The sequence below is a fragment of the Scyliorhinus canicula genome, chromosome 1, assembly GCF_902713615.1.
Source record: "Scyliorhinus canicula chromosome 1, sScyCan1.1, whole genome shotgun sequence".
In the NCBI taxonomy this organism is placed as follows: Eukaryota; Metazoa; Chordata; class Chondrichthyes; order Carcharhiniformes; family Scyliorhinidae; genus Scyliorhinus; species Scyliorhinus canicula.
Window position 1 is genome coordinate 212,002,975 of NC_052146.1, and position 288,358 is coordinate 212,291,332.

General features: G+C 48.6%; 3 protein-coding genes and 1 non-coding gene across 5 annotated transcripts in view; 3 read left to right on the top strand and 1 right to left on the bottom strand.

The window, feature by feature from the left end:
- The window catches only part of LOC119971465, a 258,981-nt gene extending 249,257 nt beyond the window's left edge, over positions 1–9,724 (top strand). Inside the window, exon 11 of the mRNA XM_038807034.1 lies at positions 9,076–9,724. Within this exon, the coding sequence (XP_038662962.1) occupies positions 9,076–9,461 (386 nt within the window). The 3' untranslated portion in view covers positions 9,462–9,724. The remainder of the gene's footprint in view (positions 1–9,075) is intronic.
- Positions 9,725–29,434: 19,710 nt separating this feature from the next.
- Positions 29,435–130,496, top strand: pcsk2 (proprotein convertase subtilisin/kexin type 2). Its single transcript, XM_038807046.1, has 12 exons — positions 29,435–29,874; positions 63,668–63,772; positions 71,273–71,386; positions 75,464–75,572; positions 76,282–76,319; positions 85,052–85,128; positions 89,574–89,662; positions 96,619–96,794; positions 107,653–107,868; positions 108,095–108,195; positions 115,628–115,855; positions 129,483–130,496. The coding sequence occupies exons 1-12, from the start codon at positions 29,695–29,697 to the stop codon at positions 129,973–129,975; spliced, it is 1,926 nt and encodes a 641-aa protein (XP_038662974.1). The 5' UTR covers positions 29,435–29,694; the 3' UTR covers positions 129,976–130,496.
- Positions 130,497–136,038: 5,542 nt separating this feature from the next.
- On the bottom strand, positions 136,039–180,976 carry LOC119971479 (filensin). 2 transcript variants are annotated; one of them, XM_038807066.1, is made up of 8 exons: positions 180,465–180,976; positions 166,844–166,904; positions 157,148–157,243; positions 154,713–154,802; positions 154,464–154,568; positions 146,113–146,315; positions 143,722–143,810; positions 136,039–137,767 (listed from the first exon to the last, which is right to left on the bottom strand). In XM_038807066.1, the coding sequence occupies exons 1-8, from the start codon at positions 180,818–180,820 to the stop codon at positions 136,734–136,736; spliced, it is 2,034 nt and encodes a 677-aa protein (XP_038662994.1). In that variant the 5' UTR covers positions 180,821–180,976; the 3' UTR covers positions 136,039–136,733. The 2 variants fall into 2 exon arrangements, with proteins under 2 accessions (XP_038662994.1, XP_038662989.1); XM_038807061.1 differs by having other exon boundaries at positions 146,113–146,318.
- Positions 180,977–208,579: 27,603 nt separating this feature from the next.
- Positions 208,580–208,698, top strand: LOC119978359. The gene has a single exon (XR_005463424.1). It is a non-coding gene; the product is annotated as a 5S ribosomal RNA (ribosomal RNA).
- Positions 208,699–288,358: the final 79,660 nt, after the last annotated feature.

The following is a 288,358-nucleotide window of genomic DNA, read 5'->3' on the forward strand; positions in this document are numbered from 1 at the left end:
AGAGGAGGGCGCGGAAGGATGGGTGAGTAAATTTGCTGATGACACTAAAGTCGGTGGAGTTGTAGACAGTGCGGAAGGATGTTGCACGTTACAGAGGGACATAGATAAGCTGCAGAGCTGGGCTGAGAGGTGGCAAATGGAGTTTAATGTGGAGAAGTGTGAGGTGATTCACTTTGGAAAGAATAACAGAAATGCGGAATATTTGGCTAATGGTAAAATCCTTGGTAGTGTGGATGAGCAGAGGGATCTCGGTGTCCATGTACATAGATCCCTGAAAGTTGCCACCCAGGTTGATAGGGTTGTGAAGAAGGCCTATGGTGTGTTGGCCTTTATTGGTAGAGGGATTGAGTTCCGGAGCCATGAGGTCATGTTGCAGTTGTACAAAACTCTAGTACGGCCGCATTTGGAGTATTGCGTACAGTTCTGGTCGCCTCATTATAGGAAGGACGTGGAAGCTTTGGAACGGGTGCAGAGGAGATTTACCAGGATGTTGCCTGGTATGGAGGGAAAATCTTATGAGGAAAGGCTGATGGACTTGAGGTTGTTTTCGTTAGAGAGAAGAAGGTTAAGAGGTGACTTAATAGAGGCATACAAAATGATCAGAGGGTTAGATAGGGTGGACAGCGAGAGACTTCTCCCGCGGATGGAGGTGGCTAGCACGAGGGGACATAGCCTTAAATTGAGGGGTAATAGATATAGGACAGAGGTCAGAGGTGGGTTTTTTACGCAAAGAGTGGTGAGGCCGTGGAATGCCCTACCTGCAACAGTAGTGAACTCGCCAACATTGGGGGCATTTAAAAGTTTATTGGATAAGCATATGGATGATAAGGGCATAGTGTAGGTTAGATGGCCTTTAGACTTTTTCCATGTCGGTGCAACATCGAGGGCCGAAGGGCCTGTACTGCGCTGTATCGTTCTATGTTCTAAGGTGCTGCACATGGATTTTGCAGAATTTGAAGGGTAGCGATTATTCATTGTGATAGATCGCCATCCAAAATAGGTTGAGAGATTTGCAATGAATTGAACAAAAGTAGTAAAACTCCAGATATTTTATGTTTGTTTGATGCTTATAGGTGCACACCGCTCAATGTCTAACTCAAGTTGCAGATAGGCATTTTTTACATCTAACTTTGAAAAACCAGGCCTCCTGACAACATTGTGGACAGATCCTTTGGGTTTGGCAGAGTATCAAGTGGATGATATCCCACTGAATTATGTGAAAATCCCCATATATTCTTACACCACCATCTGACTTTGGTCTGACCACAATGGGAGTAACCCAATGACTCCATTCAACCTCAGACATAACGTTCTCAGTCACATGTCTTTTCAGTTCTTGCTCTGGTGTAGGGTACCAGATAAGACCCACAATAAACTGGTCTTACATTCCTTTGAACCTGTACGTTGGCCTTATATCCTCAAATCAGCATGCTGGTTTCACGAAACACCTGAGGATACTTTGCGATCGTGTCCTTTTCTGTTGTGAATTACACTTCTACACTTCGTTCCAGTTTAGCTTAATGCTGCTAACAAGTTTCTTCCAAACAAGGCTGGTTTCTGACCCTTCACCACAATGAGGGGGCAATGTTTCATGCTGTTCCTTGTATCTGATTGATTGGAACCAACACACTTTCCATTATGGGAATGTTCTCTCCTCCATAACTAAGAAGGGCCAGGAGGCCTGAGAAGGTAAGTAAATAGAAGTTTATTTGGGACAAAGTAAACGGCCGCTATGGCAACAAACACACAATATGTTCCAGTCAGGACTACCAGAATCCGGGCTGACTTTTGTAGAGCAAGATAGCAAGCCCCAGCTGCGCTGGCCTCCGCAGGGAAGCTCGTATTCCACGAGTCTCATGGGGAGATCAATCAATGTGTCCCCACGGGCCTCGTGAGGGTTATTACAATAACTTTGTGTGATTTCTCTAGTTGATGTTGACTCAACTTTTGATGATATAGGCATTCAGAAATCACACTGGCTGATGCCCCCATATCGACTTCCTTGTTTACCAAAGCTCCATCCAATCTTACTTGGACTATGGTGCCTTGTAAATTTCCACTGTACTTGTGTTTCAGATCGTCTGGGTCTCAACTGACCCCCCATTGACCTGCCGTGGTTCCAAAACTGTATGCGGTGAATATAATTTCCTCCAGCCCGTGTTTTCTCTGTTTACATTCTTACGTCATGCCTTGGTAACAGCTGTCGCACTTGCCTTCACAAATGGACAGTTCCGTGCCCAATGTTGATCTGAGCACTGGTAACAAGTCCTTGTTGTACCTCTGCTGCCACTACTTATTAACTAACGACTGGAATTTGTTAATTCTGACTTCCCTTGAGTCACGGTGCGCCACGCCCGTGGACAATGCTGTTTGACAAGCCATGTTGAAAGTTAACTTTGGCAATGTCAGCAACCTCCTGCGATTGTGTTCACTTTTTAAACTGTGCAGAAATATGTTCCACGATACTCTCTCTTGAAATTCTCCAAAATTATGATGAATGGACAGCTTTTTCAAAGCCACAATATGCTCTCCAATGTCCTCAATCAGTCATCCTACACATCAGTGTAAGACCCTCTCAACATTATCACAATGCATTCACACCTCAAAGCTCAGCACTCCCCGAACACCTTCAGCTGAAGAATTAGGGTGCCAGTCTGACTTTCCCCACTGCTAAAGGTACATGCTTAATTATTGAACTGAACCATCCCAGGAAGAGTGACAGGGATAACAGCTTTGCAATTAGACAAGGCGCCATGGATTTGTATCTTCCCAAGTTCTCTGTCTCTTGGGATTGGCCAGTTGACCTGCCAGTCAAGCCAGCTACCACCTCCCTCGTTGCTTATTTCTTTGTCAAAAACCCACACTTGACTCATGTGAATGGACCTGTTGCTGATTAGCACACCCAGCACCCTCCGTGCAATGTGTTATCCTCCTAGTCTCAAACTGATTGTATCTGCAAGAACATCTATCTTAAGGAGATGCTTAACTGGATCTCATTCACATCCCAGGTAAGCATTTATGTTGAGGATTCAATCGTCTCTGAACCAGACTTAAAATGAATACCTTAACACAAATTTCACAGGACAAAAATGTGATTGCAAATGATTGGCAGTGGAGAAACAGACCATTCACCTCAACTGGTAAATACTTATGCTCCACACAAACCTCCTCCCACTCTTCATTGAATCCTATGCTGGATGGCAGGGTAGTACAGTGGTTAGCACAGTTGCTTCACAGCTCCGAGGTCCCAGGTTCGACTCCCGGCTTGGGTCATTGTCTATGTGGAGTCTGCATGTTCTCCCCGTGTCTGCGTGGGTTTCATCCGGGTGCTTTGGTTTCCTCCCACAGTCCAAAGACGTGCAGGTTAGGTGGATTGGCCATGCTAAATTGCCCTTAGTGTCAAAAGGTTAGGTGGGGTTATTGGGTTATAGGGGTAGGGTGGAGGTGTGGGCTTGGGTAGGGTGCTCTTTCCAAGGGCTGGTGCAGACTCGATGGGCCGAATGGCCTCCTCTGCACTGTAAATTCTATGATTCTATCAGCATATTCCTTTCTCGGTCCTAATTTATCTAGCTTCCCCTTAAATGCAGAAAAGGAAATTTTCTCTCTCTCCCATGGCCTTTGTAAAAGAGATTTTTCTATGCTTTGCATGTTGGCCCTGATACAAATCCTAAATCATCAGTAATAAATCCACCCAAAGGTTTGAAACATCTTTGTTGCTGTCATAGTCACTTTATGACTTAAAAGTAAACAAATATCGGGCGTTTTTGTAAGTTTTCACTAACTTGAGAGAAAGCAGGAACTAGAACACCGCTTTCTGCTGTAACTCAAACTAGAATATCTCACACTCACAGATCAGCTACAGCAATGATTAGGTAAATCTGTCTCTGCCCTGTGGTGATACAATCCCAATCTCTGAGGGACTGCCTTCAGTACATCCCTGTGAGCTTTCCCTCTTTCACAATGCAGCACGGCAACATTGTGGATAGCACAATTGCTTCACAGCTCCAGGGTCCTAAGTTCGATTCCAGCTTGGGTCACTGTCTGTGCGGAGTCTGCACATCCTCCCTGTGTGTGCGTGGGTTTCCTCCGGGTGCTCCGGTTTCCTCCCACAGTCCAAAGATGTGCAGGTTAGGTGGATTGGCCATGATAAATTGCCCTTAGTGTCCAAAATTGCCCTTAGTGTTGGGTGGGGTTGTTGGGTTATGGGGATAGGGTGGAGGTGTTGACCTTGGGTAGGGTGCTCTATCCAAGAGCCGGTGCAGACCCGATGGGCCAAATGGCCTCCTTTTGCACTGTAAATTCTATGATATCTATGATTTCCCTGCTGTAATTCGAGTGTGATTACCAATTCAGTCTGAACTGTCAGCAGGTTTTGCTGTGGCTTCATACCTACAATGGGATCTGTTGGGATGCAGAAATATTCCAGGAGCCAGACGAGGCTTATATTTGAAAAAAGCCCAGAGGCTCCAGAAAGAAAAGGCCAGTTATTCGGTGTCCGCAGGGATTCTCCTGATTATCTGACATGACTTCAGACATGTGCGACCTGGGGAAATGGGCGTCATTTCACCTCACAGCCCTCCCATGGAAAATAAATCTACAATATTTAATGGTGTAGTAGCTGGAGAAATTTGAGAACCAGTTCACTGTGCTTACAGCTGCGAGCCCTGGGTAATTTTCCATGCATTCGAGTGTTGAATAAAAATTAAGTGCTTGTGTTCATCAAAGGTGGAATTACCAGCTAATGAAAAATTCATACTGTTTTCCTTTGCTCAAGTGCAATCTCACGTTCTTCCTCCACTCTGGCACAACATCCTGAGGCACGTAACTCCCCAAATCCTGTCCACCATCTACAAGGCACTCATCCAGGTAAGTGGAGAGTTTTCTTCTTACCTTACCTGGATGAGTGCAGTTCAGGCAACGCTCAAGAAACTCAACACCATCCAAGCAGCCACAGCTGACCAGAACCCCAACCACCACCTTCAACATTCACTGTGTCCAACATGACACACAGTGGCTGCCGTGTGTGCCATCTACAAGATGCACTGCAACAGCTCACCAAGGTTCCATCGACAACGCCTTCCAAAACTGTGACCTCCACCTAGAAGGACAAAAGCAGCAAATACATGGGAACACCACCACCTGCAAGTTCCCCGCCAAATCCACACACCATCCCGACTTGGAAATATCTCGCAGTTCCTTCACTGTCGCTGGGTCAAAAATCTGGTACTTCCCCCACACCGCCCCCCGCACCCCAATACCACTGTGGGCACACCTACACCACCTGAATGGCAGCGGTTCAAGAAGGCAGCTCTCCACTACCTTCTCAACGGCAATTAGAGATGGGCAACAAATGCTGGACCTGCCAGCAAAGCCCACATCCAGGCAGAAATAAAAGAAGCAAGCAGCCATCAACACAGGTGGAGAAGGTAGTCAAAAATGCTGACGGCATGCTTGCCTTCATTGGCCGGGGCATTGAGTATAAAAATTGGCAAGTCATGTTGCAGCTGTGTAGAACCTTAGTTGGGCCATACTTGGAGTATAGTGTTCAATTCTGGTCACCATACTACCAGAAGTATGTGGAGACTTTACAGAGGGTGCAGAAGAGATTTACCAGGAGGTTGCCTGGTATGGAGGACATTAGCTATGAGGTGAGGTTGAATAAACCCGGATTTCTCACTGGAACGACGGAGGTTGAGGGGCGACCTGATAGAGGTCTACAAAATTATGAGGGGCATAGGCGGGGTGGATAGTCAGAGACTTTTTCGCAGGGTAGAGGGGTCAATTACTAGGGGGCATAGGTTTAAGGTGGGAGGGGTAAGGTTTAGAGGAGATGTACGAGGTAAGTTTTTTACACAGATGGTAGTGGGTGCCTGGAACTCGCTGCCGGAGGAGGTGGTGGAAGCAGGGACGATAGTGATGTTTAATGTCTAGTGATGTTTAGTGAAATACTTACAGTTATTGTAGGAAGAATAATAACATGCGTCATTGTCTTGGCAGTTCTGTCAGGCATACGTGGACTGTTGACTCTTCCATCACATCAGAGTTACAAGGCTTGATCTGCTTTTTCTAGAGTGGCCATTGTTATGGGTCAGGGTTTAGAGAACCCCAAAGTGTATCATGGAGTTCACCTGACCCACAACGTTTAATAGATTGTGGTATGGGGAGCACACGGCCCACTCTACAGGTGTGGTACAGCAGAAAAGGACAAGTATTTTTTAAAGCAAAACAATGTTTATTCTATGAACGCAAGTTAACCTTTTTTTTTAAAACAAACAGTGAATATCTAAGCAACCATTAATTCAAATACAATCCCAAAGCTTACAACACTAAGTAACCCAGTAAGCTGTCCTTTTTATATCCAAAAGACTTAACAAACCTTCAGACTGGAGTACATTAGGGTTATATTCAATACTGAGACCTTTTACAACTCTGGGTTCATGAAGTGATCCATAGATAGTCTTTGGATGGCAGTGATCAACCGTAGAACACTTTGTTTAAACTTCAGATGCAGCTCACTGAAAAACATAGACACGCCCAAGCTTTTCCCAAACAGAAACTAAACAGCAGAAGTAGAGCTCAGCTACACCCACACTCTGACATCACTCCAGTAACATGAACAGCTCCATTTTTTAAAGATACATTTCTTAAACACCCATTTCTTAAAGGTACTCTCACATGACAACATCCACACTTGTAAAAGCCACAACAGGGGTTGCCCAGCATGAGTGCATAAGCTACTGTATCTGGGTTTCGGGATGGGTCCAACAGGAGGTGGAAATTCTATCCGTCGCACTTCTGCAGGAACAGGGATACTGCGGCATTTTTTCAGAAAGGTTTCTCAGCACGAAGCAGAGGTGCAATGGGCCTAATGGCCTCCTTCTGTCATTTTATGATCCTACAATGGGATGATAGGATTGAATGTAGTCCCTTGAGCCTGTTTGTCATTCAGTAAGATTATGGCTGATCTGTATCCTAACTCCATTTACCCACCTTGATTCCACAACTCTGAATACCCATCATTAAGGATGGCTGCATGTTGTTACTTTTACTAATTTAGTCTATTCTGCTTGACCGTCTTTCATTTAATAATTGCCTTCAGCAATATATTCTGCTCCATTTGTTTTGGTTTGGGATTTTGAACAGCGGTGTATTTGCTGTTGGTAGTGAATTACCAACAATCTGATAGGCTGATCAGCATGTACGTAATTGGTTATGAAGTAAGGACAGTCCAACTTACAGGCTTGATTGAGAGTCAATAACCTCGGAGAACATCCATCAACCTAACTGATTGTCCTCAGTTACAATTGACAAGGCAACCCATAGGGAGGATTTCCCCTATGGGCAGCATGGTAGCACAAGTGGATTGCACTGTGGCTTCACAGCGCCAGGGTCCCAGGTTCGATTCCCCGCTAGGTCGCTGTTTGTCTGACGTCTGCACGTTCTCCATGTGCCTGCGTAGGTTTCCTCTGGGTACTCCAGTTTCCTCCCACAATCCAACGATGTGCAGGTTAGGTGGATTGGCCATGATAAATTGCCCTTAGTGACCAAAAATGTTAGGAGGGGTTATTGGGTTACGGGGATAGGGTGGAAGTGAGGGCTTCAGTGGGTCGGTGCCGACTCAATGGGCCGAATGGCCTCCTTCTGCACTGTATGTTCTTTGTTCACCTGGGACAAAATTGAAAGAATGGGATTATGATTTTATTACGCTGAGCTCAAAGGACATCTTTGTCCATTACTATTGTTGCTCAGAAACACCAGGGTCCACTTTTACAACCAATTTTGCAATAAAGTATCTTGTCTGTTGTCTGCATTGTGACCGGTTGGCTACCAGTGAATAATGTTCCCTCTCAATGCGTTTGTGTATAAGAAGGTATGTTTTTTCCTCTGCCTTTTGACTAGTTTTTACTTTGAGTCCGCAAGAAAGATATGCAAATCTTCCTCCGTAGTGTAAATTTTCTCTTTATCGTGTTCAACCAAAATGAAATCTACATAATCACATTGCACCAAAATAAAATTCTACTCAAACCCATCCTGACAGCTGTCCGCGTTTCAAGCCATCAGCCAGCATTCGCCTTGTGTTATCATCATAGTCCTCACAAGAATAATCTTTGTTTTCAATGGCATGGGAGATTTTCAGGAAGGCACGACTGTAACCAATTGTTGTCCAAAGGCTTTTTTAAGGTGAAATAAAGCGAGTTGTATGATTATGAATGAGGAGATGTCTGCAAGTCAATGTAGTTTTATAATTATTCTTGGAATGTGCATGTCATTGGCAAAGCCAACATTAATTGTCCATCTCTAATTGCCCATGAGAGGTGGTGCTGAGCCACTATCTTGAACCTCTGCAGTCCCAGTGGTGTAGAAACATCTACAATGCTTTTTTTTGTTGAGTTTCATACAGCTAACTGCCTTGCTCAGCCTTTTCAGAGAGCAGTCAACAGTCAGCCGCATTACTATGGATCATATGTAGGCCAGAGTGGGTATTAACAGCAGGACATTAGTGAACCGGGTGGGTTTTTATGACAATCTGGTAGTTCCATGATGATTATTAATGAGGCTAGCATTTTATTCCAGATTGAATTTGACATTTGCCATGGTGGGGTCTGAAGTCATGTGCCCAGAGCATTAGTCTGGGCCCCAGTACAGTAATATCACCATTATGCTACTGTCCCCCAAGCCCAGGCATGTAAATAGTCAAAAGTTCCAAATGAATTTTCCGTTCGTCGCTGAAAGTGACCTAAGGGAATTTAATGGCTTTTGTAGGATTCTAATCTTGCAAAAGGAGAAATGCCTGATTCGAGTCTCGCTCACTCACAAGAAAGTCATACTGTTTCATACCTGCTGAACTGTGATGGGCATGAGTTGAAAATGTTAAATTATATTTTCTACTCCTCTGTCGGTGAGCTGCATTTGTAATGAATGAGTGCAGGGTCAAAGACAGGGCTACAATTTGTTGAGCTCTGGCTGCAGTTATCCACAAGGACTAAGGGATTGTGGAATTAACCCTCAAATCTGTTCCAAGCTCCCATTGTTTTAATGACATGACTATTAATGCTACAATTTTGCATTTGCCAGGCAAAGCTACATCCTCAGTCAAGGTACGAGCTCCCGTCAACTCAGAAGCAAGGACTCTTCCCCACTCAGAAATAAATGATCAGAGCCCTGGTGGCAAGAAAGAGGGCGAGACTGACGCAAGCGAACATACAATTCAAGAACCTTTTAAAGAAGAGAATTCCGAAGATTTGGCAGCAGAACTAAGTGACTTGAGAAAACTAGAAAGTTCTCAACTGTCCAATTTCAATGATGACGAAGAGGATGAGGAGGAACTAGAAATGGACAGCACCATGCAGCTAGCAAAACAAATTGAGGTTATCATTAACTTGAAAACAAAGGTGGACAGCAGCGACTGCAGCAGTGAGAAAGATCTGGAGCACAGAGATTCAAATGAAGCTCAGATTTGAACAAAGGGAATTAAATGAATATTTAAAAAAATAAATACAGTAGTATTATCCATGAATTTAAAAATCCAAATTGTTTCCTTCAGTTTTCGCCACACGAAACAGGGTAACAGCACTTTGAACAATATTTGACTGATATGAATATGTTTCGAATCAAGTGTAAACTGAAGCCATGTTGGTGCCAGTGATTAATCACTTTTGACTTTAATGCTGATCTTGGATGAGAACTAATGAAATGATGTGAATATCAATTTAATTGTGCTGTTGTTCCCTTGCAAAGGAAGGAAACAATTCTCCGCCCCCCCCCCCCCCCCCCCCCCCCAGCCATGTGTTTCTCCGCGTGCGCCATTCTCTGGCGGTGGGATTCTTTATTCCTGCCGCTAGTCAATGGGATTTTCCATTGAAGTCACCGTACACCACCGGGAAACTCACGGGTGGGTGTGTGCCGCTGGTGGGAACAGAGAATTCCAACGGCCGGAGAATTCTGGCCCATGTTAAAATATACCGAGAGCTATGACTTTGTTGGAAAATACCCATGTTGATAGTAACATAATTCTGATGGGATTATTTCATTGATGGAGGAGATACAATACCAACCTGCATTTATATGGCACCTTTAATATGTAAAAGGTCCCAAGTGACCTCACAGGAGTGAATATTCAAAACAATTTGATACTGAGACATAGGAGGAGAAATTAATTTTTGATTTTTTAAAATAATCTTTATTGTCACAAGTAGGCTTACAATAACACTGCAATGACGTTACTGTGAAAATCCCCCAGTCGCCATATTGCAGCGCCTGTTCGGGTACACGGTGGGAGAATTCAGAATGTCCAATTCACCTAACAGCATGTCTTTCGGGACTTGTGGGAGGAAATCGGAGGGTACCCACGTAGACACGGGGAGAACGTGCAGACTCCACACGGACAGTGGCCCAAGCCGGGAATCGAACCTGGGATCCTGGCGCTGTGAAGCAACAGTGCTAATCACTGTGCTACTGTGCTGCCCAATTTGTACAGGTGACCAAAGGGTTGGTCAAAAAGGCAGGCTCTGAGACCCTCTTAAAGTAGGGCGGGCGGGGGGGGGGGGGGTTGCAGAGTGGTAGAGAGTCGTGAAGTTTTAGGGAGGAAGATCAGGGCCCCTGGCACCTGAAGACAGCTGCCAATTGTGAAGTGATTAAAGTGATTAAAACTGGGGAGGCACAATAAGCCAGAGCTGGAGGAGCAAGAGATCTCAAAAGGCTACACTAGAAGAGATAATGAGAGAGGGAGGGAGCATGTCTATGGAAGATTGTAAAATAGGGATGAGTGCCATGGTGCTGGGTGAATAGAACTTGGTGCAAGTTAGAACACAGGTAGCAGAGTTTTGGAGTAGCTCAAGTATATGAAAGATGGCAGGATAGCATTGGAATAATCAAGAGTATCAACTACAGGCTGTATATTTAATTATGGTACCTCTTAATTGTAGATCTGTTATACAATGATAATGCAATGTTATTTAGCAATCATTCATTTCAATATATTATAATTTTAGTTCATTTCACATTTTTAAACAGTGCACCCCTGAGGAACTCATAACATTAATACTAAACACATTAATGGACCTTAGCAGATCTTTTTGACTTTCTTCTCAATATGTGCTATATTGAGCAGTCACATCTACAGATAAAGCATTTCACTAAGCTTCGATGTGTCCTGTTTCTGCACAATCACATCACATTTAATTAGACTGTGTCAAGTCAATCTTCACTCTTTTTAACCAAAATGACTGTGACGCCTTTTCTGCTGCTTTGAGGTTGCAAACATGCGTTTCATATTTCCACAGCGTTCTTCGTGCTTTATCATTTTAGCCTTTCATCTTTATCCATATCAGTTCAGTTAATTTTCCGCAGGCTACGGTTGCCTTTGGTCCATAATGCGATTTGATGGTTTTGCATTCTCCAAATCAGCTGTAAAAGCTTTTTCTGCTATTTTCAGAAAGTCAATCTTCATGGTAGGATTATCAAAAGAAAACCAATGTTCTGATGTACGTTACAGTATGCGAGTAATTGTGTTACTTCTGTATATTATCAGTGCTCTGTTTATTAAAAATATTACTCTCAGCGCAGACAAACAAGGATAGGATTGCTACTACTTCCCTCACATTTTGCCTAACATTTCAAAAGCAGATGTTGGGTATAAAATACAGATGATCCTGAAGAAAAATCGCATTTATTCAGGGCATTTTGCCCAGTAAAATTTGCAACATTTTAAATTTTGCATCTGATCAGTAGGAAATTAATATTTAGCAATTGTGAAAAACGAAATGATCACCGGAATAAGAGCTGTAACATCGAGACAAGTTCAACTTATATGTTGAATTTCTGGTCACGGCGATCTTAATCTTGCTGCTTTGACAGGAATTAATCATTTATTTGTATATAAAACTAATTTCACGTTTTGCAAATTAATCCATTTTATTGTTTCTTGGCAAAAGGTACCTTCATCGTCTGAAATGGCTGAGAGAAAATGATCACCTTTAAGACCTGAAGAAGAATTGCATTTTTTCCTCCTGGCTCAATGAGGAATTCTGTTGTGGTACCAAACCATACAGATCAAAATGTCTCAGGCTTGAATCCATGTCGGTGCTGAGGCCACTTGGCCTGCAGAAACAGCAGATATAATTGGCAAGATGGGGGCGGAGGGGAGCAAAATTAGGGAAGTTGGAAAATAATCCATAATATGCAGGCCCAGAAGGGGAAATATACACTCTGGGGGTGTACAACTTTCCTGTAATAACATTTATCTGTGGACTGGGTTCATAAAAATAAATAGAAAATGTGACGAGTGGTTAAGCTGAATATCCAGCAGACTGGGACAAGAGAGGTAAAGTGATCTGCACTTTATGATCTATGTAATGCAAGCCTTGATGTTGTACATTCTTGCTTCTGGTTTGAATGTAAACTATTTAACTGAGTAAAGAACTGCAGCCCCATTGCTTTTGTGTCGGGATTTACTGATGAAAAAAGAAAGAAAGTTGCATTTCTACACCCCATTTGTTATAGAACAGCAACAAAGATCGAGCCAAACACCACAATCGATGGTGCTAAGTACAAATATATATATTACACACATTGGACAGCACCATAGATATTTGGCCCACATGAACATCCTTTCAAACTTCTGTTTCATGTTTCCAGACAAGCAAGGTTTGTCTTTTTGTTTTGGAAAATTCACAGGTGACTTTCCAAAAATGTAGATTGGCCATTATAAATTGCCCTTAGTGACAACAAAAAGGTTAGGATGGGGTTATTTGGTTATGGGGATAGGGTGGAAGTGAGATCTTAAATAGGTTGGTGCAGACTCGATGGCCGAATGGCCTCCTTCTCCACTGTATATTATGTTCTATGTTCTATGTTTTATCCAAAATGAATATATTCTATTTTCATTTGTGAGATGCAAATGTAGCTGGTAAAGCCATAATTTAATTGACCGACTCTGATTGTCCTGGTCACTACCTCGTTGAATACAACTGAGACCATTTCACAGGACAATTATGAGTCCAGCACATTGCTGTGGGTCGCAGGCACATGCAAGCCAGACCAGGGGAAGATTACAGCTATCCTTCCCTAAAGGACATTTGTGAATCTGATGGGTTTTTTTTAAACAAGAATCTGGTAGTTTCATGGTCACCATTATTGATACTAACTTTTTAATTCCACATTTAATTAATTAGCTGGATTTAAATTCCCCAGCTGCCTTGATGCGATTTTAACTCATGTTTCTTGATCATTAGTCCTGCACCCCGAGCTTACTGGTCCAGAAATGTAACCACTATATTACCATATATGCTATAAATTAAACAAAAATATATTTGTTACTCATATTTTGGGGATGCCTTCCTACTGTACACTAAGAATGGCCAAGGTTCCCTGCTGCTAATGCATATTTGCATTAATGGAACTTTGCAAAATGTTAATGACAGTACATGTTGCTATGTATACCTTGTTAAAAACATTTTTATTCCATTCTTTAAGTTACAAAGCCAATGTGCAGAGTGGACAAGGCAAGCCCTTAATCCATCTCATTGCTTGCTCCAAAAAACAATTCAAATTCAGATTGAATCCAATTCATGGTCTCCGCAAGAGAGACATTCAAGATCCAAGCTGACAAGAAAAGGTATTGCATCTCATCTTGGGCTTGATCTGATGCTTGATCTTAGCCAAAATGCCGAGGAGATGTACACAGATGTAAGTGAAAGTGAAAAGTAACACCTTAAAGTTGAGACACTAGTCCATTTCTCTGAGAGCAAAGACTTTTCAAATTGAATTAGACTTTCTGCTGACTGACCTGAAATATGTTCAACAAATGTTACATCGCCCTTGACTTTGACAAGATATTAATTTTGAAATTGAAGGACAAAGCAATTGAATTGAAATTGGAGGCCATCTGTTTTAAAGCTCAATTTCCTATTTTAATTTCTGACAGAATTTTTTACGTATTTTGATACATTAGCCCAAGTTTTGTAGTCAGTGGCATATGAACTGCAATCGTTTTCATTACGTCTACACGTTGACTTTCATAGACTTTCTATGGCTTTTACAATGAAACTTGCAGTCAGTAGGAATCCAAAGTTGTCCACTCTATTGGGGATGTGTGGCACGTGTAAACAGCATTAACAGCAGTGTGTCTCCTCAATCAATCAGATTGAAGATCCCTCACTGAGACACCAAGGAAATGTAAGTTAGAATATTTAATTCAATGCAAAATCATATGCAGAAAGTGAAATAGAGATAAAGATAATGGGATTATGAAAGAGAGAGAGAGACAAGCAGGAGAGATGAAATATTTTATATTTTAATTTATTCAAATCTCCAACAATAATTAAAATCTGAAGGAATGACATTCCATATTGTGAAAGTTAATTTCCAATATTAGAGTAGTTATTTGGCAGCAATTAAGACTCATCACATCATTAAAAAATAACTTCCTCCTGAGTGCATCAGCCCAAACATTTTATGACATGTTTATTGCGTATCTGGTGTGTATGCTCTTGCACCATAGCACCCTTCATATGTTTAAATGACAATACTTTCAGCACGTTAGTGACATCATAAAGCTGGTGGAGGAGCAGGGTAACTCAGACAGCAATTTGCCGATTTCTGTATTGAACTGTATTAGGGCAGCACGGTAGCACAAATGGATAGCACTGTGGCTTCACAGCGCCAGGGTCCCAGGTTTGATTCCCCGCTGGGTCACTGTCTGTGCGGAGTCTGCACGTTCTCCCGTGTCTGCATGGGTTTCCTCCGGGTGCTTTGGTTTCCTCCCACAGTCCAAAGACGTGCAGATTAGGTGGATTGGCCATGATAAATTGCCCTTAGTGACCAAAAAAGGTTAGGAGGGATTATTGGGTTACGGGGATAGGGTGGAAGTGAGGGCTTAATTGGGTTGGTGCAGGCTCGATGGGCCGAATGGCCTCCTTCTGCACTGTATGTTCTATGTGAAAAAAAACCTGTGCTTTTGTGGTCACAAATGAATTCGTAATTATGTTGCGTTACTGATAACCTCTCCAATACACTGACTGCAAAATCTATAGAAAAAGTCAAAGATGCGAGACAATGCTTTGAATGCGAGCATTTGCAGGTAATTAAGACTTTACAGATGGGGTTACCCCTATCTCTGGATCTGTAAAGACTTAATTACCTGCAAATGCTCGCATTCAAAGCATTGTCTCGCGTCTTTGACTTTGTCTATGTATATGTTTCTGGAACATACCTCTTCACTCACCTGAGGAAGGAGCAGTGCTCTGAAAGCCAGTGTTTGAAACAAACCTGTTGGACTTTAATCTGGTGTTGTAAGACTTCTTGCTATTATCTGGGTGGACACGTAAGAAGAGCTTGCAGCTATAAATGCCTGAAAATAATTTAGCTACTTCAATGGGAACAAGTGAGACCATCTCTAGCATGAACATATTGATGAAAACAAGACCTTACATGTGGGAGAAAATTGGGAGAATAAAGAATTGAGAACATGAAAGTTCAAGAGCCAATGTAAGTGTTCTCAGATCAATAAATAATTCTTTATTTTTCACGGTTTAAACTGGGTACTGAATTGCATTCTAATATTTTATATCATAAATCTAATAACAGTTACATAATAGCATATTTGTTAACATATATAATTTGGTAATGGTCAGGTGACTTTTTATAATTCAATCTATTTTTGTCAAACATGTCCTTCCACAGTGCAATTCAGAGATGCTCATATGTAGAATCCAACCAGAGCTAGGCAAAATATTCATTGGATTGGGCCATACATTCCTTGCAAAGTTGGTTAGCCCAACTTTGGAATGATAACAACAGCATGCGTTCAATTCCTGTACCAGCTGAGGTTAATCATGAAGGCCCTGCCTTCTCAACCTTGCCCCTTGCCTGAGGTGTGGTGACCCTCAGGTTAAATCACCACCAGTGAGCTCTCAAAGAGGAAGAACAGCCTATGGTCCTCTGAGACTGAGGTCCTTGACTCTGCAGTCTGCTCTGCTTTATCAAACAATTTACCATAATTTTGGCCAGCAGGTCTTCTGAAGGGATCATGGGGTCTTGCACTGAAGAATGAGAAGTTGTGGGTGTGCAGGTCATCTCTGACAATGGAAGAATTTTCTAAAAGATTGTGATTTCTGCCCATGGTGCAGGTTTTTTTGCAGTAAGAATTTTCCGAGACAGAAATACAATGACTATTTAATCAGTTCAGATGCAACAATTGATTATCAGCAATAAAAATTAGGCACCTGATTTATGAGATGTAACTGAAGACCCGTGGCAGTGGTGATAACAAAGAAGTTAAGAGATAAGAGATAAATTAAGAGATTCATTATGACGATATTTCCAACCAACATTCACTAATTATTGAATGAATTGCAAAAGTGACAACGTTACAAAGTTATGGCTCTAAAGCAAGTTTAATGCAAGTTTATTCTTTCTTCCTATTATTAGTTTTCATTCATCAAAGCATTTGAGAAAAATACCACATGCCTCTTACCAGAATCAATGAGTTCAAACATGAATCTGCCCAGCAGATTAGGGCAGCATAGTAGCACAATGGCTAGCACAGTTTCTTCACAGCTCCAGGGTCCTAGGTTCGATTCCCGGCTTGGGTCACTGTCTGTGCAGAGTCTGCATGTTCTCCCCGTGTCTGCGTGGGGTTCCTCCGGGTGCTCCGGTTTCCGTCCACAGTCCAAAGATGTGCAGTTTAGGTGGATTGACCATGCTAAATTGCCCTGAGTGTCCAAAAAGGTTAGGCTGGGTTACGGGGTTACGGGGATAAATTGGAAGTGTGGGCTTAAGTGGTGTGCTCTTTCCAAGGGCCGGTGCAGACTCGATGGGCCGAATGGCCTATTTCTGCACTGTAAATTCTATGGAGATTGCAAATATCTCATTTCTTATTCTTGCCCAGTTTGCATTTCTTTGGTTTCCATGCATTAATTAAAAAATTTTTTTTTGCTATTTTGACTGGAGCAAAATAAAGATAGAAAGAATTATGTTGACAAACTTCGTTGAATACTGTTCTGATTTCTTATACATACAAAAAGTTATTTGAACAAAACACCTCTCACATTTAAAGGGCCTGTTAATTGCAGTTTGTACTAAATTTGTCACAGCCTAAGTTGACTTGCATAAACACGCAGCTTTATGTTACCTGAAATGGAGAGCTGAAACAATACTTCACATTACCTGGTGTACAAGCAAAGAACCACGTGGTAATGAACAGGATTTTGCAACAGCAGAGAAGCGATGTGTTTGCCACTGGCCTCAAACAAAGCCGCCCACAATGACCCAGTGATCTCTGTAGCGTGGATTTCCCATGGTTGCTAAACACTCTGAAAAGGTGGGAGTTAATTTGAAGAGCCCAGCAGAACCCACATTAATTAAGTTTTATTTTTTTTTGTTGTGTTTTGTATCTGCTGTTGCCATGCCACTATTGTGCTATCTACTGTAGTGCCGGAGAACACAAACAGGAATTCATGAAAGATGAATTTGACAATGGAAAATACTACTAAAAAAATTTAGAACAAGCTGCCAGGGGCATTTTCCCACTGGGCTGTTCACCTTCCCGAACAATGCCTAAGTGACTGCTCTTCAAGTGTGAGTCAGAAACAGTGACTAGTGTCAACTATGGGGACAACTTGGTCTCACATACAATGCTGTAGCAATCGGGAACACTATTCTGGTTAATCTGCCTTTCTCTTACCCAATTTACTTAGATTAATTCACTGTTCTGTCTAACCTCAGCTAACTCAGCACAAGCTGGAGAATAGACCTCCCTGGTTTATATAACTATTAAAGACTGAAACAAGGTGAACCTTTCTGTCTGTGTTCTGGACATTTTAGCCCTGTAAATAAAACAATAGATACTGGTAAATGAGAGAGAAAGAACTGCAAACACTCAGCAAGGCCAATCAGCCTCCTTGGAGACAGCAGATGAGTTGATGTTTCCACTGTAGATCCTTGAATCAAAAAAAGTTGCAAGATAGCACTTTCCTTAAGAGCTACCCCTTCTTGCATTTAGCTTTGGTGAATTATGCAAAAAATATAATTGCATGTTTTGTTGATGACTGCATCTTATGTTGCATAGAATTACATCGAACCTACAGCACAGAAACAGGCCAGATTCACCCCAATGAGTCTATCCTGGTGATTATGCTCCTCTCATCTTGGGTCCTCTCATCCCACCGCTATATCCTTTCACTATCCTTTTGCCCTGATGTGAGAATCAGCTTCTTCCTAAATGGGTCTATGTTATTCATGGGGGACTTCAATATGCAGGTGGACTGGGAAAATCAGGTTGGTAGTGAATCCCAAGAAATGGAATTTATGGACTGTCTACAAGATGGTTTTTGGGAGCAGCTTAGAGCCGACTAGGGAACAGGCAATTCTGGATTTGGTGATGTGTAATGAGGCAGACTTGATTAGGGAACTTAAGGTGAAGGAACCCTGAGGGAGCAGTGACCATAATATGATAGAATTTACCCTGCAGTTTGAGAGGGAGAAGCTGCAATCAGATGTAACAGGATTACAATTAAATAAGAGTAACTACAAAGACATGAGGGAGGAGCTGGCCAGAGTTGATTGGAGAAGGAGCCTAACAGGGAAGACAGTGGAACAGCAACGGCAGGAGTTTTTGGGGGTTATTAGGGAGGCGCAACGGAAATTCATCCCAAGGAGGAGGAAACATGCTAAGGAGAGGACAAGGCATCCATGGCTGATGAGCGATGTCAAGGACAGGATAAAGGCTAAAGAAAAAGCATACAAAGTGGTGAGGATTAATGGGAAACCAGAGGATTGGGAAGCTTTTAAAAGTGAGCAGAGGACAACTAAAAAAGCAATAAGGGGGGAGAAGATGAAGATGAAGAAAAGCAAGCTAGCTAGTAATATAAAGGAAGATAGGAAGACATTTTTTCAATTCATAAACGGTAAGAGAGAGGCAAAAATAGATATTGGACCACTGGAAAATGTGGCTGGAGAAGTAATAATAAGAAACAAAGAAATGGCAGACGAACTGAATAATTACTTTGCATCAGTCTTCACAGTGGGATGCTAGAGCTCCAGGAGAACCAGGGGGCAGAGGTGAGTGCAGTGACCATTACTAAGGAGAAAGTTCTGGAGAAACTGAAAGGCCTGAAGGTGAATAAGTCACCTGGACCGGATGGACTGCACCCCAGTGTTCTAAAAGAGATAGCGGAGGAAATTGTGGAGGCAATAGTGATGATCTTTCAGGAATCACTGGAGGCAGGAAGGGTCCCAGAGGACTGGAAGGTGGCTAATGTAACACCGCTGTTTAAGAAGGGAGTGAGGCAGAAGACGGGAAATTATAGGCCGGTTAGCCTGACTTTGGTCATTGGTAAGATGTTAGAGTCTGTTATTAAACTTGAGATCGCAAAGCAGTTGGAAGTTAATGGTAAAATAGGGCCGAGTCAGCGCGGCTTTGTCAAAGGGAGGTCATGTCTGACAAATCTGTTAGAGTTCTTTGAGGAGGTAACAAGCAAGTTAGACAAAGGAGAATCAGTGGACGTGATTTATTTAGATTTCCAGAAGGCCTTTGACAAGGTGCCACATAGGAGACTGTGAAAGAAGTTAAAAGTCCATGGTGTAAAGGGCAACATCCTAGCATGGATAGAGGATTGGCTGACTGGCAGAAGGCAAAGAGTGGAGATAAAGGCGACTTTTTCATGATGGCAGCCGGTGACTAGTGGTGTGCCTCAGGGGTCTGTGCTGGACCACAACTTTTTACAATATACATTAATGATCTGGAAGAAGGTACTGAAGGCACTGTTGGTAAGTTTGCAGATGATACAAAGATCTGTAGAGGGACAGGTAGTATTGAGGAAGCAAGGGGGCTGCAGAAGGACTTGGACAAGCTAGGAGAGTGGGCAATGAAGTGGCAAATGAAATACAATGTGGAAAAGTGTGAGGTTATGCACTTTGGAAGGAGGAATCTAGGCATAGACTATTTTCTAAATGGGGAAATGCTTTGGAAAGCAGAAGCAAAATGGGACTTGGGAGTCCTTGTTCACGATTCTCTTAAGGTTAATGTGCAGGTTCAGTTGGCAGTTAAGAAGGCAAATGCAATGTTAGCATTCATGTCAAGAGGGCTAGAATACAAGACCAGGGATGTACCTCTGAGGCTGTATAAGGCTCTGGTCAGACCCCATTTGGAGTATTGTGAACAATTTTGGGCCCCATATCTAAGGAAGGATGTGCTGGCCTTGGAAAGGGTCCAGAGGAGGTTCACAAGAATGACCCCTGGAATGAAGAACTTGTCGTATGAGGAACGTTTGAGGACTCTGGATCTGTACTCGTTGAAGTTCAGAAGGATGAGAAGAGATCTTATTGAAACGTACATGATACAGGCCTGGATAGAATGGAGGTGGAGAGGATGTTTCCACTTGTAGGAAAAATAGAACCAGAGGACACCATCTCCGAATAAAGGGGCGATCCTTTAAAACAGAGATGAGAAGGAATTTTTTGGGCCAGAAGGTGGTGAATCTGTGGAACTCTTTGCCACAGAAGGCTGTGGAGGCCAATTCACTGAGTGTCTTTAAGGCAGAGATAGATAGGTTCTTGATTAATAAGGGGATCAGGGGTTATGGGGAGAAGGCAGGAGAATGGGGATGAGAAAAATATCAGCCATGATTGAATGGCGGAGCAGACTCGATGGGCCAAGTGGCCTAATTCTGCTCCTATGTCTTATGGTCTTATTCACCTCAGCTAATCCTCTTGGCAGCAAATTCCACATTCTCATTACTCTCTGGGTAAAGACCTTTCTCCTGAATTACCAATTGGATTTGTCAGTGACTGTTCTATGTTTCTGGCTCCCAGCTTTAGATTTCCCCCACAATTGGAAACATGTTCATCGCACATTTTTGAGTCATTCCTGGCCTGTGGTTGTGCTGACAAGATTAGCCTTCATTGCCCATCCTTAATTGTCCTTGATGTCCCCCTTCACCATCAGATCATTTCTCTAGGTTAGGGGTTAGGTCATTTCTCTATTTTCATGTGCTCAGTTTTTATTGACCAGTTCTGGCATCATCCATTTCAATCACGTTTGCACCTTCTCCAGAGCTTTCACAAGGTGAGAAGCTGTATTAAAGACGGCAGCTCACCACCATCTTCCCAAGAGCAATTAGGGATGGACAACACCTATACATTGCAGTTGGGAACAATAGGGGATAGTGACAGATTTCGCTGGCTAGCAATCGGGATGTTGAAATCGGAACCCAGCAACTAATAATTCTAAAATAGAATGGAAAAGCTAAAGGCCACTAACAACAATCCCAGGTGCTAACTGAAGTATCCGTAGAGGGTCGAAATAATGCAAAGACTATGTGCGGGATTCTCCATCCAGCGATGCCGGAATTGTAAAATGCGATTGGACGGAGAATCACACGTGAGCTGAAAATCGTGGTTGGGCCTGGCGCCCACCAGAATACCATGCTTCGGTGCCTCGACACTAGCGTCAATGCATTCTACTCCACACATACAGTAAATGCCATTGGCATATCATTAACTGGCCTGACTAGGTATTCTGTGGCACTCTTGTGATGCTCCACCTTACCGGTGGCAAGGTTAATTTATGATTTTAAAAATCGGATGACAGGCGCCATGGCAGCTGAGGGGGAGAGGAGCTAGGGCAAGTTCCCAAAGGCGCGACCGTGGGTTGCCGGTCCTGCAGCTGGCAGGGCTGGCTGGGGGGTGGGGGGGGGGGGGCCTGCCAGGGCCAGGGAGGTGTAGCGAGGGGCGACCAGGAGATGGGCTGTGGGGTCAGGGTGACAATCGCGGGACTGGGGAGTCCGGGCATGGACCGCCGTTGCCGCGGCCTACAGGGCAGCCACTGACTGGCCCGTGGGTTGTGCAGAGTTACACCGGGGTCAATCGAGGACCTGCCAGACTGGGCATGCCTTTGAAGACCATGCGACGTATCTGCAGATCATGATGCACCTGGCACTATGGGATATGTGTGGGGCAACTGCAGCCGGTGGCCATCGAGGTGGTGTTCGCCTTGAGCGTTTATGCCACGGGGTCCTTTCAGGTGGCGAATGGGATCTGTCCGGAATCACACAGCTCGGTGCACAGGTGCATAATGACCACCCGCTCTGTGATGATCTCTGGTGCTCCAGGTCATTTGATAAAATCTGACTCCTGCCCATGGTAGCACTTTTCACCATCCACATGGGCAATCACTGCAGGCGAGCTGGCCATTCCATCACACGGTCCCACCGAGCCCTTGTGGTTGCGGAGGTGGGGGACAAGTGCGGTGGGGGGGGCGTTGAGAGGGAGGGGTGGTTACCGGGGTGATGTACAGTGTCCGACCGCGATGACATGGCCCATACCCACCTCCAACATCAAGTCATCGGACTCGCAACGTTAGCTCTTTTCTCTCTCTACAGATGCTGCCAGACTTGCTGAGATTTTCCAGCATTTTCCTTTTCGTTTCAGATTCCAGCATCCGCAGTAATTTGATTTTATCCAACATCTGCCCATCTACCACCCCCCCCCCCCCCCCCCCCCCCGCCAGTGCTCCCTCTGCAACCTGCCCAGCCCGCCCAACCCAGCCCAGCCCAGCCCATTCCTCACACCCTTCTGAACATAACAGGTGAACATCTCTATCATGGTTTGTGCCCTAGCCCCGAACACTATCCTGTGCCCTGCACCCATGCCAACCTAACTGGTAACTCTCTTCCCTTACGGGCCCTAACACGACATCTAGGTGGGTCCCTAGGTGATATATCTGGAGTGGAGGCGGCGCGCTACGATTCCTGCCCTATGACCTGGGTCTCCTTTGACAGCCATCCTCTACAGTGACCGGGCCTGGATGGGCCCAGAAGTCGCTCGGGTGTCTCAGGTGGCCTGGTGCCACCCTGTTCTCCCCGCTGCCCACCAGATGTGCCAGGGACAGGAGTGGGAGTCCGAGGCACTGTCATGTTCCAGCACCTCCCCTGCGGCTGTCACCGGCACAGGCCTCATCACCTCCTCCTCTCTCGGGGTGCCCGATGGCCCCCGGGCTACTCCCTGGACAGTGGTGCGATCGGAGCAAACTGCTGGGGCTCTCGCACCATCTGATGCTGCCAATCCTGGAGGCCCCCCAGCTCTCGTCTCGATCAGGGACTCCATGCTCACGGCCATGGAGCACAGGGAGTGGAGCACCTCCATCTGGGACTGTGCCACATCACCTAGTGACTGTCACCACCCTCCTTGACTGACTCGGGTCAGCCAGCACCCGGGCAATGCTGACAAAGTCCTCCTCCATAACCCTTTGTTATGGAGCACCACTGTAATGTCCAGGTGGCCCTGGGACATGGCTGTCTGTGACAGGGCAGCCCGGTCCTGTGCCACTGCCCACTCAGAGTGCCCAGGCAATGGACAACCTAACCCATGGATGATACCTTTGACCCCAAGACCTCCACCGCGGACGGCACCCGTGTGGTGTTGGCCTGAGTGGCACGCATAGTCGCCAACTCCTCCTGCCTCTGCAGGCAGTTGGACTTCTCCAACTGCACCTACAGGTGCTGGATGGTTGCTGACAATCCCTCATGTAGTCCTCGGCTCTGTGTCTGCATCTTTAGTATCAATGGGGCTGCCCTTTCCAGAGACCTGTCCGGATGACAGCCCATCCCTGGGGTTGGGCTGCCCTCAACCGTCCACCCTCTGGGGATTCCTACCTCCATCTGATGCACCACAGCATGTTCGTGGTGCGGACTAGATAGTGTCCCAGGAGTCTCTTCACTAACATGCCCTATCAAGGTGTCTGAGATACTGGAGTGCGTTGGTGACGGCTGCGAGGGAAGGTCAGTGTCGTCTCGGATGGGTGCTCCGGGGTGTCACGAGCTGGCGTTTGGGGGTTTGGGACGCTGTCCATTGTCCACTCCTCACTGGAATCCACTTGGGGTTGGGGTCGGGGGCAGGCGACACCAGTAGGGCACAAGTCACAAAACATGACACATGACTGGATCGTGGTTTGGGCGGGTGTTGTAGGGTGATGAGGGGGTGGTGAGGGGGTGGTTTGGTGGTTGTGTGGGGGTGGGGGAGGGTGAAGTGGTGAGGGGGAGGTGGGATGATGAGAGGGTGGTGTGGGGTGGTGAGGGGGGATGTGGTGGTGGTGCCGGGCTGGGTGGAGTGGTGAGGGGGGGGATGATGAGAGGGTGGTGTAGGTGTAGGGTGGGGAAGGGTAGTGAGGGGGTGGTTTGGTGGTTGTGTGGGGGTGGGGGAGGGTGAAGTGGTGAGGGGGAGGTGGGATGATGAGAGGGTGGTGTGGGGTGGTGAGGGGGGATGTGGTGGTGGTGCCGGGCTGGGTGGAGTGGTGAGGGGGGAGGTGGGATGATGAGAGGGTGGTGTAGGGTGATGAGGGGGTGGTGAGGGGGTGGTTTGGTGGTGGTGCGGGGGTGGGGGAGGGTGAAGTGGTGAGGGGGAGGTGGGATGATGAGAAGGTGGTGTGGGGTGGTGAGGGGGGATGTGGTGGTGGTGCTGGGCTGGGTGGAGTGGTGAGGGGGGAGGTGGGGTGATGAGAGGGTGGTGTAGGGTGGGGAAGGGTGGTGAGGGGGTGGTGTGGTGGTGGTGCAGGGGTGGGGGAGGGTGAAGTGGTGAGGGGGAAGTGGGATGATGAGAGGGTGGTGTGGGCTGGTGAGGGGGTGGTGTGGACCACGCATGTGGCTAACGATGTCCTCTCTATGTCTCCTCAGGAAAAGCTCTCCTACAATCGCTGCGGAGGGTCCAGATTGGTGAAGGGGTGCCGGACTTATGAATCCTACCACCTTCGATGAGTGTGCACTGGAGGTGACCATGGAGGCTGTGGACAGAACGGTCACCAACGCGGAGGCTAGTGGATGCCACAGAGGTGAGGATCCACCGGGCCTCATCCGAAGTACCTGTCAAATGTGAGTTGTTATTGCCTTACTGGCTGATCTGCCTCTCCAACTGACCACGTGTCCATTCTCCCGATAGAGTCAACCCATTCCGGGTGGCTCCCTCTCCAGCCTCCCTAGAGGCCACCTCGGAGGGGAGCTCTGAGGAAGATACGATCGAGGCATCACAGCTGTCATCCCCACCCTCCACCAGCGCAGATACATTTTGGTGGGAAATGTTAGTGGACAGGCTTCTGGGGCCCAATCTGGTGAGCATCACACCACTGATGATGTACATCAGGTAGAGGCGGGAGCCCTCAGGCGAGACAGCAGTCGGACGTCTGCTGGATCCCAGGACCCAGCTGGCTCCCGGCCTGATGCTGAGCCTGTCAATGAGGTCATCCCGGCCGTGATGGAGACGGTAGGGCAGCACAGTAGCACAGTGGTTAGCACAGTTGCTTCACAGCTCCAGGGTCCCAGGTTCGATTTCCGGCTTGGGTCACTGATTGTGCGGAGTCTGCACGTCCTCCCCGTGTGTGCGTGGGTTTCCTCCCACAGTCCAAGATGTGCAGGTTAAGTGGATTGGGTATATTAAATTGCCCTTAGTGTCCAAAAAAAAGTTAGGCGAAGTTACGGGGATACGGTGGAGGCGTGGGAATGGAGTGAGGGGTGGGGTGCTCTTTCCACGGGTCGATGCAGACTCCATTGGCCGATTAGCCTCCTTCTGCACTGTGAATTCTATGATGCTATGATAGGGAGTAGCCGGAACATTGAGAGGGAGATGCCAACGACACTCCAGCAGATCCATAGCTGATTGGATGGCTCCCAGAGGCTATGGCCAAAGGTGATAGTGCCGGCAATGCGTGGCACCAAGGCCAACACTGCTAGAGTGGCGCTGAAGTGAAGATCCTGCTGCATGATGTTGGCACCATTAGTGAAGGTCTTGGCAGAATGACCGACTCGCTGGGGGTTGCAACCCAGTACCAGGCTGACCTTGATGAGGTTCTGTGGGACATGTCCCGCTCTCAGATGGATTTGGCCGAGGCACTGCGGAGCTTGTCCGAGTCACAGGTGGGCATTGCCGAGGTGTTGCAGAACATGGCCCCATCACTGAGCAGTATCGCCGAGGGTGTCAACACGATGGTGCAGACCATGGGGAAATGCCAGCGCTGGCAGAGCCAGATGATGCAGGGACAGCCACGGCTTGAACCAGCTGCTCCTCCATCCTGAGGTGAATCCCAGGACTCTAAGGGTACTGACCAGGAGAAGGGAGCGCTGGGTGGCAACCCGTATCCATCCCATGGAGTGGCGATGGTGGTCACCGGATCCCCGAGTTCCACCCCACTGATGAGGCCACATCTCATAGCACACGAGACAGGATGGCACAGCTGTGCATGTGCCCAACAAGTGCGTCGGGGCCTTCCGGCCCCAGAACACCGAGGACACCCGCCAGGGGCATCAAAGGCCACAGACAAGGTAAGCAGCTGGCTGCCTCTACCTCTGATGTGCATCCTAGCGACACACCTAGACATAGCGGTAGAGCGAGGAAGGACCATAAGACTATAAGACCACAAGACATAGGAGCAGAATTAGGCCACTCGGCCCATCGAGTCTGCCACGTCATTCAATCATGGCTGATATTTTCCCATCTCCGTTCTCCTGCCTTCTCCCCATAACCCCTGATCCCCTTATTAATCAAGAACCTATCTATGTCTTAAAGACACTCAGTGATATGCCCTCCACAGCCTTCTGCGGCAAAGAGTTCCACACATTCACCACCCTCTGGCTGAAGAAATTCCTCCTCATTTCTGTTTTTAAGGATCGTCCCTTTAATCTGAGATGGTGTTCTCTGGTTCTAGTTTTTCCTACAAGTGGAAACATCCTCTCTGCGTCCACTCTATCCAGGCCTCGGAGTATCTTGTACGTTTCAATAAGATCCCCTCTCATCCTTCTGAACTCCAACGAGTACAGACCCAGAGTCCACAAATGTTCCTCATACGACAAGTTCTTCATTCCAGGGATCATTCTTGTGAATATCCTCTGGACCCTTTCTAAGGTCAGCACATCATTCCTTAGATATGGGGCCCAAAACTGTTAACAATACTCCAAATGAGGTCTCACCAGAGCCTTATATAGCCCCAGAAGTACATCCCTGGTCTTGTATTCTAGCCCTCTTGACATGGGTGCTAACATTCCATTTGCCTTCCTAACTGCTGACTGAACCTGCACATTAACCTTAAGAGAATCGTGAACAAGGACTCCCAAGTCCCTTTGTACATCTGATTTCCTAAGCATTTCCCCATTTAGAAAATAGTCTATGCCTAGATTCCTCCTTCCAAAGTGCATAACCTCACACTTTTCCACATTGTATTTCATTTGCTGCCCACTCTCATAACCTGTCCAAATCCTTCTGCAGCCCCCTTGCTTCCTCAATACTACCTGTCCCTCCACAGATCTTTGTATCATCTGAAACTTAGCAACATTGCCTTCAGTACCTTCTTCCAGATCATTAATGTATATTGTAAAAAGCTGAGGCAGACTACTAGTCAACAGATGCCATCCTGAAAAAGTCGCCTTTATCCCCACTCCCTGCCTTCTGCCAGTCAGCCAATCCTCTATCCATGCTAGGATGTTGCCCTTTGCACCATGGGCTTTTAACTTATTTAAGGGCAACACGGTAGCATTGTGGTTAGCACAATTGCTTCACAGCTCCAGGGTCCCATGTTCGATTCCCGGCTTGTGTCACTGTGCGGAGTCTGCACGTTCTCCCCGTGTGTGCGTGGGTTTCCTCCGGGTGCTCCGGTTTCCTCCCACAGTCCAAAGATGTGCAGGTTAGGTGGATTGGCCATGATAAATTGTCCTTAGTGTCCAAAATTGCCGTTAGTGTTGGGTGGGGTTACTGGGTTATGGGGATAGGGTGGGGTTGTGGGCTTGGGTAGGGTGCTCTTTCCAAGAGCCAGTGCAGACTCGATGGGCTGAATGGCCTCCTTCTGCACTGTACATTCTATGCAAATTCTATGTCTTAACAGTCTCCTATGTGGCACCTTGTTAAAGGCCTCTGGAAATCTAAATAAATCACATTGACTGGGTCTCCTTTGTCTAACTTGCTTGTTACCTCCTCAAAGAACTCTAACAGATTTGTCAGACACGACCTCCCTTTAACAAAGCCGTGCTGACTCAATCCTATTTTGCCGTGCACTTCCAAGTACTTCGTGATCGCATCTTTAATAACATCTTTAATAAGGAAATGCACATTGAGGATCACTGAGGGCACCAACGGAGGGGGACAGGGGTTAGTTAGGTAAGGTGTGAGGGGAGTGTTGAGGTGGGGGAGGCACCATCAGGAGAGTGGGGAATTGTAAAACACAATAAACACACTTGTGCACAACCAGTACGATTCCTCTGTCACGTTATTCCGCAATGCAGCCCCATCTCCGAACCCTTGGCCCATCTCTCCAGGTATCTCCCCTTCCCCTTGGCATCCACCCACCCTCCGGCCGTGGAAATGTCCCCGGAGCTGTGTCCCATCCCCTGGGTGTTCAGATGTTGGCTGCTGCGTGTGTGGTGTTGGCTACCCCAGTGTTCAGGCACAGTGTCCATGCATCAGCGTGTGATTGGGATGCTAGGTAATGACTCCCACATGCTGCATGGCCCGCCCACCCACGGAAATCCACTTGGGATTTGGGAAGTGTTCACTCAACCACAACTGCTAATTCCCTATTAGTGATAGCCTTCAGTCATGCAGCCAGAGGCCTCAACTGTTAATGGGGGTTATGGGTGGTCGGTGGGTCAGATGGCGAGGGGTTAGGATTGCCACCAGAATGGGAACACACAATCCAGGGGTTGGCATGCTGGTGCCATGCATGGTTGCCCCCCCCCCAGTGACTCTCCCTCCTTCCCCCCTTCTCATGGCAGCTCACCCCTCCGGAGTCTGCCCCCCACCCAGCGAAGGATCCCCCACCCCCTGCTGAGCACTGGGGCAACAAGCTCAGCATCCCCGGGTTCTTAGTCTGTGAGCAAAGATGGCTACTCACCTCCTCGGCTCCCCACAGAAGCTCTTCCACCAGGTTCACGTTTTTCATAAGCAGTACTAATCGGCGCCAGCGTGACCACTTGCTGAGGAGGCCACTGGATGATGGGAGGCTGTTGGATATGGGGTGGCTCCTGTTAATTGTATGGAAATAGGGCATAAGTGGTGATAATTGTTTTCTCGCCACGCGATGGCGAGATCCCGATTTCGCCTACGCGAGCAGGTCGATTGCATCGCAAACTGTTTGGCGCCTGGCGCGGTTCTCGTTCACGGCCTCCCCGCTATTCACAGGCCTTGTTTCGCTCAAGCGAGACCCTAACAAGCCCAGAGAATCGTGCCCTGTGTGTCTTTTTCCCATAAGAGTGGTGAACAGATCATATTTCTCTTTCCCAGTATTATTTTGCAGGGCTCATTTTAACTTCTATGTCACTCTGGTGTGAAACTGTAGATCATGCATGTTTTTCAAATGTGTTCCTGACATCCCCTCAGTGAGCTCCCCCCACCCCCCCCCCCCCCCATCCCCCTTCCGAACATTATCCGGAATGTTTAATGCCTTTGACGCACCTCCGACGTGACCCAGTGAGGGAGCTGGGATTCTCGACATGAATTATAGATCAGCCTTGGAAAATGCAGCCTCTTTGTAACCGGCACACAGAGAAATAGCGAGGCGGTCCCTGAGCTGCATAGCTCCATCCTCCGCCTGGATCCCCCGGAGAAGCCACTTGCACGAAGTGTGGGCAGCAGTTCTGCGAACGTTAGTGTCCAATCCTCCCTTTCCCTCTGTCCCTGTCTCTCCCTCCCTCGGCTTGCTGCGTCGCTTCTCGCCTGCCAGAGATGAAGGGAGGATTTATCAAGGATGCTCCTCTCCTCATGTTGCTCAATGCAGCAATCTTTGCAACGTCCGCGGCGCACCAGAAGCTTTACACCAACCACTTCTTGGTGGAGTTAGACGGAGGAGGGGACGATGTAGCCCAGAGAGTGGCTGCAGATTCTGGCTTCACCGCTGTGAGGAAGGTAGGAATTGTGCATTTCAGCCGCTCCAATGTACAACAAATAACACCATGGCGAATATAATGAGGCAGAACTGTGCCAATTGCCATAAACACGTATTGCAATGTTCCCAGAGTCATTCTGTATTTAATTTCATATCCAGGCACAGCCCGCATTCTGCATCATCTCCTCTTCCACTGGATAATTTGGAAATTGGCAAAATTGCTCGGGAACCTGTCCCCCTCTCTATGGTCGCGGACCAAACACGACTAGGGGCTGGAAAACCCCTTCCGTTTAAAAAATTGTCTTTTTGCCTTGAGAGCTTGCGCTGACGAAAAACGTTCATTGATTGATAGAGGCAGATTTGTTCCACAGGGGAACTGGCCATTGGGGCCGGTGAGAAACTTTCATATCAGCTCTTCTCAAACGGGCTAGCGAGCTTGCTAATTGATCACCCCTGTATTCAACACATTAAACATCACAAGGTTCAAATCCATCATGTTTTTTTTCTCAGTTCCTCACTTTTCTTTGTATTACACCCCCCCCCCCCCCACCCTTGTTTATTTGGGTTTATGTTAATTGGCCATGAATTCAGTGACTGATAGGCACCCCCAGTGCTGGCCTGCGACCCTCCAGCGTGTTAATGTACATTTACCTTTATGCTGATCCTTATTTTAAGTTTGGGTCGGGCAGGATTGAAATGCGCCTGGAAAGAAATAGGAAAAGGCCTATGGGGACGCACTGAGAATCCACAAGACGCGATCTCGGGCGCGTTTTGGAAATAATTCCTATCTGGGTCGTGGCCGGGAGGTGTGGGATACAGGACTTTGATTTGTTATTACAGTAACATCCCCACACACGCACAGTCACTCACACACCACTACCCTGTGCTTCCAATGTGTCCCTGCTGATGCTCTGTAAGGACAGTCTGACACATCCCCAATGACAGAGAGGGTCCAGACCTCAGGGCAGGTTACATGCGGGAAATCGCCACTGCATCATTTCTGTTCACTTAGAGTATGGCCAAGGTTCAAAGTGCTGCTCGGATCAATCATTGAAACCTTTCGGACACTGACGAGAGTTCTGAAAGCTATCACTCTGGGAGTGCTGCATATCCAATTGCAAATTCCATTTCTATATGAGAACTTGGAGGGTTTGCCTTGTTGGTGGAGGGCAATAGCTGCCAGGAATCCCAGACAAGATGCATTGCAACCAACTCTTGAAAGTGTGTCTTTCTCTATGTAGGTGGGTAGATGGATGTGTGGGTGTGTGTCCGTGTGGATGGGGGGGGTGGGGGTGGGTGAGTGGATGTGTTAGTGTGTGTCGGTGTTCGTGTGTGTGGGTGGTTGTGTGGGGTTTGTGTGTGCAATTGGGTTTATTGGATGTGTGTGGGTGGGTGGGGAGTGTGTGTGTGAGTCAGTGTGTGGGTGTGTGTGTGCAGGGGGGCTGTATATGGGTGGGTGTGGGGACGTATGTGTGTAAGAGGTTGGGCTGTGTGTGTCAGTGGGTGGCATGTGTGTGTGAGTGAGTGGGTGCAGATGTATGTGGGTGTGGGCGGGTGGTAAAGTGTGTTGGTGTGTGTATGGGTGTATGTGTGGAGGGATGTGTGTATTGGTGTGAGTTTGGGGTGTATGTGTGTGAGTGGGTATGTGGTAAGTGTGTGTGTGTAAGAGGGTGTGTGTGTGTGACTGGGTTGGTGTGTGGGTTTGAATGTGGGGGATGTGTGTCAGTGGATGGGTGGGGATGTGTATGGGGATGTGTGTGGGTGTGTGTGAGTGAGTGGGTTGGCATGTGTGTGGGTGTGAGTGCGGGTGGGTGAGTGTGTGTGAGTGGATGGCTGGGGGAGGGTGTGTGGGTCAGTGGGGATTTGTGTGTGTGACTGGGTGGGGAGGGGGTGTGAGTGTGCGGGTGGGTGGATAGGGATGTGTGGGTGTGTGTGTGTAAGAGGGTAGGTGGTTGTGCGTGTGTGAGTGACTGTGTGTTGTGTGTGGGTGTGTGTGTGGGTGGGTGGGCATGAGTGCGGATGTGTGTGCAGGTAGGTGGGGTTGTGTGTGGGTGTGGGCTGATGAGTGGTAAGGAGGGGTGAGTGTGCGGGTGGGCGGGCGGGGATGTGTGTGGGGGGTGTGGGTGGATGTGTGGGTGAGTGGTGAGGTTGGTGGGAATGTGTGGGTGTGCGTGTGCAGGTAGGTGGGTGGGTAGGGTTGTGGGTGTGACTGAGTGGGTGGTGGGGGTATGAGTGGGTGGGGGTGTGCTCATGTGGGTGTGTGAGTGTGAGGATGTGTGCGGGTAGGTGTGTAGGTGAGTGTGGGTGTGTGTGTGTGGGTATGTGTGTGGGTGTGTGTGTGGGTGAGTACTGAGGAGGGATGTGCAGGTGTGTGTGCGTGTGGTTGTGAGTGTGAGGAGGGTGTGTAGGTGTGTGTCCATGTGGGTGAGTGTGAGGAGGGGTGTGTGCGCGTGTGGGTGTTGTGGGTGGGTGTGTGGGGATGTGTGTGTGTGTGGGTGAGTGTGAGGAGAGGTGTGTGGGTGGGTGTGTGGGGATGTGTGTGTGTGGGTGAGTGTGAGGAGGGTGTGTGCGCGTGTGGGTGTTGTGGGTGGGTGTCTGGGGATGTGTGTGTGTGGGTGAGTGTGAGGAGAGGTGTGTGTGTGGGTATTGTGGGTGAGTGTGAGGAGGGATGCCTGGGGTGTGTGCAGGTGGGTGTGTAGGTTAGTGGGTGTATGTGTGTGGGTGGGTGTGTGGGGATGTGTGTGTGTGTGGGTGAGTGTAAGGAGGGGTGTGTAGGTGTGTGTACATGTGGGTGTGTGGATAAGTGTGAGGAGGGGTGTGTGGGTGTGTGTGCGTGTGGGTGTTGTGGGTGTGTGTGTGTGGGGATGTCTGCGGGTGATTGGGTGAGTGGTGAGGAGGGGTGTCTGTGGAGTGTGTGCAGGTGGGTGTGTAGGTTAGTGGGTGTGTGTGTGGGTGGGTGTGCGTATGTGAGCGGGTGTGTGTGGGGGTATGTGCCAGTGTGTGTGTGGGGTGAGTGGTGAGGAGGGATGTGGTAGGAACTGGGTTTAGCTCGCAACCTCTGGCCACATTGAGAGTGAAGAGCCCATTCCATTCATTCATTCTGGCGCTGTTCTCACTGGGCACTCTCCATGGTGCTGAATCCGGGGCGACTGCGCCTGAGTCCCGAGCAGACTGTTCAACAACAGTGATATGTGAACGCGGGGTTGTGACGAAAACTTTAAACTGAATGTCCATGATTTGCGCTGGTCAGTTTTAATATTTGTTGCCAAAATATATTTGCAGCGTGGTTAGTTGCTCTCACTTTCGCTTCAGTCCTTCTTTAGTGTTGACTTCCTAACCTTCCTTGGCCGGATGTTCCGCCCAGACACACTGCGGTTTGACCAACATCCTTACCCTTTATTTGGGTCCAATTTGTACCGAGAGGGAAAGGTACATTTACCGTCAGAGGGCTGGATTTCAGGTCGACAAATAATTTCCTTCCAATACAATCGCGTTTTACTAAAATTTCGGATTTTAATGCTATAAGATTAACAGTTGAGTTATATAATTTAACAATGTTACCTTGCCTTCATCCACTCGAAATATTCCACCTCTCCAAAATATATTAACATTTTTCACAGCGTGTTTCTTCCTCAGGACTGATAAGTGGTAATATAGCGGAGACCCATGTTTTATAAACTTCACTTCAGCCCGCCTCCACTCTCACCAGATTCCCCTTTCTCATTTATTGTCCTTGTTTTTCTGAATGGTCTGCCCCTGTATATTCTAGTAAGAATAGGATAGATTTTTTATGTCATTAAACCACTGAATTCTGGTGCGTTTTATCCATTTTGGGCTTTTACCTTTTTTTTTACTTAATGTGGCTTTATATTAAACCAACGTGGAGCAAGGGCTGAGCGCCCATGTACCTGGTAAACACGCTTTGTCCTTTGTGGCTCCTGATGTGTGAGTTTGTTCAATCGCCCATTTCTTTGTTTCCTATTACTATTTCTCCAGCCTTATTTTCCAGTGCTCCAATGTCTATTCTTGCCTCTCTCTTACCTTTTATATATTGAAAAAACTCTTGCTGTCTTCTTTTATATTACTAGCTAACTTACACTCATATTTCATCTTCTCCCCCCCCCCCCCCCCCCCTTCCCCCTTATTGTTTGTTTTTTATTGTAATCTACTCACTTTTAAAGACTTCCCAATCCTCTGGCTTTCCACTAATCCTTGCCACTGTATCCCAGATGAATATCCCAGACCTGAGCACCAGGCAGGCAACACAATCTTCGGAATTCTCGATCCAGGTCACAGAGAACAATGCCCCTAACGATACTATCCCCAATTACCACTACATTGACTTCAGAGATAACCACATTTCTAGCTGTTTGGAGTCACAGATTGGTTAAGAATGAGAAATCATCTTCTCCGGAGTGCATTAATGAATCAGATAGTTTATTTTTTATTATTAATGACAATCCAGTAGTTTCTATATTCTAGGTTAATTTAATTGAATTTAAATACCCAAGCTACCCTCTGAGGGATTTGAATTCATGGCCCTAGATTTTCTCAGGGTGGGGAAGACTTTGTGGACCTTTAAAAATGGTGGCTATGACCCAGATGCGGAAGTCCCGCACCCATTTCTGACAGTTCTTGACAGTTCCAATATTTACTGGTGGGAAGGGGTGGGATGTGAATTGCACAGGTGGGAATCCTGAACTCAGCGGGCCCATTTGAATTTAGAGCTAAGTTCAACATTTTGGCTGTGTCAAGGGACTTAACCTGCAGTGTGGGAGTCAAAAATTGATGAAGTTGATATAAATGCTCTTGAAGGGTGGATAAGGTATCTGTCACAATCCAAATCTTTTTTTTCAAATGCTCCATTCCTTATACTTTGGGGGGAATAAACAGGCTGTGGCTGTCAGTGAGAGTGGGTGTGAGGCATGAGGGTTAGTTGGGGGGGGGGGGGCAATCACCTGTTAAAACAACTGGGCCAAAGACCAAGAGAACCAAGGTGGCCTCAGCATCCAACACCCCTATAGCCACCCACGCTTTGCCTGTGAGGTCACGGTGCCAACACAATCCCACACATCCAAGTCCCTCACCAGCCCCGCCAGATTGAAAATCGCATAATTCAGGGTACCTTTAACAGAGGTGGGTTCAGAATTCGGGAAATTTCCCACCTTGAGCTATTTACCTTTTGCAGCCAATATTCAGTCTGATCACGCTCATTAGGCACTGGACTGAGTCCGCAGCCGCCACGCTGAGTTCCCGACAGGTGATACCACACATGTCTCACACCGTCGGGGGCTTGGTCAGTTGGGGGCAGAGCATTGGGAGGCAACAGGGTAGCACAGTGGATGGCACAATTGCATCACACCTCCAGGGTCCCAGGTTCCATTCCCAGCTTGGTTCACTGTTTGTGCGGAGTCTGCATGCTCTCCCCATGTGTGTGTGGGTTTCCTCCGGGTGCTCCGGTTTCCTCCCACAGTCCAAAGATGTGCAGGTTAGGTGGATTGGCCATGATAAATTGCCCTTAGTGTCCAAAATTGCCCTTAGTGGTGGGTGTGGTTACTGGGTTATGGGGATAGGGTGGAGGTGTGGGCTTGGGTAGGGTGCTCTTTCCAAGAGCCGGTGCAGACTCGATGGGCCAAACGGCCTCCTGCTGGACTGTAAATTCTATGAAATCTATGAAATTAGTTCAGGCTCTACTAGTCCAGTAATGTAATTTCTATGCTGCATCCCCTGTTGCTTGACAGTGTTTGACAAAAAGGGATGAGAGGAGGCTCCTGTCGAGGATTAACACCAGCATGGAGCAGTCCGCCTGTTTTTCCAATATCCTCATTTAATGCTGCACACATTATCACATCCCTAAGTTATTCTCAATATGAATTAGAGGCTGATTGTTCTGGGTGGACTCAAAACCAATAAAAATCCAGGAGAACCAATAGCCTCTCTAGAGTTTTGAAGAATGAGAGGTGATCTAATTGAAACCTACAAAGTACTTCAATAAATAGACAGGCTGGAGGGAGGTAAGCTGTTTCCCTTGTTTGGGATGTCGAGAACCGGGACCACAATTTCAAAATAAGGGGCTGTATTCTCCGATTCTGGGGCTATGTCCCCACGCCGATGTGGGAACGGTGTCGCTTTATGCCAGAAACAATGGCGCAAAACGGCCACTGATTCCCCATTGTGCTGAAGGCTAGCAGGGAGGCAGCATCAAGCACCCAGCTCTAGCTGCCAATATGCCCCGGAGAATTGTCGGGTCCGTGGCCACGCATGTGCACAGCAGCGGCTGCTCCTGGACCTGGCCCACGAAATAGTCCCCTCCTTCGTCTGAGTCTGCGGACTGAGTCCGCAGCCGCCACGCTGAGTTCCTGACGGGTGTTACCACACGTGTCCCACGCCATTGGAAGCTTGGCCGGCTTTGGGCGGAGCATTGGGGGGTGAGCCTCAGGCAACGTCCTGAGGCCGTCGATACATGGTGCGGCGTACTCCTAGAGTACGCTGCTGTGGAGGGGGTGAAGCATTGCGAAAGCGGCGCCACCTCCCATTAGGTCAGGAACTTGGATTCTCCGGCTGGTCGGCAAATGCAATTTCGGCTTCGGCGACCGGAGAATCCAGCACGGTGTGATGTTACTTAGGACTGAGATGAGGAGAAATTGTTTCACACAGACGGTTGTGAATCTTTGAAATTCTCTACCTCGGAGACCTCAATCATTGAGTATGTTTAAGATAGAGATTGATAGATATCTGGTTGACAACAACGTAAAGGTTATGGGGATAATGATTGTAAAAGGCATTGAAGTGTTCAATCAGCCATGATTGTGCTGAATGGTGCAGCAGAATCGATGGGTTGAATGGCGTACTCCTGTTCCCATGTTCCTAAGTGCCGCTTGATTGCATAGTTGATGACATCCTTCCATCATTTTACTGATGATCAAGAATAGACTGGTGGTGCAGTTATCAGTTGGGTTGGATTTGCCCAGCTTTTTGAGTGCAGGACATAAAGGGGGCATTTTTCCACATTGCTAAATAGATGCCATTGCTGTGGCCATATTGGAACAACTTGGCACAGCTAGTTCTGGAGCACAAGCCTTCAGTGCTATTGCCGGAATGTTGTCAGGATCCAAAGCCTTTGCAGTATCCAGTGCCTTCAGCCATTTATTGATATATGGAATGAATGAAATCGGCTGAAGACTGGCATTTGTGATGCTGGGGACCACTGGAGGAACTACTGAAAATAAAAGCTCACAAAATAATGCAGATTTTGGGGTATTTCAGTGGATAATAATGGTTCCAGGTTGGAAAAGCATATTATAACTTGCCAATTGTATTAGTGTTCTTTATTTAAAAGTATGAGAATGAATTGATCAAAACAACTATTTGTGTCTGGATTTAAGAATGGTAGTGTGGTCATATAAAAGCATTTCAATTGAATATATGGCATTGGCTTTTGTTCATTAATTTGTGTTACCTTGGAGGACCTTCGTACATATGAATATTTTCATTTCTAACTTTAGTGAATGCTCATTTTTGACATGGTTGCATTTTCCTAGTTAGCAGTAAGTGATTTTGACATTTGATTTAAAAGTATAATTTGGTCATGTGATCGAGCACCAAACAGCTGAATGTTTCTTTGTAGAGAAGTGAATCACACTTCTTGTTCAGCATGTTGAGACTGTGTAGTGTGGTAAGGAAATCCAACTTATGTTTTTATGTTGCACGAACCTATGTTCATACACTGTCAAATAAACAATGGCACTCTCTGTTACAGCTGCTAAATAATCTCAAAGTACAGGATGCTTCTGATCCCCAGCCTGAAACCAACCAGTTCAGTCCAGCTTCCAAAACCGATCTCTCCAACAGCAATTACATTTTACTGGGCTGGTGATAACTTAACATTTGAACTGTGTAACCCGGAGGAAAACAGCTACAACTTGCAGTAAACGATAGATGGAGCTAAGCGATCCCACAACCAATGGGTCAGATCTAAGCTCTGCAGTACTGCCACATCTGCTGGAATCGTAGTAGACAATTAAATAACGCACTAGAGGAGGAGGCTCCACATATGTAGACCCAATTTGCCTAATCTCTCTTCATAGGACAGTCATGCCATTCTTGGAAGAAGTCTGGTGAACGTTCATTGCACTCCTTCAATGGCAATAATATTCTTTCTGAGGCAAGGGAAACAAAACTGCACATAGTACTCTAGGTACAGTCTAACCCTGCCTCTAAACAAGTGAAGCAAGTCTTTATTGCTCCTGTAATCAAATCCTCTTGCGAAAAAGGCTATAATTGCATCAACCTTCCTAATAGCTTGCTGCACCTGCACCTCCAGGTATCGAACAACAGTAATGTCATCAAACAGGGTAAGCAGCCAATCACAGCAAAGTATTCCCACAGACAGTAAACCAGAAAGTAAAATGTGCTGAAGTTTTCACCTTACATTAAATTTCACAACGAGCGAAATAAATGATTGGGACATACACTAAGGAATAAGGTACAAGTTGAAATATAAACACAGTGATTTAAAAAAATATACATATTTATCATAATGGGGAGATTGGACATTAACAGATATAAAATTAATTTTTCAGAGCCAATAAGGGTGTTTAGCAGTAATTATGAATTGGTACACCCTAAAAACTCAGTTCCATCTCAATGTTTTTTCAAAGGTTTTTTAGATCAAGACCAAGAGCTTAAAGGGAAAGCTTTTGTCAATTCTGTGAATTCTAATCCATTTCTGGTTGGGCAGGTCTTCAACAATACACCCAGTGGGGAAGTATACAACTTCTGGATTTCTATGTTTAAGTCTGCATATGCAGACCCCTGACGAGAATTTCAGTGGCATAATGACACGATGATTGATAATTATGCAGTCATTATCGCCACAAAACCTGGGCGAAAACCTCTGATTAGGAATAAAATCTAGATAGAAATTAGTAAAATGTGAATTTTGTTTCAATAAAATTCATTTTATTGGGATTTTTGAATTAAAAGAGAATACAGTATATATATAGGATAAAGATGGCTGACAGTGAGACATAAAGAAGTAATTGGAATGAGCATTTCTGTTGATGAAATCTGTCTCATCTTCTAACACTATCAGAATCCTTTCAATACAACCACTGCCAGCATATTCTGGCTACGTATTTTGTACATAACTTGATTTAATCCAAGACTTCAACTCAGTAAATTGAATACATTTCCTGCATAATTTTCCAAACAAGAGTTTCAATCTTGGCAGTGATAAAGTTATTTGTATTGTACAGCTTCAAAATGGACTAGAGATTAAATGTAGGTAGACAGGCTCATGAATGAGCATAAATATCAATTGTCATTAATGGATGTTTTAATTACAGCTAATTAAGCAAATTTACATTGTTACACCATTTCAATAGGCTAATCAGATTTTTGACTTGATATTTATAATTATACCCAAGATGTCACTTGTTCCTCATCTTTTGAGTTTTATGTTTTTGCATCATATTATAATCACAGGAATATAATATATTGTATAAATTGTAGATAGAAGAGCTGAGATAACGTTATGTGAGCAGCAGAAGATTGTCTTATAGCAGGATAGCGAACCAAGAGTGGCCTCAACAACCTGTGGAAATTACTTTTTAATAAGACGTTCCAGTTCTACAGAAGTATACCCCTAAATATTGGGCTGAAGGGATTGTTTTGGATATACAATATTGCTCAAAATATGACCGTGGAGATATACTTGATCGGAATTCACTGACTGATGAGGAGATTTCCACTGTGGTTCTGTGAAATATATTTTATAACTGAAGTTTGTGTTAAATCCCCCTTTAAATTTTTCTAGTGCAGGTGCTGACCCATCATACAAAACCTGCCAAAACAAATGCATCGTTAGAACCTGTAGTTTCTGACAGGCGATGCTCCTATTATTTCCAATATGGATTACCAATGCATCTCATTTCATCAAAAGAAGTTGCCGTAACCCTTTTCCAGACCCAGGATTATGATTTTGAGATAACTGCCAAACAGACACAAGGTCAGCATACCAGGAAGAATATGTGTAGGGCACAGACATGTTCATATTTGAGGCAGGAATGTGTGCCAAGAGTCCTGATTGGCCAACTTGGCTGTGGTCTCCAAAGACGCTGACTTACCTACCAAGTATTTCGCGCAATGTTTCAGATTTCAGGTGCCTACAGTATTTTGAATTTTGTGCTGAGCAGATGCCACAGAATGGCTAATAGCAAGACTTGGTATCCTGGTGTGATGCTAAGTGATTTTGTAAATGACAATTTTTTTCTGGATGTGTTAAGAGAGAACTGGAATAAGAACATAAGAACATAAGAACTAGGAGCAGGAGTAGGCCATCTGGCCCCTTGAGCCTGCTCTGCCATTCACTGAGATCATGGCTGATCTTTTGTGGACTCAGCTCCACTTTCCGGCCCGAACACCAGAACCCTTAATCCCTTTATTCTTCAAAAAACTATCTATCTTTAACTTAAAAACATTTAATGAAGGAGCCTCGACTGCTTCACTGGGCAAGGAATTCCATAGATTCACAACCCTTTGGGTGAAGAAGTTCCTCCTAAGATCAGTCCCAAATCTACTTCCCCTTATTTTGAGGCTATGCCCCCAAGTTCTGCTTTCACCCGCCAGTGGAAACAACTATCTTATCTATTCCCTTCATAATTTTATATTTTTCTATAAGATCCCCCCCGCATCCTTCTAAATTCCAATGAGTACAGTCCCAGTCCACTCAACCTCTCCTCGTAATCCAATCCCTTCAGCTCTGAGATTAACCTAGTGAATCTCCTCTGCACACCCTCCAGCACCAGTACGTCCTTTCTCAGGTAAGGAGACCGAAACTGAACACAATACTCCAGGTGTGGCCTCACTAACACCTTATATAATTGCAGCATAACCTTCCCAGTCTTAAACTCCATCCCTCTAGCAATGAAGGACAAAACTCCATTTGCCTTCTTAATCACCTGTTGCACCTGTAAACCAACTTTTTGTGGCTCATGCACTAGCACACCCAAGTCTCTCTGCACAGCAGCATGTTTTAATATTTTATCATTTAAATAATAATCCCTTTTGCTTTTATTCCTACCAAAATGGATAACCTCACATTTGTCAACATTGTATTCCATCTGCCAGACCCTAGCCCATTCACTTAAGCTATCCAAATCCCTCAGCAGACTTCCGATATCCTCTGCACTTTTTGCTTTACCACTCATCTTATTGTCATCTGCAAACTTGGACACATTGCCCTTGGTCCCCAACTCCAAATCATCTTTGTAAATTGTGAAACATTGTGGGCCCAACACTGATCCCTGAGGGACACCGTTCGCTACTGATTGCCAACCAGAGAAACACCCATTAATCCCCACTCTTTGCTTTCTATTAATTAACCAATCCTCTATCCATGCTACTACTTTACCCTTAATGCCATGCATCTTCGCAACAATCTTTTGTGTGGAACCTTGTCAGAAGCTTTCTGGAAATCCAGATATACCACATCCGTTGGTTCCCTGTTATCTACTGCACTGGTAATGTCCTCAAAAAATTCCACTAAATTAGTTAAGCATGAACTGACCATTATGAACCCATACCGCATCTGCCCAATGGGACAATTTCCATCCAGATGCCTCGCTATTTCTTCCTTGATGATAGATTCCAACAGGTTCCCTACTACCGAAGTTAAACTAACTGACCTATAATTACCCACTTTCTGCCTAGCTCCTTTTTAAAACAGTAGTGTCATGTTTGCTCATTTCCAATCCACCGGGACCACCCCATGGTCCAGTGAATTTTGGTAAATTTTCACGAGTGCATTTGCAATTTCCCGAGCCATCGCTTTTAGCACTCTGGGATGCATTCCATCAGGGCCATGAGACTTGTCTACCTTTAGCCCCATTAGCTTTCCCATCACTACCTCCTTAGTGATAACAATCATCTCAAGGTCCTCACATGTCATAGCCTCATTTCTATCAGTCACTGGCATGTTATCTGTGTCTTCCACTGTGAAGACCAACCCAAAAAACCTGTTCAGTTCTTCAGCCACTTCCTCATCTCCCATTATTAAATCTCCCTTCTTATCCTCAAAAGGACCAATATTTACCTCAGCCACTCTTTTTTGTTTTATATATTTGTAGAATCCTTTACTATCTGTTTTTATATTCTGAGCAAGTTTACTCTCATAATCTATCTTACTCTTTATAGCTTTTTCTGTTGCCCCCTAAAGATTTCCCAGTCCTCTAGTCTCCCACTAATCTTTGCCACTTTGTATGCTTTTTCCTTCAATTTGATACTCTCCCTTATTTCCTTAGATAACCATGGTTGATTTTCCCTCTTTCTACCATCCTTCCTTTTCGTTGGTATAAACCTTTGCTGAGCACTGTGAAAAATCGCTTGGAAAGTTCTCCACTGTTCCTCAACTGGTTCACCATAAAGTTTTTTGCTCCCAGTCTACCTTAACTATCTCTTCTCTCATCCCATTGTAATTTCCTTTGTTTCAGCACAAAACACTAGTGTTTGATTTTACCTTCTCACCCTCCATCTGTATTTTAAATTCCACCATATTGTGATCGCTCCTACCGAGAGGATCCCTAACTAGGAGATCATTAATCAATCCTGTCTCATTACGCTGGACCAGATCTAGGACTGCTTGTTCCCTCTTAGGTTCCATTACATACTGTTCTAGGAAACTATTGCAGAAACATTCTATAAACCCCTCCTCAAGGCTGCCTTGGCTGACCTGGTTAAACCAATCGACACGTCGATTAAAATCCCCCATGATAACTGCTGTACCATTTCTACATGCATCCGTTGTTTCTTTGTTTATTGCCTGCCCCACAATAATGTTCCTATTTGGTGGCCTACAGACTACTCCTATCAGTGAGTTTTCCGCCTTACTATTCCTGATTGCCACCCAAATGGATTCAACCTAATCCTCCATAGCACCGAATGTCCATTGCCCGGATGTCATCCTTAAATAACAGAGCTAAACCACCTCCCTTACCATCCACTCTGTCCTTCCGAATAGTTTGATACCCTCGGATATTCAACTCCCAGTCGTGAACATCCTTTAACCATGTTTCAGTAATGCCACTAAATCATAGTCATTCACGATGATTTACGCCATCAACTCATTTCCCTTATTCCGAATACTACGAGCATTCAGGTAAAGTACACTTATGTTGGCTTTTATACCTCTGTTTTGAATCTTAACACCTTGACCAGTAACCTCTCCTAAGTTATTTTTCCTCTTAACTTTTCTCCTAATTTTCCTTGTCGTTGAACCCATATCTTCATGACAATTCCTGCTGCGTCGCTTTCCATTTATGTTTTTACTTCCTGTTTTGTTCCTTTTAGTATTACTGGGCCTATTCACTGAGCTCCCCTCAGTCACTGTACCTTGTACTGTCGCCCTTTTTAATTTTTGACTATGGCTTCTCTGCCTTACACTTTCCCCTACTGCCTTTTGTTTCTGTCCCTGTTTTACTACCTTCCGACTTCCTACATTTGTTCCCGTCCCCCTGCTACATTAATTTAAACACTCCCCAACTGCTCTAGCAAATAGCCCCCCTAGGACATCAGTTCCAGTCCTGAATCATCTGAGTTGGTGCACAAATGTAAATGTTATAAAAAGTTTGAATAATTCTTCTCGATTTTATTCATAATGGCCTGCAGAGCAGCTAAAAGTCGTAGAATGCTGAATAATATGCACCATCCGCATTCTGTAAATAGCATTTCTTCTACTGAATTGGTACTCTGAGGCCATAAAGAAACAAAAATAAAACACCCGACAGCAAAGAACATCCCAACAGAGCTAATTAACAACATGATTAACAACATATAAAGTGCAGTTCAGTATTTTACAAAACCAACAGAGATAAGCTGGGATTTTCTGGCTCTGTCATACTGGGACCCACCGCGGGGGATGTGGTGACCCAGTCAAAATGTTAATAACCTGGAACCGGATGAGATAGCACTTCGGCATAACCGAGGTGTCCACCATGGCCCCCATCTGCGGCAACCACAAATTCCCACAAGCCATGCTAGACGCCACCTTTAAGAAGTGGAGACAGGACGGGGGGATGCTCACGATTAGGGACTTCCACACGGGGGACAGACTTACAACCTTGGATGAGCTGACGGAGAGACTGGAGCTACCAACCGACAGGAGCTGCGACATTTACAAATCAAAAACTTCCTCTGCAAGGAGATGACCAGGTACCCTCGGGCCCTGAGAGACACAATGCTGGAAGAACTGCTGGAGGTGGATGGTATGGAGAAAGGGAACTGTGGGGACATTTATGGATGATTGTTAAAAAGGACGAGAACACCAGGGAGGCCCCGCCAACCCCACCCACATGTGCTGGGCATGTCCCAGACTTGTCAGGTTCTGGACAACCTTCTTCGAGGCAACGTCCAATGTTGTGGGGATGAGGGTGGAGCCGTGCCTGAGAGTGGCAGTCTTCGGGGTTTCGGACCAGCCAGAACTTCATGTGGAAAAGAGGGCTGATGCCCTGGCCTTTGCTTCCCTAATCTCACGCCGGAGAATCCTGCTCGGCTGGCGATCAGCATCACCACCCACAGCAGCAGACTGGCTGGCAGACCTGCTGGAATTTCTCCAAATGGAGAAGATCAAGTACACCATCCGAGGGTCGGACAAGGGCTTCCACAAGGCGTGGGGGCGATTCATCAGCCTGTACCAAGACCTGTTCGAGGCCAATGGCGGATAGGAAGGAAAGGGGCCATGGGGGGGGGGGGGGGCAATCAGGGCAGATAGGACCACACAGAGCAGATAGGAAGATGGGGGGAGGGGCAGCAAGGGTGGAACCCAGGGGAGGATCAGAAGCGGACACAGGAAAAGACCGACAACAAAGCCATAGGGGCAACAGGAATAAATGCAAAATGAAAGAGGGCCTACAGCATCTACAATGGGAGAAAGGACCGAAGATGGAACCTGAACAACGAAAGGGGGGGGGGCCGAAGAAAGGGAACATGTAAATTGTACTTCTGAACCATCTAGCTCACCTATTATATAATGTTCAGTTGTACAAATTCACCCTGCAGCCTGGGGTGGGCAGGAAGCTGCCACCCACCGCTGTATATTAGAACTGGGTGTGGGAGGCAGAGGCCGTATGCACTGTGGGACCCACCGCCAGGACCAGTCAGCAGTGCAGGAAGAAGCTGCACAACCTCCTCAGGGTGGCCAGGATGAATTGACAGCACTGTGTCCCTGGCACCAACCCCCAGCCCACACAACCCTAACCCCATATCGCCCCTCCACCCAGAGAGCGAGCGGACACCACCCACTGGCATTCTGTCAGGCGCCGGCCACAATTGCCACCTCACACGTGGTTCTCCGCCCAATCACCTTTCCTGATTCCGGTGTCGGCTGAACGGAGAATCCTGCCCAATACTATCTTTAATTTGCAGACTGGGCCCTCTTATTCTGGATCCCCCTTCCAGAGGGAATGTTTTTATTTTCCATCCAGCCAAATCCCTTTATCAATTTAAAGAACTCAATTAGATCACACTCAACTCTCTAAAGCCAAGGGAGTACAATACGCCTCATAATTATCCCTTCCAAGGTCTTTATATCTTTCCTGAAGAGAGGCCCAAAGAGCCTAAATTGGACGTGATGCTCCAGGTGGGTTTCTGAGCAAGGCCCGTTCACCTCCTCACTTTGGAATTCCAACTTCCTTGAGATAAATATTCCATTAGCCTTCATCTCTTGCTTTTTGTAGCTAAGTACTAGCTTTTAGTGATCTATGTCTGTTGACACTTTAATGTTCCCACACCTCCGTAGCTCCTAATCTGTCATCATTAAGAACATATTCTGTTCCTAACTCGTAGTCTCACATTTTCCAATATTGATCTACATCTGCCAAAGTACTGTACATTCAACTAAGTATATGTATTTTTAATTTCCAGCTTCAATTCACACAACTTACCATACCCCATTACTTAGTGTCCCCAGCACACCTGAACACAAACACTCTAATTATTCAAGTAATTGATACACATGCTGAAAAGCTGAATTCTTCAGCCCCTGATGCCTGCTACCTCCCACCAAAATATGAAACAAGGTTACGGCCAATTCACCGACCTCTTGGGTGGGATTCTCTGATCCTGAGGCTAAGTGCTGACGCCGTTGTAAACGCCGTCGCGTTTTACGATGGCGTCAACAGGCCCCCAGGATCAGCAATGCTGAGCCTTACAGGGGATCAGCACGGCACTCGAGTGACTCACGCAGCTCCAGCTGCCGATACCGGCGTCAAACGGGCATCGCGGGTCTGCGCATGCGTGCTGCGACTGTCGCAAGCTCGCGCATGTGCGCTGCGACCGGTGTGAACTCGCGCAGGTGCGCTACTTGCCTTCTCCGTGCCTGCCCCGACGCAACATTGCGGGGAGTTACAGGGACCGGCGCGGAGTAAAAGAGGCCCCCACCAGGAGAAGCTTGCCCGCCGATCGGTAGGCCCCGATCGTCGGATCCCCCCACCCCCCCACCAGGCCGCCCCCCGCAGTATGCACGCTGAGGTACCGCCGGCTCAGACCACACATGAACGGCTTCCCGAGACTGGGCCTATCTCGGCGGCCGCTCGTCCCATCCCACGCAGAGAATCGCTGGGGTGAGGGGGGGGGGGGGGGGGGGTGCGTAGAGCGGCCCCTGACCGGCGCCGACCTCACCGGCGCCAATGGCGCCGATTCTCCGGTCACCGGAGAATCGGCGGACCGGCATCAGAGCGGAGTCGCGTGAATTGCGTCCTCCCCACCGGCGATTCTCCGACCCGGCCCAGGGTCAGAGAATCCTGCCCCTCATTTTTCTAATAATCTCTTATGTGGAACCCAAACCAATGCCTTTGGGAAATCCACATAAACAACATCCGCGAGCCCTCCCCTGTTCACCCTGACAGTCACTTCCTCAAAACGTTGAACAGAATTACTACAAGTTCAGTCCGACTTTCTTTGATCAGGAGGTACCTGTCCAAGTGCTCAGTCACTTTGGGAGAATTCTCCCACCCATTGGTGGCGGGTGGGAGCACAGATTCTGGCAGGAGCCAAAAAAGCGGAAACCTGCCGGCATAAAATCCCGTTGCAGTTGTCCCCATGGCGGGTAAATGGGGAGTCGGTCTTCCGGCTGGCTGGTGGCTTGCATGCCAATTGCATTAACTTCATTAAAACAGCTGGCCTACAATGTCTTATCAGGCCTTCCAATTATGTGGGTCTAAAACCTGATCGCTAAAAAGTGGCGTTCAGTTTGCCAGAGCCTTAGAGGTGCTGTTAGAGTTTGCCATAGTGCTGCACTGCCTCTGATGCACTGTTCACCCCTCTGACAGGGCAGACTGGGTTCTGCCCTCTATCTCCATGCCGAGCTGGTCTTCATGGGTAGCTCCATGCTCCTGGACCAATGAGTCCTGCTGTGTCACTGACTGGGATCAGTACTGTGCCCGGGTTTAGGAAGGTCAGGGGTCTCCATCCCCTTGGTGCCACACACCAGTGTCCATCTGGACAAGGCTCTGAAGTTCATCCGGAGATGGAGCGTGAGGTGAGGCCAGGTGAGGGGCGGGGGGTGGTGGTCTGATGAAGACAAAGGGGTAAATGTAGAAAGAGGGGCTGTGCAACGAGGGGGGAAAGGGGAGAGGTCATGTTAGCAGGCAGTGGGACTAGGAGGTGGATGAAGATGAACAATGGAAGGCAGAGGGAAGACTGAGGGGAGGGGAGCTGCTCCCTCACAAGGTTGCAAGAAAAACTCACAAACAAGAGGGTCAAAGCGATACCATATAATTTACCGGAAGGGGATGGATGAAGACTCCAAATGCAGTGGGTAGAGGTTCAAGTGGGGCATGAGGGTTGTGCAGGTAATGGACAAATCAAGGGACAGACTTCCTCTTGAGGTTGCCAGCCTTTTTCCTTTGGATTGCTAACATCCTGGTGAAGACAGGTTAGCTGGAGAGGGCGATATGAAGAGAGTGATATGAGTGTGCTGGACTGGTATTTAAAGATGGCACCAGTAACTTCAAACTCACCAGCTGACGGATGAATCAGCGGCCAGGTGATTTGGAGGGGAACTTGCTTGTGCATAATTAATGAGGTTCCTGGTGTAGAATCTGCCGCAGGACCCGCCATTCTGGTTGGTGGGAAGGGCGAGGCTGGACCTGCCCATCATGCACTTGGTCTCAAATATAGAGAAATCCGCCCTTTTTTTCCTGATAGATTCCAATGACATTTCCATGATTGATGATAAACTGGCAGGTCTTTAGGTACTCATTTAACATCTGCAGCTTGCTTATTGCCAATTATGATGTTGCCTTTAATGGGTCTGTGTTACCTTTCACCACTCCCCTCTCCCTTTCGCACAGCATATTTATGAAAGCTCTTGCTGTGCGCGCTGACATCACCCTTGCAAGTTTTTTTGCTACATTCCCTTTTTCCACCTCTTATTACTTTTTTTTCCAGCCCTTTGGAATGTTTTCTACTTCTCCCGATCTGCTGGATTTCCACTCTCGTACAATTATCTACAGTTTCCCTTTCAGTTTGATTCAGTTTCCTACCATACGATTGGTTTGTGACACATGTGGCGCCATTCCTTGCCTTTTAGAGATTTGTCGGAGATCTTGTGCTGCAGTGGGTGGAGTCCCTACCTCTGGACCAGGAGTTTCATGTTTGAGTTCCGCCCCAGGACATTTGCCGAGGGAGATGTGGTTATAACGTGGCCAAATAAGTTTGGTATCAGCTTGTAAATCCTTCCAACACACGTCAATGGCAGATGGCAAAATTGGGAGAGATTCCTGGTCAGCCGTGTGGTGGAAAGAGCGTTGGAGCCTCTCCCATCACTGTCCATTGCTTCAAACTGCAATTTGCATGTTGCCATAGCAACCCGCACTCCCTGAGGGATCTGTAATGCACGGCCACGACTGGTTTTGCAGTGAACTAATTTCTCCTTTGAATAAATCCCACTACTTGTCTGTGAGTTTGCCCATTAACAGTTCAGCCCTACTCATTCCTCCTTTTCAAGGTCTGTCTCACCCAAATTAAAAATGTTGATTTGTGACTCTCCCTCCCAAATCTAACATCAAACTCAACCAGATTATTGAAACAATTTGCAACATGTTCCCTTACCATCAGATTCCTAACTAATTAGCATGGTCGCACAAGTGGCTAGCACTGTGGCTTCACAGCGCCAGGGTCCCAGGTTTGATTCCCCGCTGGGTCACTGTCTGTGCGGAGTCTGCACGTTCTCCCCGTGTCTGCGTGGGTTTCCTCCGGGTGCTCCGGTTTCCTCCCACAGTCCAAAGACGTGCAGGTTAGGTGGATTGGCCATGCTAAATTGCCCCTTAGTGTCCAAAAAGGTTTGGAGGGGTTATTGGGTTGTGGGGATAGGGTGGAAGTGAGGGCTTAAGTGGGTCAGTGCAGACTCGATGAGCCGAATGGCCTCCTTCTGTACTGTATTTTCTATGTTCGATGTAATTCAGGCTCATTACTTCTCCAGAAGAGAAGAGCTGGCCAGGATGAGGAAGGGGGGAGGGGTGTGATGCCGTGAGGATGGGACGCGTGTGGTCATTAATTGTTTTGTGGAGTCGGGACATGCATCTTGAGACGCCACAGAATACTACAATCCAAGTATTTCGGTCTTTGATTGAGAAAATCCCAGAGGTCCTTTTAGAAATGTTGGTTAGCCTGCTCAAGACCTCGAGATGCCCGAGGTCTGATTAAGGCAAATATCATTCGAAGAGTGAGTCTGAAATGAACACAATGGGTGGAATTTACCGACCAACCCACGCTTATTCGGCGGCGGAGACAGGCCACCCGTGGGATCTCTCGCTGACTGCACCTCCCCTCGTTGGGAACTCTGTGTGCCAGCGTGGGACCAGAATATCCAGCCTGTGTGAACAGGTAGAACGCACCGAATTTTGAAATGTGGAAATGGGGCATGTAGCAAAAAAAACAAAATACCAAAATGTAGAATGCAAAGATAGAAATGTTCAGCAGGTCAGGCAGTATCTGTGGAGGGAGAAGCAGGGTTAACGTTTCAAATCAATGATCTTCCAACAGAACTGGAAATAGAGTTGTAACAGTTTGGTAAGCAACCATAGAGATACAGAGGTAGGGGGAAGCAAGGAAATAATCTAATTGGAAGGCCTGTGAGATATTAGAAGGCAGGAGAGATTAAATGACAGAAGTAATAATGGTGTGAGAACACAATAAATACGAGTGGATCATACAGCCCCTTGAGCCTGTTCTCCATACAGTACAATCATAGTTGATCTTCGGCTTCAGTTCCACTTTCCTGTCCGCTCCCCATATCCTTAAATTCCCCGAGAGGACGGAAACCAATGGCAAACGAAGGTGATAATGGGAGAAACAAGAGATTGATCCAGAGGAGGTGCAAATGACAGCTGCCAAATTATTACCAGGAATTGCTGCAGTGGTTCTGATGTGAAATTCAAACACATTATTGAGTGCGGAAGGTTGGAAAGTGCCTAATCTAAAGTGAGCTGCTATCTGCCCTCGAGCTTGCATTGAGCTTCATTGGCGTAGTGTAGGATGGAGAGGCCAGAGTGCGATAGGGAATAGAAATGACAAGTGTGCAAATGCACAGGCTCATGCCTGGGGACTGAGCAGCAGCTGAGATTGAATGTAAAAAATGGAAAAGACACCAATAGGAGATTCTGCCTCTAAGTGCGAAGTCCATCCCACGCACTACTAGCTTTGAGTGATGAGCTTTATTTCCCATTTGGGATGTCACCGAAAATGCTGTACAAGCTATGGGTTCCCAGGCGACCTCTGACGAGCAGTCTCAAAAGTTTAAGAAGGAGCAGGATAAAACATTGCAGGTTCTGGAAATCAAAACAGAAGCACAGGGAACAATCTTCCGGTGTTCCTTTATTTTCAGGAGTCGGGACCATTACTTGTTTCTGACTCCTGATGGATCTGCAGTGGATCTCCAGCTGGATCCTCATTGGTTACATCCCAAGCTGCTCAGGACTATCGGAGCAGAGGGGAAACCACCCTGGAGGAATTGTTTGGGTTGTGTGTGTGCATTGTTTCATACCTGTGGCCTTGTCTCGAGCAACACAGTGGTTAGCACTGCTTCCTCACCGCGCCAAGGACCCGGGTTCGATTCCGACCTTGATTTCGGTTTCGTGGATTGGCCATGCTAAATTGCTTCTTAGTGTCGAAAGGTTAATTGGGGTTTCACGGTTATGGGGATAGGGTGGGGTGTGGGCCTGGATAGAATCCTCTTTCAGAGGGTCGATAGAGATTCGATGGGTTGAATGGCCTCCTTCTGCACTGTGAAATGGAGCCTCTGGCCCTGATGGTCACTTGAGCTGCTGCTAGGAAGCAGGTACCATGGAGCTTATCAGGTATGGGGTTCAGCAGAAAGATGATCTGAGGGCAATGAGATCCTCTCATCCCCACTCATTGATGTTTTAACTGCTCATTACTTGCTGCCTGCCGCTGTCAGGTGGGTACAGCCACTCATTCATGAAGGCTCCGCCTTCTCAACATTGCTGCTCTCCTGAGGAGTGGTGACCCTCAGGTTAAATCACCACCAGTCAGCTCTACCGTTCAAAGTGGAAAGCAGCCTATGGTCATCTGAGGCGATGGTGACTTTTCTTACTCATTACAGCTGCTGGTGTTGACCAGCCTCTTGGCAGGATTGCTGGGAAGTGGCAATGGGTCAGGGTGCTGACCTTGTGCCCTTATCTCCGACCTTACTACTGATCCTGCCTTCAAAGTTGCCTCTGCTGGACTGGCAGGATTTACATAGACATAGAATTTTACAGTGCAGAAGGAGGCCATTCAGCCCATCGAGTCTGCACCGGCTCTTGGAAAGAGCACCCTACCCAAGGTCAACACCTCCACCTTATCCCCATAACCCAGTAACCCCACCCAACACTAAGGGCAATTTTGGACACTAAGGGCAATTTATCATGGCCAATCCACCTAACCTGCACATCTTTGGACTGTGGGAGGAAACCGGAGCACCCGGAGAAAACCCACGCACACATGGGGAGGATGTGCAGACTCCGCACAGACAGTGACCCAAGCCGGAATCGAACCTGGGACCCTGGAGCTGTGAAGCGATTGTGCTATCCACAATGCTACCGGGCTGCCCCTTACCGCGATTCTGCCCAGAAATGAGGCAGCTGATCAGGTAAACATTCTTGAGAGCACAGGCTGCGTTGCTCTTCAACCTTGCATTGAGCTCAACAGCTTGTTAATTAGCAATTTCAAAATGGCGGGCAGGCTTCTGATTTCCTCGCACGCTGGACTACTGGAACTTTGGAGATTTGTGTGAAACGCCGTATTGCCAACTTGACATCATTAAGCCCTATTTTAATATTTGTCTGGGGAGGGCAGCCATCTTGATTTCCAGGAATAAAATACCACCCCCCGCTTAAAACCTCCAAGTCTCCCATCTTTCACCTCAATAAATTATCCAACTGTTTATCGCTTTTCAAGTTTTGAGAAACGATTCACTTTCTCTTCACTGGTACTGACTGGCTTGTGCGTTTACAGGATTTTCCGCTTGCTTTTTAAAGGTGCACATTGTTGTTTGCATGAGGGTGCAACTGTTGAATTTGCATTTTGCAATGGCGTAATTTATTCAGGTGTTGGGGTTGAGATAAGTTCCTGCTTCACTCAGAACTGTCTCAGTTAATGTTCTGCAATTAAAATAACGGAATACATTATGGTAATGTTGGTCAGAATTTATGCACCTGACTCATTGGCATTATAAATATCTTCATCTACACTTGCAAATCAACAGGTAGACTTAAGTGAGAAAGCTGAGGCAGTTGAAGAAATAAATCTACTCAAAGGGCTGGATTCTTCCACCCTGCCTGCCGCAAGACCGCCATGGGTGAGACGCAGACAATGGGAAAGTCCAATAACCTTGGAGGGGGGGGATCCTCTGGGTGCCAAGCAGGCGTGGCCGGAGAATCCAGCCCAAAGTCTATGGATCACCAATGGAATGCTTTTGTGAAAAGAAGAATGATGCCAAATAAATTAATGCGATTTTGCAAAAAAAGAGATTACCTCAAGTTTTGTATAAATAGGGAGGTTAGAAATTAAGTGATAATTTGATAGAATTTTTAAAAAATAAGACAGAGTAGATAGAAACAGATCATTTAAGGCGACTGAGGGAAATAAGAGCACATAACATTAGTAATAGGAACAGAATTAGGCCATTCAGCCCCTCAAACCTGCTTACCTCATAAGAATGTGACCAAGCTTTTACATCAGCTCCACTTTCTGACCCTAACCCCAAATCTCTTGATCCCCTTTACCGCCCAAAAATTGTGAGGCTTGACCTTCCCCTCACAAAGCCATGCTGACTATCTTTAATCAAACTATGCTTCTCTAAATGATCATAAATCCTATCCCTCAGAATCCTTTCCGGTATTTTGCTCACCACAGACGTAAGACTGACTGGTCTGTAATTCCCAGGGATTTCCCTATTCCCTTTCTTGAACAGGGGAACTATATTTGTATCCTTCCAGTGATCCGGTACTACTCCAGTGGAGAGTGAGGATGCAAGGATCATCGCCAATGGTGCAGCAAACTCCTCCCTTGCTTCCCGTAGTAACCTTGGGTATATCCCGTCTGGGCCAGGGGGCATTTCTATCCTGATGCTTTTCAAAATTTCCAGCATTTCCACCTCCTTCATATCAACCTGTTTGAGCCTATTAACCTGGTTCACGCTGTTCTCATGTGCAACAAGGTCCCTCTCTAGTGAATCCTGAAGCACAACATTCATTTAGGGCCTCCCCTACATCCTCAGACTCTAGGCACAAGTTACCTCCTCTATCCCTGATTGGCCCTACTCTCACTCTGATCATCCTCTTATTTCTCACATAAGTTTGGAACGCCTTGGGGTTTCCCCTAATCTGTCCCGCCAGGGCTTTTTCATGTCAAATTGCTGTAAAAAAAAGACTTTGCCTAGCCTTCACTGCAATGCTGATGTCTTCTTTCTCACAGTAGAAGCTGGTCCACGGGTGCTGAGAAACTCAGATCAGAGGTAGATACCTCTTCCAAAACTGACGTGAGACCTGTCCCAAGGCAGAAGGTTTGGAGATCCTGGAGTGTCATAAACCAGACCTGTTGAGGATGGAGATGTAGAAAGGATAATGCAAGTTTGTCTGAGCAATATGGACCCTGCATTTAAAATGGTTGGCAGCACAATATCACAAACCTATGGCTAGGGGGGATTGAAGGTCAGTCAGCCCCGAGCTGCTTCAGGACTCAATGCTCTTGTGGCCCTGTCCTAAAAAGCAAGATTCAGAACCAGTGTTAGAGTCACCCCAGAATACCTAAGATCACAATGGGGTCCGATGCCACCCTCCATACCTATATCTCAGAAGATTTTGACCTTCACAACACACAAGTGTTAGGCATCACCATCTCCAATAAGAATGAATCTAAACATCGCCCCTTGACATTCAATGGCATTACAATCACTCAATCCCCCGCTAGTAACATCCTAGGGAGTTACCATTGACCAGGAACTGAACTGGATGACAAGAGCAGGTCAGAAGCTAGAATGTAGCCCTGCTATTTAAAAATGAGGGGGTGTGGGGGAGGGGGGGGGGGGGGTGGGGTTGAAAACAGAATTACAGACCAGTCAGCCTAACATCAGTAGTAGAAAAAATGTTGGAGTCGATTATAAAGGATGTCATAACAGGGCATTTAGAAAACATCAACGTAATTTGACAAAGTCAACATGGATTTATGAAAGGGAAACCATGTTTGCCAAACCTACTGGAGGTTTTTGGAGGATGCAACTAGTAGAATAGATAAGGGAGAACCAATGGATGTGGTGTATTTGGATTTTCAAAAAGCTTATGATAAAGTCCCACATAAAAGGCTAGTGTGCAAATCCAAAGCACATGGAATTGGGGTAATATATTGACCTGGTTTGAGAATTGGTTAACAGGCAGGAAACAGAGAGTAGGAATAAATAGGTCTTTTACAATGTGGCAGACAGTGACTGGTGGGGACCCACAAGGATCAGTACTTGGGCCCCAGCTATTCACAATATACATCAAACATTCGAATGAGGGAACCAAATGTAGTATTTCCAAATTTACTGATGAGAGATTGGGAAATGTTGACATTGTACACAAGTCATTGAAGGCAAGCATGCAGGTACAGCAAGCAATTAAGGAGGCTAATGGTATGTTGGCCTTCATTGAAAGAGAATTTGAGTACAGGAGCAAGGGTGTCTTATTGTAGCTGTCCAGGGCCTTGGTAAGACCACACATGCAGTTGTGTGTGCAGTTTTGATCTCCTTACTTAAGAAAAGATATGCTTGCCACAGACGGAGTGCAGCAAAGGTTCACCAGACTGATTCCTGGGATGACAGGATTGTTGGATGAAGAGAGATTGGGTCGATTAGGCCTGTATTCACTGGAGGTTAGAAGGATGAGAGGGATCTCATTGAAATGTATTAAATTCTGATCGGACTGTCCGGACTGGATGAAGGGATGATGTTTCCTCTGGCTGGAGGGGATCTAGACGAACAGTCACAGTCTCAGGATATGGGATAGGCCATTTAGGACTGAGAAGAGGAGAAATTTCTTTACCCATAGGGTGGTGAACCTGTGGAATTATCTACCACAGAAGACTGTTGAGGATATGTCACTGAATATATTGCAGAAGGAAATAAATAGATTTCTTGGCCGGGATTCTCCGACCCGGCGCCGTCTTCCCCAGTCTCCGGTGCCGATTCTCGGGCGCTTGTGGGATTTCGTTGACAGCGGCCCCTCCGGCGATTCTCCGGACCCCGATGGGCAGAATGGCCGATGAGTTTGGCTGAGTCCCACCAGCGTGGGTTACTCAGGTCCCACACGGCGGGACCTGGAAGGTGAGTGTGCGGGGGCCATTCTGGAGGGGGGGGGGATCCGACCCTGGAGGGGGCCCACAGTGACCTGGCCGGCGATCAGGTCTACCGATCGGTGGGCGGGCTGGTTCCGTGGGGGCCTACTTTACTCCGCGCCGGGCCCCTGTCGGGCTCCGCCATGGGTGGAAATATGCCAGCCGTTCTGCGCATGCGCAGAATCATGCTGGCTGTTCTGCACATGCGCGAACTCGTGTCGGCCGTTACGCGCTGGCTGGAGCTGCGGGGACCACTCCGGCGCCGACCTAGCCCCCGAGGAAGGGGAGAATTTCTCACTTTTGGGAACCGTTGATGCCGGAGTGGTTGGCGCCGGTTTTCATGCCGCGTGGGGACATAGCCCCATTATTAGAGAATCCCGCCCCTTAACTCTAGTGGCACAATGAGTATGGGGAAAGCATGGGAAAATGACATTGAGGTAGATGATCAACCTTGGTTAATATTGAATGGCTGAGCATGCTCAAAGGGCTGAATGATCTATTTGTGCTCCTATTTCCTATATTTCTAGAAAATAAACTGTTCCCCTCAACAGAAATGTCAATAACCCGGGGTCAGAGATTTAAAGTAAGTAGTAGAAGGATGAGGAGAAACTATTTCCACTGAGAGGATGTTGGAGGTCTGAAACTAACTTCCTGAAAAGGTGGTAGAAACAGATACCCTCATTACTTTTGAAAATCACACGGATAAGCACTTGCAGTACTGTAGCCAACAGGAATATGGAAGTGGAAGGTAGGATTAGCCTGGACAGCACGTTTTCAACCAACATGGACAAGATGGATCGAATGGCCTCCTGCTGTGCACATATTTCCTGTGTTTCCATGTTTGCCTTTGGTGTCGCATGTTTGTTTCTGGCGGGTACAGAAGTGGAGAGCTATCAGACAAATTGAAAATGAGCCATTAACTGAAATGAGCTAGCTGAGGGGAATAAGCAATTCCCTTCTCATATAAATCAAACCACTAACGAGAAATAAATAATGACAACTCCACGCTATGCACAGAGAATAAATGATGCAGTGAGCCACCTGAGAGAGTAAAAGCTACTGGGGGGCCTGATTATAAAGTCACCAAATAGTAAACGTTTTCAAATATGGGCAATGCTAGTTGGCAGAGTAGTGTAACCTAGTAATTTTAGTGTAATCCTGTGAAAAGTGCAGGTTTTTAGAATAATTTATAAATCTGATTTTCGACACAAGGGAAAAAAGAAGGGATCGGTATGTGCTCAACTAGAGTGTAAAATGGAATCAGTTTCTACATTATGCAAGTATAATCTCATTGTTTATTTTCTTTAATGTCTGTACTGAGAAACTAAATCTCCTCTCCGAGTTAGTGATTCAAACAGAAAGATTTGAATTATTAAAGGTATGATTGACCCTCTGTTCTGCTTTATTGCCTCAACTGCACATTGTAGTTGTAGTGAATTCTATGTAAAGCTATGATACCCATGTTTAAAGCTGGAAATATTAATTTTATTGTATGGGACATGTGAGTGATTGGCATGGCGTATTTTGGATGGAACACTACATAAGGGGGTGTGATTTAGATATAAAAGTGTTAATCTCAAGGGAGATCATGGGGCAATTTACGTGCTGCTTCATCAAAAATATCCATTATGACCATTCAACTCCATTCTAAATGCTTTTATGTTCTACATGCCTTTTCCAAACATATGCATTTGTCAAATATGGAAGGAAAATTCCTCAAAGAATTCCATCTACTTCAGGCCATGGAAAGATTGATTTAATAAAGGTATAAATTAGAAGAAATGTAATATGCAAGAACATGAGAAATGAGAACTGGAGTGGGCCATATGGCCAATGGAATCTCCTCGGCTATTGAACAATATCGTAGCTGATTGTTTAACTCCACCTTCCAGCACCATCCCATTACCCTTAATTCCCTGGACGGGATTCTCCGTCCCGCTAGCCCGGTTTTCCGGCAAGATACGCCCCCGCCGAAAGCGTGATTCTCCGTTCTCACAGCCGTCCAATGGGGTTATCCATTGTGGGCCACCCCACGTTGTCAGGAAATGTGCGGGTGTGGGTGCACTGTCAGCGAGGCAGACGGTCCCGCCGATGGAGAATCCCGCTGCCTTAGTATCCAAGACTGAATCAAGCTCAATAGATTTTCAGTGATTGAAAATGATATATTCAATGATTGTGTATCCACCAGGCTCTCTACCGTAGAGAACACTAAAGATTCAGTACTCTGAGAATAAAGACATTTTTCCTCATTCGGACATATGAACAAGTTGGCTGTTTGGCTCCTCGAACCTGCTCTGCTAGTCACCTCAAATCTGCATCCTGCCTACCTCTGATAACCTATTATCCCCATGCTTACCAAAAATCTACTGATCTCTGCCTGAACAATATTCAAAGACTCTGTTTCTACTGTCTTTTCAGGAAGAGATTTACAAAGACTCATGATCCTCTGAGAGAAAAAAATGTCACCTCATCTCCCTTTAAATGAGTGACCCTTATTTTTAAACTGCGACCCCTCGTTCGGGATTCTCCCACAGGAGGAAACATCCTCTCCGCATCCACCCTGTCAATATCCCTCAGGATCTTATATCTTTCAATCAAGTTACCTCTTACTATTCTAAACACCAGTGGATATAAGCCTAGCCTGACCAGCCTTTCCACATATGGCAACCCATGAGTTTCCTCCGGGTGCTCCGGTTTCCTCCCACAATCCAAAAATGTGCAGGTCAGGTGGATTGGCCATACTAAATTGTTCAAAAATGTCAGGTGGCATTACTGGGTTGTGGGGGTAGGGTGGAGGTGTGGGCTTAGGTGGGTTAGTCTTTCCGGTACAGACTCGATGGGCCAAATGGCCACCTTCTGCACTGTAAATTCTATGTCTATGTCTAAACCCACCCATTCCAGGTATCAGTCTTGTGAAACTTTCCTGAATGACTTCCAATATATTTACATCCTTAAAGAAGGTGACCAATAATGCACACAGTACTCCAGATTCGGTCTCATGAGTGCCATGTACAGCTGACAAGAGCACAAAAGGTGATGGGCGCGATACTCCGACCCCCACGCCGGGTGGGAGAATCGCGGGAGTGCCGTGCGAATCACATCACACCGCCCTGGCCCCACACGTGATTTGTCCGACCCCCCCCAAAACGGCGTGTCGCGTTTTACGACAGGCCGCTCGGAGAATCGCCACTCGGCTGTTAGAAACGGCCGAGCGGCGATTCTTCAGCCCGGATGGGCCAAGCGGCCTGCCTAATCCGACCGGTTCACGCTGGCGCCAACCGCACCTGGTTGCTGCTGGCGTGAACATCGCACGACCGCTGCGTGTGGGGCCTGTGGGGGGGGGGGGGGGGGGGAGAGGAAGGATCGAGCACCAGGGGGGTGCTCAGGAGGGGTCTGGCCCACGATTGGTGCCCACCGATCGTCGGGCCGGCGTCTCTGAAAGACGCACTCTTTTCCCTCCGCCGCCCCACAAGATCAATCCTCCATGTCTTGCGCCCCGGCGGAGGGGAGGACGGCAACCGTGGATGCGCGGGTGATGTCATTTAGGCGCCGTCGGCCGCGTCATTTACACGGCGCCTCTTTGACGCGAGCATCAAGGCCCGTAATTGACGCTGCGCCGCTCCTAGCCCCCTGGGGGTGGGAGAATAGGGGGTGAGGAGCGGCCTCCGACGCCGGAGTGAAACACTCCGGTTTTCACTCCGGCGTCGGCACTTTGGCCGTGATTCTCCGCTCCCCACGCCGGGTGGGAGAATCGCGGGAGGGCCGGGCGACTGATGACACGGCGCCCTGGCACCCCCCGCGATTCTCCCACCCCCCCGCTTGGATGAATCGCCGCTCGCCTGTTTTTCACGGCGACCGGCAATTCTCCAGCCTGGATGGGCCGAGCGGCCTGACGTTCCCGAACTGTTCACGTCGGCGGCAACCACACCTGGTCGCTGCCGTCGTGAACATGGGTGCCAAATGCTCGTTTGTGGCTTGTGGGGGGCGGAGAGGGGAGTGAACACCACGGCCGTGCTTGGGAGGGGTTGCTGCTGGCAACCGATCGTCGGGCAGGCGTTTCCAAGGGACGCACTCTTTCCCCTCCGCCGCCCCGCAAGATCAAGCTGCCACGTCTTGCGGGGCAGCGGAGGGGAAGACGACAACCATGCATGCGTGGGTTGGAGCCATCAGCCGTCATGACGTTAGCCGCGCATGCGCGGGTTGGAGCCGGCCAACCTGCGCATGTGCGGCTGACGTCACTTAGGCGCCGCCGTCGCGTCGTTCTTGGCGTGCCGCCTTGGCGCTTGCGGCGGCCGAGATTTACGGAGCGCCGCTCCTATCCCCCTGGGGGGTCTGTGAATAGGGTGCGAGGAGCAGCCTCCGGGGCCATCGTGAAACTCGGCCGAGTTCACAACGGCCTTCCCGATGCCGCGCGGGAGCGTAGAATTCTGCCCTTTTTCTCCCTTTGGGAGAATTGCGCCCGATGTGTGAGAAGGGAGGTGGTCAATGCAGGACTGAGTGTGTTGCACCTAAATGTGCGCAGTATACATATGTCACTCATTTAAACGAGATGAGGTGACATTTTTTTCTCTCAGAGGATCATGAGTCTTTGTGACCGGCCAATTTCAATGTGCGCAGCAGGCTCATTTACCCATTGAAATTGGCCGGTATGATGTTGTGGGCATCACAGAGGCGTGGCTGCGAGGGGATCAGGGCTAGGATCTAAATATCCAAGGATATGTGTCCTATTGAAAGGACAGGCAGATGGGCAAAGGGGGTGGGGTTGCTTTGTTCATAAGGAATGAAGTTAAATCGATAGCAAGGAGCGATATAGGATCAGAAGGCATAGAAACTCTATGGGTAGAGTTGAAGAATCGATGGGAGTTTTATACAGGCCCCCTAGCAGTAGTCAGAATGTGGGGCAGAAAATAAATCAGGAGATAGAAAAGGCAATAATACAATAATCATGGGGGATTTCAATATGCAGGTGGACTGGGAAAGTCAGGTTGATAGTGGATCCCAAGAAAAGGAACTTGTGAGATGTCAAATGTGGATTTTTGGAGCAGCTTGTGACAGAGCCTACTAGGGAACAGGCAATTCTGGATTTGATGATGTGAAATGAGTCAGACTCGATTAGGGAACTAAAGGTGAAGGAACCCTAAGGGAGTAGTGACCACCATATAGCAAGGGCAGCATGGTAGCATGGTGGTTAGCATAAATGCTTCACAGCTCCAGGGTCCCAGGTTCGATTCCCGGCTGGGTCGCTGTCTGTGCGGAGTCTGGCCTGGGTCCAGTTTCACGTGCACCACTTTAGACATTACCCTCAACACATCCTTCCAGTAATCCTCCAGCTTTGGACAGGACCAATATATATGAAGGTGGTTTGCAGGCCCCCCCGTGCAATATTCAGACACATCTTCTACCCCCTCAAAGAGCCGGCTCATCCTCCCCTTGTAAGGTGTACTCTATATACCACCTTCAGCTGTATCAGCCCAACCCCACACACGGGGTGGAGGCGTTCACCGTCTGGAGCACCTCACACCAGAACCCCTCCTGCATACCCTCTCCCACCTCTTCCTCCCACTTTGCCTTGATCCCTTCCAGCGGCGCCTTCTCCTCTCATAAAATAGCCCTGTAAACCGTCGATATTACCCCCTTCTCCAGTCTCCTTGTTGTCAGCACCTCCTCCAGCAATGTGGAAGCCAGCTCTACTGGGAAGCTCTGTATCTCCTTTCTGGCAAAGTCTCGAACCTGCAGCCATTGGCATGTTGAGAGGAATTTTCCCCAGCAGCCATTGGCATGTTGAGAGGAATTTGCAGGTTAGGCCACATTATGAATGCACCTTCCTTGATGTGGGGCTCGAATGTCTGGCCCAAAGGCAGGGATGCTACCCACTGCGCCATGTGACCTTCTTTAGACCTATCCCTTATCCTAATTTGCCAATTCACTTCAGCCAGCTATGATTTCATGCCCTCATAACGTCTTATTCAAATTGTTAGGATCCCGGATGAGAACCCAACTATATTCAATTTGTAAAACTCTGAAGAAATGTTACTGCACTACAGGAGTGATAACATTGACCCATAGGTCTCTTTTATGTTAAAACAAACTTTAATTTGAACACAAAATTAACCACATTAGTAACAGAGAAATTGTTTTACAGTTAATAGTTACAACAGTTCTTAAGTAAAAGAGAAATCCATAACTTACTTCCTAAACCTGCCACTATATTCCAATTAAGCAAACCAATATATTTTAAATACCACTCATGAATAAAGTTAACAACCAGGTTTCTACTTGCTTTTCTTTGTGCAGAATGAAATGAAATGAAAATCGCTTATTGTCACGAGTAGGCTTCAATGAAGTTACTGTGAAAAGCCCCTAGTCGCCACATTCTGGCGCCTGTTCGGGGAGGCTAGTACGGGAATTGAACCATGCTGCTGGCCTGCCTTGGTCTGCTTTAAAAGCCAGCAATTTAGCCCAGTGAGCTAAACCAGCCCCTTGGAGAGAAAACCTTTCAGGACCAAATTGAAACACCTCTGTTCAGAAGAGAGTTCTAGAACCAACTGACCTTTCAGACAGACCTGGCTCCTCTCATTAACTACATCATCTGTACTCAAAGCAAAAGGCATTCTTCTGTCCCTTGACTGGTTTAGCCAGGACTAAACACAATAACGTTCAATCCCCTTAATCCAAACAACATTCCATTAGCCCAAGCTTTTTATGGTGCTTTAATTGCACCCCAGGCTCGAAAACCTAGTTGCCTTTTAAACTAGGATTTTGTTAAAACACCACAGCAGTAGTCATACACACACTAACCCAGGCTTTTATGAAAAAAAATCACTTATTGTCATGAATAAGCTTCAATGAAGTTACTGTGAAAAGCCCCTAGTCGCCACATGCCGGCGCCTGTTCGGGGAGGCTGGTACGGGAATTGAACCGTGCTGCTGGCCTGCCTTGGTCTGCTTTAAAAGCCAGCGATTTAGCCCAGTGTGCTAAACCAGCCCATAAACCAGCTTTTAGCTCTTATTGCACCAAATGCCTATAACACAATGTATTTGTAATTCCTGCATTCATCACAAATTCAATGAGACCACCTCTCATTCTTTTAAACTCCAGGTAATATAGGCCAAATCTTCTCAATCTCTCTGTGGGACAAAATGAACTCAAGAAAGTACAACTTTATCAATCACCTGACTGTTGGTAAACTAAGATATGCTGTAACATAGTAAGTTATTTGGAGATACTTCATCCACAGATTATACTTGATTGAAACATATGTGATCCTGCGGGGTATTGACAGGATGGGTGTGTAAAGGATGTTTCCTCTTGTGGGAGAATCTAGAACTCAGGTTCACTGTTTAAAAATAAGGGGTAACCCATTTAAAGAGGAGTTATAAGCACATATTTTCCCACTCAGAGAGTCATGAGTGTTTTGAACTCTCTTCCTGAAGAAGCAGTGGAAGCAGAGTCTTTGAATATTTTTAAGGCAGAGCTAGGTAGATTTTTTTTGAGAAAGGGCTGATAGGTTAGCGAGGGGGGGAGGGAGATGCAGATTTGAGGTTACCATCAGATCTGTCGTGATCGTATTAAATGGCGGAGCAGGGTCAAGGTGCTGAATGGCCTACTTCTGCTCCTTGTTCATATGTTCCTATCAGTGCAATATTAAATGGAATTGCTGGGTGGGGACCCCATATGATGAGGTAGAAGGCTGGTTTCACGCCCCGCCTGATATTGCTCATTGACTTTAATGGATAGCAAAATTGGATGGGGTGTAAAATCCCAAATGTGCCCACTGCCATTCATTTTCCACTCCGTAAATTCGATTGAGATTGCCCTCTCATGAAAGTGAAAGTTAAAAGTGTCTGGACATTAATTGTTGACTTAAGATGACACATAAACTTACTCAGGTTAGTCACTGGATTACTAACAAGATGTCCTTATATACTTTCTATTTTACCACAGCTCCCATTTGCAGAAGGACTCTATCACTTCACTCATAGTGGTATTCCAAAGGCCAGAAGAAGACGCAGCATTCGTCATAAGCTTTATCTGGTAAAGGACCCGAGGGTAAGCTAATGTTTCTCCACCCTTCAGGAACCGTTGCCTAGGCAACAATTCATAATGTGGTCAGCTAATCAGCGGGAAACAAAAACAACTCCTCGTCTGTGGCGAGGAAATTCAGAAAGGAGAAATTCAGGAATGGCTCAATAGTTCAACGTGTAATACCATTCTCTAATTTTATTCAAATTTTATCAAATGTAATTTACATCAGATACGGTTATCCTGGGTTTATTGCTGAACTGGGTCATATCATTACAACAGGAGATGTGGAGCTCAGGGAATGACATCTTGTTATGCCTGTGCAGTTTCACTGTGGCATAGAAATCAACTTGTCAGCAAAGGCCATTGAGAATGTGATTCGCATGTTGAGAAGGTTTAATATTCCCCTTTCTAAAAACTGTATCATATCTTGGGGTTAAACTTAATTATTTGTAAAGAGTAGATGCTGATTGGAGTATGCACCGTGAAGAAACAGCAACAAATGAATATTAAGTAAAAAGTGACTGAATTCATGGGACCAATAATTAGAAAACTGCCATCAAAATTGTCACGTAACTTTTCATATTGAGGCACCCTATTCAATTATATTTGCAAACTAAAATAATAAAGTTGTACACAATATATTAAATCATATTCAGTTCAGTCTTTTGCAGGATGGGTGACAGATGTTTACAAATATCACAAAACAAAATGTCGGAATAGAAACCTGGAGTATTTGTATTAATTAAAGGACATAAAAATCTTACATACATTAAAAGATGACACAGATACCTCTTTTTTAGCTCATCCTTTGTCCTCTCCAAATCTGATGAAATGGAGTTGCGGTACAGATGAACCTAATCTAATTGAATGGTGGCAGGGAGGTTGAATGGTCTCCTCTTGTTCCTATAAAATGCCAGCTATTATGATAAATATCAAACATGTGTAAGCAAATGATGATGGCAGTGTAAATTTCTGTAAAATTCCCAACTTGAAAATATACTACTTATTGACAGTTTTGCTATCTTTATGATGTAAAAATCTAGGCTCATATCTTAAGCCTGTGCCCTTGTTGAAGTTGCCGACCTTCCAGGAATGATCTGGGATTTTGTGGAATTTATTTCCAGCACACAGCTACGAGCAAACCTGGAATAAAAATCATCGGGTCGTTAAAAAAGATGATGGGCGCGACTCAGCGGACTGAAGTTAAAGTCTGCTGAACGGCATATTTAGCGGGTGTTTCTCGGAGGCTGCAGCGCAGAGAAACATCCTGCTATCCAATGGTACTTTGCCATTCTTTTTGGTCTCAGGGATATTCTTTCCGCTGAGGCTGCACTTAGAGGGATTTCACAGACTGAGATGCCATTTTGTCCAACCCCTAACCCTGAGGAGACCTCCGAGAGAACACCCTCCCTGTACTTGGCACCCCCCTCCCCGGCCTGACCCCCGGTAATGCAAACCTGGCACCTTGGCACCCTGGCACTGCCATGGTGCCAAACTGGCAGTGCCAAGATATCTAGGTGCCTGGGGGATTTCCAGAGTGCCATCCTGTCCTAACCTTGACCACCTTGGTGCCTCCAAAGGCCTGGGAGACATCCCCCAAGGTGCCATTACTCGTGGTCCACGCTTGTGTGGACCAGTACTAAACGGCACCCTAGCGAGGTCTGCCAGGCACGGCCGGTGAGTCTCGGGCGCCGGGTGAATCTGGCATCTGGGTATTTATATGGCTCGTTAGTGAGGGTGACATCCAGATTGTGCCGGGTGGAGAGAGTCGGGTGACTCACGATCGGCCCGGCGCACAGCTCGGTTTGGCGCTCAGATTACACCTTAATTCACTTACTTCCTCAAAAACAGGAAAAGCAAGTTTTAAGAAAATGCTACACCAGCCCTATTAGTGGGGACCCCTAACTTTTTCTGGTTATACTATAGTTTCTGAATGGGGGTCAGTTTGCTCAGTTGGCTGGCTGGCTGATTTGTGATGCGGAGCGAAGTCAACAGCACGGGTTCAACAGTACTGGCTGAGGTTATTCATGAAGGCCTGAGTTCTCATCCTTGCCCTCGCCTGAGGTGTTAGTGACCTCTAGTTAAATCACCACCAGTCAGATCACCCCCTCAAAAGGAAGACCAGCCTATGGGACTGTGGAGACATTTACATTTAGTGCTCCTGACCAGCTCTGGACTTGAGGTGATTTAATCTCCTTTCACTAGGCCAGGTTACCTCACTAATCTGACAGATTGACCCTCAGAACCAAAGAACAATAGGAGGCCATTCAGCCTCTTTATTCAATGAGTTCATGGCTGACTTGTATCATAACTCCATCCACCTGTCTTGGCTCCATAATTTGGGCTAGTAAAAATCTATTGATCTCAGAATTAAAGACCCTCTGCTGGAATTGCCAGGTCCTGCTGAAAGTCGATGGACTTTTGGCTGGGTCACCAAATCTCCCATGGTAGGTCTCACCATGACGGGGCCGAAAATCTTAGCGATATGTGAGAGAGAATTCCGTACTTCTACCTTCCTTTACGTGAAGAAGTGTCTCTGAGTTTCTCTGGCAAATGGCCCTGCCTTGTGCTCCATTTCCCCTTTTTGTTCCACAAATGAAGTAGTTGTTCCTCTGATTCTTTGCCTGGTAATGATATGATAATTATATTAAGATAAGCAGTTGAAGGGCATTGTCTAATTAAGTACTTAGAGCATTTATGAAGAGAGACCATCATGAAATGTTTGAGCATCTAGTTTCATACTTCACTAGCTGGTTGGGATCAAAATAACATGCCAGTTCAATGACTCACATTTAGGTCCATCAATAAAATGGGATTTCACTCCCTCTTCCGCCTTGAAATTATTTTCAAAAGAAAACATCTCCCCCTTTTCTCAAAATGTGCACAGACCATTCCGTCTTTATTATTTTGGGATGAAACAGTTGCCATTCGTTGCCTCTGTCACCTTGACAGCGGCGTCAATGTGGTCTGGAACACACATACAGCATACAGTAAAGACGGTTTGCATATCATTAGCGGGCCCAACACGATATTCTCTGGGGCTTCCATGATTCTCCGCCTCCATTGGGTCGGGTTCCCAACGGTGCGGTTCACTTGTGCATTTATAAATCATGAAACCAGCGTCCTGGTTGATGAAAGAGAGAGATGAGGTGGGACACGGAGAGGAGTGACTGTGGACTGCTGGGCTGGACACGGGCTAGGCTGGCTGGGGTGGGGGTGGGTGGCCTGTCAGAGCCGGGGGGGGAGGGGGGGGGACTGAAGAGGGAATAGACCGGGTGTCCGGGGTGAGCTCCCATGGGGCTGGGACGGTGTCCAGGCACAGACCATCATTGCCACGGCCTGCAAGGCAGCCATCTTGCTGCGCACCCCACTGGCCACCCACCTTGGCCCCTGATTCTGCAGAGTGACACTGGCCGTATGGGTGCCCCTATTTCCCCGCCTCACCAGTGCCATACCCCCCCACCCAGCTGTCACCCACTGGCGGGGCATCTGGCGAACCCCCCAGGGCAAACCTACAGTAGCCTCTACAGGGGTGCGCGTGGGGTGGGGGTCGCGGACCATGCTGCTGGCAAGGGCAGCATCAGACAATGGTAACCCCTGGCAACAGGGATAGTTGTCAGGGCCAGAGTCTCCATGGTGCCGGACAATGACAGGGCCAGGAGCGCGGAGATGGAGGGAGCATGCGGGTGCAGAGCGCAGTTTCCCCCTGTGGCTCCAGGCCACCTAGCATTGCCAGTCATGGAAGCACCCTCTGGCCTCGACCATGGTCTGCATGCTAGCAGCCATGGAGCAGAGGGAGTGGACCATCTCCATCTGGGACTGCACCACATCACCACCATGCCACCACCTTTTGGGTCTGTTTCACATCAGCCAGTAACTGCGCCATCTCCCTCTAGGAATGGGCCGCCTCCCTCTTTGTCTGCACCACATTTGTCAGCGCTTGAGCAATGGCGCTGATGTTCCCAGCCATGGCCTGCTGTGACTGAGCCACGCCCAGAAGTGCCGTCGCAATATCCAAGTGACTCTGGCACATGGTTGCCTGTGAGGCGGCAACCTTGTCCTGGGCCTCGGCCAGCGCCTCCACAGATTGCCCCAGGTCTTGGACATGCTGATCCATAGCCAAAACTATTGCCCCAAATGCCTCCACCAAGACGCCATCCATGCGGTGTTGACCAGGGTGGAACGCAAGTTATCCTGGGTCTCTGGATTACTAGTCCATGACAAAACCATAATGCAACCTCCCCTCAGCTTTGAGCATCACTGTCTTCAAAGCCACCAGTGGGGGGGGCCATAACATTGCACCAATTGTCTTTACTTTTGCTGTGGACGCTCCTTCACTCTCGCGGTGCAATGCAATTTTCTTTGTCCATGCTTGTTAAAAATCATAACAGCGGGAAAATCAGATGCATTCATTCTCTTCTGAGTAACGTTAAGTGGATGGAGCAAAGTCATAAAGCCTCGAACTGGAAATTGTTTATATTGAATTGGTAAAGACTAAAATGAAATATGTTCGGCGGGTTCTCCGTTTCTGAGATTAAAGGTGGGTTTCTCTGTCCGCACGTGGTCAGGATTCTCCATTTTGCTGGCTGGCCAATGGGGTTTCACAGTATGACCATCGGTAAACCCCCAGGCTGCCGGCAAAACGGAGATTCCCGACGTTGGAGAATTCAGCCCTCAGTGTTGATGCCAATGCAGAATTCGTGAACTTTCACAACAGCAAAACTGGCGCCACACCTGGACTGATTCCGTTATTGTTAAGGGGCTAACACGGGAGCCACGTGGAACACAATCGATTCTAATTTGAAACGGTGCGGGATTCGCCGGGTCCGTGATTGACACTCGGGAGGCTGACAAGCTGCAGCCGCATAGGGGACAGCACGGTGGCGTAGTGGATGGCACTGCTGCCTCACGGTGCCGAGGTCCTAGGTTCTATCCTGGCTCTGGGTCACTGTCCGTGTGGAGTTTGCACATTCTCCCCGTGTCTGCGTGGGTGTCACCCCCACAACCCAAATATGCGTAGGCTAGGTGGATTGGCCATGCTAAATTGCCCTGTAATTGGAAAAAAAATGAATTGGGTGCACTAAATTTATTTTTTTAAATTACAGCCATATATACACATAACAATCCCCACACACACTCATCCCAGCCAAGAAAATGGCACTCGTGCTGGAGCGTGCCCATACAGCTGATGGGTCAGCTGGGGCCAGAGGGCACTCAGGGGGGTGGCCTGGGGGACACCTATACGACCCGTGGCCCTAAGTTCACAGTGGGCTATCAGTGGCATGCGCAGCTGCATGGCTGCCTTGCCGGCTGCAACAATGGTGTTCCGTGCCCGTCCACCCCGACCCCACAGCCCACCTCCTTCCAACCCCCCGCTCCCCACCCCGGCCCTGGCAGAAGCCCCCTGGCCAGCGGAACAACTGTCAGCAAATTATGGCGATGTTGGACACGTTCCGTACCCCCTTTGGAATCACCATGCCGGTTTCACGATTTTTAAAAGAACAAGTGTACCGCGCCGTTGGCAACTCGGCCCATCGGAGATGGAGCACCGCGGAAGCCCTGCAGAATACCAGGTCGGGCCTGCTAATTATATGCAAACGGTGTCCACTGTACGTGTGTTCTGGTATACATTGATGTCGTTGTAGAGGTGCAGGAGAATTGCGATTTGGTGTCAAAGTGGCACCCACCGCGATTTTGGCGCCAAAACTATTCTCCACCCAAATGGAGAATCCCGCCCATCTATTTTCTCTGATGAACATTGAATTGTGGTATTTTGCACTGGAGGGTAAATCTGACTGAGTGCTGATTAGAAAGAAGAAAAATGCTTATATGATCATGATTCAGACACAAACATTTATATCCATGCATCTAGAAAGCAGTTAATGGTGAAATATTAGCTGGATATGAGAGTAACAAGAAAAAAAACTGATGGCCTTGTCTTTTCCAAACTGTTCGGGACGATTCTCCAGGTTATAGTGGTGGAACAGCGTTTGATAATTGGGAGCACCAGGCAATTGGGGGAGATAATTTTTCTTTCGCCCTTTCCCTCCTGTGCCTGAATAGCATTGTCGCCAAATTTCCTCTGTGGTTTTCCTGTGGTTACACTTAAACACACCTGAAGAGGTCACAGCAACAAAAACCACATGGAAATAATAACCAGATACCTCGACACACCAATTTGGTTCAATTCACAGGCAGGCCAGCCCCATAATATTTGCCTGCATTACAATAGTGAGCACACGTCAAAATGAATTCAATGGCTTTAAAACACTTTGGGATATTCTGAGGGTGCAGAAGGTGCAACATAAATGTCGGTCTTTTTTCAATGTCAAAGTTAGCCTCATTACTTCCAGAGTTGCCACTGGAGAGCTATTAGTTTTAAATTGACAGGCTGATTTTGTTCAGAACAGTCTTTCTCTTTGACCTCTGGCCTTCTGTCTGATAATATAGTATCAATATTCGTGTTCGAATGTTGTTTGTCTTTTCTCACTAATTGAGGGAGGCTGTGTTCAGCTCTGCGGAGTCAGTGTTTTCCTTGTTTGAAAGCAAATGATGAGCAACAACCGCAAAATTCTTTGAAGGAGTTTACCTGGCTCTCTTGACAGCCATCATCATATAGTTTCCTTACCAAAAAGGGAATTTTCCTGCATCCCTGCAGCCCTCCAAGACAACGGCGTTCCTCACGTTCTGGTCATTTGTATGGTCACAGATATTAATTGCTGCAGCATTGGCTGTAACTTCCACTGCTGAGACCGAACATTCTGGAAAGCTCTCCCTAAACATCTCTCCTCTTTAAATATTCTCTTTGAAACCCACTTCATTAACCAAACCTCTGGCCTTCTGTTCCTAGTATCACCTGAAGAGACTCGGTGTCAAATTCAGCTTGATAACCCTCCAGTGAAGCACCTTGGGATATTTCGCCACACAGAAGGCGTTGTTGTTCAGAGGGCTGCGTCTCTGATATAAGGTGCTGGAAGTGAGGCGCCGGCTTTTTGTTCTCCTGAATCTGGGACTCCTGGTGATTCCCATTGCATACAGTGGTCTCTTTCCTATCACAGGAATGGTGAAATTGCCCATCTTCATTTCTTTCCTAATTGTCCTCGGTTTTTATCCATTTATGGGGGGGGGGGGGGGGGGGGGGGGGGGGGGGGGGGGGGGGGGGGGGGGGGGGGGGGCGGAAATGGGGCATGTACAAGGTACTTAAGGCATCACAATTATGTGGGACAGATGAATGGACCAGAGACTGCTTTTCTGTCCATCCTTCTTTGCATCTTTGTGGGATGATTGCTGAAAAGTACGATCGCTGCAGGACCTGATCTTAGACTGTTTGTTTAAAAGTAGATTGAGAAAATAGCATCAGTGAAACACTTTTCCCTGAATCCCAGTTGAAATTGTGTTCCGAATGTAGAGAAGATGATATCGCCATTAATGTAATCAGTTTGAAAATTTTAATTGACGCCTTCGGGATCCTAATGCCCAATCTAATATTTATGTATTTGCTCATGCAGAATGTTTCTCTTGCAGGTAAAACATGCCCTGCAGCAAGAAGCATTTGACAGAACGAAGCGAGGATATCGAAGCATTAGTGAAATTGGTATCATGATGAATGATCCTTTGTTTACTAAACAATGGTATCTTGTAAGCAACATCTGACTTACCTACATCTCCTTTACTTGTGCTTAATGTTTACCTGTGTCTATTATCTTTTATTGAATTTTATTTTCCTTGGGATGTGGGCACAGACATTTATTGCCCATCTCTTGATGTTCTGAGAAGATGGTGGTGGGCCACCTCCTTGAACCACTGAAATCCAAGTGCCAACGATGCTCCCAGGTAGGGAGTTCCAGTATGTTAACCCAGTGACAATGAAGGGACAGTGATAGATGCCCAAACCAGGCTGGTAAGTGTCTTGGTGACGGTGACTGACCTGCTCCGTCTCGGGGGCAGAAATTAAAAGCAACAATGAAGAAATATTTCTAACCTTCAACGTGAGCCATCGTCACCCTGCATCATAGGCTGTTTCTAAAATTCCCAATTATGTGCATTTTTGTTATCAAAATTTAAAATTAGATTTACCTATTAATAGAATTAGATTTGGACTTGATGATCAGCCACGGTCATAATGGAGGGCGGAGCAGGCTCGAAGGGCCGAATGGACTCCTCCTGCTTCTATTTTTTAATGTATATTTTAATTTTTTCCTGGGTTTTGAGAGCTAACATTTATTACCCTTTCCAAATTGCACTACTGCTCCTCAATTTTAGAGGGCAGTTAAGAGTCAACCACATTGTTGTGGGCCAGAATGGGTAAAGATGGCAGATTTCCTTCCCTAGCGGACATAAGGGAACCAGATGGATTACTGTGTGCTCACCATTACACATGCTAACTTTTCACTGCCGATTTATTGATTCAATCTAAATTCCTCTGTCGCCATGGTGGGATTTGAACTCAAGTTTCTGGATTGTTAGTCTGGTAATATTAGCAGCACTAGAGGTGTGAATCTAACATGCATTTACCTTACCTTGCTGTTGCTGCTAACAGATTTCTAATCAAGCGTGTGCATCTCTCAGGTGGCCGAGCATTCAATTTAGTGCCCTTCTGTTGAGGCATTGTCACGACATTGGGTTAATTATATCACAATTTGGGACATTAACTACACTATATATGACCAATTGCATGAAGCTTGATTATTCCTACTCATATAGAATGTAGGCGAAGGCCATTCATCCTCCCAAGCCTGTCCCACCACACAATCAGATCATTGTTGATCTGCACCGTACATCCATCTGCCCACCTGGATTCCATAACCTCTATAGCCCTTACCTGATCCATTCATCTCGGTTGAGGAACTTTCAATTGACAATTTACTTTGCGGATGTCACTTCCTGTGGGGAATTTCGGGAATGGTGAGGAATGCCACAGATATGGAAGAGTGGCTGGAGAGTAAGATTCCAGTGTGAACTACTGAAGCTGTTCTGGCATAGCTCCAGCAGAAAAGTCTTGGCCAGTAACTTCCAGGAAATTTCCTCCTCATTGAATCAATGAAAATAACACTGGTCAAAATGCCTCAAATTGTTCCCCACAGTGAAGCATTTTTAGAGCGCTTTTATGTGCAAATTTGAAAACGTCCTGGAGGTTCTTCAATTTTGTGAAGGTTTTAACTAGGGAAATTAAAGTATTGTCTAGGTTTTCGGTGTAAAATTATTTTACAGTGAAATACCTCTTTTACATACTTGGTGAGACTGATTTCGTTCTTTTCCAGTTTGTAAATTGGCCAGATAATTAGAATGTCAACAGCTCTAATATTAAGACTGTTCCATTATCTGCCTGGGTTAACCCGTTGCCAACTATGTTATGGAATTCACTCATGCAATGGATTATTCAACTAGCTACCTTTTGACATTGAACACAATCAGTGTCTGTTGGTATGTTGGGGTTGCTGAAATGTGCCCATTCCCAGTTGCCCTTGAGAAGGCGGTGATGAGCTGCCTGCTTGAACCCTTGCAGCCCGTGTGCTAAAGGTGCACCCACAGTGCAAAGGGAGTTTGAGGGTTTTGATGGATGCCATGGAGTTAAATGAACACAAGATATTGGAGCGGAAGTAGGCCATTCAGCCCCTCGAGCCTGCTCCGCCATTCAGTAAAGTGATGGCTGGGCATCTATGGGTGTAATTTTCCAAACAAATGACAAAGTATCAGGTTCCGACTGAAAACCAGCATGTTTCTCTTCAGAAATGCAGCCAAATTTTTTGTCCAGATCTCCTGACATTTTGCTGAAAAGAATCAATGGGCGTGTTTAGCGCCATCACTCTGATGGGGCGTGGCCTCATAGAAGCGACAAGCCTGACTATGCAGAGTTCAGGGCGCCACAATCATGGAGAACACTGAGCTCCCTCCCATCCCCCCTCCCCGCCCAGCCATGGACGATCCCCTGCTTTGGGACGAACCCCCCTCCCTCAACTGTAGAACTACCAGGGTGCACTCTCCTCCCTCTTGCCCCCCCCCTCCCATGTTCTCTGGTGCGCACACTTCTCTCGCCACCACACATGAGGGGAAGATCCCTCCCTCAATGCCCCCTCTCAGTGCCCTCTTTTAGTGTCTACTCTCAGTACAGTTAAACTTTTGAAAATCAATAGTGTATCGTGCTGGTGAGACCTCACACTTCTAAGAGGAGAGCATCACCCGGGACTGGAAGATACAGTGTAAAGGCATTTAATTATATTTAAATTAATGGAAATCCCTGGGCATGAACTTGATCACATTGGGCCGGGGTGGGGGGGATTTCAAACCGTGATCTTTCCGGAGCTATTCCTGTTAAGGCCCTCTTGTGAGATTGAACGGCCATAACGGGATTTGCCCACACACCGAATGGCCCCCAAAATCACACCCTTGACAATGCAGACCCTTGTCCATGATTATCCCACTCACAATCTCAATCTACCAAGTGGAAAGTAGTGACTTACTTCAGGAACGGAGACCAGTTATTACATATCAGCTTAATTACCGCTTATGAAAGAGCGGAATTGACAGAGACTTGCTAGCTCTCAAGTGTCCTTTCCATATGAGGGAACACAAAGTGTATGTGTGTGTGTTTGGGGGGGGGGGGGGGGGGGGGGCGTTGTGACAGAGTCAATGGAATAAAACTAAACAAATTACAAAAGAAAAAATAGTCTGAGCTAATACACCCTCTTTGGATTTTTTGATTTCCTGCCAACTCCCTGATAACTACTTTAAGGAAGTCAGATGTAGCTAATTTTGTTATAACCACGGTTTTAGTCTGGGCCAGGGATATGGTTGAGCTGTGGCCTGAAGGAATCATGCACGATGGCACAGCCTGAAACTGGAGCCATTTTAACACGCAGGCCTCATTTTCATTCGGCAAGGCTGACGAGCAGTATGCGGAGGCTGGGGCCTGTCGGAGGAGGTCAATGCTGGGATTCAAGAAAGAGGTGCCTGGCAGTCAGGTAAATCGACCCACAGCGAGCTGGAGAACAGAGGGAAGAGATGTTGCCTGAGGCTCACAGAGAATTCTTCTCCTCCCAACCCTGATAACTGTGCCAGTTTACTGTAACCTCTGCGACAATACCCATTTCGACTGAATCTTTGCTGAAATTATTTTGACACCTAAATTACATCCTGCCATGCTTACGAGTCATGAGGGCTCCTACTATTTTAAACATTCTTTCACAGGATGTGGGTGTCGCTGGCTAGGCCAACATTTGGTGCCCATCCATAATTGTCCTTGAGAAGGTGGTAGTGAGCTGGCTTTTTGAACCACTGCAATCGATGTGATGTCGGTACCCCCACAGTGCTGTTAGGAACTGTTAGGGAGGGAGTTTCAGGATTTTGACGCAGCGACAGTAAAGGAATGCCGACATATTTCCAAGTCAGGATGGTGTGTGTCTTGGAGGGTAACTTCCAGGTGGTGGCGTTTCCAGGTACCTGCTGCCCTGGTCCTTCTAGATGGTAGTGCCCTGGGTTTGGAAGCTGTTGCTGGAAGAAAAGCCACTGCATGCTTCACGGAGCCATGACACCACCAAAAATCCAGGGGTCAAAATGGTGGGAGGACAGGACGTTATTGGTACAAATCATGCTACTTTAACCCCCCTCCCCCGCTCCATTCCTGCTGGGCTTAAAATGGATTGAAGTTCTGAGAAATCATGTTGCAAATACGGAAACATGTTTATCCTATGTATGCCCTCACTTCCGTTCAAATAGGTCAACACAGGTCAAGCAGATGGAACCCCTGGCTTAGATCTTAATGTTGCTGAAGCTTGGGAATTGGGTTACACTGGGAAAGGAGTAACCATAGCAATCATGGACGATGGTAAGAACTCATTGAATGTCATTACTGAAAGCCACCTTTGATGATATGTGCTCATGTGTTTCTTTGTGTCTTTTACTGAATAATTAATTTTGAAGGGGTAAGAAAATATATTCAGTGTCTTTCCCCTCTTATAATTTCTCTTTCACTTCACACGGCACGGTGGCAAAATGGTTATCACTGTTGCCTCGATTCTGGCCTTGGGTGACTGTCTGTGCGGAGTTTGCACATTCTCCCTGTATCTGCGTGGGTTTCCTCCAGGTGCTCCGCTTTCCTCCCACAGTCCAAAGATGTGCAGGTTAGGTAGATTGGCGATGCTAAATTGGCCCTGAGTGTCCAAAGGTTAAGTGGGGTTATGGGGATAGGGTGGGGATGGGCCTAGGTAAGTTGCCATTTCAGAGGGTCAGTACAGACTCGAGGGGCCGAATGGCCTCCTCCTGCACTGTAGATGTTCTATGATTCAATGATTCTACAATGCTTGCATTTAGACTTAATGATACCATTAAACTACATCCTGCTGAAGGAATTGTCTCTCTGATACAAGCTGATATTATAATTGTGCAAATGTATTTCACTCTAGATATTTCTCAAGCCATTTCTCAATGCTTTAAATGTCTTTAGAGCTACTGAAAATGTAATTTGTTGAGTTAGCAGAACCTCCTTTTAGGATTTTAAATCCAGTGTATGTAATGTTTTTCTTGTTTTAATGCAGGGATTGATTACTTGCACCCTGACCTTGCTGAAAACTATGTAAGTACAGAATGGAATTTCTTGCTTGTAGTGGATGTGTTGATAGATGTCACAAGTAATAAAAGAGAATAATTGATTGTACGCAGATTGTAATGAAATCCTCAATGGCCTGGATCTTCTGACCAATGGCAACGATTGTTGGATTGCCGCTGCATTTGTAAAATCCCCCAACTCGATGCTGCCCCACCTTTCTTCGGGGATCTTCCAATCAGGCTTTCCTAGAAATGTGCAGAGCAGCGTCTCTCAGGGAACTCCATCAGGGTGGAGTAGAGTGGGGAGAAGATAGGACATGTCCCTGTTTTACAGCACAGCTACCCATGTGGTAAATGTATAGGTCCAGTTAACACAAGGTTAGTAAAAGAATGAATGGGTGAATAGGTAGGTAGGTGGGTGTGGTGGTGAACTGGGTGAGGTGTGTGAGACAGATAAGTGGATAAGTGGATAGGTGGGTAGGTTCAGGGTTAGATGGGTAAGTGGGAAGGTGGGTACATGGTTCGGTGGGTGAGTGAGTAGTTGGTTCATGGTGGTCGAGTCGGTTCGGAGTGGTAGTCATGTGGTTGGAAGGGGGAATCAGGTCAGGGTGTAGTCAGGCTGGATTAGTTTTGTCAGATGGTCGGGGGATAATTGGGTCAGTTCAGGAGCAGTCAGTTTATTGGGGGTAGTCTGGTCGGGTCAAGGGATAGTCAGTTGGTTAGAGAGGTGGTCAGGTCAGGTCAGGGGTAGTCAGTCGATTGGGGGGCAGTTGGGTTGGGTCATGGGGTAGCCAGTTGATTGGAGGGTAGTCAGGTCAGGCGGTAGTTGATTAATTGGAGGGCTAATCGTGTTGGGTCAAGGGGCTAGACAGTTCATGGGGGTGGGATGGGTGTCGTGTTGGGCCAAGTGAGTAGTCATGTCATGTCTGGTCAGTGGATAGTTGGATGATTGTGCGGGGGATGGGGTAGTCAGTTCAGGTTATGGGTGATAGATATATGAGGTTGGGAGGTAGGCAGGTTGTATCAGGAGATAGTCAGAACAGGTTGGGAGGGTATTGTAGGGTCAATGGGGCACTTGGGGAAGATGGGGGAGTTGGTTGTGTAATTACCTTGATGCAGTGGAATTGTCCATTGGAAGTTAAAATTTTCTGGGAAATTCCCATATTCATCTACGCATCAGGACTTCCACAGAGTTGTGATGTGCACATCTTCAGACATAAGGGCTGGATTTTCTGTCGTCGGGATCCTCCGCTTCGCTGGCAGAGCACTCACACCCGTGGATTACCCGACGGCATGGGGTGCCCACAATGGGAAACCCGGCTGCTGGGACAGGGGAGCGGCGCACCAGGAAACGGGTGCGTGGGACGGACAAGAAATTGGAAGATGTGGCCCCATCTGTTACAGCAGTGAAGAGTTTCCCGTAGAAGGAACTGGTTCAGTTGTTACTGAAGACAGATTTAATTGTACAAACTAAATTCAGATTCAAGACAGCTATGTTCGAGCTTTTCTTACTGTCAGATTAGAGAATGTCACAACAGGTGAATTCTTAATCATTCGTCTGCTCACCCACAAGAATGCGCCAATGTTAAATCCTGATGTATTTAAGGGAAAGTCTACAATTCTGGTCACTGCATTACAAGAAGGATAATTGCAATTAAGAGGGGAACAGAGGAGACTTATGAGGATGTTGGAGAATTTTAGCAATGAGGAAGGATTGGACAGGCGGGGGATGATTGCATTGGAACAGAGCAAGCTAAGGGGAAATTTCATTGAAAGGACTTAGATAGAGTGGACAGACAGGACCTAGTCCCTCAGCAAGGAGGCCAATAACCAAGGGGCAGAGATTTTAAATAATTGGTAGAAGGATTCGAGAGAAGTAGAGGAGAAATTGTTTCTCCTGCAGGTGGTGTCTGCAACTCATTGCCTGAAAGAGGCAGAAACCCACTGGAAGAAGCACTTGATTGCAGGAATCTGCAGGGCTAAAAGCTGGAAAGTGAGGGATCTGGCTAGTTTGTCATTGGCTGTCAGGCATAATGGGCTCAACGGCCTCCTTTGGTAAATGTTTTATCTTTCCAAGTTTCAAAATAAGCACACAAGAGAGAAAGAATCTGAATGATTTGCTGATAGAGGTAGAAAGAGAGGGAAAAGAGGGCACTCGTGTGGAGCATAAACACCACATGGACTTGCTGAGCCAATTGCCTTTGTTTTAGTGTCGTAGATCTAATAATAATGACTACCTATTTCTGTCAGAGCTTCAATAAAACAATGAGTTTGAAAATGCTGCAACAATTCAATTCACAGCATCCTGATTATTAATCTGGGCTTTCGAGAAAATTCAGTGACCTCTGTCAATCACACAGCCAAAGATGGCTGGCACAGATTTGGATCACTATTCCTTGGGAATTTTAGAGCTCTGCAATATAGAATATTTTTCCAGCTGTATTACAAATTTGGTCTTTTGTTTTGCGAGTTTCTGATCTAGATTTGAAGTTATTTTTAATCTGCTCACAACCTCAAATCTGCCTTGACCAAAGTCACCAAAGTGACATTTGATGTGGTTGTGACAGTGACAGTGATTATGACAGTGACAGGCTGTCTCCTTTTGCTGTCCTTTCCTTTCTACATCATCTAATGCCATTGAATGCTTCATTCCCCATCACTTTTCCTCTTGTTTCGCCAAGGTAATCTACAACCATTGCTCATTCTCAATTACAATAAACTCACCGCAGCTAAAGCCCTTATTCATGTCTTTGCTCCCAACAAGTTAAATCAAGTAATTCCAAATCCAAGTGCCATTTTAACAATATGAAAAGTGTTAATTATTGCCAATTCACCTCTCTGGTACTGAAAATCAACTTTTACAAGTGTGGAGTCTCATTCCTTAATGTTTTAATTGTAATTGGAAATATTAAATTCCTATGTTTTTTTAAATAGTCCCTTCAATTTCTTTTCCCTCTCTCCTAATTCAACTGTTCTTCCTTACGGTTTTAATTGTTACTAGAGATAATAAAATCTTACTTTTTTTATTTTCCCTTTCTGTCTCTTTTCTTTCTCTTTTAATCAGATCTTTCCTTCCTCTTTTCATTTCTATTTTTGTACCTGATGTAATATTGAATTTACTCACCCCAATTTCCTTCTCAATCCTTGCACTGCAATTTCATAATTCTTAAGGTTAATTGGTTAAGGAGTACGCAGGACTTGCACTGTTGACTGAAGACGCAGTTGCCCAGTTTCACTCACTGTCATTATCAGCTCACACGTACAGCAACTTGTCACGCAGAATATTCAATAAAAACCTTTCTAGATGGTCTCTTCTATGCATTATAGCTCATTGTTAATGCTTTGATCTAATGATCTCCCGAATTTCGAAACCCTGCTTCACTAACTGATATAAAATGTATGTTGAATCCTTTCTTGTGAGAATAATTGGCAAAAACAAATGAGAGATTAATTGAAATGGTTTCCATTTCATTGTTTTGTCACTGAGTGGAATAAATTACAATGAGGTGCAATGAAAAACATGCATTTTCTTTAGAATTTCACTTTGTAACTTGACAGCGTGTTCGGAAATAAAGGCAGGTTGTGCCAGAGATTGTTAAGTGCAGGTGATGATATTCCTGTTAATTTGATCAGGGAGCTAAAACTCCTCCAGGCTCTGGCTGTGTCACTTCAATAGCAGACTCATAGGCTACTCCTGTCACATTAAAATTCATAGTATTCTGGTCGCTAAGCTTTTGCTGAAGAGAATTTTTAACGTAATAACAGCTGAATCATACTAAACACCCTCGGGCAGGGAATGGGGGGGGGGGGGGGGGGGAGGGGGTTGGCAAGTGTATTTGACTGACGAATGGAGGTGGAATACGAGATTTACGCACTTGGTATTTGACTCTCCTCCAGACAGAGTAGCCAGCAGAAAGATAAAATGGCCCCACCTAACATCAGATACAAAAAGTAAAGCGATTTGCTCTCGACCATGGTATGATGAGGGGGGGGGAAAGGAAGACAATTCTGGACAATTTTTCTCCACATGTAGGAACAGGCAGAGGCCATTCAGTCCCTTGAGGGGAAGCAAGGGAGGCCCAAGCTGCTTTGGGATTACCCAGAGGCGCCATCCGAACCCACCTCCTCCTGGTCAACAAGAAGATTAAAAAGGCTGCCATGGCAACCTTTATCATTTAAATAATCTTAAGAGACATGGTAGAAAACAGAGTATTTTTCTCAAAGCTCACTGATGCTCAGAGATTCAACAACTCAACATTAAAGCAACAACCTGAAACTCTCAACATCACCAAAGCATCTTTTGATGGTTACATACTGACAGCGTGCCATTGTGTAATTTAAACAAATCTAAATCCAGCTTCATTAATCCAATTACAGAATTATTTAACCAGTTTATTTTGCAAGTAAACTTGATTTTAATGATAGTTAAGTTTTAATTTCAGAGGGAACCTTGTGTGCCAAGAATGTCATTTAACAATTTGCTATTTAATATTTTTATTCATTTCTGTGTTGCGGATTATCCCATTGAAATGGATAAAATTCCTAGAGGGCTTGAAGAGTTAGATGTTGAGAGGATGTTTCGCACCTACTGGAGAGTCTAAAACTAGGGTTGGTTTCCCTGCTGGCTTTGGGATCCCGGTTTTTGTGAACAAATGAGGGTGTGAGGACTGTGCATGCCGACAGTGAGAATAGGAGAGGTGGGTGCTTCTAAGGCAGGTTGGGATTCAGGAGGGCAACTCAGCATGTGAATACCCTTGCTGACTTTCATATTAGTCATTAAATACCAAGGACAGACCGGTAGGTCCATCAAGGTGGATAGGAAACCCCTCTACTGGATCAGGATTGACCATCAATGTGGCCTTTCATAAATGCAGGCCCCACTTTGGGGCATGGACACTCCAGCTTCTGCACCCCCCCCCCAATCCCCCCCCCCCCCTCCCCTCACCGCCCCACCCACCCCCCAGCCTGCCACAGGGAGGCTGTTTCCATTGAGTTGACGGTCTCTGCACAAGGCTGGGGGACCATAGTGAAGACAGTAAAATGCTGACAAGACTGAAATACTGTCTCTAATTGGAGTCTTGACCAGCATAAGGATGTCCGCCCCCATGGATGTGGGCGGCCAATTCTCTTCCCAGCCTGCCCCGGGAAGATCTCTGGCATCAGGAATGCATCAGGTATGTCATCCCAATGTGCCTCCCAACTGTTTTTAGTGGCCCTTCACTTCCAAGCCCACCATCACAGGGCACAAGAACACAGGAACATAAGAGGTAGAAGCAGAAGTAGACCATTTGGCCTCTCGAGACTGTTCCACTAATCAATATGATCAGGGCTTCAACCCCACTTCCCCATATCCCTTGACTCTCTGAGTGACCAAATATCTGTCTATCTTAGCCTTAAATGTATTCAGCAGTAGAGTATCCACAACTCTCTGGGGTTGGGAATGCCAAAGATTTATAATCCTTTGAGTGGCGGTAGACAGTGGTTAGCACTGTTGCTTCACAGTGCCAAGGTCCCAGGTTCAATTCCCGGCTTGGGTCACTGTATGTGCAGATTCTGCACGTTCTCGCCGTGTCTACATGGGTTACCTCTGGGTGCTCTGGTTTCCTCCACAAGTCTCGAAAGACATGCTGTTAGGTGAATTGGACATTCTGAATTCTCTCTCCGTGTACCCGAACAGGTGCTGGAGTGTGGCAACCTGAGGATTTTCACAGTAACTTCATTGCAGAGTTAATATAAGCCTACTTGTGACACTAATAAAGATTATTATTATGATGAAGTAATTGCTCCTCATCTCAGTCCTGAATGATCAGCCCCCTCATCCCGAGACTCTGCCCCCCCCCCGTATTTTAGATGTCCCGATCAGGGGAAACAATCTCTGTGTCTACCCTATCAAACCCCTTCAGAATGTTGTATGTTAAAGTGAGGAAAATGAACCAGGAATATCCAGACCATGGTCTTGGGATAAGGGATCTGGTATTTAGGACTGAGATGAAGGAAAATGTCTCCAATCAGAAGATTGCTAATCTATGGAATTCTCTACTGCACAGAGCAACAAGTTGTCGAGTATAGACAAGGTTGAGATTGATAGATTTTTGGAGGAATTAAGGGACATGGGGGTAAGCAGGAAATTGTAGCGGAAGCAGAAGATCAGCCATAACCTTATTGACTGGGGGGACTTGAGGGGCTGAATGGCCTATTCCTGCTCCCATGTCGTATTTTCTTGTGTTCTTATCATTGGCTTCCACAATTTCTGGTTAACCTCACTGCCGGCGCATTACAAGTCAAAAATGTTAATAAGACCTCAAGTTGATCCTTGGCAGTTATGAAGTTATTAAATTTGAATGATAGAATCACATTTTACAAATGGTGACATAATGTATTGCTGCAGGTATATTGCACTCTAAGAATCTGTGAAACAACTCATTTTATGACTCAATATGCTTTAACTCATATGCAAAGGAACATTCCTTGTTCAAGGGACAGCAATATATTGTTCTTAGAATGAAAAAATTGAGATGAGCATGTGAATAGTTAAACAGAATCTACTGTACATTAAAGGCTGCAGTTCACAATATTATTGTGACAATGAGTCCAGCGATGATATATTGAACAATCCTTCAGCGCAAATCCTAATTTTAGTTCAACCAAACTTTAAAAATCTGATTTGTGGATGATCATTGCCTTATTCCAGCCGCAATGCAGTTTGCAAACTAGTAATCAATACTGAGGGTCTTGATTGAGGTGGGTTTGTGAGTGAGGTAATGTGCAGACTTGACTCCACAGGACAGGAATAGGGTAGGACCCTGAGAGAAAGTTGGTGGGGGGGGGGGGGTCAGGAGGTTTGGGGGGGGGGGGGGGGGGGAAGGGGAGAGATATTTAAGAGGTGCAACCTCTTGATCTGGGGGAGTGATCATCAATCATAGAGATGTCTGATACCAGGGTAGGGTCTGATCACGAGAGTGGGGGACATAGGGTTTGAAGTTGCAGGATCTTTGGGCCGGCAGTCAGATCAGGAGAGAAGTGTATTGGCCTGCGAGTACGTATTCCTATTCCTCTTAGCTCACATCCCGTGCTGTAAAGGCACTTAACCTAGGGCAGCACGGTAGCATGGTGGTTAGCATAAATGCTTCACAGCTCCAGGGTCCCAGGTTCGATTCCCGGCTGGGTCACTGTCTGTGCGGAGTCTGCACGTCCTCCCCATGTGTGTGTGGGTTTCCTCCGGGTGCTCCGGTTTCCTCCCACAGTCCAAAGATGTGCGGGTTAGGTGGATTGGCCATGCTAAATTGCCCATAGTGTCCTAAAAAAAAAGTAAGGTTAAGGGGGGGAGGCGGGGTGGTTGTTGGGTTACGGGTATAGGGTGGATACGTGGGTTTGAGTAGGGAGATCATAGCTCGGCACAACATTGAGGGCCGAAGGGCCTGTTCTGTGCTGTACTGTTCTATGTTCTATGTTCTATGTTCTAACCTTTTTTAACCCGAGATGCCCTCACATTCCTTTGGGCAGCATTCCGGAGGCCCAGGAAACTTGGCTGACCAGGGCTAAACCCAGAAAACAGTTTATTAAAAGCCAGACAGACTTGCTACATTTTTCAGTGACCAACAAGCCACTCGGGAGTTTGTTGGTTGCCTGCCAAACCCCATCCAATCCCGACCCAGTTAAAATCAGGAGTTGGGGGTGGGTGGAGGGGTGGAGATGGGGTGGCTTTGGGAACAGGTTAGCGTCTGATTTGAGATTCTTAAAATTTTAACCTCATACCTGACCTGAACCCACTCTCTTTTATGTGGCTAAAATTCCCCCGATTCATCTCCTTCAATAAAGATATTATGGAAACATTAGTGAATCTTGACTCATTAGTGACACCAGAGACTGAAGTAAGAATAATTCAATAATTGATCACTGTGCTGTGAGGTTTGCAAAGGCACAAAATTTGGTTCGAACATGCATTAGATGCTGAGAGGCTGGAGAATAATACTTGCCTTTGTTACCTCCAGACTTAATTAATTCAACTAGCTTCCCATCTTCCATGGTCGATTAACCTGAGCTCAGAAACTGTTTCTTGTATCTTAACTCGCAACAAGTCCTGTTCATCTGCCACCTTCTGATTGATTGATTGTGCTCTATGCTCAATGATCTACATTGGCTCAGTCCAGCTGCACCCTTGTTTTCAAAATCCTCCATGACCTTGCCCATCCTATCTCTGTGATCTCCTGCCCTACAGTCCTCTGGGACCTCTGTGCACCACCGGTTTTGATCTCTATAACATTCCTGATTTTAATGGCTCCATCATTGGCGGCTGTGCTTTCAGCTGTCTGGGCCCTAAGCTTTGGAATTCCCTCCCTCCACCTCTCTGCCTCTCTCTCCTCTTTTAAGAACCTCCTTAAAACCTACCTCATTTACCAAGATTTTGGTCACCTGTCTTAATATCTCTTTATGTGGAATTTGTTCGATAACACTCCTGTGAAGCACATTTGGATATTTTTACTACCTTAAATGCGCTACAAAAATATTGTTTCCTTTCAATTTGTACTCCAGGAGCAAAGGATTCAGATTACAATCAACATCCTTTGCCCATGTAGTATGAATTGTTGTGATTGTTTGAAATTTGGCATTTTGTATTTGTCCTGATGGGTGCAAGATGAAAAACTTCAGCAACATGCCTCTCTTTTCCTCAATATTCAAGCCCTGCACCACCAAGTGACTATTTTAAGTCAGTACATTTTGTCTATGTAAGTTTAAAGTTCATGTACATATCTTTTACAGAATGCAGAAGCCAGCTATGATTTCAGCAGCAATGATCCATATCCATACCCACGCTACACGGATGATTGGTTTAACAGGTAATTTAGACACAAGTGGGTCATTTTCTAGTGGTGCCAGGAAGCATTGAGCAAGCTAGTTAACTGACAGAGTGCATACTCTCTTGCTGAATTATAAATCAGGGCTTCTTGTGGAGAGCAGAGAGCATCTGGGTTATGTTTGGTATTGATTCTTTTAAGGCATGCATTCCGTGCAAAATATTTTAATGCACTTTATGTTGTCGAGCTTGTCCACAGTAAAATGTATATTCCTTTAGGGGTTAAAGGCAAATATCCTTTCGGCTTTTACAGAATTCTTGCCTATCTATTGATATTGGAAATGTCTTTGAGCCTCTTTGACCTATTATCTTATATTCAAGTTACTGCACTGAAACAGCAAGCCAGAAATAGCTCCTGATTGCACTAAGTTCCAGAAAGGGAGAGATGTGAATTGTTTGCCAGTTTTGTGTTTAATCGATATGCCCAAAAACTTTGCTCAAGTATCGTTAAAATAATCACCATATCACCATCCACCTCCAAAAAATGAATAGTTGAGTAGATTAATATTCATTATAATTCAAAAATTAAAATGCATGGTAGCACAGTGGTTAGCACTATTGCCTCACAGCGCCAGGGTCCCAGGTTCGATTCCCAGCTTGGGTCACTGTCTGTGCGGAGTCTGCACATTCTCCCCGTGTCTGCGTGGGTTTCCTCCGGGTGCTCCAGTTTGCTCTCACAAGTCCCGCCTATTGGGTAATTTGGACATTCTGAATTCTCCTTCAGTGTACCTGAACAGGTGCCGGAATGTGGCGACTTGGGGATTTTCACAGTAACGTCATTGCAGTGTTAATGTAAGCCTACTTGTGACAATAATAAAGAATAATTTATTATTGATTGATAATAAATCATAATTGCCCGTGATATAACAATAGTACTGGCCCGCAAAGGATATCAGTGTGCAGTGATTACTACAGGTACGGCGGTAGAACCCTGCCTGCTGGCTCCGCCCAGTAGGCGGAGTATAAATATGTGTGCTCCCCATATAGCAACCATTTTGTCAGCTGCTGTAGGAGGCCACACATCTCTGTGTAATAAAGCCTCGATTACATTCTACTCTCGTCTCGTCGTAAGTGATAGTGCATCAATCATTTTGATTATATTAATTATCCTTGTATTTATTTATTTCAAAACATAAGTAACAATATTTAAAATCTGTTATAAAACACCAGCAGAATTGAATATCTTAGTCTTAATTGCCTGTAATGGAAATGCAGCAGTAATGTACAAAAAATTGTAAAAAAAACACGTGTTAAATAATGATCAAAATTTTCATTTAACATTAGAATTTCTAACAATATGTGTCATCTGAACTGATGAGTGACATCAATCAGGGCTGTTTTCCCCTTGCTGGGATATCTCGAGCACGGGATCACGATCTCAGAGTAAGGCGTCAACCATGTAGCACTGAGATGTGGAGCAAGGTCTTTACTCAGAGAGTTGTGAATCTCTGGAATTCCCCATCCCAGAGGACCCTGGACACCTAGTTGTTGAGTTGAGTATGTTCAAAGTTGTGAGATTTACTCTCACAAGAATGTAGGTCTCACAGAACAGCATAGGATGTTTTTTATGGAGAAACTAGACAAACAAACATGGGAGAAAGGGATTGATGGAATTTTTGTTTGTGGGAGATGAAGGGTGACACAGTAGCATAGTGGTTAGCACAGTTGCTTCACAGCTCCAGGGTCCCAGGTTCAATTCCCGGCTTGGCTCACTGTCTGTGAGGAGTCTGCATGTTCTCCCCGTGTCTGCGTGGGTTTCCTCCGGGTGCTCCAGTTTCCTCCCACAGTCTAAAGATGTGCGGGTTAGGTGGATTGGCCATGCTAAATTGCCCTTGGTGTCCAAAAAGGTTAATAATTATAATAACCTTTTATTGTCACAAGTATAAAGATACTGTGAAAAACTCCTAGTCTCCACGTTCCGGCGCCTGTTTGGGTAAGTTGGTATGGCATTTGAACCCAAGCTGCTGGCTTTGTTGTGCATCATAAATCAGCTGTCTAGCCCATTGAGCTAAACCAGTTAGGTGGGGTTACTGGGCTATGGGTTAGGGTGGAGGTGTGGACTTAGGTAGGGTGTTCTTTCCAAGGGCCGGTGCAGACTCTTTCAACACTGTAAATTTTATGTAAGTCTATGAAAAGGGGTTGGAGGAGGTTCATGTGCAGCATTAACACCAGCACGGACGCACAAGGCCGAATGGCCTGTTTCAGTACATTCTGTGTAATCCCCATGGCTGGGAATATCATAGAATAGATTCACTACAGTGCAGAAGAAGGCAATTTGTCCTATTGAATCTGCATCGGCCTCGCAAAGAACACCCTACCTATGCCCAAAACCCACCCTATCCCCTTAACGCAGTAACCCCACCTAACCTTTTGAACACTAAGGGGAAATTTTATCATGCACAATCCACCTAACCTGCGCTTCTTTGAACTGTGGGAGGAAACCGGAGCACCCAGAGGAAACCCACGCAGACACGGGGAAAATGTACTAACTCCACACAGACAGTGACCCAAGGCGGGACTTGGTCCCTTGCACTGTGAGTCAGCAGTGCTAACCACTGTGCTACCGAGCTGCCCATATCCTGGGAGCTGCTCCCGTTCCACTGTTGGGGCTTCCCCAGAAGCTTCAGCAGATATGCCATCTCTGTGCCAAAACAGGATTTCACCAGTAACAGGTCTGTGTCAACTCTGGACTCATGGTGCGTCAACAGGATCATTTTAAATATTCCCTCAGGTATCTTGAAGGTTTTCTCCCTAGAATATCCCTGGTTTTGTGAAAAAAGTGCGGTTATAAGCCTCTTATGCTTTAATTATCATCAAGATATATAGGAGGTACATTATTGAACCTGTGCATTGACACAACTGGCTAATTGTCCAGTGGTACTAGTTGTGGATTTTAATAATTCAAGGAGTTCACAGTGCTGGTAAACAGTTAGGGAATATGTAGGAATATGATATAATCAACACAATTTTCATTATGGGATGAGACTAATCCAATGGTAATAAGCGAAAGTTAATTCGTAGTCATGGACAGTCGTACTCAAATGTAATCTGTATTTATTGTTCAACTCTTGGCCACAGTAATTGCTGTATTTACAGTGGGTTGCACATTTCCTTTGTGATATATCTCCATTTTTAATTGCAATTTTTCAGTGTCCAATAGGGGCAACAACACAGTGTTTAGCACTTCCATCTCCAGGGACCGGGTTCAATTCCGGCCTTGGGTGACTCTCTGTGTGGAGTTTGCACTTTCTCCATGTGTCTGCGTGTGTTTCCTTTGGGGGTGCTCTGGTTTCCTCCCACGGTCCAAATAAGTGCAGGTTAGATGAATTGGCCTTCCTGAATTACCCCTTAGTATCCAAATATGTGCAGGTTAGGTGGGGTTATGGGATTGCAGGGGTGTGGACCTGGGTACGGTTCACCTTCAGAAGGTCAGTGCAGACTTTATGGGCCGAATGGCCTCCTTCTGCACTGTAGGAATTCTATGGTTCTATATCAAGGAACACAGTTAGTTTTGGAACTCCCAAAGTGTTGTGGTAACTTGTTATTTCAGGTGTTTTGTTAAGTCTATATTTTCCATGCTGTGCACACTTCACAGCAAGACTGATCATTTCATTTCTTCCAAAGCCTTAATCAAGATCTTCAGTGAGTTATGAAGCAACATTATTCTAAGTGTTTCTGGAATGGGAGTAACACTGATTTCAGGTTTAATGAATGATATTAAAGCAAAATGCTGTGTTACCTTGTTTGTAACTTCTTATTGGCTACAGCATATACATTCAAGCTATTATTCGCAAAACATATGAAAATATAACCCTAAGTGAGTGTGGTGTTGAATAAGGATTCTGTCTAAACATTCCATACACTGTCTAAACATTCCAACTTAAAGAAAGAGAATTGTTGAAGGTTTTTCTAAAATAAACTTTTCTGTTCAAACAAAATAATAATGTTAAACAATAGTATTCTGGCTCGTTTGGAATGGGATCATGTGATTGAATTAGTCAATCCTATAGGCTTAGACTAATGAACCAGCGACATGGGTTCAACTCCCACCTCGGGAGCTGTGGAATTTAAATTGAGTTAATTGTATATGGAATAAAAAGCTAGCATTAGTTCAAAGTGACCATGAAATTAATGAATTGCCATTTAAAAAAAAATCTGGTTCACTCTTGCCCTTTAAGGAAGGAAATCTGCCATCCTTACCAGGTCTGGCCTCCATGTGACTCCAGACCCACAGCAATGTGGTTGACTCTAAAATGACCCAGCAAAACACTCAGCTGTCAATAAGGCAGCTCACTATCTACTCAAGGGCAATCAGGGGTGGGCAATAAATATTGACCTTATCAGAGATGTCTACAGCTCCTTAATGAATTACAAAATAATAATTTGAGTGTTTTTTTGGTCTAACAATTATGGAACTTTCTTCTGCAGCCATGGAACGAGGTGTGCTGGTGAAGTATCTGCTGCTGCCAATAACAACATATGTGGTGTGGGGGTGGCTTACTCGTCAAGAGTGGCAGGTATGGCATATTTTTAAGGCTGTGTAAAGGGCCAACAATAGGGATGAAACAAGGGGGAGCAGACATGCCCATTGCAATTTTTGAATGCAAAACGTAATTAAGTGATAAGAAGAAAAACAACTATTCTTTTTACAAAAATATCACTGCTTAAGGATAACATGTTAATTTATTTTTTTGTCTGATTACACCCCTGTGAAACCGCTTGGGTTTGAAATTGCCAAAGAATTGCATCCTTTTCTTGTCAACAAATTTCATTTTTTCCTGCCCGGTTTATTTAAATGAACAGTATTTGCCCAGGATTTGAGCAGTCTTTGAACTAGAACAGAAATGAAAATTTGTTTGTGATGCAATAAATCTTCAATATTCAAAGATAACCTGCCCACATGATGCTGAAGGGGTTGGAGTCAGTTAGCTCAGTTTAGCTGGCCAGAGTATGCCAGAGTTATACCAACAGCATAGGTTCAATATCAGCTGTGGAACTCTTGGAGGCCTGTCTCTTTGCCTTGCCCCCATGCTCAAACTCTCCCATTAAAAGAGAAGAAGAGACGGTTCCTTGAGGTCAATGTATAATTAATTACCTTACCTCATATGGCTGTAATTATTTTTATTCGTTCATGGGATGTGGGCATCGCTGGCTGGGCCAGCATTTGTTGCCCAACGGCATTTAAGAGTCAACCAGATTGTTGTGGGTCTGGAGTCACATGTAGGCCAGACCAGGTAAGGGTCTTACCTTCCCTAAAGGACATTAGTGAACCAGATGGGTGTTCACAACACTCGACAATGGTTTTATAGTTATCATTAATTCCAGATTTTTGTTATTGAATTCAAATTCCACTATCTATCCTGGTGGGATTCAAACCCATGTTCCCAGAGCATTACCCTGCATCTCTGGATTACTAGTCCAGTGACAGTGCCACTATGTCACTGTCTCCCCTCAAAATGGCTGCAGTTGAGCACTCTACCTCCTCCTGGACTGCTGTGAGATCTGAGGGATGTGACATCATTGGAATCTGATTTTGAGTGCTATGTATGTGGGGATACTCACTGACCAGTGGTGAGATATTGCCCTGTTACACATGAGTTTTTAAAAATCCTGACATTATCTCCAAACAATACATTGATACCATAACGCACTGCATTCCCTCATGTGCCATTCTATTTTCTTCTCAATATTTTCAGCGTTATTCAGTAACATGTTCAGCTTGGACATATACTTCATCCAGTAGTTGTCCTCCAATAGCACCCTAAAACATAGGTGCACAGACATGACATACTCTGTCACTTGGATGCTCCCTTATTTTCATAAAGTGATCCAGATAGAGAAATAAGCTTCCAGTAGCAAGAATAAACTAGAATATTCCAACACTATCAAAAGAAATTACTAAAAAGATAAACACGGACCATCCAAACATCCAGCCTTAACTCACATCAAGTCCCATTCAACCCTGTGCTCACTTACCTAGACTGGCTCCTTGACCACCTTGATTTTAAAATTATCATCCTTGTTTTCAAATCCCTCCATGGTCTCCCCTCCCCCCTCCCTATCACTGTAACCCCCTCCAGCCCCACAAATTTTCAAATTATCCACACTCATCTAAACCTAGTCTCCTGTGCAATCTAGTCTATATCCAATTATAATAGATGTCACCAAAATATCTGCCTTCCATTCCAATCACAAAGATTTACCTGCATTGCGATTCACACAGCTGCGTCTGTCCTCAAAATAGAAATAGAAATAGAGAAATAGAAATATAGAAATACAGCACAGAACAGGCCCTTCGGCCCACGATGTTGCACCGAACTTTTGTCCTAGGTTAATCATAGAATTTTGGACAATTTGTCATGGCCAATCCACCCAACCTGCACATCTTTGGACTGTGGGAGGAAACCGGAGTACCCGGAGGAAACCCACGCAGTCACGGGGAGGATGTGCAGACTCCACACAGCCAGTGACCCAAGTCGAAATCGAACTTGGGACCCTGGAGCTGTGAAGCAATTGTGCTATCCACAATGCTACCGTGCTGCCCTTAAGAAGTTAACCTACACTCCCTTATTCTACCCTAATCCAAGTACCTATCCAATAGCCGCTTGAAGGTCCATAAATTTTCCGACTCAACTACTACCACAGGCAGTGCATTCCATGCCCCCACTACTCTCTGGGTAAAGAACCTACCTCTGACATCCCCTCTATATCTTCCACCATTTATCTTAAATTTATGTCCCCTTGTAATGGTGTGTTCCACCCGGGGAAAAAGTCTCTGACTGTCTACTCTATCTATTCCCCTGATCATCTTATAAACCTCTATCAAGTCGCCCCTCATCCTTCTCCGTTCTAATGAGAAAAATGTTGCTCATATAGAAAATCAACCCTTAGGTCACAAAGGTCAGGCACCAGTGGTACGGTTAATCTTCCTAAATTCAGGTTGCAATCGCTCGGTGACCAGCGATGGGCTGCAGCTGCTGAGCGTGACCAGGATACCTATGACCCTCTGCACTAATTATTCTACAATGAATATGGATTTGAAAAAAATAGATTTTCAGCTGCTAAGAAACAGCATGGGATCATTTCGGTTCTGGATGTTAAGGCAAATTGTACAATATTGGCTTGGTTCCTCCATTATCTCCTGGTCTTCTATTCTATTATATAATGCACTGTTACATAATATTGCAAAATGCACTGTTATGTATGATTTAAAACAAAATTGTACCACATAAATACAACGTCTGCAAGAGCAGGTCAGAGACTGGCAATGCTGAAGTGAGTAACTCATCTCCTGACTCCCCAAAGTCCACCACATACAAGTCACAAGTCAGGAGTGTGGTGGAATACTCTCCACTTGCCTGGATGAGTGCAGCTCCAGCAACACTCAAGAAGCTCGGCACCATCCAGGACAAAGCAGCCTGCTCGACTGGCGCCCCATTCACCACCTTTTAAAGGTCACGCCCTCCACCACTGATGTACAGTGACAGCTATGTGTACAATCTACAAGATGCATTGCAGCAATTTGCAAAGGCTTCTTTGTCAAGCACTCGTGAACTCTATCCACCAAGAAGGACAAGGGCAGCATATGCCTGGGAACACCACCTCCTCCAACCTCCCCTCCAAGTCACTCACCACCCTGACTTGGAAATATTTTGCAGTTCCTTCACTGTCGCTGGGTCAAAATCCTGGAACTTCCCTCCCACTAATGACATTGTGGGTGTACCTAAGACCTCATGTAACAGTTCAAGAAGGTGGCTCATCACCACCTTCTCAAGGGCAATTAGGAATGAGCAATTAAAACTGGCCACGCCAGCAATGCCCATGTCCCATGAAAGAATAATTTTAAAAAAAAGTCAATTAGAACAACTGATTAAGGGGGGGAGGGTCAAGGAGACGATAATGCCCACCTTACAGTCTAGTTCATAATCTAAACACTCTCCCCCAACTTCCACCGTGTGGCTATTCAATTGACACAATGGTAACTTCAGACTTTTGCACTCATTCTAACTTGTTGGCAAATGATGGCTGCATTCATCCGTGGGGCAGCACGGTAGCATGGTGGTTAGCATAAATGCTTCACAGCTCCAGGGTCCCAGGTTCGGTTCCCGGCTGGGTCACTGTCTGTGCGGAGTCTGCATGTCCTCCCCGTGTGTGCGTGGGTTTCCTCCGGGTGCTCCGGTTTCCTCCCACAGTCCAAAGATGTGCGGGTTAGGTGGATTGGCCATGCTAAATTGCCCGTAGTGTTCTAAAAAGTAAGGTTAGGGAGGGGAGGGGTTGGGTTACGGGTATAGGGTGGATACGTGGGTTTGAGTGGGGTGATCATTGCTCGGCACAACATTGAGGGCCGAAGGGCCTGTTCTGTGCTGTACTGTTCTATGTTCTATGTTCTATTCGTTTTTGAGAGTGAGGTAACCTCGTGGCAGTAATGTTTAAATCCCATTATGAAGATATTAAGACAGAGGCACATCCACAGACAGGTTTGAGGCAGCTTCTGACATTGGGAGCTTTGAAGCGAATCAACATCAATAATGTCCATCAAAGCTGAATAATATTGAAATTAATTAACTTACAAAAAACAACTCCCACGCTGCTGTAGAAAGTAAACAGCAATGGCAGATAATAGAATATTCACTCAATCCATTATGTAATAAAACAAAATCGTAGTATGTTCAATCATAAATCAATATTCTACTTCAGGGCTTACAATTGACTGGGTATTCCTCGGAATAGGCTGGGCATTCCCGTCGCTATGTGGAAGAACGTAACAAACAGGAGTAGGAAATGGTAATTCAGCCCCTCAATCCTGTTCCACCATTGAAAAAGAGCATATGTTTTGGGGTTGCGAAAAATTGGGAAGATCCTGGGTGGGAGTGTTCGCGGTCTTAGCCAGGGTAGTGGAGGAGGTGGACCCGGATCCTTTGGTGGCAATATTTGGGGTTTCAGAGAAGCCGGAGCTCATGGAGAGGAGGAAGGCCAATATTCTGGCCTTCGCCTCTCTGATTGCACGGTGGCGAATTTTGCTGGAGTGGCGGTTGGCATCGCCACTGGGCGTAGCGGCATGGTTGGGTGACCTGTACGACTTTGTGCAGTTAGAGAATATAAAGTATGAGTTAAGGGGCTCAGAGGGATGTTTGAGAAAAGTTGGGGGATGTTTGTGACCGTGTTTGAGAAGCTGTTTGTCGTAGAGGTGTGGGGTGAGGGGGGGGGGAGGGGTGAAAAACAGGAAAACTCAGTACAGACTGTATAGTTGATTGTTGGGAAGTATGTTTCCCGGGGTGTTTATTTGTTGTAACTTGCTTCGATACATGTTTGTAATAAAATACATTTTAAGAAAAAGAAAAAGATCATGGCTAATATTCTGCCTTAATTTCTCTTTTTACCCAATCCCCACTTCACCTGATTCCCTTTGAGTCCAAACATCTAGCAACCAGAATCATGAGAATACTGAATGATTCAGCATCTATAACTATCCGGGGGTCGTGAATTCCAAAGATTCACCATCCTCTGAGTGAAGAAATTTCTCCTCATCTCAGTCCTAAGTCACCTGTCCCTTATGCTGAGACTGACTCCGCATTCTAGAATTTCCAGCCCAGGAAGAAACAGCCTCTCAGCATCTACTCTGTCAAACCTTTGAGGAATTCCATACATTTCAATGTGATCACCTCCCATTCTTCTAAACTCCAGAGAGTATTGGTTATTCTACTCAAACCCCCCTTACAGGACAGGACCCAAGGAATCAATTAGGAAAACGTGACAACTCCAGGGGCTGCATTTTACAGGGTGGGGGTTGGAGGACATGGAAGGAAAGTTGGCAGAAAGCTGGCATGCTGGGAAGAGAATAGAACATAGAACATTACAGCACAGTACAGGCCCTTCGGCCCTCGATGTTGTGCGGTCCTGTGAAACCCCTCTAAAGTCCTTCTACACTATTCCCTTATCGTCCATATGCCTATCCAATGACCATTTGAATGCGTTTAGTGTTGGCGAGTCCACTACTGTTGCAGGCAGGGCATTCCACGCCCTTACTACTCTCTGAGTAAAGAACCTACCTCTGACATCTGTCCTATATCTATCTCCCCTCAATTTAAAGCTATGTTCCCTCGTGCTGGACATCACCATCCGAGGAAAAAGGCTCTCAATGTCCACCCTATCTAATTCTCTGATCATCTTGTACGCCTCAATTAAGTCACCTCTTAACCTTCTTCTCTCTAACGAAAACAGCCTCAAGTCCTTCAGCCTTTCCTCATAAGATCTTCCCTCCATACCAGGCAACATCCTTGTAAATCTCCTCTGTACCCTTTCCAAAGCTTCCACATCCTTCCTATAATGTGGCGACCAGAACTGGTGGGGGTGGTGGTGGTGGTGGTGGTGGTGGTGGTGGTGGTGGGGGGGTGGGCCCGGCGGCGGTTGGAGGGTAGGAGGTGAGAGGAGAGAGAGGCTGACACTGTTGGGTGTCCCTGTGCACACCGGGTGCCCCCCCACCTTGAAAGAGGTGACTCCCCTTCTTTCCCATTGTTTTTCATCGAGGCTACACCTATTCACTTGCCCGAGATAAAAATATTATAGCATGGGCAGCGTATTATCCCAGTCAATAAACTTGCGAAAAAGACTAAGATATATTTAATTATCTATTTAAATACGGCATGCTGCTGATTTCAGTGGTCAGCATGGCGGTGGTGGGCTAGCTTTTTCGACATAGTTCATCCCCTCCCCCCCCCACCCCCCACCCGAGCCGGAATCACACTTTAGGGGTTGGGGGTGAGTTGGTGGGGATGTAAAATCCAGCCCTAAGGCAAGTATATCCTTATTGGATGAGGGACAATCACATACACAGTACTCCAGGTGTGGTCTTCCCAAAGTCCGACATAATTGCACCAAAACCTCCTTATCGTTATACTTAAGTGACCTTATAACTAAGACTAATATACCATTTACCTTCCTGATTTATTGCATCTTAACTTCAGTGATTCATTTACAAGGACACTGAAATCTCTTGGAATACCAAATCCTGTATAATAATTAGAATAATTAGGGTGGCACGGTAGCACAGTGGTTAGCACTGTCGCTTCACAGCGCCAGGGTACGGGTTCGATTCCCGCTTGAGTCACTGTCTGTGCAAAGTCTGCATATTCTCCCCGTGTCTGCGTGTGTTTCCTCCGGGTTTCCTCCCACAAGTCCCAAAAGATGTGCTTGTTAGGTGAATTGGACATTCTGAATTCTCCTTCTGTGCACCAAAACAGGTGCCGGAATGTGGCGGATAGGGGATTTTCACAGTAACTTCATTGCAGTGTCAATGTAACCCTACTTCTGACACTGATAAAGAGTATTATTATTATAATTAGATGTTGTAAAATAATAATGTTGAGGGAAAAAATGCCTAGTCATATTAAAATAAAACAGTGCTATTTCCAATGAACTATAATTATGACATTAAGAAATGGATTGAAGCTGATGACCTCTCAATATTCCACAGGGATCCGTATGCTGGATCAGCCATTCATGACTGACATTATAGAAGCCTCTTCGATCAGTCACATGCCTCAGATTATAGATATCTACAGTGCCAGCTGGGGGCCAACTGATGATGGCAAAACAGTGGACGGGCCTCGCGAGTTGACCTTGCAGGCCATGGCTGATGGTGTTAATAAGGTGAGGAGGGCGGAGGGAGGGGTTCCAGAGGAAGTACAGGACCTCGTTGCTGCAACATGTTTAAACTAGTATGGGAAAGAGGAAGGCACTTGCCGGCACAAATGTGATAGGGTTAATTTCTGTTGTGCCGATGGATTCAGTAACCCCCTGGTGGAAATTGTATACTAGCCTTTTTTGCCCAGATTGAAATGTTTGACTTCTGTGATTTGATCGTTGAACAATCATGTTGATCAGAGCTGGAACATAACTGGTCACGTTGTTGACGAGGTAACAGCAGAGAGCGAAATGTTAATGAAATCACATTCTGCTGGATACTCAAAACCAACACAAAACATTTGAGTTTTATATCAGCCACAGAACGATGTTGATGTGCTGAAATTTGTGGTACTGCAACACATAGCAACACATCCAAACTTGCGGCCTCTATCACCGAGCAGAATAAGAGCAGTAGATTCATGGGAACAGCACCACCGACAAGTTCTCCTCCAATCCACTCACCATCCTGACTTAGAAATGTATCGCCATTTCTTCACTGTCTCTGATTGGAGGCATTCTTGGAGAATGATCATGTGACATCTTATCGTGTGAGGCCCAAGCCCATGACATTGTTGCATTTACCATCTAAAGCTTGGCTCCCCTGTCATTATTTCACAGCAACAGTTGCTGTGTGAAAATCAGGAGGTCAGGCCAGGGGAATAATGAAATCAGGTGTGGGAAAGTGAGAGAAGATGGCAGAGGGCATTCAGCGAACAAATGAGAGGTGGGAACATTTTTGATTCCACTAGTAACTGATAGTAACTCTGGTAACACTCAGAAACTCATAGAATCCCAGAAGGAGGCCATTTGGCCCATCAAGACTGCACTGACCCTTTTTGAATGAGCTACCCATTTACACTCCCCCGTCCTATCCCCATAACCCCATAGCCTAACTTGCACATCAAGGGGCAATTTAACATGGCCAGTCCTCCTAATCTGCACATCTTTGGACTGTGGGAGGAAACCGGTGCACCCAGAGGAAACCCATGCAGACATGGGGAGAACGTGCACAGCCCACACAGACAGTGACCCTGGACCAGAATTGAACCAGATCCCTGGCACTGTGAGGCAGCAGTGCTAATATGCACTATGCAGCCCGAATCTCCTTATAACCAATACAGTCACTCTATGACCATGCCATAGAATCTTCTAGGACTGACGGAGGAGACCCTTTCGCTTGTCATAACTGTGCTGGCCTTTTGAAAGCACCGTCCGATGTAATTCCATCCCAGCTTTTTCCCAACCATCCGGCAAATTAGTAATTCGCAAATACATGTCCGTTTGCAGTAATAGGTGTAAAACCCCTAAATTTCTAACCTGGCTGGTAATGTATCCCTTGAGGTCTCATGCATTTTAAAGAGAACTGGATTTAGTTTGTACAGAGAGATATGCGGCCAAGCAATAATAGAATGTTGACCAAACAAACGGAGGTGCTTCAGCACCTCGAGCCTGTGCTGGCAAGAGTAACTTCGCTAATCTCATTCCCCCAGCCGTACCCTGAAAATGTTTTCCCCTCACATGCTTATCCAATTCCCTTTTGAAAACCACGATTGAATCTGCCTCCACCATACTCCCATGCAGCGCATTCCAGATCCTAAACTACTCTGTAAACTCGAGAAAGGTTCCTGTCACCATTGTTCTTTTTAAACCATTCATCTCATAGCAGTTGTCAGTGGCTCTCAACCCTCCCTCCCCGATGGAGCAATTTCTCCCTGTCCACGCTGTCTAGATCTCTCATGATTTTGAAGACCTCTGTTAAATCTTTTCTCAGTCTTCTCTTTTCCAAGAAGAGCAGCGCCAACGTCTCCAAACTACCTACTGAACTGAAGGCGATATTTTGGATTTTTTTCAAATGCAAATGTCTTTGCATTTTGATTTAGTATCTACTTTGTGTGAAACGTCTGACTTCTGGAAGTCAGTTTGTATAACGTAGGCGCGAGAAACTTTGTCATTTGTTAGCTAGTTCTGCTTTAGCACCTCTGGCAAAGGAAACAGAGCTGCTGAGTGTTCAAAACATTGTTTGTCACAAGCTGCTGCAATGTATGAGAAAGGATTAGCTTGTCTGTCTCATGTTGCAATGCGAACAATAAGTGGGGATTTGATTCAGTGGTGAATCAAAACACTGGCCTTTCACCTGCGCATTATGGATGGAATTTCCAGACAATACTGATGGGTTGAAGGTTTTCTTGCATTGCTAGTAGTGGCGGCGCCAGGTCTGAACTATCAGACTAGTTTGTAAGGATTTTGAGTCCATAACACAGGTGCCTGTTATTCGAGTCCTATTTGTGGTGCAGTGGGTAGCACTCTTACAGCTGGAATAGAAGCTCTGGGTTCGAGTCCAATGCCAGGACTAGTTGGTCACAGAAGGAGTGTTCAGAACGCAGTTCAAGGGGCTGATAATCAGCTCGGAGATCCTTCCACCACTTCCCCACTATTCCCCAAATAATCAGCTCAGAGATTCCTCCACCACTTCCCTTCTATTCCCCAAATAATCAGCTCAGAGATTCCTCCACCACTTCCCTTCTATTCCCCAAATAATCAGCTCGGAGATTCCTCTACCACTTCCCTACTATTCCCCAAATAATTAGCTCGGAGATTCCTCTACCACTTCCCTACTATTCCCCAAATAATCAGCTCGGAGATTCCTCCACCACTTCCCTTCTATTCCCCAAATAATCAGCTCGGAGATTCCTCCACCACTTCCCCACTATTCCCCAAATAATCAGCTCGGCGATTCCTCCACCACTTCCCCACTATTCCCCAAATAATCAGCTTGGAAATCCTTCCACCACTTCCCCACTATTCCCCAAATAATTAGCTCGGAGATTCCTCCACCACTTTCCCATTATTCCCCAAATAATCAGCTCGGAGATTCCTCCCCCACTTCCCCACTATTCCCCAAATAATCAGCTTGGAAATCCTTCCACCACTTCCCCACTATTCCCCAAATAATCAGCTTGGAAATCCTTCCACCACTTCCCCACTATTCCCCAAATAATTAGCTCGGAGATTCCTCCACCACTTTCCCATTATTCCCCAAATAATCAGCTCGGAGATTCCTCCCCCACTTCCCCACTATTCCCCAAAAAATTAGCTCGGAGATCCTTCCATCACTTCCCCACTATTCCCCAAATAATCAGCTCGGAAATTCCTCCACCACTTCCCTACTATTCCCCAAATAATCAGCTCAGAGATTCCTCCACCACTTCCCTACTATTCCCCAAATAATCAGCTCGGAGATCCTTCCACCACTTCCCCACTATTCCCAAAAAAGAGTAAATCTGGATGTGAAGATACGCTAACAACAATAGCTCCGAGTCCTCAAAAACTAGAATTAACATAGAACAGTACAGCACAGAACAGGCCCTTCGGCCCTCGATGTTGTGCCGAGCCATGATCACCCTACTCAAACCCACGTATCCACCCTATACCCGTAACCCAACAACCCACCCCCCCCCTTAACCTTACTTTTTTTTTAGGACACTACGGGCAATTTAGCATGGCCAATCCACCTAACCCGCACATCTTTGGACTGTGGGAGGAAACCCGAGCACCCGGAGGAAACCCACGCACACACGGGGAGGACGTGCAGACTCCGCACAGACAGTGACCCAGCCGGGAATCGAACCTAGGACCCTGGAGCTGTGAAGCATTTATGCTAACCACCATACTACCGCGCTGCCCAATAATAACCTCAGCTGATACTGGAATTGAACCCACACTGTCAGGCCCCAGTCCAGCATCACTAATCAACTGTCTAGTCAACTGAGCTAAACCTTCAACATGATGTGGAGGCACTGGTGAAACAAAGATTTACTGGGATGGAGTCAGAACTGTGAGGTTATAACTATCAGGAAAGGATTGACAGGCTGGCTGTCTTTGCTCTTTGGAAGTGAAGGCTAAGGGGTGACCTCAGAGATCTTTAACAACATGGATGGTTTTGATAGTGTGGATATGGAGACAACGGGCGGTTTTCCCCGGCTGTTCCTGTTGGTGGAATCTTCCAGTCCTGTCAACCGGGGCCCCCATCCGATTCCCTGACGGGGGAGAGTGCAACATCCGGAAACCCCGTCGACAGCGACGGGATGGACCGATCCTGCTGCTGGTCAATGGTGGGCTGCCTCTTTTGCTGCAAAACACACCGTGGGAATGTGGAAAATCCCACCTTTGTTTGCAAAGGAGCCAAATGAGATGCCATTAATATAAATAGGGAGCTGTTGAAGAAAATTATCTTTTTCCTTATTCTTTCATGGCACATGGGTATCACTGGCAAGGCCAGCATTTTCTGCCTGTGTCTTAATCTGAGTGGCTTGCTGAGCCAGGGGGCAGTTAAGAGTCATGCGTGTTGCTCTGGGTCTAGAGTCACATGGAGGGCAGACTGGGTAAGTAATAATCATAGAGTCATACAGTACAGAAGAGGCCCTTTGGCCCATCGAGTCAGCACCGACAAAACTACGCTAAATCTACACTTATCCCACCTTCCAGCACTTGGCCCATAGCCTTGAATATGATGACATTTCAAGTGCTCATCCATGTACCTTTTAAAGATTTTGTGGTTTCCTGCCTCTGCTACCCTCCCAGACAGTGCATTCCAGACTCCCACCACCCTCTGGGTGAAAGATATTTCCACAAATCCTCTCTCAGCCCCTCACCTTAAAATTTTGCCCGCTCATTAGGGCAGCACGGCGGCACAGTGGTTAGAACTGCTGCCTCACAACGCCAGGGACCAGGTTCAAATATGGCCTCAGGTAACTGTGTGAAGTTTGCACATTCTCCCTGTTTCTGCGTGGGTTTCCTCCAGGTGCTCAGGTTTCCTCCCACAGTCCAAAGATTTCCTTCCCTGATGACAGTTGTCATGGTCACCACCACTGAGATTTGCTTTGGATTTATTAATTGAATTTAAATTCCTCCAGCTACTATGGTGGGGTTTGAACCCCTGTCCCCAGAGCTCAGGCCTCTGGATTACTAATCCAGTGACATTACTACTATGCCACCATCTCCACCATATGTTTAAGTGGATACTATAAACACACAATTGGAGAAGGGAGCAGAGGATGATGAGAAAAGGTATAAAGAGGTTTGAGTGCAGAATGGACTAGTTGGGCTGAACGGCCTATTTACCTAATTATATTCCATGTAATTATGTGTTTTCAACACAGGGTGGGATTTTTCCAACTCATTTTGCTTCCCTCTTCTAATCCATTTTTTTCATCCTGAAGGACATGACACCTCTTGGAATATGGTTTCTAGGGAACCTGGTTTCCCACTGGCACCTCCCTCTTTCCATACAGTCCTGGCCAATGAACACTGGTGTGCTTTTCACTCAAGAGAAGAGGATGACATCCAGGTTTAATCTTGGGACAGAGGAGAGGGGCTGGTATAGTGGGGTCCAGTCCTGGATATAACCTATAATGACCCAATGCCAATCAACATCTCTAAACTAGATTATCTGGTCATTATCACATTGCTGTTTGTGGGTTCTTACTGTGCACAAATTGTTTGCTGTGTTCCGACATTACAACAGTGACGAGGTAGGTCTACGCATAAGGAATTAGCCATTTAGGACCGAGATTAAGAGAAATTTCTTCCCTCAGAAGGTTGGAAGGCTCTACCCCAAGAGCTGTGGAGGTGCAGTTGTTGAGTATATTCAAGACTGAGATCAATAGATTCTTGGACATATTGGGGAACTGAGATAGGACTGGAAAGTAGAGTTGATATTGAAGATCAGCCATGAGCTTGTTGAATGGTGGAGCAGACTCTAAGGGCAGAGTAACCTATTCAGCTCCCTTTTATTACGTTTTCACATGCCCTAACCACGCTCCCCACACCTCTCCCACCCACCCCCATTTATTGATGGGAGAGTTAAAATCCTTGGGTCTCAAACAATAATAATATCCCCTGCTGAGTCACTGGGGAAACTCTATTGGCAACACTGATCAAGGTTTTGCTCATCTAATTGCTTTTACTCACACACATAATGATAGCCATAAATAAAATTATTATATAACAAATATCTATTTGCGCTTTATGTGGTTTGCTCATGTCAGTTGAGCAATATTTCTTTATTTCTCTTCAGCTGCCTTGCCATTAGAATTATAGAATCCCTACAGTGCAAAAGGAGGCCATTCGGCCAATTGAATCTGCACCAATCCTCTGAAAGAGCACCATACCGAGACACCCCCTCCCCCCCCCCCCCCCCCCCCCCCCCTCCCCCTATACCCGTAACCACACTTATCCCACACATCCTTGGACACTCAGGTGCAATTTAGCATGGCCAATCCAACTAACCTGCACACCTTTGAACTGTGGAAGGAAACCAGAGCACCCGAAGGAAGGAAACCCACACAGACACGGGAAAAATGTGCAAACTCCATACAGACAGTGACCCAAGGCTGGAATTGAACCCAGGTCTCTGAGGTTGTGAGGCAGCAGTGCTAAGCACTGTGCCTTTCCATTGCAACCAAAAGTAGCAGCATAAATGTTGCAGAGATGATGTGCTGCCTGCTGCTTTTCACTGCTACCTGACATGGCAGCATATCCTTTCATCAGGGATAGCACTTCTGTCTCACAGCCTGAAGGTTGCATCTTTAAGCTGCATTTCAGAGACTATTGGATGAGATGTCAAACTGTCTGCTCTGTCTTGTTGATGCATAGTAGATTCCATCAATGGTGACTATTGGAATTTTGGGGGGGGGGCACTTCTGCCATCATGGTGGCACAGTGGTTAGCACTGTTGCTTCACAGCGCCAGGGTCCCAGGTTCGATTCCCGTTTGGGTCGCTGTTTGTGCGGAGTCTGCATGTTCTCCCCGTGTCTGTGTGGGTTTCCTCCGGGTGCTCCGGTTTCCTCCCACAAGTCCCGAAAGACGTGCTGTTAGGTGAATTGGACATTCTGAATTCTCCCCCAGTGTATCTAGGTGCTGGAATGTGGCGACTAGGGGCTTTTCACAGTAACTTCATTGCAGTGTTAATGTAAGCCCACTTGTAACAATAATAAAGTTTATTATGTCTTGGCCTCGGTCAACATTTTAAAAACATTGTGGGCCAGGCATTTATGTCCTGGCTTTTTGTGGGATCTTGCTGTGCATCAAATCGCTGTCATTTGCAATAGCATCTCTTGAATCAAATCCTTAAAGTCCCAAAATCCAGAATAAAGAAATATCCAGCGATCCCATTGCTGCACTGAGAATGTACCCACAAGTGATTGCAGGCTTAAAATCCACCAGCATTTCTGCAAGAAGGTGAAATGGGGTAACCTAGTTTTGCATGATCACAAGTGCATCTCTGGCACTCACCTACTCCATTCAGCCAGAAAATCAAGCAATGGCTCTGGTCCATGTTTGTTTCACTAACGTGCCTGTGTGGTGTATTTTATTTGCCTTGGAGCTATGCAGAGATGACACTCCAGCTCCGATGTTTACAACAGGAGTTTTATTCAATACTTTAAAATGTCTGCTTTCTCATGCTTCCAATAGCTTCTCACTTTTGTTTGTTTCTCTGAGTTACCACACCCAGACTTAACCAATCGCACACAGTGAGCAGGGAACAATCAACAGACACACATAATCAAACACCAAACAATTGAACACCACCATCTTGTATTGAAAATCCATATGAAGCATATCTTGTGCATTTTCTTCATTCTCTTATAACAGTTTCATTGCCATTTCTTCAAAGAGCACAATGCATTTGATCAACATTGACCTTCCTTTTTGGCCCTAATTAAGTCATAGTTCTGCTTGTTTCTCTATGTAGTTCATAATTTCAAACTATATTATAGATTCAAGTGATGCGTCAACCACTTTGTTGTTTTCTCCCACGCTCTTCTTTCCTGCCTCTGTACTTGCCTAAAACCTGTGATATCTTGAGCATTTTCTAGTTCTGATGAAAGGTCATCAAACTGAAATGTTGGGGACGATCTCCCAAGTGGAGCCCAAGTGTTTGCACTGACGTGAATGATGTCACGTTTCACGACGGCACGAAACGGGCATGGGGACGACCGATTCTGGCCACTCATGCCGCTCCAGCATCCCTTCCCGGCGCCATATGTGCGCTGTGCGAACCCGCGCATGCGCAGTTGGCCCGTGCCAACCTACGCATGCGCGGGGGACTTCTTCCGCGTGCTGGCCCTGACTCAACATGGCGTCGGTGTTCGGGGACGGGCCGCGCAGGAAAGTAGGCCCTGCGGGGGAGAGGCCGGCCCACCGATCGGTTGGCCCCGGTTGCGGGCCAGACCCCATCGGAGCCCCCCATCCCCGGTGAAGGATCGCTTTTCCCCACCCCACAGGCTGCCCCCCCAGCCTTTCGCGCAGAGTTCCCACCGGCAGCGACCAGGGATAAACGGCGCCGGCGGGACTCTGTCGTATCCACGCGGCAGCTCGGCCCATTCGGGCTGGAGAATCGGTGGCCCCGCAGATTCCAGCGGCCCCGCAGATTCTAGCGGCCCGCGTTCGGCACCACGTCAAACGCGCCGGCGCAAATGGCGCCGATTCTCCGCAACTCGGAGAATCGTGCGCCAGTGTCGGGGTGTCATGGCTCGGTTGCGCCGATTCTCCAACCTGCCGTGGGGCTCGGAGAATCGCCCCCGTTAACTCTGTTTTTCTCTCCACAGATGCTGCCTAGCCTGCTGAGTATTTCCAGCATTTTCTGTATTATTTCTGTTTTTTCAGCATTCACAGCAGTTTCCTTTACTACCTGCCTTGGGGGCAGCACGGTGGCACAGTGGTTTGCATTGCTGCCTACGGCGCTGAGGATCCAGGTTCAAATCCCAGCCCTAGGTGACTGTCCGTGTGAAGTTTGCACATTCTCCCCATGTCTGCATGGGTTTCACCCCCACAACCCAAAAGATGTGCAGGATAGGTGGATTGGCCATGCTAAATTGCCCCTTAATTGGAAAAAATTATTGGGTACTCTAAATTTATATTTAAAAAAATACCTGCTTTGGTTACAGCTCTGTCCAAATTTCCAACCCTCCAACCTTTGGCGTGGCTCTCTTTTTCGAAGGATGTTGAGGGATTCATTCATTGCTTCTCTAAGAACATAGAACATACGGTGCAGGAGGAGGCCATTCGGCCCATCGGGTCTGCACCGACCAATTTAAGCCCTCACTTTCACCCTACCCCCGTAATCCAATTTACCATGGCCAATCCACCTAACCTGCACGTCTTTGGGTTCCACTGGATTAATAAAAACGGAGATGGTCTGATCACCATCCCTTCAGTGCCTGAGGTTTGAGCAATTGGCCAGTGCCAATTCTCTTTCCACGCTGACCTGGGTTAACTGTTCTACACCCAGCTCTGGTGGTCCCATGTAGCCACCTCCTTGAAACTAAGTAAAATTACTAATTTAACATGTCATTACACCAGGCTTCTTTCATTTCCTAGTGACCCCCTTACCTTGACTGTCCTCTCACTATGAACATGCCTAATTAACATCTTCTTATTGCTTTTGATGCTTTTTGCTCATTTTTTGAAATCTTCCCACTTAAACTTTTATCATCTCACCTATGTAGCATGCCTAAATTATTTATATTTTTTCATTTCTCTTTAACCTACCCTTTCTACAGGTTGTCTCGCTTCTTGTAACCAATTGCACTCTCGGTAAATTGCTTTGCACCTTTTTGACTTACCGAGGTTTAAATAGGTGTTCCTGTTGTTACAAATCTATCTACCAAACATCCATGTTCCCCTCTGTAGTAACACATTTAAAGAACGGCCAGTGATTTAGGAGACAATACACATTCAGAGGTGCTGGAATTTATATGAGTGTCAATTACTTGAGAGACTGAAGGCATTGTCTTCAGGCCCTGCCATACACTGTTCTCTTGAAAGCTTTCTTCCCTAACCTCTTACTGATGATCGTTGTCACTATTGTTTTTGTGTGTCCCTTCTGGTCATTCTCAACACAGTATCAGCTGTGGGATTCTCCGCCTCCGCCAGCTGTGCTTTCATCACCGTCTGCAGAATTCTCCGTCCAGCCACCTGACAATGGGATTTCCCATTGTGGCCACCTTGCGTCGCTGGGAAACCCATGGGCTTGGGTGCACTACCGGCAGAACGGAGAATCCCGCTGTTGGAGAATCCCGCCAACGGAGCAGGAGCAGTTGTAGGCAATTCGACCTCTCGAGCCCGCTCGTCATTCAATACGATCGAGGCTGATCGCCTCTCAGCATCAACTCCACTTTCCTGCCCGTTCTCCATAACCCTTCAACACATTACTAATTAAAAATCTGTCGATCTCCTCTTTAAATTTACTCAATGGTTTGGCATCCACTGCACTCTGAGGCAGTGAAATCCACAGATTCACAACCCTTTGGGAGAAGTCATTTCTCTTTATCTCTGTTTTAAATCTTCTACCCCTAATCCTAAAACTATAACCTTGCATTCGCATAGCGCCTTGCACAACTACACGCTGTCCCAAAGTGCTTCATCGGCAATGAAATATTTTATGAATGTAGTCACTGTTGCAATGTTGTAAACGTTGCACCCAATCTGCGCACAGCAAGCTCCCACAAGCAGCAATGTAATAATGAGCGGTTAATTGGTTTGTGTGATGCCGACTGAGGGTTAAATATTGGGCAGGACACCGGGGAGAACACCCCTGCTCTTCCTCGCTATGATGGTAATGGGATCTTTTATCACCTCTTGAGAGGGCAGACAGAGCTTCAGTTTAATGTCTGATCTGAAAATAGATTTATTTCCAGTGAATAGAGAACCTTCCTGCTGTGCATTCAAATGTCACTCTCCATGTGGTGCTTTATACGGTGAGCAATGCTTTCCCGTGAAAGCAGGTCATTTAACTTGACAGATTAATTTTCTGTTGCAGGGTCGGAATGGAAAGGGAAGTATCTACGTGTGGGCCTCTGGGGACGGTGGCAGCTATGATGATTGCAACTGTGATGGTTACGCATCGAGCATGTGGACTATCTCCATCAACTCTGCCATTAATGACGGGAGGACCGCTCTTTATGATGAAAGCTGCTCCTCAACTCTTGCCTCTACATTCAGCAATGGGAGGAAGAGAAACCCAGAAGCTGGCGTGGTGAGCGGTGATATTATTGTGTACGTCGGGCTGTTTTATACGGAGCAGGCAGCTGTTCCTTTGTTGGGGCTAGTTTCAAAATGCACAAGTGAGTTTAATGCCGTGGCTGTCGTTTGGTGATATGTATAATTGATATGGCCATTCTGTCCTTGAGTATGCAACAGGGAAGCCGTTTAATTAAATAAATGACCTAATTATCCCTTTTCTCCAAATTGCTCTATTGAAGGCAACGACTGATTTGTATGGGAACTGTACTCTCCGTCATTCAGGGACATCTGCTGCAGCACCAGAGGCCGCTGGAGTTTTTGCTTTGGCTTTGGAAGCAAAGTATGTATGAAATAGTTTATTTCAATAATTATGCTACGGCTATCAGAATCGTGACAGTATACTTTTTCGCCCAGAGGGTTGTGGTAGTCTGGAACTCACAGCTTGAAAGGCTAGTAGAGGCAGAAACCCTTAGCTCATTGAAAAGGTGTCTGGATATAAACCTCAAATGCCGTAAGCTGCAGGGCTACAGACCGAATGCTGGATTGGGCTGGGGGGGCTTGTTATCCGGCCGGCTCAGACACGATGGGTCAAGTGGTCCCTTTCTGTGCCGTAAACATTCGGGACGGGATTCTCCGTCCAGTGACGCCGGAATCACGAGGCATGGATGGGCGGAGAATCGCGGGTCACCCGCCGGCAGGGCCTCACAAGGCCCAACCAAGGGGAATGTCCACATGGGCAGCGCGGTGGCACAGTGGTTAGCATTGCTGCCTACGGCGCTGAGGATCCGTGTTCGAATCCCGGACCTGGGTCAATGTCCGTGTGGAGTTTGCACATTCTCCCCGTGTCTGCTTGGGTTTCACCCCCACAACCCAAAGATGTTCAGATTAGGTGGATTGGCCACGCTAAATTGCCCCTTAATTGGACAAAATAATTGGGTATTCTAAATTTTTTTTTAAAAGGGGGAACGCTCACGTTAGCCCCTACAGGAGGCCGCTCCCATCCAGCATGGCGCAAGGAGAATCTCCCACATCATGATGGCCTCCGGTAACCTCCATAATATCACGCAGCAGAGGGGGCGACCTGCTGGAGAAGGGAGACGAATGCCTGGCCTCGTCCGATGAAGAGGATGTGGAGGAGGGCCAGGATGGGAAGGGAATGAGGCCCAGGCAGGCACAGTAGCACCTGGGCCAGCAGGCATGAGATGATCTAATTGCCAACAGATTCGCCGACTAGGGGGCCTGGTTGATGGCAGCATGAATGTCCCATCCCACTCCCACAAACCCCCTTCCCCCAGCTGACCACTCCCCTGTCCTTCCTTGCGCCAACCCCGCCCCGCACCTGCAACCCCTCCATGATTCCTTGGTGCTGCACTAAGGGGTGGGGGCCCTGGGTTGGCAGTGATTACGGGTCTGGTCCATGGGATGGAGGATGATGATGACTCGCTCTGCGATGTGGGCAAGGTGCTCCACATCGTTTGACAACATCTGACTCCTGCCCAATTTTCACCGTGCACCAGGGTGATCCCCGCATGCAAACTGGCCATTCCATCACATGGCCCCATCGAACCCTTGGGGTGGTAGAGGTTGGGTTGTGTGGGGGTGGGGGGGGGGGGGGGGGTTCGGGTGCAGAGGGATGGGGAGGTGTGAGGTACCTGGGCGGTAAACGGTGGCTGACCTGGGGGCTCTGGCACTTACACTGACCCCCCCTCCCTCCAGCGACGCTCCCCCCTGCAACCACCCCAGTCCAGTCCAGCCCATCCTTCACATGCTTCTGACAGAGTACCGAGTAACGTTGGAATGTTTGTGAGCAGGTGTTTATTGTGAACCGGTGAACATGTTTCTACCGGTTTGCGCCCTAGCCCCTAACGTTATCCTCAGTGGTGCACCCATGCCAACTTAACTGCTGTCTAACTTTCAGGCCTCACAGGCCCTAACACTAAGTCGAGTGGATCTCCAGGTGGTACGTCAAGAGTGGACGCGGCCTGCTGCAATTCCCGCCCTGTGACCTGGGTCCCCTTTGCTGGCCATCTTCTAAAGTGACCAGGCTTGGACGGCCCCGGCAGTCTCTCGGGCGTCCCAGGTGGCAGAGTGGAGTGGGGAGTGGAGGCTGATATGGTGCCACCCTGTTATGCACACTGCCCATCGGAGGTAGCAGGGACAGGAGGGGGGCAGTCTGTGGCACTGTGATGTTCCAGCACTTCCCCTGCTTAGGTCACCCCCATCACCTCCTCCTTCCATGGGGTGCCCGATTGCCACCAAACTACTCCTTGGGACAGGGGTGCACCCTGACCGGGCTCTGGGGGCTCACCACCACCTGGCCTGCCAGCTCTGGAGGCCCGCTCTCATCTCGATCAGAGTCTGGATGCACTAGGCCGTGGAGCACAGGGACTGGGCTACCTCCCTCTGGGACTGTGCCATGTCCCTCTGTGACTGGCTCAGGTTAGCCAGTGCCCGGGCAATGCTGTTGACGTCTGCAGCCATGACCCATTGTGACTGGGCCAAGCTCTGGAGTGCCGCTGCCATGTTCAGGTGGCCCTGGTATATTGCTGTCTGTGACAAGGCCGCCCTGTCATGCGCCTCGGCCACCACCTGCTTTGAGGTGGGTGCTGGGATGGTGTGGGGGAGGTGGGGTGGTGTGGGGGAGGTGGTGTGGGGAAGGTGGGGTGGTGTGGGGGAGGTGCGGTGGTGTGGGGGAGGTGGGGTGGTGTGGGAGGTGGGTGGTATGGAGGAGGTGGGGTGGTGAGGGGGAGGTGGGTGGTGAGGGGGAGGTGGGGTGATGTGCGGGAGGTGGGGTGGTGTGGGGGAGGTGGTGTGGGGGAGGTGGGCTGGTGTGGGGGAGGTGGGGTGATGTGGGGGAGGTGGGGTGGTATGGAGGAGGTGGGGTGGTGAGGGGGAGGTGGGTGGTGAGGGGAAGGTGGGGTGATGTGCGGGAGGTGGGGTGGTGTGGGGGAGGTGGTGTGGGGGAGGTGGGCTGGTGTGGGGGAGGTAGGGTGATGTGGGGGAGGTGGGGTGATATGGGGGAGGTGGGGTGGTGAGAGGGAGGTGGGGTGATGTGGGGGAGGTGGAGTGGTATGGGGGGAGGTGGGGTGGTATGGGGGAGGTGAGGTGGTGTGGGGGGAAGTGGGGTGGTGTGGGAGAGGTGGGGTGGTGTGGGGGAGGTGGGGTGGTGAGGGGGAGGTGGGGTGGTGTGGGGGAGGTGAGGTGGTGTGAGGGAGGGGGTTGTATAGGGGTGGTGGGGAGGTGGTGGGGGTGTTGCGGTGGTGTTGGGGTGGGGTGGGGATGGGGGGTTGTGTGGGGGAGGTGGTGTGGGGGAGGGGGTGGTGGGGAGGTGGTGGGGGTGTTGTGGGGGTGTTGGGGTGGGGTGGGGTTGGGGGTTCTATGGGGGAGGTGGTGTGGGGGAGGTGTGGGGGTGTTGGGGTGGTGTTGGGTGGGGTGGGGATGGGGGGTTCTGTGGGGGAGGTGGTGTGGGGGAGGTGGGTGGTATGGAGGAGTGGGGTGGTGAGGGGGAGGTGAGGTGGTGTGGGGGAGGTGGGGTGATGTGGGGGAGGTGAGGTGGTGTGGGGGAGGGGGTTGTATGGGGTGGTGGGGAGGTCGTGGGGGTGTTGGGGTGGTGTGGGTGTGTTGGGATGGGGTGGGGATGGGGGTTGTGTGGGGGAGGTGGTGTGGGGGAGGTGGGTGGTATGGGGGAGGTGGGGTGGTGTGGTGGAGGTGGGGTGGTGTGGGGGAGTGGGGTGGTGAGGGGGAGGTGAGGTGGTGTGGGGGAGGTGGGGTGATGTGGGGGAGGTGAGGTGGTGTGGGGGAGGTGGGGTGGTGTGGGGAAGGTGGGGTGGTGTGGGGGAGATGGGTGGTATTGGGGATGGGGGGTTGTGTGGGGGAGGTGGTGTGGGGGAGGTGTGGGAGAGGTGAGGTGGTGTGGGGTAGGTGGGGTGGTGAGGGGGAGGTGGGTGGTATGGAGGAGGTGGGGTGGTGAGGGGGAGGTGAGGTGGTGTGGGGGAGGTGAGGTGGTGTGGGGGAGGGGGTTGTATGGGGTGGTGGGGAGGTGGTGGGAGTGTTGGGGTGGTGTTGGGGTGGGGTGGGGTGGGGATGGGGGGTTGTGTGAGGGGGGTGTGGGGAAGGTGGGGTGGTGTGGGGGAGATGGGTGGTATTGGGGATGGGGGGTTGTGTGGGGGGGTGAGGGGGAGGGGGTGGTGTGGGGGTGTTGGGGTGGGGTGGGGATGGGGGGTTCTGTGGGGGAGGTGGTGTGGGGAGGTGTGGGGGTTGTGGGGGAGGTGGTGTGGTGTGGGGGAGGTGGGGTTGTGTGGGGAAGGTTGGGTGGTGTGGGGGAGATGGGTGGTATTGGGGATGGGTGGTTGTGTGGGGAGGTGTGGGGTAGGTACGCTGGTGTGGGGGAGATGGGTGGTATGGGGAGGTGGGGTGGTGAGGGGGAGGTGGGATGGTGTGGGGGAGGTGGGGTGGTGTGGGAGAGGTGAGGTGGTGTGTGGGTGGTGGGGTGGTGTGGGGGAGGTGAGGTGGTGTGGGGGAGGGGTTGTATGGGGGTGGTGGGGAGGTGGTGGGGGTGTTGTGGGGGTGTTGGGGTGGGGTGGGGATGGGGGTTGTGTGGGGGAGGTGGGTGGTATGGGGGCGGTGGGGTGGTGTGGGGGAGGTGAGGTGGTGTGGGGGAGGTGGGGTGGTGTGGGGGAGATGGGTGGTATTGGGGATGGGGGGTTGTGTGGGGGGGTGGTGTGGGGGAGGTGGTGTGGGGAGGTGGTGTCGGGGAGATGGGTGGTATTGGGGATGGGGGTTGTGTGGGGGAGGTGGTGTGGGGGAGGGGGTTGTATGGGGGTGGTGGGGAGGTGGTGGGGGTGTTGGGGTAGTGTTGGGGTGGGGTGGGGATGGGGGGTTGTGTGGGGGGTGTGGTGTGGGGGAGGTGGTGGGGGTGTGGGCAAGGTGGGGTGGTGTGGGGAAGGTGGTGTGGTGTGGGGGAGATGGGTGGTATTGGAGATGGGGGATTGTGTGGGAGTGGTGTGGGGTAGGTGGTGTGGGGGGGTGGTGTGGGGGAGGTGGTGTGGTGGAGGTGGTGTGAGGGGGGTGGTGTGGGGAAGGTGGGGTGGGGTGGGATGGGGGGTTGTGTGGGGGAGGTGGGGAGGTGGTGGGGGTGTTGGGGGGGTGTGGGGGTGTTGGGGTGGGGTGGGGATGGGGGGTTGTGTGGGGGTGGTGGTGTGGGGGAGGTGGGGTGGTGTGGGGAAGGTGGTGTGGTGTGGGGGAGGTGGGTGATATTGGGGATGGGGAGTTGCGTGGGGGGGTGGTGTGGGGGAGGCGGGGTGGGGGTGGTGGGGTGGGGATGGGGGGTTGTGTGGGGGTGGTGGGGATGTGGTGGGGGTGTTGGGGTGGTGTGGGGGAGGTGGGGTCGTGTCCGGAAGGTGGGGTGGTGTGGTGAATGTGGGGTGGTGAGGGGGAGGTGGGGTGATGTGGGGGAGGTGGGGTGGTGTGGGGTAGGTGAGGTGGGGTGGGGGTGGTGGGGTGGGGATGGGGGGTTGTGTGGGGGTGGTGGGGATGTGGTGGGGGTGTTGGGGTGGTGTGGGGGAGGTGGGGTGGTGTCTGGAAGGTGGGGTGGTGTGGGGAATGTGGGGTGGTGAGGGGGAGGTGGGGTGATGTGGGGGTGGTGGGGTGGCGTGGGGTAGGTGAGGTGGGGTGGGGGTGGTGGGGTGGGGATGGGGGGTTGTGTGGGGGTGGTGGGGATGTGGTGGGGGTGTTGGGGTGGTGTGGGGGAGGTGGGGTGGTGTCTGGAAGGTGGGGTGGTGTGGGGAATGTGGGGTGGTGTGGGGGAGGTGGGGTGGTGTCCGGAAGGTGGGGTGGTGTGGGGAATGTGGGGTGGTGTGGGGGAGGTGGGGTGGTGTCCGGAAGGTGGGGTGGTATGGGGAATGTGGGGTGGTGAGGGGGAGGTGGGGTGATGTGGGGGAGGTGGGGTGGTGTGGGGTAGGTGAGGTGGTGTGGGGAAGGGGGTTGTATGGGGGTGGTGGGGAGGTGGTTGGGTGGTGTGGGGGTGTTGGGGTGGGGTGGGGATGGGGGGTTGTGTGTGGGAGGTGTGGGGTTGTGCCACATGTGCTGTAGGGACACCGCAACTCAGCGGGGGCTCACTTAATTTCCCGATGCCAATCTCCGCCTCAGTGACTGTCCTCTCTCTGGCCCACCAACCAGGTCCGGTGCCCGCCGCTCTGCGACGGTGAGGGGCTGCAGGTCCAGCGGGCCCACTCCAGTCTTGTCTCTCTCTAGTTGTGCACCGACTTTTCCTGGGGCAAGGAGGGTGGGGAAAGGCAGAAAATGCAGAGTTGGGCAGTAGGACGTGGGCAGCACAGGGCTGGGCAACTGGTGGGGTGGGGGACCCGGCCATGGCAGGTGACATGGTTGCTGGTATGCGATGCAGTGTGGGATGCGAGCCGACGTTTGATGTGTGGGGTTTGGCCACCCTCCGGCTGAGGGGGGAGGGTGGGGTTTCGCTATGTGGGTTGGTGCCAAGGGCATGGTGCTGGTTACTCACTCTGGCCGACCTGAGGAGGTCGTGCATCCTTTTCCGGCACTGCTGGCCGGTCCTGCCGATGCGGCGCACAATGCTCACGGCCTCTGCCACCTGCGCCCAGGCCCGGTCTGCGGTGGCGGGTGGCAGCTTCCTTATCACCCCGGGGAACAGGATGCCCCGATTCTCCTCCACAATGTCCAGCAGGGTCTCAAGCTCGGTATCTGCAAAACTGAGGGGGGGGCTGCTCTTCGGGCTGCCACCTTGTTGGCTGGAATGAGTGTATGTGGGGAGTGGAGGCTAATATGCAACTGCAGCTTGTTAATCTCTCGAGTGTCAATCCTGACCCCGCCGAATTGGACACTGTTTTTCATTGGAATTGCTTTAGTTCCACTTGGTGCTGGTGCTCACCTATTACCGGATCCTGAATTGCTTCGGGACCGGCATCGCTTCCGTGGTCGCAGAACACCACCGGTTCAGTCCCGGTGTCAGCACTTAGTCTCTGAAACGGAGAGTCCGCCCTCTATGTTTCTGTGATTCGGTTTAACTAAAACTTTACAGACCATGGATATTGTATTCGGCCGATCTTGGGTCGCAGTTTGTTAAAGAAATCGGAGCACCCGGAGGAAACCCACACAGACCATGGGGTGGAAGTGCAAACTCCTCATTGTCACCCAAGGCCCGCATGGAATCCAGGTCCTCGGTGCTGTGAGGCTGCTATGCTAACCACTGTGCCACCTGAGTTGTTCTGGGTTGCGGCGCGTCGCTGGGTGGGGGTGGGGGGTTGTCGGTGGGTTGTGGGGGAATCCCATTGTGGGGGGGGGGGAGTTGTTGAGAGGTAGGGAGAACCTCCTGTGGGTTCTGGGTGTGGGGGAAGTCCTGTGGGACATTGGGGGGAATCTGTACCATACTTACCCAGAAGTTGGAAGAGGTTTTAATTCTTTGAATTTTATCTGAGGTGATCACCTGCAGTAGAGCAGCACTCCCTGGGGATTGCTCTGGAGTATCAGCCCGAGCTTCTAAAGTGGGCTTTGACCCAACAACCTTCTGGCTCTGAATTGCCATCCACTGAGCTATAACTGACACATCTTGTTGGCCAGAAAATTCACGAAGAAAAAGGGAAAATAAAACAAATTGTTCATTTTGAAACAAAATGTTTTTTACACGCAGACTAAACAATTTTACATTTCTTTAAGGTATTTCATATTCTTCCAAAGCTGTCAACAGCTGTGCAAACTTACACACAGTGTTTTCCTTTCTTTTTCCAACTGATTCTCAGTCCCAACCTAACATGGCGGGATATGCAGCATCTGACTGTACTGACCTCCAAACGTAACCAGCTGCATGATGAAGTCCACAAGTGGAGAAGAAACGGCGTGGGCCTGGAGTTTAATCATCTCTTTGGTTACGGAGTTCTTGATGCTGGAGGTATGGTTAAAATGGCCAAAGACTGGAAGGCAGTTCCTGAAAGGTTCCATTGCGTTGCAGGATCAGTTCAAGAGCCACAGTAAGTAGTAACTTATATTTCTCCAGGAGAACCTGAAATTTCTTAGGAACAGAAAACACCTTCTCAGGTCTTAAGCACAATAATCAATACTGGTACTCCCGGTGCAGGACTGAAGGAGTGCTGCACTGTTGGAGCTGCAGTATTTTGGGTAAGACATTAAATCAAGGACCTATCTGCCCTCTTGAAAAGAGCCAGTGACATTTTGAAGAAGAGCACGGGAATTATTTTCACAGTATCTTCATTGCTGTGTGAGCCTACTTGTGACGATAATAAAGATTATTATCAATCCACATCTTGGAGTCAATATATATATCCCCTCAATCACCATCACAAAATCAGGTTATTTGGTTATTATTAGATTGCTGTGAGTGGGAGCTTGCTGTGCACAAATTGACTGCTGTGTTTCCTACATAACAACAGTGACTACACTTCAAAAATACTTCATTGGCTGTGTGGGTTGTCTGCATAAAAGGTGCAAAATAAATGCAAGGCTTTCTTTTCCACTAAATTTCTTAATTCAACAACATAAGGGGCAGCACGGTAGCATTGTGGATAGCACAATCGCTTCACAGCTCCAGGGTCCCAGGTTCGATTCCTACTTGGGTCACTGTCTGTGCAGAGTCTGCACATCCTCCCCGTGTGTGCGTGGGTTTCCTCCGGGTGCTCCGGTTTCCTCCCACAGTCCAAAGATGTGCAGGTTAGGTGGATTGGCCATGATAAATTGCCCTTAGTGTCCAAAATTGCCCTTAGTGTTGGGTGGGGTTACTGGGTTATGGGATAGGGTGGAGATGTTGACCTTGGGTAGGGTGCTCTTTCCAAGAGCCGGTGCAGACTCGATGGGCCGAATGGCCTCCTTCTGCACTGTAAATTCTATGATAAGACATCCAGTTGCCCCTGGAACCTGATGATACTCTTTGCATCAATTACCTCCCCTACCCAACTTGTTCCATATTATTTTTTGTGCATAAGCTTGACTTCCCTCTTACTATTTGCCTTGATATTTGAAGCCAGCCATCAGTTAACCTGGATTGGCTTTTGCGAATGCCCCTCATGATCATGAAAACTTTTATAAGATCATCTTGAAGTCGCTTTAAAAGACAGTCTGCCTAACATTTTTAATCTTTCCTTATAGCTAAGCATCCTGCTGCTGAGAATCATCTTGGTTATTCACCCCTGCTCATTGTTGTGTGTAGCAATCTGCGAATTGACAGAGAATAGAGGATTGACGAATAACGGGAAACAGGTGGTTAAATTTCCATCAAGTCAGGCTGACTCAGGAGCCCTTTAAAAATAGTGGGCAGGTCCAGGACGCCCAGCGCCATTCCCAGGTTGTCTAATACCCGAGAATGCAGCACGGTAGCACAGTGGTTAGCACTGTTGCTTCACAGCTCCAGTGTCCCAGGTTCGATTCCCGGCTTGGGTCACTGTTTGTGCGGAGTCTGCACATTCTCCCCGTGTCTGTGTGGGATTCCTCCGGGTGCTCCAGTTTCCTCCCACAGTCCAAAGATGTGCGGGTTAGGTGGATTGGCCATGCAAAATTGCCCTTAATGTCCAAAAAGGTTAGGTGGGGTTACTGGGTTATGGGGATAGGGTGAAGGTGTCGGCTTAAGTAGGGTGCTCTTTCCAAAATCCGGTGCAGATTCGATGGGCCGAATGTCCGCCTTCTGCACTGTAAATTCTATGATTCTATAATTCTATAATTCTATGACTATGAATGCCTTTAAAGGATGTGGGCTGGCTCCTGTCGGAAACCTGCACCCAGAACTTCCTACCTCGCCAGGCTGTACTGCAATGATGTGCGTGCGTATCCCACCCTTCTGGAGGCGAACCAGGTGTATAAAGAGCAATGGTTCACAGCTCCTCTTAGCAGTCATGAACCCTAGTCTGCAAGCGGGGACGTTTTAAAAGGTGAGTTCAAAGGTTCCTCCGCTCCCCCCCACCCCACTTCCAATCTGACACATGTCAATGTGCTGTAGTGGCACTGTCACTGGACTAGTAATTCAGGAGCCAAGGTTAATGCCCTGGGGACATGGCGGGCTTCATGTTCCACCACGGCAGCTGGTGGAATTTAAGTTCAACTAATAAACAAAGAACAATACAGCATAGGATCAGGCCCTTTGGCCCTCCAAGCCTGCGCCAACCATGGTACCTGCTTAAACTTAAACCATATGCGCTTATGGAGTCTGTATCCTTCCATTCCCACCCTATTTATATATTTGTCTAGATGCCCCTTAAATGCCGCTATCGTACCTGCTCCCACCATCTTCCCAGGCAGCGCATTCCATATATTTACCATCCTCTGTGTAAAAGGCTTGCCTCGCACATCTGTTCTAAACTTTTCCCCACACACTTTAGACCTATGTGTGGAAGGGAAATTTATGAGTTGCCCACTTAGAAGCATGCTGGGAAATGCTTGACTATAGTTTAACACTGCTTTTGAACGAAAAGAAGTAGGTCAGGTAAGGTAGCAAAATACTGCTTAATATTTTGGACTCAGCCTTATTATGATAAGAAGTTGTTCTTCTGAAGGACAACAAAATGCGTACTCAAGAATTGTTTTTAAACTAAGGGCAAAACATTCATATTTCCGCTTGCGTTTGTTCCCAAGGTTTATCTCTTCAAAGTTTTTTATTTCACACTATAAATCTAATGGTTTTCAAGTGTATAACTCAGAGTACTGTGGAATGGCTATGCAGACAGACCACTCCCCTCTCCGCAAATATTTGTGTCAAATAAATTTCCTTAATTGAACTCTCGAAGAATTTGTCTTTATTATAATTTCCACAACACTATGTCCCCTAGTACTTGACTGTCCTACCCGAGGAAAGAGCATCTGACTATCCACTCTGTCCATGCCACTCATAATCTTGTAGACCTCTATCAGGTCACCTTTCAACCTCCGTCGTTCCAGTGAGAACAGACTGAGTTTATCTAACCAGGCAACATCCTAGTAAACAGCTTCTGTACCCTCTCAAAAGCATCCACATCCTTCTGGTAGTATGACGACCAGAATTGTACACAATATTCCAAATGAAGCCTAACTAAGGTTCTGTAAAGCTGCAACATGACTTGCCAGTCTTTATATTCAATGTCCCGACCGATGAAGGCCAGCATGCTCAATGTCTTCCTGACCACCTTATCCACATGCGTTTCCACTTTCAGTGATAGGTGGACATGCACACCCAGATCTCTCCGCCACCCGGGAATTGGCGGGGGCGGGAATCACGCCCCGCCGATCGGCGTGCCCTCCGCCCAGGCAGTGCTGTCTCCTGGCACCCTCGCACTGCTCCCTGGCTGTGTCAGAGCAGGACCTTTGGGAGCTCCATTTTGGGGGATTTCCCACAAGGCTTTGCAAACCAGATGGTTTGCCGACGGTGCTTGTGTGTGGGGAGGGGGTGGGGGGGAGGTTTGTGTGTTGGAGGGGGGGTTCCCGTATCTGTCGGGGGTGTGTGAGTATTGTTTTTATGGAGATCGTGGCACCCTTTAAAAAGGGCATTCCGATCTCTGTGGAGCCAGGGTTGCTGGCTCTATCAGGCCCCACGTTCCAGCGTGACGACAAAAGCCCCAACGCCAGATTTGTGCAGAGTGCCAGAGAATCTGGAGAGAAAACACCGTGGCGTAGTTGGCCAGCTACACACCAGTTTTCCTGCCTCAGCCACCATTCTGCACAGAGTGCAAAATTCCACCCAATGTGTCTGTAAAGGGTTATAGATAGGGCAGCATGGTAGGACAGTGGTTAGCACCGTGGCTTCACAGTGCCAGGATACCAGGTTCGATTCCTGGCTGGGTCACTGCCTGTGCGGAGTCTGCACATTCTCCCCGTGTCTGCGTGGGTTTCCTCCGGGTGCTCCGGTTTCCTCCCACTCGTCCCGAATGACGGCTGTTAAGTAATTTGGACATTCTGAATTCTCCCTCTGCGTACCCGAACCGACGCCGGAATGTGGCGACTAGGGGCTTTTCCCAGTAACCTCATTGCAATGTAAGCTTACTTGAGACAATAAAGATCATTATTATTATTAAGTGAGTGGGCAGAAATTTGTCAAATGGAGTATAATGTGGGAAAATGTAAACTTGTCCATTTTGGTAGAAAGAAAAGAAAAGCGTAGTATCATATAAATAGAGAGCGAGACTGCAGAATGTTGCAGCACAGAGGGATCTGGGTGTCTCTGTACATGAATCACTAAAAGTCAGCATGCAGATGCAGCTAGTGATTAGGAAGACAATTGGAAATTTGACCTTCATTGCAAAGAGGATAAAAGTGGGGAAATCGTTCTACAACTGTACAGGTCATTGCTGAGTTTGCACCTGGAGTACAGTGTATAGTTTTGGTCCCCTTACTTAAGGAGAAATATACTACTATTGGAAGCAGCTTAGAGAAGGTTCACTGGGCTGATTCCTGGGATTCTTCGGGTTTGCCTTATGAGGAAAGGTTGAATAGGGTGGGCCCTGTACCGATTGGGGTTCAGTAGAAAGAGAGGGGATCTTTTTCATAGAATCCCTACAGTGCAGAAGGTCATTCGGCCCATTGAGTCTGCACCGGTCCTTGGAAAGAGCACCCTACTTAGGCCCACGCCGCCACTCTATTCCCGTAACCCAGTATCCTCACCTAAGCTTTTGGATTCTAAGGGGAATTTAACATGGCCAACCCAACTAACCTGCACATCTTTGGACTGTGGGAAGAAATTGGAGCACCCAGAGGAAACCCACGGCGACACAGGGAGAACGTGCAAACTCTACAAGGCCGGAATTGAACCTGGGCCCCTGGCACTGTGAGGGAGCAGTGCTAACCACTGTGACACTGTGAAACACTTAATGTCCTGAAGAGGACTTGATAGGGTGGATGCTGAAAAGATGTTTCTGTCTTGAGGGGAGAATCTAGAACAGGGGGGCATAGTTTTAAGATAAAGCATCTCCAATTTAAGATGGAGCCCCTATTCTCAAAGGGCCCAATAGTCTTTGGAATCCTCTTCCACAGAGAGAAATGGAAGCTAGGTTATTTACTGCATGCAAGGCTGAGTTGGACATATTTTTGGTTGACAAGGGAATCAAGGGTTATGGGGAACAGAAAACAAAGTGAAGATCATCCATGATCTTCTCGAATGGCACAGCAGGATTGAGAGGCTGAATGGCCTACTCCTGTTCTTATCTCTTATGATCTCATGATTTATTGGTATCAACAAAGGTTGCTTACATTGCTGATAAATTGTTGTCAGAATTGTGAGTGCCTCAGCAGAATTTCAAACATTACCAAACACCTAACCTCGAGGTTCATTTGGCTTGTAGTTCTAACCAGAGAGAACATAAGAACATAAGAACATAAGAACTAGGAGCAGGAGTAGGCCATCTGGCCCCTCGAGCCTGCTCCGCCATTCAATTAGATCATGGCTGATCTTTTGTGGACTCAGCTCCACTTTGCGGCCCGAACACCATAACCCTTAATCCCTTTATTCTTCAAAAAACTATCTATCTTTACCTTAAAAACATGTAATGAAGGAGCCTCAACTGCTTCACTGGGCAAGGAATTCCATGGATTCACAACCCTTTGGGTGAAGAAGTTCCTCCTAAACTCAGTCCTAAATCTGCTTCCCCTTATTTTGAGGCTATGTCCCCTAGTTCTGTTGTCACCCGCCAGTGGAAACAACCTGCCCGCATCTATCCTATCTATTCCCTTCATAATTTTAAATGTTTCTATAAGATCCCCCCTCATCCTTCTAAATTCCAACGAGTACAGTCCCAGTCTACTCAACCTCTCCTCATAATCCAACCCCTTCAGCTCTGGGATTAACCTAGTGAATCTCCTCTGCACACCCTCCAGCGCCAGTACGTCCTTTCTCAAGTAAGGAGACCAAAACTGAACACAATACTCCAGGTGTGGCCGCACTAACACCTTATACAATTGCAACATAACCTCCCTAGTCTTAAACTCCATCCCTCTAGCAATGAAGGACAAAATTCATTTGCCTTCTTAATCACCTGTTGCACTTGTAAACCAACCTTCTGTGACTCATGCACTAGCACACCCAAGTCTCTCTGAACAGCGGCATGCTTTAATATTTTATCGTTTAAATAATAATCCCGTTTGCTGTTATTCCTACCAAAATGGATAACCTCACATTTGTCAACATTGTATTCCATCTGCCAGACCCTAGCCCATTCACTTAACCTATCCAAATCCCTCTGCAGACTTCCAGTATCCTCTGCACTTTTTGCTTTACCACTCATCTTAGTGTCGTCTGCAAACGTGGACACATTGCCCTTGGTCCCCAACTCCAAATCATCTATGTAAATTGTGAACAATTGTGGGCCCAACACGGATCCCTGAGGGACACCACTAGCTACTGATTGCCAACCAGAGAAACACCCATTTATCCCAACTCTTTGCTTTCTATTAATTAACCAATCCTCTATCCATGCTGCTACTTTACCCTTAATGCCATGCATCCTTATCTTATGCAGCAACCTTTTGTGTGGCACCTTGTCAAAGGCTTTCTGGAAATTCAGATATACCACATCCATCGGCTCCCCGTTATCTACTGCACTGGTAATGTCCTCAAAAAATTCCACTAAATTAGTTAGGCATGACCTGCCCTTTAGGAACCCATGCTGCGTCTGCCCAATGGGACAATTTCTATCCAGATGCCTCGCAATTTCTTCCTTGATGATAGATTCCAGCATCTTCCCTACTACCGAAGTTAAGCTCACTGGCCTATAATTTCCTGCTTTCTGCCTACCTCCTTTTTTAAACAGTGGCGTCACGTTTGCTAATTTCCAATCCACCGGGACCACCCCAGAGTCTAGTGAATTTCGGTAAATTATCACTTCTTGAAAAGTTCTTGAAAATCTCATTGTTATGGTGTGACCAGCTTGGTTGTCTGAATAACTCCGCGGAAGCCTAATTTGAATGTGTTAAATTATTCAACTTAGAACCCACTTTGTTAAAACAATGTTTGTTACTTTATTTTAAGTCAATTGTTATATTATTTTTCCCAGTGGGAAACCCAACATTTATCAGATGCTATATATTAAAATCTTGCAGTGGGTGCAGATTGATATCAGACACTTTCAATGTAATGTATTTATAATGTTAACACCCATGTGGTGCTCTACGCTGTGACTCTTGTCTGTCACATCACTCGTATGGGGATTTCAGAGATATCCTGGCCCACTCATTGCTCACAAATGATGGAAAGGGATCTTTTAACTGGCGTTAAGGGCAGCACGGTAGCATTGTGGATAGCACAAATGCTTCACAGCTCCAGGGTCCCAGGTTCGATTCCGGCTTGGGTCACTGTCTGTGCGGAGTCTGCACATCCTCCCCGTGTGTGCGTGGGTTTCCTCCGAGTGCTCTGGTTTCCTCCCACAGTCCAAAGATGTGCAGGTTAGGTGGATTGGCCATGATAAGTTGCCCTTAGTGTCCAAAATTGCTGTCAGTGTTGGGTGGGGTTACTGGGTTATGGGGATAGGGTGGAGGTGTTGACCTTGGGTAGGGTGCTCTTTCCAAGAGCCAGTGTAGACTCGATGGGCCGAATGGCCTCCTTCTGCACTGTAAATTGTGTTGTTGTGTTAATCCCCTAATGTAAATTAATTTAGCAGTGTGACCAAAACCTGTTCAGGTTTTTTTAAAAATCATTTTTACGGGATGTGGGCTTCGCTGGCTCGGCCAATATTTGTTGTCCATCCCTAATTGCTCTTGAGAAGGCGGCAGTTGATGTGTTGGGTGCTCTGGATCCGTGGAACACATACAGGCTACCAACACTGAAAATAGTACAACACTATTTTATTAAGCTAGAAACTGTTGAACATACTTTCACTGTGGGTTAACACGATGTTAGATTAAACTAAAGACCTATGCCTATCTTAACCAGTCTATGCACTCAGCACGTGGTGAGGATCTGTGCTGCAAGCTGTGAGCTCTGTCCTTCTGAGAGGCTGCGTCCCGAATGCCCGGGAAAACTGATGCCCTCTGTCTTTATAGTGAGTGTGCTCTCTAACTAGTGATTGGCTGCGGTGTTGTGTGTGTTGATTGGTCTTGCTGTGTGTCAATCAGTGTGCGTGTGTCTGCACCATGATATACTGGTGTAAATTATGACAGTAGTGATCTGGCTTTTTGAACTGTTGCAGTCCATGTGGTGCAGGTACACCTATTGTTCTATTAGGGAGGGAGTTACAGGGTTTTGACCCAGCGACAGTGAAGGAACGGCAGAATATTTCCAAGTCAGGATGGTGAATGACTTGCAGGGGAACTTCTAGGTGGTGGTGGTCCCAAGTATCTGCTGTCCTTCTAGATGGTATCGGCTGTTGGGTACAAACTGTCCCAGGCTGTTAAATTATTCCAAAACTCTGCTGTTGAATAATTTAACACATTCAAATTAGGCTTTCGCAGAGTTAATCAGACAACCAAGCTGGTCACACCATAACAATGAGATTTTCAGAGAATTGAAACCTCTCTGGTTATAACTACAAGCCAAATGAGCCATGAGGTTTGGTGTTTGGTAATGTTTGAAATTCTGCTGAGGCAGAACAGGACTGCTAAGCCCTGTTCACCCCCTGTGTTTGCCTACATTGTCTCCTGGTCTGGTTATGTTTCGATTTAAAAATTCTCATCTTTATTTTGATATCGCTCTGTGGCCTAGCCCCCTCTGTAATCTTCTCCAACTTGACAACTTTCCAAGATATCCGTGTTTGTCAAATTCTGGCCGTTTGAACATCCCCAATTTTAATTGCTCCGCCATTGGTCACCGTTCCTTCAGCTGCTGGGACCTTCACTCCACAAGCCTCTCCCCCTCACGGCTTCTCTCGTCTGCTTTGAAACACTCTTACGAACCTCGCTTTTTGGAAAAACAATTGGTCCCTAATATCTCCTTGTGTGGCTTGGTGTCAAATTCTATTCTCTAATCGCTCCATCTCGCAACATCAAAGGTGCTATATAAATGCAAGCTGTTGTTGTATTCTGCTTGGCGCCAGAAGGAAATGGACTCAAGTGCCATCCAGTTTTTTAGCCCAAAATTGTGCTTCCACAGTGCTCACCGAATTAAAGGTGGGAAATTAGACAGATATGTGCGGCAACACCTTAACGTGGAGGTGCATTTTCTTTCATTATAAAGAAGGGACACTCTTTGACGGCAGCCAACATAGGTGCAATATTTTCAGCGCTAAGCACACGGACCTTGTTAAGGTGCAAAACTCAGAAGCAACCTGAAGAGAAATGTTTCCCAATCTCCATCCAGTTTTGCCATGATGGCAGCCGAGGGTCTCTTTAAGCATCACTGGAAATTGCCCCTTTCCAACTTATTGTACACCTGTTTGGGAATCAGGAGCAGGAGCTGGAGGTGTCAGACAGGCAGACACAGGAATCATGTTGAGGACTAAGTTGGTTCCTATGTGAAGTTCTGCATAAGCCTGTTCCTGACAGCCAGGAGTGCTGACAGTGCAGATTCTGGTTTGCCTGAAAATCAGCACAAACATCAAAAATGGAACCCACTGGAATTAGTAACGGCTCTATTTAAGTTTCAAGACTACCCTGCTTTTGAGATAAAAGTTGCTCTCCCCCTGAGACATTCCTCATCTTAATTTGAGTTATTTTTATCTGATTTTAAAAAAAATTGAGTTTGAATTTTGAAAGCAAAATTCATTAGAAATTTGAATTTTGTTTGTTTTGCTATTGGGTCGAATGTTTTCATTTTTTCACTGCTTTGAGACATAAGAAATACAGATCGACTAACCAGTCATTGAACACTAAATACAACACTTTATGAGGCTTGTTAGAAAGTTGCAAAGAGCTGCTGGACATTCCTCCTCTTCTTCACCCCATCTCTTCCCCATCCATTATGTCTGTGCACTAGAGTATGAACCCTTGAGGTTGCTGTTGCGAGAGGGTGGGTGGAAGGGGTGGGGAGGGGGGTGGGCGGGGGTCTGGTTGGTGGTTAACAAATAACGTTTGGGAACCCCTGGTTTACGTAATGACAGACAGGGCTTGATCTTCCGGCCACCCTGCACTGGATAAGCAGCTCGCCGCGGTGGAGCGTGGCTGGTGAAAGCTGGGAGACCCCACTCCCGGCATCTACCCAGCTCGCAACGCCTCGCGAGATGTTGCAAGAGGAATTCCGCCCACAATAAGCAGGATCAGTTTTTGGCAAATCTGCCTATTAGAGCGAGGCAATAAGCCTCACTCTAATGTGCATATTCCCGAGGTACCTGAGGCTTTGAGATTCAGTCCCTTTGCCTCACGGACACCAGGCGAGCGCTGTTTGGTGCTGGTCCTCACAAACGGGGACCAGGTGGAGTGGGATTCGTGGGGGTATCCACGGGGATGGGAGGCCCCCAGCTGTAGGTCCTTCGGACAGGGTGGTGCCCTGGCAATGCTGGTGCCACCTAGGTGCTAGCCTGGCACTGCCAAGGTGGCACTTCCATCTGGCAGGGCATGCCAGGGTACCAGGTTGGCACTGCCAAGCTGGCATTTTTGCACGCATGAGATTGGGCTGGTGCCCGCCCGGGGGAGGGGGGGGGGGGGGGGTGATCTCATGTTTGAGCTTCTCGCTACAATGAGGTGCTCTGGCGAGTAGAGCTCCCCGTTGTAAAAAACGGGGCTATGTGCAGCCTCAGCCCTGTGTTCCCCATTTAGGCCCTTATTCAAAGTGAATTGCGTTGAATAGCCAGGTGTTCCTCGGCACTGCGAGTGCCGGGAAACATGCGGCTAAACGCGCTCGCTCGGGAACTTTGTTGCCTTTTGGGAAGATCGTGCCCACAGTTTTTGTTACACCATCCCTGCACAGTTTTCTTCCTTTTTCTGAGGTTTTAAACACTGCTTTGTAAAGGATGAGAAGGTGAGGAAATGGGAAGGTCACTTATCCATGTCTTGAGGGTCTGGGGAATATTATTTGGTCACTAGTTACAGCAATAAAGTGACTGGAGAACTTAAATGGGCATATAACATGATAAAAGAATCATTGAAGGGGATTGAATAACATGAGTGTGTCTTCATGGCTGCAGGTTATCTGAAATCTACATTGTCTGAATTTGAATGTTCTGTGTGTATGCAATGTTCAGGTAAAAGGTCAAATAGATATACGAGTTTAAAGCAAACTGATGTTTGCTGTAGTTAGGCTGGGACTGCAATGATTAATAATAATAATAATCTTATTGTCACAAGTAGGCTTACATTAACACTGCAATGAAGTTACTGTGAAAAGTCCCTAGTCGCCACACTTTGGCGCCTGTCCGAGTACATGAAAGGAGAATTCAGAGGGCTGGATTCTCCCCTACCCAGCGGGGCGGGGGGTCCTGCGGGATGGAGTGGCGTGAACCACTCCGGCGTCGGGCCGCCCCAAAGGTGCGGAATCCTCTGCACCTTTAGGGGCCAAGCCCTCACCTCGAGGGGCTAGGCCCCCGCCGGAGTGGTTGGCGCGCCGCCGGCTGGCGGGAAAGGCCTTTGGCGCCACGCAAGCCGGGGCCAAAGGGACTCCGCCGGCTGGCAGAAGTCCGCGCATGCACGGGAGCGTCAGCGGCTGCTGACGTCATCTCCGCACATGCGCGGGGGGGGGGGGGGGGGGGGGGGGGGGAGAGGAGGAAGATCATCTCCGCACGCCCATCGCGGAGGCTGATGTCCGACACGGAAGGAAAATAGTCCCCCCACGGCACAGGCCCGCCCGCAGATCGGTGGGCCCCAATCGTGGACCAGGCCACCGTCGGGGCACCTCCCAGGGCCAGAACGCCCTACGCGCGCCCCCCCCCCCCCCCCCCCCCCCACCCCCCCTCACCCCCCCCACCGCCCCACCAAGGGCCCGGCGGGGGTCAGAGAATCCAGCCCAGAATGTCCAATTAACCTAACACCACGTCTTTCGGGACTTATGGGAGGAAACCGGAGCACCCGGAGGAAATCCACACAAACATGGGGAGAACGTGCAGACTCCGCACAGACATGACCCAAGCCGGGAATCGAACCTGGGACTGTGAAGCAACAGTGCTAACCTCTGTGCTACCTTGCTGGCCATTATTACCCTGGGTTGTTCATTATTTATTTTTTTGATTGGCTTTTACTTTGAGGGCCACAATATTAAGTTACCTGATCACGGACACTAAACTTGTAGTGGGTTGTGAATTCAGTAATAAAGAATTATATAATTATCTGGAATCGCATGATTTGATTAAGTACCCATGTTGGATTGTCCAACATGATCTTGTTAAAGACAAAGATCTCATTCCATGATTGTTACAACTGATACCTGTGTTTAATATAATGAAAAAAATATACAATAATATATCAAGAAACAAAGAAGCATCGAATACACATGGGTATGATGCCCTGTTAGATTTTGAATGGTCACATTTGTTCTCAAAACCTTTAAAACAATTAAAGTATTAATTAAATTTTGATGCTGACTCAGTAACAATTAAAGATAAAATAAATGCAGAGACACTATTCAGGTCAAATGGTTCCCTGTTGGCATGTAAAGCTGCATAAAGTGTAATTTTCTTTATGAATATAGCTAGGAATGCAATTACCGTTTAACAGCAAGGGGGCATTGCTGAATCCAGACAACTAAATCACGCCTCTTCAATGAAGAAGTGACAGATCAGTATTCTTTAGTGAGCCCCTATGCACGATGAATAGCTTTCATTTCATGTTTTATTAGATTAGGTGTAGTTGTGATACAAGTTTGGAGTCCGTGATCAGGTGACTTAATATCGTGGTCTCAAAGTGAAAGCCTATCAAAAGAAGAACAGAATAAATGAACGACTCAAAGGCTGGAAAAACAGATGTGTTGGACTGCAACATTTAACTGCCATGACGCTTCATGCTGCACCAAAGCTAAATCTTCCTGAGGCAAAGGAAAAGAGTGAGAGGATTTTGCTAGATTGACTTCACCCACAGAATGCTGTTAATCCATAATTCTCATGCAGTCTGTGTAGGTGGAAAATCACATCAGCTTTATAGTTCCAATGGATGTATCTGCAGTGTCTGTCTGCCTGGAAAATTCTTTCTCCAGTGCCGAGTGGGTCTGTGTTTCAACTTTGGAGCATATTTAGTCCCTTTAATTGTAACTTTACGGTTTTGATTCTGCAGGTACTTAGCTGCATTGGCACTATGGAAGACTTAATTCCTTTAATAAACCGAGAGAGGTAGAAAATTTGCTCAGCCAATTTTTACTAATAATGGAGTGTAAGAATCAAGATCCCAAAGAGAAAATGCTGGAAAATCTCAGCAGGTCTGGCAGCATCTGCAGGGATAGAAAAGAGCAAACGTTTTGAGTCCAGATGACCCGCTTTGACAAAGGGTTATCTGAACTCGAAACGTTAGCTTTTTTCTGTCCCTACAGATGCTGTCAGACCTGCTGAGATTTTCCAGCATTTTCTCTTTGGTTTCAGATTCCAGCATCCGCAGTAATTTGCTTTTATCCAGTAGGAATCAAGATATTGTTGACAAGTATTTCATGGAGGCCATTCTATGATGACTGAACCCAAAGATAATATGTTAATTGTGTGCATTTTAGGTCACCTGCAACATCTGCAGTTAAACTACTGTCATAACTGACAGATTAATGGTCATTCCTTCTATTTATGATTACAGGTAGAGTTTTGTTCCTGTTTAATGACTTAGTCATGCTCTTGTTTCATTTTCTTGTCACAGGACAATCTCAACAGACAACAAGTTGGTCCTAACAATATCAGCTGACGCATGTGAAGGGAAAGATAACTTTGTCCGTTATCTAGAGCACGTTCAGGCTGTGGTCACTATGAATGCCACCAGACGGGGTGACCTAAATGCCAACATGACCTCCCCCATGGGCACTAAATCTATTCTGCTAAGTCGGAGGCCAAGAGATGATGATTCTAAGGTGGGCTTTGACAAGTGGCCTTTCATGACAACGCACACCTGGGGGGAGGACCCCAGAGGGACTTGGATCCTAGAAGTTGGTTTTGTCGGGGGTACTGTACAGAAAGGTGTGCTCAAGGAATGGACATTGATGCTCCATGGGACTCAGAGTGCCCCTTACATAGACCAAATAGTGAATGATTACCAGTCCAAATTGGCCATGTCCAAGAAGGAGGAGCTGGAGGAAGAACTGGATGAAGCAGTAGAGAGAAGCCTGAAAAATCTACTGAAGAAAAACGAGGCCTAGTAAACATTGCATGTCTGTCTTTCATTCCCAAATCCCACATCCTAGCTGCTTTGTGATTTAAAACTACTGAAATTAATGTTCCCTGTAGCAAAATGATCACATCTCGTTGTATATTGTCAGTTAATAAGTAAATTTAAATGACAATTTTTTACACCGATACTGTTAATTCCACAGATTTTATGTACAGTTCGTGACTGTAAAGGATCCTTGGTGTGTGAAATTTAAAAGTGAAATCTTGCAAGCAAAGCAGTGACGGGTTCTCTTTATATTTTTGTGATAAATGTTTATATAAAAGAAATGCATTTCCAATTTGCAGGTGATAGGTTTGACCATATTTCCTCTATTCAAGCTTAGCCAAGGTGAAAGCAGGCTTTTATTGGCTGGGATAGCACTTTACACTGTGTCACTGAAGGTGGATAACATTGAGTCATACACACCCACCTCCATTGGTAATCAATAGGCAGAATGATTTATTTCTCTACCTTGGAATAATACAAAATAAAACAGACCGTGCATTAGTAGATTCCTGTTTTTGTGACCAATTTCTGCCCATTTTGTAATTGTGAGCATTTCTGTTTTGTTGCACTGTACCATATTCAAAAAAAATGAACCCAAAGCTGAAACTTCGAAGATGAAAGTTTGCTAACTATTTATAGCCCACGTAGGAATATTAGTCATCACATAAAGTGCAGTAACTATGAACACTTATCCACTCTCCGCATGCTGTATTATGTCATACTGAGCATGTTTGTACAGTGTTTACTGCAAGACCTTTGGCAAATTCCTTAATGGTATAAGTAACAGTGTTTAAACAGCATCTTCTGATGCTTGGGAAGAGGTCAAATTCACAATAATGTGCTTAGAAATTGAACCAACACAGCATTTGGTAATTGATACACGAGGAGAGAAAGAACGAAGACAAGTGATCCCAATCTTCATTGCATAGAAACACAGGAGCAGTAGTAGGTTATTCAGCACCCTCCCTGAGTCCCTTTCACCATTTGATTAGATCATGGCTAATGTGTATCTTATTCTGCCTGCCCATTTTCATTCTGTAATACTTAATATCCTTCCCTAACAAAAATCTATCATTTCAAGCTTTGAAATTTTCAATTTACCCCCAATCTCAATAGCTTTTTGAGGGAAAGAGTTCCAGATTCCCAAAACCCGTTGTGTGAAGAAGTGCTTCCTGACTTCACCCTTGGACGGCTTGGTTCTAAGTTTAAACATATACCCCCTTGGCTGTGGACTCTCCCTACCAGGGTGAGAAATTTCTCACTATTTCACCCTTCAATCATCTTATTAATCCCCTCAATTAGACAGCATCGGACAAAGCTTGCAGAATTTAAGGATAAGTAGCAAGGCTTGCATCACATGGCCCTGGTCGGTATGTTTAATATTGCACTGCTAAACTACTTCCTGGAGCTAAATAGGAATGCTACGACACAAAGTTAGGGAACCCACAGTTCACGTGTGAATTATATTTAGATTGCCATTTACCCTCTACTCCGAATGAGATAATAACACTGATAAAACATTAAATTAATATTTGCGTTGCTGGCTGCATTCCTTCACTTGCACCATCTAAGCAGCAACAAGATGGTTTGATTCAATCCTTTGCTGCTATTAAGTAACATTAGTGACTAATTAGTGATGGTGCACTGGTCATAACATGTTCAATTATGCACGTTTATGAGACAAACCAACTCTTGATGACTGGATATCCAAACTAGTTATCATCCCATAAAATACTAATTATTGTCCAAGGTCTCCCTCTGACAATATTAGATTCAAAGCACTGACTCATGTCATTTGCCACATTTTGGTCTCTGCACGATCAGAAATGATAGAACTGGATAAGCATCACAAAATCTTCTCCTTATGAGATGTTTCAACACCAGAGGAATGAGAGTGGGGCTTCCTGGTGGCCGGTTTAGCTCACTTGGCTAGGCAGCTAGATAGCTGATTCATGATGCAGATCAAGGCCAGCAGCATGGGTTAATTCCTGTACCGGCTGAAGTTATTCATGACCTCAACCTTACCCCTTGCCTGAGGTGTGGTGACCCTCAGGTTAAATCACCACCAGTCAGCTCCCCTCCCTCAAAGAGAAAGCAGCCTATGGTCATCTGGGAATTTGGTGACTTTACCCCTTACCGTGGGAGAAGGGGAAGATTGGGAATGTGGAGTGGGGGAGAAATCGGTGAGGGAGGTGGAAGGGATCTGAAGTGTCTGAGGCTGATTAGGCAAACATGCTGGTACTAGTAGGTAAGCGGAAAGAAAGGCAACTGCCTCCCAATCCAGCAGTCTCTCAGCACAGTTCAGCCATCAGGTTTCATGAGGCTTTCAAGTTTCGAGTAGTGAATAAAAAAAGGAGGTTCGCAGCAGCATCATAATATTTAAAGCGACAACTGTGGAGCAGCTTCATCCCTACCCTGACCTCCCTTAGAATGGGAAGTGGACAGGATGGAAGAGAGTTGGGGTTGGGATTCAGACTTTTAACATTTTAATCCCCCACCCCTACCAAAAAGCCAAACCCGTCTAGATTTTGGGGATAAAATTCCCCACGTAAAAAAAATCTGAGGAATCTCAGCGTGAGAAACAGTGGTTCATAGCCGAAAGCCATCACAACTTGTCTCAGCTATCATATCCTGAGGTATTCAAGTTCACCCTTGTTAACAGGGAAGAATGTCCTCTCCACACTTCATTGAACAAAATTTCCAACCCTCTTCGGGAAGTAGTTTATGATTTCTTTGCAAAGGGGAAATGTCCCCCGATGATATATTTTCTTTCACCTCCAGATGCTAGAAGGTTAGCATTTGCTCATATTATAACTAAGAGTGAGAGAGAGAGAGCCAGGTTGGACATACAGGGACAGTAAAGTGTCCTGATGCTTATAGTTTTGATCTACTTACATGTTTGGTAACTCCTTGCTCTACCCAAATGACACCGACCGCAAACGGTTAGGATTAATTATCATTTTTACAAGAGAGTAGAGAATACTGTATGACTAATCCTGGCTGGAATTCTCCAGCTGTTGCAATTCACTTTTCCTGCCGGCAGCACAGCCCCACCCGCAGGTTTCCCAAAGATGTGGGGTGTCTTCAACGGAAAATCCCATCGACAAGTGGCGGGAATATAGAATCCCGGCGCCAGCGAATGGCATGCCGTCGAGAAACACAGGGCTGGGGAACCGGAGGATCCAGCCCCCGTCTCCAAAGCAAACTGTAAAATGATTTCCTTTTCAGTCATGTGGTTTGACGTTTAAGCTTTAACCTTCCTTATTCCCATGAACGCTTTTGTGAAACTTGTAATCGTGGATGGTCCCTAGCCAACTCCAAACTGCTTAAAATGAAGGAAAAACTCACATTTCTAAAGCATTTCACATGATCTCAACAGCACCACATACTTATATAGCACCTTTAACACAATAAATCACCCCAAGCGTTTCACAGGAATATTGTAACACAAAATTCAACACTGAGCCACAAAGGGGTTATTGAGGCAGGTGACCAAAATTGTGGTCAAAGACGTAGGTTTTAAGAAGTATTTTGGAGGAGCTGAGAGCCTGGAGAGGTGAAGAAGTTTCTGGAGAGAATTCCAGGGCTCAGGGCCTAGGCAGCTGTAGGCACTTCCGCCATTGACGGAGCGATTAGAATTGGGGATGTTGACAAGCCAGAATTAGAGGAATGCAGATTTCTTGGAGTGTTGTGGGGTCGGAAGAGATTACCGGGGTAGTGAGGAGCAAGGCCATGGAAGGATTGGAAAACAAGGATGAGAATTTTAAAACAGAATTGCTTAACTGAGAGGCAATGTAGTTCACCGAGGGCAGCGGTGTTGAATGAGTATGACTTGGTGTGAATATGACCAAGAACAGCAGGATTTTCATCGAGTTTTTCATAGAATTTACAGTGCAGAAGGAGGTCATTCGGCCCATCGTGTCTGCACCGGCCCTTGGAAAGAGCACCCCACTCAAGCCCACACCTCCTCCACCCCTTCCCCTTAACTCAGTAACCCTAATTAACCTTTTTTTTGGACACCAAGAGCAATTTAGCGTGGCCAATCCACCTAACCTGCACAGCTTTGGACTGTGGGAGGAAACCGGAGCACCCGGAGGAAACCCACGCAGACACGGCGAGAACGTACAGACTCCACACAGACAGTGACCCAAGCACTGGGTGGAATTGAACCTGGGACCCTGGAGCTGTGAAGCAACTGTTCTAACCACTATGCTACCGTGCTGCCCCTTAAACTTAGCAGCGCATAGGCTAGCCAGGAGTGTGTTGGAATTGTCAAACCAGAGGGGAAAAGGCATGAATGAGGGTGCAAGATCAGAGTCAGATGATGTTATGGAAGTGAAAATAGGTGGTCTGAGTGATGGTGCCAATGTATGGTTGTCTCAGTATGCCCAAGGCATTTTACAGCCAATAAAATTCTCTTAAACTATATGTAGGATGAATCAAAGAACCTACTTAATTTAAGATAGTATAGATAGTATCGTGGTAATGAGCCAGGACTACTAGGTTTGAGATCAGGAGTTTCATTGTTACCCTTGCACATTGTGAATCTTTATTTATTAACTCTGGTCATTTCTAAGCTGCTGCCAGAAAGGTCACCATGAATATAAGAACATAATAAATAGGAGCAGGAATACGCCATTTGGCCCTTCAAGCCACTCTTCCAGGCTGATCTTCTAACTCAACTCCAGTTTCCTGCAATATTGCCATATTCCGACTCCCTTAGTACCCAATTATATATTGCCTTCAGTCTTGAATATATTCAATAACAGAGCACCTACAGATTTCTAGGACACAGGATTCGAAAGATTTGCAACCCTCATAGTGAAGAAATTTCTCCTCATCTCAGTCCAAAATGACCGACCTCATATACTGAGACTATGATCCCTAATTCTTGACTCTATAGCCTCTTAGCATCATCACTGTCTTGCCCCTTGAGATTTTTATGTTTCAATTCAACTCTCATTGTTCTAAACTTCAGACAATATGAACCTAATCTGATCAACCTCTCCCCTGAAGCAATTTCTCATCCCAGAAACCAGTGTACAGAACTTTTTGCTACACTTCCTCGAGGGCATGTATTTCCTTCATCACGTAAGGAGACCCAAACACACTGCTCCAGATGTGGCCTCACAAATGCCCTGTTTAATTGTAGTGAGCTGCTAGATTGTGAGCAGTTTTGGGCCCTGTATCTAAGGAAGGATGTGCTGGCCTTGGAGGCGATCCAGAAGAGGGTCACAAGAATTGTCCCGGGAATAAAGGGTTTTGTCATATGAGGATTGGTTGAGAACTCTGGGTCTGTCCTCGATGGAGTTTAGAAGGATGAGGGGGATCTCACTGAAAGTTACAGAACACTAAGAGGCCTAGATAGAGTGGATGTAGATAAGTTGTTTCCATTAATAGGAAAGACTAGAACCTGAGGGCGCAGCCTCAGACTGAAGGGACAACCCTTTAAAACTTAGATGAGGAGTAATTCCTTAAGCCAAAGGGTGGCAAATCTGTGAAACTCATTTCCGCAGAAGGCTGTGGAGGCCAAATCACCGAGTGTCTTTAAGACATAGATAGATAGGTTCTTGATCAATAAGGAGATCAAGGCTTACGGGGAGAAGGCAGGAGAATGGGGATGAGAAACATATCAGCCATGATTGAATGGCAGAGCAGACTCAATGGGCCGAATGGTCGGATTCTGCTCCTATATCTTATGGTCTATTGTTACAACGATCCAACTTATTCCCTTGGGCTCCAAAAGAAATTCCGGAGGGAATTACCAGAGGGAACTTTGCAGCTCTTTCCTGGCCTAGTCTAAATCCACACACTTAAGTCACGTGGCTTTAACTAAACCAGGCATGGATACTGTGTTTCCTTTCTCGTGAAGCATTCAGAACAACCAAAAATAAATCATTCAAACAGAAATTAAAATATTGTAGTTTTAAAATCACATTAATTATTCCCAAAACATATTAGTTATAAAAACATTGACTCTTAATTTGCATTTGTTTACCTTTAATTATCTGTTCATTTGATTTTAAATGATGCACGATAAACACTGTGTTGTTAATTAACTTTAATAGCGAAACCTACTGAATAATTAGAATTTTTAAGAGAAAAGTAACAGGAGTGGACTTACGTGAACTCTAGCTTCAGAACACAAATTAATCCTTATTTATTCAAGGACAGTCTTGAGACAACTTTGTCTGCTTTACAAAGCATGAATATTGAAAATATTGGTGCAGATCATCCTCAACCAATTGGTTTTATTGCAGTTTTCTTTACAAAGCAAATTATATTGATCACTGGAAGACATTCATTCAGAGTATATAAATGAAATAACAAATTGAGCTTTCTTAAATTGTTCTAGTTATCCATCACACACTCGGTCAATAAGATTAAACCCTTTCATTATTGCTAAAGATTCCCTCGAAAAGTTCTGTCAAATTATTTTCTATTAAAACCTTGGGGTGAACTCAAATTGCCACAGAAACTAAACTTGATTCATGACATGAAATAAAGCTTTGAGCAGAAATTAAGCATGCTGCCTTCATCAATCCTATATTAATGGCTTTCAAAACTGTTCATTCATAAATAACACACACAAGTTATTAAAGGCTTATCTATGGTTTGCTCCTTGCATTAATTTAATTTCAGGAAAACAAGGTGAAGTTCACTGTGTGCATGCACTATTATGAAATTTCAACTCTGAGACGCAAATTCCGTTTAAAAAAAAATTGTACAAGGACCACTAATTTAGGACCTCTTTGTTCTCTTTTCCTGGTTTGTCTTTTCCACTGTGGTCTCCACAATTGTGGACGTCTCTGAATAGCCTTGCAGTTTGTTATCTGTAAATGTCTCAACTGCTTCCGTCATTTCTATCTTTTCATAGTATCTATAATTTGGCTCCTCTGGGGGTTTATTATCTGAAGGCAGTGGTTGTGTGGGCGTGATTATTCTGGTTCTGTCCTCATCCTGCTTCTGTTTGTCTCCCGAAGAAGCACCTTTACATGCCCATTTGTCAGGAGCATTGGGATGTGGCTGTGGCATAGATGGACCACTGAAAGGTGTCGGCTTATAATCCGAGACTTGGGAAGGTTCTGGCATTGATGGGGTTGGAGGTGAAATTGATGGCGATAGTGTTGGTCTCTTGGGTTCTCCATTAGCGCCTGATTTTCTATCATCTTGCTTTTCACCTTCAGACTTGTCTTTGCCTTTGTCTTTAGTGGAGTCAAATCCTTTCCCGCCATTGTCATTTCCATTGTATTTTAAAGGCGTGGGCTGGTCTGGTTGTGGAAGAGAGTCGCTATCAACAGGAAAGTGTTGATCATCAAAAGTAACAATTACTTGACTCTTTGCAGGAACTGATGTGCAGAAGAAAGGATCCATGTAGCTGGATTCACCTGTAACTTGCACATAGTGCCCTTTGGTATAGAACACCACTGCAGGTAGTTCTGGTCTCTTGTGTCTTCTCATTTTGTCTCTCACTATGTTGCACAAAGCATGATAAATCCTACTGATCTGTGCTCCATCAGGTACATCATCTGGTCTTGTATCCCCTTCAGCTTCATCAGAATAAAATTCTCCCTCCTCATCCTCTTCCTCATCCTCATCCACACTGACTTTCTGGTCTTCGCACATTTCGGAAGGGTTCTTTGCACATTCCTCATCTGCTCCATTATCGCCTGGGCCGTCTGAAGATGCAGTGTCCTTTCTCTTGGCTACTTTTCTAGAATGCCCTTTCTGACTGGATGTAAAATGTGGGCCGAACTGAGTGGCCAGAGTGATATCTAAAAAATAAAATGCAATCTTTTACTGATTGTTCTGCTGAGAATGTGCTTGATCAATTCTTAGCTAAATCAGAGGAAGCATTTTAAAATCAAATTATGGTGGGGCCTTTATCACAGAGTCACGTGGAAACACACCTCTATTCTGAAATGGCTTCTGTGAAAATCTTCAGTATGTGTACTGATTACCAGGGAGGAGAGAGTGGCAGAGAGGGTTAGGGTGGGACAAATGGATTGAGGGATGCCAAGGAGAAGGAGCACAGAGACCTCAGAGAGCTGTGGGGCTGAAGGAGGTTACAGAGATTCGGAAGGGCGAGGCCATAAAGGAATTTGAACATGAGGATAGCAACTTTAAAACTGAGGTGTTGCAGGAATGGGAGCCAATGTAGGGCAGTGAGCACAGCGGATGATGGGTGAATGGGATTTGCTGTGAACTGGGATTTGGACATGCATGAACTCATAGTTAGGCCCCTCCCTCACAACATGATAAGCCCCTCCCTCACAACACCAAGGATCAGTCACGTCAGTATATTATGTAAATGAGGAAACACCTCATACTTTCTTGATTTATGTTGAAGCTGAGAGGGACACTGGGTCCCAGGGAGCCCAGGAGCTCTTGATGTCAGGCAGAGCTAAGAGATTGGAGACACCGGAATTCCAATAGTCCCAGGCAGTTTTGCAATAGAATCGATTGCAGAGTGATATCCTTGTTAATCCAGAGTTCAATATCCAAGGGTATCAAACTATTTGGAAGGACAGAGTGGATGGTAAAGGTGTAGCTCTGTTATTCAAGGATGACATCTGGGCAAGAGTAAGGGATGACAACGGTGCTATGGAGAATAAGATTGAATCCATTTGGGAGGAAATCAGGAATAGTAAGGCGAAAATGTCACTGATAGGAGTGATCTATAGGCCACCAAATAGTAACATTATGGTGGGGCAGGCAATAAACAAAGAAATAACTGATGCATGTAGAAATGGCACAGCAGTTATCATGGGGGATTTTAATCTACATGTCGATTAGTTTAACCAGGGGTCGGTCAAGGCAGCCTTGAGGAGGAGTTTATAGAATGTATCCGCGATAATTTCCCAGAACAGTACGTAATGGAACCTACGATGGAACAAGCGGTCCTAGATCTGGTCCTGTGTAATGAGACAGGATTGATTAATGATCTCATAGTTAGGGATCCTCTCGGAAGGAGCGATCATAATATGGTGGAATTTAAAATACAGATGGAGGGTGAGAAGGTAAAATCAAACACTAGTGTTTTGTGCTTAAACAAAGGAGATTACAATGGGATGAGAGATGAGCTAGCTAAGATAGACTGGGAGCAAAGACTTTATGGTGGAACAGTGGAGAACCTTCCAAGCGATTTTTCACAGTGCTCAGCAAAGGTTTATACCAACGAAAAGGATGGACGGTAGAAAGAGGGAAAATAGACCATGGATATCTAAGGAAATATGGGAGAGTATCAAATTGAAGGAAAAAGCATACAAAGTGGCAAAGATTGGTGGAAGGCTGGAGGACTGGGAAATCTTTAGGGGGCAACGGAAAGCTACAAAAAAGCTATGAAGAGTAAGATAGAGTTTGAGAGTAAACGTGCTCAGAATATAAAAACAGACAGTTAACGTGTCTGCAAATATATAAAACAAAAAAGAGTGGATAAGGTAAATATTGGTCCTTTAGAGGATGAGAAGGGAGTTTTAATAATGGGAGATGAGGAAATGGCTGAGGAACTGAACAGGTTTTTTGGGTCGGCCTTCACAGTGGAAGACATAAATAACATGCCAGTAACTGATAGAAATGAGGTTATGACAGGTGAGGACCTTGAGATGATTGTTATCACTAAGGAAGTAGTGATGATCAAGCTAATGGGGCTAATGGTAGACAAGTCTCCTGGCCCTGATGGAATGCATCCCAGAGTGCTAAAAGAGATGGCAAGGGAAATTGCAAATGCACTCGTGAAAATTTACCAAAATTTACTAGACTCTGGGGTGGTCCCGGTGGATTGGAAATTAGCATACGTGACACCACTGTTTAAAAAAGGATGTAGGCAGAAAGCAGGTAATTATAGGCCAGTGAGCTTAACTTTGGTAGTAGGGAAGATGCTAGAATCTATCATCAAGGAAGAAATAGCGAGGCATCTGGATGGAAATTGTCCCATTGGGCAGACGCAGCATGGGTTCATAAAGGACAGGTCGTGCCTAACTAATTTAGTGGAATTTTTTGAGGGCATTACCAGTGCAGTAGGTAACGAGGAGCCAATGGATGTGGTATATCTGGATTTCCAGAAAGCTTTTGACAAGGTGCCACACAAAAGGATGCTGCATAAGATAAAGATGCATGGCATTAAAGGTAAAGTAGTAGCATGGATAGAGGATTGGTTAATGAATAGTAAGCAAAGAGTGGGGATTAGTGGGTGTTTCTCTGGTTGGCAATCAGTAGCTAGTGGTGTCCTTCAGGGTTCAGTGTTGGCCCACAATTGTTCACAATTTATATAGATGATTTGGAGTTGGGGACCAAGGGCAATGTGTCCAAGATTGCAGACGACATTAAGATGAGTGGTAAAGAAAAATGTGCAGAGGATACCGGAAGCCTGCAGAGGAATTTGGATAGGTTAAGTGAATGGGCTAGGGTCTGGCAGATGGATAACAATGTTGAAAAATGTGAGTTTATCCATTTTGGTAGGAATAATAGCAAAATGGATTATTATTTAAATGATAAAATATTAAAACATGCCGCTGTGCAGTGACCTGGGTGTGCTAGTGCATGAGTCGCAAAAAGTTGGTTTACAGGTACAACAGGTGATTAAGAATGCAAATGGAGTTTTGTCCTTCATTGCTGGAGGGATGGGGTTTAAGACTAGGGAGGTTATGCTGCAATTGTATAAGGTGTTAGTGAGGCCACACCTGGAGTATTGTGTTCAGTTTTGGTTCCTTACCTGAGAAAGGACATACTGGCGCTGGAGGGTGTGCAGAGGAGATTCACTAGGTTAATCCCAGAGCTGAAGGGGTTGGATTACAAGGAGAGGTTGAGTAGACTGGGACTGTACTCACTGGAATTTACAATGATGCGGGGGGACCTTACAGAAATGTATAAAATTTATGAAGGGAATATCATAGAGTTTCATAGAATTTACAGTGCAGAAGGAGGCCATTTGGCCCATCGAGTCTGCACCGGCTCCTGGAAAGAGCACACTACCCAAGGTCAACACCTCCCCCTATCCCCATAACCCAGTAACCCCACCCAACCCACCTAAGGGCAATTTTGTACACTAAGGGCAATTTATCATGGCCAATCCACCTAACCCGCACATCTTTGGACTGTGGGAGGAAACCGGAGCACCTGGAGGAAACCCACGCACACACGGGGAGGATGTGCAGACTCCGCACAGACAGTGGCCCAAGCCGGAATCGAACCTGGGACCCTGGAGCTGTGAAGCAATTGTGCTATCCACAATGCTACCGTGCTGCCCTATAAGGAATAGATAGGATAGATACGGGCAGGTTGTTTCCACTGGCAGGTGAAAGCAGAACTAGGGGACATAGCCTCAAAATAAGGGGAAGTAGATTTAGGACTGAGCTTAGGAGGAACTTCTTCACCCAAAGGGTTGTGAATCTATGGAATTCCTTGCCCAGTGAAGCAGTTTAGTCTCCTTTTTAAATGTTTTTAAGATAAAGATAGATAGTTTTTTGAAGAATAAAGGGATTAAGGGTTATGGTGTTCGGGCCGGAAAGTGGAGCTGAGTCCACAAAAGATCAGCCATGATCTCATTGAATGGCGGAGCAGGCTCGAGGGGCCAGATGGCCTCCTCCTGCTCCTAGTTCTTATGTTATTCTTATGTATTAGCAATATTTTCTATGTCTGTTCTTGAGACAGGGTAAAGGCCTCCACTTCCCTCCTTCACTCTCAAACCTACAACCAGATCAAAGTGGACGAATCTATGGTTGCAAAATACCCTGGCCCTGGGATTTGAATAACACGGGACAAAACCTCTGTTTCACCTCTCATCTCCTCCAACAGCCGCAACCTCCCAAGGAGTTTCAACATTGTGCTGTCTGTTTACAAACTTATTAGTTGCTTTGTATCTGTTAAAGTCTCAAGAACAGGTTTTAAATAAAAGGTTGTCCTTCTCCCACCTAGTTGTGCATGTGAACACCACCAACCCCAAGTTCTCCTCCAATTTACTGATGTGTGTAAGACTGATAATTGGGTAATTACAGGAGGGGCATTCAAGTTCCCCAACATAAATTGGGATAGTCAGAGTGTAAAGGGTTTAGAGGGGGATATAATTTTTAATAAAGTGACCGAGTGTGGATGAAGAAAGTGCAGTTGATATAGTTTATATGGATTTTAGCAAAGCCTTTGACAAGGTCCTATTTAGGAGACTGATTGAAAAGGTGGAAGCACATGGAATTCAAGGAAATTTGTCGAGATAGACCTGAAACTGGCTTAATAATAGGACACAAAGGGTGGTGGTAGAAGCATGTTTGAGTTACTGAGCTGGTGTCGAGAGATGTACCATAGGGATCAGTGCTGTGTCCCTTATTGTTTGTTGTATAAATACAAATGATACATCTGAGAATATGGGGAATGATAAGTAAGTTTGCAGTCAACACCAAGACTGATAGGGTGGTTAACATTGAAGAAGAGGTTCGTAGGTTACAGGAAAATATAAATGGGTTGGTCCGACGGGCAGAGCAGTGGCAGATGGCATTTAACCCCGATAAGTGCCAGATGATGCACTTTGAAAGAAGAAACAGGACAAGAAAGTATTTAATGAATGACAGGACACTAGGAAGCTCAGAGGAACAGATGGATCTTGGAGTACTTGTTCACAGGTCCCTGAAGTTGGCAGAGCAGGTGAATAGGGTAGTAAAGAAGACATATGGGACAGTTGCCGTTATCAGTCATGGCATAGAATATAAGAACAAGGAGGATACGTTAGAGCAGTACAGAACGTGGGTTAGGCCACAGCTGGAGTACTGTGTGCAGTTCTGGTCATGTCACTACAGTAAGGAGGTGATTGTATTGGAGGGGGTACAGAGGAGATTCACCAGCATGTTGCCTGGGATGGAGCATCTGAGCTATAAAGAGAGATAGAATAGGCTTGGATTGTTTTCTTTAGAACAGAGAAGGCTGAGGGGGGATGTGATTGAGGTGTATATGATTATAAGGGGTTTGGACAGGGTAAATAGGAAGCAGCTGTCCCCCTTGGTTGAAGGGTCAATCACAAGGGGGCATAGTTTTAGGGTGAGGAGCAGGAGATTTTGAGGGGATTTGAGAAAAACATTTTTCACTCAGAGGGTAGTGGAGGCTGGAAACCTCACAACCTTTAAAAACACTTGAATGTGCACTTGAAACATCATCATAGTCAAGGATATGGGACAAGTGTTGGTAAGTGGGATTAGGGCGGGATTAGGGATAGTTATTGTTGGGGCAGACTCGATGTGCCGAAGGCCGTTTTCTGCAGTGTATGACTCTATAAGTCACACACCATCCTGACTTTAGAAATATATCATTATTCCTTCAGCGTCATTGGGTTAAATTTCTGGAACTCTCTCCATAATAGCACTGTGGGTGTACCTACATCACACAAACTGGATTGGTTCAAGAAGATGGTTCACCACCACCTCCTCAAGGATAACTAGGGATGGGCAACAAATGCTGACATCTGCCAGCGACACCCACATATCCTTCGAATTAATAAAAAATAGATTTTCCTCCTGCTGAGTCTATAGAAAGTCAAATCTGTTTGGAAAACCACCCAAATGCGTGCACATTGTCTCAGAATCTTTTCAAAATGATGGAAGCTTTTGCACAACCCGTCACTTTTGAAAATTGTGACAGAATAATGCCAGCTTCCAGCATTATTAAGATAAAATAAAAGTGATTGCAGAATCTCTGGAGACATAAAAAACTTAAATATGTAGTTATTTATCAGTTTGCATCTGACCTTGGCTTTCAGGCATGACCTGTGTGTATTCATAACGATGACTTGCGGTCAGAGGGGTGGTTTGTGTGTCAGTCAGGGTAGATTGTGATCTGAAAAACAGAAGTAATCTATTTAGATGCTGGAGAATAATTAATTATTCGTAGATCTCTTTAACATGCGAAAGAAAATCCCAAAAGAAATATCGTTCCAACAAATAACTCCACAATTCATTATATCCAAGGCTAAGTAGGTGATCTCACCGGATAGATTTATTCATGCATAGTCCTGTTCCACTGTTGCTGCCCTTACTTCCACTTCTGAATGCCCACAACCAGCAAATTTTCAATATCTTGGAATGATTTACAGTGTTAAATATGCTATATATTGTGGCTAATGTTAAAATTGGTTGGGGAGGCAATCATAGGAGAGAGGGGTGCAGGTGAAGATTTACCTATTTTGTGTACACTTCCATGGGATATGGGCCTCACTGGCAGAACCAACATCTGTTGCCCATCCCCAACTGCCCTTGAAATAAGTGGCTTGCTGGGCCACTTCAGAGGGCAGTTAAGAGTCATTCACATTGCGGACCTGGCCAGCAGGGATGGGCTAGTTGGGATCTGGAGTCATGTAGGCCAGACCAGGTCAAGGTGGCAGATTTCCTTCCCTAAAGGGCATTAGTGAATCAGATTTTTGTTTTGAATGGCAATCGATGGTAATGGCCACCATGACTGAACCAACCTTCCATTCCAAGCTTTTTGTTTATTAATTGGGTTTGAATTCCTCCAACTGGTGGGATTTGAACCCATGTCCGCATCGCGTTAGTCGGGGCCTCAAGTAGGCATCATTAGCTGGACAGAACCCCATTCTACAATGTACAAGAGGGCCGAAGCAGGCGGGTCCTTGGCAGCTGGATTAAGGTACAGAAAAATTGAAAGTTTGCATGTGGGTCAGGGAATGCAAGATTGTTTGAATGACTCACAAAAACTTTAAAGTATGGACATGCCTCTGAAAAATTGCAGGGCCCCCTGATTTAGCTTATATTAAAAATCTGCATAATAGAGTTTGAAAGTTATTTTAAGTTTTATTGGACTTGATTAGAAACTGTTTGAACTAACATCTAAAACTCTGCCAGTTTGCGCGCACCAAGTTCCCTTCACTCCTCACCCCTGTGCTCACTGACTGACGTTGGCTTCTGGCCAAGCAGCATCTTGATATTAAAATTCTCTCCCAGAGACTGGGGAATTGTGTGTATAAGCCAGGTGGGCTGGGTGGGTGTTTTGTACTGAATTATGCTTACATTTTTTTTTGTACTTTCTGTGATTAGAAAATAATAAATGCCTTAATAAAATGTTTTTTAAAAGAAATCTCTCCCAGTTTCCAGAGAACTCCATGGCCACACCCTTCTCCAGCTCTGTAATCTCCTTCTGCCTGCCTCTCTGAGATCCCTGCACGCATCTAGTTCTGGCCTCTTGCTCAACGCAGATTTTAATCGCTCCGCCATTAAAAAATAATTGATTATTTAAAACTCTCTTGAACATTCAACAGGAAAGCCTAAGAAAAGTCCCGTTCCATCAAATGACTCCATTAATTGATAACCCCAAGGTAGGTGATGGCTGCTGATGAATGTATTTAGGCACTGTTCTGTTACACTGATGCTTGTCTCACTTTCAATTCTGAATGCCAACAACCATCAGTCTTAAGCTGCCTAGACTCTGAGCTCTGGGATTCCCTCCCGACCTCACTTGCTTCCGATAAGACACTCCTTGAAACCAACCTCTTTGATCAAGCCTTGGGGCATGTGAACTAATATCTCCTTATCAGTCTTAATGCCTAATTTTATTGCATGGTGGTCTTGGGAAGCACCTTGGGATGTTTTATTACATTAAAGGCGCTATATAAATGTAAGTTGTTGTTGCTCTATGATTTGACAATGCCATTCAACAAGGGCCGGTGCAGACTCGATGGGCTGAAGAGCCTCCTTCTGCACTGTAAATTCTATGAACAATATCATGTGCATCCCTGGTGTGGGATTACAGAAATTGGGCGGGATTTTCCAACCCTCCCCGGCAGCGGTGTGTTGCGCGGAGGTAGCCCCCCCCCCCCATTGGGCAGCAGCAGGATCTTCCAGTCCCGCCGTTGTCAACAGGTTTTCACATTGTTCACACCCTCTGCCCCCGAGGGGCAGTGGGAAAATTTCAGCTGGTGTCTTGCCTCTATTTGTAAAGGCAAAATTGATTCTACAGTAGACAATAGTCAACTCTTCTGTCTAAATAATCTCAAAAGCTTTATGTGGAATGATAACTGAGCATTATACCTTATTGCACAACTAAGCAAAGGCAGGACTGAGATTATGAATAACGTAATTAATTATGGGCAATTGAAAAGGCGAAACCTAATGATCCTGTTACGCACCTGTAATCTTCATTTGCAATAAACCTCTTGTAGCTCTCCAGTTCATCTTCCAGTGATTGTTGGTACATGACAACTTGTCGACACTCATTGGCATACTTCTCCAAGTTCTTCTCAGCTTCCCCCATCTTTTTCCTCAAGTCTTCAATTTGCTCCCTGTACGGTTGCATCTGATCCAGGTAACTTTCCTGCACGGCCTGTCTTGTCTGCTTATGAGTTTTAATACAAAGGTTTTGAAATAAGCTCCATAACTATTAATTATGCCATTTAAGATGTTTTAATTAAACATAGCAATATGTAATGTTCATCTCTCGGGTAGGGAACAAGTATTAGCTTCAATTCAGTGGGATTATTCTCCTTCCTATCAGAAGATTACAAATTTGAGGCCAGCACCAGACACTTGAATACACAAAGAATGAAAAGGTTGCATTTGCAAAGCAGCTTTCACAATCTCAAGACAGCCACAGTATTTGACAGTGTATTAAATATTTCTGAAGTGTAATCACAGTTATAATGTAGGAACCTAGACTGACCTTCTAATGCAGCACTGCCTAAGGGCCTGCCTTTAAACCGAGGCCGTGTCTGATCTCATGGGATGAGGGGTCATAAAGACCCCATAGCCCTTATCGGAGAGGAGCAGTGGCTACACTCCAAAGTTCGTCAGTGTCCTTGTCGTTATTTATCTTTCAAACAAAATCACCACAAAACAAATTATTTACATAATTTAAAAAAATATTTAGAGTACCCAATTATTTTTTTTCCAATTAAGGGGCAATTTAGCATGGCCAGTCGACCGAAGTTGCACATCTTTGGGTTGCGGTGGTGAAACGCACGCAGACACGGGGAGAATGTGCAAATTCCACACAGACAGTGACCCAGGGCCAGGATTCGAACCCGGGTCCTCAGTGCTGTAGTTCCAGTGCTAACCACTGCACCAGGTGCCGCCCTTATTTTCCTCATTTCTGCTTGTGGGAGCTTGCTGTGCACTAATTGGCTGCCACGTTTCCTACGTTACAACAGTGGCTACATTTCAAAGTACATCATTGGCTCTTAAACACTTTGTGAAATGCTGAGGTCATAAGAGGTGCGGCATCAATGCAAGTTTTTTTTTGTAATGGTGAAAACATTTTCCTGCATAACTGCCACGATTAGACAGGAAGAGCTCGGATTCATAGAAAGGAAAGTCGTTATATTGTTAACAGCACTATGAGAAAAATCAACCTTCCACCAGCCCCAAGTGCAAAAAGTATGGAATATTAATCTGATCATCAAAATAAAAACATATGCAACTCAACATTGGCCGGAATTCTCTGTACGCCACCACTAAAATCACAATCAGGTGGAGAATCCTGCACTGGGCCAAAAACAGGATCGGCGCGGGCGGGAGACCCGTCTCCAGTCTCTGGCCCCGTCACACTGACCATAACAGGCTCCCGCTGTGTGCTGTCCAGAACATGCATACAGTTAATTTGCATTCATTAGAATGCAAATAATAATAAAAATCTTTACTATTGTCACAAGTAGGCTTACATTAACACTGCAATGAAGTTACTGGGAATATCACCTGGTCACCACATTCCGGCGCCTGTTCGGGTACACAGAGGGAAAATTCAGAATGCCCAATTCACCTAACCGCACGTCTTTCAGGATTTGTGGGAGGAAACCAGAGCACCCAGAGCAAACCCACGCATACACGGGGAGAACGTGCAGACTCCGCACAGACAATGGCCCAAGCCGGGAGTCGTACCTGGTCCCTGGCGCTGTGAAGCAACAGTGCTAACCACTGTGCTACCATGCCGCCCATAAACGGACTGGAAGCCCGAATCATCTCGCTGCCCACATCCCCCAATCCTCAACTCTGCTCTCATGAAGGCGGCATGTGGCGCAGTGGTTAGCACTGGGACTACGGCCCTGAGGTCCCGGATTCGAATCCCGGCCCTGGGTCACTGTCTGTGTGGAGTTTGCCCATTCTCCCCGTGTGTGCATGGGTTTCACCCCCGCAACCCAAAGATGTGCAGGTTAGGTGGATTGGCCACACTAAATTGCACCTTTTTTGGAAAAAAAAAAACAATTGGGTACTCTAACTCAGCTCTCATTATGCTCCTGTTGTGTTACGCTGCTTCGTGTAGCATAAGCTGCTTCCTTGATGCATGCTTTGACAAAGGAAGCTCCCGACTATGAAATGAGTTCAACTTGTTATTGAACTATTAACACAGTTCTTAAATGAGTTCGACTCTCTGCTAATCTAACTGTAGTAACTCAGTCTCTCTTTCCCAGCCTGCTCTAAGTCACATGCTGGATGTGATGCTTTTGATCAACCCTGATTTACTCTCTAGATGTCTGTTTGTGGAAAGAGGCAGAGCATGTGTGCCCTGTCCTTTTATATGGGTTGTGAAGTGCCCCCTTGTGGTAATGCCATCTCTGGGTGGCCTGATTACCCATTGGTTGTGTCCTGTTGTAATGACCCATTGGCTGTATGTCTGTGTGTCATGACATCTCTGGTGCTCCCTCTAGTGGTTACTTAGTTGTAGTGTATTTACATTAACCCCGTGTGTATATACAGTGATGCATATCACCACAGCTCCGACCCACATAGTGGGAACCCCACCTGGTGGGCTTTGGTGTAAGCACTGTCAGTTGCATTCCTGGTGTGATGGGCACCGAGGGGTCGAGTCCTGGTGTGATGGGCACCTGGTCGCACACAGGGCAACTACTGCTGAAAGGCGTAGATCTGAGCTCTTTTTACTCGAAAATGGGAGAATTTTGATGGGCTATTGCAGCTGAAGGTGTGGAAAAGAAGTTCCTCCCAGGAGTGGCATGTCTGATGGTTAGCAGACCTGGCAGAAGAAGGTTAAAGACCTGGCCAAGGAACTGGAGGAGACGTGTGGCGCAGCAACAATTGGAAAGATGGCGGAGGGGGAAGGGTCATCCCATGCTGGAAAACTCAAAATGGAGCAGCTGATGGTGTTTATTAAAGAGGGGTTTCGCCAGCAAAGAATGGAGATGTAGGAAGACCGATCGAAGGCCACCGAAGGAGTGGTAACACCATCGAAAGGCTTGATGGTGTAGTGATCTCTGAATATCAATATACATGATCAATGTATGCAAATGTAGTACAGTCAATTCAACACTAGATGTCTCACTATCAGGTGATATAAAAAGGACTTTCCCGCTCTTTCTGAGAGTGTGCTTCAGGAGAGTGAACAGACAAGACATAGATTAGCTAGAGAGAGAGAACGGCGGGATGGAGTGGTGTGAACCACTCTGGCATTGGGCTGCCCCAAAGGTGCGGAATCCTCCACACTTTCAGGGGTTACGCCTGCCCCGGAGTGGTTGGTGCCCCGCTGGCCGGCGGGATAGGGGCTTGGCGCCACGCCAACTAGTGCCGAAGGGCCTGCGCTGGCTGGCGTGAGTCGGCGCATGCACGGGAGCACCAGCGGGTGCTGGTATCATCGACATGCATGCGCAGAGGGAATCGGTTCCGTACCGGTAATGGCGGAGGACCACGGCCTCCGGTGCGGAACAATAGAGTGCCCCCACGGCACAGGCCTGCCCGCGGATCGGTGGGCCCCGACCACGGGCCAAGCCACCATGGGGGCACCTCCCGAGGCCAGATCCCCCCGCAACCCCCCAGGAACCCTGGAGCCCGCCATTAATGGTAATGGAGAAGCACAAAATTGCATAAATTATTTTGGAATAGTCGATCATTTGGCCTACTTAGCCAGTTCCCATCACAGTTTATAAAAAGAAAGACTTACATTTATATAACACCTTCCATAACCCCATGATGTCTCAAAGTGCAGCCAATAGTGTAGTCACTGTTGTAATGCCAACAGGTGGCAACAGGTGCACAGCAAGCTCCCACAGGTGGCAATATGATAACGAGCAGAAATATGTTTGTGATGTTGACTGAGGAGTAAATATTTGCCGGGACACAGGGGAGAACTCTGCAGCTCTCCTTTGAAATAATGCCATGGGGCCTTTTACATTCCCATCAGCAGGCAGATGGGGCCTCGATTTAACACCTCATCTGAAAGGCAGCACCTCCGACAGTTCAGCACTCCTTCAGTAGTGCACTGAGGTGTCGGCCTTGATTTTTATGTGTAAGCCCTTTGTACAATCTACCCTATCTTAATCTCCACTTTAACATTATAATCTTGAGAAAAGATGCTGCAAAATTCCTCCTTGGCTCCACCAAGTTAATTGGTCTGTAAGGTCAATCGTTACTCACCAGGCCTACGGCTATGATTCTTGATTTCCTTCCTTACTCTGTTGCACAGAACTATTCCAGCCAGTATCCATCGGCGTTTAGAAGAATGAGAGGTAATCTTATGGGAATGTATAAGACCCTGAGGGGAGCTGACAGGGTGGATGCTGAGATGATGTTTCCCCTTGTCGGAAAGACTAGAACTGGGGGATACAGTTTAAAAATAAGGGGCTGGATTCTCCGACGGTGGGATCCTCCGTTTTGCCGGCAGTGCCGACAGATTTCCTGACAGCATGGGGGTGCCCACAATGGGAAACCCCACTGGCTGGCTGCCGGAACGGAGAATCTCACTGCCGGTAGCGCCGCACCAGAAAACGGGTGCGAGGGACGGAGTATCCCGCCCAAGGGGTCTCCCATTTAATTCAGAGGCGAGGAGACTTTATTTTTTAGCGAGCCAAAAGCCTGTGGAATTCCCTTCCCAGAGAGCAGTGGAGGCTGGGTCATTGAATATTTTCAAGGTAAAGTTCCACAGATTCATGACTAACGAGAGAGTCAAAGGTTAACATAGGGAGGTGGCAATCTGGAATTGAGGCCACGGTCTTATTGAATAGTGATGCAGGCTCAAGGGCCTGAATAGTCTACTCCTGCTCCGACAGTTGGATGAAAACCAGCCTAGTTTTTCTTTGACAGTTTTAAAGGATTGCATGAAATATATTATCATGTCAGGAGAAACCATTTGATGTTCAGCCCCAATCTCAGCTATTCACGTTGCAGGTTACTACCACAGGAGCTTGTTGTTAATTCACAAGGGTTAAAACTGGATTGAGGTGACCTTTACACGACTATAAAATGAATTCCAGATGGCACTAGCTGACAGAAGATGCACTTAATCTTTCAACGTGAAACAAAAGCAATATTAAAGAGGTTTCTTCCCCTCTCATAATAAAGTAAACTGGAATCGTGCCCAGAGCAGACTAATGGGTAGATGATGCCGCTGCTTCCTGACAGGCTGCCAAGAATTCTTAACTATATATGCCATGTATGTACTAATTCTTATATACAGTCTACAAAAGCCAACTTTCTATCCACAGAGGCCAGTCAATCCGATTTTTAAACATTGAAATATATTGTGTAATCTTTTGGAGCCAAGTTATTTGAAGTTATTTGCACACATGCCAGGTGATACTCGTGCAGTTGGAAGCCGATAGCAGCTTTTAAAAAAAATTCATTTACGGGTTGTGGGCATCGCTGGTTAGACCAGCATTTATTGCCCATCCCTAGTTGCCCTTCAGATGGTGGTGGTGAGCTGCCTTCATGAACTGCTGCAGTCCCTGAGGTGTAAGTACACCCACAGTGCTGTTAGGAAGGGGCTTCCAGCATTTTGTCCCAGCGATAGTGAAGGAACAGTGATATATTTCCAAGTCAGGATGGTGAGTGACTTGGAGGGGAACCTCCAGGTGGTGGGGTTCCCAGGTATTCGCTGCTCATGTCCTTCGAGATGGAAGTGGTCGTGGGTTTGGTGCCGAAGGAACCTTGGCAAGTTACTGCAGTGCATTGTGTAGATGGTACACATGGCTGCCACTGTTATTGGCTTATAATTAAGGTAACTTAAGCAGGGTTAATTGACTTGGCTTGGACATGTGGGCCCAGTGCTCTGCATCAGCATCTATAATAACAATAATTTTTATTGTCACAAGTAGGCTTACATTAACATTGCAATGAAGTCACTATGAAAAACCCCTAGTTGTCATATTCCAGCTCCTGTTCAGGTACACAGAGGGAGAATTCAGAATGTCCAAATTACCTAACAGCATGGGCACGATTCTCCGCTCCCCAGGCCGGGTGGGAGAATCACGGGAGGGCCGCTCTGGCACGCCCGCGATTCTCCCAACCCCCCAAAATGACGTGTTGCGTTTTGCGACACGCTGCTCGGAGAATCACCGCTAGCCGTTTTTCCTAGCGACCGGCGATTCTCCAGCCCGGATGCGCCGAGTGGCCTGACGACCCCGACGGGTTCACGCCGGCGGCAACCACACCTGGTCGCTGCCGGCGTGAACAGCGCGCGACAGGTAAGTGTGGGGCCTGTGGGGGGTGGAGAGTGGATCGAGCACCACGGGCGTGCTCGGGAGGGGACTGGCCCGCGATCGGTGCCCACTGATCATCGGGCCGGCGTCTCTAAGAGACGCATTCTTTCCCCTCCGCTTCCCCGCAAGATCAAGCCGCCACATAGGGGGCGAGGAGCGGCCGTTGCGGAGAATCGCGCCACATGTCTTTCGGGACTTGTGAGTGGAAACCAGAGCACCCGGAGGAAACCCACACAGACACGGGGAGAACGTACAGACTCCACACAGACAGTGACCCAAGCTGGGAATCAAACCTGGGACCCCGGAGCTATGAAGCCCTAATCCTAACCACTGTGCTACCATGCTGCCCTATGTATAGTTTGGAAATACAATATCTGTACAGCGATATCAACTTGCATTCATGCAGTGGCTTAAGTGTGGTAAAACATCACCCAGTGCTTGACAGGAGTGCTTATCGAGCATAGTTTGACATCGAGTCACTTGGGGAGCTATTGGGAACAGGTAACCAATAGCTTGATCAAAGAGGTGGATGTTAAAAAGCATCTTACAGGAGGATAAAGAGGTGGAGAGTCGGAGAGGTTTTGTGAGGGAATTCCAGAGTTTAGGGCTATGCTACAGTCACCAATGGTGGAGAGATCAAAGTTGGGAATGGTCAGAAGGCTAGAACTAGAGTGCAGAGATCTGGAATAGTGTGAGACTGGCGATGGAGGTTACAGAGATAGAGAGGGGGCAATGCCATGGAGCAGGATGAGAATTTGAAAATCTAGGTGTTGAAATCAGGAGTAAATACAAATCAGCCAGCATAGTTTGGCTGCACGGTAGCACGGTGGCTAGCACTATTGCTTCACAGCGCCTGGGTCTCAGGTTTGATGCTCAGTTGGCTGGATGGCTGGTTTGTGATGCCGAACGAGGCCAACAGCACGGGTTCAATCCCTGTACCAGCTGAGGTTATTCATGAAGGCCCGGCCTTTTCAACCTTGCCCTTTACCTCAGGTTCAATAACCATCAGTCGCTCTCCCCCTCAAAGGGGAAAGTAGCCTATGGTCATCTGGGACAATGGCGACTTTACTTCACATAACTCCACTCATTGTATATTTGTCAATCTAATATTTTATCTTCCATCTCTCTCTACCCAATTGCACAAGAACATCCATTGGGACTTTTTCCAAACCAAAAGAAGTGAAGCTACATTAAATTCATATACAACTCTGGTCAGACCTCACTTCGCATACAGTGCATATTTCTGGTTCCCATACTGTGGAAGCACTAAAGAAAGTACAAAGGAAATTTCAGAGATGGTTCCAGCTATGAGGAAAGGTTAAGCAGTTTGGGGCTTTCTTTCTCTGAGTTGCACTCTGACAGAGTTCCCTAAAATGGTGAATGGGTTGCATAGGGTAGGTGCGCACAGGATGTTTCCACTTGTGAGAGAATTCAAAACTAGGGTTCATAATTACAAAATAGTCACTGATTAATCCAACAGGGAGACAAAGTGCAATTTCTTTACTCAGTGTGTTAAGAACGTGGAACTCGCTACCTCAGGAAGTGGCTGAGGTAATAAAGTAATGAAAAACGTCTTTCAAACAGAAACTATGATGTGGAGATGCTGGCGTTGGACTGGGGTGAGCACAGTAAGAAGTCTTACAACACCAGGTTAAAGTCCAACAGGTTTGATTCAAACACGAGCTTTCGGGGCCGAAAGACTTTAACCTGGTGTTGTAAAACAGAAACTAGAGAGAGATATGTTGGAGAAAGGGGAATAGAAAGATGTGCTCTTGTGAGGTGGATGGAATTCTACATAAAAGTTCTTCCTCACAGACCCTATTTGAACTGCAGAGCTTAGGGCCTCTGCAACCGAAGGCATGGCCACCAATGGCAGAACGATTACAATGCTGGAGATGTGCAAGGGGCCAGAATTGGCAGAGCGCAGATCTAGAATCATTACAGTCCAGTAGGAAGCGATTCGAAGTATCATAGGACTTCACTTTGAACATTCAGATGTTCATTTCATTAATAGCCCAGGTTTGCTGGAGAATCTGCCAAACATGTTTTCTACACCAACTGACCTCATTCTGTTTCTGGCTCTGTAACTGATAAGAACCATCCTTGTCGTCGTCCAACTCAGATGACATCGAAGACCCCCTCTCCACAGCGAACTGCTTCTCTTCTTCCTGTAGCAAGGGTAACAATACGACAATAGGAGTGTTAACTACAAATGTGCTCACACGTGATTTAGTTTAAAGTTGAAATTTTAAAACTGATAAATCACAAAAATGCGTCTGTCACTTTCTGCATATTCCACTTTATTGGGTTACCTCATGGTCTACTGTAGTTGAAGGTTTGCCGATTGTGGACTGCTGGACATCCCTTAGAACATTCATGTAGTCCTGAATTTCTGCTAGATTCTGTGGGATATGAACATCAAAGAAAGATGTCAGAAAATAAAACATGATCATCTGGGGTAACGTGGTGACATGGTGGTTAGCACAGGGATCCAGGTTCAATTCTGTGACTGTCTGTGTGTCTGCACTTTCTCCCCGTGTCTGCATGGGTTTCCTCCGGGTGTTCTGGTTTCCTCTCAGGGTCCAAAAGATGTGCAGGTTAGGTGGATTGGCCAATTTGCACCTTAGTGTCCGAGGATAGAGCAGTGGGTCTGGGTAGGGTGCTCTATCAGAGGGTCGGTGCGACCTCAATGGTCTGAATGGCCTCCTTCTGCACTGTCAGAATTCTATGGTGAAATTTCCAATCTCCCACTGTAATTCCAGTCAGACTCTATCCTGCTACAACTAGCGTTACAACACCGATAACCGCTGAGGAGGGATTTGAGAAGAAGGAAGAGAAGAAAATGCTGGAAAGGCTCAGAAAATCTGGCAGCGCATGTGGAGGGAAAAACAGAAGTTAACGTTACGAGTCCACATGACTGTTCTACAGGGGTGATTGGCAAATGGAACTTGGTATGAACTAAGATATGAACAGGAGGGTTTTGGTAGGCTCTAACAGTACTGAGGGTAGAATGCAGGGGTGTTGGCAGGGGAGCATATGTTGGCCCCTCCCCCTTTCCCCCCATAACTCCAGGTTATCTTTTTCAGTCAAAAATCGGAATAATCTAACCTGTTGGGCTGGCATCGTTTTCACAGATTTTTTTTTTACCTTTCCAATTGGCATGTAATTTTGATTGATGTAAAAATTACTTCATCTCATTCTTGCCACCGTGCTTGCCATCATTTTCTCTCCCTTTATTACAATGCTCTCTGCTGCTGCAAATTGAATTAAAAATCAGCCTGGCCAATTTGAGTCAGTAGCAATGGATTGGGTATCTGCTGCAGCAATGTCAGCTCCTCATTGATAGCTTCAATCGCAGACATCCATGAAATACACGCCAGGATTCCCCTGATCTGCCTTCACACTATTACACAGCTCTGAGACTGCAGGTTGCAATGATGTTGGCCGGATTTTAAACATAAAAATGTAAAGAAGTTCATGAGGAAAAGGAGTCGCACTTCCTCACAGAATATGTTTCCCCATTAACAGTATTCCGAAACAGACTGTGATTTGATTTTATCTGCAGAAGTCTGATAGCTGTTCTGTGGAAAGAATATAATGGGCCAATGGAAATTAACCATGTATGTTGGGTTGGGGCTGAGCAGCAGTCATAATTAGTGGACAGCATGGTAGCATTGTGGATAGCACAATTGCTTCACAGCTCCAGGGTCCTAGGTTCGATTCCGGCTTGGGTCACTGTCTGTGCGGAGTCTGCACATCCTCCCCGTGTGTGCAGGGGTTTCCTCCGGGTGCTCCGGTTTCCTCCCACAATCCAAAGATGTGCAGGTTAGGTGGATTGGCCATGATAAATTGCCCTTAGTGTCTAAAATTGCCCTTAGTGTTGGGTGGGGTTACTGGGTTATGGGGATAAGGTGGAGGTGTTGACCTTGGGTAGGGTGCTCTTTCCAAGAGCCGGTGCTGACTTGATGGGCCGAATGGCCTCGTTCCAAATTCTATGGTAAATAACAGGAATGCGCTGCAAACAAGTTATACGGTTCTCCTTATTGGTGAAAGGTAGATAAATATTCCATCATAACTCATTTTAAATACCTTTTATTTGTTTATTTATGCAGCTGTCAAGAAAATTGTCACACATTCTAGATCAAGTGCAGCCTCCGGCAAACATTGTAAGATTTGGGTCATAATAATAATACTAATCTTTATCAGTGTCACAAGTAGGCTTACATTAACACTGCACTGAGGTTGCTGTGAAAATACCCTAGTCGCCACACTCTCACGCCTGTTCAGGTACACTGAGGGAGAATTCAGAAAGTCCAACTCATCTAACAAGCACGTCTTTTGGGACTTGTGGGAGGAACACGTTACGAGGTTAGGTTGGAGGTGTGGGCTTAAGTAGGGTGCTCTTTACAAGGGCTGGTGCAGACCCAATGGGCCGAAAGGCCTCCTTCTGCACTGTAAATTCTATGATCTAGGATCTATGAAACCGGAGGAAACCCACGCAGACACAGGGAGAATGTGCAGACTCCGCACAGACAGTGACCCAAACTGTGAATAAAACCCGGGTCCCTGGCACAGTGAAGCAACAGTGCTAACCACTGTGCCAGCCACTGTGAAACACTGCAGCGCTTTTGGTCGAAGTAACTTTGAGGGCAAAGACCTTATTATTGACATGTGTGAGTTGCTTACTTTGCATACCATTACTCGGTGCATTTAAATAATTGACAAGCCTTGGATGGTTGGCACTTACCTTCCTGTTTCTCTCTTTAGTAGAGTTTATATCTTCCTGCAGGAATTGGGTTCGGATTTGGAGTTCCAAGTTCTTTAATAAAGCTTCATTTGCATTCTGTAAGGAAAACACAGTAACAGGGCACATATTTTGGATTTTGAAAGCTTTCCATTTTCGTTATAAAGGCTTTGCAGTGACTCACTCTAAGATGTAATATCCTCTCTCGGTGGTGGGGGAGCTCTGTTGACACATTTGTTTTTTGGCTGCTGCACATTTAATTTTTTTTCCCAATTTAGGGACAGTTTAGTGTGGCCAATCCACCTGCCCTGCACATGTTTGGGCTGTGGCGGGGGGGGGGGAGACCCACACAGACTCAGGGAGAATGAACAAACACCACACGGACAGTGACCCAGGGACAGGATCGAACCCGGGTCGTCGGCGCCATGAGGTAGCATTGCTAACCACTGCGCCACCGTGCTGCCCCCCCCTTGTCACATTCATAACCACATTTACTCCAAATAGCTACGCCAAGGAGGATAGAACTGAAGCTGTGGAATACTGTGAACAATTTTGGTGCCCTTCCCGAAGGAAAGATACACTAGCATTGGAGGCAGGCCAGAGAAACGTTCACTAGGTTGATCCTGAGCATGGAGCAATTTTCTTATGAGGAGAGGTTAAGTAGGTTGGGCCTGTACACAATAGAGTTTAGAAGAATGAGAGGTGACCTTATTAAGAGGGATAGGATTCTCAGGGGGCTTGACAAGCTAGATGCTGAGAAGTTGTTTTCGCTTGCAGGGGGGGCATAATCTCAGAGTAAGGGGTCGCCCATTTAAGATAGAGATGAGGAGGAATTTATTCTCTCAGAGGGGAGTGAATCTGTGGAATTCTATACCACAGAGAGCTGTAGAGGCTGGGTGGTTAAGTAGGCTAAGATAGGCAGGTTTTTAATCAGTGAGAGAATCAAGGGTTATGAGGATAAGGCGGGAAAGTGTAGTTGAGGATTGTCAAAACAGATCAGACTGGATCTCATTGAATGGTGGAGCAGATTGGAGCAGATTCTGCTCATACATGGATTCCCAAGCACAGTCTCAGTATGCTTCTACATACATCTGAATAAAATTAAACACTCAATTAACATACAATTAACGGACTTCCGGTTGCGGCTATGACCAGCTAAGTCGCACGTTTGGCTGCTCCTGCGAGGAAGGTGTTTTCGGGCCGATTGGAGGGCCCCTAACGGCGCTGGAACGGCGATTCCCGGTGGGGGAAGGTTCCCAGAGGAGAACCCTGCAAAATTTATGGTCGTCACCCGAAGTGGGGCAGAAAAAAAAGCGGCAGCAGCTCCCCGAAAAAAGCGGGGGAAGAAACCCAAAATGGCGGCCGGCGGCGCACCCGAGGACTGGAGGAAATGGGCGGAGGAGCAGCAGGCCGCTCTCCTGCGCTTCTTCACGGAGCTGAAAGTGAAGCTGCTGGAGTCGATGAACGCGACGACCACCAGGCTGATGGGAGCCCAGGCGACCCAAGAGGCGTCAATTCGGGAGCTGCAGCAGGAGATGGCTGTGAGGGAGGAAGAGGCCACGGTCCTCGTGGGAAAGGTGGAGGTGCACGAGGCACTCCACCTGAAATGGCAAAACCGACTGGAGGAGATGGATACCCGCATGAGGCGGAAAAATCTGAGGATCCTGGGCCTGGCAGAAGGGCTGGAGGGGTCGGACCTCCCGAGGTATGTGGCAGAAATGCTGGGCTCACTGATGGGGGCAGGGGCCGTCCCTTCGCCCCTGGAACTGGAGGAGGCCTACAGAGTAATGGCCAGGAAGCCAAGAGCAAACGAACCCCCGAGGGCGGTGCTGGTTCGGTTCCAGCGATTCAGTGACCGGGAGAGGGTGCTGAGGTGGGCCAAGAGAGAGAGGAGCAGCAAATGGGAGAACTCGACGGTGAGGATCTACCAGGACTGGAGTGCGGAGGTGGCAAAGCGGCGGGCCCGGTTCAACCGGACGAAGGCGGTGCTGCAGGCCAAGAGAATCAGATTCGGGATGCTGCAGCCAGCGCGCTTGTGGGTGACCTATAAGGACCAGCACCACTATTTCGAGTCCCCGGAGGAGGCGTGGGCCTCTGTCCAGGAAGAAAAGCTGGACTCGAACTAGAACCAGGGGATACTTGGCGGTCGTTGCCGCTCTGGTACTTTAAGCTGGACACGTGGCTTTCTTTTGGTTGGATTTTTACTTGGCTGTATTTTTGGACCCTTTTTTTCTCTCTACCAGTTTTTTTCTTTTTTCTGTTATTTATAATGTTATGTTGGGGGGGCGGGGTGGGGGGGGGAGTGCCGGGGGTATGTGTTTCTTGTGGGGTTTTTTTTTTATCGGTGTGGGATCGGGGACGGGGGTGGAACTGAAGATGGAGGGGTGGGGAGGGGCAGGGCGAAAGCGCGGGCTTTCCTCTGGTTTCCCGCGCACGGGGCAGAGGAGGGAGGAGGGTGGGAGGAAGGGGCGTGGTCAGCAATGGCTCCCTTTCCCGCGCTGGAGCGGGGTCAAGGAGGGGTGGTAAGGGGGGGGATGTCCCCCATGCCGGGAGGAGTCGGATTGTGGCAGGGGCAGCCGGGTCAGCGTAAACCAGCTGACTTACGGAAGTACTATGGAGGGTGCATCGCGGCTAGGAAGGGTCCTAGCCTGGGGGGGGGGGGGGGGGGGGAGGGGGGTGGGGGGGGGGGAGGGGGAGGGGGGAAGGGGGGGGCTACCGGGTTGCTGCTGAAAAGGCCAGGGAGGAGAAGTTGAGGACCGGAGGGGTGGGGGGAGGGCGCCATCGCCATGGGGAGCGGGTCAGAAGGGGAGGGCTGACTCGGGGCGAGCAGGTGACAGGATATGGCTAGTCGGCAGGGGAGAGGGGCGGGCTGCCCTTCGACCCGGCTGATCACTTGGAATGTGAGGGGGCTGAATGGGCCGGTCAAGAGAACGAGAGTAATCTCGCATTTGAAGGGACTGAGGGCGGATGTAGCAATGCTACAAGAGACCCATTTGAAGGTGGCGGACCAGGTCCGCCTGAGAAGGGGGTGTGTGGGACAGGTGTTCCACTCAGGACTGGACGCAAAGAACCGGGGGGTGGCGATCCTGGTAGGGAAGAGGGTGTCGTTCGTGGCGGCGGAGGTGATGGCGGATAAAGAGGGTAGATATGTCATGGTGAAGGGTAGGCTACAGGGGGAGAAAGTGGTGATGGTTAATGTGTATGCCCCGAATTGGGACGACGCTGGCTTCATGAGGCGCCTACTGGGCCTCATTCCGGACCTGGAGGCAGGGGGCCTGATCATGGGGGGGGACTTCAACACAGTGCTGGACCCCGTGCTGGACAGATCGAGTTCAAGGACGAGTAGGAGGCCGGCAGCGGCAGAAGTATTAAAGGGGTTTATGGAGCAGATGGGAGGGGTAGATCCCTGGAGGTTTGGGAGGCCGAGGGCGAGGGAGTATTCCTTTTTCTCCCATGTCCACAGAGTCTATTCTAGAATTGACTTTTTTGTATTGAGCAGGGGACTGATCCCGAAAGTACGGGAAGTGGAGTACTCGGCCATAGCGGTCTCAGACCATGCGCCACACTGGGTAGATTTGGAAATGGGGGAGGCGCGAGACCAGCGTCCGCTGTGGCGCCTGGATGTGGGGTTGCTGGCGGATGAGGAGGTGTGTAAGAGGGTCCGGAAGAGCATTGAGAGATATCTGGACACTAATGACACGGGGGAGGTGCAGGTGGGGATGGTCTGGGAGGCCCTGAAGGCGGTGATCCGGGGGGAGCTGATCTCCATACGGGCACATAGGGAAAGGAGGGAGAGACAGGAGAGGGAGAGGCTGGTGGGGGAGCTTTTGGACGTGGATAGGAGATATGCGGAGGCACCAGAGGAGGGGCTGTTGGGGGAACGGCGCAGTTTGCAGGCTAAGTTCGACCTGTTGACCACCAGAAAGGCAGAGACACAGTGGAGAAGGGCGCAGGGCGCGATTTATGAATATGGGGAGAAGGCGAGTAGGATGTTGGCGCATCAGCTCCGCAAGCGGGATGCGGCTAGAGAAATTGGGGGAGTGAGGGAGAGGGGTGGGAACGTAGTGCAGAAGGGGCCAGAAGTAAATGGGGTCTTCAGAGACTTCTATAAGGAGCTGTATCGGTCAGAGCCGCCGACGAGGGGAGGGGGGATGGAGGGCTTCTTGAACAAATTGAGGTTCCCCAAGGTCCAAGAGGAGCTGGTAGAGGGGCTGGGGGCGCCGATAGGGTTAGAGGAGCTAGTCAAGGGGATTGGGCATATGCAGACGGGGAAGGCGCCGGGGCCAGACGGGTTCCCGGTGGAATTTTACAAAAAATATGCGGATTTGGTGGGCCCTGTGCTGGTACGAGCCTTCAACGAGGCATGGGAGGGGGGGGGCTCTGCCCTCGACAATGTCGCAGGCACTGATCTCTCTGATCTTGAAGCGGGACAAGGACCCCGTGCAGTGTGGGTCATATAGGCCTATCTCGCTCCTGAATGTGGACGCCAAGTTGCTGGCAAAGATCCTGGCTACCAGGATAGAGGATTGTGTGCCAGGGGTGATACACGAGGACCAGACGGGTTTTGTGAAAGGGCGGCAGCTTAATACGAACGTGCGGAGACTGCTAAACGTCATCATGATGCCGGCAGTGGAGGGTGAGGCGGAGATAGTGGTGGCATTGGACGCGGAGAAAGCATTTGATAGGGTGGAGTGGAAGTACCTGTGGGAGACGCTGGAACGGTTTGGATTTGGGGAGGGATTTATTAAATGGGTGAAGCTGCTCTATTCGGCCCCGACGGCAAGTGTAGTGACGAATGGTAGGAGATCGGAGTATTTTGGGCTCCACCGGGGGACCAGGCAGGGGTGCCCCTTGTCCCCCCTGCTCTTCGCACTGGCAATTGAACCGTTGGCGATGGCACTGAGGGGCTCAGGGGGGTGGAGAGGGCTGACAAGGGGCGGGAAGGAGCACCGGGTATCGCTATACGCGGACGACCTGCTGCTATACGTGGCAGACCCAGAAGGGGGAATGCCGGAGGTGATGGAACTGCTAGCAGAATTTGGGGACTTTTCGGGGTACAAGCTAAACTTGGGCAAGAGTGAGGTATTTGTGATACACCCAGGGGACCAGGAAGAGGGAATCGGGAGACTCCCGTTTAAGAGAGCAGGAAAGAGTTTTAGATATTTAGGGGTGCAGGTGGCAAGGAACTGGGGGACTCTCCACAAGCTGAACTTCTCCAGGCTGGTGGAACAGATGGAGGAGGAATTTAAAAGGTGGGACATGGTGCCGCTGTCGCTGGCGGGCAGAGTGCAGTCCGTTAAAATGACGGTCCTCCCGAGGTTTTTGTTTTTATTTCAGTGCTTGCCCATCTTCCTCCCTAGAGCCTTCTTCAAAAAGGTGACGAGTAGCATCATGAGTTACGTGTGGACGCACGGCACCCCAAGGGTGAGGAGGGTCTTCTTGGAGCGGAGTAGGGATAGTGGAGGGCTGGCATTACCCAATCTTTCGGGGTATTACTGGGCGGCAAATGTATCGATGGTGCGCAAGTGGATGATGGAAGGGGAGGGGGCAGCTTGGAAACGAATGGAGAGGGCGTCCTGTGGCAACATAAGCCTGGGGGCCCTAGTAACGGCGCCATGGCCGCTCCCTCCCACGAGGTACACCACGAGCCCGGTGGTGGCGGCCACCCTCAAGATCTGGGGGCAGTGGAGGCGACACAGGGGGGAAGTGGGATGTCTGATGGAGGCACCGTTAAGAGGGAACCATAGATTCATCCCGGGGAACATGGACGGGGGATTTCAGAGCTGGCACAGGGTGGGCATCAGGCAGCTGAAGGATCTGTTTGTAGATGGGAGGTTTGCGAGCCTGAGAGAGCTGGAGGAGAAATTCGGGCTCCCCCCGGGAAACGTGTTTAGACATTTGCAGGTGAAGACATTTGCTAGACGCCAGGTGGAAGGGTTTCCCTTGCTCCCCAGTAGGGGGGCGAGTGATAGGGTGCTCTCGGGGGTCTGGGTCGGAGGGGGGAGGATTTCGGACATCTACAAAGTAATGCAGGAGGCGGAGGAGGCATCAGTAGAGGAGCTGAAAGCCAAGTGGGAGGGGGAGCTGGGAGAACAGATAGAGGATGGGACATGGGCTGATGCCCTGGAGAGGGTTAATTCTTCCTCCTCGTGTGCGAGGCTTAGCCTCATTCAATTTAAGGTGCTACATAGAGCCCATATGACGGGGACAAGGATGAGTCGGTTCTTTGGGGGTGAGGACAGATGTGTCAGGTGTTCGGGAAGTCCAGCGAACCATGTCCATATGTTTTGGGCATGTCCGGCACTGGAGGAGTTCTGGAAGGGGGTGGCAAGGGCGGTGTCGAGGGTGGTGGGATCCTGGGTCAAACCAGGATGGGGACTTGTGATCTTTGGCGTTGGGGTGGAGCCGGGGGTACAGGAGGCGAGAGAGGCCGGAGTACTGGCCTTTGCGTCCCTAGTTGCTCAAAGAAGGATACTAATACAGTGGAAGGACGCGAGGCCTCCAAGCGTGGAAACTTGGATTAATGACATGGCAAGCTTTATTCAGTTGGAAAGGGTCAAATTCGCCCTGAGAGGGTCGGTACAAGGGTTCTTCAGGCGGTGGCAGCCTTTCCTCAACTTTTTGGCTCAGAGATAGGGTACAGAGGTCGCAACAGCAGCAACCCGGGGGGGGAGGGGGGGTGGCAACAACGGTTGTGGTGGGTTATTTACGGTTGAAATGCGGGCAAATTTGCTCGCAGTTCATGTTTGATGTTGATTGTTGCTTTGTTTGTTTTTGGGGGAGGGGGGAGGGGGGGAGGGACAACGCGCGCGCGAGTTCGGGCGGGGGGGGGGGATATTTGTTAAGAGGGAATATTTTGTAATATTCTATAGTTAGTTGGGGTAAATATCTTCATGTAAAAAATTCTTTCAATAAAAATTATTTTAAAAAAAAACATACAATTAACAACTACAAAGAGCATTAGCACCTTTTTGGCAGTGAAATTAGTTGTTTCATTACCTCTAAAGCATAATTCCTCCAAATTCCGATGAGGTTAAGTGTACCTCCCCCTTGCTAACTAATGTTTCATGCCTGGATTATACGAGCTAACCAGGCACAGATTGATATTTTACCAGACTCAACATTGCACTCTATTGCACTTACTCCTTGAGGTTTCAGTGGAGTCCTGTGTCAAGATCTGTGCTCCAAGCGATGAACCAGATTATATAGGATGTGTTCGCCTTATAGTGGCATCAACGAAATGTGAAAAGGTTGATATGGTCACTTCACTTAGGCTTAGTTTTAGATAGGTCGATTTTAGCGTGTTAAGGATATTAAGAGCATTGAGCCAAGGCAGGTGAATGAGTTAGGTTACGGATCAGCCATCATTGAATGGTTGAACAGGTTCAAGGGGCTGAATGAGCTCTTCCACACCTGATCCAGAATTATTAGACCGCTCGACAATGTAACCTTTGAGTGGCAACAAGCATTTTCAGTCCTTAAACCTTGAACATTGTATATTATATTATGCTTACTGCATTTATTACTTCATCTGAAGCTAATTCTGAACATTTTCAGTTTATTTTGTTTCAAGAAACTTCTGTGTTCCTCACCCTGTCCCATTATTTATTTTCGGATTCATTTGAAACGTCTTTTCAAATACAGAACCACAGAGCAGACACCGGATTTACTGGGATTGGCTGATATTTCACAGCAAGACATGCCGCAGCTGGTGGCTTGGCAACTGTAATCAGACATTGTTTGCTATTGGCTGGGTCAGGCTGCAAATCCCCTATACTACTCCTGCCACCCCTCCCACCAATCCAAAAACATTTCATCCCTGACATCAATACATGCTCTGTCCCCAAAAATATCTATTGCCCTGGAGTTTAACTTGTTCAATTAAATAGTTTAGAATTTATTCCTTAGCTAATTATTTGCCTGTTTGGGTCCCGCCTCTAGACTTTGGAAAATGGGTGAGAATAGTTCATTTAGAAAATTTAAGATGTTGAATTTTTAAAAAATATAAATTTAGAGCGCCCAATTTTTTTTTTCCAATTAAGGGACAATTTAGCGTGGTCAATCCACCTACACTGCAAATCTTTGGGTTGTGAGGGTGACACCCACACAGACACAGGGAGAAGTGCAAATTCCACACGGACAGTGACCTGGGGCCGGGATCGAACCCGGGGCCGGGATCGAACCCGGGTTCTCGGCGCTGTGAGGCAGCAGTGCTAACCACTGCACCACCGTGCCGCCCATTGGATTTTTGTTTAAATAATGAAAACAATAGGGCAGCAGGTGGCGCAGTGGTTAGCACTGCTGCCTCGCAGCGCCGAGGTCCCAGGTTCGATCCCGGCCCTGGGTCATTGTGGAGTTTGCACATTCTCCCCTTCTCAGCATGGGTTTTGCCCCCATAACCCAAAGATGTAGGGTAAGTAGATTGGCCACATTAAATTGCCCCTTAATTGGAAAAATGAACTGGGTACTCTAAATTTATTTAAAAGAAATGAAAACAACAGGTTATATACATGAAATTCAAGTTGAGAAAATAGGGTCAAAGAGCAACTCAGTGATGAGGGAACAACAGAAGAAATGCTTCTTAATGTTTAATGAATTTCTTTCTGTTTCATTCTTACACCTCATGGTGATTATGACAATTAAGTTAGCTGTTCGTGCTTAAGTTTCATTAACATTATAATAAGATTTATTTCACAGTCTGGATTTTCACTGTTAAAAATGGCGCATGGGAATCACTTCCGCGATTGCCAACCCCATTTCGGGATATCTGATTTTCAGGACTGCCATTTAAGGACTGCTGATGATGTATTCTTGGCTGACAGCCCAGAGATCCATTTGATAACTAAAACACCTGAGCCCCAGAATAAACATCTCTAGACTGGCTCTCTAATCAATGGTGACAACCTCATAATGGTTATTTGCACAAGGGAATGAGGTTTCAAGTGCTTGCAGTTTCTGCAATTGATATTTTAAATGAATGACACTTATATTGGGCTGTAGTGAGGAGAGTTAAAGTGGAGAGTTATCAATGAATTTCTATGTTTGTAAAGCTACATCCTACTGTCACTTTGTGTTCATCACTTTTATATAATGTGCAGTGAGGGGGTACATTGGCAGGGAAGTTCCATGGTATGCTATGATGAACCAGAGGGATGGGTTGGAGGCATGAGGTGGCATGGGTGGGCATAGACAGAGTGTGAGTGGTGAGGTGTGTGAGAGGGGCGAGTGCTGAAAGCCTTCCTGTTTGTATTTTAACTGGGGTAAAGTCCCACAGCATCGAGATGGGCCTTCCGACAGACCACCTCTGTACTTGACAGCTCCTGTGACTGCCTCAAAACTTTTACCTGGATCAACTGGCCTGACTCCAACCTGCACTGCAATGAAAATCCCGCCCACAAGGGAGTTTTCTCCATGGGTGGGATGAGCCAGGAATTTCCTGCGTCAAGGATGAAAATACAGCCCATTATAACAAAGGAAAGGGGCCCCATTTTACTTCATTCAAAACCCATCCACTTGCAGAGGGTTCAAATCAAGTTACTTAGACTCTCAGAAACAGGCTGGTGCAGAGGGGTGTGATGTTTCCTAGAATTGGTCAGAGGTCCAAGGAGTCACAATTTGACAGTAAACCTTAATCTTTTGTCCTATTGTCCTCTGGCATTCTGTATAATTATAGTGAGTGGGCAAAGCAAAGAATCTCACCTTATTCAGGTTTTCAAAAGTATCCTGAAGTTCCTCGTGATTCTCCCATTCCGTTCTATATCTGAAAGTGAGAGACTTGTCTGAACGGAGTGTTTGAAGTACAAACTTGTGCAATTAATTTGTTTTTACTCATGCTATTTTATTATCATTTTCCAAAGATGAGTCAACAAGAGCAAGGTCCAGCATTAATACATTCCATCTTCACTTGCTTTATTAAATTCCAAAACTGTTACAATTTCTCTTTCCTCACCACCACTAACAGGGGAAACCTTTCAATCAGTCTTTCTTTTTGGTGTTATATAGTCAGGGATACTTTAATCACTGCAGCAAAGTCAATGAAAATGGTGGTTGTGCTGGGATAGAGAAAGGGTACCCATCAGGGAAGACTGAACAGGCTGAGGTGCTTTTCTCCAGAAGGAAGATTGAGGGATAACCTGATCGATATCTTGAAGATTATGAAAGGGCTTGACAGGTAGACTGAGAAAGGTTGCTTGCACTTGCAGGCAAGACCAGAACTCATGGCCATGAATATATGATGGTCACTGATAAGCCCAATAGGGGAACCCAGGCAAAGCAATAAGAATATGGAACCCGTTACCATAGGGACTAGTTGAGACAAATAGCATAGATATGTTTAAAGGGGAACTGGATAAATGCATGAAAGAGAAAGGAATAGAAAGAAATGTAGATAGGTTAGATGAAGAAGGATGGGAGGAATCTGGGTGGTGTGGAGCATTAACTTCAGTAGATTAGTTGGGCTGAATGGCCTATTTCTAGGTTGGAAATACCATGCAAGAGAACATGTAATTGTGATGGATGTGATGAAAACGCACTGCATCATGATTCTGATGTGACTGGAGTGCACTTAGTGCTTGGAATGCACTTACCTCTCTTTGATGTGGTCAATGTTTACAAACATTGGGGTTTCACCACTTGGGCCACTGAACAATGAAGAGAGATGAATGAATCAAAGCTGCAGGTGATTTTTTACAATCACAGACCACTACTTGAAAGCTATGAATGGCTTGCAGGTAATGGATCTGTGGGAACCAGATTCAGGCACAGATGCTCTCCTTCGAGGGATGGCCATAATGCTTCCCACTGTCCCTGTCTAGACTGCTCTCTAGCTGCCAGACAGGGGTCCCTTTTCTGGGTGAGGGAGGGTTGTCTGTGTCTGTGTGTGTGTGTGTGTGGGGGGGGGGGTCCGTGTGTGGGCCGCGTTCTGTGGAGGGGGTTCCTTTAGGCAGGGGGTTCCTGTGGGATGCATCCCTGTTACAGACGTCCCTGTGGGGTCCCCCTATTACAGGGGTCACTGGAGGGGTTTCCCCTATTGCAGGGGTCTCTTAGGGGTCCCCCTATTACAGGGGTCCGTCTAGGGGTTTCCCCTATTACAGGGGTCCCTGTGGGGGATGGGCGGGTATTGTGGGGGTCTGCAAGATGAGGCATGGGCAGGCAGTGCATTGTCGGGGGAGGGATTGCCCTCGGATATTCTCAGATGCTCTCTACCAGCGTGGCCCTTGTGTGGTGAACCTCGGGGTGGGCCAAGGAGCCTAGGCCACGGCAAGGTCCACCATGTTTGGTTCACGATTGCTGAGACCACAAATGATCAGCACCCACGTGATTCCCGGCCCTGGGGACTGGAAAATCACAGGAGGCTAGATTGTTGGGTGCTGGGCTCGCTAAATAGATGCAAATGGGTCATTAAGTCCCATTTGCATTTATTTACATCCTCCCGCCAGCGCACATGATGGTCCTTGTTAATGCCGACAGCAGTGGGGTCGGAGCATCGCGTTTGGTTCAGAACCTGACGCCAATACCAATTTTCCACCGACACACGATTCTCCAACCCATCGGGAAACACATTCTGGGCGTCCTGGGACAGAGAATCCCGCCCAAGAGGTTGCCCATTTAAAATCAAGGTGAGATGAAATTCTTTCACTCAGAGGGTGGTGAGTCCCTCGAATTCTCATCCTAGAAAAGCAGTGGAAGCAGACGGCACGATCTAACCAAATTGCAACAAAGACCCTTGTCAAGCGCTTGTTTAGCTGGGTGTTTCCCAGCACTCACAGCACCGAGAAACACCACGCTATCTAACAGGACTTTGTTGCAATTCGGAGCCGCAGCAAGGGATTCCCCGCTGAGGCTGCACTTAGTCCTGTTTCCTGCAGAGGAGCTCTGCTCACCAGAACTTCTCAGTGCAGGAGGAGATCAGCACACCATTTTTAAATGGTGCCCCGATTTCTCGACCCAACCGTCGTGACCCCTGGACGCCGCCCCCAAACTCACCTCTAAGGGGGTCCTCGGGCTCCTCCTCCACCCCAACGCACATGGGTAGGGGGTAGGGTTCCTACCCGCAGGCCCAATCCCCAGCACAGGAACAATTCCAGCCTGGCAGTGCCACCTGGGCACCTTGGCCGTGCCAGGCTGGACCCAGGTGGCACTGTCAGGGGACAAGGCTGGCAGTGCCAGGCTGACACATGCAGTGCTACCCTGCCCAGAGGACACCCACCTGGTATCCTTCTGATCTGCTGGGCAAACCGCCCCCCCCGGTGCCATTCCGTTTGGTCCCCATTCGTGGAGACCAGCGCTCAATGGCGCTTGCCTGAGGTCTCAGAGGCGAAAGGCTTAGATCACATGGCCTCGGCACATCAGGCGAGCTGCATTTTACAGTGAGACTAGCTGTCTCACTCTAATATGCAGGTTTGCCAAATACTGATCCCACCCACAATGGGCAGGATTCAGATCGCAACATCCCGTGTTAGGCTAGCCGTGCCCCCCCCCCCCCCCCCCCCACCGGTTTGGGCGCAACGCTTCCAGTCATTCACGCCCAGAGTTTTTGAATATTGTTAAGGCAAATAGATTCTCCGTCAGCAAGGGGGTGAGATATTATTGCGTGTAGTAAGGATGCAGATTTGAAATTACTATCAGATCAGCCATGATTTATTAAATGACAGAGCAGGCTTGAGGGGCTGAATGGCCTACTCCTGCTTCTTGTTCACATGATTATGCTTGGCACGGAATGCCAGTTGTTAACCATTGACTTCTGCAATACGGCTGACCAGGAATCTCTCCATCAGGCGTATGGGAAGGATTTACAGGCTGATAATTCTACCTGTTTGGCCAAATTATGAATGTAGGTTCCGTGGACATCAAGCCCTGAAGTGGGACTTGAACCGGGAGTTGCTGGCCCAGACACTGCCCACTGCGTCACAAGACTTCCCTTAACAGCCACTACAATATCTATTACTGCAGCCAAATATTTAAGTCATTTCTTCCTTTCCATTACCATTTTCTAAATGCCTCTATCACCTTGCTCCTTCCTTCTCTCCCGAAGCCTCTTTGCCTCACTATACTGCTTTGTGATGCTCCTTTGAACCTTTCTCTTTGACCTCCAGCTCTAATATCTCCTTCACGGCTCAGTGTCAAGTTTTGTTTGACAATATTCCCATGCAGCATCTTGGCATGTTTCAGGTATGTTACAGGTGTTCTATAAATGCAAATTGTTGCCGTTGTTGTATCTGCTCCCCTCCCTCATGTTGAGCACCTTGAGATAATTCACTATCTTAAAGCCAAGTTCCTGTCGGGCTGTGCAGCTACAGAATACCGAGCTAATCTTGGCCTCAGTATGGCACACACATTTGGTGGTTCAGACCCAGTCAGTCACAAGTGATTATGTACAAGATTCATGGCAGGAGAGAAGGTGATCCTAAAGCCATCTTTCCCTCACACATTCACATCACAAGCTACTGTTATAATTGCTTAATTATCATTTCATTGTCCCTATCCACATTGCTGATTAAATGCCCGTTAACAGATACATTCGTTTAAGCAATGGAATTGAAAGGGACAGCGAGATGACAGGTAATTATAGCAGTCGTCAAGGAGACAGTAACGACATCTTTCACCATTAACAGTTCCCAATAATTCTTCAGGCCAGACGGATTCTATTCAATATTCCTTGCACCATGTCTACAGTGAACAGTCTCTGGGCTGGAATCTCCGTTCCTGAGACTAAGTGTTGACGCCAGCGCAGGATTCGGCGAGTTCCACGACAGCAAAACCGGCGCCGCACCTGGACCCATTCAGCAACTGTTGAGGGGCTAGCACCGGCGCCACGTGGAATTCAATTGATTCCAATGAGAAATGGTGCGGGATTTGCCAGATTTGCAATCGACACTCAGGAGGCCGACAAGCTGCAGCCACATATACACGCTACGCTCCCCACACACACCATCCCAGCCAACAAGATGGCATCGAGGAGAGCAGCACCCCGATTTCCAGACGCCAAGCTGGAGACCCCCCGGGATGTGGTGGAGGTGAGGCGGGTGACCCTATACCCTGGCCTGGGAAGGAGGCTGCCGCCCATTACCATTCGTTGTGCCTGTACGCAGGTGGCTAAGGCGGTGAACACCACCAGCAACATCGTCCGCAGCGGCCAGCAGTGCCATAAAAAACTGTACATCCTCCTCAGGGCAGCCAGGGTGAGTAGGCAGCACTGTGCCCCTGGCACTAAACCCATCCGACACACCAGGAAACTGCACCCCCCCCCCACCAGGAGGGCGGCCAAACCTCCACCCTGTACCACGCGCCGACACCCAAACTGGCCACCATGGATGGGTGTCCTGGCAGATGTGTTATGTACTCTGGGATAACACAGGCTGTAACTGGATGCAGCTTTGACCAAAAGATACTCCAGACCTTGAAGTTCGCGCAATCTGATTTATTGAACCAGTAGCACAGTTATCACAGTTCTCTATGAGTACGACTTTCCTGCTAATCTTGCTATAGTAACTAAGTCTAACTAACCAGTCTGCTCTAAGCCGCGTGGTGGGTGTGATGCTTCTGATCTGCCGCTGTCCTACTCTCTAAGTGTTGCCTGCGGAAAGAGACAGAGCATGTGTGCCCTGTCCTTTTATATGTGGGTTGTGTAATGCCCCCTTGTGGTAGTGTCACCTCTGGGTGTCTTGACTGCCTATTGGTCGTGTCCTATTCTATGTGTTCATTAGCTGTATGTCTGTGTGTCATGACATCTCCGTGCTCCCTCTAGTGTTTACTTAGTTGTAGTGTATTTACATTAACCCCTTGTGTATTTACACTGATGCATATCACCACACTGACCACTGAAGCCATCAGTTACCCACCCCCCTGGGCTGCATGCGTTGGATTGTCTAACATTGTCATTTTCTGACCGCCGCCATCCCTTCCCCCGCCAGCCCTGCGGCCCATTGTTGTGGCTGAGCAGACGGCCCTGGACGAGGACAGAGACCCAGAGGAAAGGGAAATCACCGGGGTGGGAATCGGCTGCTGGCGAGGAAGTGAGACACCGCTGAGTTGCGGTTCCCCGTAACACCCCCCCCCCCACCCACCACCACACTGATCCTCACCCTCACCTTCACCCTCACCTTCACCCCCACCTTCACCCTCACCGCCCTCCGGCCCTCGCCCGGTCAGGGGTCTAATCGTGTGTTTTGTCTGGAGATTGGCCGGGTCCATCGCGTGTCCCCACCCCCCCAGCCACTGTCACAGCGGGAGCTCCGGGTTCCGAGCCATGTTGAGGAGAGCAACATGGATGCGAGCCATGGATCTGACACCCAAGACATCCAGGAGCTCGAGTCCTGGGATGACACGGATTTCCCGTCACAGCTGTCTCCAACACCCTCCACCATCTGGGGCTGGAAATCGCTGGCTTTTAAAGCAGACCAAGCAGGCCAGCAGCACGGTTCGATTCCCGTACCAGCCTCCCCGGACAGGCGCCGGAATGTGGCGACTAGGGGCTTTTCACAGTAACTTCAGTTGAAGCCTACTCGTGACAATAAGCGATTTTTATCCCAGAGACCCTCGCCTGGGCAGTTTAGTGAAGAGGCTCCTGGGACACTCTCTGGTGAGCATCACACAGCTGCTCCGGTACAGCAGGTGGAGGTTGGAACTCCCGAGGGGACAGACGATCAGAGGGCAGGCTGGCCCCAGGGACCAGCTGCTGTCCAGGCAGGTTTCGAGCTTCTGGAATAAACAGTCCCAATGATTGTGGAGATGCAGTCGCAGAGCCAGGGACTACATGAGGGGTTGTCGGCCAGCATCCAGACCTGCAGGTGTAGGTGGAGGAGTCCAACTGCGTGCAGGAGCAGGAGGTGGTGCCGTCGATCTGCCACCAAGGCAAACACCGCATAGATAGTGTCCCCGGTGGAGGCATTGGGGGCAAGGGTTGCAGCGATGGATCAGCATGTCCAAGGCCAGGGTCATTCTGTGCAGGCGCCAGCCGAGGTCCAGGACAGGGTTGCCACCTCACTGGCAGCCATGTGCCAGGGCCACTTGGAAATTACAGCGGCACTCCTCAGTATGGCCCAGTCACAGCAGGCCATAGCTGGGAACGTCGGCAGCATTGCCCAGGCGCTGGCCAATGTGGAGCAGACCCAGAGGGAGGTGGCCCAGTCCCAGAGGGAGATGGCGCAGTCACTGGCTGATGACACACAGACCCAAAAGGTGATGGCACAGTCAATGGGTGATGCGGCGCAGTCGCAGACGGAGATGGTCCACTCCCTGTACACCTTGGCCACCAGTATGCAGACCCTGGTCAAGACAAGAGCGGGCCTCCAGGACTGGCAGCGTGAGGTAACGGGGTAGCCTCAGGGGATAACTCTGCTCGCATCCCCGTCCCTTGGAGTAGCCCGTAGACCATCGGGCACCCGGAGGGAGGAGGAGGTGATGGAGCTTGTGCCGGTGACTCCCACATGGGGGGAGCCCGGTACACCGCGGCACCTTGGACTGAGCACCTCCTCCTGTCCGTGGCACATCTGGTGGGCAGCAAATACGGTGGCACCATGCCACCTGGGACACCAAAGCAGCAGCTGGTCCCATTCAGGCCCGGCCACCCTAGAAGACGCCTGCCAATGGAGACCCAGGTTGCAGGGCGGGAATCACTGCAGGCCGCAAGGGAATCCACCAAAACATAGTGTTAGGGATCGTGAGGCCAGAACGTTAGACAAGCGTTAAGTTGGTGCAGGGCACAGTTTAGTTATAGGGGCTCAGGCACGTATCTGTATATACATTGTCACATTAAATACCTATTCACACTGTTACAACCTGCCTTAGTGCTCTCTCAGAAGGGTGTGAGGGGTGGGCTGGGCTGGGCTGGTCGCAGAGGGGGAGCAGGTTGGGGAGAGATGGTCGGATGTTGCGGTGGGCTTGGCTCAGGGGTCGCAGTTCAGTGAGCACTCACCGTTCTGGCATCCCTCCACCATCCTACCAACACTCCCCCCCCAGACACACACAGTCCCCACCTCCAGGGGTTTGATGGGACTGTGTGATGGAATGACCAGCTCGCATGCAGTGATCAGCCAGGTGGATGGTGGAAGCGCTACCCTGGGCAGGAGTCAAACATTATCAAACGATACAGAGCACCAGAGCTCATCACAGGGCGGGTTGTCATCATCCTACATCCCATGGGCCAGACCCACTGTTACTGCCATCCCAGGGCTCACATCCTGTAGTTCAGCAGGTATCTATCACAGAGGAGTCGCCGGAGGGGGGGGGGGGGGGGGGGTGCAGGTGGGATACAGTGACCGTGTTCCTGGCCAGTCCACTCCCCTCCCCCCTAGTCGATGAATTAGAAGGCCATCAAAGTGTTCCTTGCACGTTGGCCCTGGTGCATACACCTCCTGTGCCTGCCCGCACCCCATGTCTTGTCATCCTCACCCTCCCTGCATCCTTCTCGTCGGATGTGGCCTGGTGTTCATCCTCCTCCTCCAACACGTCGCCCCTCTGCTGCCCAATGTTGTGGAGGACACAGCTGGCAATCACGATGCGGGCGGCGCCATATTGGAGGCCACCTCCAAAGCGGTCCAGGCACCTGAACCGCATCTTCAGGAGAACGATGCACCACTTGATCACGCTCCTGGTCACTATGTGGGCATCATTGTAGCGGGTTTCCATGGCGGTCCGTGGCCTCCGGATAGGAGTCATCAGCCACAACTGCACTGGATAACCCCTGTCACCCAGAAGCCAACCCCTCTGCCAGGGGTATGCCTCAAAGAGGCCGGGAATCGTGCCAGGATAAAGGCATCATGCACACTGCCCGGGTACAGAGTGCAGACCTGCATTATGCAAATCTGATGGTCACACACCAACTGCACATTCATCGAGTGGCACCCTATTCAGCTTGTGCTCGGAGGGGGACATGCATCCTGTCGGTCACCCCCTGGACCCGGGGCATGTGGGCGATGGCGGCGAACCCCACTGCCCAGACATCCTGGTGGACTCGGTCCACATTGAAATGGATGTTTTGTTCCGACTGGACAGATAGGGCCTTTGTAACGGCATGGATGTATGTGTGCACCGAGCTCTGTGAAATCCCGGCTCTGCAACCTCAGCGACTGCCTCCTGTTCCTTCGGGGCATGCTCCGTTGCTGCTGTTTCTCCTCCTCGAGCATCTCCAGCTCAAACAGCCGCAAGGTATCCATCATCTCTCAGGTCTTCGGCTACTGGGAGGAAGACCACAATTGCTGGTTGTATTTTACTATCAATGGTCTGCAGGGGGTGAAAAGCCGACATGTTAGCATGGTGCGTACCCCGGAGCCCAATTAGGCACCCCCCTGTTGGGGTTACTGTGGGCTTTGCCCTTGGATGGTGCCTGCCGGGGGTTGGCGGCCGGTTGGGGGGGGGGGGGGGTATGGCAAATGGTGTGGTACAGGTGTGGTGGGATGGGACAGTGGGCTGGGGTGTGGGGGTGGGAGCACCCATACGGCTGGTTTCACTCTGCAGAACCAGGTGCCAAATTGGATGGACAGTGGGGTGCGCAGCAAGATGGCTGCCTTGCAGGCTGTGGCAATGGAGGACCGAGCCTGGACACCACCCCAGTCCTGTGGGGTAGGGTCACCCCAGTCCCACGGCCTATCCCCTGTTCACCCCCTCCTCCCAGCCCTACCCCCAGCCCGGCCAGTGTCTGATCCGCCAGTCCACAGTCACGTCGCTCTGTGTCCTACCTCCTCTCTCTCCCTCAGCAGACGGAGATTCCTGCCCAGCACCTCATCTTCAGAGTAGGCACGTTAAAGCCTGGACTTTAACATTGAGTTCAACAACTTCAGTCTGTGAAATCTCTACTCCACCTTCACCCCATTTTTAAAAATTTTTAACAATTTATTTTCACTTCTTCCATCAATCTGTTTATCTCTAACCATTGTCTCCCCCTCCCCCATCCTACCCCACAAGCGCCATCTGTTCCCTGTTCCTCGTTGCCCTTTGACACGCTACTTACTTTTGTTCTGTGATTCACACATTCTCATCTCTTCATGTGCCACTACCAGCACCCTTCTTAGCCTTAATCACCTCCATTTACTTTCCTTTTGTCTTTCTGTCCATGACATCTTTGTCAATCTCCACGTATTGCTAGCCCTCTATCCAGCCCCACCTCTCCACCCCCCCCCCCCCCCGCCAACTACAGTATAAATCTGACCTTATTTCCAATTCTCTCTAGCTTTGACTGAGAGCCATCCAGACTCGAAACGTTAGCTCCCTTCTCCCTCCACAGATGCTGTCAGACCTGCTGAGATTATCCTGTATTTTCTGTTTTTTTTCCTGTTTCTTTCGTTCATTTCATGGAATGTAGGGGTCACCGGCAAGGACACCATTTGTTGTCCATCCCTAATTGCTCTTGATCTGAGAGGCTTGCTAGGCCATAGAGAGCAGGGGCGGAATTCTCTGAGCCCCCCGGGGCCGGCGTCAATCCAGCCCCCGCCGTGTCCCAAATTCTCCGCCCCCCGAGATTCGGCGGGGGCGGGAATCGCGGTGCACTGCTCGGCGGGCCCCCTGTGCCGGTCGGCGGGCCCTCCGCGGCGATTCTCCGGCCCGCAATGGGCCGAGGTCCCGCCGCTGACAGGCCTCTCCCGCTGGCGTGGTTTAAACCACCTACCTGGCCGGCGGGATTGGCGGCGCAGGAGGGCTCCGGCGTCTGGGGGGGGGGGGGGCGCGGGGCGATTTGACCCTGGAGGGTGCCCCCACGGTGGCCTGGCCCGTGATCGGGGCCCACCGATTGGCGGGCGGGTCTGTGCCGTGGGGGCAAATTTTTTCTTCCGTCCCCGCCATGGCCTTCACCATGGCGGGGGCTGAAGAGACCCCATCCCCTGCGCATGCGCTGGGATGACGTCAGCAGCCGCTGACGCACCGGCGCATGCGCGACTTACGCCGGCTGGTGAAGTCCTTTCGGCCCCGGCTGGTGTGGCACCAAAGGCCGTTTACGCCAGCCGGCAGAGTGGGAACCACTCTGGCGCGGGCCTAGCCCCTTAAGGTTAGGGCTTGGCCCCTAAAGGTGCAGAGAATTCCGCACCTTTGGGGAGGCCCGACGCCAGAGTGGTTCACGCCACTCCTTCACGCCCCGGGACCCCCCGCCCCGCCGGGTAGGAGAGAATCCCGGCCCAGTTAAGAATCAAATATGGAGGGACATGTAGGCCCGACCAGGTAAGGATGGCATATTTTCTTACCCGAAAGGTAATAGTGAATCAAATAGTTTTTTTTTTAAACAATAAATGATAGTTCCATGGTCAGCATTACTGCAACTAGCTTTCAATTGCAGGATTTATTAACTGAATTTAAATTCCACCAGCAGCCGGGGTGGGATTTGAACTCGTGTCCCCGGAGCATTCACCGGGGTTTCTGAGATGCTAACATTGCTGCTGCACAACCTGTCTCCTCACACTCACTGCTGTGTTGAGAGTGACAGAATGACAGACATTAGAATCGTTCTTTCTCCTGTGTGAATTTTATCCTCAACACATTCAGGAGTGCCAGTCCCAGGGAAGGGACATGATCTATTTCAAGCAGTTCGGTGTCAGTATCAAGCGACTTCCATGGTCCTCGGTTGTAGCCCTGACAGGATGAAAGATACAACTCCCACAAGTCTGCCCAATAATATACCAGCTACACCCACACAGAACATGATAGCCTTGCCACCCACCCACACAAACCCACCCACCACACAAAACACACCTGTACCCACCTTCCCTTCAGCTCACATATCATTTGCAATGTGGAGCCAGAGAGTTTTACAGCTCAAAAGAGGCCCTTCGGCCCATCATGTCTGTGCCGGCCATCAAGTACCTATCTATCATAATCCCATTTTCCAGGGCTTGGTCCGTAGCCTTATACGCTGTGGCATTTCAAGTGCTCATTTAAATGCTTCTTAAAAATTGTGAGGGTTCACACCTCTATTTCAGGCAATGAGTTCCGGATTCCCATCACCCTCCATATGGACATGTTTTCCCTGAGATCCCCTCTAAATCTCCTGCCCCTTACCTTAAACCCATGTCCTTGGTTATCAACCCCACTGCTAGGTGGAAAAGTTCCTTCCTATCTACCCTATCTATGTCCTTCATAATTTTGTACACCTCAATCAGGTCCCCCTCAGCCTGCTTTGTTCCAAGGAGAACAAACCCAGCCTCTCTTTATAGCTGAAACGCTCCAGCCCAGGCAACATCCTGGTCAATGTACTCTGCTCCCTTTGTAGAGCAATCACATTCTTTCTATGGTGTAATACCCAGAACTGTACACAGTACTCTAGCTGTGGCCTAATGAGCTTTTTATACAGCTCCATCATAACCCCCCTGTTCTTATATTATATGTCTTCAGCTAATAAAGGCAAGTATCCCATATGCCTTCTTAACCACCTTATCTACCTGTCCTGCTCCCTTCTGGGATCTATGGACCTGCATCCCAAGGCCCCTTTGGTCCTCGATACTTCCTAGTGCCCTACCGTTCATTGTCTACCCCCTTGCCTTTTTAGTCCTCACAAAATGCATTACATCACACTTCTCAGAGTTAAATTCCATTTGCCACTGTTCTACCCATCTGCTTTCCTCCTCACTATTTACCACACCACCAATATTCATGTCGTCTGCGAACTTACTGATCATACCTCCTACTTTCTCATCAAGATCATTGACATACACTACAAACAGTAAGGGACCCAGCAGCGATCCCTGCGGTACACCACTGGACAGAGTCACTAAACAACCTCCGACCATTACCCTCTGCCTCCCGGAACAAAACCAATTTTGGATCAAATTTGCCATGTTTCCCTAGATCCCATGGGCACTCGATCCCACGGGCACTTCTTGATCAATCTCCAGTGTGGGACCTTGTCAAAACGTTTACTGAAGTCCATGCAGACTACATCAACTGCACTGCCCTCATCTACACACCGAGTCACCGATATTGCAATCGGTGGTCGGCCGGAGAATCCACACCAATGCCCAAATCGGGGGCAGTGCCAATTTGACGCCGGTCAGCCATGCTCTGCCCCCTTGAAAGTGGCATATTCCCATGGCGCGCTGCATACCATTGGAATGGCGTTGGCGCATTATCGGCAGGCCCTCCCATGATGCTCCGTCCCCATGGGCCAAGTTCCCAACTGCGTGGTTGACGTGCGGTCGGGAACCTGGCAGGCGGCTGCAGACTGTGTCCAGTGCCGCCACACCCGGCCGGGATCCGTGCTGGTGGCCAGGGCTGGGCTTCAACCAGGGCTGGGGGTACTGGTGCGGGGTGGTCAGGAGTCGGCCAGTGGGGTTGTGGATGGCGGGGCGGGTCCGCGAACGGCTGTCGCCATGTTGTATGCGCGACCGCTGCAGGTCGTCGCTGTGTGCATGCGCGGCCAGGGACCCTCCCATTCTCCGGCCGTCTTTGGCACGGGAGCTGGGAGTTTCACCCGGCACCGCTGCTAGCCTCTCGCCGATTTTGGCATTGTAACACGCCTGCGAATTCTCCATTTCAGCCGGCACTTAGCCACTGAAACAAAGAATTCAGCCCAGGATCTCCCCTTGATAAAGCAATGCTGATTTATCCTTGATTAATCCTTGCCTCTCAAAGTGGAAATTTATTTTGTTCCCCAGAGTTTTTTCTAATACTTTTTCTACCAGCGATGTTAGCCTCACTAGCCTGTAGTTACCTGGTTTATCCCTACTTCCCTTCTTGAATAATGGTACCATATTAGCTGTCCTCCAGTCCCATGGTCAGAAGGGATTTGAAAATTAGCATTAGACCCTCTGCAATCTGTAACATGTTGTAAGTGTGAGCATAGCACTGTGGCAAGGATATCAGGGTATCTGGGACCTCAGTGATGGACTGTTTATTTTCTTAAAACACTGTGTTTAAGGATTGAGAACGAAACAGAGGAATATCTGAGAAGGAGGTGGATTAAAGTCGTCAGGCAGCGGAGGAGAAATAGTAGGAGCGAATGATTAAACTGAGAGAGAGAGGGAGAAAAAGAGAAAGGGAAAGTGAGAAAAGTATTTCAGATTGCTCTTGGCAGCGCTTAACACCCAAAACCAATATGGCATTGGTCATAGTTCCAACATTGTTCGGCTGCAGTACGTTTCCTCCTTAACTTAACCATGTGTCCATGGTTACTGTCCAGAAAATGGGTGCAACACATTCCAATTTCACCCAGTCTGTTTGTGTTTGCACTGTTTATGCCGTATCTAACTATTCCTTTATTGATTGCATTTATCACTCACACTACAGTGAGAATAATGTTTAAGGTTTTTTTTCATCACTCCCTGCTTATAATATGAAAGTGTAAATGCGTGCAGGCAGCAAAGCAATGGTGGGCTTCAAAACAGAAGGGAAATAGTCTTACTTGGTGCGATACCCATCCAAGGCTCGCTGAGCATCCTTCAGCTCCTTTTCTAGGCGGCTAAGGTCATTGAGCAGCTGCCAAATTCTCTGCTGGTTATGGTCAATCTGTTCGGTGAAGACCCCCTCAAGACCCGAGAGTTCCTCGATCTGCTGCAGACTCTCCAACTGCTTCTCCAGCGCAGCACTGCTCCGCTCGACAGCTCGAGCTCGGTCCACGTACTTGTTGAACCGCCTGTTGAACTCCTGTAGGCTTCCCAAGCTGGGCTCCGGAAAACCTGCGCCGCTCCATTGAGTGAACGGATCGGACTCCCACTCGTTTGCCTTCCCCGCTTCGCGCAGGTAGCTCGTCGTGAACATCCCAGGGTTGTGGTGTGTATTCTGGTTTTCTCTCACTCCCTTTTTCAAAGCCAAATACTTCGGATCAAAACAGAAACACTGGACAACCTCTCCTGCACCGGACAGCCTCCCCTAGACCGCACAGCATCACCCAGTATATGAAGGGTTGGCAAGCACCTTTCTATGAGAATAAATACATTTCAAAACAACACAGAGTTCCCGACAATGTCTCGTCGTTTATTATTGTCCTTTCTTCCAGCACTTTACTGCATCATTGTCAATGGATTAATTCTGCATGGTCACAGCATTTCACTCGGCATCTGAATCCATAAAGGATCTGCATGGAAAATTCCACGGACACACAGAGTCAGCTTATATGCTTCAAACTTGCAAACGGTGCCTAATTTATTTGTTTTGGTGACAATGACTGACACAATGCATTGTTAAGCACTTCAGGGTAAAACTCAGTAAACATGGAATAAACGGGATTATTATATCACACATTCAGCGAGGAGGCTGGGTGGGTGAGCAAGTTACATGGTGATGTTATAAAAGATGTACAATATGTATGGGAGTGAAATGATGGACAAACATTGGGGGAAAAAAACAAAAGGGCCGGGATTTTCTCAGCCCACGCTGGGTCGGAGAATCGGCGGGCCAGGCGCGAATCATGCAACACCGCCCCGACGACGGTCCGCCGATTCCGATCGCGGGCCAGGCCACCGTGGGGGTACCTCCCGGGGTCAGATCCCACCACGCCCCCCGCAAGAACCCCGGAGGCCGCCCATGCAGCCAGGTCCCGCCAGTAAGGACCTACTCCAATTTATGCCGGCGGGAATGGCAAAAAATGGGCGGGACTTTGGCCCATCGCGGGCCGGAGAATTCGGGAAGCCCCGAGGCCCATTGAGTCGCGCCGGTCCCCGCCATTCTTCGAGGCGGGCGGCGCGATTCACGCCAGACCAAGTTTTGGGGGGCCGGAGAATTTGGAGGACGCCAGGGGCGGGATTCACGCCGACCCCCGGCAATTGTCTGACCCGGCGGGGGGTCGGAGAATCACGCCCATTTGCTCTCCACCAGTTCCGGCCTCTTGGGGATCCCTGATTTTAATTATTCCAACATTGCTGGCCATTCCTTCAGCTGCCTGGGTCCTGAGCTCTGGAACCTCTTCCCTAAACCTCTCCATCACTCTTTCCTCCTTTAAAACACACCTTAAAACCAAGAAATGAAAACAGCAAAATGCTATAAAAACTCATCTGGCCTCGCAGTATCAGTGGAAAGAGAAACAGAGGGTGGAATTCTCCACCGTGCGCTGTCAGTGGCGGGGTTACTGATGATATGGAGAATCCAATGTCGTGAAGAAAACAGGATCAGTGCAGGGCAGTGATCCGCTTCGGATGCTCCGGTCCCCCACTGCCGTTGGGATCGAGGTTCTCGCCCCACGTGAGCTGGAGGGTGCAAATGGATTTTTAAGATCGGGGCTGGGCAGGATATTCTCTGGTCCTCTGGCCGGGAATCACATGGGCTAGAATCAGCACTGGTGCTCTAAGTGTGGCCCTGATGCGCTGGACGTCACCAAGAGAGTAACTCTTTAAGGGATTTTCCCCCAAAGCCCATCTGAGGGACACCCATCCCCCATATAGCAAGACCTGCCCACCCCACCCCCATCAGACCCTCCCCAGAGATCCTCCAAACAAAGAGACCCTCCACAGAGAACCTCAAAATAAAGAGACCCCCACAGATAACCCTGAAGTAAAGAAATCCCCCAGAGACCCCCTAAACAATCAAACCCCACCCAGAGAACCCCCAAAAAGGACCCCACCCCAGAAACCCCCTATGTAAGGAACCCCGCAGACACCCTGAAAAGAAAGAGACCCCCCCACTGAGACCTCCTAAATATGGAGACCCCCCCCAACAACAGAAACTCCAAAAAGTGACTCCTGTCAGGAAGTCTCCAGAAGAGAGACTCCTCTTTGGAAGCCAGAGAGCAGTTCATACTGAGCAGGGAGAAAGATCACTGCTTCAAATTTCACCTGTGCAATACACCTGCTGGCTCAGACAGAGGAAGCAGAACCGTTCAATTCCTCGAAAGGGAAAACCAGTCAGCTGTGTTTCATCGCCTCCGATCTTTGATCTGCAAGCCCTTCATTAATTTCTCTTTGATATTGATTTTACTAGGCTGTGATTGACAGCTTCCACCCACTCACCCCCAGCATTGTTCCATCCATCTTCCTTCACGGTTGAGTAACGCTGAAGTCCTCGAACCGCAATGTTTACAAACATCAAGCTTTGATTAGTAACGATAGTATGAACTTCTGAAGCTTTAGGCCAGAGTAAGTGTTAATAGAGAGAGAAAGGGTCACCACCATCTAAAAGCAGGAACATGAGAACAAGACGCAGACTGAAACTTTGAGGGAAAAATAAAAAATGGATGACACAGGTCATGGTCTGAAATTGTTGAACTTAATGTTGAGTCCAGAAGGCTGTAAAGTGCCAAATTTCATAAAATTTACAGTGCAGAAGGAGGCTATTCAGCCCATCTAGTCTGCACCAGCCCTTGGAAAGAGCACCCTACATAAGCCCATGCCTCCACCCTATCCCCGTAGCCCAATAACCCCTCCTAACTAATTGGACACTAAGGGCAATTTAGCTTGGCCAATCCACCTAACCTGCACATCTTTGGACTGTGGGAGGAAACCGGAGCACCCGGAGGAAACCCACACAGACACGGGGAGAACATGCAGACTCCGCACAGACAGTGACCCAAGCCGGAATCAAACCTGGGACCCTGGAGCTGTGAAGCAACTGTGCTAATCACTGTGCTGCCCCGTGAACTCATCAGAAGATGAGTTCCTCCAGTTTGTGTTGGAACGTTGTAACAGGTTAAGAATAGAAATGTGAGCATGAGAGTAAGGTGGGGAACTGAAATGGCAAGCAGCTGGATAATCTGGGTCATGCCTGTGGACTAGAGCATGGTGTTTGGCAAAGCGGTCATGCCGTCAACATTTGTCTCCACAGTATATAGACGAGACCACATTGTGACAGTGAATACAGTAGAACAAATTTAAGGAAAAGTGAGTAGCTTGCTGCATGGTAGCACAAGTGGATAGCACTGTGGCTTCACAGCGCCAGGGTCTCAGGTTCGATTCCCCGCTGGGTCACTGTTAGTGCGGAGTCTGCACATTCTCTCCATGTCTGTGTGGGTTTCCTCAGAGTGCTCAGGTTTCCTCCCACAGTCCAAAGACGTGCAGGTTAGGTGGATTGGACATGAAAAATTGCCCTTAGTGACCAAAAAGTTTAGGAGGGGGTTACTGGGTTATGGGTATACGGTAGAAGTGAGGGCTTAAGTGGGTCGGTGCAGACTCGATGGGCCGAATGGCCTCATTCTGCATTGTATATTGTATGCTTCGCCTGGAAGGTGTTTTTGGGTGGTGAGGAGGGAGGAGGTAAAGAAGCAGGTGGTGTACCTCCTGGAATTGCATGGGAAGGTGGAATTGGGAAGGGGAGGAGGTCTTTGGGGTGATAGAGGAATGGACCAGAGTGTCGCTGAGGGAACGGTCCCTTCCAAATGCTGAGAGAGGAGGTGTGGGGAGGATGTGTTGGTGGCTTCATGCTGGAGTTGAGGTCAATAGTGGAGAATAATCCTTTGAATGCTGAGGCTGATGGGGTGGAAAGTGAGGATGAAGAAAACCCTATAGTGATTTTTGGACAGTGGCAGGGGTAAGGTAGGAGTGCGGGAAATGGGTCGGACACAGCATGGTGCGGGCAGTCCTCACCGAAGGAAAAAGAAAGATATGTTGCAGCACGGTAGCATAGTGGTTAGCACTGTGGCTTCACAGCGCCAGGGTCCCAGGTTCGATTCCCCGCTGGATGACTGTCTGTGCGGAGTCTGCACGTTCTCCCCGTGTTTGCGTGGGTTTCTTCCGGGTCCTCCGGTTTCCTCCCACAGTCCAAAGACGTGCAGGTTAGGTAGATTGGCCATGCTAAAATTATCCTTAGTGCCCAAAAAAAAATTGTTAGGAGGGGTTATTGGGGATTGGGGAATAGGGTGGAAGTAAGGGCTTAAGTGGGTCGGTGCAGACGCGATGGGCCGAATGGCCTCCATCTGCACTGTATGTTCTATGTCATTTGGAAGGCAGCATCATTGGAACAAATGCAACAGAGACTGGGAGAATGGAATGGAGTCCTTACAGAAAGTGGGGTGTGAAGAGGTGCAGTGGTAACTGTGAGAGTCAGTGGGCTTGTAATAAATATTGGTGGTTGGACTATCATCAGAAATGCCCTCCCCCACCGCAGGCATTGGGGCGAAAACCCTCCCTGCACACAGGCAATGGGGCAACCGGGCCCAAACATAAGGGACCCCCCCCTCCCCCAAATTGGGGATGCCCAGAGGGCCCGCCCTGGCAGTGTCACTCTGGCAGTGTCACAATGTTGGCAGTTCCAGGGTGGCACCGCACTGTCTGAACATGGCCCTCTCCCATCTAGGGGCGATATTTACCTTTGCGCCCTTCGAGATGGGCATCTCGTTACATATTGCGGGTGAAAATCTTGTGTCCTGACTCCTGTGGGATTTTGGGCCCGTGTTGCCGGCGGATAATGCGGGTTCAAAATCACCCCCTCTGGGTGATAACATTTCTCCTCATCTCCGCTGGGATTTTCAATCTATGGCCTCAGGTGAGTGACCTGGTCACTAGGGGCCATCGTTTTTCTCTGTTCACATGTTAAACCCTCTGATTATCTTGTAAACCTCTATCAAGTCACTTCTCAGTCTTCACTATTCCAAGATGACCAGTCTGAACTTTTCCAACCTTCGCATAGAACAGATAACCATCATCCGATTGACCAGTTAATCTATTTATTTGGTGCGTGATGGTTGAGTGAAGGATACAAATCAGAACATTATGAGAAGTGCAAAATAGGGAAACCTTGGCCCTTTCCAGGTTTTGGATTGTACCCACAAAAGAAGGGCAGACATCTCTGTCTTGCAGGTAAAGGTATGAGATATTCAACTCCAAACACTAAAATGATTCCGTTCCCATGATTTAGGTTGTTTTTTTTGCTTCCTGCTGTCAGAGCAGGAGTCCAGCATCTATCTTATTTATAAAGCTTCAGTGGTTCATTATTTGTTGGAGAAGTTCTAATCATCATTAAAGCATACTAAAAGATTCACTCCCACTAAAATACATGTTTGAATAGGCATGTTCTCATTGTTGTTTTTAGTGGGCTGTAAATATAAGAATCAAGGCTGTTTAATTCCATTGAAAAGAGGAAAATACAACACAATATTTGTTCAGATTTGCTGCCACCTTCAGTTACACTCCAGAACCATGTTAAATATTTTTGAAGATGTTGAAACAGCTTGTTGATTTGAAAATTCCTGTCTCGGAGTCAGTCATAAGAAGTTTCTCCATATAAGAAAAACTGGCAATTTTCTTAATTTTTAAAAACAGCCTAGACTGAAATGTAGGGAGCAACACATAAAGTTTTCAGAAAATCATTAATCAGGAAAGTTATAGGTTTCCAATTCTCTTCCCACACCTAGTGGTTGCACTAAGGCAGACTTTCATCTGTGTCCATAGCTAGTTATTCCTGGAACAGGTCGCTGGCCTATCATCAGGGGCTTATAGCTTGAGGTTCCTCATGAAGGCCCCGCCTTCTCAAACTTGCTCCTTGTCTGAGGTGAGGTGATCCTCAGGTTAATTCACCACCAGTCAGCTCTCCCCCTCAAAGGGGAAAGCAGCCTATGGTCATCTGGGACTATGGCGACTTTACCTACCTCTTGCTTGAGGGGCATCATTCCACACCAAGCATGGTTGACCAGGAATCTCTCCCACTCTTACTGCCAGCCCTTGGCATGTTGGAAGGATTTGCAGATTGACACTGAACCTGTTTGACCACGTTATGTAGAACAGTACAGCACAGAACAGGCCCTTCGGCCCTCAATGTTGTGCCGAACAATGATCACCCTACTCAAACCCACGTATCCACCCTATACCCGTAACCCAACAATCCCCCCCTAACCTTTACTTTTTAGGACACTACGGGCAATTTAGCATAGCCAATCCACCTAACCCGCACATCTTTGGACTGTGGGAGGAAACCGGAGCACCCGGAGGAAACCCACGCACACACGGGGAGGACGTGCAGACTCCGCACAGACAGTGACCCAGCCGGGAATCGAACCTGGGACCCTGGAGCTGTGAAGCATTTATGCTAACCACCATGCTACCGTGTTGCCCTGCACCTTTCTTGGCCATCAAGTACTAAGGTGGTGCTTGAAAATGAAAAATGAAATGAAAATCGCTTATTGTCATGAGTAGGCTTCAATGTAGTTACTGTGAAAAGCCCCTAGTCGCCACATTCCGGCACCTGTCCGGGGAGGCTGGTACGGGAATCGAACCGTGCTGCTGGCCTGCTTGGTCAGCTTTAAAAGCCAACGATTTAGCTCAAACCAGCCCCTGAAGCTTCTGGCTTAGAACATAGAACATTACATAGAACATTACAGCGCAGTACGGGCCCTTCGGCCCTCGATGTTGCGCCGACCTGTGAAACCATCTGAAGCCTATCTGACCTACACTATTCCAATAGAACATAGAACCCTGCTTAGATGCAGGGTTGCTACCCACTGCTCTACAAGGTCACTGAGTTATAGGTTTGGGATGATGCACAATTTAGAATTTTGAAAAATGTGTATGAACAGAAAGATCTTGGTATCCAAATGCACAAATCATTAAAGTTGACAGGAGAAGTTGACAAGGTGGTTAACAGGTACATGGGCTATTTGGATTTATAAACAGAGAAATGGAATATAAAGCAAAGCGATCAGGGGCTGGGTTTTCATCCAGGTAATGAGATTTATCAAAATTCCCATCTGCCTCAGGAGAAAGTGCCAGGAAATAAAAGATTTTCACTGTGGGTGGTGGGGGGGTGAGGGGGTGCAGGGTGCAGGTGTAGGCTGCAGTCAGGAAAGCCGACATGGGAAAGTGTCTGGAGGCAACACAGGGCATTGCCAGGGCAGAGACCGGCTGTTTAAAAGATCACCTCGGTTCTGTGGGACTTTGACCAGTTATATTGAAGACAGTAAGGCCCTCCAGCCCTCATCTCTCACTCCTGCTCACCCCCCACACATTCCCTATGCCCCATCCATGTCACCTCAAGCTCTCCACTATGTCCCCCCAGGCCTCCATGTCGGGTTATGCCCCCGACTACACCCTATGGCCCCTCATTCTCCCCATGCTAAGGTATGCCCCCCACCCCACTCACTATGTCCTCATGCACCATGCTAAACTACAGCAGTTCCATGCTCATTCAACCAATGTAATTGACACTTTAATTGGGCTGCAGTGCAAGGTTTTTTTCCAGAAAGTGGAACATTATCAATGAATTGCTTTTTTAAAGCTCATTTTACACAGCTATTTTCATTCCAGGGTTAATTGGTTCTGTAAAGTCCACAGTGGGGGAATATTAAAGCCATGCCCTGGCATGGCTCAAGCAACGTTGGGATGGCAAAATGTTATTATAATTTGGCCTGGCCAATAAAATAGTCTCCACCTCACACAGTCATCATCAGGTCACTGACACATGGAGAGTTCACTGCTCACAGTGACTGGCATGGGTTTCACACATCTAGGGCTGGATTCTCTGATCTTGGGGCTTTGTCCGGAGGATTCGTGGCGTTTTAAGTGGGAAAAATCGGTGAAGCCCCAGCACCGATTCTTGGATCAGTGAGAGGCTAGCAGCTGCACAATGTAAAATGCGCGGCCTTCCCGATATAAATGCCTGGAGAATTGCCGGCTCAATGGCTACGCACACACACTGCGATGACCTGCAGTGGTTGAGCCGTACAACATGGTGTCGGCCGTGCGTGGACCCGACCTGCCCGATAGTGCCCCCTGGACAACCCTTCGCCACCCCCGGGCCACCCCCCCACCAGTCCCCACAGCCCTTGCCGAAGCCCCAGCATCCAGCAGCACGGCTCCTGCCCGACTGTTGCCGGTGCTGCACACGTCAACCGCATGATCGGAATCTCGGCCCATCATGGCCGGATCATCCAGGGAGGTCCTTCAAGTAACATCCTGAGACCGTCCCAACGACGTGCGCCGTGCACCTCGATGACGCCGTTTTGGAGGGATCGGAGCATCAGAATACAGGCGCCGCCCCTGATTTCATTGTAAAAACGGATTCTCCGCCCGATCGCCGATTACGAGACCAGCGTTGGGAACGGAGAATCACACCCCTAATCACTGGAGAAATCACTCTGCTTCTGTAAGTGGCTGCAATTGTAATCACCTTTCAATGATTCCAAATCTGGGAGCCATAAATATAAGAGTCACTGATAAATCTAACAGGAATTACAGTAGAAATATCTTTACCGAGAGAATAGTAGTGAGAATATGATAAACTCGCCATCACAGGTAAATATGATGAATAGTAGAGATGCATTTAAAGGGAAGTAGATAAACCTATTTAAAGGTTAAAAGATATGTATATGGGCAGCACGGTGGCGCAGTGGGTTAGCCCTGCAGTCTCACGGCGCTGAGGTCCCAGGTTCGATCCCGGCTCTGGGTCACTGTCCGTGTGGAGTTTGCACATTCTCCCCGTGTTTGCGTGGGTTTCGCCCCCACAACCCAAAGATGTGCAAGGTAGGTGGATTGGCCACGCTAAATTGCCCCTTAATTGGAAAAAATTAATTAGGTACTCTAAATTTAAAAAAATATATGTATATGAGGGAGAAAGAATTAGAAGGTTATTTTGGTGGGGTGAGATGAAAATCGATGGAAGGAAGCTTGCATAGAGCATAAGCACCAGCATGGACCAGAAGGGTGGAATGGCCTGTTCGGTGCTGTAACTGGATGCAACTCAGTGAGTTCTGTTTGTTGCAGTTTATAGCGATTATTTTTAAATAGATTCACTAATAGTCTTTGCTGGAAAGTACACTGTTGCAAGTTCCACCATAAGTCCAACCCTACCTCCAACTCATTGGCTGATTCAGTGATGTCAATGGGCATTCCACTTATCACTTATCACAATTGATTTACGTGTGATGCACATTTTGTGGCTGGTCACAAATCTACAAAAGACGTAAGCCCGCACTTACAGACAACCTTAACCTGACAGCAACTTCACACTCCTGCATGGAGATGAATTGTGGATCATTAACCCCAGTCACTAGTAGTGTCTGTAAGGTTTTAGAACATAGAACATAGAACAGTACAGCACAGAACAGGCCCTTCGGCCCTCGATGTTGTTCCGAGCAATGATCACCCTACTTAAACCCACGTAACCCGTATACCCGTAACCCAACAATCCCCCCATTAACCTTACACTACGGGCAATTTAGCATGGCCAATCCACCTAAACCGCACATCTTTGGACTGTGGGAGGAAACCGGAGCACCCGGAGGAAACCCACGCACACAGGGGGAGGACGTGCAGACTCCACACAGACAGTGACCCAGCCGGGAATCGACCTGGGACCACTGGAGCTGTGAAGCATTGATGCTAACCACCATGCTACCGTGAGGCCCCACTTGGTCCAGTGCTGGTCATTATAACAATCTATTATATGAAACAACAGGCTACCGGACAGTGAAAACAAATTGGGCGCTTGCCTCTCTTTGTTGATATGTTGCCACTGCAATTTTTATGGACTTTCTGCATTCTGCTTTCGGATCTGAAACAAGCCCTCTTGCAGTTTTATAACCAATCAGTGGATTGTACGTGACAGTTTAGTGTGTATATTAAAAAGGGTGAATTATAAAAATTCTTCGACATAAAGGGGATAATTTTGACATAGGTTGATAGTGTTAAATAAAGGATCAGCTATACATTATGCATACCCCAGGATGGTCTTACATCTTCCAACTACCATCTCTCCCAATAATTACCCCCAATGAGTCTGCTCTGATCAACCAGGAATGTGACACACATGGATTTGAGGGTATGATTTATGTGGTGATATGCATCACTGTAGGTACACAAGGGGTTAATTTAAATACACTGGGACTAAATAAACACTAGAGGGAGCACCAGAAACATCATGACACAGACATTCAACCAATAGGTCAGTAAGAAAGGACAAGGCCAATGGGCAGTCAAGACACACCCAGAAGTGACACTACCACAAGGGGGCTACCCATATAAAAAGACAGGGCACACATGCTCTTTCTCTTTCCATAGGCGACACTGAGAGAGAAGGACAGGGGCAGATCAGAGCATCACACCCACCGCATGGCTTAGAGCAGACTGGTTAGTTAGACTGAGTTACTATAGTTAGATTAGCAGGAGAGTCAAACTCAAGTAGGAGAATTGTTAACTGTTCAATAAATGTGTTAAACCTACCTCCAAGTCTGAACCTTCCTTTATCAGAGTATACATCAAGGAAGCAGCTTATGCTACATGAAGAAGCATAACACAACAATTTCCATTCTAACTATTGCATCAGTGTGAAACTGTTTAATTTTCTGCCAATGTAGTGGTTAGTAAGTGAAGGAAACCTGAATGTGGTGACAGGGCTGAGCTGGCATATAGTGAGTGGTGTGAGGTTCAGGGCTCTTGCCTCAGGGGTCAATTCTGGCCTGTAAATACATCACAGAATGATGCAGAATGAAGACCATTCAGTCCATTGTGCCTGTGCTACCTCTTTGAAAGAGCTATGCAATTGGTCCCACCTCCCTCTCTTTCCATACAGTGCAGTATATTCTATGCATCCTTTTAAGGTATTTATCCAATCCTCCTTCAAATATTAATATTTAATCTGCTTCCAGGCTGTGTTCCAGATCATGAGAAGACACAGCTTTAAAGAAAAATCTCTTAATCTCCTCCCCCCTTGGATTTTTTGACAATTATCCTACCTCTGTGCCCTTTAGTTACTGACTGTCTGCCCACTGGAAACATTTTCTTCTTAGTTACTCTATCAAAACTTCTCATAGTTTTGTGACCACCTCTATCAAATCTCCTCTTAACCCTCTCCACCCAAATGATAAAATACCCAGCTTCTCCGATCTCTCCACAGAACTGAAGTCCCTCATTCTCTGGTACCATTCTAGTAAACCAACGACAGCCATTCTGCTGAATTGCCTAGTCTTGGTCACAAGATAGTCGCAAGACACCCATGAATAAAACCAATCGAGAATTCAGAAGGAATTTCATCACCTGTAGACATTGTGGAACTTGCGATCGTGAGGGGCAGTTGAGGTAAATGATATAGATTCAAATATAAGCTTGATAAAGAGATGAGGGAGAAAGAGGGGTATAATAATAATAATCTTTATTATTGTCACAAGTGGGCTTACATTAACACTGCAATGAAATTACTCTGAAAAGCCCTTAGTCGCCACATTCCGGCACCTGTTCAGGTACACTGAGGGAGAATTCAGAATGTCCAATTCACCTAACAGCACATCTTTTGGGACTTGCGGGAGGAAACTGGAGCACACGAAGGAAACCCACCCAGACACAGGGAGAACGTGCAGACTCCGCACAGTCAGTGACCCAAGTGGGAATCGAACCTGGGTCCCTGGTGCTGTGAAGCAACAGTGCTAACCACTGTGCTACTGTGCCAAAGGGTGAGATAGTGTAAGCTTCGAGGAGGCTCATGTGAAGAATAAAAGACAGCATGGACCCAGGACAGAATGGCCTGTTCCTTCATTGGAAATTTCTGTGCAATTTGATATAATTTATACACACGAGAATCTCAGGCACGTTGATTGTACAAATGATTTGTTTCATCTTCTGCATCTGTTTAAATACAAGCTGGGATAACTTGATGGCACACAACTTAATCTAATAGCAAAAAACTTCTTTTAATCGTTTACTTAGGAGCAACAGACACAAACGAGGATTTTATGGCGCATTTTGAATAAAAAAACATAATTTATTAAGAATGCTTCATAACATTTGCAACACAATTGCAGTTTTCTCAATAGTACACCAGGGGTCAGCACAGCACTTCAATAACCCTGAACCAAACACAGACATACACGACATGAAAATGATCTAAGTTTAATTCTTGTGAGCAGCTTAAAATGGATTGTTATTTCAGGAATATAACTGAATCCGTAAACTCCAATTGCAATTCAGCAAAGTCAAATATAATGCCATCTGGAGCCAAAATCATCCAGAAAACAAGGGAACAGAATAATAGACAAGAAAACAATGCTGAAACTCTGAAAGAATGGGCACTGAAACGGTGCCGCAGTTTACTCATCATTTGGCAGGGAAAGGTAGATTAGCAACCAGCTTTCTTTCAAATGCAGACTGACTATGTATGCAATTCCCATGATTTGATTTCAGAATCTTCAATTGCAAATATGCAGTGAAAACGAGCCTGCAAATTGCAAACTCAGAATATTGAATTTAAACTGCACAGAACTAGATAAAATACTGAAACACAGTATTGAACTACATAGAATGTACTGCACGGAAACAGTGCATTGAGCGACATTGAATATACTGCCCTGAAACACTGCACTGAGTTACATAAAATATACTGCCCTGAAACACTGCACTGAGTAACATTGAATATACTGCCCTGAAACACTGCACTGAGCAACATTGAATATAATGCCCTGAAACACTGCACTGAGTAACATTGAATATACTGCCCTGAAACACTGCACTGAGTTACATAAAATATACTGCCCTGAAACACTGCACTGAGCAACATTGAATATACTGCCCTGAAACACTGCACTGAGCAACATTGAATATACTGCCCTGAAACACTGCACTGAGCAACATTGAATATACTGCCCTGAAACACTGCACTGAGTTACATAAAATATACTGCCCTGAAACACTGCACTGAGTAACATTGAATATACTGCCCTGAAACACTGCACTGAGTAACATTGAATATACTGCCCTGAAACACTGCACTGAGTTACATAAAATATACTGCCCTGAAACACTGCACTGAGTAACATTGAATATACTGCCCTGAAACACTGCACTGAGTTACATAAAATATACTGCCCTGAAACACTGCACTGAGTAACATTGAATATACTGCCCTGAAACACTGCACTGAGTTACATAAAATATACTGCCCTGAAACACTGCACTGAGTAACATTGAATATACTGCCCTGAAACACTGCACTGAGCAACATTGAATATACTGCCCTGAAACACTGCACTGAGTTACATAAAATATACTGCCCTGAAACACTGCACTGAGTAACATTGAATATACTGCCCTGAAACACTGCACTGAGTTACATAAAATATACTGCCCTGAAACACTGCACTGAGTAACATTGAATATACTGCCCTGAAACACTGCACTGAGTTACATAAAATATACTGCCCTGAAACACTGCACTGAGTAACATTGAATATACTGCCCTGAAACACTGCACTGAGTTACATAGAAATATACTGCCCTGAAATACTGCACTGAGCAACATTGAATATACTGCCCTGAAACACTGCACTGAGCAACATTGAATATACTGCCCTGAAACACTGCACTGAGTAACATTGAATATACTGCCCTGAAACACTGCACTGAGTAACATTGAATATACTGCCCTGAAACACTGCACTGAGTTACATAAAATATACTGCCCTGAAACACTGCACTGAGCAACATTGAATATACTGCCCTGAAACACTGCACTGAGCAACATTGAATATACTGCCCTGAAACACTGCACTGAGCAACATTGAATATACTGCCCTGAAACACTGCACTGAGCAACATTGAATATACTGCCCTGAAACACTGCACTGAGCAACATTGAATATACTGCCCTGAAACACTGCACTGAGCAACATTGAATATACTGCCCTGAAACACTGCACTGAGCAACATTGAATATACTGCCCTGAAACACTGCACTGAGTTACATTGAATATAATGCCCTGAAACACTGCACTGAGCAACATTGAATATACTGCCCTGAAACACTGCACTGAGTTACATAAAATATACTGCCCTGAAACACTGCACTGAGTAACATTGAATATACTGCCCTGAAACACTGCACTGAGTTACATAAAATATACTGCCCTGAAACACTGCACTGAGTAACATTGAATATACTGCCCTGAAACACTGCACTGAGTTACATAAAATATACTGCCCTGAAACACTGCACTGAGCAACATTGAATATACTGCCCTGAAACACTGCACTGAGCAACATTGAATATACTGCCCTGAAACACTGCACTGAGCAACATTGAATATACTGCCCTGAAACACTGCACTGAGCAACATTGAATATACTGCCCTGAAACACTGCACTGAGCAACATTGAATATACTGCCCTGAAACACTGCACTGAGCAACATTGAATATACTGCCCTGAAACACTGCACTGAGCAACATTGAATATACTGCCCTGAAACACTGCACTGAGTTACATTGAATATACTGCACTGAAACACTGCACTGAGCAACATTGAATATACTGCCCTGAAACACTGCACTGAGCAACATTGAATATACTGCCCTGAAACACTGCACTGAGCTACATTGAATATACTGCCCTGAAACACTGCACTGAGTTACATAAAATATACTGCCCTGAAACACTGCACTGAGTTACATAGACTATACTGCCATGAAACACTGCCCTGAGCTACATAAAATATACTGCCCTGAAACACTGCACTGAGTTACATAAAATATACTGCCCTGAAACACTGCACTGAGCAACATTGAATATACTGCCCTGAAACACTGCACTGAGTTACATAAAATATACTGCCCTGAAACACTGCACTGAGTAACATTTAATATACTGCCCTGAAACACTGCACTGAGTTACATAGAAATATACTGCCCTGAAATACTGCACTGAGCAACATTGAATATACTGCCCTGAAACACTGCACTGAGTTACATAAAATATACTGCCCTGAAACACTGCACTGAGCAACATTGAATATACTGCCCTGAAACACTGCACTGAGCAACATTGAATATACTGCCCTGAAACACTGCACTGAGCAACATTGAATATACTGCCCTGAAACACTGCACTGAGTTACATAAAATATACTGCCCTGAAACACTGCACTGAGCAACATTGAATATACTGCCCTGAAACACTGCACTGAGCAACATTGAATATACTGCCCTGAAACACTGCACTGAGCTACATAGACTATACTGCCATGAAACACTGCATTGGGCTTCATCGACTATACTGGCATTGAACATTGCACTGAGCAACATTGAATATACTGGGTGGGATTCTCCGACCCCCCACCGGGTCGGAGAATCGCCGGGGGCCGGCGTGAATCCCGCCCCCGTCGTCTCCCGAAGTCTCCGACCGGTAAAAAGTCAGCGAAGTGTCAATCCCGCCGCCCACCTCGGGTCACGTCGGCGTAAATCAAAACAGCTATTTAACGGCGTCAACCAGTGCTGATGGTTAACGCCGTTCAGCGTGGAGGTAGGTCACGGCGTGGGGGGTGGCCGCAGGAGAGGTGACGGCGTGGCCGCAGTCTGTGGTTGGGGGGAGAGGGGGCAGGGGTTGGAGGGGATGGGGGGATGGGGGGTTTCAGAGCCAGTGCCGGAGAGGGGGGGAGAATTCCAGGGAGGGGGGGAGAGAGCGAGGGAGGGGGGGGAGAGAGCGAGTACCGGAGAGGGGGGGGGGGGGGACAGTGCTGGAGAGGGGGGGAGAGAACGAGTGCCGGAGAGGGGGGGTTGAGGGAGAGTACCGGAGAGGGGGGGGGGGGGGGAGAGTGCGAGTACCGGAGAGGGGGGGACAGTGCCGGAGAGGGGGGTACAGTGCCGGAGAGGTGGGGACAGTGCCGGAGAAGGGGGGACAGTGCTGGAGAGGGGGGGACAGTGCCGGAGAGGGGGGGAGAGAGCGAGTGCCGGAGAGGGGGGCTGAAGGACAGTGCCGGAGAGGGTGGGAGAGTGCCGGGGAGGGGGGGGGGGGGGGGGGGGGGGAGAGTGCCGGGGAGGAGGGGAGAGTCCCGGGGAGGAGGGGAGAGAGCGGGGAGGGGGGGGAAGAGAGCGAGGGAGGGGGGGGAGAGAGCGAGTACCGGAGTGGGGGGACAGTGCGGAGAGGGGGGGAGAGAGCGAGTGCCGGGGAGGGGGGGGAGGAGAGCGGGGAGGGGGGGAAGAGAGCGAGGGAGGGGGGGGAGAGAGCGAGTACCGGAGTGGGGGGACAGTGCCGGAGAGGGGGGGAGAGAGCGAGTGCCGGGGGGGGGGGGGAGGAAAGGGAGGTCGTCCGCCTGGCCAGGTGCCATCCTCCCACAGTTGCGCCCATGCAGCCCATGACACCTGGCTGCCCGGGCCGGGGGGGGGGGGGGGGGGGGGTACAGGCAATGACGACATGTTGTTGTTTCCCCCCCCCCCTCGCAGGCCGTCATGTTTTCTTATCAGCCAGCAATGTTGGCCACCGTGGCGGCAGCCGCTATTCTACATGTTGCCCTGGGGCAGGAGGAGGAGTGTGCCAGAGGGGCGGCGCAGGCTGCGCAGAGGAGCATGCCACAGAGGGGTAGGCGGCAGGCGCCCAGGCTGGAGGGCCAACCGTCCAACAGGACGAGGAGGAGGAGGAGGAGGGGTAGCACGAAGAGGAGGATCACGAGGAGAGGGTGGTGGATGTCGTGGTGCCACGGCGACGGAGACGCCCGATGAGGCCCCGTGTGTACCGGCCCCGTTCGTCGTACCAGGACCTCACGGACCAGGAATGCAGGAGGAGACTCTGGATGAGCCGGGAAACCGTGGCACACCTGGCACCGCGTGGCACTGGGGGAGGACACCCTCTCCCGTGTCCGTCAAGGTTACGGTGGCCCTGAACCTTTATGCCATGGGGTCTTTCCAGGCGCCGAGTGTGGATCTGTCCGGCATCTCGCAGGCTTTGGTGCACCGGTGCATCCGTGCAGTGACCGACGCCCTTGATGCCATTGCGGACCGCTACATCCGCTTCCCTGTGGACCGGGCCAGCCAGGATGCCCAGTCAGCGGGCTTCGCTGCCATGGCCGGGTTTCCCATGGTCCAGGGTGTGATCGATGGGATGCACATCGCCGTGTGGCCACCTGCAGATAACAAGGCCGTGTTCACCAATAGGAGGGGGACCTATTCCATGAATATCCAGGTGGTCTGCGACCACCATATGGTTATCCTGCACGTCTGCGCCTGGTACCCAGGCAGTGTTCACGACTCATACGTGTTGTCGCGGTCTTACATCCCCGGCATGTTCGAGGGACGGTACCCCGGCTGAGGGGCTGGTTGCTGGGCGACAGGGGTTACCCGTTGCGGTCGTGGTTGATGACGCCTATACGGAGGCCACAGAGTGACGCGGAGAACAGCTACAATGATGCCCGTGCAGAGACCAGGGGTGTGATAGAGAGGTGCTTTGGGCTGCTGAAGATGCGTTTCAGGTGCCTGGAAATCTCTAGGGGGGCCCTCCAGTACCCGCCAGATAGGGTCAGCCGCATCGTTGTGGTCTGCTGCGTCCTGCACAACATAGCCCAGCAGAGGGGCGATGTGTCGCAGGCAGAGGAGGGGGAGGGGGAGGAGCAGCAGGAAGAGGCGCAGATCTCCCCAGATGAGAGAGATGGGGGCAATGGTCAGGGCAGACGGGCTGGACATGGACGGGTGGCTGCCCACCGTTACCGGCTGGGCCAGCGGGCATGGGACAGGCTGATAGCCGCCCGGTTCACTGACTAGGGGGCGTACGAATCGGCGAGTATGGCCACGTACTGCACACCATGGCAACATCCGACCACCCTCACACCCCCTCTCCCACCCAGCACCAACACCCTCACTCCCCCTCACCCACCCAGCACCAACACCCTAACCCCCCCCACCCACCCAACACCAACACCCTAACCCCCCCACCCACCAAGCACCAACACACTAACCCCCCCTCTTCCACCCAGCACCAACACCCTAATCCCCCCCCCACCCACCCAGCACCAACACCCTAACCCCCCCCCCTCATCCACCCAGCACCAACACCCTCATCCCCCCCACCCACCCAGCACCAACACCCTAACCCCCCCCCCCCCCCCCACCACCAACACCCTCACTCCCCTCACCCACCCAGCACCAACACCCTAACCCCCCCCCCCCCCACCACCAACACCCTCACTCCCCCTCACCCACCAAGCACCAACACCCTCACTCCCCCTCTCCCACCCAGCACCAACACCCTCACTCCCCCTCACCCACCCAGCACCAACACCCTAACCCCCCCCCTCATCCACCCAGCACCAACACCCTAATCCCCCCCACCCACCCAGCACAACACCCTAACCCCCCCCCCCCCCCACCCACCACCAACCCCCCCACCCCACCCGCATGCACACCACCCCTCCATTGTACATCCACCTGCGGCACAACGGACAGGGCTCACACGGTCGCCGGTGGAAGCGTGTCTATTGCAGGCCATGGAGGATGATGACGACCCGCCCTGTGATGGGCTCCGGGCTCCACATCGTTGGACAATGTCTGACCCATGGCCACGGCACAACCCTCCACCCGGACCATCCCTGCATGCGGCCGTGACACTGCAGCGCCCGGTCCCGTCCTCTACCCCGGGGGGATGGCTATGGCGATCCGAGGGGGGTGGGTGGCATACTCACCTGGGGCCAATGTAAGACCACCCCTCACACACACACACTGGCACTCAACGTACATGACACCCCCGCATGCTTCGGATAGAACGCAAAGGCAGCTTCTGTAGATATGGAAGTGATTTTAATGACAAACAGTTCATAAATGTGCCCTCGCCCCTAAACTCGTCTGTGCCCTGCACCCGGGCCAACTTACTCAGTGTCTAACTGTTTGGCCTTACGGGCCTTATGACTACGTCTACGTGGTTCCCCAGACGGTTCAGCAAAACTGGAGGGGGCTCCTGTGATTCCTGCCCTGTGACTTGGGATCCCATTGGCAGCCGTTTTTGGGGCGGCCCAGCCTAGATGGGCCAGGCTGCGGTTCGGGCGACTGGGATGGCGAGCTGCCAGCCTGTCCTGCCCGACGCCCACCAGATGCACCTGGGGGTGCAGAAATGGGGGTGTCCGAGGTGCCGCGGTGTTCCGGGACCTCCCCTACAGGGGGACCACGGACGGGCCCCAGCACCTCCTCCTCCCTCGGGGTGCCCGATGGCCCCCGGGCTCTACATGGGTCGGGGGTGCATACAGACCGGCCATCCGATGCCCCCCTGAAACCTGGCGTTGCCAGTCCTGGAGGCCCGCCCTGGTATCGGCAAGGGTCTGCAAGTTTGCAGCCATGGAGCTCAGGGAGTTGGCCATCCCTGTCTGTGTCTGGGCGATGCCGGCCAGCACATGGGCAATGGCGCTGCTGCCCCCAGCAATCGTCTGCAGAGACTGGGCCATTGCCTGCTGAGACAGGGCCATGGCCTGCTGAGACTGGGCCATGGCCTGCAGAGACTGGGCCATGGCCTGCTGAGACTGGGCCATGGCCTACAGAGACTGGCCCATGGCCTGCTGAGACTGGGCCATGGCCTGCTGAGACTGGGCCATGGCCTACAGAGACTGGGCCATGGCCTGCTGAGACTGGGCCATGGCCTGCTGAGACTGGGCCATGGCCTGCTGAGACTGGGCCATGGCCTGCTGAGACTGGGCCATGGCCTGCAGAGACAGGGCCACAGCGTTGAGCGCCTCTGCCACCTGCCGCTGTCTCTGGCTCATGGCTTCCAGTCAGAGGGAAACCATGTCCTGGGCCACACACGCCGCCCTCATGGAAAGCCCCAGGCCTCGCATCCTGCTCCCCATGTCTGACACCGTCGCACCCATTGCCTCCACCACGGACGCCACCCATGCGGTTTCGGCCTGGGTGTCACGCATGACTGGCACCACTCCCAGATCCTGGACGCGGGTCGACTCCTCCACCTGTGTCTGCAGCCACTGCAAGCCAGTCATCATCCTCTTCCTTCGTCCCAGGTTTGGTGGCTGCATCGGGTCTATGGGAGGGTGTGGTAACTCCAGGAAACCGGGACCCATCTGGGCGGCAGATGTTCGTTTGCGTCAGGATGCCCTCTGACCTCCCGGCCCCTCTGTTGCTCCTACCTCCACCTGCTGTACCGGTTCGGCTGTGTTGTGCTCACCAGTGAGTGTACCAGAAGCCTCATCACTAAAGTACCCAACCGAGGTGAGTGTCTCTGCGATGGTGGGTGGTGTTGGAGACAGCAGTGGCGTTGTGTCATGCGCATCGTCAGACTCCGAGTTCATGGTCTCCTAGGGTGGCGCCTCATCTCCACCCGTCCGCTGTGTGTCACTGTCCTGTCTTCCAGTCTCATGTGTGTCGGTGTCCTGGGTGGGGCTGTCCTGGGTAGGGGTGTCCTGGGTAGGGCTGTCCTGGGTAGGGCTGTCCTGGGTAGGGGTGTCCTGGGTAGGGGTGTCCTGGGTAGGGGTGTCCTGGGTAATGGTGTCCTGGGTAGGGGTGTCCTAGGAAGGGGAGTCCTGGGTAGGGGTGTCCTGGATAGAGCTGTCCTGGGTAGGTGTATCCTGGGTAGGGCTGTCCTGGGTAGGGGTGTCCTGGGAAGGGGAGTCCTGGGTAGGGCTGTCCTGGGTAGGGCTGTCCTGGGTAGGGCTATCCTGGGTAGGGCTGTCCTGGGTAGGGCTGTCCTGTGTCGGGGTGTCCTGGGTAGGGCTGCCCTGGGTAGGGGTGTCCTGGGTAGGGGTGTCCTGGGTAGGGGTGTCCTGGGTAGTGGTGTCCTGGGTAGTAGTGTCCTGGGTAAGGGTGTCCTGGGTAGGGCTGTCCTGGTAGGGCTGTCCTGGGTCGGGGATGTCCTATGTCGGGCTGTCCTGGGTAGGGGTGTCCTGGGTAGGGGTGTCCTGGGTAGGGGTGTCCTATGTAGGGCTGTCCTGGGAAGGGCTGTCCTGGGTAGGGGTGTCCTGGGTAGGGCTGTCCTGGGTAGGGCTGTCCTGGGTAGGGGTGTCCTGGGTAGGGGTGTCCTGGGTAGGGCTGTCCTGGGTAGGGCTGTCCTGGGTAGGGCTGCCCTGGGTAGGGCTGTCCTGGGTAGGGCTGCCCTGGGTAGGGGTGTCCTGGGTAGGGCTGTCCTGGGTAGGGCTGTCCTGGGTAGTGGTGTCCTGGGTAGTAGTGTCCTGGGTAAGGGTGTCCTGGGTAGGGCTGTCCTGGGTCGGGCTGTCCTGGGTAGGGGTGTCCTATGTAGGGCTGTCCTGGGTAGGGGTGTCCTATGTAGGGCTGTCCTGGGTAGGGCTGTGCTGGGTAGTGATGTCCTGGCTCGGCTGCGACAGGGGCCTGTGGCTGCCCCCCTCACTGGGTGTCACATGCCTGCGTCGCCGCACTCGCATGAGACGGGGGCGTCGTCTCCCTGCTGCTCCGGGCCTGTCCCTCTCTCATGGCCGCCCTTATGGTGAGAGTAGTCAGGAGTTTGCTAGAGACAGTCAGAAATATTATTAGTGTGTGTTAGAGCAGCTCATAGTTTCTACCAGTATTAAGATTAGTTGTAGATGGGTGTAGTTTATATGTTAACAATCAACTGTATTATTTAGAAGTACGTGTCGAATCCAAATTAGTACTGTTAATAAATTTACAGTTCTGTTTAAGTTCAATCTATTTTGTGATCTTTGTGACCACTACACCAACCATCCAGAATTAAGCAACACAGAGAACACCACATGGTACCAGGTATTTATTTCTGTAAGTAAGAATCAATTAGATTAGTAAAGATTAGCATAAGAAGATTGAAGAAACAATCCAGAAGCTACAAAATGCAGAAAATCTAAATCAAAGACTAATTGAAAGATGGAAGGTCTTAAGGAGCCTGACCACTTCAGGACAACCGGTAAGCTTTGGCAAAACTAGACATTCTTTCAACAGCAGTTTGAAGTTTTCCTTTCCGCCTCCGTGCTAGAAAGTGCCTCTGATCAAAGAAAAATAGGACTCCTATTAAATTTGGCTGGACTGCAAACATTAGAACTATATAATTCATTAGAATTTACTGCTAATGAGGACAAAACAAAATACAACATGGTGCTACAAAAGTTCAATACACACTGTAAGAAGCTGGCGAATGAGACCTATGAACGCTACATTTTCAGATAAAGGCTGCAGTTAACAGGGGAGTCGGTAGATTCTTTCATAACAGCTTTAAAATTAAGAGCGCAGTCCTGTAATTTTGCCTCAGCATCTGATTCAGTGCTGCGAGATCAAGTTGTTTTTGGGAGAAATGACGAACGTTTGTGTGAAAAAATGCTAAGAAGATCAATTTTACCGCTAGCAGGCGTGATGAATTTGTGCAAAATCAGTGAATAGGCATTGAGTGAATATGCAGAGTTCATGGCAAAAGGGAAGTGTACGAAATCGGGAAATGTGGCTGACACCATCAATGCTGTGTCGCAGCAAAGAAAACTGCGTACATCGGCCAGCGGACATTTTGAGAGCGACATCACGAGTGTGTTGACGTGCACACGCTGTGGACATGCCCACAGTAAAATAAATTGTCCGGCAAAAGGCAAACAATGTTCCAATTGTTGCAAGTTGAACCACTTTGCAGCACAGTGCTGTTGCTGAGCAGTTTCTCCAGTAACCAAATTTAAAAAGTCCTACAATAACTTCAGAAGGATCTAAAGTGTAAAGAGTGAAGAGAAAAAATCCAATATTTTGACTGATCGAGAGGATTTCTCACCGTCTATGCTCCAGGATACTTTCATGATAGAAACAGTCACTAGGATCGCAATGAAAGACCAGTACAGGAGCTCTCCCTGGTAATTAAGGAATGGATTGTATCTTTAGATATTAATAGTAAAGATATACCATTTCAAATTGATACATGAGGGTATACAAATATTTTCACAGAGAAAAGTTTACGAGAAACTTACAAGCTATCACTGATAAAGAAATCTACTTGTAGGCTGACCGATTACGATGGTAACACAATTGTCACAAGAGGTTTCTGCCGTCTCGTTGTTAGAAATGGGGACACTGAAATACCCATCGACTTCGAGATAGTAATGAAATGAAATGAAAATCGCTTATTGTCACAAGTAGGCTTCAATGAAGTTACTGTGAAAAGCCCCTAGTCGCCACATTCCGGCGCCTGTTCGGGGAGGCTGGTACGGGAATTGAACCATGCTGCTGGCCTGCCTTGGTCTGCTTTCAAAGTAGATGGGCAGCACAGTAGCACAGTGGTTAGCACTGTGACTTCACAACAACAGGGTCCCAGGTTCGATTCCACACTGGGTCACTGACTGTGCTGCACGTTCTCCCTGTGTCTGTGTGGCTTTCCGCCGGGTGCTTCAGTTTCCTCCTACAATCCAAAGATGTGCAGGTTAGGTGGATTGGACATGCTAAATTGCCCTTAGTGTCCAATAAAGGTTAGGAGGGGTTAGTGGTTTACGGGGATAGGGTGGAGCTGAGGGCTAAAGTGGGTCGGTGTAGACTCGATGGGCCGAAGGGCTTCCTTCTGCACTGTATATTCTATGTGGTAAGTCATCGTTAATTGGGGTGGGTGCTTGTGAACAATTGCAGCTAGTTGAAAGGGTTCACTCATCTAGTATTTCGCATGATCGACATGAAGAGTCAGCTGAAGACTTAGTTAATGTAGATAATCTATCCAAAGCAACCGATGATGCTGACACATCAGATACAGAGTTAGTCCAAATAGTGGAATCTCAAGCCTCTATCTTTAACGAGATGTTGTGTTATGTACTCTCGGATAATACAGGCTGCAACTGGATGCAGCTTTAACCAAAAGATCTTGAAGTTAGTTCAATCTGATTTACTGAACCAGTACCACAGTTAGCACAGTTCTCTATGTGTTCGACTCTCTGCTAGCCTAAGTGTGGTTACTCTGTCTGACTGAACCAGACTAGCTCTTAGCCACGTGCTGGAGGTGTGATACTGTAAATACATCCTGACTCACTCTGTAGATGTTCATCAGTGGAAAGAGGCGGAGTGTGAGTGCCTCGTGCCTTTTATAGTGAGATAACACCCCTGAGTGTCCTGCCTGCTCATTGGTCATGTCCTGTTCTCTGTGTTCATTAGCTGCCTGTCTGTGCCTGTCTGTATATCATTACCTACATGTCTGCACATCAGGACACGGGATGCTACCAATTTCTGACTGAAAACTACACATTATCAAACCCGAAACTGAAAAGGATCGACATGAAGAGTCAGCTGAAGACTTAGTTAATGTGGATAATCTATCCAAAGCTACCGATGATCCTGACACATCAGATACAGAGATAGCCCAAATAGTAGAATCTCAAGCCTCTTTCTTTAACGAGAGACCACCAATTTCTGACTGAAAACTACACATTATCAAACCCGAAACTGAAAAGGATTTGACACCCCAGAAAGTGAAGACATACCTCAAAGAAAGATGGCCCACTCGATGTCGATCTGCCTTTCGAGATAAAAGAGATGATCTTTCTGTAATAGATGGTTTCCTACTCATGGGAGATAGGAGAGCGATTCCTACCAGTTTACATCTCGGAATTCTGCAGCAGTTTCATAAGGGTCATCAGGGCATCAAAAAGTGTTGTAGAAGGGCTAGACAGTCTGTATATTGGCCGGGAATCAACAGAGGTGTTGATCAATTTGTACAATAATGCACAATCTGTCAGATGCATCAGCCTGCACAGAGCAGAGAAAACATGAAAGAGATGGAAATCGTCACCAGTCCATGGAGCAAAGTGAGCATGGATTTGTTTTATTTCCAAGGCCGTGACTATCTAATTGTCATAGACTATTACACCAACTATCCAGAGATGATGATTCTGAATGACTCGACAGCAAGATTAGTCATTAGGACAACTAAATCTAGTTTTGCATACCATCGGATACCTCTTTACACTGTCTGCCAATGGTCCGTGTTTCTCAAGTTGGGAGTGGACACAGTTTGCAGAGAAATACAACTTCAACTACATTACTTCAAGCCCATGTTATCCTCAATCAAATGGAAAAGCAGAGAAGGAAGTAGGAATTATAAAGAAACTATTTTGGGGCAGAACGGTGGTGCAGTGGATAGCATTGCTGCTTTATGGCGCCGAGGTCCCAGGTTCGATCCTGACTCTGGGTCACTGTCCGTGTGGAGTTTGCACATTCTCCCCGTGTTTGCGTGGTCACCCCCACAATCCAAAGATATGCAGGATAGGTGGATTGGCCACGCTAAATTGCCCCTTAATTCGAAAAAATGAATTGGGTACTCTCAATTTATATTTAAAAAAATATTTTTTTAAATAAAGAAACTATTCAACAAAGCAATTCAAGATAATCAAGATCTTTCATTGGGACTGTTGTCGTACAGAGCAACACCACTGTCAACTGAATTATAACCTGCTCAGGTGCTAATGGGTAGACGACTTCACACCACATTACCTGAGATAAATATTCCAGATATGGATCAACAAGAGATATGCAAACAAATCTGATCCAGGAAGAAGAAGCAAAAAGAGGACTATGATAGACAAATGAAACTTCTATCTGACTTAAATGAAGGTGATTATGTACACATCAAGGAATCCTGATGGAGGATGGCAACAAACAACAAAGGTCCTCAGACAAGTCGCACCAAGGTCGTACTTAGTTCAAATGGAACAAGGATCTCTCTTCAGAAGAGCAATATTGCGCATCAAACATCATGTCAAATCACAACCACGGAATGTTATTGAGCCAGATAACAGCTTCAAGGACATTGACTTTCCCAATCCATACTTGACACCAATTTAGCAAGAAGATGTGGAAGAGCAGCATACCTTGAAGACACCTTTACGAAGATCAACCAGGAAAAGAAGACCGCCTGAAAGACTTAATTTGTGATGACTGTATAATCAATAATTTCATCAACTAAGGGATGTAACATTTATTTACAAATTCATGTATAAAACTAATAAAGTTTATGATCAATACCAGATAGTAGTAATGCTCAGACAAGAATGTAATGGTTAAAGAAAAATATAACCTAAGTTATAATAATTTTCCTTTACAAAAAAAGAGGCATGTGGTATTATCATTACGGTAGGCACTGCAAGGGTTAATGAAATGTCTAGAGTAGCCATTAGAGGGAGCTACAGATACAAATATATAAGGCATTGATGCTAAGTCTTATGGTGAGAGTAGTCAGGAGTTTGCTAGAGACAGTCAGAAGTATTATTAGTGTGTGTTAGAGCAGTTCATAGTTTATACCAGTATTAAGATTAGTTCTAGATGAGTGTAGTTTATATGTTAACGATCAACTGTGTATTATTTAGAAGTATGTGTCGATTCCAAATTAGTAGTGCTCATAGATTTATAGCTTTGTTTAAGTACAAACTATTTTGTGGTCTTTGTGAAAACTACGTCAACCACCCTGAATTAAGCAACACAAAGAACACCACATGAGTTACATTTAGTATTTGCACTGAAACACTGCACTGAGCTACTTGGAATGTACTGAACTGAAACACTACACTGGGCAACATAGAATATCCTGCACTGAACGCTGTGTTGAACTATATGGAATGTGTTGTATTGATATGATACATTTAATGAGCTGGCATAGCATCGATGGGATGAATGGCCTTTTTCCGTGCTATATCATTACAGGTCTCGGGAGGGGTTGTAACCTGAGGATGAAACATTTTAAACTTGATGGTTTGGGAAGTATCAAATGGTATTACATGGAATACAGGCAGGAAAGTTTTGGATGAGCTGAAGTTTGCATATTACATTACTAAAATCAATCTTCATTACCAACTTTCAACCATTTTGAAATTAAAGTATAAACAGCAAAGTCAAGAATGAGTTATGACCGTTTTTAATTGGGAATTGAGTTCAGGACTGGCCAGGATACATATTTCTGTCTTAGATTATAAATTTTGTTTTAAAGTTAGTGATATACATTTTTTAATGCACAACAATTTATTAATTCTTGTACTAGCTAATAATTGCCTTTCTGCAAAACTAAGTTTTGAAAATTTTCATATGACGGATAAATTCACAAAGGTCACTGATCAACAAATGAAAGAATGAATACCTCGCCAACTTGTTGACTCTGTTAACATACATGGTGAGAATGTTATTATCAGAGCTGAGTGTATGAAATGTGGAACGCGAAAGATATGCACAGGTCCCAAGTCACATAAATATTCTTTGAGGTTTACGAGAGCAGCTTGTAATTGAAAATACAGAAAAATGTGTCATTTGAAACATGGAAGTTTGGCAATATCTGGTCTGAGAGGATACAGGGAAAGATCCCACAAAAGGTTAATAGCAGCTGCAAAGAGCAGGATTATAAAATGCAGATTCTTTCTCACAAGCAGGCTTAGCAAACACACAGGATCCATTTAATAAGCTAAAACAATGGCTCACACCTTTATTGAAAGTAAATATCTTAGGAAGCATCTGGAAAAGCATGGATGAGAGTTTCAATTGAATTAAGTGACGAATGTTTAAAACAGGCAGGTCTTTATATTATGCTGTTTTATGCTGTTTTATGCTGTTTTAAGCTGGTTGTGTGTTGTTTCTAGGGCGGGTGGGGCGTTGTCTTTTTTGCGTGGGTTCGGTGGATGGGCTCGAGTTGGGGGGTAGACTTGGAGTGTGGGGAGCTGGTGGTGGGGGCCGACAAAGGGGGCTACCCTCGAGGAGGCGGGGTCGGGCAGGGGGAAAGCGCGGGCTTTTCTTTTGTTTCCCGCGCTGAGGGTGGATGGGGGTGGGGTCGGAGTTGAGAAGCGCGGGCTTTTTTCCCGCGCGAGAGGGGGAGGGGGAGGAGGAGGGTCTGCTGATGGGTATGGGGGAGGAGAAGTAGCCCCACGTTGGGAGGGGTCGGAGGTGTGGCGGGAGCCGCCGGGGTCAGCAGAAGTTAGCTGGCTCACGGGAGTGCTATGGAGGGAGAAGACAGTGCTGCAGATGCCTACGGCCATACCAGTCTGAGAACGCCCGATCTCGTCTGATCTCGGAAGCTAAGCAGATTCAGGCCTGGTTAGTACTTGGATGGGAGGCCGCCTGGGAATACTAGGTGCAGTAGGCTTTTAAGGGCAGCATGGTAGCATGGTGGTTAGCATCAATGCTTCACAGCTCCAGGGTCCCAGGTTCGATTCCCGGCTGGGTCACTGTCTGTGTGGAGTCTGCACGTCCTCCCCGTGTGTGCGTGGGTTTCCTCCGGGTGCTCCGGTTTCCTCCCACAGTCCAAAGATGTGCGGGTTAGGTGGATTGGCCATGCTAAATTGCCCGTAGTGTCCTAATGTAAGGTTGAGGGGGGGGGAGTTGTTGGGTTGTGGGTATAGGGTGGATGCGTGGATTTGGGTGGGGTGATCATTGCTCGGCACAACATCGAGGGCTGAAGGGCCTGTTCTGTGCTGTACTATTCTATGTTCTATAACCAAGTTAAATTTTAGCATACAGCTAAAAGCAAAGTTTCACACCTTCATTGAAATAAACTCTCTTAGTAAACAGCTGGAAAGGATGGATCATGCTCAGTCGAATTTGGTGTCAATTCGAAGTGTAAAATTCTATGAACATCAAGTCAATTAAAAGAAAATTGGAGATGACCTGTCTACAAGAAACATAATTTAAAGTCAAAATCAAAGGCAAAGTTATGAGCTGGGGACAATTGAAAAATTAAACGATTCGAAATCAGAAATAAAAGTAACACCTATTGAAACCAAAGCATTTTAAAATCAGATCTGAGAGGTGATGTTATGCCCAAAATGAATAATTAGTTGTATTAAATTGTTTACATCAAAGATACTTTTTAACTATCAAAGTGAAACAAGCTCATTTACAATAAAGTCGTTAAAACTTAATAACTCTTCGAAAGAGAATATAAACCCGAAGAAAGGGGACAGCCAGCAGAGCCAGCTCTCACAGCTCGGTACATGGGAAGGATAGGACACAGCAACCGAGTTCACCAGCGAATACATCTCAAGGAGACCAGACTTTAAAGAAGATTGATTGTCAAGGTGGGCCTGAAGGTCCCTTCAACCAACAGGAAGGATCCAGAAGCAAGATCTTTTTACCTTTCTGTAAAGAAAGTGTTTGCAGCTTTAAAAAAAAATTATAGTAATAAAATAACTTAAAAGTTTTAACCTGAAACAGTGGTTATTAGCCTACTTTACTTACTTAACAATGCAGGGCCCAGGACATCGATGCTACTAAGGGGTAAGTAGGTAAAATTCTTCGGTGAGACTTCCGGTTGCGGCTATGCGGAGATAAGCCGCACGTTCGGCAGCTCCCGCCAGGAACGGACTTTTGGGCTCTTTTAAGGGCCCTCAGCGGTACTTGCTCGACGGTTCCCGACGTGGGAAGGTGTCTGCAGCAGATCCCCAGTGGTCTATGGTCTGGACCAGGAGTGGGGCCAGCTAAATAGCGGTGGCAGCGCCTAAGAAAAAGCTGGGGAAGAAAATCAAGATGGCGGCCTGCAGAGGCCTCGAGAAATTGAGGCAGTGGGCGCAGGAGCAGCAGGAGACTCTCCAGCGCTGTTTTCGGGAGCTAAAAGTGGAGCTGCTAGACTCGCTGAAGGCTAATACGGACAAGCTGCTGGCGACGCAGACAGTCCAGGGGGTGGAGATCCGGGAGTTCCGACGACAAGCCTCCGAAAGAGAGGATGAGGCCGTGGCCCTCGCAGTAAAGGTGGAGATGCATGAGGCGCTCCATAAGAAGTGGCAGGAGCGGTTCGAGGAGATAGAGAACCGGTCGAGGCGGAATAATTTGGGGATCCTGTGCCTCACGGAGGGGCTGGAGGGGTCAGACCTGGAGGCCTATGTGGTTGTTTTGCTGAACTCGCTGATGGGAGCTGGGTCCTTCCAGGGGCACCTGGAGCTGGAGGGGGCCCACAGAATACTGGCCAAGAGGCCCAAGCTGAATGAGCCGCCGGGGCGGTGCTGGTGCGGTTCCACCGGTTCGTTGACCGAGAGTGCGTGCTTAGGTGGGCCAAGAAGGAGCGGAGTAGCAAGTGGGAGAACACGGTAGTGCGGATCTACCAGGACTGGAGTGCGGAGGTGGCTAAGCGGAGGGCCGGGTACAACCGGACGAAGGCGGTGCTCCACAGAAAGAGTGTGAAGTTTGGCATGTTACAGCCGGCGCGTCTGTGGGTCACCTACAAGGACCGTCACTTTTATTTTGAGTCCCCGGAGGAGGCGTGGGCCTTTGTACAGGCCGAGAAGTTGGACTCTAACTGAGGGTCGGGGGTTTGTAAATAACTGTGTTAACCTTTGGTGGGAAAGGTCTTTGTATTATGCTGTTTTATGCTGTTTTATGCTGTTTTAAGCTGGTTGTGTGTTGTTTCTAGGGCGGGTGGGGCGTTGTCTTTTTTGCGTGGGTTCGGTGGATGGGCTCGAGTTGGGGGGTAGACTTGGAGTGTGGGGAGCTGGTGGTGGGGGCCGACAAAGGGGGCTACCCTCGAGGAGGCGGGGTCGGGCAGGGGGAAAGCGCGGGCTTTTCTTTTGTTTCCCGCGCTGAAGGTGGGTGGGGGTGGGGTCGGAGTTGAGAAGCGCGGGCTTTTTTCCCGCGCGAGAGGGGGAGGGGGAGGAGGAGGGTCTGCTGATGGGTATGGGGGAGGAGAAGTAGCCCCACGTTGGGAGGGGTCGGAGGTGTGGCGGGAGCCGCCGGGGTCAGCAGAAGTTAGCTGGCTCACGGGAGTGCTATGGAGGGAGTAACGCGTCCGGGAGGGGTCCTAGCCTGGGGGGGGGGGGGTTGATTGCGGGGGGGTACCGGGTCGCTGCTGAAATGGCCAGGAAGGAGCTGGGGTATGCAGGGGGGCCGGGGTGGGAGTTTGCCACCGTGGGGAACGGGCCAAGCGGGGTGCTGCCCTGGGGCGGGCAGGGGATGGGTTATGGCTAGTCGGCAGGGGAGGGGGGCAGGGAGCCCTCTGATCCGGCTGATAACTTGGAATGTGAGGGGGCTGAATGGGCTGGTCAAACGGGCCCGGGTGTTTACGCACCTGAAGGGGCTGAAGGCGGACGTGGCTATGCTCCAGGAGACACACCTGAAGGTGGCGAACCAGGTTAGACTGAGGAAGGGCTGGGTAGGCCAAGTGTTTCATTCAGGGTTGGATGCAAAAAATCAGGGGTTGGCGATTCTGGTGGGAAAAAGGGTGTCGTTTGAGGCGTCAAAGGTGGTGGCTGACAGTGGAGGGAGGTATGTGATGGTGAGCGGCAGGTTGCAAGGGGAGCGGGTGGTGCTGGTGAATGTCTATGCCCCAAACTGGGACGATGCGGGTTTTATGCGGCCGGATCTAGAGACCGGGGGGGGGGGGGACTTTAATACAGTGCTGGATCCCCCATTGGATCGATCCATGTCCAGGACGGGCATGGATCCCATTGGATCAGATGGGAGGGGTGGATCCTTGGAGGTTCGCGAGGCCGAAGGCCGGGGAGTATTCATTTTTCTCCCACTTGCATAAAGCCTATTCCCGGATCGATTTTTTTGTTCTGAGCAGGGGGCTGATTTCGAGGGTGAAGGATGCCGAGTATTCGGCCATGGTCATTTCGGATCATGCCCCGCACTGGGTAGACCTTGAGCTGCGGGAGGAGATGGACCAGTGCCCGCTCTGGCGCCTGGAGGTGGGGCTGCTGGCGGATGAGAAGGTGGGCGCGTGGGTTTGGGGGTGTATCAAGAGGCACTTAGAGGCCAATGATAATAGGGAGGTCGAGGTGGGGACGGTTTGTGAGGCATTGAAGGCGGTGATTAGAGGGGAGTTGATTTCCATCCGAGCCCATAGGGAGAGGGGAGAGCAAAGAGAGAGGGAGAGGTTGGTGGGGAGATGGTGAGGGTGGACAGGAGATACGCGGAGGCTCCGGAGGAGGGATTGCTGAGGGAGCGGCGTAACCTTGAGGCCAAGTTCGACTTGCTCAGTGGAGGAAGGCACAAGGAGCGGTGTACGAATATGGGGAGAAAGCGAGTAGGATGCTGGCGCATCAGCTCCGTAAGCGGGACGCGGCCAGGGAGATTGGTGGAGTGATGAATAGGGGAGGAAATGTGGTGCGAAGGGGGTGGATATTAATGGGGTCTTCAGGGACTTTTATGGGGAATTGTACCAGTCTGAGCCCCCGGTGAAAGGGGGGGGGATGGGGCACTTTTTGGACAGGCTGAGATTTCCGAAGGTGGAGGAGGGGCAGGTGGAGGGGCTGGGGGTGCCGATTGAGCTGGAGGAGCTGGTCAAAGGGATAGGCAGCATGCAGTTAGGGAAGGCGCCGGGGCCGGATGGGTTCCCGGTCGAATTTTACAAAATATACGCAGACCTGCTGGGCCCCCTGTTGGTCCGGACCTTTAATGAGGCAAGGGGGGGGGGGGGGGGGGGGGGCTTTGCCCCCGACTATGTCACTGGCGCTGATTTCCTTGATCCTTAAATGGGACAAGGACCCCCTGCAGTGTGGATCATATAGGCCGCTCTCGTTGTTAAATGTGGATGCCAAGCTGTTGGCGAAGATCTTGGCCACAAGGATAGAGGACTGTGTGCCGGGGGTCATTCATGAGGACCAGGCAGGGTTTGTGAAGGGAAGGCAGCTGAACACCAATATCCATAGGCTTCTGAATGTTATAATGATGCCGGCGGTAGAAGGGGAGGCGGAGATAGTGGTAGCATTAGACGCGGAGAAGGCCTTTGATAGGGTTGAGTGGGGGTACTTGTGGGAGGTGCTGGAAAGGTTTGGGTTTGGGGAGGGGTTTGTCCGTTGGGTGAGGCTGTTATATGAGGCCCCGATGGCGAGTGTAGCCACAAATAGGAGGAGGTCGGAGTACTTTCGGTTGTACTGGGGGACGAGACTGTGGTGTCCCCTGTTCCCCTTGCTCTTTGCGTTGGCAATTGAGCCCCTGGCCATGGCATTGAGGGAGTCGAGGGATTGGAGGGGTCTTGTGCGGTGTGGGGAGGAGCACCGAGTGTCACTATACGCAGATGACTTGTTGCTATATGTGGTGGACCCAGTGGGGGGAATGCCGGAGGTGATGAAGATTCTTAGGGAATTTGGGGGCTTTTCAGGGTACAAGCTCAACCTGGGTAAGAGTGAGCTGTTCGTCGTGCACCCGGGGGATCAAGAGGAGGGGATTGGTAGGCTCCCACTGAATAGGGCAGGGAGAAGCTTTAGACCTGGAAGTCCAGGTGGCTAGGAGTTGGGGGGCCCTACACAAACTTAACCTCACTAGGCTGGTGGAGCAAATGGAGGAGGAGTTTAAAAGATGGGACATGTTGCCGCTGTCGCTGGCGAGCAGGGTGCAGTCAGTCAAGATGACGGTGCTCCCGAGGCCTCCTTTCCTTATCCCGAAGGCCTTTTTTAGGAGGGTTAATAGGAGTATTATGGTATTTGGCAGCACGGTAGCATGGTGGTTAGCATAAATGCTTCACAGCTCCAGGGTCCCAGGTTCAATTCCTGGCTGGGTCACTGTCTGTGCGGAGTCTGCACGTCCTCCCCGTGTGTGCGTGGGTTTCCTCCGGGTGCTCCGGTTTCCTCCCACAGTCCAAAGATGTGCGGGTTAGGTGGATTGGCCATGCTAAATTGCCCGTAGTGTCCTAAAAAGTAAGGTTAAGGGGGGGGGGGGGGGTTGTTGGGTTACGGGTATAGGGTGGATACGTGGGTTTGAGTAGGGTGATCATTGCTCGGCACAACATCGAGGGCCGAAGGGCCTGTTCTGTGCTGCACTGTTCTATGTTCTATGTTCTATGTATGGGAGCATGGGACTCCAAGTGTGAGAAGGGTGTTTTTGGAGCGGGGCAGGGATAGGGGGGGCTGCCGTTGCCCAACCTCTGTGAGTACTATTGGGCTGCTAACGCAGCGATGGTGCGTAAGTGGGTAATGGACGGGGCAGGGGCAGCATGGAAGAGGATGGAGATGGCATCCTGTGTGGACATGAGCCTGGAGGCGCTGGTAACGGCGCCGTTGCCGCTCCCTCCAACAAGGTATACTACGAGCCCGGTGGTGGCGGTTACCCTCAAAATCTGGGGGCAATGGAGACGGCATAGGGGGGAGGTGGGGGGCTCGATGGAGTACCCGATATGGGGGAATCACCGGTTTGTACCAGGGAGCATCGATGGCGGGTTTCTTGGCTGGCACAGGGTAGGTATTAGGAGGTTGAGGGACCTGTTTGTAGATGGGAGGTTTGCGAGCCTGGGTGAGTTGGAGGGGAAGTTTGGGCTCCCCCCGGGTAACATGTTTAGGTACATGCAGGTTAGGGTGTTTGCCAGGCGGCAAACAGAGGGAGGGGTTCCCTCTGCTGCCCCCACGTGGGGTACAGGACAGGGTGCTCTCGAGGGTGTGGGTTGGAGGAGGGAGGATTTTGGACGTGTACCACGTCGTGCAGGGGGTGGATGAGGCCTCGGTGGAGGAGCTGAAGGGTAAATGGGAAGAGGAGCTGGGTGAGGAGATTGAGGAGGGGATGTGGGCAGATACCCTGGAAAGAGTGAATTCCTCCTCTTCCTGTGCGAGGCTTCGCCTCATACAGTTCAAGGTGCTGCATAGGGCCCACATGACCGGGACGAGGATGAGAAGGTTTTTCGGGGGCGAAGACAGGTGTGCTAGGTGCTCGGGGAGCCCAGCGAACCACGCCCATATGTTCTGGGCATGCCCAGTGCTGGGGGAATTTTGGAAGGGGGTAGCAAGGACGGTGTCGAGGGTGGTGGGATCCAGGGTCGAGCCAGACTGGGGACTCGCAATTTTTGGGGTTGCAGTGGAGCCGGGAATGCAGGAGGCCGGTGTTCTGGCTTTTGCGTCCCTAGTAGCCCGGCGGAGGATTTTGTTTCAGTGGAAGGATGCGAGGCCCCCAAGCGTGGAGGCCTGGATCAATGATATGGCGGGGTTCATCAAATTGGAGAGGGTGAAATTTGCCCTGAGGGGATCAGTACAGGGGATCTTTAGGCGGTGGCAGCCTTTCCTTGACTTCCTGGCAGAACGGTAGGAAAAGAGGCCGGCAGCAGCATCAACCTGGGGGGGGGGAGAGGGAGGAAGGGGAGGTGGGGGGGGGGTGGGGGGGGGGGGGTTGGTTTCGGGGGAGGGGAGAAATGTGTACATGTGTTTATTGAATATGCCGGGTGCTTACCACTTCTTCTTTTTGCAGTTACTGGGCGGGGGGGGGGGTTGGTTTTGGGGGTCATTGTGTTTTTTCTTTTTTGTTGTTGTTAATACTGTTTTCTTGTTGTTATTTTCTGTTTTTGATATTTTTTGAAAATCTGAATAAAAATTATTTTAAAAAAAATTCTTCGGTGAAGGTATGGGTTATACCGGGGTATAACTTGAAAATATAGTTTGACCTGAATAGCATCCACCGAAGCCTGCATCGGAGTCAGGGAGTGAGAATCCCTGTTCACCATTTAGAACATCGACCCTTTTTGGTATCGGGGGAATTCTAAGAATAGTGGTGAGTTTTAACTTCACGCTTTATTCCCAAGCGAACTACGCTGTTATATTCTATATATAATCCCAGCGCTCGAAATCAGGAGCAGTTAAAATGTTAAAATTCTCATCTTTGACTGTTCCTTATGTCTGTAAGCTTTCCCAACCCTCCAACTCTCTGAAAACTCTGAGGCCCTCCGATTCTGGCCTACTACGTGTTAAGCCGCTCTAAACAACAGCATCATACATTTATATTGGGCCTCTAATGTGATAGAACATCCCAGGGTGCTTCACAGAAGCATTATAAAACAAAGTAGCACACCGAGTCACACTTTGGATAGAGAGGGTGCTTGATGGGCGGCACAGACACGATGGGCTGAAGGGTCTTGTTCTGTGCTGCTAAAATATGACTCTCTGAGATATTGGATAACCAAAAGCTTTGGAGGTAGGTTTGAAGGAGTGTCTTAAAAGGAAGAAAGTGAGCTACGGACGCAGAGAGGTGTCGGGGGGTGGGGGGGGGGGGGGGGGGTGGGTGGGGGGGGGGGGGGGATACCGGAGCTTGGGGCCTAGGCAACTAATGGTTCAACCACCAATATTCGAGCGATTAAAATCTCGCAACCTCAAGAGGCCACAATTAGAGGGGTGTAGAGATCGCTGAGGATTTTGGGGTGTGAGGAGGTCACTGAGATGTGTGTGGGGGGGGGGGGGGGGGCAAGCCATGGAGGGTTTTGAAAGCAAGGATGAGAATTTTTAAATCAAGATGGAGCTTGAGCAGGAGCTTATGCAATGTAGGTCAGTGTTATAACCCAATCAAAGGCCACAGGGTCAGCACCATAGAGACCCTCACCTGAATATGATAACCCTAGATGAAGGGGTGGAGCTACACCCTTAAGTTAAAGGCCTCATGGGACATAAATGCCCCTGTCCAAGTGTGGGCTGGGCACAGGAGACCCCTTGTGGAATAGGAGTTGTATTATAGCAGGTAAAATAAACAATGAGTTTCCTTACAGACAACGCTTCTGTGTGGTCGCTCGCCTGGAACTTTACACTCCCGATGAAGGTAAAGTGGAGCTGCAGGAGATGCCACCTCAACAAGGCCTCAGGATGTCTACACCCAGTCTGCAGGTATGCCGCTGATCAGAATGTTAGAGGCATTCAACCCTGAGATGGGTGAATGGACCCAATATACTGAGCAAATGCGCTACTTCTTTTGACTCAACAATATTATTGGTGACGAAAGACAAATGGTGACCCTCATGGTCCGCGAGGCAGACACCTATAGCATCATCAGGAGCCTAACTTTCCCATATTCGCCCAACACCTGCCAGTTTGCAGAGTCGGTTTCCTTGTAAGCAACCGTTTCAATCCAAAACCGTCGCTGATAGTCCGCCATTTCGGCTTTCACATGGCCACCCAAAACAAGGGAGAGTTTGTGACCAACCTCTTGGCCTGTTTACGAATACTCACCAACTTTTGCAAGTTCGGCCCAGCCTTGTCCGAGCCACTCAGAGACCTGCCGCATCCTCGATGCGGTAACCCAAGGACACTCGCTGCGGGGAAATACATCTCAATTTACAAAAGGTGACTGACATGGCTTTGTCCCGCGAAGGTGCAGAGCATGGTTTCCAGGAGCTTCGCGGCATGACTGTACTAAGTCTAGCGCGCCCAGCAGGTCTGCGACTGGCAGGAACATTCCAAGCAGGATTAACCAGACCCGTCAGGGAATTTTCTGCGGGCGACGCAGTCTACATCTGAAATTTCACTGACGGTGTGTTGTGGATTTCGGGGACAGTGAGAAAGTGATCGGGCCAGTCTCAAGTAGAGGAAAGATTGTGGACCACATCCACAGCCGAGACCTACAGGTCCTCGAGGGAAAAACAAAGCCCCCACAACTGGAGGTGCCCCTTCCTCCGGCGCTGCCACCTTTGATACCCAGTGAGGCGCATGGGCTCCTCGACTTGGAAACGTGCGAGGTCGACTCATCTGACCTCGAATCGGACATGGAGAATTTGCCAACAGGGGCTGAAATGCATCCGGTGATAGCCAGAAGGCCAAGCACGGTGAAACCATCCAGGTATTCGACCCGCAAATGTTGCTTCCTGGTTTGTTACACCTTTCTAGGCGCAGAGCAGCGGATGTTAGGTAAACAGCCCCGAGCAAAGCGGGCGAAGGATCTTCCCCCTTCTGCCATCAAGATATTGGACTTGGGGCGGAGAGCAATATCATCGCTTCCGTATGGTTGCTTGCCTGGAACTTTACAGTCAATGAATACGGGGGTGCTAGGTGAATGCCAATTGGTGCGATGTAAGATATGAACAGTGGAGATTTCAGTGACCTTGGTTTTATGGAGAATGGAATGTGAAAGCCCAACCAGCATCCTCCATTAAGATACACTTTATAACCTACCTCCTTGACCTAGGTCATTGTCCTAATCTCCCCATCTGCGGTTTAGTGTCAAACATTGCTTAATAAGCAGAGCTACAAAGCACCTTGGGACATATTACTTTGTTAAAGGTGCTATATAAATGCAAATTGCTGCAATTGTTTTCAATCCAATCTTATGAATTGTTCCAGTTGGAAGTTTTGCCCGGTATGTGGATGGAGTTTAATAAAGGTGGGCAAGAAATTCTTGCCATCTATCGATGAACGGGTGTTATCTGGGCAGGCAAGAATCAATAAGGGAGACAGGACCCAGTTCTGACAGAGCTCTGTCACTTTTAGGTATTTCGAACAGTTTGATGGAGATGTTAGCATCTCGTGCATTCAGCAAGCCCTTGTTAATATTTCTCATTAAATTCATTTTGCCCTGAAGGCATTATTGAACACGGTGTCCATGCCAACAATTATAGAAGTAACAACACAGCATGGCAGGGAATAAAATCAATATGGAAACCAAGTCTGAAAGTGCAGTGAATCTGAGAAAGAAATAGAAGATACTGTACAGTTACAAGGAGGTGGCAGGTCAGTATTTTTGATACTAACATAGCAGAAGTGTCAGCCGGTTTATTTTAAAGTTAATTTAAGCCTTCGGGTCAATATCTCCAGAGATAACATGTTGTCCCATTTTTAAGACACTCGCATTCACAGGATGAAATATTGAAGTGTTTTATTCAATACCATATCATGTTGCCACCTTATAACTGTTGCCATGGCGACCAGTGTTCAATGACCTCATCAGGAGGAAATGGGTACAATAAAAAATATTAGTGAGGGTTCCATTCCCACATTGAAGTTGCAAAGTAGAGGTTCGAGATCATTTCAGTATATGAAAGAACTATTATTCGTACGCGTGAAGTTGTGGTAATCAAGTTTACTGCTCTTCAGATCAAATCTGATAAAGAAGCGTAGCTTCATCCTCTCTTTAAAGTAAAAATGTAAATGTCGCCACAATCCCAGAGGACCAGAGACTGCTCCCATCGTTTGAGAGAAAGCTGACTGGTGGTGATTTTACCTGAGGGTCACCAACACATGGGGCAAGGTTGAGAAGAAGGGACCTTCATGACTAACCTTAGTTAGTATGGGAATTGAACTCGCGCTGTTGATGTCGCTTCCCATCACAAAACCAGCCGTCCAGCCAATTGAGCTAAAGTACATTAAAAAGTGAATAGATTGACACCGGATCTGAGATTTTTACCTAACAGGAAAGATTGAACAGGTCGGGGCTCTTTTCTCCAGCAGAGACTGAAGGTGTCACCTGACATTTCTTAGGCTACGGCAGGAGCCTCGCTTGTTTTTTAAAATTAATTTATGGGATGCGAACGTCACTGGTTAGGCCAATATTTATTGCCCACCCCTAATTGCCCCTCAGAAGGTGGTGGGGAGTTGCCTTCTTGAACCGCTGCAGTCCCTGAGGTGTAGATCCATCCACAGTGCTGTTAGGCAGGGTATTCCAGGATTGTTGCTAATTTCTAATTGCCCTTGAACTGAGCGGCTTTTTAGGGCCATTTCAGAGGGGCAGTTAAGAATTGCTGAAGAGGGGAAAGCTCTCCACTGGTTGGAGTCACACCTGGCACAAAGGAAGATGGTTGTGGTGGTTGGCGGTCAATCATCTCAGCTCCAGGACACCACTGCAGGAGTTCCTCAGGGTTGTGTCCTAGGCCCAAACATCTTCAGCTGCTTCATCAATGCCTTCTATCATAAGGTCAGAAGTGGGGATCTTTGCGATGACTACACAATGTTCTCTACACAATGTTCAGCACCATTCGTGACTCCTCAGATAATGAAGAAGTCCATGTCCAAATGCAGCAAGACCTGGATAATATCCAGGTTTGGGCTGACAAGTGGCAAGTTACATTCACGCCACACAAGTGTCAGGCAATGACCATCTCCAACAAGAGAGGATCGAACCATCACCTCTTGACATTCAATGGCATTACCGTCGCTGAATCTCCCATGATTAACATCCTGGGCGGTTACCATTGATCAGAAACGGAACTGGACGAGCCACATTTATACTGTGGCTACCAGGGCAAGTCCAAGGCTAGGAATTCCATGGCAAGTAACTCACCTCCTTGTCCCCCAATGCATGTTCCCCAGTTACAAGGCACAAGTCAGGAGTGTAATGGAATACTCTCCACTTACCTGGATGAGTGCAGATCCAATAACACTCAAGAAGCTCAACACCATCTGGTACAAAGCAGCCATTTGATTGTTCCCCCTTCCACAAACATTGAAACCCTCCACCACTGACGAACAATGGCAGCCGTGTGTACCATCTACAAGATGCACTGCAGTAACTCACCAAGGTTCCTTCGACAGCACCTTCCAAACCCACGGCCACTACCATCTAGAAGGACAAGAGCAGAAATTGCCTAGGAACCCCACCATCAAGAGGTTCCCCTCCAAGTCACTCACCACCCTGACTTGGAAATATATCACCGTTCCTTCACTGTCGCTGGGTCAAAATCCTGGAACTCCCTCCCTAACAGCACAAGATGTACCTACACCTCAAGGACTGCAGCGGTTCAAGAAGGAACTCATCACTACCTTCTGTAGGGCAACTAGGGATGGGCAATAAATCCTGGCTTAACCAGAGACACACACATCCCATAAAAGAATTTAAGAAAAAAAAAATTACTGCGGATCGGGAGTTACATGTACGCTAGACCCAGTAAGGACAGCAGATTTCCTTCACTAAAGAACATGAGTGAATCAGGTTTTTACAACAACAAATGATAGCTGCATGGTCACCATTATTTGGATGAGCTTTCAATTCTAGGTTGTATTAATTGAATTTAAATTCCGCCAGCTGCCATGATGGGTTTTGAACCCATGTCACCAGTGCAGAACAAAAGGATATTCTGCAGTCCTTGGGCTGGATTCTCCGATACCCTGGCCGTGTGTTTCTCGGTGGCACGCTGTTCGCTGGCAGTGGGATTCTCTACTCCTGCCGCCTGTCAATGGGATTTCCCATTGAAGCCATGCCACACCATCAGGAAACCCACAGGCAGAGGTGCGCTGCAGGCGGGAACAGAGAATCCCAACGGACGGAGAATTCTGGCCAAGGTAACTTAACTCAGTCATCACTCCGTGACTCCTCTCCATTTACCACCACTTGCTGACCACTCACCATATACCACCACTTGCTGACCACTCACCACATGCCACCACTTGCTGACCACTCACCATATGCCACCACTTGCTGACCACTCACCATATACCACCACTTACTGACCACTCACCACATGCCACCACTCGCTGAACACTCACCATACACCACCACTTACTGACCACTCACCATATACCACCACTCGCTGAACACTCACCATACACCACCACTTGCTGACCACTCACCACACACCACCACTTGCTGACCACTCACCATACACCACCACTTACTGATCACTCACCATATACCACCACTCGCTGACCACTCAGCATACACCACCACTTGCTGACCACTCACCATATGCCACCACTTGCTGACCACTCCCATGTAATACTACTTGCTGTTGACTCTCCCCATAAAACACCACTCACTGACCCCTCACTGTGTTCTATTTCTGGCCCAGAATGAATAACAATAAATCTTACGGGGTAAATTTTCCAGTCCTGCTTGCGGGAATCGTTGCGGGTGGCACAGAAATCTGGTGGACCATTTAAAGGTCCGCTAACCTCGGGTGGGAATTATCAGTCTTGAGGTGGGACATCCCACCCTACAGCTCTGTTCCAGACCCCAGACTACACCACAATGTGCAGCATCAAAAAGTATGAAAGAAATATTAAATTCATAAAGTCTGAGTGGACGTGTCATACATTAGCAAAACACCTTAAATATTTGTCTCTGACTGTAAATAGGACATTTTACAGTACAATTTAAAAGCAGATTTTAAAATGACAAGATGGTAACAACTAACAACTAAATACTCTCGTACATTTAATTCCATTAGCTCTCTATGGAAACTTCATCATTTACGATCAAATTTGATAGGATAACATTTGCCCCATGGATATGCGGTTTTATGGTACTAAATTTAATTTGCAAGCAATCTGTTCTGCTACATATTTTTGTTGGTTAATGAAAATGATCTTGAACTGTTTTGTCTTTTGTATCAGTTATACAACTTAAAGCTGCCTCATAAAGAGAATTATTACCCGCTGAATTTATTGAACTTTTCCTGAGATGTACTTTCTCCAGGATTAAATGGAATGTCTGTGATTAACTGTGCTGTGATTTAATTTCATTCATTCACGGGATCTGGGCACTCATGGTGTGGTCACCTTCTCTTGCCTATCCTTGTACAGCTGATTGGCTTGCTAGACCATTTCAGAGGGTGATTAAGAGTCAATCACATTGCTGTAGGTCTTGAGCCAGCCAAAACAGGAAAGGAAGGCAGGTTCCCTTCCCGAAAGTGAACTTAATGGGTTTTTACAACATTCCAATAGTTTCAGCCTCACCATTCTTGATACTAACTCTTTATTTCAGATGTAATTATTTAATTAAATTGAAATACCCCAGGTTCCCTTGGTGAGTTTCAAACTGTCTCTGGACCATTAGTCCAGGCCTCTGAATTAACAGTCAACAACAACAAACACACCTGTTTACATAGTGCCATTAATGTAATAGATTGACGGTGATCGAACAGCCTCATCGCACCCAACTTGGTACGACAAAGTTGTTAAATCTCATGAGATGCCTCTTGTGAGATTTGCGACACTCGGGACGCCTTGAGAGATCTAACGACATCTCACAAGACATAGAAATCTGGATCCCGGCTTGCTGGGCATGATCCAAATTTACATATTTAAGTGAGCAGATAGACTGAATTAAATATGTCACTGCCCGATGGTCCTCAGGCCTGGGAATGAACTCCCACACCAGGGAGCCCTCAACATGGCACCATTTAGTACTGGTACACACAAATATGAACCAAGCATAACGGCACCTTGGGGGGACCTAAAGCCATCGGAGGCCCCCGGGTGGTCAGGCTCTTAGCCGGATAGTACACTGGCACTCTGACTGTCACCTGGGCACCTTAGTGCTGCCAGCCTGGGCACTCTGACAGTGCCATCATGACACTGCTGAGACTCCTGGGTTGCACTGCCAGGCTGGCAGGGGCCCTGTCAGGGTGCCAGGCTGGCAGTGCCAAGGTGCCTGGGTTCCAAGTTGTCTGAGGCCTTGTGAGGGGAGGCTCGAGAACCCTCTAACAGGTATGTTGGGGCAATGAAAGCTGCATTGGGGAACCAAGGGGTGGGTAGAGAGATCGGGGTGGCATTTCAAAATGGTACTCCGATCTCTTCCTGCACTGACGAGCTATAATGAAGGTAAGTGCGACCTTGGCAGCACCATGGCCAAAGAAAATACTCGTGTTTGATCGCGGGATCATTCTTGGTGCTGCAGGTGCCGAAAAACATCCCGCTAAACATGCCCAAAACGGGATTCTGGTTTTTTCCCATTAAATCAAAGAAATTCACATCAGCATTTGATGTAAAGCTTCACAAGGAGACATTAGGACAGGTGGCCAAAATCTTGGTCAAAGAGGCAGGTTTTAAGGAGCATCTCATAAAAGAGAGATTGATGTGCGGAGATACTTAGGAATAGAATTCCAGAGCTGAGGGCCCGGGCAGCTGATAGCATGGGGCAGCGATCAAAATTCGGAATGCTCAAAAGTTCGGAATCAGAGGAGCGCAGATATTTCAGAAGGTTGAAGGAGATTTTAGAAATAGGAGGGACGAGGCCATGGAGGGAGTTGAAAACCAGGATGAGAATTTTTAAATGAAGGCATAAATTGAGGCATTGCTTAATTGGGAGAACGTAGGTCAGTGAGCTCTGTGGTGAAAGGTGAACAAGACTTGGTGCTGGTAAGGACACAGGTTGCAGAGATTTGGGGGCATCAAGTTTACAGAAGATGGAATGTAAGATGTTGGCAATTATGTGTTGGGATAGTCAAGTTTACAGGTAACAAAGGCATAGATGAATGGTCCTGTAATATAACCTCTTAGTTATCATACTCCTGTAAATTGTAATGTGATAAAGAGGGCTTTCATAAATTGCACGAGGATATTTCTAAGCCCATGCTAATTAACATTTTGTCAGTGAATTCTAGCGGTAGGATAAGTGCTTCCGGCAGCAGACAATTGCGACTGTGGCCCTTTGCCGCTAGGTATTTACATACCTTTGCTGTGGTAAATTATGCATAGTGGTGAACATGCTAGTCTCTGGCCACCATTTTGAATCGGCACTCCAATCCCAGCGTCCAGAGACAAGCCCCATTAAAATGCAAATGTTGACATGCCCCACTAAAAAGGAGAACATTCCCAATCCCTCGCTGAAGATTGATATTTCCCCCCCCCACCATGCAAATAATGGTTCACCCCACACCATGCACACATGAGGGTGACCCATCCACCCCGAATTAGCCCCACCCGATTACCCCAATCCTCCAGGCCCTTCTTCAGGCCCCATCTTATGGCATCACCAATGGGGCACTGTCCCCTGGTACCCTAGGACTGACACCCTGGCAGTGACACCTTAGCCTGGAGCGGTTCGAAGAGAGGATATGAAAGCACTGTGAATCGTTGAAATGACTAGCCGCTGTCAATGAGAACAAGGTTGCTTATGAACATTGCGATTAGGATAAATGGATGGTACTTCAGATGCATTCAAGCATGAGGGGAAAGATAAATGTACAAACCTCCTGGCAGCTGTGTTTAAACCATTAAGCTGCCAATCAAAGGCAAGTTAAAGGTATTGCACTCTGAATTTGAATGACTGCTAAGCATTGCAAAGGCTCTCAGGGGGTTTCAAAGATTTTCAAGTGTTGTGTGCTTTCTAGGAAATCTTTTCCACTTCGCAAAGCAGCAGTTTCAAAATTATAGGGCTGAGGGAGCAGATGTGAGGAAAGGGACAGTGTTGCTGGTCAACCGATCAGCTGCCAGACAGAACAGTTCTGAGTGAGAAGGCCTCTTCAGAGTTTAAACAGATCAGACCAGGCTGATGATTTTGAACAGAGGGCTGTCTGAGATCACCATGCCAAGAGTGATCTTCAGGTTTCTGAAAGGGGCAATCAGACTTGGGGCTCCCATCTTGGGAGAACACCCCAGGGCTGCTTAGCCATAACCCGAGTCCACCCAACTCCCAGGCCCCATGTGGGACCCTCCCTCAGCAGTCTGACAGTGGCAGAGAGGCATAGGAGCAATGGGCTAACCTCTGTTGCTCGTTCTGGGTGAGTGTGCTTAACACTCAATTGGCTCTGTTTTATTCCTAAGCTCTAGAGTCGCCAGGTATCTTTATGATACCGCCACGAGGTTCAAGTTCAAGTTCAGATCAATGACTCAATACACCAGTTAGTAAGTTCAAACAGGTCACGTTTATTATTACACAGTTATTTGCTACTCATGCATATAATACTAAGACTAAACTATTCCTACCACTACTAGGCCAATACTTATCTGGAATAAGGGAACTGCCGGATCAGGGAACAATGGCCTCTTGCTCTGTCCTGGATCCGCAGGCTTCCAGTTGGTGTGGACTAAAATGGTCAGGAGTGTCTATAATCGTAGCAGGCATTGTATGACACTTACTTGTCAGTGTAGCAATTGGCCAGGCCTCTCCTTCTCACGTTCAAGTTCTTAGAGAGCTGCTGCAAAGGTGTTCTGCTGGGAGGGCCGGCTAAGAGATCGAATTCGTCTTGGGTCCTTACTTTTATAGGTCCCAGGGGTTTCGCGCCCTTTTGGGCGGCCCCCTAACTCACTGGCAATCGATTGGGTCTCATCCCAATTGATTGATACGAATCCCCCAATACGGAGGCTGTTCCTCGATCACGGGGCTGTTCTTTTTAACTTGTTTGTGTCCTTTTGTTTCAGACTCCGTTGGCGCCGATAAGTCTGACCTGCTATAGAATGTTTCTATTGCAGCTAATTCTTGTGTCCATTGTGCCCGGGATTCACCGGGAATCGCTCAATTAGTATGCAAACTTGCTAGTTTCTATGCTGTCTGGTTTCTTCACAGACAGAATCCACAGAGAGGTTCTGCAACCTGCTTGCCTCTCTGACATTGTCCAATTTTCCCTGCATGCGTTTCACTTCTCCATTTTATGTCGGGAAGTGGCCAGCTTCGGTGGCTACACACCCTCCTTGTGATCCTAACGCGATAGCGTGAATGATCACACAACTACGGTGTCTTCATTCCCTGACCTCAGCGAGTTCCATGGCCTCTGCACTCTCCTCAACTATGCAGAAAATTTTACCCACAATCTCTATTTGGCGCTATGTCATAAGGGGACATGCATTACCAAATCACAACGGGAACCTCTAACTTAACCTTAAATAAACTACACTCAACTTACATTCAGTCATTCTATCTTCCTATTAGTCCAGAATTATAACAACATTCATGATCCACTTCTCTGACTCGGCAGTCGAGCTCAGAGGTACATAAGCATTCAAAACACATTCCTTTGTTTACATGGCAACAAAGGCGAAAAAAAATCCTTTATTACATTTCAAGGGGTTCGGGGGACTGATGGAAACCGAAGATAGGGGATTGCATCCTATATACCGTCGAGGTACGAGAGCGGTATGCTCTCCTTCGCCATTTCCTCATCCTAAAAGTCTGTACTATGATGCAGACAATTGCCAGTGCCAAAAGCGATTCTACTACATAATACAAGCAGTACCAATTCATAAATTTGGTACACCAGGTCGGGTTACTGCTGCTTGTTACTGGGCTTTGAGTGGTCTGTGGAAGTGAAACATTAACGGCCGGTTGAGTGGGGGTAAGGGGGTTCGCGTCCGCGCGCAACCACATGGATTCCATAATCCAGAATACAAAAATGAAAATCATCTGCTTCATCTTCTCTTCTCTTCTCTTTTCCTGCTTTGGTCTTCTCTTGCTTTGATCCTGTTCTTGGTCTCTCCTCGGAATGTCCAAGCTATGGGATCAAGCATAGTGTCTGTTAGTGATCCGTTTAACATCTTGAATTTTAGTATGTCTGTCCTCTTATGCCAAGTGTCCCTTTATGATTGGTCACTCCATGTGACTCCCTCATTTTTAAATTTTTTTTTTCAAAATGAATTTAGCACCAGACATACACTTAACTACTGTGCCACTGCGAGCCATCTCGCAGGCTTTGCAATTTACCATCCCAATGTTCCTGGATGTAAATAGCATGTGGAATGGCAACCAAAGGGCTACCTAAAATAAAACAAACAAAACCAAACTTTTAGAAACAAGACTTTTGAAATGAGGTGCGTGTGGGCCGCGACGGGTAAGATTTGGGTGGAATCCCCGGGTAGGGCGTGCTGTGCTGTACCTGAGCTTAGCTGACCAGAGCGGGGGTCCTCAGACAGGGCGGGTCCTCAATGCCGTTTCTCCACTGCCTGAGCAACCTGAAACGAGCGGGCAAGAATGTAGTCATCATGGGGGTTGCCTCTTCTGTCCTCCAAACAGAAGAGCAGTTATGAAACTGGAGCTAGCAAGCTCTCAGAGGTTTTGGCCGAAATGCCTGTCGGCTGGACTTAAGACATTTCAGATGATAAGGTGTCTGGCAAATTCTCAAAGGTATCGACGGACAGATTGAGTGTGTGTCCGCAGAGCTACTGTTGCTGAAAAAACAAACAAAACACAAACAAACAAACATGCAACAAACATACTGCAGGTTCCATCAGAAAAGGACACCGTTTATCTCTCAAGCGGTTCCTCTTTTTACATAATCTGGACACCTCAACCATCATCTTCTGCGAACAGGGTCGCAAAGGGGTTGCCGTGTCGGGAGTCAGACTTAAAGTCACCCTCTTCTCCCGGATCCCATACTCTTGTATGGATCAGGCGTGCTATGGTTGCATTGTGTGAACGGGGGTCCATCTCGTCGTTCCAGACGAGCCTGGATGAATTGTCGCGGTGCCAATGAGTGTTGTCAAAATTTGAGTGAGCGAAAGTGGGGTCGTCATTGTGGGGCGGGGGTTCTGGGTCTGGGGCCTTTATGTATATGATCTCAAAAGGATCACTGGAGTCTGGTTCGTAGTCGCTGTGTCTGGGGTCTGTTGTATCGGGGCAGTAGAGAGGCGTGCTGTGGCTGTCGTCAGAGTCACAGTCGCTGTCTCTGCTGTGGCAGCTTGTGGGCGTGTAGGGGCGGGGTCTAAAGTCAATGGGCGGATTCGAGGTCGAGTCCGATGAGGTGCTGGTCTGTGAGGGGGAGGGTGGAAATGCGTCTCTTGTGGGCGGGGCGTGGTGTGGTGCGTCGAGCATGACGTGATGTGTGTGGTTGGACTGTGTTCCATATGCCTTTAACTGGTTGATATGGAACCAGGCAGTCTTCCCATTGGGGTACTTTATTTTATAAACCGAAGGGCTGACTTTGTCCGCAATTGAGTACAGACCTGAATACTTTGGGGCCAGAAATGTGCTGGGATTATAGACAGACAGCATCACTTGCTGTCCAGCCTGAAACTCTGTGGAATGTACTGTCTGGTCGAAACAAGCCTTGCTCTGTTTCTTTTTCTTTCCCAATTTAACTGCGGCTGTTAACTGAGCCGATCTTACATTTTCCACTAATTGTTTGACTGCTGTCTCGTGTGTGAGGGCCGTCACTTCTGGGCTGGTCATGTCGAGTCCTAAAAGGAATTCGGAACCTTTCATGGGGCATCCGATCATGACTGTGTGTGGGGTGAAACCTGTTGAAGCTGAAACAGTATTCCTTAAAAACATAAGTGCGAATGGGAGCACCGAATCCCAAGTCGTATTATTTTCCTGGACCATCTTTCTAAGGGTCGATTTTAGAGTCCGATTCATGCGTTCCACTGTACCGCTGGACTGAGGGTGGTACGCAATGTGGAAATTTTGTTCAATGCCGAATATGGTCAGGATGTTCTCCATGACCCGTCCTGTGAAATGAGATCCCTGGTCCGACTCAATACGTCTGGGGACTCCCCATCTAGTAAAGATGTGGTGTGTCAGGATCTTTGCGGTTGTTTTGGCTGTGTTAGTTCGTGATGGGAATGCCTCTACCCATTTGGTGAATGTATCAATGACCATCAAAACGTATTTATAGCCATTCCTGCAAGGGGGCAATGGACCAATAAAATCAATCTGGAGGTTAGTCCAGGGGCCATTAACGGGGCGAGTGTGACTGAGCTGTGCCTTCTTCGAATACCTCTCCGGGTTATTCTGTGCACAAATTAAACAATTCTTGATGTAATGCGTTACATCTTCTCTCAAATCTGGCCACCAACAGAGCTGTCTCAGGTGGGCTGTGGTGGGGTCTATCCCTTGATGCCCATGACTGTCATGGAATAAGGCAATCATTTGATTCCTGTCTTTCTCAGGAACCACATACAGTTTATCTTTTAGGACCACACCATCATGTGTGGTCAGAGCGTGTTTAAACTTGTCATATGGGGCCGAAAACGTTCCTCTCAAAATCTCCCTGAGATTGCTGTCCTGTTTTTGGGCCTGTACTAGATCCTCAATGTTTGTCTATGAGACGTGAACTGAACTCACAGGGGCGCTAGTGGGGGGGGTGTCCAAAAATGTCCGTGCCTGGAACCTGCTTTTGCCAGTGCGTTGGCTTTCACATTTCCAGGGGGGGATGACGGATGATGACTTCTCACTTTAATTATTCCATAAATCCTATCCTTTGCCTGTTCTAGGATATGGCGGAACAATGGGGCTGATGGAAGGGGCTTTCCATCTGCGGAAACAAAACCTCTTGTATTCCACAGGGGTAGAAAATCCGTCAAACTGTTGCAGACATATAGACTATCAGAATATATATCTGCTGGGCTGGGGAACGAATCTGGGTGGTCCACTATATATGCTATGGCCGTGAGCTCTGCTGCCTGTGCGCCTAAGTGACCGGGTAACTTTAAAGCTATCTCTTCTAATGCGCGTCCCTGCGCGTCCTCTACATAGATGCCGCATCCTGTAATGCGCTCACCATTTAAAACAGTGGATGAACCATCCACATAAATTCTCAGGGGTGCACAAGTGTCTGTGTGCTGGGGGCTTTGAGTTGAACTTCCTATCTTCCTGGGGGGCGTCTTTGCAATGAAGGGTCCTGTGTTGTGGAGGGGGGCTACTATCTCGCATTCATGAGGTTGTCCTGGGTATTGGAGGTTGTCTGCTAAAAAGGTGTGTGTGTTAGACCGTTTAACTGTGATGTCCCGTCCTTGTAAAAGAAAGGTACATCTAGCTGCTCTAATTTGGCTAACTGAACCGTCCTTCAGTCGTCCGTCCAATAGAAGCTGTGTGGGGGTGTGTTCGGTCAGAATCGTTATGGGGTTGAGTCCGGTAATGTACGAATAGTACTGTACTGCCCAGAATACTGCGAGTAGGTGCCTTTCGCAGGCTGAAAATCCTTGCTCTACTGGGTCTAAAAGTCTGGAGGCACAAGCCACTGGTCGTAGCTACTCGTGCCGTTCCTGAAGGACACGGCCGACAGGGTCAGATCTGTACTTGCTACCTTAATTGCATAGGGGGAAAACGGGTCTGGAACTTGGAGTGCAGGGGCTGCGCTAACGGCTTTCTTTAATTCGTCCACAGCCTCTGTATGCTGCGCTAGCCATTCCCAAGGGTCTCCTTTCTTAAGGAGGTCTGAAAGGGGGGCTGCCTTTGTCGCAAAACCGTCAATATGGTTCTGACAGTACCCAACAAGTCCTAAAAATGACCGGAGGGCTGAAACATTTTGGGGAAGGGGCAATTTGACGATCGAGTCAATTCTTTTGAACTCGATCTCGCGTTGCGTGATGATCGTACCCAAATACATCACTTTACTCTCCAATATTTGGGCCTTTCTGGGGTTCACTTTACATCCAATTGTTTGCAGAAGTTCCAGGAGTTCAGACAGAAGCGTGATGTGCTCTGCAGTAATAGGTCGTCCACATACTGTACCAGACATTCGGGTCGGGAAAATTTTGACAATCCATTTGCCAGCTGTCGGTGGAAAATGGAGGGGGAATTGTGGAATTCTTGTGGAAGGCATGTCCACGTGTACTGCTGACCTTTAAAAGCGAATGCAAATTTGTACAGGCACGCCTTCGCCAATGGGATTGACCAGAAGCCGATGCTAATGTCCAAAACCGTAAAGTACTTGGAGTTGAGTCCCTGCTTGAGCATGGTCTCGGGACTTGTGGCTACCGTGGGGGCTACTTCGGGGGTGACTTTATTGAGTTCCCGATAATCAATGGTCAGACGCCACGATCCGTCGGGCTTCCTCACTGGCCAAATCGGTGCATTATTAGTTGAGGCTACTGATCAGAGTACGCCCTGCTCTAATAAGCTCTCTATTACTTTAATGATTTCTCCCTCTGCTTCCTGGGGAAATCTGTATTGTCGTTGTGGTCAGGGTCAGGTCCTGTAATTTGAACGGATCCAGTCATTCTGCTGCAGTTGTGCCTGTGACTGGCAAATGCTGATCTGTTGCTCTTTAAAACTGCCCTAACCTGTTTGTCTGTGGAGAGCGTGGTCGGATCAAAGCAATACACTCCTTCTGCGCTAATCCTGTTTTCATACTCTCCTACTGTGAGCGTTGCGGGGGCTCTTTCTGACCTTGCCATTCGCCAGACACACTGATTGACTGGGTCGAACGACAGTCTGTGTGCATTCATGAAATCAATTCCGAGTATGTGTTCTGCTGTGTGGGGCAGATCAACTAAAACAACGGGGTGTCTGGTGGTGATGGTCCCTAGCTGAATGGGTACAGGGGCTGTAATGTGTCCCTGCTGTGAGTGGCCTGTAAAGCCGCTGAGTGTGATTATGGCTGTAGTGGGCCACGTGTCCTTTTGGAACATGGTGGAGGAATTTATGGTCGTGCGGGACCCTCCTGTGTCCCAGAGTAATTCAATGGGCTGTCCCCGAATTTTCGCTGTGACTACCGGTCATACGGATCTGTCCCAGAGGGTGTCACAGACCCAAGTGGGGGAGCCCGAACACCGTCAGTCCGTTCCGTCCACATTGGTCTGTCCTGACTGCGTCCCTATACTGCGAATGGGCTTCGCTCTGTTTCTGTTCAGAGTGTCTGTCTGCTGGCTTCTCTGTGATTTCTGTGGTGCATTGTATTCCCAAGCAAAATGCCCTAACTGTCCGCAGTTAAAACATTCCTGTGACTTCTGTGGGGGGCTGTTCTGTCCCTCATTTACCCATGCGGGGTTTTGGTGTGCTCTTACTGCCTGAATGTCTACCTCGGTTTGCGCCTCCTCGGGCTTCTTAAATGCTGTCTTACCATGAATAGATTGCTCCCAAGCGCGGGACAATCTTTTCAAGACCCATTTTTCATTATGGGCCTCTTCTGAGGGGTCGTAATTAGAGCAGATTTTCTGTCCTGCCTCTGTGGCGTGGGAGATGATAGTGCGGGTCCATTTAACCATGTTATCTTGGGTCAAATGTGCGCGGTCTAATTCACCAAAAACTGCAGTGAAGTGAATCCACAGCCTTCCTGCAAATGCTGTGGGGTGCTCGGTCTTTTTCTGCCTATATCTGTTTAGGCCTCCAACTGGGTCTCCTCTGTTTACCCTATCGCATCCAAAATAGCCGTATGCATTTCCTCTAGGGTACCTCCTCCAACGTTCTGTGGGTCGGGGAGGGCTGCTACTACTGATGAGTCTAAACTCAAAACTGTGAGCTTAACCTGCTCTCGCTCATCAAGGCCGTACATGGTCGCCTGCTGTTTAACTTTTGCAAAGAATTGGTGGGGGTCTGAAGTGGGGAGGAACGGGGTGATTTTCTCACACGCGTCCCTTAGTTGAGTCACGGTTAAAGGGGTTGTGTAAGTGATCTCGGGTGCGCCGTCTGCGGTTGCTTTTCGTTGGGTGGTGACTGGGTTCATTGGTGCGGGTACTATCTGATCTGTAGGGGGTTGGGGCGCTTTCCTTTTCTGCTGCGTTTCTAGCGCACATGTTCCCTGAACATATCGCTGCACTGTCTCACTTAACCCCTGCCAATCTGGTGCATTCTCTTCCTCTAATTGCGTTCCAAAGGTTTCTTGGAAGCCATTCTGCACAGAAAGCAGAGATTGCAATTCCGCAATCTGCTTCCTACATTTTGCGTGGTCCACTGTGCTTTGCCTTTGCTCAGTGGTGGCAGCATGGAGTGCCCTTAAAGCTGCCTTCAGGTCGCTACACTGCTTCTTCAGTGTCTCTACCTGTTTCTCTGATTCTTGTCTTATCAAGACTGCACGCTGCTGATAGGCTTTTTCATATTGTACTTGGGAGCTGCTCAGATGGGCTAGACAAGACTGGTGTACCCTCTTGGCATCATCCACCTCTCTATCCTTATCTGCCAACTTCTTTCTTAACTCTAAATTCTCTCTTTCTATATCACTGACATCCACTGTACTCATGCGATGCCTTTCCTCTAAATCTGCGCGGAGCGTCCTGACGACCTCCTCTGTGCCTCGCAATTGTGCCAAGCAGGACACAATTGCCATCGGCTTACGTGCTTTACCTAGATTCCTTTTGTGAATTGCGCTCAGGTCCTCCCGCCAAGTATGTCCTATACTCCCGGGGCCTGATTCCTCATTTGAACAGAATTCGCTCCAAAGGGGCCATCCTTTCCCTTTGAGGTACTTCCTGATCTCTTGTTCCCAAGCGGGACACTGTCCTACTCTGCTGGTCGCTGCGACCACAAACTCTTGGGGGTGCATGAGCCATTCCATTGCCTGCATGGCCATCTCTTTCTCAATGCTCTCGCTTAAATTTAGAACAAGGGATTCTAAAGCAGTGCTATACAATACGGGTACGGCTTTCGCTATTTTCCGAAGTACAAACTCCTGACAGTTTGTCGCAACAAAAATCTCTCGGTTTTACCTTATAACCCTGTTAGTTACGCATGCAAAAACACACTTCTGAATTGTGAGGATTGATGTGAACTACTTGAACACTTGTGGTTTTTCATTTTCCCAATTGGATTTCTGATTCAAATTGCTGGGTTCTCTCGGAGTGGGGGGGCAACTTCTAGTCGAGTCCCGTCAGAGTTCGCCACTAAATGTTGCTCGTTCTGGGTGAGTGTGCTTAACACTCAATTGGCTCTGTTTTATTCCTAAACACTCGAGTCGCCAGGTATCTTTATGATACCGCCACGAGGTTCAAGTTCAAGTTCAGATCAATGACTCAATACACCAGTTAGTAAGTTCAAACAAGACACGTTTATTATTACAGTTATTTGCTACTCATGCATATAATACTAAGACTAAACTATTCCTACCACTACTAGGCCAATACTTATCTGGAATAAGGGAACTGCCGGATCAGGGAACAATGGCCTTTTGCTTTGTCCTGGATCCGCAGGCTTCCAGTTGGTGTGGACTAAATGGGTCAGGAGTGTCTATTCTTGTAGCGGGCGTTGTATGACTCTTACTTGTCGGTGTAGCAATTGGCCAGGCCTCTCCTTCAAAAGGCCACAGATTCACAGCCTTGCAGGGGGCTAGCAGGTAGCTGTCGTGGAGTTCGCAGCCCTCGCTGCTGATACGCCCCCCTGCACTTCCGGGTCAGAGGCCACACAAGTGCACGGCGGCAGCCTCCAGCGGCTGCACCGTGCTCCATGACGGACTCAGCTGGCGGACCTGGACCAGCGAAATAGTGCCTCGCATCAGCCAGTCATGCGCACTGTATCACTTGTACACATTGCCTCCAGCCCCAAAAGAAGCCACCCCTCCCCGGCAGCTGATCGGCCTCCCCTGACTGTGGTGTGGATTCAGACTGAGAATTGAAAAACCGGCGCCGCTCCCGGTTTTGTGCGCCAAAACGGATTCTCTGCCCTGTCGAAGACTGCGATTTCGGCGTCGGGGCATGGAAAATCCAGCTCCCAATCTTAGAGGGAAAAGAACACCCCAGATGTGAATCTGCCGCAGTTTAAATGGGTTTATCTTTAGTTGTATGCATAGGTGATTTATACAACTTCATTGGGTGCCAGTAACCGTTGGGTATCATCATCAAATGCTGTTGTCATGTGTGAGTGTTGAGAAGCAACTTTGTCACCCCAAACCCTCATAGCAAAGTTCAATTGACCTCATACATTCTGACTTTCCTGCACTGGTCATTTAATCTTGTTTAAGCACAGGAACCCAGACAAATTTTAATTCGCTCCTTCCTATTCTGGGTACTGAGGTCAATTCTAACACTGAATACCGTGTGATGTGACCATCAATTCACTCGAGACACGAGAGGAAGTAAACTGTGGCTTTAATAGACTTACAACTGAGCCTGCCTGCGACCAGAAGAACTGAGGGCAGACTCACAAGACCGCAGCACGTTATACTTTCAGTAGTGGGAGGGGCCATGGGCGGAGCCATGGGCAGAGCCAAGGGTGGAGCCCTGTCCAAGTTCCTCATCTCCCCCTGTGGGCAGAGCCGCGCAACGGCTCACAGACAGAGCCCACAAGGACACAATGATACATAGTGTGAATTTAGCATTATACATTCACCACACCGTGGTCCTGACTCTAATCAGTTAACTCACCCTGGCAATTATTCTGATATCGTCTGACCTCAGTAAAAGATTCCACATTAATAACGAATGTAGCCAAGCAGTAAGTAATGCAATCCAGAAAGCCCAAAACATTTTATTTATTCTGACAATGTACTGAATAAACACAATATAGCACTGGGAAAAGTGGAACGGAAAGTAATTTTTAAAGTAATTATTTTGGCAGTTCAGTCTTTCTATACCTGAAGAAGGAAATATTAACCTTCTCAAGATATTGTCATCTTAAACTGGAGATTAATGAATTATCCAGAAATATGTATTCCTCTGTTCTCGGTTCAATTAACATTTATTATCTAAGGCTTTTGAGTCAGGATTTACAATTTCTCTACATGCCCACTGATGCATCCATTCCTAGTGCATTGTACATTAATAATCACCTTGTTTGGGGGAATTTTAAACACTTCGTACCTTTGAAAATTGATACATTCTTAATTGATGCAAAAAATTAAAAGGAAAATGAAGGGGCAAGTGGGTTTATTTCAATTGACTCCCATACGAATGAATGAAAATCGCTTATTGTCACAAGTACGCTTCAAATGAAGTTACAGTGAAAAGCCCCTAGTCGCCACATTCCGGCGCCTGTTCGGGGAGGCTGTTACGGGAATCGAACCGTGCTGCTGGCCTGCCTTGGTCTGCTTTCAAAGCCAGCGATTTAGCCCTGTGCTAAACAGCCCCAGTACGACCTTCACTTTCTCCAATGCGACAGAAACCTCTTCTTCACTTAGCTCCATCATGCCCCTAATTCAGGAGCAAACCAGTCCCTCCAATTCATAATCCACGTTTAATATTTCCCCCTTCCCCCACCACAGATTATAATGACTCTCAATCCTTCTGCCAAGATTCTCATTGTCCCGACACGACCATTCCAATGTCCTACAGGTTGGACTTCTACCTTACACACTCCAGACACTTGAGCTCATCTAAAAACTCTGCTGCCTTCATCCTAACTTACATCTAGGTCCTGTTCAGTTGTCACTGATGCACGATGTAGTACAGGTCCTACCTTACATCCCCTAATACATGTGTACACAGTGGTTCACCACAGTCACCGCTGAGCTAACTGACTTACATTTGCTCTTAGCCAAGGAACACCTCAATGTTGCATCCTGCTCCAGCCCTACACTTCTCTGAGATCTCGGCACCCGTTCAATTCTGGCCTCTTGCACATCCCCTGATTTTAATTGCTCCCCCACTGGTGGCTGTGCCTTCAGCTGAGCGAGCGGCCCAGTTCTGGATTCCCTCCCCACAGCTGAGAGAGCCCCAGCTCTGGAATTTCCTCCCTAAGTCTCTCTGCATCCCTCTCTCTCCTTCTTGCTCCTCCTTAAAATCTACCTGAGATTTGGAACAGTGAGCAGACATTTCCTCAATCACAGGTTTGTGACTGTTGGGAATTCTTGACTGAGAGAGCTTTGGATGCTCAATAAAGCCTGGGATCGATTTTTTGGGGACACAAAGGGCGGGGTTCTCTGTCCTGCCGCATCAGATTTCTGGAGCGGCATCCCGTCGGGATTCTCCGTATCCTCGGCTGGCCAATGGGGTTTCCCATTGTGGGGCAGCCCCACACCATCGAGAAACCCCCAGGCTGCCGGCCAAACAGAGAATCCCGACGGCGGAGAATTCAGCCCAAAGAAAATCAAGCGATATGGAACTGGATGGAACAGTTGTATTGAGGTAAAAGTTTAGCCATGATATTGTTGGCTGGCTTAAGAGATTGTGTGGTCTACTCCTGCTCCTATCCTTTATGTTCATATGTTTTTTACCTCTTTGACCATGGTTTTGGTTTTGGACACTTGTCTAAATATCTCCTCATGTGGCTCAGTGTCAAACTTCAGATGATACCTGCCTCGTTCCGAGATTGTTTTGCTGAGGGTGAGTCTTGTTTCCTGGCAACAGACACCACAAAATCAGGCAAGGGCTGCTCTCAATTTTCCATCCGTTGAAATTAAAATGAATGAACTGAACATTATTCACAGTTCCCTCCAATTTCCTAATGCAGCAACTGCCTGGTGAGAGGCCTGACCACAAACTTTTAATAACCTTTATTATTGTCACAAGTCAGCTTACATTAACACTGCAATGAAGTTACTGTGAAAATCCCCATTCCTGCGCCTGTTCGGGTACTGAGGGAGAATTCAGAATGTCCAATTCACCTAACAAGCATGGGCGGGATTCTCCGACCCCCCCCGGCGGGTCGGAGAATTGCCGGAGCCCAGCGTGAATCCCACCCCGCCGCTCCGACGCCGGCTACCGAATTCTCTGGTGCTGGTTTTTGGGCGGTGGCGGGGATTGCGCCTCGCCGGTTGGGGGCCGTTGGCAGTGGCCCCCCCGCAAATTCTCCAGGCCCCGATGGGCCTAGCGGCTGCTCGTTTTCAGCCAGTCCCACCGGCGTGGATTAGACCAGGTCCATACCAGCGGGACCTGGCTTTGAGGGCAGCCTGCGGAGCCCTCAGCAGGGGCCCGGGGGGATCCGTCCCAAGGTGGGGCCCCCACGGTAGCCTGGCCCACGATCAGGGCCCACCGATCTGCGGGCGAGCCAGTGCCGTAGGGGCACTCTTTCCCTCCGTGTCGACTTGTGTAAAACTCCGCAATGGCCGGCGTGGAGAAGAAACTCCCTACGCATGCGCAGGAAACACGGCAGTAGTTCTGCTCATGCGGCAGAACACGCTGACGCTCCTGTGCATGGCCGGCCGGCGGAGGCCCTTCAGCACCGGCTGGCGCAGTGACAACCACTCCAGCACCGGCCTAGCGCTCGGAGGTGTGCCGGAGTGGTTCACGCCACTCTTTGGCGCCGGTACGGCCCGCCCCGCCGATTGCGGGAGAATCCCACCCCATGTCTTTTGGGACTTGTGGGGGGAAACCGGAGCCCCCGGAGGAAACCCACGCAGACACGGGGAGAACATGCAGACTCTACACAGACAGTGACCTAAGCCGGGAAGCGAACCCGGGACCCCGGCGCTGTGAAGCAACAATGCTAACCACTGTGCTACCATGCCCCCTTTGAACATAAGAGTAATCAATTTAAGGATACTCAATCCTGAGATGTAATGATAGGCACTTCATCTGGTGCAGCAATAATGGCCTTTGCTTCTTATCGTGCCTCATGTCACATGAGCATGTGCTTACATCTGTTCCCATGGCTTGTTTTTCCTGAAACAGGTCATTAGCGCGCCACTCCCGATCAATCATCACTGACCAGGAATCTCTCCTGCTCTTGACATCAGCCATAAGCATATTGACAGGGTTTGCAATCTGATGATCAACTTGTTTGGCTAGATGTGTTATGCACACATCTTTCTTGGCCATCAAATCCTGGAGTGCGCCTTGAATCTGGAGCTCCCGGCTCAAAGGCAGGGACACCAGCCACTGTCGCATGGCCTCCCCCAATATTGGGCTCAGTAGTCCTGAATTATGGTAACATGGAGATCAAGATCAAAACCCACCACAGCAAACGGGGAAATTGACTTTAAAAAATTTCAGGCCATTTGCAGCTAGCCCGCCCTCCAAAGGGAGTGTTTCATGGTTGACGCTTGACCGTAAAACATTCTTATTCAATTCCCATATCCGTTGATTCGCTTAGAGTTCAAAAAATGATTGATCTCAGCTTAGAATGCTCTCAATGACTAATCTCTTGGTTCTGCAACAGCACCAAGTATACTTTTCATTCACACTGTAACCAGGGGCTGGTTTAGCTCACAAGGCTAAATCGCTGGTTTATAAAGCAGGCCAGCAGCACGGTTTGATTCCCGTACCAGCCTCCCCGGACAGGTGCCGGAATGTGGCGACTAGGGGCTTTTCACAGTAACTTCATTGAAGCCTACTCGTGACAATAAAAGCGATTTTCATTTAATCGTCTGACTCCAAACACTTAGAAATTCATCTCCTTTCCAATATACTTCAGTCTAACAAAGACCAATTGAAATACTTACTAAATGCGTCTGCTGTTATTGATTATCATCTTCAGTTGGCATTCCTCTCAAGGGTTTCACTTTGTTAACAATTTCCTCTTTACTGAGATACATATAATAATACATTACTGATCCTCTTTATTTTTATTTTTATGTTCTTTCTTTGTAGTCTGATTAGGCAGAGCATGTTCTGCACCCATTTCCACTGAGGTACAAATCTGCTGCCTTTTGTGACCTTGAACTTTGTTCATTTTGTGCCTTTAGATTTTTGATTTGATGCAATAATATTTAATAAAAAGCTAACATCTTCAGGAATGCCCACCCTGTTGCATGTATTTTGTATGTCACAGAGCAATGCAGAGGTGACTCCAGTCTCTAATTGTGCAACAGGTTGATAAACTAGAGATATAAAATATCTCTGCAATCACAAAATGCCTGTATTCCTGCTTCTAGTAACTTCTGTGGTGTCTGTTTACTTTGCTCTGAGTCCACACCCAGGCTTACCCAATTGAACACAGATCAGTTACCAGATTCATATGATCAAACACAGAACAATTGAACATTATTCTGCCCCCAAAACCCACAACTGCTCCATGTGTCACTTAACTTTCCAATCCTACTTTGGTGCGAATGTATCCCCATATTAACCTGCTCTTTTGACTGGCTGAGCAGAATCCATAGAAACTGTAGGGATTCTCTGATTCCATTCTATGAATCCCATAGTGCAGAAGGAGGCCATCAAGTCTGCACCAGCCCTCCAAAAGGGCACACTAACTAGGCCCACTCCCCTGCCCTATCCCCGTTACTCCACTTAACCCGCCCATCTTTGCACTGTGAGAGGAAACTGGAGCAACCAGATGAAATCCACGCAGGCACGGGAAGAATGAGCAAACTCTACACAGTCACCCAAGGCTGGAATTGAAGTTGGGTCCCTGGCACTGTGAGGCATCATTGCTAACCCACTGTGCCACTGTGTGCCCTCAGGAAGAAAGCAATGTCCTGCTTTTGATATGCATCTCAGCTCAGTGATGCCCCTGACTGGGGGTAGGGTGGCACGGAATTCCCAGTTGGATTTATGAATGACTATCCGACATTTATGACCCCTCATTCCGCTCTTTCCTACAAACAGAAACAGCCTCTCTACATCGCCCCTCTCAAAATTTTGTAGTAATCTCGAAGAACTTTATCAGATTTATTGATTGAGATTTGACATTTTATTAATCCTGGTAACCTCTGAATCAGATGACTAATACTGAACTATTCATTAATAGGTAAGAATAGATTAAGTGATGGGCACCACAGTAGCAAATACATTTCACCGAGGGCAAAAGAAAGGATAAAAGAGAGGGCGGGATTATTCATCAGCTGAGGCCAGAATTGGGAAAGACAATTGGGCAGAGAATCCTGTCTGAGGCGAAAATTCTTGTTGGCACCAGGCGCCCAACAGAATGCCATGCTTTAGTGCCTCGACAGCGGTGTCAATGCATTCTCTGCACATACAGTAAACACCATAGGCATATCATCAGTGGGCCTGACCCAGTATTTTCCAGGGCCTCCGTGGTGCTTCACCTCTGCCGGGAGGAATTACCGACAGCGAGTTTCATTTGTCGTTTTAAAAATCGGGAAACAGGTGCCGTGGCTGATGAGGGAGAGAGAGAGAGGAGGGAGGACATGCAGAGGCACCTGCTGATTGCCATCGTCGCAGCATGAAGGCAGCCATCTTGCTGCGCACCGCACAGACCGACCTCCCAGGACCATGTTTGCGCAGAGTCACACCGGCCGTATTGGTGGCCCCACCGCACCACACCCTGAACCCCAGCCCCCACCCTCCAACTCACCAACCCCGCACATCACCCCCACCACCCCCACAACCCAGCCAACACCCCCACCCCAACCTGCCCCCACCTGCCTCCAGGGCATCATGTGGCCCACCCAAGGGCAATGCCCACAGTAGCCCCGACAGGAGGGTGACGGATGGAGGAGGTGGAGCGTGCTGCTGGCATGGCTAGCATCAGCCAACAGTACACTGGCAGCAGGGAAGGGGGCAGGGGTACGGAGGGCCGGGTGCCAAGGGGAATGGTAACTGTGGGGATGAGGGAGGAGGGGAAATGGAGTGGGACATGCGGGGTCAGTGTAGCCCAGTGGACCTGGTTGGGCAAGGTGGCATGCACCATGCCAACATGTCTGACTTCCACCCCATGCAGACAATGATTCTTGGAATCCAACCAGGCAGGGTGGCCTTCATCCTGGCTGCCACATCCCTGGGCGGCTGAGGCTGTACAAGCTGGAGCTGCTCGAGGAGGAGGAAGCTGCAGCAGCAGAGCCTGTCCCAGAGGTAAAGGGGCCAGTCGGTGAGGATGGAGATCCGGCTGCCCAATAGGCCGAGGAGGAGGAGGTGGGAAGGAGGAAGCACCTGTCATTCAATGACCTGACGGACCGGAGGTGCCGTCGGAGACCCCAGCTGAGCAGAGCGACGCCGGCGCAGGATTCGTGGAGTTCCATGACAGCAAAACTGGTTCTGCATCTGGACCGTTTCAGCGACCGTTAAGGGGCTAGCACTGGCGCCACGTGGAACATATTCCATTCCACTGAGAAACAGTGCGGAATTCGCCAGATTTACGATTGACACTCAGGAGTCCGACAAGCTGCAGCCGCATTTACACACTTCATTCTCCACACACACCATCCCAGCCAACAAGATGGCAGCAAGATATGTGGCCCCACGCTTCATGAATGCCAAGCTGGAGACCCTTCTGGACGCCGTGAAGGAGAGGCGTGCCACCCTGCACCCTGGCCCGGAAGGAGGCTGCTAGCCTTCACCCTAGCACCAATCCCCAGAGGTACACTGCTGCCTACTCACCCTTGGCGCTCTGAGGAGGTCATGCATTTTTCTATGGCACTATTGGCCGGTATGGATGGTGTTACATGTGGCGCTGACGGCCTCTGCCACCTGTCCCACAGATCCATTACCCCCACCCCTGTGACATTGTGATAATTCTACAGAACTGTAAAGGTTCATGTTATTTCCAAATCAGCCACCAGAGGGAGCTAGATGCAGACCTATATAAAGCATCGATGCTAAGTCTTCTGGGAGAGTGTTGAGGAGAAGGTTAGAAGACAGACTGCAGGAAAGATAGTGTGAGTGAGAGCAGATCATAGTTATTGTATTAGTGTAGAGAGTAGTAGCAGCTGAGTGTAGATTGTATGTTTATTATCAAGTGTTTATTATATAGGAGTAAGTGTCAAAACCAATTAAGTAGTGTAAATAAATCTTTAGCTTTGTTTAATATAAAAGCTAGTCTTTGTGAACACTACGCCAACCATCCTAGGATCAGGAACATCACGACGCCACCCCCAACCCAGAGGGCATCCGAACCCCCCACCCTGCACCAAATGCCACCACCCACACCAGCCGGCATGGCTGGGAGCCCTGGCCACTGAAGCCCCCAACTACCCACCTCCTGGGCTGCATACTTCGGACTGTCTAACACTGTGCGTTTTCTGTTTCCCCCCCACCCCCAATAGTAGGTCGCTCATAACCACCAGGAGTGAGAGAAGACTCACGGCCCCTCACTGCGGCAGAGCAGCGGGCCCTGAACATGGTCGGTAGGCCCGAGGAAAGGGCAGTCGTCGGGGTGGAGATCAGCCTCGGGCAAGGGAGTGAGACCCTGCTGAGTTGCGGTTCCCTGTGGCACGTGTGTCAACACCCCCAACACTACCCTCACCCACACATCACCCTCACCCCCACACCACCCACATGCCACCCTCAGCACAACACCACCCTCAACCCCAGACCGCCCCCACACCACCCTTACACCACACTCACCACCACACCACCCTCACTACCCCCCCCATACCCCCACTACCTCCACATCCTGCGGCCGAATCATGCACCTTGTCTTGTATCTTGCAGGAACTGCTGGTGATGGGACAGGTCCGTCTGGTGTCCCCCACCCCAGCCATAGCCAGAGCCGGTTCCCCAATTGCCAAGCAGCAACATGGATACCGACACGGAGGGGACCCATACACCCGAAACCCAGGGCAGCTCGGAGCTCGAGACCAATGATGGCACCGATTTCCCATCTCAGCTGTCTCCAATACCCTCCATGCAAGACGCTCACCTCGGTTGGATACTTTAGTGAAGAGGCTCCTGGGACACTCTCGGTGCTCACCACATACATGCTCCGGTACAATAGAGGGAGGTAGGAACTCCCAGGGGGACGGACGGTCGGAGGGCGGGCAGAGGCCAGGGACCAGACGCCAGCCAGATTGGTTTCAGATGTCTGGAACAGACAGTCCGATTGATTGTGGAAATGCAGTCACAGAGCCAGGGACTACATGAGGGGTTTTCGATGAGTATCCAGCACCTGTAAACGCAGGTGGAGGAGTCCAACCGCGTGCAGGAACAGGAGGTGGTGCCGGCCATGCATGCCACCCAGACCAACACGTATGGGTGACATCTGTGGTGGAGGCATTGGGGTGGGGGTGGGGGGGGGGGGGGGGGCGAGGGTTTCGGCAATGGATCAGCATGTAAGGCTGGGGCATTCTGTGCAGGCGGTGGCTGAGGCCCAGGACAGGGCTGCCCTCATAGGCAGCCATGTCCCAGAGCCACCTGGACATTACAGCGGCGCTCCTGATTGTGGCCCAGTCACAGCGGGTCGTGGTTGAAAGCATTGGTAGCGTTGCCCAGGCACTGGCTGATGTGGCACAAACACAGAGGGAGGTGGCCCAACCCCAGAGGGAGATGGTGCAGTCACTGGCTGATGTGGCACAGACCCAGAAGGTGGTGGCAGTGCCCCTGGCCAATTCCCCCCCTTAGTCAGTGAACCTGGAGGCGATCAAAGCACCTAATGCCTATTGGCCCTGGCGCACACATTCTGCAGCCGACCATGCCTGCCAGGGCCTGATGCCCTGTCCATCCTCGTCCTTCCCTGCATCCTTCTCATTGGAGGAGGCCTGGCCTTCATCCTCCTGCTCCAGCACGTCATCCCTCTGTTGTACAATGTTGTGGAGGGTGCAGCAGGCCATCACAATGCAGCCGATCCTCTTAGCGCTATTCTGGAGTGCTCTTCAGAGTGGTCAAGGCACCTGAACCCCATCTTCAGGAGACCGAAGCACCGCCCAATCACACTCCTGGTTGCTGCATGGACGTCGCTGTAGTGGGTCTCCACATCAGTCTGTGGCCTTCGGATAGGTGTTGTCAGCCACGACCACAGTGGATAACCCCTGTCGCCCAGGAGCCAATCACACAGCCGAGAGTGGGCCGCGAAGAGGCCAGGAACCTGAGGCCAGGTCACATCAGCTACACATTCGTCGAGTGGAACCCCTTTCAGTGTGTGTAGAACGGCCTGTCATCTGCAGGTGCTTTTAGGGTGACATGCATCCTGTCGATCACCCCCTAGACCTGGGGCACGTCGGCGATGGCAGCGAACCCCGCTGCCCGACATAGAATCACAGAATCATAGAATTTACAGTGCAGAAGGAGACAACTCGGCCCATCAAGTCTGCACCGGCCCTTGGAAAGACCACCATGCTTAAGCCCACACCCCCTCCCTACCTCAGTAACCCAGTAACAAGACCTAACCATTTTGAACATTAAGGGCAATTTAGCATAGCCAATCCACCTAGCCTGCACATCTTTGGAACGTGGGACGAAACATCCTGCTGAGCTCGGTCCACGTTGAAGTGGATGTGTTGTCGCTGGGCATATTGGGCCTCCGTGATGGCGCAGATGCACCTGTGCACCGAGGTCTGTGAGATCCCATACAGGTCCCCACATGGTGCCTGGAAGGACCCCATGGCATAAAAGGTCAGGGCGACCGTCACCTGAATGTCCAGCGGGATCGGGTGTCCTCCCCAAAGTCCCGCGGTGCCAGGTGTGCCATGATCTGGCAGATACATTGCATTGTCCCCCTGCTCAGCCGGAGTCTACAACGGTATGCCCGGTCCGGCAGATCCTCGAATGACAGGTGCTGCCGGTACACTCGAGGCCTCATGAGGCGCCTCCTTTGCACCTCCTCCTCCTCGGCCTGCTGGGTGGGCATCTCTCTATTCTCAGTGGCTGTCTCCTGTTCCTCTGGGGCATACCCCGCTGCTTCAGCTTCCTCCTCCTCCAGCAGCTCCAGCTCATACAGCCGCAGGGCATCCCCAGGGCTGCGGCGACTAGCAGGAAGGCCACCATTACTGGTTGAATTCCAATATCCATTGTCTGCAGGGGCTGAAAGGCTGACATGCTAGCACGGTGTGCACCCCCATGCCCAGCTTCCCAGCCAGGTCCACCGGGCTACACGGTGGCCTCGTTGGCATTGCGAACTCTGCCGCATAGACCCACCCTCACATCCCTGCACCAATGACCCCATCTGTCCGGCACCGGGGGGGGGGGGGCTTCGACCATGGCTCCTGTCCCTTTAGTCAGGGGTACCGTCATCTGGCACTGCCCTTGCCAGCAATAAGCTCCGCGCACCCCATCCAGCGCCCCCCTGTCGGGGCTACTGTGACCGTTGCCCTTTGGCAGGCCACGCGATGCCCCGTCAGTTGTTGATGACCGGTTTGGGGGGGGGGATAAAAAGACCGTAAGACCTAAGACATAGGAGCAGAATTAGGCCACTCGTCCCATTGAGCCATTCAGTCATGGCTGATATTTTTCTCATCCCCATTCTCCTCATAACCCCTGATCCCCTTATTGATCAAAAACCTATCCATCTCTGTCTTAAAAACACTCAGTGATTTGGCCTCCACAGCCTTCTGCGGCAAAGAGTTCCACAGATTCACAACCCTCTGGCCGAAGAAATTCCTCCTCATCTTTGTTTTAAAGGATTGTCTCTTTAGTCTGAGGTTGTGTCCTCTGCTTCTAGTTTTTCCTACAAGTGGAAACATCCTCTCCACATCCACTCTATCCAGGCCTCACAGTATCCTGTAAGTTTCAATAAGATCCCCCCTCATCCTTCTGAACTCCAATGAGTACAGACTCAGAGTCCTAAAATGTTCCTCATACGACAAGCTCTTCATTCCAGGGATCATTCTTGTGAACCTCCTTTGGACCCTTTCCAAGGCCAGTACATTCTTCCTTAGATATGGGGCACAAAACTGCTCATAATACTCCAAATGTGGTCTGTTCAGATCCTTATATAGCCTCAGAATACATCCCTGGTCTTGTATTCTAGCCCTCTCAACATAAATGCGAACATTGCATTTCCCTTCCTAACTGCTGACTGAACCTACACATTAACCTTAAGAGAATCGTGAACAAGGACTCCCAAGTCCCTTTGTGTTTCTGATTTCCTAAGCATCTTCCCATTTAGAAAATAATCTCTGCCTCCATTTCTCCTTCCATAGTGCATCATCTCACACTTTTCCACATTGCATTTCATCTGCCACTTCTTTGCCCACTCTCCTCGCCTGTCCAAGTCCTTCTGCAGCCCGCCTGATTCCTCAGTACTACCTGTCCCTCTACAGATCTTTGTATCATCTGCAAACTTAGCAACAGTGCCTTCAGTTTATTCTTCCAGATCATTAATGTATATTGTGAAAAGTTGTGGTCCCAGCACAGACCCCTGAAGCACACCACTAGCCTCCGGCTGCCATCCTGAGAAAGACCCCTTTATCCCCACTCTCTGCCTTCTGCCAGTCAACCAATCCTCTATCCATGCCAGGATCTTACCCTTAACACCAAGAGCTCTTAACTTATTTAACAGTCGCCTATGCGGCACCTTGTCAAAGGCCTTCTGGAAATCTAAATAAATCACGTCCACTGGTTCTCCTTTGGCTAACTTCCTTGTTACTTCCTCAAAGAACAGATAACCTCCCCTTGATGAAGCTGTGCTGACTCAGTCCTATTTTATCATGCACTTCCAAGTACTCCGCGATCTCATCGTTAACAATAGACTCTAAAATCTTACCAATGACCGAAGTAAGGCTAACCAGCCTATAATTTCCTCTCTTCTGCCTCCCTCCCTTCTTAAACAGTGGTGTTACATTAGCCACTTTCCAGTCCTCTGGGACCCTTCCTGCCTCCAGTGATTCCTGAAAGATCACCACCAATGCCTCCACAATCTCCTCAGCTATCTCTTCTAGAACCCTGGGGTGTAGTCCATCCGGTCCAGGTGACTTATCCACCTTCAGACCTTTCAGTTTCCCCAGAACCTTCTCCTTAATAATGGTCCCTGCACTCACCTCTGCCGCCTGGTTCTCCTGGAGCTCTGGAATCCCATTAGTGTCTTCCACCGTGAGGACTGATGCAAAGTAACTATTCAGTTCGTCTGCCATTTCTTTGTTTCTTATTATTACTTCTCCAGCCACATTTTCCCGTGGTCCAGTGTCTATTTTTGCCTCTCTCTACCCTTTTATATATTGAAAAAACTCTTCCTATCTTCCTTTATTTTACTAGCTAGCTTGCACTCATATTTCATCTTTTCCTCCCTTATTGCTTTTTTAGTTGTCCTCTGCTCGCTTTTAAAGGCTTCCCAATCCTCTGGTTTCCCACTAATCCTCGCCACTTTGTATGCTTTTTCTTTAGCTTTTATGCTGTCCTTGACTTCCCTCGTCAGCCATGGATGCCTTGTCCTCCCCTTAGCATGTTTCCTCCTCCTTGGGATGAATTTCTGCTGTACCTCCTGAATAACTCCCCAAAGCTCCTGCCATTTCTGTTCCACTGTCTTCCCTGTTAGGCCCCTTCTCCAATCAACTCTGGCCAGCTCCTCCCTCTTAGTACGACAATTTTTTAATTATTTAATTGTGGTACCATTACATCTGATTGCAGCTTCTCCCTCTCAAACTGCAGGATAAATTCTATCATATTGTAGTCACTGCTTCCTCAGGGTTCCTTCACCTTAAGTTCCCTAATCAAGTCTGCCTCATTACACATCATCAAATCCAGAATTGCCTGTTCCCTAGTAGGCTCTGTCACAAGCTGCTCCAAAAAAACATCTCTTAGAAATTCCACAAATTCCTTTTCTTGGGATTCACTACCAACCTGATTTTCCCAGTCCACCTACATATTGAAGTCACCCATAATTATTGTAATATTGTCTTTTTTACATGCCTTTTCTATCTCCTGATTTATTTATGCTCTACATCCTGACGACTGCTTGGTGGCCTGTACATAACTCCCATCAGGGTCTTTTTACCTTTGCAATTCCTCAAGTCTACCCATAGAGATTCTATGCCTTCTGATCCTATATCGCTCCTTGCTATCAATTTAACTTAATTCCTTACTAACAATGCAACCACGCCCCCTTTGCCCATCTACCTGTCCTTTCGATAGGACAGAAATCCTTGGCTATTTAGATCCCAGCCCTGATTCCCATTGCAGCCACGTCTCTGTGATGCCCACAATATCGTACCTGCCAATAGGGGCTGTTTAGCACAACGCTAAATTGCTGGCTTTGAAAGCAGACCAAGCAGGCCAGCAGCACGGTTCGATTCCCGTAACAGCCTCCCTGAACAGGCGCCGGAATGTGGCGACTAGGGGCTTTTCACAGTAACTTCATTTGAAGCCTACTCGTGACAATAAGCGATTTTCATTTTCATTTTCATTTCAATGAGTGCAACAAGTTAATTTACCTTGCTCCGTATACTACGCGCATTTAGGTACAACATCCTCAATCCTGCAGTGGCCACCTCCCTTCTCCCACTTGTCACCTTTTGTGCTCTGCCTGAGGGTGATGTTGTTCTTTTATTTTGGTTCTCTATTTCCCCTTCAGTTATCACACCTTCTGAGCTCACATTCCGGTTCCCACTCCCTACCATACTAATGGTGGAGGGTGGGATGTGTTGGCTGGGGTGCAAGTGTGGTTGGGTGGGTGAGTGGGGGCTAGGATGCAGGGGCGGGGCACCCAAATGGGCAGTGTTGCTCTGCAAGGTGGGTAGTCAGTGGGATGAGCAGCATCTTGCAGGCTATTATGGTGTTCTTTGTGTTGCTAAATTTAGGATGGTTGACGTTGTGTTCATAAAGACCACAAAATAGCTTTAACTTGAAAAAAGCTATAAATTTCTTAACACTACTAATTTGGATTCGACACATACTCCTAAATAATACACAGTTGATAATTAACAAATAATCTGCACTTATCTATAATAAACTCTTACTCACACTATCTTTCCTTCCCTCTGTACTCTAGCTAACTCCTTCACTTCCCTCCCCCACAAGGCTTAGCATCAATATCTTATATATTTGTAACTCTAGCTCCCTCTAGTGGTTAATCTAGATATTTCCTTAACCCTTGCAGTTGTTACTTTGATGATAATACCACAGCCGTGGCAATGGCAGTCCATGCCTGGACACCGTTCCAGTTCTGTGGGGCATTTCTCTGGTCACACGCCCCCCCCCCCCCCACCGACCCCAGCCAGCCCTGCCAGTGACAAGAACTACAGCCCATGTTGCGCCCCTTTGTGTCCCACCTCCTCTCTCTCCCTCATCAGCCACGGCACTGGTTTCTTGATTTTTTAAAGCATAAGTGAACCTTGTCATCGGAAATTTGCCCCAGTGGAGGCGGAGAATCGCAGAGGCTCGCTAATGAGCCTTTTTTGCAGCCTTTTCACAGTAACTTAATTTGAAGCCTACTTGTGACAATAAGCGAATTTCATTTCATTTCATTTCATTTCATTTCATGATATGCAAACAGTGTTTACTGTCCATGTGGAGTGGAACACATTGACACTGCTGTCAAGGCACCGGGGAGTTTTGATTTGGCTTGAAACCAGCGCCCGCCACAATATTGGCGTCAAACCCGATTCTCCGCCCAATTGCGTTTCCCGATTCTGATGTCAATTGATGGAGAATCCCACTGTACTGGATTAGAATACCATGGGGTAGACGTCATGCTTCACTTATACCAAGCCCTAGTTGGATCACATTTGGAGTATTTGAGCAGTTCTGGGCACCATACCTCTGGAAGGCTAGAATGGGCTTGGAGAGAGTGTGGCGTAGATTTACCAGATTGATACTTGGACTCCTTGGGTTAAAGTACTGGAAGAGATCACACAAACACGGATTGTAGTTCCTGGGATTTAGTAGGTTAGGTGACAATTTGATCAGAGTTTTCAAGATATTAGGGGGAACACACCGGGAACATGGTATGAAAATTAGAGCTAGTTCTGTCAGGGCTGGAGTTCAGGGGCACTTCGGCATACAAAGGGTTGTAACAGTTTTGAAACTATCTTCTGTGACAGCACGGTTTTTGCTCGATCAATTGTTAATTTTAAATCTGTGATGTTTTGTTAACCCAGAGCATTAAAGGACATTGGGAAGGCAGGTAGTGGGGTTAGGTCACAGATCAATCATGATCTCAGTGAATTGTGGAACAGGCTCAAGGGGTTGAATGGCCTCCTGTTCCTATGAACTCATATAACTAGAAAAGCATGAATCGAGGCAATAAAAGTAAACAGTTCCAGGTGTAATGATTCAACTCTTAAGTCTTCTCAAACATGAAAGGAATAAACAACTTTGATTTATTTTGTAATCTTGTCCCAGTTCTCAGATTGTTCACTTTTGCAATTCGGCCACTGGTGATTATTTATCATTATTACTGAATTCTTTTTAAACCTCAGCTTTCATGCCAGACTGTAACTTGCAAAATACCTGGCCATACTTTAATTGGCTCACGTTTTGAAAACTCAGCAACTGTAAAAACAGAATTCAATTAAACATTTACTGATCTCGTCACTGAGAGATAAACACCAGGATATAATTTCACAGAAGAATATTGAGCGATGCACTTACAGAAGACTGACTGTGGATTGCTGATTGCATTCCGACTTCTCAATATTGTTTCACGTTCAGAAGTAAGTGACCATACTGACAATTGTAACTCTTAAATGCTCTTACGGAGTAATAGGGAATAAAACATCAAGTCACTTTCTGAATTAAAAAAGTTATAGTGTAAAAATATATATGTTGTCCCTAAATCTTAATTGCACAAAGGATGAATTATTTATTTTATAACGATTAGCTTCCCTGATAACTGCAAGAGAATAGGGCCATGAATATCAGAATGGTTTTGGGTTCAGTCTTTACTAAATTAATTGATTTCAGCTGGATAACAACTGGATTTAAACAGCTGTTTGGTGGTACAAAACTAGTGTATTGCTGAAAAGGCATTTTGTCAAAGCTTTTTGACTCACACTCATCAGGTCCATCACAAGAATACCATTGTCAGGGGAAGCAACAACTTTATACAGCACGAGGAGAGAGTTCTGATTGGTTAGCGAGTGGACTCTGATTGGTAGAGGCAGTGCCATGGAGAATGCACCAGTTAATAGTGACTGACAGTTAACTGCCAAGCATTGTTTAAAAACATGAACCAGGCAGCTTGACTCTAATTAGCCAATCATGGAATGAATCAGCGAATGGCTTTCACATATCCTGTTTAGCTGAAACAGGCGCAATCTGTATCCATGTTCTTTTTGTCTGCAAAGAACAGTTTTGTACAAGTTTACACAATGAATGATTCCTTCACATTTGCAAAGAACAAATGGCATGGTCAAAGACATCCTTCGGGATAATGGCTACCCTGATCAGATCACTTTGTGCAGTATGTCACATAAACTCATGAATGGGCCTAAGGCTGTCACTTTCAGCATGTAAAAGTGCTCAGTTTATGTCAGATTACCCTTTAAGGGCAAGCTAGCTCAAAACTGGAGCAATAGGTGAAGCTAGCTATTTCATGCAACTACTATTCAGTAGCAACACAAGTTTTATTCGCTACTGACAGGATTCCGCCATCAAGCCAAAAAGACATTCTGCCTGTCACACAAATAGGTAATGTGGTGTATGAATTTCAGTGCCAGCGTGATGACAGGTATGAAGGTATGACATCCCAAAGACTGGCGGATCGCATCTTACAGAATGTCCCTGCCCATGTTTGAATGGGCAAGGTACAGACTGTACCAGTCGTGGCTATGAAACTCAAAACGCAGTGCAATTTTACCCCTGCATTGTGCAGGAGCAGGACTCTCCATTTGGGAAACTAAGTTCTCCCACCAGAGTAGAATTGTTCCTGGCCTACATTGGCACTAGGAGCAGCACACAGGAGTGATTTAGTCTCCCTTGCCATGATAATTAATGCAAGGCAGGGAGCTCAACATTAGAGCGTGTAGCCCGGTACCGCAGTATGCAGCTGGTCCCTCTTCCCTCTCCCACAATGCCCACTCACTCACTTGTCAAAATCACACTGATGCATCTCTGCTTCTGGAGTCCCAGCACCATTCCTTTCGGTATCCCACTAGTCACCGTCTGCCATTTGGAAAAATACCTTTTTATCCCTGCTCTTTGGTACCTGCCTGCCAACCAGTTTTCTATCCACCTCAATACACTACCCCCAATCCCAGTAGCTTTAATTTCACATGCAAAGTCTCTTATGTGAGACTTTGTCGAATGCCTTCTGAAAGTCCAAATAAACCACATCCACTGGCTCCCCCTCATCAACTCTACTTGTTACATCCTCAAAGAATTCTAATAGATTTGGCAGGCATAATTTCCCTTTTGTAAATCCATTCAGAGGCTGTCCAATCCAGCCACTGGGGATTTATCGGCATTCAATCCCATCAATTTCCCGAACACCATTTCCTTACTAAGACTGATTTATTTTAGTTAATTCCTCTCACTAAACCTTGTGTCATGGGAGTGTCCCTTTAAGAAAGGTTTTTGTCTTATCACATGGCTTCCGTAATGTCATTTTGTGGGTGGAGCTGAGCTGTGGCTGAGAGACTTTCCTTTTGGTTTCGCTTTCACTTTTTTTTTTAATATAAATTTAGATTACCCAATTATTTTTTCCAATTAAGGGGCAATTTAGCGTGGCCAATCCACCTACTCTGCACATTTTTGGGTTGTGGGGGCGAAACCCACGCAGACACGGGGAGAATGTGCAAACTCCACACGGACAGTGACCCAGAGCCGGGATCGAACCTGGGACCTCAGCGCCGGGAGGCGGTTGTGCTAACCACTAGGCCACCGTGCTGCCCTTCGCTTTCACTTTTGACAGAGAAAATAAGTGTCTGGTCCTGTCTCTCTCTATTTTCATTTTAAAGAGTTGTTCCAGAAAAAAACCCATTGATTATAGCTACCTGCTTTGGTAAATTAAAAGTTATAGTTTGCTTTCCCGAAGGGTTTAAACCTGCCGGTGAGACGGGGTCAAAATATCAGGGAAAGCCAGTCTTATCAAGTGAGAATACAGAGTGCTGGGCCACACCTTTGAAAAGGAGTTTTTGATTGATGGGATTTTGTTTTTGAATTGGAACAGTTAAGGGGAATTCATTAAGTGTTATACATAGATTGTTGCAGCTGTGGGGTGTCTTTGTTTGTAATTGATAGAAATTCTTGCTGTGTGTTTACATATATTTATGTTAACTACGTTCTTAGAATAAAGCTTATTTTAATTAAAGTGTCTAAGAAAATTGTTGAATCACACCTAAAGGGATGGCTCTTGTGCTGATCCTAGCCAAATTCAACACAAAGATTGTAGGTCAGGTGGACTTCATAATATACTTTTGAGTTTCTAAGCCCTGGCCCATAACACTTGCATTTCCCAACATTTCTGATATATTATTTGTGTCACCTTTGCTGAAGAAAGAAGCAAAGTATGTATTTAATTGGTCAGCCATTTCTTTGCATTATAAATTCCCCTGTTTCTGACTGTAAGGGACCTACATTTGAATTCATCAAGTCTTTTTCTCTTCACATACTTAGTTTTTAAGTTCCCCGCAACCTTACCCTTTCACTCTATTTTCTCCCTTCTTAATCAACCCCTTGGTTCTACTTGGCTGAAATCTAAATCCATAGGCCTGTTGTTTTTTCTGGTCAATTTGTATGCCTCTACCTGGGATCTAATACTAAATCTAATTTCCCTTGTAAACCATGGTTTGGCCACCTTTCCTGTTTTGCTTTTGTGTCAGGCAGGAATAAAAAAATGTTTGCAGTTCACCCATGCAGTCTCTGAATGTTTGCCATTGCTTATCCACTGTCATCCCTTTAAGTAACATTTCCAAATCCATCATAGCCAACTCACCCTTTGTACCATCATGAATTCCTTTATTAAGATTCAGGACCCTCGTCTCAGAATCAACTACGTCACTCTCCATCTTGGTGAAGTACTCTATCATATTATGGTCGCTCAACCCCAAGGGGTCTCACTGAACTAGATTGCCAATTACTCATTTTGTGCTACACAATCCCCAGTCTAGGATGGCCTGTTTTCGAGTGGGTCCTCAACATATTGTTCCAGAAAACCATTCCGTATACACTCCAGGGGCTGGATTCTCCGTTCCAGTGGCGAGGTGCCGGCTGAAACGGAGAATTCCCGGGCGTTTTATGATGCCAATATCAGTGCCGAACACTCACCGATTCCGGGACCGGTGAGGGGCTAGCAGCGGCGCCGGGTAAAACTCCCAGTTCCCGCCCCCAAAAACGGTCAAGGAATGGCAGGGTCTGTGGATGCGCATACTTACGGCGATGACCTGCAGGGGTCGCGCCGTACAACATGCCGCTGACCATGCAGAGACCCGACCTGCCAAATATGGCCCCACAGGCTACCCCCTGGCCATCCTCTGGCCAACCCCCACCATCCCCCCAGCCCTCGCGGAAGCCCCTCCGGCCAACGGTACAGCTCCCGGCCAACTGTCGCGGCGCTGGTCACAGTCCGCGGCCGCCATGTCGGGTTCCCGACCGCTCAGACTACACGTCAACCATGTGGTCGGGAACTTGGCCCATCGGAGGTGGAGCATTGGGGGAGGACCTTCCGATGACCCGCCAACGTCATTCCAACAGCTTGCAGCGCATGATGCGATGACGCCATTTTGAAGGGAGCGGAGACTCAAAAACCAGCGTCAAACCATCACCGCCCCCGATTTGGGTGTCGGAAGGGATTCTCCACCCGATGATCCATTACGATATCAGTGTCGGGCAATAGAGAATCCCGCCCCAAGAATTCCTCTTCTATGGTGTTGTTGCTAATTTGATTTGCCCAATTTAAATGCAGATTAAATTCACCCATAATTATAGTCACCCATATTTACAGATGTTTCTTGATAGCATTTGCCTCTAATTTCCATTTAATGCCATTCCCAACATCACCACTAGAGTTTGGGGTCTATGTACAACCCCCACCATCGTTTTTTGCCTCATAGTGTTTCTTAGCTCTACCAATACAGATTTCACATCATCAGAGTTTATGGGTGGGATTCTCTATTGGCCAGCGTTGGAAGCGATTGGGCGGAGAATCAATCCCGACACCGAAATCGTGGCAGGCATCGGATTCACGAAAAATCACAATACTTCATTGCTTCGACAGCGGTGTCAATACGGTCCAGAATGCAAGTACAGTAAGCACCTTTGGCATGCCAGTAGTGGGCCCGAACCAGGTACTCTCCGGGGTCTCCGGCATTCTCCACCTCCACTGGGGAGAATTCCCAATGGTGAGGTTCACTTGCATTTTTTAAAATTGTGAAACAGGCGCCGTGGCTGCTGAGGGGGAGAGAAAGGGTACGGAATGTGTTTAATATCACCATAGTTTGCTGACAGTCATGCCGCTGGCTGGGGGGCTTCTGTCAAGGCCGGCGGGAGTAGTGGGGGGGTGTGCAGGAGGTGGGATAGGGATGGACGGGCATGAGACATCATTAGATGCTCTGAGAAATCCTTGACCTAGCACGAGGGAGGTAACATACCAGCCTGAAGTCTTGTTTTCAGCCATAGAAATACCTATCCATTCCCCTAACAATTTAATCCCTTATAACTATTACATTCTAACACTTTTTTACTCCTCCCCTGTGCCGCAGAACCAGCTGTGGTGCAATTAATTTGGCTGTTGCTAGTTTCCCCGGAAGGTAGTTTCCTTCAATAGCATGCAAAGTGGCATGTATGTATGTTTTGCAGAGGAATAGCCATAGGAGATTCCTACACTGCCTACCTGCTCCTCTTGCTCTGCTGGTGGTCACTGATTCTCTTCCTGCCTGTGGAGTCTGAGCCTGCGGTGTGCCCACCTCTCAATACGTGCTATCCAGAATACTGTCCGTCTTACGGACGTGCACAGTGTCCCCATCTCCCTCTCCAGCTTGGAAACCGGGCTCCCAGGAGCTGCAGCTGGAGACAGTACTTGCACACGTGCTGGCTTTGGGCAGTGGAAACGTTCCTGGTTTCCCACATGGAACATGAGGAGCAAATCACAGCTTTGAGATCTCCTGCCATGAAATACCACTTTAAATTAAATGAAACCTTTTGGAAGATACTTTTGAAAGAAATATTTTATTGCATCATTTATATATACAACAAACACACAAATAAGAGCAAGAACAAACTGGGACAACATAATAAATAATCGTCACCCTCACCCCCTTGTGCCCTTCCCCTCCCCCTGCCCTGCCTCTCCCACTTTAACTCCCTTACCCCCCACTACTGCTGACACCGCAATCTTCCTTAAAGAAGTCGATGAACAGCTTCCACATCCGGGTGAACCCATCAACAGACCCCCTCTCAAGATTAATTTAATCTTTTCCAACTTCAGGAATTCCGGCAGGTTGTTCAGCCACACCCCTGATTTTGGTAGTTCCGAATCCCTCCACCCAAATAAAGTCTATCTCCTGACTATCAGAGAGGCACAGGCCAACACATCAGCCTCTCTTGCTCCCTAGACTCCTGGGTCATCCAATACCCCTAATATCACTACACCTGGGCTTGGGACTACATTCACCCTCAACACCTGACATTATATTCGCAAACCCCTGCCAGAGCCCCTTCAGTTTTAGACATGCCAGGACATATGGACATGGTTGGCAGGCCTCCCCGCCCACACATATCCTCTACTCCTTCAGAAAACCTGCTCATCCTAGCCACCGTCATATACGCCCTGTGAACTGCTTCGACTGGATAAACCTTGCACACGATGAGGACGCATTGACCCTCCTCAGTGTCTCCTCCCACAACCCGGCCTCCATCCCCCCCCCCCCCCCACCAGCTCCGCCCACAGCTACTCCTCCTATTTCCGTTTGACTTCTCCTAAAGGGCTTCCCTCCCAGTCCGACAGCTCCTTATAAATCTCAGACACATCCCCTCGCCTAATCCCTCCTTCGACAGCACCTTATCCTGTAACCACAATGGCGGCATTCCGGGAAAGGACAGAACCTGCCTCCTAACAAAGTCCCGGATCTGTAAGTATTTAAACCCATTCCCGCTGGGCAGTTCATATTCTTCCTCCAGGTTCTCTAAGCTCGCTAACTTGCCCGACAAATAAGTTCCTAAACCGCTCAATCCCTGCATGCCACCACCCCTGAAACCTCGTATCCAGCCAACCCTCTCCCCCGTCCGGTGCAAACCTGTGGTTGAGAAAATCGGTGCCCACACCGAGGCACCTTCTAGACTCAGATGCTGCCGCCACTGCCCCCACACCCTCAAGGCTGACACCACCACTGCGCGCGTGGAGTACCTGGCTGGCGAGAATGGCAGGGGCATCGTCAACCATGTCCCTAAACGCGTTCCCCTGCAAGAGGCCATCGCCAGCCTCCCCCACGCCGACCACTCGCCCACGCCGACCCCTCTCCCACTACCCACTTCCTCGCCATAGCTCCTCAGTAATAATTCATTATATTTGGCAACACAGTTCCTGCCACTCCCCCCCGCCTCTCTCTCACTTCTTACCCACGGTGTTTTCCCGGCACACACAAACCCCAAAATCAACGTGTTGACCCTCTTGAAAAATGACTTGTGGGCGAAGATCGGGATGTTCAGAAATACAAACAAGGGCCTTGGCAGCACCGTCATTTATACTGTCTGCACCCATCCCGCCAGCGACAATATCAGCACATCCCACCTATTAAAATCCCCCTTCATCTGTTCCACCATCTGAGCCAGATTCAGCTTATTTAGATACAACCCCCCCCCCCCGCAACCTGGATGCCCAAATGCCTGAAACTCGGTCCAACCAGCTTGAATAGCAGATTTTCCCACCACCTCTCCTGCCCCCTGGCCTCAATCGGGAATACCTCACTTCTACCCATGTTCAGCTTGTATCCGTAAAACCGGCCAAAAGCCTCCAAAATACTCCTGATTTAACCACTGCCCCCCAGTGAGTCTGAGATATACTGCAACAGGTCGTCAGAATACAGCGAGACCCTGTGCTCGACAACCCTACCCCCTCACCCCCACCAGCACAATCCCTCTCCAACCCCTCGATGCTCAGGCAGCACGGTAACACTATGGTTAGCACAGTTGCTTCACAGCGCCAAGGTCCCAGGTTTGATTCCCGCTTGGGTCACTGTCTGTGCGGAGTCTGCACGTTCTTCCCGTGTCTGTGTGGGTTTCCTCTGGGTGTTCCAGTTTCCTCCCACAAGTCCTGAAAGACATGCTGTTAGGTGAATTGGACATTCTGAATTCTCCCTCTGTGTACCTGAACAGGCGCCAGAATGTGGTGACAAGGGGCTTTTGCAGTGTTAATGTAAGCCTATTTGTGACAAAAACGATTATTATTACGCTCAATGGCTCTATTGCAAAGGCAAAAAGCAATGGGGAGAGCGGTTACCTCTGCCTTGTCCCCTGGTGCAATCCAAAATACCCTGAGCTCACCCGGTTCATCTGCACACTTGCTACCAGCGCCCTGTACAGCAGCTAAACCCAGTCCACAAACCCCTGCCAGAACCTAAACCATCTCAACACCTCCCACAGATACTCCCACAGTCGAAAGCCTTCTCTGCATCTATTGTCACTGCCACCTCCACTTCCTGTCCCCCTTGGGGCATCATAATCACATTCAGCACCTCCTTACATTCGCCAACAACTGCCTCCCTTTCACAAACTCTGTCTGATCTTCCCCTAACACCTCCAGTACATGAGGCCAGCACCTTCGCCAGTAACTTAGCGTCCACATTTAATAACGATATCGGACAGTAGGGCCCACACTGTTCCGCATCATTATCTTTCTTCCGTATCAGGGAAATAGATGCCTGCGATTGTGTAGCGGGGGAACCTCCCCCCTTTCCCTAGCCTCAATATACGTCCTCATCAGCAGAGGCCCCAAGTTTCCACCGAACATCTTATAAAACTCCACCGGGAACCCATCCGGGGCCAGGGCCTTCCCTGCCTGTATCGCACCCATACGCCCCATCACTTCCACCGACGCAATGGGGGGGCCCCCTGTCCCTCTACTAGGTCCTCCTCCACCTTGGGAAACTCCAACCCGTCCAAACACCGCCACATTCCCTTCTCCCCGGCTGGGTGCTGCAGCTCATAAAGCTTCCTATAAAACTACTCGAATACCCCATTCACCCCCACCTTGTCCAGTATCACCCTTCCCATCCCATCCTTCACTCTTCCAATCTCCCTTGCCGCCTGCTGCTTCCTAAGCTGATGGGCCAGCATCCTACTCACCTTCTCCCCGTACTCATACACTGTCCCTCTGTCATCCACAACTGCCCGACTGCCTTCCCCGTGGACACCAGCCCTAACTCCATCTTGAGCTTCTGCCACTCCTTCAACAATCCTGACTCTGGGGCATCCGTGTACCTCCTGTCCACCCTCAAAATCTCGTACACCAGTCTTGCCATCTGTGCTTGTTCCTCCTTTTCCCTGTGTGCCTGGATCGAAATGAACTCCCCCCTAACCACTGCCTTGAGAGCCTCCCATAGCATGTCGGCCGTAGCCTCCCCCGTATTGTTACTTTCCACAGCCCCTCTCGCACACCTCCTCATCCGAAACCAACCCCGCACCCAGATTCCATTGTGGGCGCTGCAACCCCCCTCCACGGGCCACGTGCAAATCCATCCAGTGAGGGCGTGGCCTGAGACCACGATTGGCGAGCACCCAGAGTCAACAACCCCCGCCAATAACACCTTGTCCACCATGAAAGATCAATCTGGGAGTACACCCAGTGCACATGGGAAAAGTACGAAAATTCCTTTGCCCTCGCAAATCTCCGCAAGTCCACCCTCTGCCCCCCCCATGTGCTCCATAAACACTTTCAGCTCCTTCGCCACTGCCGACACCCTCCCTGATCTTGGGCGCAACTGGTCTAAGCCTGGATCAATTACCGTGTTAAAATCCCCCCATAATCAACCAGTGCGAGGCCAGATCCAGGATCTTCTCCAACACCCGCCTCCTCGACCCAGTTTGGGGCATAAACATTTACCAAAACCACTGGCATTCCTTCCAACTTCCCACTCACCATTACAAACCTCCGCCCGATCGCCCACAATGTTCCCCACCTCGAATGTCACTCGCTTGTTTACCAGCTCCCCACCCCCCCTTGTCTTCATATCCAACCCAAATGGAAGACCTGCCCTACCCATACCTTCCTCAACCTTGTCTGATCCCCGATCTTTACATGTGTCTCTTGTAAAAAAGCCACCTCCACCTTCAAACTCCTCAAGTGCGCAAACAAACATTACCGTTTGACCAGCCCATTCAGCCCTCTCACATTCCAGGTGACCAGCCTGGTTGGGAGGCACCCCCCCTCCCCCCTCCTGCCGATAAACCATATCCCTTTTTAGGCCAGCTCCCGGCCTGTGTCATGCAACCCTCCAGGCCCATCGTCCCATGTCCACCACCCCCATCACTTCCTATCTTGCTGCGTCACAGCAGCCACACCTTTGTCAGCAGCCCCCAGCCCTCTGCGAGATTGGTAACATATCGTTACTCTATGCTTTGTAATCCAGAATGGTCTGATGGTGTGACTATAAAGAAACCACCAATCTCTAACTTAAAGCAAAACTGATTTATTTATTTATTTTTCGAAAATCTTTTTATTGGCTTTTCTCATATTTATAAACAGTTGTTACTTATATACACTCCCCCCCCCCCCCCCCCCCCCCCCCCCCCCGAGGTTACGCAGTCCTTTGGTCCTTCATCTTTCTTTTTCCTTCCCTGGCTTACTCCTTGTTGCTGGCCTCAAACACGTTTTGGAACAGGCTGACAAACTGCCCCCAAGTATCCAGGAAGCCTTCCTCTGACCCTCGGATGGCGTACTTAATCTTCTCCAGGTGGAGAAATTGCGAGAGGTCAGCGAGCCAGTCTGCAGCTGTGGGTGATGCTGCCGATCTCCAGCTGAGCAGGATTCTCCACCGTGCGATTAGGGAAGCGAAAGCAAGGGCGTTAGCCCCCTTCCCCATGTGTAACTCTGGCTGCTCCGATACCCTGAAGATTGCCACTATTGGGCATGGCTTCACCCTCACCCCCACAACCTTGGACATTGCCTCGGAGAAGGCTGTCTAGAACCCAGCAAGCTTGGGGCAAGCCCAAAACATATGGGTGTGGTTGGCTGGGCCCCTCTGGCACTGTTCACATTTGTCCTCCACCTCCGGGAAGAACCTGCTCATTGGGGTTCTGGTCAGGTGCGCTCTGTGCACCACTTTAGCCTTGTGCAGGAGGAGGTGGGACTCACCCTGTTCAGTGCTTTGCTCCAGAGTCCCCATCCTTCCTCTGTCCCCAGGTTAGCCTCCCATTTGTGTCTGGTCCCATCCAGTGGTGTTCGAGCTCTGTCCAGTAGCTGTCCGTATATTTTCCACATAGCCCCCCCCCCCCCCCCCCCTTCTCGCTGCTTGTGCCCATCAGGTCCTCTAGTAATGTGGTTTCTGGGGTCCCGGGGTACCCTACTGTCACTTTGCGGAGGAAATGCTTTATTTGGAGGTGCCTCAATTCCTGTCCTCTTGCTAGTTTCCACTTCCTTGTCAGTTCATCCAGTGTCGCCAGTCTGCGCCCTACGTAGAATTCCCCGACTGTCAGTGTGCCCCCATCCCACCTCCATTTTTTTGAAGGTGGTATCTAGCATGGCTGGGGGGAATCTGTGATTGCCGCAGATTGGGGCCATAAGGGACATTTTGGTTATCCCGAAGTGCTGTCTCAACTGGGTCCACATTCTCAGCGTGGCCGCTACCACTGGGCTTGTTGTGTACCTGGTTGAGGAGGATGATTGTGCTGCTGTGGCCAGGGCCCGGAGGGTTGTTCCTTTACAGGATGCCTCCTCCATTTGTACCCAATCTGTGTCGGGTTCTTGTACCCATTGTTATGGGCCAGGGTTTAGAGAACCCCAAAGTGAATCATGGAGTTCACCTGACCCACAACTTTTAATAGATTGTGGTATGGGGATCACACGGCTCACTCTACAGTGGTACAGCAGAAATGGAAAAGTATTTTTTTAAAGCAAAACAATGTTTATTCTATTAACAGTGAACATCTTAGCAACCATTAATTCAAATACAACCCCCAAAGAATACACCATCCAGAATGGTGTAACATCCAGAAGACTTAAAAACAAAACCTTTAACAGAAGCACATCAGGTTTACATTCACTACTGAGCACATTTATAATTCTGAATTCACCAAATGATCAAGAGATAGTCTTTTCATGGCAGAGAGAACAGCAGTACAGCTGCTTTGCCTGGCTTCAGCTCCAACACTGAAAACGAAACCAAAAAGACAGACACACCCAAACTTTTCTCAAAGTGAAACTAAAAAGCAGAGCCAGAGCTCAGTTCCACCTACACTCTGACATCACTGCAGTAACATGAGCAGCCAAACATTTCTTAAAGCGACATTCTCATAACACCATCCCCTCACTTCTTTTGCCGTTGCTGCCCTGTGGTAGTATTGTAGGTTCGGTAGAGCCTGGCCCCCTCTGACTTTCCCTCTTTGCAGTGTTGGTTTGGGAATTCTCAGGTTCTTGCCACCCCCCCCCTCCCCCCCCCTCCCCCCCCGCCCCCCCCCCCCCCCCCCCCCCCCCCCCAAACACACACACACACACACACACAAATGCCATGATTAGCCTGTCTATGTTTTGGAAAAAGGTCTTGGGGTTGAAGATCGGGATAGATTTAAACAGGAAGAGGAACCTTGGCAGTCCGTTCATCTTGATCGTCTGCACTCTCCCTGCCAGGAAGGGTGGGAGTCAGCCCCACCGTTGAAGGTCTATTCTTACTTCCTCCACCAGGCTGGTCAGGTTCCACTTGTGGATCTGTGTCCAGTCTCCGGCTATCTGGATCCCCAGGTAACGGAATCTGTTCTGGGCCATTTTGAACGGGAGCCCCTTCAGCTTTGTCTCTCCCTCTTTTGAGTTCACTGGGAATGTCTCACTTTTGCCCAGGTTATGTTTGTAGCCTGAGAAGGTTCCAAACTCTTTCAGTATTTGCAATATTGCCTTCAGTCCCTCCTGTGACTTCAAGACATAGAGGAGCAGGTCATCTGCATAGAGTGAGACTCTGTGCTCTCTGTCTCCTCTCCGGATTCCCTTCCAGCTTTTCATGTCCCGCAGGGCTATTGCCAGGGGTTCGATAGCTAGCGCGAACAAGAGTGGGGACAGGGGGCAGCCTGTCTTATTCCTCTCTGTAGCTGGAAGTATTCAGAGCTGGTGGTGTTAGTTCGGACGCTCTCTTTGGGAGCGTTGTACAGGAGCCTCACCCTGGCGGTCAATCCCGCTCGTAGCCCAAACCGTTCCAGTACCTCGAGGAGGTAGCTCCATTCGACCCTGTCAAAGGCCTTTTCTGCGTCCAGGGAAACAATCACCTCTGGTGTTCTCTCCGGGGGGGGGGGGGGGGGGATTATCACATTCAGCAGCAGCCTGATGTTCGCTGTGAGCTGCCGACCCTTGACAAAGCCCGTTTGGTCCTCTGCGACCACCTCTCTTACGCAGCCCTCCAGCCTTTTGGCCAGGACCTTTGCGAGTATTTTCGCATCCACGTTCAGCAGTGAAATGGGTCTGTATGATCCGCATTCCGTTAGGTCTTTATCTTTTTTGGGTATTAGTAAGATTATGGTCTGTGCTAGCGTTGTGGGTAGGGTGCCCCTGCCAGTGAGTCCGTGAACATGTTCCTTAGGTGTGAGGCCAGGACTGGTGCGAATATTTTGTAGAAGTCTGCCGGGAACCCGTCGGGTCCTGGTGCCTTCCCCGCCTGCATGGAGCTGATGCTCTCCATGATTTCTCCCAGGTCTATTGGTGCTTCCAGCTCCCCCCGTCTGTCTTCTCCCACCACTGGTAGTTCCAGTTTGTCTAGGAAACTGTTTCATTCCCGCACCCCGTTGGGAGGCTCGAAGGTGTACAGTCCCTGGTAGAAGGTCTCAAATGCCCGATTGACCTCCTTTGGCTCTGTTACCAGTCTGCCTTTGCTATCCTTAACCTGCGCTATTTCCCTCGTGGCTGCCTGCTTTCTCAGCTGGTGAGCCAATAGGCAGTCAGCCTTGTCTCCGTGTTTGTAGAAGGTCTCCCGTGTCTGGCGGAGTTGGTACACTGCTTTCCAAGTGGATAGCAGCTTAAAGTCCATTTGCAGCTTTTTCCTCTCTGCCAGCAGCTCTATGGTCGGGGCCTCGGAGTACTTTCTATTGACTTCCAGAATGGAGTCCACTAGCTGTCACCTGGCCGGCCTCTCTGCCCTATCTCTACTTGCCTTGTAGGCTCTCTCCTCTGATCACGGCCTTCAATGCCTCCCAAAACATGGAGGGTGAGACCTCCCCGCTTTGGTTGTTACTACCGTAATCGCCTATGGCCTGCGATATTTTTTGGCAGAAAGCCTTGTCTGCCAGGAGGTCCGTGTCCAGTGTCCAGCCTCCATGTGGGGCGCTGTCTCCAACCTCAAATCCATATAGTGTGGAGCATGGTTGGAGATAACGATCGCTGAGTAGTCCGTTCCCATGATCCCTGGAAGCAGCGATTTCCCCACTGCAAAGAAGTCAATACAGGTGTATACCTTGTGCAACTGCAAAAAGAACAAGAACTTATTTTCTCCCGGGTGCAGGAACCTCCATGGGTCCATCGCCCCCATCTGTTCCATGAAGGCCCGAGCTCCCTAGCCATGCCTGACGTTTTCCCCGTTCTGGGGTTTGATCGGTCGGTCAGTGGGTCCAGCACGCAGTTAAAGTCGCCCCCCATAATCAGTCGGTGTGTGTCAAGGTCGGGGGTTTCTGCCATGGTCTTCGTTATGACAGGTACCTCTTCCAGAACACCGCTGACCATGGCATACCTTCCCCCTGGGTCCGTAACTGTCTTGGTTCACATAAACCTCGTCCTTTTGCTAATTAATATTGCTACCCCCCCCCCTAGCCCTCGTCCCGTAGCATGAGTAGTACGTCTGTCCCACCTGTCATGATATGCAGACATGCAGATAATGATATACAGATAGGCACAGACAGGCAGCTAATGAACACAGAGAACAGGACATGACCAATGAGCAGGCAGGATACTCAGGGGTGGCATCTCACTACAAGAGGCACAAGGCACTCACACTACGCCTCTTTCCACTGATGGACATCTACAGAGTGAGTCAGGGTGTATTTACAGTATCACACCTCCAGCACGTGGCTAAGAGCTAGTCTGGTTCAGTCAGACAGAGTAACCACACTTAGGTTAGCAGAGGGTCGAACTCATAGAGAACTGTGCTAACTGTGCTACTGGTTCAATAAATCAGATTGAACTAACTTCAAGGTCTGGAGTATCTTTTGGTTAAAGCTGCATCCAGTTGCGGCCTGTGTTATCCCAGAGTACATAACACAACATGCTACCAGGCGACTGCTTAATCTTGGTGGTTTACCTCAGTCCGTTCCGTGACGACCAGCGAATGTATACCGGCACAATGGAGAAGATTCAGGATCCTCACCAGCTCAGGACCTTCGGCAATCTCAGTGACAACTGGCGGACATTCAAGTAAAAGTTTCTGCTGTACATCGAAGCTTCAGACCTCATGGGTGCGTCTGATGCAAAGAAGATCGCACTTCTCCTCTCAGCAGCGGGTGATCAAGCCATTAAACTCTTCAACTCTTTTCACTTCACTGAAGGCCAGGACAAGACAAAGTTTCAGACCATCCTGGTCAAGTTTAATAGTCACTGTGAAGTGGACACCAATGAAATCTTCGAGCACTACATATTCAAACAGCGTCTACAAGGTAAAGATGAATCTTTCAACACCTTCTTAACTAACCTCCGCCTGTTAGTGCTGTCCTGCAACTTTGGTGATATTGCTGACTCCATGGTCAGAGACCAAACCGTTTTTGGAGTTCACTCTGATCCTCTGAGAGAGCAGCTACTGAAAATCAAGCATATGACTCTGCCAGTCACGATTGAAACATGCACAGTGCATGAGCACGCCAAAAATCGCTATGTCCAGTACAAATCGGCTGAAACTGAGAAACTTGCCTCCCATGAGGTAGAGAGTGTGCAGGCCATCTCCCAGATGCAGTGCCTCAGCATTGATGAAAGCGGCCATTTTGCGTGTTTTTCCCGGGGCCCCACGCATGCGCAATACAAACGGGATAACGAAGCGGCCGACACCCCCACTGCACATGTGGAACGACGTGCGGAGCGTCAGGACGCCGACGTCATGACATGCTCGAACGGCAGCAACGTCTACTTAAAGAAACACTGCCCTGCAAGAGGCAAGCGATGTTTAAACTGCAGGAAGCCTGGACACTACAGCCTTGTGCAGGTCTGCACCACCAGTCAGGGGCCAGCGCTCCCAATTCCGACGACGGTGCGTTCAGAGTGTGCAACAACGATTACAGGATCTGATCCTGGCAGCACAACAGATCCAGAGGACGAATGCCTGGACTCCGCCTACTGTGTGAGCATCATCACCAAATGTGAATGTTCCACATCCAACTCATCACAAAGTCAATCCATCCTCGCTGTGGATTCTGCGGACGAATGGCGTGCGGTGATGCAGGTCAACCACTGCTCCATCCAGTTTAAGGTGGACACAGGTGCTTCTGCCAACCTCCTCTCACGGGCAGATTTCAAATGCAACAAGAAGCCCCCCAAGGTCCTTCCTGCAGCCTGCAGGCTCCTGGACTACAACGGAAATGCCATCACGGCACTGGGATCCTGCCATCCACTTGTCTCCAACCGGAGCACCCATACACGGTTATGTTTTGAAATTGTCAAGACAGACAGGGCATCCCTACTTGGCGCACATGCCTGCAAGCAGCTGAACCTCGTGCAGCGGGTTTACACAACAACATCCTCCCATGTGGATCTTCAGGCCGGCATTGGCGACATCCTCGCGCAGTATCTGGATGTGTTCGACGGGATGGGCATGCTGCAATGTCGATACAAGATTCTGCTACGACCTGATGCCAAGCCAGTGGTCTACACACCACGCCGGGTCCCGGCTCCACTGAGTGAGTGCCTGAAGGCACAGCTCAAGGATCTCCAGCAACAGGGCATCATTTCCTAGGTAACCAAACCGACTGACTGGGTCAGCTCGATGGTATGTGTTAGAAAGCCTTCGGGGGACCTGCGCATCTGCATTGATCCCAAGGATCTCAATAAGAATATAATGTGTGAACACTACCCCATCCCGAAGCGGGAGGAACTCACCAGTGAGATGGCATACGCACGTTCTTTTCACCAAGTTAGATGTGTCACATGGATTTTGGCAAATTCAGCTGGATGAGTCCAACAGAAATGAAAATGAAATGAAAATCGCTTATTGTCACAAGTAGGCTTCAAATGAAGTTACTGTGAAAAGCCCCTAGTCGCCACATTCCGGCACCTGTTCGGGAAGGCTGGTACAGGAATTGAACCGTGCTGCTGGCCTGCCTTGGTCTGCTTTCAAAGCCAGCGATTTAGCAGTGTGCTAAACCAGCTTTGGACCTTCAACACACCGTTTGGCAGATACTGCGAGAATCGCATGCCGTTTGGCATTGTCTTGGCATCGGAGATCTTCCATCGCATCATGGAGCAGATGATGGAGGGCATTGAAGGAGTTTGTGTGTACGTGGACGACATCATCATATGGTCCACGACCCCCGAAGAGCATGATTCCCGTCTCCAGCAGGTATTCTGCTGTATCCATGCCAATGGCCTGAAGCTGAACAGGGCCAAATGTTGCTTTGGCATGTCGACACTCAAGTTCCTAGGTGACCAGATCTCTCAGCAGGGCGTGTGCCCCGCCGCAGACAAGGTCAAGGCCATCGCAGCCATGAAGGCCCCTGAAGACAAGAAGGCAGTGTTGCGCTTCATGGGCATGGTCAATTTTCTGGGCAAGTTCATCCCAAACCTGGCCTCACATGCCGCAGCCCTACGAAACCTGGTAAAAAAGTCCACTGCCTATGAGTGGAAGGCGGCCCATCAGGCAGAGTGGCTGCAGCTGAAAGCCAAGCTCATCACTGCACCCGTCTTGGCATTTTTCGACCCAGACAGGGAGACGAAGATCTCGACAGATGTGAGCCAGGGTGGCATCGGTGCGGTGCTGCTTCAACACGATGATACTTCATCCTGGGCACCGATAGCACTACGTGTCGCGGGCCATGACGCCCACCGAAACAAGGTATGCGCAAATAGAGAAAGAATGCCTGGGTCTTCTCACTGGCATTCTCAAGTTTCACGACTATGTCTACGACCTGCTGACATTCACTGCCGAGACGGATCATAGGCCTCTGGTCCACATTATCCCGACATGGCTGGCAGCTCCAGGACCCGTTCTCCATAGACACGTGCGACTCCACAAGGCGGACCCGTTGGTTGAGAGGGTACAGCTACTCCATGCCAACCCACAGTACGCTTACGTAGCGTACCCCGATGGCTGCCAAGACACAGTCTCCCTCAGGGACCTGGCATCAGCTGGTTCCCCACCCATGCCCCCCTCTGCCCCGGCGCCACCCTCCCTTCCCCCGGCACACCCCACCACAGCCCACGCTCCAGGAAAATCCGTCCTTCCCTTGCTCCCACCCGGGGATGAAGAGGATTTTGACACACTCCCGGAGTCACCGAAGACCAAGTTGACGCCGGAGTCGCCACCAGCACTGCGGCGCTCTCGACGACAGATCAAGGCACCGGACCGCTGTGATTTCTAAAAGCAATTTGTCTGCATATAGTTCTCCACCACCCCCGCTGGACTCATTTTTAACAGGGGGTGAATGTGGTAGTCACCACTGTTGTATTATATTGTATATATATGTGTTTTAAGGTAAGGCCCCTGTACTACAGGTACGGGGGTAGATCCCTGCCTGCTGGCTCCGCCCAGTAGGCGGAGTATAAACATGTGTGCTCCCCATACAGCAGCCATTTCGTCCGAAGCTGTAGGAGGCCACACATCTCTGTGTAATAAAGCCTCGATGACATTCTACTCTCGTCTCGTCGTAATTGATAGTGCATCACTAACTACCCAAGATTCCTTGAGTTCTTATATTTATACTGGGAATTGGTGATGCTCTCCACTGTTTGTTTTACCCTGAGATGTAATAGTTAACACTTTACTTGAATACGTATATACATATCATTACACCTCCTTCCCCAAACAAAACAACAACCCCATCCCCCTCCTCTGCACCAACCACCTGAACACCACCACTGCGCTCCCATTAGCTAACACGCCCGTCTAGGCTGGCACCCCCCCCCCCCAACCAAGGCTTCTGAACCTCCTACCACCCCGGTGATTCCGCTCCCCCAGTCTCACTCCCCCATGAAACAAAAAGCAAAGAAACAGAAAAAATGCACTCACCCTCCCCAAGCATCCCGCCAGCAGACCCAACAAAACATCTCGAAGGGGAAAGGTTCTTCAACAACCATCAAAAGAGAAAACAAGAAAAACAAACACCTCCTCATACTTCCTCCGAAGTTCAGTGTCCTTCTCCTGCCAGTCCATTGTCCCTCAAAAATTCCATCGCCTCCTCTGGCATTCCAAAATAATGTTCTCGGTTGCGGAAGGTCACCCAAAGTTGGGCCGGAACATTCCGAACTTTACCCCCTTCTTAAAGCGGGCAGCCTTTACCCAATTGAACCAGGTCCTGATACACCCGTGCACCTTCCCAGGTGCACCTCCTTGTCTGCCTTGCCCATCTCAAATCTTTTCATTGTCCAGGAAATGGTGCAGCCACGCCACCATCGCCCTCGGTGGCTTGCCCACCTGCGGCTTCCTGATCAGCGCCGCCCTGTACGCTCAGTCAACTGCAAGGGGTCAGTCGAAGGCCCCCTCCCCCATCAACCACTCTAGCATCTTAGCCACATACCTGCCATTCCCTCAATTCCCTTTGGGCTCCCCACCCACAGATTATGTCTCCTGGAGCAATTCTCCAGGTCCCCCAACTTCTTCAACCACGTTTAGGTCTCCCGCATCACACCTGTCGCGGCCAATGAGGCAAGCTGCTCCTCGCACTCCCCCTCCGTTGCCTCCACTCTCCAAATCGCCAGGCCCTAGGACTCCAGCCTCCGTTTCACGCGGTCAGTTCCCGCTTTCAGCAGCTCTAACCCCCCGACTAGGTCCTCCTGGGCTTCCCTTCCCTGCTGGTAGAACGTCTCGTTCAAGTTGTCCACCAGCTGCTCTGTCGATCACTGGGCAGACAGGACAGGCCCTTTACCCACCGCCATCTTGACCTGTGGCGCAGGAAGACTTTCTTGCCCTAACTGCTCCCTTCTTCTCGACCCACTTCTGGTCTGTGGATCCATCCACCAACCACACCCATTGAGTCTCATTTTCTCCAATCTCTCCTGCACCCTTATTCATCAAAACTTCCATCCCATGAACGGGGGGAAGGTCCAAAACATCCACCCTGAGCGGGAGCTGCCAAATGTGCAACCACTCACTTGATAGCAGCCACCAGAAGTCCCCTTTTGGAAGATACTTAACATCAAATCATATCAATTACTCTTGGGCCCTTCTTCCCTGCTCCTCATTGTTATAGAATATCGCCCCTAAAAACGATGAACCACAAAAGAAGACCTTGAAAACAATCAGAATCAAGTTGCCTGGTTTAAATCGTCAAACAATGCTTGGCAGTTACTGTCAGTTGCCATTAACTGGTGCATTCTCCATGGCAACGCCTCTCCCATTCAGAATTCATTTGCCTACTAATCATCATTCTCATCTCATGCAGGGTAAACCTGTTGTTCCCCCTGACATTTGTATTCTTGTGATTGTCCTGATAAATGCAAAATGACTTGAAACACCATAGCATACAATGACCAAGTGCTGGAAAATGGGATTAGAATAGATCGGTGTTTGATGGTTAGCACAGTAAAGATAGGCCGAAGGGCCTTTTCTTGTGCTGTAAAACTCTATGATTCTACAAAAAGAGTCAAAAAATTACTTTTTTCAGCAATGCTCGACAACTGGATTACTAAAGTTGCTAAGCTTGCCCCTTCCTCAATTCATGTGTGATGAAAACATACCCATACTTTTGTTACCTCTAGAATCAACTATTCCAACACATGCCTGACAACCCTCCCATCTTGCACTCTCCATCAGCTTGTGTTCATCAAAATATCTGCGGCCCATATCTTGGCATCAACACCAAGTTCCATTCACCCATTGCCCACTGTTCACAATGAGTTACACTAGTTCGTGGTCGGGGACACCTTGAGTTTAAAATTCTCTTTCTGATTCTCCAACTTTACCATGATCTCACCCCCTCTTTATCTCTGATCTCCTCCAGCCCTACATCCTCTGAGTATTCTCCATTCCTCTGACTTCTTGAGTATTCCTGATTTCAAGGAACATGATGCCAGTTATGATTCCCTGGGCACCAGAAGTCTTCTGGTACTTTGGCAAGTGGCATGATACATGTATACATTATATACATATGATGCCCAACGCTGAAGAAGACTCATGTGGACTCAGAATGTCTGTTGCTCTCTCCACAAATGCTGCTGGGCTTTTCCAGAATTTTCTGCTTTTATTTCAAAGACTATAATTATCTTAGCAAGGGATGTCTGAGTTCACAGTTTTATTAACGGTTAAAGAGCCCATGGTGCTTCCTGAAAACCCATTGTTGGAATGCTGCCACATCATGGCGCATCAGGACCCATGGTGGTATGAAGGAGGACACCCGCTCCCGGTGGTCGTCAAGGTGATGGCTGCCCTGAACATTTATGCAATGGGCTGCTTCCAGGTGCCGAGTGGGGACCTGTCGGGGATTTACCACACGTCGGTGCAAAGATGCATCCACGCCAACATGGAGACCCTGTATGCCCGTGCGGCGCAATACATCCACCTGAATATGGACCGGGCCCACCAGGTTGCCTGGGCAGCAGGGCTTGTCGGCATCACTGGGTTGGCCAGGTCCAGAGGGTATTGGATGGGATGCATATCCCCCAACAAGCACCAGTGCATGAGGGAATGCACTTCGCAAACCGTAAGGGGTTCCACTCTATGAACGTGCAGCTGGTGTGTGACCACGAGATGTACATCATGTATGTCTGCCCCTGCTACCCAGGCAGCGTGCATGTCGTGGTGCACTCCCATATGGGAGGTTTCCTAGTGTTCCAAGGGTTATACACTGTTGTGGCTGATTATGCCTATCTGGAGGCCACAGATCAAAGTGGAGACCCGCTGCAATGACGACCATGCCGCGACCAGAGGAGTGATTGAACGTGCATCGGTGTGCTCAAGGTGTGGTTCAGGTGCCTGGACAACTCTAGAGGGGCCCTCCAGTATAGCCCTAGGAGAATATTGTACATCGTTGTGGCCTGCTGCATGCTCCACAACATTCTGCATTAGAGGGGTGACATTCTGGAAGAGGAGGAAAAATGCCAGGCTACGTCCGATGAGGAGGAGGGCCAGGATTGGGCAGAGCATGGGGCTCGGGCAGCCACAGGAGGCCGCACAACGTGTGTGCCAAGGCTGCCACGCATGGAACAATCTTATTGCCATCTGGTTCACCAATTAAGGGGCCTGGCCAGCGGCAGTACGAGCGCCCCGTCCCACCGCTGGGGGCGAGGAACCCCAGATGCGCCCGCCTCGTCAGCAGTTGATCCTACAAGATATAAGACACAAAGCATGGTCAGATCGTGGGTGGGGATGGTATGGGGGAGGGTGCCAAACATGCTATAGCAACATCGCTATTCATTGCAGGCTCACTTGGCTCCCCGATGCCGACCTCCGCCTCGGTGACTGCCCGCTCTCAGACCCCGACCAGGTCCAACGCCCTCTCCTTTGTGACGGTAAGGGGTCACAGGTCCTCTGGGCCCCTCTGTTTGTGGGCCTCCTTCTCATGGAGGGACAGATAATGCACAGTGTAAGACACTCGGACACTGGCAGCACAGGGGCTCCACTGCTGGTGGCCTGTGTGTGCAGGGGTCTCGGCCATGGCGGGCAGCATGGGTGTTCGTATGTGGTGCAGGGTGGGGTGCGCGTGAACTGAAGGTGGATGGGGTTCAATCGCCCTCTCGGAGGGGGAGGGCTATGGATGTGTGTGATGGGGGTAGTGCCAGGTGGATGTGGTGGTGGTGATCCACCTTGGTTGGCCTGGGTGGATTTCCCATCCTCACCCAGCCCAGCACTGCCTGCAGGCCCACCTGGTGGGGGCCACGTGGGGGTTTGGGGGGTGTGATGGGTTTGGGGGTTGGGGCCCAAGGCGTTCACAGCCTCTGCCACCTGCGCCTAGGCCCTGTTGGCATCTGCAGGTGGCAGCTTCCTTTCCATTCCAGGGAACAGGGTGTTCTGCCTCCACTCCATGGCATTCAACAGGGTCACCAAACATCAGCAAACCTTGTTGCCGTTCTTTGGGGTAGCATTTCTTGGATGGAATGAGAGTGTGTGAGAAATGGAGTGCTTATAGGCGGCTGTAGCTTGTCAAGCTCCAAGTGGGAATCCCAACCCCAGAAAATCACACGGTAGCATTCGTTGGAATTGCACTAGTTCAAATGAAATGAAAATCGCTTGTCACAAGTAGGCTTCAAATGAAGTTACTGTGAAAATCCCCTAGTCACCACATTCTGCCGCCTGTTCGGGGAGGCTGGTACGTGAATTGAACTGTGCTACTGGCCTGCCTTGGTCTGCTTTCAAAGCCAGCGATTTAGCCCTGTGCTAAACCAGCCCCTAGTTCCACGTGGTGTCGGACCTAGTCCATTAGGATGTCCTGAATCGCTCTAGGACCGGCGCTGAAAGAACTCATGTGCTTTTGTTCCGGCATCAGCACCTTGCCTCCCAAATGGAGAATCACGCCCTTAGCAAGAGTCAAAGGTCAGTTCTGGAATTCAGGAAATAGGCTACTTGTTAATTTCTACAAGTTGATTTCTGTTCAAAGCAGCTCTAATTAAAGAGAGAACTTTTTTGCACCAGTTATTCATCGATTGTGAGGTCTGCTTTAATAAGACTGTTGAGATAGTCAGTGTGAAGGCAGGCAGCAATCCATAGTATTCTCATGGGACTGATGTTCTTCTGGACTCTGGGTCATCAGACTGTTAATAAGATAGATTGTGCTGTTGAGAGGAATGAAGGGTGTTTGTGTGTACTGGAAATCAATCCACTGTCATTTTTCTTCCTCCATCAGTTTTGTTCTCTATTTCCTATTCCAAAGGTAATGCTCATTGCTTTTGTGTAACCCTTGGTAATAAACCGGCCATCCGACTATCTAACCAGAGAAGACTGATCTGATCATCACATCAAGTTGACAGAATGGGGGTAATTTATACTTGGGAAAATCACGGTTAATGGAGGTCAGGCTCCAGGAAAAGGGGTTGGGCGCGATTCTCCGCACTCACGCCGGTTCGGAGAATAGTGGGCCGCGCAAATTTTCACGGCGACGCAGGTCCAACGCCCTCCCGCTATTCTCCGAACCCCGCACAAACTACACGTCGGCATTCCCGGCAAAGGCCTCGAATGCGCCCCCGACACGACCAGAATCGCTACTTATTGCCCCCCCCCGCTATTCTCCGGCCCGGATGGGCCGAAGTCCCGATGTCATCACGCACTGTTTTCACGCCGGCCAACACACCTGCTTTTCAAGTTCGTCAACCAGTCGTGCTGGCTGACGAGAGCTTCGAGGAGGTGAGCGCACCGCTCAGCGCACCGCTCAGCGCACCGCTCAGCGCACCGCTCAGCGCACCACTCAGCGCACTGCTGGAGTCTGGCCACAACGGGGAAGGCATCCCCGAGAACGGGAGGGGGGTCCAGAGCGGGGTGGAGTGGGGGAGACTGAGGGGGGAGTGGGGGAGACTGAGGGGGGGGAGTGGGGGAGACTGAGGGGGGAGTGGGGGAGACTGAGGGGGGGAGTGGGGGAGATGGAGGGGGAGTGGGGAAGATGGAGGGGGGAGATGGAGGGGGGAGTGGGGGAGACTGAGGGGGGAGTGGGGAAGATGGAGGTGGGAGTGGAGGAGACTGAGGGGGGAGTGTGGGAGACGGAGGGGGCGAGTGGGGGAGATGGAGGGGGAGTGGGGGAGACTGAGGGGGGGAGTGGGGGAGACTGAGGGGGGAGTGGGGGAGACGGAGGGGGGAGTGGGGGAGACGGAGGGGGGAGTGGGGGAGATGGAGGGGGGAGTGTGGGAGACGGAGGGGGGAGTGGGGGAGAATGAGGGGGGAGTGGGGGAGACGGAGGGGGGAGACTGAGGGGGGAGTGGGGGAGATGGAAGGGGGAGTGTGGGAGACTGAGGGGGGAGTGTGGGAGACTGAGGGGGGAGTGGGGGAGATGGAGGGGGGGAGTGGGGGAGATGGAGGGGGAGTGGGGGAGATGGAGGGGGGAGTGGGGGAGACTGAGGGGGAGTGGGGGAGATGGAGGGGGGAGTGGGGGAGATGGAGGGGGGAGTGTGGGAGACGGAGGGGGGAGTGTGGGAGACGGAGGGGGGAGTGGGGGAGATGGAGGGGAGAGTGTGGGAGACGGAGGGGGGAGTGTGGGAGACGGAGGGGGGAGTGGCTGAGATGGAGGGGGGAGTGGGGGAGACTGAGGGGGAGAGTGGGGGAGATGGAGGGGGAGTGGGGGAGACTGAGGGGGGAGTGGGAGAGACTGAGGGGGGAGTGGGGGAGACGGAGGGGGAGTGGGGGAGACTGAGGGGGGGAGTGGGGGAGACTGAGGGGGGAGTGGGGGAGACTGAGGGGGGAGTGGGGGAGATGGAGGGGGAGTGTGGGAGACGGAGGGGGGAGTGTGGGAGACGGAGGGGGGGAGTGGGGGATATGGAGGGGGGAGTAGGGGAGACTGAGGGGGGGTGACTGAGTGGGGGAGTGGCGGAGATGGAGGGGGGAGTGGGGGAGATGGAAGGGGGAGTGTGGGAGACGGAGGGGGGAGTGGGTGAGACGGAGGGGGGAGTGGGGGGGACGGAGGGGGGAGTGGGGGAGATGGAGGGGGGAGTGTGGGAGACGGAGGGGGGAGTGGGTGAGACTGAGGGGGGAGTGGGGGGGACGGAGGGGGGAGTGGGGGGGACGGAGGGGGGAGTGGGGGAGACGGAGGGGGGAGTGTGGGAGACGGAGGGGGGAGTGGGGGAGATGGAGGGGGGAGTGGGGGAGATGGAGGGGGGAGTGGGGGAGACGGAGGGGGGAGTGGGGGAGACGGAGGGGGGAGTGTGGGAGACGGAGGGGGGAGTGGGGGAGACGGAGGGGGGGGGAGTGGCAGTGCGGGGGTGGGTAGGGAGAGAGTGAGCGAGTGACCCGTCCAACCCCAGTTACAAAATGTCTGCCACCATGCCATGGCGTGCCGGTCACGAGGACACGGCCGCTAGTTGCCCTGTGGCTTACGGCCACAGGCCACTGACGCACCGGTGAAGAGGACGTAGTTAACTGCTCGTTGGATGCAGAAAGTGATCAGGGGTTAGGCTGCCCGCGTGTCAGCATCGCGACCAGGCCACCGGGACACACAGGTATCCCGTGGCAGGCAGCTGCCGAGGTGTTGACTAACCTCCGTCTAACATGTCCCGTTTCTCTGCCTCCCACCACCCTTCTGTAGGTTAGCACGATGCATGGGAACAGAACGGCTATGTTCTGCGCAGTGGTTGGGGCCGCTCTACTGGATTTGGAGATGCAGCAGCATCCACAGCCACAACCCGCAGTGGCTGCAGGGCCAGCTGCAGCAGCAGAGGGAAGGGCCGAGGAGTTGCCAGTCGTCGAGCAGCATGGGGGGCAGGAGGAGGAGGAGGGGGAGGAGGAGAGAGTGAGGGTGCAGCCACGGCGCCAGAGGCGACGACCAAGGCCGAGGTTGTACCGTGTCCGGATCTCTTTCCTAACAATGACGGACATAACCTGCAGGAGGAGACTCCGGCTGCGTAGGCGGACGGTGATACATATCTGTCACCTCGTGGCGCACCTCGCCCCACGTGGAACGGGGGGAGGACACGCGATCCCGGTTGCCATCAAGGTGACGGTCGCTCTTAACTTCTATGCGACCGGTTCCTTCCAGTCTCCGAGCGGGGACCTCTCCGGGATCTCCCAGTCATCGGTGCACAGGTGTATCCGGGATGTGACCGACGCCCTCTATGCCATCGCCGACCGCTACATCACCTTTCCCGAGGACCGAGCAACTCAAGACTCACGAGCTCGTGGATTTGCCAGCGTGGCAAATCGTTTGAAAAGGTTCCCCACGGTAGGCTATTGCAGAAAATAAGGAAGTATGGAATTGAAGGTGATTTAGCGGTTTGGATCAGTAATTGGCTAGCTGAAAGAAGACAGAGGGTGGTGGTTGATGGCAAATGTTCATCCTGGAGTTCAGTTACTAGTGGTGTACCGCAAGGATCTGTTTTGGGGCCACTGCTGTTTGTCATTTTTATAAATGACCTGGAAGAGGGTGTAGAAGGATGGGTTAGTAAATTTGCAGATGACACTAAGGTCGGTGGAGTTGTGGATAGTGCTGAAGGATGTTATAGGATACAGAGGGACATAGATAAGCTGCAGAGCTGGGCTGAGAGGTGGCAGATGGAGTTTAATGCGGAAAAGTGTGAGGTGGTTCACTTTGGAAGGAGTAACAGGAATGCAGAGTACTGGGCTAATGGCAAGATTCTTGGTAGTGTAGATGAACAGAGAGATCTCGGCATCCAGGTACATAAATACCTGAAAGTTGCCACCCAGGTTAATAGGGCTGTTAAGAAGGCATATGGTGTGCTAGCCTTTATAAGCAGGGTGATTGAGTTTCGGAACCACAAGGTCATGCTGCAGCTGTACATAACTCTGGTGCGGCCGCACCTGGAGTACTGCGTGCAGTTCTGGTCACCACATTATAGGAAGGATGTGGAAGCTTTGGAAAGGGTTCAGAGGAGATTTACTAGGATGTTGCCTGGTATGGAGGGAAGGCCTTGGGAGGAAAGGCTCAGGGAATTGAGGCTGTTTTCGTTAGAGAGGAGAAGGTTGAGAGGTGACTTATTAGAGACATATAAGATAGTCAGAGGGTTAGATAGGGTGGACAGTGAGAGTCTTTTTCCTCGGATGGTGATGACCAACACGAGGGGACATAGCTTTAAATTGAGGGGTGATAGATATAGGATAGATGTCAGAGGCAGTTTCTTTACTCAGAGAGTAGTAGGGGTGTGGAACGCCCTGCCTGCAACAGTAGTAGACTCGCCAACTTTAAGGGCATTTAAGTGGTCACTGGATAGACATATGGATGAAAATGGAATAGTGTAGGTCAGATAGGCTTCAGATGGTTTCACAGGTCGGCGCAACATCGAGAGCCGAAGGGCCCATACTGCGCTGTAGTGTTCTATGTTCTATACCGAGGGGGCATGGGGCAATCGATTGTGTTCACGTCCCCATGCGCCCGCCTGCAGGGGACAGGGACATGTTCACAAACAGGAGGGGGACATACTCCATGAATATCCAGGTGGTATGCGACCCCCACATGAGGATCATGAACGTCTGTGCAAGGTTCCCAGGGAGTGTGCATGACTCCTACATACTGGTGCAGTCGTACATCCCTGCGATGTTTGAGGGACGTCCCCCCCGGCTGAGGGGCTGGTTGCTAGGCGACAGGGGTTATCCGCTGAGGTCTTGGCTGATGATGCCTATACGGAGGCCTCAGACCAATGCGGAAACACGATACAACGAGGCCCATGCAGCAACTAGGGGTGTGGTGGAGCGCTACCTTGGCCTCCTGAAGATGAGATTCAGGTGCCTGGACCACTCCGGAGGGGCCCTGCAGTTCCAGCCCGACAGGGTCGCTCGCATTGTTGTGGTCTGCTGTGCGCTGCACAATATCGCGATGCAGAGGGGAGATGACCTGCTGCAGGAGGCGGAGGGAGAAGCCAGTGGCAGTGGTGCCAGCACAGAGGAGGAGGAGGAGGGGGAGGAGAGGGAGGAAGAGGAGGAGGAGTAGGCTGGCGGAGTGGAGGGCGCAGAACGCAGACACGACCCAGGTGCTGGTGATGTCCAGGAGGCAGCACGACAGACCCGGCGAGGACGGCGGGCACGCGACGCCTTGGTGGCAGCACGGTTCACGCATCGTATGCGACGTGCCTGCTGAACACCAAACCACCACCTGCATCGCTAGTCGTACAGAGGGTCAACACACAACTGCCACCAGCACAACCCCCCCCCCCCCCACCCTCTCTGTGCACAGTGCTCCACTTCGACATCACCCTTACCACTGGGTCCAGACGGTATGGCACAACATCGATGCTGTGTCAGCGGGTGTGATCAGTGCCATGTGGAATGATGACAGCCCACTCTGCGAAGAGCTGTGAGCTCAGAATCGTTAGAGTCTGACCCATGGCAATAACTGAACCATCCACCTTGGAGGCCGCTGAGATCGTCACGGGCACTCTATCACGTGCCCGCGTGGGCTAGCTGTGGGAGGGGGTGGGGGGGAAGGGAATGCACATCCGGCACCGAAGTTTCATCGCTCGTCAACCCCAGCGACACTCGGTCACCATCACGATTCCTGTGGCTGTGGAACAATCACACGGTATTACAAGTAAGGTGGAACAGTGCGTTTAATGTGAACAAACATTTACAGGTGCCCTACCCCCTACAACTAAACTGTGCCCTTCACCCATGCCAACTTATTAAGTGTCTCTCTTTGTTGCCTTACGGGCCCTACCACTACGTCTAAGTGATTCCCCAGATGATACAGCAGGAGTGGAGGAGGACTGCTGCGAATCTCCCCCTTCGACTAGTTTCTCCTTGGCCAAGCGTTTCCTGGGGCGACCCGGCCTTGATGGGCCAGGCTGCTCTGCGGGCATCTCGGGTGACGTTGTGCCACCCTGCTCTGCCTGCTGCCCACCCGATGCACCAGGGATGGGACGGGGAGAGGCCGAGAAATCCGGGACGTCCCGTGATGGAGTTGATGGGACGGGCTTCGAAACCGCTTCCTCCCTCGGGGAACCCGGTGGCCCCCGGGCCTCACTTTGGGACAGAGGTGCGAGCGGGGAGGTGCCCCGTCGCACCACCGACACCTGGCGCTGTCAGTCCTGGAGGCCTGCAACGGTATCCACCAGGATCCGAAGGTTTGCAGAGACGGAGTCCAGGGAGTTAGACATTCCCACCAGGGACTGTGCGACCTCAACCTGAGTGTGCACGACACCATCCAGCACATGTGTCAGGCGGTTGATGCTCTCCGTGACTGACTGCTGGGACTGTGCCATCGACTGCTGGGACTGTGCCATCAACTGCTGTGACTGTGCCATGGCGTGCTGCCACTGGGCCATGACCTGCTGAGACTCGGCCAAGGCCCGCAGCGTGCCGGCAATGTCGTTTTGGCTCTGGCACATTGCTGCCTGGGAGAGGGCAACCCTGTCCAGGGCCGAAGATGACGCGTGCACATTAAGCCCAACGCCTTGCATAACCTGACCCATTGCCTCCACCGCGGATGCCACTCGTGCGGTGTCGGCCTGGGTTGCTGCCATGAGCGGCACCACTCCCTGCTCGTGGACGCGGTTCGACTCCTCTAACAGCGTCTGCAGAGTCTGGAAGACAGCCCTCATCCCGTCATTGTGTCCCTGGGTTTCTTGATGCATCGGCTGTGCGGGTGGGTTGAGAAAGTCCAGGAACTCGGAAAACGTCTGGGAGCCAGCTGCATGCTGGGCCTGGCCTGGCCTCCGCCAGTCCGGGCCCTCGGTTGCTCCGACCTCCACCTGTTGTACCTGCTCAGCTGTGATGTGCGACCCAGACTGTGACCCAGGAGCCTCATCACTAAATAGGCCAACCGGGGTGAGTGTCTCTGGGATGGTGGATGGTGTGGGAGATAGCTGTGCCGCAAGCTCGAGGTCGTCTTGGGTGGACACCTCCTCTATGTCATCGGCCCGCTGAGAGGCCGCAGGGCGTTCGCGGGCCATTTCTCTCTCTGGCTGTGTCGCGCCCTCTGGGCGTCCTGCTCCACAGATTCGGTTGGAGAGAATGGGATTCCCCGCTGATCGGGCACCCTCTGTCGTGTGGCCCCGGGTGAGGTGGGGGCAGATGCCTGTTTCCGCCTGGAGGCAGACGGCCCTGGTCGTTCGGCATCATGTCCTAGGGAAGAGAATGAAACGGGTTATTTAGATTCGCTCGGCCGGGCGCTGGACGGTCCCAGTGGGAAGAGTGTGAAGGGACAGAGGATGGGGAGTTGTCCCAGTGGGCAGGGTGTGTGAAGGGACAGAGGGTGTGAAGGGACAGAGGATGGGGGAGGTGTCCCAGTGGGCAGGGTGTGTGAAAGGGCAGAGGATGGGGGAGGTGTCCCAGTGGGCAGGGTGTGTGAAGGGACAGAGGATGGGGGAGGTGTCCCAGTGGGCAGGGTGTGTGAAGGGACAGAGGATGGGGGAGGGGGGGGTGTTTGTCATGCAGGGTTGTCTCACTTGTTGCAGCTCCGCCAACCTCGCATTGCGCGATCTCCCGGGTGGCAGATCCCCCAACAAGGTCCAGTGCCCTCTGCTCAAACGTGGTGAGGGCCCGCAGGATGGGCGAACCCCCCTCCAGTCTTGTTCCGCTCACGGGTGTTGTGAGCGGTCTTGTCCTGTTGGGGGAGGGGGCATAGGTAGATCATTACAATACGGCAGGTATCTGCAGTCCGTTCAGATACTGGCACAGTTTGGGGGTCAAGTTGTAATAAGACCATTGCATCTCTCCACGGGGGCCAGAGCGCTGGGTCTGTGACAACTTTGTGAACCACTCTCAACTCACTCTGCCCCAATCCCCCTCCACCCCCCGTGCCGGGGTGGGGTGGGGGGGGGGGGAGGTGGGTGATTAAGTAAAGGGGGGGAGGGATGGTTGTGACCCGGGGGCACCCTCTTGGCACTTACCCTGGCAGCCCTGGTGAGGTCGTGCATCTTCTTCCGACATTGGTCAGCAGAGCGAGGGGTCTGCCCCACACCAGGCCTGGTGCACCTCGCTGGCAGGGTGACGATGCCCTCTACGCGGGCAGATGATGCCCCTCCTCTGCTCGATTGATTCGGGCATCATCTCCACATCAACCTCCATGAATCGAGGGCCAGCTCCGACATCCTGGCCTAGTTTCTGTGCTCGCCCGCGCCTTTTTACGGCGTCGGGCGGCGTCACGTGGGCATGTTCGTCTCGTCGCCGTGTTCCGGCGACATCGCACACGTGATTGACGTGGCCCTGTTCCTAGCCCATTCCCTGGACGTGAATACCTCGGGAAATGGGCCAAGTCGGGCCGTCGCAAAATTCGGCCGTTTTCACGGCCAACTTCACGATTTTCCGCGGGTGCGGAGAATCGCGCCCGTTGTTCACCTGACTGCTCAATGAACACATACCTTGCTGTAACTGTCCTGCACACTTTCTTAATTTATGCACAGTATGGGGTTAACTTTCTCTGAAGGAATCGGAGTCAGTGCAAAATGTTTTTAAGCTTCTTCTTGCTCACAGTTGATGTAAATGTTGCACAATATCTCACATTTTCCATTCAGGCGATTAATAAGGTCAGGAGTAGAGCAGTGTCTCACTGTGAAGCTCCCTCTGAGTTTGGGAACTGGACATTGCTATTTGTGCTATGTTGTTCTCGGTAATCTCAGTCGCTCATGGGGAGGTTTTCATTTTCCAAACCCTGGGTGAATAGTCAGAATTTACTGCCAGGAAGAGAAGGGGCAGTGGGTGAGAGAAGTGGATCAGGCCGAGGAACAATGGGCGCGATTCTCCGCTCCCCACGCCGGGTGGGAGAATCGAGGGAGGGCCGGGCGAATCATGACACGCTGCTCTGTCACCCCCGCGATTCTCCCACCCCCCCCCCCCCCCCCCCCGCTCGGAGAATCGGCGCTCGCCTTTTTTCACGGCGACCGGCGATTCTCCGGCCCGGATGGGCCGAGCGGCCTGACGTTCCCGACCTGTTCATGCCGGCGGCAACCACACCTGGTTGCTGCCGACGTGAACATGGCGCCAAAGGCTCGTTTGTGGCTTGTGGGGGTGGAGAGGGGAGTGAGCACCACGGCCGTGCTCGGGAGGGGACTGGCCTGCGATCGGTGCCCACCGATCGTCGGGCCGGCGTCTCCAAGGGGGGGAACTCATTCCCCTCCGCCGCCCCGCAAGATCAAGCCGCCACGTCTTGCGGGACAGCGGAGGGGAAGGCGGCAACCGCGCATGCGCGGATTGGAGCCGGCCAACCCACCCATGCGCAGCTGACGTCATTAGGCGCGCCGGCCGCGTCATTCCCGGCGGCCAAGATTTACAGCACGCCGCTCCTAGCCCCCTGGGGGGGGGGGGGGTGGTGAATAGGGTGCGAGGAGCGGCCTCCGACGCCGTCGTGAAACTCGGCCGAGTTCACGACGGCCTTCCCGATGCTGCGCGGGAGCGGAGAATCGCGCCCAATGTGTGGTGACATGCCTGGGAATAATATTGTATACAGTTAGCAACCAGCAGGTGGCGTCAGACATTGGTCATGTGACATCCGACTCCCGCCAGATGGTTGTAAGGTGTACCTCAGGACAGTTGCACGTAGGGGCAGTTCCAGAAGAGTCCATGTAACTCAAATAGTAACTTAGTCTGTATAGTACTCTGATTGTTACCTTACCACGTCTAAACCAGTAAATCATCATTCTAGTTAACTCACCGACAGTTCTATTTCAATCATTGCAAAGGCAAGGTCACAGAACACAATACAGGGTAGTCAGAATTCCCTTGATGATGTGTCCCACTTGTTTTCTGTTCTGTGTTACCCCCTTACTTCTTGGAACATCTTCGGGTCACTGGGTCAGTTCGCCCCGGGGGGGCAGTGAAAGCTGAATATATTTCACACAGAGTCACAAACGAAGACCGTGTGACAGACTTAACAGACTCCTGGCTTCCATCTTCCATGACGCTCGTCAATGATGCAAAGCATGCCCACAGAAACCATGGCAGGCGTTTGATGTTTGATGCACAATAAATATGCGGGCCTAGCCAGCAGGTATGCAGGTATCCTGTGACTGAATTTTAAAAAACTGACAGCCAATTCCCAGGTCACCCTCATCCAATGAAAATGTGTGTGGACAGGATCCAATGCCTCAGAAAGCTTAATTTCTTAGAGGGGACCTAAAAGACATTTGGTATCCACATTATCATTATAAGGGGCTGAGGCCTGTTTAAGTCTTCTGCCCCAAGCCTCAAAATTCACATTCTTTGGGAAGCAGAGCACAGCCTTGCAAATTTAGTAATTCCCCCTCCAACAACCTACTGGGAAACCCAGCACATCCTGTGTGTGAGAGTGCATCTATGTGTGTGAGGGTATGTGCAAAGGTGTTTGTAAGCGGGGGATGTGCATGTGTTTGTGTGTGAGTGTGTGTCTATGAGTGACTGTCTGTGTGCTTGCTGGTTATTGAAATTTGTTGAAAATTCCATGGTTCTATTCAAAGCGAAACAAAGTTACTGGTCAACGTTCTTCTGAGAATGTAGTGTCTGGGTTTGTGTATGTGAGGGTGTGTATATGAGGGTATGTGTACGAGTATGGTGTGTGTCAGCACGTGCGGGTATGTTTGAAGGTTGCGTATGTCTGAGTGTGTGTCTGAAAGGGTGGGCATGAGGCTGTGTATATGATTATGTGTGAGGGTATGTGTATGTATGAATGTGTATGTTTATGTGTGCATGTGAAGGTGTGTGTCTGAGTGTATTGTCTTTGTGAGGGTGTGTGTGAGGTGTAAGTGAGGGTGTGTGCATGAGTGGGCCTCATGCGTATGCGTATGTATGTGACAGTGTATGGGAGAGTCTGTGTATATATGTGTGTGTACCTAAGGTTGTATGTAAGGTTGTATGTGAGAGTGTATGTGAGGGTGTGTGTGAGGGTGTGTGTGAAGGTGTCTGTATGAGTTTGTGTCTGCATGCATCTGCTGGTAATAGAAATGTACGTTACAAATTCCATGGTTCTATTCAAAGCAGAACAAAGTGTCCTGCCCAACATTCCTCTGACATGCCAGCCTAGAAAACTAACCTAAGTTAACAGCTCAAAATATAGTCCTGAATATAAACCATTGTGAGATATGGGCAGCACGCTGGCGCAGTCGTTAGCACTACTGCCTCACAGCGCCAGGGACCCAGGTTCAATTCTGGCCTTGGTTGAATGTGTGGAGCATGCACGTTCTCCCTGTGTCTACATGTGTTTTCTCTGAGTGCTCCGGTTTCCTCCCACAGGCCAAAGATGTGCAGGTTAGGTGGATTGTCCATGCTAAAATTGAATCTTAATGTTAAAAAATGTGTGGGTTATGGCAATAGGGTGCGGCGGCCCGAAGTAGTGTGCTCTTTCGGTGCATACTCGATGGACTGAATGGCCTCCTTCTGTACTGTAGGAAATCTATGTCTATGTGGTATAATTAGTCTGAATGTGCACTGAACCATTTCTGTTATTATCACTATGGGTCTTAGATGTGGTAGTTATGGGTCAGGACTTAGAACAAGAACAAAGAACAAAGAAAATTACAGCACAGGAACAGGCCATTCGGCCCTCCCAGTCTGCGCCGATCCAGATCCTTTATCTAAACCTGTTGCCTATTTTCCAAGGTCTACTTCTCTCTGTTCCCCGCCCATTCATATATCTGTCCATATCCATCTTAAATGATGCTATCGTACCCACCTCTACCACCTCCGCTGGCAAAGCATTCCAGGCACCCACCATCCTCTGCGTGAAAAACTTTCCACGCACATCTCCCTTAAACTTTTCCCCTCTCACCTTGAAATTGTGACCCCTTGCAATTGACACCCCCACACCTGGAAAAAACTTGTTGCTATCCACCCTGTCCATACCTCTCATAATTTTGTAGACCTCAATCAGGTCTCCCCTCAACCTCCGTCTTTCCAATGAAAACAATCCTAATCTACTCAACCTTTCTTCATAGCTAGCACCCTCCATACCAGGCAACATCCTGGTGAACCTCCTCTGCACCTTCTCTAAAGCATCCCCATCCTTCTGGTAATGTGGCGACCAGAACTGCACGCAGTATTCCAAATGTGGCCTAACCAAAGTCCGATACAACTGTAACATGACCTGCCGACTCTTGTACTCAATACCCTGTCCGATGAAGGCAAGCATGCTGTATGCCTTCTTGACCACTCTATTGACCTGCGTTGCCACCTTCAGGGTACAATGGACCTGAACTCCCAGATCTCTCTGTACATCAATTTTCCCCAGGACTCTTCCATTGACCGTATAGTTCGCTCTTGGATTGGATCTTCCAAAATGCATCACCTCGCATTTGCCTGGATTGAACTCCATCTGCCATTTCTCTGCCCAATTCTCCAATCTATCCATATTTTGCTGTATTCTCTGACAGTCCGCCTCATGAAGGCAGGCCGAAGGCAAAGGTGTTGGTAAACAATTGAACATTATGCTATTTACAAATACACAGCACAAGGTTCTACATAGAACTATCTCTCTCCATGCTCTGCTGACATGCAATTTTAAGTCACTGATGATATCGGCTATATGGGGGCAATTCTCCACCTGCGTGCACTCAGCGCAATTTCTCCTATTCGGGAGAAGCCCGAAACAGGATTTGCTCTGGGCACCAAACACATTCTGATGCTCTCTGCCGGCTCCAGCTGGCGGGGTCTGGATGTAAACCAGATTAGCACATATAAATCCTCATTTAATAATGCCGGATCTGTTTAAAGCTGGATTTTCCCAATTTCTGACTTTCTAGCACCGTCCAGTGCAACGTGAAGCCGGTGGGAATCACTGCTGGTCTCCATAAATGGAGATCAGACGTGATGACCATGCCATGTGAGGGGGGGGGGGGGTGTCCTTGTAGCCCCTGGGTGGTCAAGGGCATAGCAGCAGCACCCCAGCATCCTGACATTCTTACGGTGCCACCCTGGTAGTTGCAACCTTGCAGTGCCAAACCAACCTGGTACTTCCAAGGCCAAAGGAGCGATGGCCTGACGCCCGCGTAAAAAACGGCGCGAACCACTCCGGCGTCGGGCCGCCTGGAAGTTGCGGTATCCTCCGCCCTTCAAAGAGGCTAGCAACGGCATGACGCTAATCGCGATGGCGTCACCCATCACAGATGCACGCAATGTCATTGATGCTGCGTGGTGTCGCTCTACAAAGGACGCCACCACCGGAGACTCATCAAAATGGCCGCCCGCCACGCAGAGCCGAGGTTCCAGGAGCAGGACATCGAGGCACTCCTGGACACAGTGGAGCAGAGGAGGGAGGCCCTGTACCCGGGCACGGCAGCAGGGTCACACCACACAGGGTCAGCCAGCACCTGTGGAGGGAGGTGGCAGAGGCCGTCAGCGCCGTGGCTGTAACAGTCAGAACAGGCAACCAGTGCCACAAGAAGGTCAATGACCTAGTCAGGGCAGCCGGGGTGAGTAACTCCCCCCCGCCCCCACCCCCCCCCCCCCCCCCCCCCCCCCCCCCCCCCCCCCCCCCCCCCCCCCCCCCCCCCCCCCCCCCCCCCCCCCACCTCCCCAGGATGGGCGGCACAGTCCTAGCTGAAACCGACATGGCTGCACCCACCCATGCAGGCTGCATTGGCAGGATGGGGTGTGAACCTCTGCCAACATAGACACAACCGCTTGTCTGCAAGTATATGCCCGCCTAACACTGTTGCCCTTTATCTCTGTCACA

Coding starts and splice junctions, on each gene's coding strand:
- LOC119971479 (XM_038807061.1), bottom strand. CDS start 180,820: ATGTTCACGACGAGCTACCTGCGCGAAGCGGGGAAGGCAAACGAGTGG. Junction 154,803..157,147: donor CTAAAGAGAGAAACAGGAAG/GTAAGTGCCAAC, acceptor CATATCCCACAG/AATCTAGCAGAAATTCAGGA. Junction 137,768..143,721: donor GGTCATGCCTGAAAGCCAAG/GTCAGATGCAAA, acceptor TTTATTTTTTAG/ATATCACTCTGGCCACTCAG.
- pcsk2 (XM_038807046.1), top strand. CDS start 29,695: ATGAAGGGAGGATTTATCAAGGATGCTCCTCTCCTCATGTTGCTCAAT. Junction 108,196..115,627: donor GCTTTGGCTTTGGAAGCAAA/GTATGTATGAAA, acceptor ACTGATTCTCAG/TCCCAACCTAACATGGCGGG. Junction 115,856..129,482: donor GGATCAGTTCAAGAGCCACA/GTAAGTAGTAAC, acceptor TTCTTGTCACAG/GACAATCTCAACAGACAACA.